Source organism: Erithacus rubecula, assembly GCF_903797595.1.
Source record: "Erithacus rubecula genome assembly, chromosome: 4".
Taxonomy (NCBI): domain Eukaryota; kingdom Metazoa; phylum Chordata; class Aves; order Passeriformes; family Muscicapidae; genus Erithacus; species Erithacus rubecula.
Genome location: NC_136686.1, coordinates 8,571,286 through 8,857,973, shown reverse-complemented (window position 1 = coordinate 8,857,973; position 286,688 = coordinate 8,571,286). Strand labels below are relative to the sequence as shown.

Below are 286,688 nucleotides of genomic sequence, written 5' to 3'. Positions count from 1 at the left end.
GATTGACAGGCAAATATGCCATGTGTAAAGGCTGGATGATGAAGCACACCTGGATGATGTAGCAATTGCACAACCGCAGGACAGTAGTCTGACTGTGAAAAAGAGCCTTGAATCTCTTCATTTCGATGTGGGTCTCCATAATTATAATAAAGGCTGTATAAGAAAATCAGGCAATCTATTTAAACTGGCTTCATACTGTACATTTGGTAATGCTTTTGTCCAGAGCAGTTTGTAAATGTCATTTTAGTGACAGCAATACTTTCCTTATTTCTCATCAGTTTTTCCCAGCTGAATTTAATCCTATTACTCCATGGTGTAAACCCTCTAAGTAATTTCTTTCTCTTCTAGTGTTTATATTTTTCAAGCTTCTGTAAGGTTTTACCTTTTTCCCCCAGGCCCCCTCCTTCTTCTGACTTACTTATTACCAAGCCAGGTTGCAGACAAATGCTTGGTTGAATCCCTAAAGCAAGTTATGACAGACATGCATAAAACAAACACACGTACACACAACCTGAACTGCCCAGAGCATAGACAGGATGCAGCCAAGGCTCAGCAACTGCTGCTTCTCACTGCTCCAAACTTTGACACAATAAGATGCTCTGACCTAGCTGGGAGTGTCCTGCTAATCCCAGAAATTTTTTAGCCTTTTAATTGCATAGATGCAAGAAGCTGCCACATCTCCAGGCTGTATTAAAATCTGGAGGAAACTAACTAACTAAAAAAACAAAAGTAAAGAAAACAAACAAAAAAAAAAAAAAAACCACTTAAAACTATTTGAAAATATGTGTTTTGAATCTCACTGGGTCTGATTACTTATTTGAGGAAGGAGTCAGATCTATAAAGTATGATAGAGATGTTTTTGACTTAGTACTTTCTAAAGAGGGTTTTATAAATCTGTATTGCTGACATTGACAAATGGAGGCACAGGCACACATACACACAGGTGTTCTGCTTCTTTGACAAATATAATGTCAGGAAAGAACTGGTTGTGGACTTGAGACACTGTTTTCTTTGCCTTGTTCTGCTAGAGATTTTCTTCAACTGGTAGTCAATTAATTTCAAGCCAGGTTGGGGGGGGGGGGGTTATGACAGAGACACATAAATGTGCACAGATGGCCCAGAAACATTTTCAAAGATGCCCATCTATCTAAATTTCAAAGCTGAGCACTACTTAAAGATCCTATGCAAAATCTGGTCTGAATGTCTTTTGGGGGCATTCTCCTTTCTCCCAACTAGAAAATAGGAATCATGAATTATTTCTTCAGTGTGGGGAGGGTGATGCTGAAGTTAAATGAGAAAGCTCACTGAGACTAGAATCAAAAAAGAACAGCTTATAATAATGAACTGGTATGAAGAGATCTTGTATCAAAAGTATTCTCTGTCATATTGGGACATCACAGAGTACTCTTAATATTTTCTCTTTTAATCTCCATGCAGTTATGACAATGTTTTCATCTTTTTAACTAAAATGTCTCTCACTTCTTCAGCTGCAAGAATAAATCATGTGACAGCAAAGGCCATCAGTAAAAGCTATGTACAGTGATGTGATGCTTTGCTGAGTCAGAATTCCATGAGGAAGTGGTTCTGGGGCGCTGTTTGTGCAATGAAAATGCATTTCTACCCATGGCCATCCTTCTCTATGAACTGGAATTCATAGAATCCTCAGGGAACCACAGAATGGGTTGGGTTGGGTTGGAAGGGCCCTTACAGATCATCCAGTCCCAACCCCTGCCATGGGCAGGGGCACCTTCCACTATCCAGGTTGCTCAGAGCCCCATCCAGCCTGGCCTGGGACACTGCCAGGAATGAGGCAGCCACAGCTGCTCTGGGAAACCTGTGCCAGAGCCTCAGCACCCTCTCAGTAAATAGTTTCTTCCTGATATCCAACCTAAACCAAATATCTGTTAGGTTGAAGCCATTTCCCCTTGTCCTACCTCTGTATTGAACACCTCTGCTTAATATCGTCTATTCATGAAACAATTTCCCTTCCTCTTTTCTGAGTCCAGTCTGCTCAGAGACAGTAAGATAGCAAATACAAAATCAAGTTCACCTCAAACCTTTCATCCACCATGGAAAATAGTCACTGTAAGAATTAAACTATCTTAAAATTGCTAGAGTGTTAAATTTCTCTATTTGGGCCTGGCTGGCTGAGAACTGTCCTCAGAACTACTGCTAGCAGTAACAGAGAGCACAGCTTTGAGCTTTCTTACTAGTAAGACCTTTAAATAGATAGTTCTTAGCTACTAGGTTAAAAGCAGGTTCTAGATTTCAAATTCTCCTATCAAACAGATAAAGTGAAGAAGCAACAAGAATACAAACTGCTGCTGAGTTAAGGAGGTATCTGAAGAAAGGCTCAGTGCCATGCTCTGGTTGGTGTGGTGATGTTGATTTGGTGTTCCTGTGTCCTGCATAAAGTTTCTAAGGTAAACATGGCCCTGATAAGGTTTATCAGCAAAAGTGCCACCAAACACCACTTGATGTGAATTTACCCACAGTGTTTGTGGGTAATCCTTGCTCAGAACTTGCTCTTGAACCCTGATGCCTGCTCTGACCCAACACTTTGTGCACTCTCAGGGCCCTCTGATGTGAGTGTGTGTCTTGCCCAAGGCTAAATCTGCCCGTGCCTGCCCAAACATACATGTTGGAGATGTACACAATCAAAGCTGCACGTGTGCTCCAAGAGCCTCTTGCTAGAGATAACTCCTCTCTTGTGAAAAGGGGGTATAAAAGAGAATATATTCCTTTTTGTTTTCTCAGAAAACTTCAAGATGTTTTCAGCAAACATCCCAGAAACCTTTGTTGAGTTACATTTCTTAAGAAATGTATTAAGAAATACTATTGTGATTTTAAAATGAACACTTTTATTTATTTAACATAAAGTTTTCCTTAAAATGGCCTGTGTGAAGAATGTGATTTGTTCCACTTACTGGAGATAAAGTCCTGTGAAAATACTGACTGATCATCTGCTTTTCCATCACCAGATTTAAAAAAATTCTGTGATCAGAATTCTCCATTTTTTTCTCCCTCTATGCATTCTTTCCAATATTCTATCAAGACCTAGAAAAGAGCTGATGAAAAAATAATATTTATTTAGACTTTATATAAAGTGGGATTTTGTTTAAAAAATGAAAAAAAGATCAGTCTTTGTTCCTCTGGAACTAAAAAAAATATGAGTTACATTGTCTTGTACAGGTATGAAATTGGCCTGCACAATCTTTCAAAATTACCAAACCAAACTGGGGCAAAAATTACATAGAAAATTTGAGATCTGAGCATATCTGTTGACAAGAAAGTCTGAAGTCATAATAGCATCAAAGGTAATGCCACTGACTTCCCCAAGATTGAATTTAAGCTTTTTGCCCAGCAGCACTACTTTTTTTTACAGACCCCCTGGACACTTTTTGACTAGCACACACAAATCTGCTGCTCTGTACTTCCCCTTTTCTCCTACATCTGCAATGTCACAGAATAATCTCTAAAGAGAAGCAGGATGTAAACACTGTATTTTAACATTAATCTTGTTAATTGTAACAGGTGAAGAGAACATCTGTTCTGGTCAAGTTCCAAGTTATTATTTTATTATTTTTCAGATGCTCGTACATTTATTTTCTGAAACTGAAATTTGCAAAACTTTTACTCATGACATAAAGAAATGTGTTTCCATTCCCTCATTCTTGAGTTCTCTCACACATACACATGCACACACACACAAAGGATAAAAAAGAGATTATCCTTTCTTCTGTGAAAAAGTTTGAATGGTTGTAGTGCAAATCTTCAAGGTATTCTACTTTCTAAATCAAGCTTTATGAATAATGCCAAGTTTGAGATAATAGTTCCGTTATTATCAAATTAAGAAAGTTAGCTACCTCCATGCATAGAGTAAGACATTTCTCTTCTTTATCCTTGATGCACTTTCTGAGGATTTTAATTAAGAGATACAAACATTGAAGATTTGTTGATTTTGTTTCTTCACATAACTGTGCTGTAATTGAGACTACTCTTTCCAGACAATCTGATTTTTTCAATCTCACTAACACTGATGAGCCAGATAGGTCTTCAAGTTGTTCAGTTCAGTTGGTTTTGAGTTTTACTTTTCTAAATGAGCCCATAACAGCCACAGCAAGGACACCCACCATAAGGATACATGGATACCTGCAAAGCAAGCACAGACTGGGACTCTCCCTCAGAGTCTGAGCTGCAGCTCTTCTTGTGTGCTAGAGCCTCCCACAGCTGCTTCCAAAAATTTCACACTGATGCTTTGTGGCAGTGGAGTGTCCTCACATGCTCCTTTCCAGAGAAGATGTGACAAAAGCAGTAATTAACAATCAGATTGGACATTAAATGATTTTCCAGGTTTTCTGCCAGTTGAGTCAATAACCAAGGAGCACTGTTTTAGTAATTCCTGCAATATCATCCTTGTGTATGCCTTCAGGTCTCCCTTAGGCATGGATATCACCTCTGTCCAACAGAAGCAGTCATTGCATTTATGAATTCTATTCGTGCTGTTCAGCTCTGGAAATATACCCAGGTAGTTTTGCTTTTGTGCTTTACTGCCACAGTGCCTCAGGAGTGCTGTCCAAAAGTGGAACTTACTGTGAAAATATTTGTCATCAGGCTTGTCTCCAAACATATGGAGAGAACTGCATCCTTAGGTTATTCGTATCTTCTCCACCAGTTTGTGCATCTGTTCTGTGAATTCTTCCATCATTTGCCTAATCCCCAGAAAATTATTTTACCTGCAACACTAACTTCCTTATATCTCCTTTACACTCACAAAGAGCATAGCATGGGACATCTGAGTTCTCTTGTCCACACTTTTCAAAGAAAACCTTCTATATCCTGCTTCAGTAAATTCACCCCCACTCGAAAGGAAAGGAAAGGAAAGGAAAGGAAAGGAAAGGAAAGGAAAGGAAAGGAAAGGAAAGGAAAGGAAAGGAAAGGAAAGGAAAGGAAAGGAAAGGAAGGAAAGGAAAGGAAAGGAAAGGAAAGGAAAGGAAAGGAAAGGAAAGGAAAGGAAAGGAAAGGAAAGGAAAGGAAAGGAAAGGAAAGGAAAGGAAAGGAAAGGAAAGGAAAGGAAAGGAAAGGAAAGGAAAGGAAAGGAAGGAAAGGAAAGGAAAGGAAAGGAAAGGAAAGGAAAGGAAAGGAAAGGAAAGGAAAGGAAAGGAAAGGAAAGGAAAGGAAAGGAAAGGAAAGGAAAGGAAAGGAAAGGAAAGGAAAGGAAAGGAAAGGAAAGGAAAGGAAAGGAAAGGAAAGGAAAGGAAAGGAAAGGAAAGGAAAGGAAAGGAAAGGAAAGGAAAGGAAAGGAAAGGAAAGGAAAGGAAAGGAAAGACAAAAACAACAACAACCAAAAAAAAAAAAAAAAAAAGCCCCCCCCCCCCAAAAAGGAAAAAATCCAACAAGTTTACCATTTCTTTTTGTACAACTTATCATTCATTTTTTTCCCCAAGACATATCAGAAATGGTTGTGTTTTCCATGATGTTACTTAATTTCAGTTTATGATCTTCAGTGTGGGTTATCTATAATTTCTATATATGTCCAAAGTAATTTCTATATATGTCTAAAGTTTCAACTGTGTCATTTCTGTTACCTTATTCTGTTTTATTACAAGGATAAAACAGATTTCTGTATGAACCATTAAAAAATTATTTCATTTGCAGACTAATGGTCAATTCTGGCTGTGAACTATTTGTCTGGTGAATGTGAATCTCTGAGAGTCAAATCTCTCCAAGTTCAATTGTCTTTCTCCAAACACTGATCATTGCCTCAGAGTATTATGTGTGCCACAGATCTGTTTACTGATTTTGTGACTTCTGACAAGCTCTGCAAGACAGTCTGACATAAATCCCTGTTTCAACACTGCCCTAGGCCCATTTTTTTTCCAGCTTTGGAGCTTTCCTTAGGGGAGTGAAACATCAAGTTTTATAGCTTTGTTTTTAAACCTTTTTGATTGTCCTACCCTTTCTCATGCTTTAATACTGTTCTGAAATAGCCAGAAACTACTGAAAACAGCAAGTACATGAAAACTATCCCTGTAAAAAACCAAATTTCGTATCATCTGGGGGTGTCTCTACAGTTGGTGTCATTTGCTCACATATACAGAATAATGTGTTTTTCCAAATATTGTCTGTTGTTCTCCATACACCTAAGGGAGTTTGGCTTGACCAGAGTTGCTCTGTTTTTCAATTACTCAGTTAATTTTACTGGTGATATTATACATTTTACACAGCACTGACGTGTGTTTCAAGTGCTGTCTTATTGGCAGCACAAAACATAACTAAAAATTCAGGTAGACTCTGAAAAAATATGGATCCCTGTGGTTGAATGGTGAAGGCTGAAGTTATAGCAGCAATGTTGAGAAGGAGTAAGGAGTGAATGGTGAAAAGTCTTAAAAAGAGTAGAATCCCATGGAGTCTGAGATGCCTGTAGCAGAATTAAAACTGGTGAGATATCCAAAAGGTTTGGGTAGATTTTTCGAAAGACACAGAATTTATATGACTGAAATAAGAAAACAGGAGATTTTAGTGTTTGCATCCTCCATTCCTTCATTGCTTCAACTTCCAGGAAAAGGTGCAGACAGGGATGAGTTGCTGTCACTCTCCAGCAGAGCACTTGCCATGCCAACTATGACTTTCCAGGGCTCCATTCAGAGACCAAAAGAGCTGGAAAAGAACTCTCTGTCCTGACTTTGTTCTCCTGTCACTTCAGACAAACCACCATGAAATCAATAAATGGTAACACTTTGGCGACTTCCATTCTAAACTGCCTTAGGAGAAGAAAGAGTTTTGTTTTGCCTTTAGAGCAGCTTGAAGTGGTGTATCAAATAGGTTCCTCTTGGGTGTTTTCACCCCCTTGAGTCTATGTACCATGGAATGAGAAACTCACATATTCTGTAAAGAAAATAATGAAACAAGCCTTAATCTCACTGACTGGCTCCATGCAGGACAGAAGTTCAGGCTCCATGCAAGCTTTAAAAATGCTGTAGAAATAATTTCTTTTACTGTTTGAGAGGAGAGGGAGGTGAGGAAAGATGAGTTTAAATATATAATTTAAACAGCTTCCAAGAAGAAATGGAGCCTTTCAGTGATGTTTGAGATGGCAACTGCCTTTTTAATGCTATACTGGCATAGCAGTAATGGAAAATATGCCTCAGTGGAAATTAAAAAAAAAGAAAAAAGAAGGAGGTTTCATCATTAAAGGTGTGGCAAAAGGTTTTGTAAATTAAATCATAAATCAGTCAACTTTTAGTTCAATTAGCCCAGCCAAAAATACTCCTATTAAAAAAAGTCACTTCAGAGTTTAAGGAAAGCCATAAATCACTGCCTAATCACAGTTTTTAGTACCTTAGAATAAAGTACCCTCCCAGTACTGCCCACCATGCTGGCGTGTGAGTGGAGTTAATAGGGAGCTTGCCAAAAGTTTTGAAGTGAAAGCCATAGGGGTTTTACTCTTTCATTCAAAAAACACATTAGAGGCCTTGGCTATAAATCTTAGCATGACCTGTGGCACTGTTTAATCAATTTACTTCATGCCCTCAAGGGAGATGGTGTATATCTTAGCCTGTGGTCCCTTTCTGAACAGACACAGCAGACCCCACCACCTCCCCGACAAATACAACTGCTAATCATTGAACAAATTCACTCTAGTGTTTTAATTAAAACAGTATTTCTTATTTTAATTTGTGACATTGTGTCAGGTTACTCAGGGCTCTCTTTATAGCCTTGGGAACATGTGGAACGAGTCAAGATGTTATGGCAGGCAGTGAGCTCTAAGAAATAAAAGCTGAGTTCCTCTTCAATTTGCAGTAATGTTGTGTGCTATGGACACCAGCCTTGTGCATCTGATTCAGGGTAAAAATTACATGCCATTTTTCAGAGAAAATCATCCCCACCTGAGGTGGACTCTTGGAAGAGCACAAGGGAAGCACACCAGATAACATAAAGCATCCTTTTTCTGAATCCACCTCGTCCAGAGAGCATAAAGTCATAGAAACACTCAAGAAAAAAAGTGACTCTGCTGTGTTCTGCACCTCTGACTGGTGACAGAGAGGAACATTTTGAGCTTCTTACTAGCACTGAGTGTCAGCTCCTCATGCAGGGAGGGAAGCCTGACACAGCTGCAGCTGCTCCTCATCCCCCACAGCACCCAGCAATTACCTGCTGCTCTGCAATCACTGCACAGCTCAACAGTGGTCATGTCCACCCCAGATGAAGGATGGGCAAGAATGGGAGCTGCACCATGGTGTCTACACAGCTGAGATTTTCCTCAGCATTTCATACAGGATTTATGCTGGCCTTCTCCAGGTGAACAGAGTTTGATCAGGCTGATTTGAGGGGGGTTTTGTGGGTTATTTCTGGTTTTTCTCAGAATTATAATGAGCAAGCTTTCTTTTTCTCCCAAGCCCTTGGGAACTGAAAGCATGTGTGTAATCCCACCACCCTGTTCTAAAGTTAGAAGGTGCTCCTGATCGTAGCAGTAATGCCAAGATCCACTATTCCCTATTACTTTCACAGCAGACATGAATAGTTATGTACCTCTAAGAGATTTAGCTGATATTCATCTGAGCTCAGCAATTTCATAGGCTGAATGTGTTTAGGGGAAAAGAAGCTCTCAAAAAACTGTCTCAAACTTGGTCTCAAAATTTTATGACTGTCTGCAACTTTGACTTTCTTATGAAAGCCAAATATTTCTGACACCCTCCTCCCTCAAAAAGAAAAAAAAACAAACAAAAAAACAACAAAACCAGCCAAACAAACAAACAAAAAGAAACAAAAAACGCCACCAAACAAAAAACAACTTTTCCATCTGCAGCTGGAGAAATACCTAAGGCCAGCCTAATGGATTCAGGATTAGTCATTATGATTCACTTCACAAATGGCAGTTCTGACTATTGTACATATCCTATATCTAGCTATCTAATTTCATTCAGGAAACCTATAGTTAGTTGAAAACAGAACAAATCTAAGGCTTCAGTCTTTATATTTTAGGCTTCATATTGAGTGACATTTTGTGGCCTCTTGCTGGCTGAAGATCCATGACTTATTATCTGTGGAAAGTCCAACAAGCTCCTTCTGACTTTAACAACCACTAATCTTCAAAGTCCTCCATTGTTCTGCATTCCCACTGGGCACAGAGCACTGTGGTCAGGACAAGCTCTGTGCTAGCAAAGACTGCAAAGTTATTGTTTGGTTTTGGTTTAATTCCTCTTCTAACTTGTACAATTTTCAGCATGCAGCCTCCTTTTTTTTTTTTTTTTTTTTCAGGTCTAGGGTTGGGTTTTCTTTTAGTCATTAATAACCTAATTTAGCTTTCCCCATTTTTCTTATACTTTTCCCTCTTTATGATACCACTGCCTGCTTCGAATGGAAATTAAATTCTTTCATGGGATGTTTCTACTGCTGGATTTCTTTCATAGTACATTTTTTAAAGTTTATCATTTCTGACTTTTTGTTCTTTATAGTGGCTTGGAAAATGTATTTGCTGCTTATTAAAGGTACCAGAGACAGAAATTTTCTCTCAAACAGGTACCCTTAAGGTACCTATCTGAATTCTACAGCAAAAGGCACTTCTAGAAATTTTTCCATCTTCACAAGTAGCTCAAATAACATATAATCTTCCATGTGATAAAAAAATACTAGTTTATTTTACCTTCATGAGCAGAGTGTCTTGATCAAAGACAAAAAAATGTCCAAATCCTGTTTATGATCAATAAAGTTTTTCTAATGCTCTCTCAGGAGAGGCAATGAAGCAGAAAGGAAAGAACTTCAATGGGGAAAGAGAGGCCATAGCCAAGTACTTTTCTGATGGCAAAGGGGGAACCATTGCTGTAGCTACAAAGTGCAGTCAAAAGAATTTGTCTTGTTGTCTCAGGTAGGCATAGAAGACAGGACTAGATTTGCTCTGCCTAGTAAACAGCTTTTCTCATTTTGCCACATGTAACTTGGAAGAACTTGCTGCAGTAAGTTCTTAAAGCCATGATTACAGATCTCTGAGGGGAAACAGAGAACTCAAAGAGAAAACACAACAAAGGGCCATGAGCAGTGGAACACAGCATGCTTGTGTTCAGAGAGCCTGTGTCATTTTTCTGGTCAACACATGCTCCTTGTACCTGATGTGTCATTGCTCAGCAGAAAGTTTTCTTTTTCAGGGGGGCTGAGACCACCCAGATGTTTAGGAAAGTACCTTGGGATACATGGCTACCTCAGGCTGAACAGGAGATTCCCTACTACTGCTGAGAATTGAGTTCATACTCATAAAAGGGTTTCCAGGCAGCCAAGATGGGGAGACAGCCTTTCCAGAAGTTTCTTAAGACTCTCTTGTATAATTCAAGTTTCTGCTTACATACCACTGGTGAGAGCAAAGAGCAGCTGTTAAATTTTTTCCTCCTGCGTGTGAGCAATAAAAACTCCTGGTTTGCCTTGAAGCCCCTCAAATGGACTCCCAAACGCTGCCAGTGAATCCCAGATAAACCTGCACTCTGCCTGTTTGAAAGTCAGCAGCAGCTTCAATCACTGCAGGGCTTTCAAAGTCTGTGCGGTCACCCCATTCATTACTCATGAAAGAGACAGTGAAAGACCCAAATCTCAGTGGACCCTCTCATCTTTACTTTACTCTGTTTGTTTGTTTGCTTTGCCACAACACAAGCAGTAGCCCAGGCAGTCTCAGAGAAGCCCATGGCTCTTAAGACCCAGTTTTCTAGAAAGAGCATTCAACTTTTGGGTTGCCATGAGCCTTGTTTTTGAATCAGTTCAGCCAAGACTTTTATCCCCTCCACCACACCTTCTTTATTAGCATGAAATATAGCAAAGTAAAAGTGTCTCCATTTATTTGTTTAATAAATAAAAATAACAATAAATGAAAATATATATGTGAAATGAAAAGTAACATAAATGAAAATGAAAGGTACTTCCTGTAAGTTTCTGAAAGCTCCCAAAAATAGTCTCAGGATTCAGACAAAATTAATACTGTCATGTAGCCAGAGTTTCCATGAAGGCATCTGTACCTGGGTGTCTGTACAAGTAAAATTGTGCAAATAACTACAGGCTCTTTTCCAGCCAAAATCCTTTAACATCACAACAAATGTGAACTCCTTTTCTTACTGGAAACATGGCAATAACCTTCTCTGTTTTTCCTGAGAAGATTTTCAAGGCAGTGCTGGTGTAGAGAGAAGGGTGTTGCTTCACTGGGGCTCTGTGACTGTCATGGTGTCCCTGGTGCAGCAGCCAGCTCAGCAATCCAAGGCACACTCTCACATGCACTGGGGCTTTCCCAGGCCAGGGCCATCTGGCAGGGTTCTCTGCTAAGAAAAGGGAGTGGTAGGACAGGACATATGTCTCTGGCTCAGACTGCTCATTTCAGGGTCCAATTAATTCAATCTTTCCTCCTCCTGAGTGTGATAGATTATCAGTGGAGATGCTGCAAGGCAACTTGTAGCTTGTTCTTTTATCTCTGCCACAGAGCAGCAATGCCCTGCCTTGGGATGGGTCATCCATGGGAGAAATAGCACCTCAAATTGCCAGAGCTTATGCCCAGGGGAATTTTCTGTCAGTGACCAGACACAGATGGGATATTAAATCATTATAGCATGACATGAACTGCTCAAGATTCACAAAAAGAGCCTGTGGCTCCCAGAATATTGAAAAAGCAACTGTACAGCACTGTACAGCTGCTCTAGGATGTGCTTTCTACTGAAAAGTCCTTCCAGGTGCTTGTTCTGCAGCCACTGGCCCCTGAAACTCCCCTCCATCCTCTGAAGAACCATGGTGCCTCACTATCGAATGACTTGACATCAGACAAAGCCTGTGAAAGCACATCAGCTTTCTAGGGTGCTCTCCTCTGCTGTCCTCTGCTTGAGGAGGTACCATGTACTCCTGCTTCCAATCTTTCCCAGGAGGTACCATGTACTCCTGCTTCCAATCTTTCCCAGGATCCTGCCAAGGAGCATCCTGGAAGCCTCACTAAGATTGGTTTTTGTCTTGGGGGCAAAATATTCTGACCTCAAGGCAAAAGAAGCAGGAAGGGCAGTCTTTAAAGGTAAGTCAGCAGAAACAAACAGTGGTGGGTTATGTTTTGCAGGGAAGCTTTGGTGTTGCTGCTGATCTTTGAAAGGCTATTTTGATAACTTCTGTCACCAGAAGAGTGGCATTTTTTGCATTTCTTTTGTACTTATTTTTATAAATATGAGGAAAAAATAAATAAATCTCTCCAGCCAAATTGAAGCTCTTCCTCCCAACTGCTTTCATAAAAAAGTTAAGTAAACATCCTGGCATGTCTGAAGGGATTGCTGGATCATATTGCAGGCCATGGCTCTCTCTATCATCCAGCCTGGATTCACAGCTTTGATGTACAGAAGACAGCACTTAAGCTAAATCTCTGGGTAGCCCTGAAATCACACACAGTTGGCTCAAAAATAGAGGCTGGGCTAACTACTTCCTCTCCCACTGTACTGGCAGGTTTACATTCAGGAGCCCCTCCTCAGTTCCCTATGCAGCGTCCAGGTCAAGCACATCTGGCAGCATTCACTCCCCAGGAATTAGGATCCCCAGCCACGGTGTTCAAAGACAATTACTGCTCCTTTCCAGCTGAGAGATCAACAGATCTTGTGCAACACTATCTCTCTCCCTTTACCACACAAGAAGAAAAAACCTCAAATATCCTAAAAATACATTTGAAAATCTTTTGGGAAGAGCAGACCTCTTGTGATTCACCTTTCAAGGTGCTCTTAGGCAGGCTTCAGGGCATAGGTGCAGGAATGCAGGTGCCACAGCTTGTCATTGCAATTTTCCATCTAACACTGGAGACAACAACACACACACTGGCATCATTTTCTCCCTTGAAGAACTTTCCAATAGATAAAAGAGTTACCAGGCAGTTCTCCTCCAAAGATGCTTAGAGCAGGTTATATAGGTTGGAAGCTGAAGGAAGCAAGAGGGGGACACCAAGCTGTGTTCTCTATAGAGTTATTTTGAAAGAACAAAAATTAAGGAAATTTTTTGCTGTCTTGCAACAGGAAGTTTCTGTTTTTGTCTGCTGGCAACTTATTATTTCCAAGAACAAGACAGTTTTCCTTGGGATATATCTTTTAGATGGAGTGGTTGGGCCATAGAAAGGAGAATTGCCTCTTTTCCTTGCCCTGACTGCAGGACAAGAGGGAAAGTAGGAATATTGTTCCTTCTCTGGGAGAATCTGAACAGAAAAATCCTGGGGTAGGGGGCCAGCAAACATCAACTCAGGGAGAAAATCAAGGGCTGCTGAGGAGGGCAGGCAGCAGGCACACAAAAATCGAGGTGCATAGCAAAATCCTGCCATGCTGTCAGCTAACCTGACCAAAATTATCACCTCCAATGGGCAGGGAGAATCATTGTCAGATTCCTGCATTTTCATACGTGTTAACCTGAACACCTTCATTCTCTTTGTTGTAAAAAGATCCCTGCTTTAATTTAGGTTCTCATGAACCCCAGCTCTGGAGTTTTGTAATCCCTTTTGGTGTTCTAGAGGAATTCTTGCTTTAAGGAAAATATACAAGCAAGTCTCCTTCAAACTTCTGGCTGCTTCAAGGCACTGTAATAACTATTTTAATCCCAGCTTTGGTCAGGTATAAGTCCAAAGTAAAAGATGGTGGTATTTTTTACTAAAAGAGTGGTAAGAAATTGTCATCTTCCAAAAACACATCAGCGAAAATATATGGCACTCTATATCTTAGTTTCAATTCCTTCTCCTTTTGTGAAAGCTGTCCTGAAAATTCCCTTCTTTACTTTTAACTGTTCAAAGAAAAGTCCCTCATGTAGGCCATTCCTGATGGTGGTAAATAGTGCTCTAAAAGGATATGAAAAGCAGTTTATATTTTATTTTAAATGTACATTTTTGAAATGTGAAAATTGTGTGAATGAAATACATGTCTAATAACAAACAAAAATAAACAACTGACAGAAAAGTATTTTGCTCCTGACTGAAAAACAAACAACCTACAACTCGACTCTCAAAAACCCAAAGAAATTAAACCAAAACCCAAAATGAAAGAACACACTGACACACACAAAAATTTTGTAGTTTTGGCAGTAAGAAAATGAGGCTGGTGAAAAGGGTTCCTCAGGCCCCACATCTTATCTCTGACAGCAGAAATAATTATCTTCTTACCAAAAAAAAGGATAAGAAACAGGTACCTATTTCTTCCAAGTGTGATCTTTCCCTTTGTATGCTGTCTCATTCTCTGGAAGCCAGAGATTTCCTGATCAGAGGATGAAGTGTTGGATAAACATCAGATTCATACCATGGCTTTCTCTCATAGTTTGTTCTGTCGGCATTTTATTCACTGTGATGCCATGATTTCTAAATAAGTTCCACCAAGTACTGCTGTCTGCTCAGCTGTTCAGATACTGGATCAATTTAGAAGAAAATCACTGTATAATTATTTAAAAAAAAAAAAAAAAAAAAAAAAAAAAGGTGTGAGAAAACTGTCCTGCTAATTTCACCTCCAGAGATTATTTTGCATATGTGCAAAATAATTATGTGCAGATGTGACTGCAACCTCCCTTCCCATTGGTTTGTTATTGTTTGAATCTCGGGTTGCAAATAGGTTCCTGAAATGCATCAGCTTGGAGAGCCAGTGAAAGATAACTCTCTGCTGAGAGGAAATACTTGTCTGGCAGGTAAGCCAGTGGCAACTGGAAAATATTTCTGTAGTATAATAGATTTGTTCCCCAAATTCCTTGGGAACTTGTAAATATGCTTTGAAGACAGGAACTGCAGCTATTGGGCAAGAGTGTTTCACTTAACAGCAATCAGTGGTTGTGCTTCAGAGAATACAGAACATTCCCATAATGAATCTGTGGAGGGGCAAATAAGAGAAAAAGGCCAACTTCTTATTTTGTTTCCTTCTTTTACCACACATGGCCTGAGTTTGTTCTGGGAGGGAAAATGGGACATTCTGAATACTTAGCCTAAAAAAGAAAATACAGCCAGTTCTTCTAGCATTTGTCTTAAGAATTCTGAAATACACAATTAAATACTTTTTCCTTTACTATCTCTTAGTGAACCCAAAGACCACTACAAATTTTCTAGAAGTAGCAGAAAACAGCTTGCATCTTTCAACTGCTTTCTGGGCCTAATGCTAAAAAGGGAGATATAGGTTTTTGTTAAGCACATGTTTGTTAATTCTTTTCTTGATGCTATACTTGAGAGAAGGAGGAAGATGAGAAAGCAGGAGATGTGCCAGACAGACTCAAGCAAGAAGTATCAAGTGAAGAAGTGGACAGTCACAGTTACAAGCTCAAAAGAGATCTGGATTTTTTCCTGTTTCTCTGAATTTCAGTACTAGTATGAGGTCCTGCATTGACAAGACCAGAGACTTGGGTCTTCTGTTCAGCCACAGAAACATTAGACTGTGGGATAACTTTCTGGGGTATTAAAAAAAAAAGCCAAAAAAAACCCCCAAAAAAACCCAAAAAACCCAAAACCAAAACAGCCACAATACTAGAAACACTTGAAAAGGCTGAGGGGTGAAAGGAAGGGTGGAGGAAGAGTTGTGTACCAAAAGATTAACTAGACAGCATGAAGCAATGGAAACCAAAGGAGGCAAGAGCAATCCCGTGCAATATTCCCAGCAGCAGGATGAGAAAGGGGAGCAGCTGGAGTGTGTTCACCGAGGTGCTGAGCAGGCAGGAGGGCAGCCCGGGCTGCAGGCTGGGCTGCAGAGCAAGGTGGGGGTCTCTGCCAGCACTTGCTCCAGCTCTGGGTGAGACAGATAAGAGGGAGGCAGGGGGCCTTTTCAGGAGAGTGATTTCACCTGGGGTTTTGTGGAAGAGGGAGGCAGAGCCGGGTTTCTCCCTTCCCTCGGTGGTACTGCACTTTCTCAGCCCAGTTGACAGAAAGGAGCAGTCACACAGGAGACTGGCTGGTCCTTGGAGCAGAGCTACAAGTGATTAATTGTATCTCGAAAAAGAAACAGTGTCTCCTTGCTGAGCTTTGTAACGGGCTTCATATAAATTTGCGTGAAATATTATGTGGGATTACTGCAGCCAGCCAGGAGTTTGGCTGCAGGAGCCAAGAGGAGGATGGGAGGTCTGCCAACAGGAGAAGCAGGAGATGAAGTGGATCGTGTTTGCCAAGGCCAGGAGGACGGCCAAACCATAGCTACAGTAGCATAGTAATGAGAAATGGGAATTGCATTCAGCATCAGTTCTTCTTCTTATCATGATTGGTAATGTTCTGGGTCTAATTGTCCTGCCCTCCTCCCAGCCCTGCTGCAGGCCATGGCAGAATGTGGGACAACAATAGAAAGCAGAGAAAACAGCACAGAGGTGTTTAAACATAATCCTGCTGTAGCCACAGCTGGTGCTATATGAAACCATTTACCCCACCCACTAGTGCAGACCAGACATTGCAACAGATGCTCTCTTCTTGCGTAGCAGAAAGGTGAGCAAGACAGAGGTGGCACAAAATGCCATTTTCCAGGTATTTTACTCACAGCAGCATGTTAAAGACAACTAGAGAGAATGGGGATTTCAGAGTGGCATCTGTTTGATCCTCCTGCTTTCTCCCGCTCCTGCACAGTTTGTGCTCAGTTTGGTTCCCATCTTCTTCCCATCTGGGTTTCCATTCCTCTCCAAAGCCAGATCCTATCCTTCAAAGCTGGAGAGGACTACACAGACAGCTGGACCACTGGCTCCTGTCCTATGTGTGCACCTGGGAAGTCCTTGGCTGATTTAAGAAGAGATGTTTCACCTGGAGCTTCACATTTATGAACATATAAGGGGTGGCAAAATTTGAGCTGCATATCTCACTCTTATTTTCTTTGTATAAGAGATTGCACTCTCACATGTGACTTTTTCTCAAGAAATGTGTCTGGATCCAGACTTGGCATCCTCCACCTATAACAGCCTGAACTCAGCCTCTTCCCCCAGAAATAGTTCAGATTTTGAACAACTTTGTGCTTTGAGACTTTCTAGGATTTCTGATTCTGCACAAAAATGCCTTGGCCTTCTGGAAACCAATAACCAGCAATGAAAGCCCTGAGCAGACTTTCCCAATATGCATATTCTCACAGCTGAGCTACACACTGAAGGTGCTCTGCATGCAGCAGCCCCTCCTGGCAAGCCACAGGGTAACCTTGTCATTAGCTGTGCCAAATGGAGTGGCACGAAGCCTGTCTCAACCACACCTCATGCTTTGCCCACGTCTGAGGCCTTCCCACCCAAGGATGTGCTGCTTTCCTCCAGGACCAAGACTTTCTTGGCAAGGCTGGGAAGTGGGGCATACTCAAACCATTGTGGAATAACCTACAGTCCCAGTCTGTGTGTGCAGACAACCTCCAGCCTGGCTACGGAAAGGGTGTGTTTTTTTCTCTATTTCCCTCCAGCTGGAATCAAATGTGAAATCTTCTCATAAACGCAAACTGAGAGATTCTTGTTTTCTCGAAGGACACAGGGCAAAGACTTGAATTTCTTCTCCCAGCCAACACTGAGGGAGTTCCCCTCCTGGAGGGAGGGTGCCTGCCAGCTTCGTGGGGCGTCAGAGTGCCTGGAAAAGGGCAGTGCTCACCAGGAGCACCGTGTGCCACCGACTCAGATTCATCCCTCTGCTCTCCAGTCAACATCACCTCTGCTCCCCATTGTGTCACCTGGTCAGTGTGGCTTCTCACCTTATTCATGAGGAAAGGGCTATTTGGTGTATTGTGCCAACACTAGTGCTAGCTCTAGGGTTTATTTGAGATTGCCACTGTCCAGAGAAGCTTTGGAAAAGGTCATTGTACACCTCTTCCATTAAATGGTTCAGGAACCATTACATTCCCACGTGCATAGAAATACATAGCAAAAGTATCACAGATGTAGTCTCACTGCAAGACATAAACTAAACACCGTATATTTAGAAGAAAAACCCACCACTAAAGTAGCTCCTCTTCTAAAAAAAAAGATTTGAAAATGAACTGTTTTGAAGTTAAGGAAAAAGGTTCTCTGTAGAAGTAGACATCCTGAAAGAGTAGAATATACACAGCTGGGATACCTCTCTTGTTTTGTTTTCATTTCCTTTTGCAGTCTTTTTGTATTTTAACAAGTTCATTTGGGCACTGTGAGCCAATGTTGGCTGTGCATCTACGTTCACTAGACTGCCTGGGGCTCTCCCCTTGCAGAAGTCAGGTCAGTATCAAACTCTGTGCAGAACCACCCACAACCCCAGGGTGATAGTTTTGCTTTGTTTTGTCCATCATGCACTGTCCCTGTCACAGAAAAGTGTTTCTTACCTTGGCCTGAACTGAGACAGAGTAAAAGTAAATTGTTTGTTCTTTCCCTTGAGGTTGAGCCCAGAGTTCTGTATTCTCAAAGGGCTCAAATCAGCTTCAGGTTTTGTGTTGCGGCCAAATACCATGATCTGTATTTCTCTTTTTCAACAAAAGCAAATTTTCTTTCACTCCTCATACCTCTTACTTCTGCTCAAGATAAACAGATGTATTTCTGTCTGTCAGCTGATGAACTTTGTTTCCATTTCTCCGAGCACCTTCTGAGCAGCCATCCAGCCTTCCTCCCTTTTTTCATCATATTTTACAATCACATATGCAGGGTGTCAGGCAGAAGCCAGCACCTCTAGGCTGTTCAGGTCCTTTATTTCACAGCTGGAATACAAGTAGCAAAGATGAACTCCCTTGTGCATGGTATCCCCTCACCCTTCCAGATTCCTCCAAGAAGCAAAACTCTTCTTCCAACCACACCCATGTAGGTACTTTAGCATTTGCCTTTAAAAAAAAATTTAAATATAAAAATAAAAAAAAAAATCAAGTGATCCTGTTTAGTTGGTTTTGCTGCCTTTTTTCACTCTGCATAGAGTGCCCTGATAAATAAACAGACATGTACAGACTCCACACCCTAGCAGGGAGGAGAGTCTTTACTCCTGGCAGGCAACAGTCTGATACAAGGTGAGATTAAGCAGCAGTAGCAGCATAGCAGAGATGTGATCTGAGCTGGAGAGAATTGGAGTTGAAAGCTGAGAAATAAGCCAGTTTATCTGGGCTCCCCCATAAAAGAGCTGCTGCTGTGACAGATACACAGCCTAATGGCACTTGAAGGGGTTAATACACCTGGAAAGGGAGTTTTCAAATGAACTCCTTTTCCTCTTGGCCTCAGCATAAGGCAGTGCTCTATTAGACTTGACCTTTCTTAATGTGAATTAGCAGCTCAGTGGAACAGGATCCAGAAGCCAGAGTCCCTTCCCTCTTCACATCCATGCATTAATGTAACAAAAGCAAAAAGGTGTCAGGAAGGCTAAGAATAACTGAACAGATCTTGTGCCAATTTGGAATAAAATATAGGACCCTCCAGAAGTGGAAGTAACTTGGTTGCTTCTGAACTCTAGGTGAGGCAGGCATTTTAACTCACCCACCTCCAAACTGCAAAAGAAAATTAAACATGGGCAAATTCAGGTACTGAATTTAAAATAAAAAATAAATAGAATAAAATGAAACTAGTCAGGTCATCATTTTGGTAGGACAAACAAGAGGAAATGCCAAATTATGTCACTAGAATATAAATTACCTTTTCTCTCCTGAAACAGATTTGGCCAGTACCTTTCAATAAAAGTACTCCCTCGCCCCATTTCCACTGATTTCCTGGGAGGGTTTCCTCACTCATTCCCCTCGTTCAAAATGTTTCATCAATCTTGTCACCTTGGCTCTACCCTGTCTCATGAGGAAATGGATGGAGCCCAGCTAGACATGAAGATGTGCCATCCAGGAAACCAGACCAAAACTGGTATGTTTAAAAACGTGTTTGAAGAGAGCATAGGATGACGGGGGGATGGAAAGGGAGCAGGGGATGTTGTTCAGCCAATGCTTTACTTCCCCCCTTCTTCTCACAGACACTTGCTGTTGTCCAGCAGCCCAGAGAAAGGAATACTTATTTTTAATTTTTTTTTTTCTTTTGTGGGGTGGGAATAAGCAACAATAACCAGATCCTCATGGCACATCTGTCTTTAGGTTCCTATGGGAGCCACAGCTGTGCAAAGAGGAGAGACCGAGGCAAAAAAGGTGGAAGGGGGGGCGGTGTCCAACTTCAACTTTCTAGAGATGGAGTTATTTTAAGCAATATCTTTGAAACAAAAACCTGTGTGTTCTCCGTTTGCAGCGCACCGGGCAAGGCTCAAACACCGGGCTGGGTTGCCCGGGGTCGCAGGCCCTGCCAAGACAAACAGAGCTCTGAGGTGGGTCTGAGGCAAAGCCGGTCACCCACGGCCAGCCCAGGGAGCGTGCCCCTGTAAACAGGGCCCGCAGCACCAGCAGCCCTTCCCTTCCTTCCCTTCCCTTCCCTTCCGTCCCTTCCCTTCCCTTCCCTTCCCTTCCTTCCCTTCCCTTCCCTTCCCTTCCTTCCCTTCCCTTCCCTTCCCTTCCCCTCCCTTCCCTTCCCTTCCATTCCCTTCCCTTCCCTTCCCTTCCCTTCCCTTCCCTTCCCTTCCCTTCCCTTCCCTTCCCTTCCCTTCCCTTCCCTTCCCGGTGTCCCCAGCAGCAGCAGCTCCTGCCATGGCACCCTGACCCTCTGCACCCATAAAATCCCTCTCCCACACGCCCTCAAAGATTTTATCCATGGCTCCACACCAAGCTCAGGTCTGTAAACTTCCTCAAAGGTGTTTTGAGATGGGGAAGCATTGGTTCAAACACATCCTCAAAAGCCAGGTGTTACTGTTAGTTGAGTTTCAAAAGCTGTCTCAGATCAAAAAGGAATCAAACTCCATTTACAGAAATAAACCAGCTGCTTTTTCAAGAAACTCAAAGCTGTCACGTTGGTTTTGACCAAGTGGGAAATCACGTTCTTCTCCCTGCATCTTATGAAGGGAAATGGGTGCAAGGGAGAAGGATTCCAATCTGCCAGTGTGTTTTGGGATGTGCTTACAGACTCCTGAAGCTTTGGGACTCCGGGATGCATATGAGAGACAAGGGGAAACCCAAAGCCATCTTAGCGACTTGAGAAAATAATGGCAAAATCCTCACCCTATTTTCTTCCCTGTCTGCCTTCTTGAGAGCCACACAAGGACATTTTCATGGGTTGGGGGAGCAGAGACAGAGAAAAGAGATAATCAGTCCCTTTTAATATTTTGAGATACACATCTCCAAACATGCAGATGCTACAGAAGTTAAGCTTTGTGGAACTTCTTATGGTCAAGGGCTTTTGCATTTGTGAAAATGCACAAGTTGAGGAATAAAGCTTAATTCTAATGCCCTTTGTTCACTACACAATTATTTTCCATCTGAATTTGCAGAATGCCAACAACTCACAGTCAGTGGGGAGCAGAGGGTACTCAGCATTCCTGAGAACTAGCCCCAGGATGTATAAGTATTGCATTAAGTCTCCTTAACATTCACAGATTTGGCTGATTTTCAAGATCTTTAAAGCATGACACCATACATTTGTCCTGTTTTTCTCTCCCTTTGGTGCGGGTGTGTGCCCATGGTGGGAGTGCTGGTATAGGAATTTACCTCCAAAGCAAGCTCTAAATCCAGCCTCTTGCTTTCCCAGGGGTATTTGTTTACATAAAAGGCTTTGTTGTGGCAGCAAGCACTAATGTGTTTGAAAATCTGTCACAGAGTAATTAATTTATCCTCATTGCACCAAGCTGTTGGATAAGTTAGCATTATCCCCATACTGCAGGAAGAAAAATGAGAAACAGAAATTAACCCATGAGGGGCCTAAGGAGGCTGTCAGGGAGCCAGAAGAGGAACACAAATCTCAAGAATTAACAGGCTAATGCCTTAACCACATGAATATCCTTTCTGAGGTTTGATTTGTTGCCATATCCTTTTTCTGCTTGATCACTTAGGACAAAATGACCTGTCCCCAGATAACATTTTATATGCTGGAACTAAAAATAGGAATTCTTCTCTCCTACTCTTAAATTGTAGCATTGTAAGTGTATGGCATGGGAACTTGTGGGAAAAGAAAACGTAGAGGGTTCAAGAGGAAAAACAGATAAAGGCCAAGTGTGGGAGAAGAACACTACAGAGGGAAAGAGCCTTTGGTACAGTGTGCAGGGGAATCCACCTCAAAATAATTCTCACCATTTAAGGCTTTTCTTCCCTCCATGCCCTTCAGAGAAATAGATATGGGACTGAAGAACAATTGTTATAATCCTCACAGGTGATGCATGTATGTGGAAAGGGTTGCCAAGCTACTTCTTTAACAGGAATTCAGCCACCTAGTGGGAGACACACAGACCAAATGCTGCAGAAAAACAATCAAATATCCTTCACTTCCTTAGGTTTTTGCCCTTACCTTGAAACACATCATTGCTGGAGTTTACAAGTGACTGTAGAGCTGAAGAAAGCCTGAGGCTGGTGATTTTTCTGTTGTCTTTTTAAGCACAAAATATACAAGATTCTTTAAACACAACACTGTCACCTCAAGCTAGTTTTGCAACAGCTTTGCAGTGCCAGTCCCAGACCTGCCAAGACTCATAATCTCTGGTTGAAGATTCCCTCAGCTGTCCTCTGTCTCACAGTCCTTCAGTGCAGGGCTTGCACTTCATTTGGCATCACATCACAGCTTCACTCTGGCTCTGGGACCATCTCATGCTGCATGGCACCAAACTGTCTGCCACCCATCCATGCTGGCACCAGGGTTTCCAGATAAGAGGTGATTCGTCTACTGTGTCCCACTGCATCTACCATCCTATTTTCTTCCGAGGAGTCTGCATAGGGAAAAACCCTTTCAGTGCAGGATGCCTTTAGCTATGGCAAGAAAATCCTCCCCTAGATCTCTCTGTTGTGTTTTCACATTGTGGGAGCCTGGGTAGTGTTTAGCTGTTTTATTAAGCATTGCTTACTGCCAGTGCCTGCTTTTGTTAAATTAGACCTCCACAAAGAGCATATTCAAGCTAGAGTTATGCTCCTTAGGAAAAAAATTTAGTCCCAAGTTACCTTTGGGTCTTGAGGAAAAAGCTGCAATATGCTTAGAGTGAGGGCTCTGATAGAAGAGCAGGCAGCAGCTGTCACACATATACATGAGCCAGAGGATGCCTTTACGTGCTCACAGGGTAAGAACATGACACATCTTTGGGAAGCTTGGCTCCAGAGAAAACTCCCTGCATGTGCCACACACTTCCTCCTTCCTACCACCATGCTCTGGTGCAATGTCTTTGCAGAGCAGCCCCAGAGAAGCTAGAGATGTTCTGCAGTGGTGTAACTTGGGTAGAAATTTCTGACTAGTCATGCCACCAAAAAAAGCCAGGTGTTACCTCAATAAGATCCTGGGTACACAGCCATAGAATTACAGAATCATTTAGGTTTGAAAAGACCTCAAAGGTCAAGTCCAACCTTTGACCAAACACTACCACATCAACTAGATCAAAGCACTAAGTCCAGTTGTTTCTTGAGCATCTCTACAGATGGGTTCTCTACCACTTCCCTGGGCAGCCTGTTCCAATTTTTAACAACCCTTTCCAGGAAAAAGTATCACCTGATGTCAAACCTGAACTGGTGCAGCTTGATGCTGTTTCCCCTTGTCCTGTTGCTGGTGATCTGAGAGAAGAGACCAGCCTCACCTGGCTGCACCCTCCTCTCGGGAGACTGAGAAGGTTCCTCCTGAACCTCCTTTTCTCCAGGCTGAGCCCCACCAGCTCCCTCAGCCACTCCTCATTAGGCTTGTGCTCTGAATCATTCCCCAGCTCCATCCCCTTCTCTGGACCTACTCCAGCTCCTCAATGTCTATCTTGCAGTGACAGGCCTAGAACTGGAAACAGGATTTGAGGTGTGGCCTCACCAGTGCCCCACTCAGGGGGACAATTACTGTCCTGGTCCTGCTGGCCACAGCATTGCTGATCCAAGCCAGGTGTCATTGACCTTCTTGGCCATCTGACCACACCTGTGTCATCTTCAGCCACTGTTAACCAGCATCACCAGGGCCTTTCCTACCAGGCACTTCCCAACCAATCTGGCCCCAGGCTGGAGCTGCGGGGGGTTGTTGTGAGCAGTGTAGGCAGACAGACTTGGTACCTTCAGATAGCAGGACCCTGGTTTCAGCCTGGAGACGACTGGCAGGCAGCACACCCAGGGTGGTACCTGTGCCCTGCAGCATAACTAAGTGCCAAAACCTCTCTTAACATCTCACCATGAGGTAGAATTGCTGCCTTTGCTCAAGAAAAAAACACTGTGGTTCTCAGAGGTTATTGTTGTGCTAACAGCTTTGATGTCATGGTTAAGAGTAGCTACAATATATTTACACCTGAAGTCAAAGTGCTAATAAAAATCTAAGCAGAATTGAAATAAAATGTAATTATAGGGTCCAGCTAAGACTTTAATAGGGATGTCTACAGTCAAAATTAAATTCAAGATGCACCTTTCTCTCACATGCAGGAGGGAAATTGCAGAAAAATGGCTAAATAGATCACGGAAGACATTTAGTACCCTTTGTTAGATAGTGCAGGATTCGTTATATTCAGAAATGTGGAAAACTCCTCACTTGGGCTATCAGATTCTGGTTGAACTCTTTTGGCTATGGACAACAAGTTACTTGATTGTTATGTGTGAATATCCCAAGAGTTGGCAAAAATGGGCAGGTCTTGGGGTTATGTTGTACCTGAACACTTCAAGAGGCACCAGGAATCCCTGCATGTAGGTCCATGGTCATCTGTGAGAAGCCTAGACAAGACTCTTCTATGTCATTAAAAACAAGTCTCTGTGAGCTGCAAGCAATCTGAAGGAAGCAAGGTAATACTGTCCTTCAGCAAGAACGTAGTTAGCAAGATTGGAAAAATAGTGCATAATGAGTTTTTTGTGTCTGGGTGGATAATGAATGCTTTTTTAATGTCTACAGGTCTTTTACAGGGGAAATTTGAACCAGCATTATGCCAAACCCAGATCAGCTTTCCTCTAAAATTGGCTGCAAGGCACAATCATATTCTCTATTCCTTCTCTCCCCTTTATCTCTTAAAAGGATAATTCCTGACAATTTACATTAACAGACAGACTTGGGTAGGGGGGCTTGCTTACTTATTTTCTGGGAAAAGCTTAAGGTGAGGTCTTCTGTCTCCTCTCATGAGTTATTTACTTGAACAAAGAGAGGAAGTATACAAAAGATCCTAGAATTCCTTACTCTTTTATCTTCCTAAGCAGGCTTAATGCAGAGCTCAGCCCCTGCTGTGAGAGGCAGAGCTCTGTTTTGCAGAGTTCCCCAGACTCACTGCTGAGCAGGTGACACCATGGGCAGAGCCAGGGGTGGATGTGGTCATGTGGAGGAAGAGGGACTGTGCTTCCCAGTGTCACAGTTTCCAGCCAGTGGGTGACATTCTCAGCATTCTGGGTGATGTCACACTCCTGTTGGACATGCAGCCAGGAGAAGTTTCTCCCTGGGACAGTCTCAGAAGAGCCTGCAGGCACAGTCTAAGGTGGGAGGACTGCACACCCATGAATTAATGCATCTTGTAGGATATGTATGGCATTCTAGGCAGTGTTCCTGCTGCTCCCAGGGATTTGCAAGCCCTTTAAAGAACAGAGCTGGCAAGTGCATATCTGGAGATGCCACTGCTCTGTTCTTTGTTCCACTGGGAGAGCATGTATACGGGTGTGAAGAAGGTATTTTCTCTTTGCCAGTGAGCAAAGAAACCTCCTAGAAAATGACCCATTCACTGCCAGTGTTTCACAGTGAATGTTACCCACATTACACCTGGCACAGAGGCACAGCCAGGTTGGAAATGGACATTATGAAAGAAAAATAATGGCTCAGCATTTCAGCCCTGGTGGTACAAGGGGCTTATTTTCACCCTGCCATAGAATGAGCAGGAGAGCTAAGGCTGCTGAGCTGTGCTTCTGGACTTGGTCTAGTATCACAGAAGGGCTTTGTGCCATGTGAATGTGCCAACTTGACTGGAGCAACTTGGAACCTTCTGCCCTGTGCTGCTTTACCTACTGCCGACATCAGCATGCACACTCAGTTTTACTCAGTCTCCTCTATACCTCTGCCCTTCCACTGTTTCATCAGAGCAGCAGCCTCCCCTGGCATAACAGGATATTAAAAAGGGGTACCTAGATCTGGATTCTTTCTTTTCTACCAGTAGTTCTTACTTTTGGAAGTCTCTGTCCCAAAATTCAACCTCAATTTCTCTTTCTTCTTTTACCAGAGGGTTTAAGCAACTCAAAGTCACATTTTGAGAGTAGGTTCTTTTGTCTTTTTTTGTTCTTGGAATATCATTAAAAAATAGGAAAGAGACAATCACTGCTTTGAGACTATTTCATTGTCAGGTAAACGAGCTGAACTTCTACCTCAGGTCAAAAAGTGAATATAACTAAGTTACTTTCTTCTTAGCTCCTTGTAGGTTTATGTTTGTCAAAGAAATTAAACCAGTTGGTAACCTCTGTGTAGGAAAGCTTCAGGCTTCAAAACCCAGGAATTTTCTCATGCATTGACAATGCTGAGTGCATCTCTGCACACAAACTATCCCAGCACATTGACTAACTGTTACTCTAACCACTAATCCTTCACTTTCCTGTCCTAACTAGTAAAAAACAAGTGATCCTCATGCATGTCCACCTCTGGGAAGGATGCTGCCTTTGTGGTCTGAAAGACAGTCAATTTGCTGTCAATGTGGAAGGCATTTTACATGGATGAAAACTCTCTTTCTTTTTTCACACACCTGATTCAGGAAGATTTTTGAACCAGGTCCCCCAGACAACCACAGGCACAGCTCAGAATTAATTACCTTCCGAAATGTGTTATAAGAAATTTTTATTTAACCGCATTTGTCTCAAACTTCTCTGTCTCCCTACTTGCATCATATGTTTTGGGGTTTTCTTCTACTCCCAGGGTAACCAGGAGATACAGAGCAAGTAAAGGAAGCAGCAGAACAGATAAACAGAAGTATTTGCTAAGCTGTTGACTCACCATTTCCTGAGTCCTATGATGACTTTAGAAACCAAACATGGAAAAGCTCTATCACATTATCTTATCTAACCCACTGTCAAAGCAGGTTCAAGCATGGGACATTATTAGCCAAGTTACTTTTCAGTTTCCACCTCTGTCTTTTAAGTGAGTTGACTGTATCTACATCAGATAGTGCTAGAGCAGAACAGTGTAATGCTGTAAATGCTAAAGCATTTGCTTGGTTCTCCAGAGCTTTGTTTGCAAAGTTCTGAGCAGAACTGAGCAGATGTTTATGAATAATGAGGACTGCTCTTGTAAATAAGTGGAGTCCTGGACAATGACCATAGAATCATAGAATAGTTTGGATCAGATGGAACATTTAAAGGTCAGCTACTCCTCCCTCCCCTGCAATGAGCAGGGACATCATCAACCACATCAGGTTGCTTAGAGCTCCATCCAACCAGACCTTGAATTTTTCCAGGGATGAGGCATCCACCATCTCTCTGATCAACTTATTCCGGTGTTACCACCCTCATTGTAAAATTTCTTTGTCAAATCTAATCTAAATTGACCTTCATTCAGTTTCAAAACATCCTCCCTTGTCCTGTAACAATAGGCCTTGATAAAAAGTTTGCCTCTGTTTTGTTATACACCCCCTTTAAGTACTAAAAGATACCCTGGAGCCTTTCCTTCTCCTGGCACAACAATCCCAATTTCCTCAGCCTTTCCTCACAGCAGAGATGCTCCATCCCTGTGATCCCTTGGTGTCCCTGCGCTGGCTCCAGCAGCTCCCTGTCCTTCCTGTGCTGGGATCCCAGGGCTGGAGGAGCTTTGCAGGGTAGGGGGTCTCAGCTGACCGCCCTCCCCTGCTGCCCACACTGGGGGCTCAGCCCAGCACAGGGGGGTTCTGGGTCCCAGGACACATGGCCAGAGCAGAGCCAGCTCTCACCACCAGCAACCCCAGGTCCTTCTGCCAGGGATGCTCCATCTGCTTATCCCCAGCCTGGATTAATGCCAGGGGTTATCCTGACCTGGGTGCAGCACCTGCCCTTCTTCATGTTAAACCTCATGGGATTCCCATGGGTAACTTCTCAACCTTATCCAGGTCCCTCTGGATTTCCTAGAGGTGTGTCACTGCCCTCTCAGCTTGGTATCATCTGCAAACCTGCTGAAGGTGCACTTGATCCCTCTATCTGCTCCAGTAAGGAAGACTCAAACAATACTGATCCCAGTGAGACAGTTACTACTGGTGAGTTTCACAGATAACTGGCTGAGTATGAAGGCTGGAAATATTTTGAGAGAAGCAAATAAGACACAAATACAATTTGATGACTGAGCAGAAGACAAATATGATTTTGTTAGGTGTTGTTTATTTTTCACCAGCTAACCTTTGGGTTAAACCTGTCAGCAATACCATTCCCATAAGCTTCAAAGCAGGGACGATTGCACTGGGAAAACAATTCTGGCTCCAGCGTATGGAGATATTCAACTTAGCAGCTGTGTCCACGTCATTCTCATCAGTTTTGTTCCACTCCTGGTGTTTGCCATCAGGATCCAATCTCTTCTGTTTGACATCATTTTATTTCACACGAATTGAGAGGTGTTGAAAAGTGCAGGCCTTTCTGCCTTAGATGCTGGCTTCTCTTTATACCTATGAGCTAGGCAGCAGATTGGCAAGCTCTCCCTGGTTGTCCTGCCAGGGCATCCTAGTCCTGTGGAAAGATTTCATTGCCTATCTCATTCATAGTCAAGCCTCCAATTCAAAGATATCATTTCCCACATCCTAGATGTAAGGCCCTGAAAAAATAGTCTGAACACTTATTCTTGTCACTTTACTTGCCGTATTGTAGTGAAATTATGTCAACAGGTAGGTAGGTAAGATTTTTCTACTCCTCCCTCCATTCTCCATTCCAGGCAGCAATAACAAAATTTACAATATAGTGCAGTGATATAATATAAACACTACTCAGAAATTTATTATAAACTTGATTGGTTATTAAAGGAGATCACCAACAACTGTAGCTCAGTTTCATTCCAGGAGGGACAATTAGACTCATCAGGTACACCAGAGATGGAGATCTGACCAGGTTTTAGTCATATAACATCTCCAGGAAGAGGAAAGCCTGTTGGGCATAGTCTGTCAGCAAACATACAGAGAATGTGTGAGAAGTCTTTGCAAGACCTGATGTCTTTGCAAATCAGTGGCACCTCAGGGCCACATGTTTTCTCTGCATTGGCACTTCAGAGGAGGATGGATGGTCCTCAAGGGAAATCTTAAGTGCCTAACTGGTTACAGCAGATCATAATAAGGCAAAGCAAATGAGAAATAGGCACTCTTTGAATGTCAGAGATCATTCTTAATCAGAACCTCACAAGCCTACTGACACCTTCTGAGCAACCCTGGGACGGCGTGTAGAAAGCTCTGGGTGGCCTTTTAAATTCACATATGGAAGGCAATTAACATAAAAAGGTCCCTTGGCAAAAAGTAGAATCTCTACACACATGGGAACACCAGAAGGGTTGCTATATAATTAGTTACTTACCTGCCTGTGTAGAGGTGCTTGAAATGTGCTGCATTTCTGTCAAGACTTGTGTGATTGACTGTTCTAGCTTTTCTTACAAGCTACATATGTAACTCTATTGACTTCAACAAAATTTTTTCCAAAATCTTTCAATGTAAACATTAGAGCAGCCTAAGTCAGAAGCAGGCCTTATTCTGATAGACATGCAGATTAGGCTGTAGTACATGTGGTTTACACCTCTCTGAAATGAAAAAAGTACTTTTAAATCTAATGGCCAAAGGGAAAAAAACCAAAATATTATTAATTGACTCTGTAAGTCCCAAATTACTCTTCTTGTTTATGGCAATCAAAAATTATATAATCCACAATGGTTTTTTTTGCCATTCATCTCAGTTTTCTTTTCACCCTTAGCCAGATACTATTTACTTTTTTTTTCTTTCTCCTTCTCCTGTTGCATTTTGTCTTCTTGCTAGAAATAGTTGCCAGCTGAAAATACAACACTGCTTAAAATACATGTGCACTTAAATGAACAAACCACTTAAATTCACAAATGTGAATCAAAATATATTTTATTCACTAACTGTTGTGACAATCCAGGAATAAAGAATAGCTGGGATGTAATGGCTCTCGTGCACTGTTTCCAATTTGGCACTAAAGTGAGAAGCTATTTTCACTTATTTACTTCTGAGCCTGGTCCTGGGCAACAAACTCTGTGTGATTTAGGCTTTTTCTGATGTACTGTAAAGTTTGATGATGGCAAATTGCAGAGGACATCAGTCCCCCAATAGAAGCAGGTATATTAAACCCTGATAAAGGATCTCCTAGGGAGCAAAGCATCCTCTGCATAGAATTACAGATTGATACACTGCTGAGTGGATTTTATTATTAAAAATACATGGTAAATTATAGGCCCCATATGCTCCTGATCTCACTGATTTTAAAAATAGAAAGTGAAAGCTCCCAGCTGGGGGCACAGCTGCTGCTGAACACTGGTAGAAATCATAGCCAGGAGTGTCACTTGCAAATGCAACAGCCTGAAACTGAAGTGGTGGGAGAGTTTGATTTCTCTCTATCCTGCAGCTGAATCTTGGGGGTGGCGTGGACTTCCACAATACATGGAGGGTCAACTGCCTCTTCTCCAAGGCAGATGTTTAGCTGTAAGATTCTCAAATATTGACAGTGCTTAGCCAACACTGTATTTCCAGGAACCTGATGTCATTGTTGCTATCTCCTTTTAAAGTCATTGAAGTGTGAGCACTTAAAAAAATGCATCCATATGGATTGTCAGGATAGAGTGGGTTATAGGCTTCGTGGCACCAGGTGCTGGTGAAGAAGAAGTAGGACGTCTATCCAGGACAGTTGATGGCAATATTCATCATCTACAGAAACAGTGCTGGGAAGGACGGAAGGGAAGAGAGGAATGGAAAGTGGCTCTGTTGTGCCTTTTGTGCCAGCATCTCCCTCAAGTAATATCCTGCTGCCTTTTAGATGGAAGGCTCTTCAGGAAGGAGGATATCATGTGCAGGTTATTGGGCTGGACAGCTGCAGAGATCAAGCATCTCCTCTTCCTGAGTCATTGCTGCCAATATGACAGTAGAAAAACCTATACAGCTCTTGATTGTACTTTATTGGTTTGTTTAAAATGCACCTAGTTGTAAAGTCTTATAAATATCAGATGCAGCTTCTTTCCAGTATTCAGTACAAAGTGGAAGGTTTTCATATAAATGGACTTTAAAATGCAAATGTAAACAGTCCTTTGGCTTTTTCCCTTTCAAAAGAAATAAAGAATGAAACTGTGAAAAGTGTTTTTAGCCTGTTAGTGAGGCTCTGTGCAGGGTCTGTGTAATGAGAGACTCCAAGGAGAGCAGCTGCTGCCTCCTGGTCTTTAATGTCTGCAGTGCTCTTGACTTGTACAGCAGGGAAAATAAGTAATGCTATCTTGTTTAATCATGCTGTCTTCTAACTTACTTAGCATTTGCTAACTGGACTGGACCACCTAACTTGAAGACCTGCATTAAAGGCAACCTTTTGATGGAAGAAACCCCAGACTGGGGAATTTTGAAACAAGGGCACCCTCTAATGGAAATGAGAATGACAAAGAAACCACAAGCATTTAGGGTAGGGAACATACATTTTCTCTTTTCTGGATATTTATGCTAAGCTTATGCAAGGATCAATCCCTCTCCTACTCTCAAAGGAATGGCTAGATATTCTGCCTTTAAAATGTAAAAAGTTTTTTCATTGCAGATCAAAGCTTACAAAAAATAACCACCTTCTGCACAGAACCCAAAACCGCTTTACCAATCTGAAGACTAAAAAGTATCTTTGCAACTGGTGGTCCAAGCTGTAAATTCACACAGGTGCTCCTCCGCTGAGGCCAAAGACGACTTTGTTTAGATTGCTTCTAAGTTAACTATTTTTCCTGCTTCAGACTGCATCAGCAGCAGATGGGTTTATCCTGAGCTGCTGCTGGTATTATAAGAGAGCAATAATTGTTCCACAGCATGGAAGGACACAGTAATTGCTATTCTGGGAGCACTTGCTCTTGCACAATTAGGCTACAGTTCTTCCTTATGAAGCAGTGTGAGCTGCAATCCAATGGCTAAGGCTGTGTTAGCAAACCCTCTCTCACCTATCAGCAGAAGTTTTTCACGGAGGATGAAAAGCAAAATGGGAAGGCTACATCACACATCCAGGATGATTCCAAATGATTTTGTTGCCTGGCCCCATAAGCAAGTTCTCTCCTGTTTCTCACATAGAAGAGGAATGATGGTGTCCCTGTAGAGAATTAAGTTCCATGAGTGCTTACCAAGTTTCTGGCCTTCAATTTGCTCCTTCTCATCCTCTGCACCATCATGTGGTTTCAGGGAGTGAACTGAGAGATGAGTTTGTTACCCAGGCTCTGATTTGTATGTTCTAATAGTATCAGAGGACTTTTGGAGGGTGCCACTGCATTTGCCTGCCATTTAATCATCAGCCAATTTCATTTTGCCCCGAGTGCCCACAAGCCTGTGTGATACAAAGGATGTGCAAGCCCTAGGAACCACATCAAACAGGAGAGGGGTGTTCTGCCCAGGCTTGTACCTGCTGAATGAAACACGCTCAGGCATTTCCTGAGAGAGCCTGGTGAGTCAAATCAGGCCAGCAGCACAACCCAGCTGTGTGCATCTTCTGTTTTTCTTGTGTTACTAGTCCATAAAACAGCTAACACTGATTGCCTCAGCCTCAAAACTTGCGTGTGTAAATCAATGCTATGTCTGTACCATAGCACCCACATGGGTGTTGACGTAGTATTGTAGTTAAGGCTTCAAAACAGTTTTTGTTCCAAGTCCAGCGTTTTCCCTTGCTCCTGAGTTTCTGAAAGGTTCTACTTTCTAGGCTGAAATTTTCCATAACTATGCTCAGCCAATGGCTTCTGGGAGAAAGTCTGAGGAAAATCCATTCAACCATTCTGTGAAACTGGAAAACAAAACAAAACTTCTCTGGAAAATTATTTAGGAATATATTAACTTGCACATCCAGTGAGAAAAACACGAGCAGAAAACACAGATGGGCTTTGACAAGGAAGCTGATTAGAATTTCTTAAAGACGTGATTCCCTGTAGATTTACTCTGATCTCTCCTCATCTCTTTACTCATCTCTCCTGATTTCACCCTTTGCTTGTAGAGTTATGGGACAATGGAGTTAGATAGCATTTTACCACAGGACTGGAGTTATCTTTTGGAATGTGCTGGGAATGCGAGTGTGTTGTTCCTCAGAGAAATGTGAGTGTCACCACTGCGTAAGCAACATGTACAGTCCCTACCCTGTGGCTGCCCCACATCAGGACAGACAGCACAGCTCTGCTGTACAAACTGTCCTCTAGCAAATGGCATTGAAAACCTGGAAATCCAGAGAAGACAGCAGGGGAAAGAAAAATAATTAATTCACCTTGGGTGAATTATATCCACTGTGGAGTTATTACACATGATTAATAAATGTAATTTGTTATGTACTCCCTCTGTTGACATTTCTTGTAGGTGCTTCATTGTTTCAAGTAGTGTGGGACACAGAAGGCAAAAAGATATTCCTAAAGGATATACTATTATCAACACATTTCTAAAAATCTCAATAGCAAATATCCCCTTCTTTTTATCTGTATCTAACTCCAAACAAAAAATTCAATCTTCAGATGACCCTAAGCATACAGGATGAGTTTCTTCCACTTTTGTTTTGCACATGGTGCCTCTCTGGTTACCCACAAAACAAGGCCAGCAAGTGGCCATGGATCAGTGAAACTTGACAGGGTAATGCTGGTGAATTGCATCAGCTGGAATTCTGGCTTGCTGGTGTTTGGGAACTGTGGTGAGGGAGGTGACTAATGTGTTGCAGTGTTTCTTAAGCTTTGAGGCTGAACATCCTGAGGAAACTCTGATCTCAGAGCAAACCTTAAGGAAGTGCCTTGTGTATGTTGTGGGAGAGAAGGGCTGGGAGGATGAATGAGAAGGAAAGGACTTTTAGGGGATTTCTAGTGCTCGAGACTTGGCAAAACCAGACCTTGGGACAAGCTCACATTAATAAATGGAGCTTGTTTTGCTGAGTCTAGAGAAAAATTGACTTAGTGAGGAAGAAATGGAAAAGATCTTGTGTTAGAAGTTTTAAGACACACTAGAAATTTTCACACAGAAAAAGAAGAAGGAAAAAAAAAAGGTAGAAGTTCACATTTCCACATCTCTTCTTTTCTGCTCTTTATCTTCTAGCCTTTTCCAAAAAAGGAAATACATCTTTACATCTTTGGACAGGCAATTGTCCTCCTGTCTGAGAAGCTAAACCCTTCTGTGAGGATCCTGGGCCAGAGTCTTTGTCATAGCTGAGCTCTCCTACCCCATGGGCAACTGAACAGACCAGTGGGCAGTAGCATTCCTGGAACTCCCTCCTGATTCATTCAGCTGCTTCAGAGTGATCCAGCAGGGTTAGTCCCATCTGATAAGAGGACCAGGAAGATAAAGCAATTGCATTTGGTTAAGCTGGAGCAGAGAAATTGCTTTGGCCAGTAAAAGTGAATTAGGCAAATTCATTTTACAGGCCTCCATCATGTGGTTCTTTAAGAATATCTTCCAACTTACCACACCAGGAGTTTAAGTTTGGAAATATTAGGAAATTATGAAGGCCAGGGGAACAGTGATATAATGGGACAGACATGGAGGGTGAGCTCCAGTGTAACACAGCCTGGTCACAGCAGCCACTGTGAGTGGCTCAAAGTACAAGTGTTTGTTCCCTGCCTGTGTGAGCCAGACCTCCCTAGTGCTGAAGGGAGGATTGAAGGGAAATAAAGCCCTTTGCATGCACTGCCAATATGTTCATATCTGGAAACCTTAAACACAGGAGCCCTCCTGTGGCAGCTCTTCAGAAACTTGGTTTTCAGGGTATATATTATATATTGTAGAAATATATATATTTCTTTTAAAGAAAATAAATAAAATCTATTTCTTTTCTATAAAAGAAACCTGTATCTATGCATGGTGTGTGTGACTGCAGGCATACACAGCTACTAAATATCAGTGGGCAAGGCAACCACATGCTGCTTGTGTTGGGCAGATCACAAAATTTAACCTGACCAACCCAGTGACAGCCCAGCAAATTAAGACTAGCCTTGAACAATGAAGCTGTTGCACCTGTGAGAGCCTGACAGGCTACCTGCAAGCACAGAGCCTCTGCTCCTGTTTATTTGGGAGGTTTGAGGGTGAGGTGTATCCTCTGTGCACTCGGAGTGCCAAGGTGAGCCGGCCTGCAGAAGAATGCTGAATGCTATCCACGAAATTCCCTCCACACAGCAGTGTGGCCTGAAGGTGATGGGTGACTTACAGGACTTACTTAAAGCCTCTAGGAGATCCAGATGGCTTGACTGGGCCTGAAGCCATCCCACAATGCTGGTTGTGAGCTTGTAGAGGAGGCTGAGCACCCAGGGCAAGATCCACCAGCAGTGGTCATCTGCCCAGCAGGTCCCTGCCATGGGCTGTCCACACAAGGAGGCTCATGTGGTCACACATGACAAAGGACAGAGGGTACAGCCAAAGCACAAGTCTCTCTGGGGTTCAGGAATCATCACCTACCCTCCCACTTCACTCAGCACACCGGATTTTACAGCTGGGAAAAACACCCATGAGGGATCTGGCAGGTGCTCATGGGAGTTCCCTTCCCTGCTGACCCACAGTGGCTGTTTCTGTCACAGCTGTCACTGCTTCTGGTGTTCTGAGCTGCCCTGGGGACTGACAGGACACTCCCAGCTGACCACATTTGTCCGCAGAAGATGAAGAAAGAAATTCCACAATAAGGACTCTTTTCTCAGTATTTGTGAGTAGAGGGAGGGCAGGACTAATCCCTTTGGGAGCATCACACACTTAAAACCACATCAGCTGGTCATAAATTCACTCTTAAAGGGTGGTGGCTTCATGCCTGCCTTGGTATGCACTAATTGCTATAGTGGCTGCACTCTGTTAACAGAAATGCTCAAACTGAAAAATTATTAGCACTTCACTAAGAGGAAGACTTCACAAGCAATTCCCTGATGTCAGAAAAGACATTAATTTTGCATTATTTTTTTCAAGAGTACAAAACTATTGAGCCTTAATGGACAAAGAAAAAGCCTTTTGAACAGAAGTAACACATGTTGCCACGTACTGCAAATTGTACTCCCTGGCTAACCAGCTTCAACTCTTCTGCAGGTTCCAGACCATGTTCTGAACCTCACTGGGTTAAACTAGCACTTAAACAAACTTCAGTTTGCTTATTCAAAGTAGCAGCATCCAAAGGCTAAACCTCAGTGTAATTATTGTGTAGGAGGTGGTGTCCAGGAATTTTAATGCAAAGCATTTGCTTTTATCTTATGTGCTAGAATGTAACACTGGTGTGCAGCACTAAAAGGTAATTAAGCTAAACAGTTTCTCTAATATTAGGGGCTATTTTAAAGGCTATAAATTTTAATTCAGCCATAAAGAAACATCTTTAGAATATATTTTAATCTCTCTAGGTTAATGAATTTGCATATTTAGTGATCGTGAAAGTCAGTGAAGTTAAAAAGGCAAACCTGTTGGGGATAAACACATGAACAAATATATTTGTACAGATGCATAAATATAAATTTGTCTAATGCTGTTTCCTTTCAATATTTTAATTTCATTTCTTTTCCTTGCTGCTATGCTAACCTGTCTGGGAGAGAAGAACAAGTGAAAAAGGCTCAGGGATTATTGATGCTTCACTGTTAGAGAGACCTAATTAACACGTGAGTGCCCACTGCTGGAGAATGACTCTGACCCATAGTGAGCTAATACGGTAAATCGTGGTATTTTGAGACTGGCAAGAGCTGGCAAGTTAACAGCCACCTACTGTGCAAGCCCAGGACTTTTTTTTCTAAGTAAAGCTTCACACGGCTTTCTATTCTGAATTCACACATGCTAATAATACAATCGCACATCTTATTTGTTGATCCTACCTAATTATAAAATACATTTTTTCCTCTCCTAACATGAGAGGAAGCATAAATATTTTTATAAACATAAATCTTGATCGTGGAGGTAGATATTTATAAAACTAGAGCTGATGCTGCCCTTGTGGAAGGACAATTTTCCATCATAAAACAAGCTGTTAACTAAAGTGGAAGATTGGAATGAGCTGTAACATTATGAAAATCAAAGAAATCCTCTGAGGAGATCACTGATTCTGGATGGGTTTGGCATAAGTCTGACTAGGAATGGTCCTTATATCCTGGTCCAGACAAATTTTTTTTCTGGGAAGGATTTTTGCTGTATATGTTGTTTTTAAAAGCTTTCTTAAACTGATTTTGGATTTGAGGGATTTTGTTTGTTGGTTTTGGTGGAGATTTTTTGTCAAGTTTTTTTGGTTTCAAAATGAAAATGAAGTCAAATTTAAGAATGAAAAGCACAAATCTGAAAAAGTCTAAGCCAGTTTTCTCTTTCATGCAATATGTTGTAGTGATTGATGTTTGACAAATGCTCTTTTTGATTTTTACAACATCACCTCTTTCACTCTGTTCATGGATAATTATAAAATGAAGCCTTGCCTTATAATTTTATCAGGGAATAATTACTTTATTACTCTACTGTTAATAGACATCTTCTTGTCAACTGCAGAATAAAACCAGAAAAAGTAATCTGGCTTCCAGGAGAAGAAGCTCTGTTGCTCATGCAAGTATCTTTAATAATATTTACTTAGAAATGTACATACTGGCAAAGAAAAATGTAAAATGTTTTCCTTTCTGTATGTTTGTCCCAGTATGAAAGTCCCTTTCTAATTACTTGCTACAGCTGCCAATAAATGGTGGGTAGGGCGGGGGAGCAGGCACACAGGGGAGAGCTATTTTAAGAACCAAGGAAAAGTTTTCAAGGCTTTTTTCCTATTGTTCTGCTGTGATTTTGCTTCTTGAGAGATTTTTAGGTTGGATGGGCTCTTCCCCATTCTGTGGGAGTAGGCTTTGTGCAGAAAGGAGGAGTCTCAGCCCAGCTCTAGCCTTGACCTGCCTCCTCTTTCCCTGCTCCTGGAGACTCCAGAAACCTCTCTAGATCTTGCCAGGTCTTTCTCCTATAGCCTGTGCTAAATTACCAAGGCTGGGCAGCTCCTGCAAAGCCCCTCAGTGTCACCAAAATTGCAGGAACAGAGTTTCAGTAACACTGTTCCCTTTAACGCAGCTTTGATAGGCTGTCTCTTGATTCTTCTTGTACAACCTGCACTTTTAGAAGTAGTTAGGTATTTGTGGGTGTCTGGTGAAGGGATCTCAAAATCCCAGCCAGAATATAAACAAAATACAGCTCTTCAATAAAATTCAATAAATATTGGCCAATATAAACCTGCAAAAAAATCAGACTGTGCCATACAACATTAAACCTTGTGAGCTGCTGAAATCCCTCACCTTGAGCCTTTTTTCAAAAGCACAAATACACAGGGACAGTGTTAGGTCGGTATGTACAGGCCAGTTCATGTATTTACTCCAGATTTTAGGGAGCAGCTTTTGAATGTCTCTGTGCATTCAGAAGATCCAGTCTGTAAACTCCGATTCTATTGTCAACAGTATTTTCTTTGGAAAATAAACTGTCTTGGCTGAATTTGGAGCTGCTCCCAAATCCAACTTTGTGCTCACTTCCTGATAAATGGCAGTAGAAAATGTAGACCAGCTAACATAAACATTAGCATCTGTGTCCAAAGAGAGGAAGTAGATATAATAATAGTGAGTGGGTGGGCATCACTCAAGTAATTCTGTAGGCCACTTAAATGCTAGAATTCACTATTCTTTATTTATATAGCTCTGAAAGATGGATCATATGAAAAACCAGCTAGGCTATAAAGCAATGCTGATCCAGTGGCACTTTCCTAATTCCAGGCCAAAAATATATTTTTCCCCATGGAGGCCTTATAAAAGTGATCCATCCAAAATTCCTGTGTGAATTCCTGCACACTTTATTTTTTTTTCTGAGGAGCAGCTTGCAGTGCAAAGGTGAGGTTCCAAGCTGGGGAGAAGGTACAAAAATTCAGATAGAGACAGGGATAACACTAAGAAAGCTTTAACAGCAGCTACTGGATACTGAAAGGATTATCCACCAGATAGTGCTAAGTTCTCCTCTGGTGCTGAGGAATTTGCTAGAGTGAAACGAAGGCAAGAAAATCAGAGCTGGAGTTCAAGTCCCCACACTAAATATAGACAGTTAATTCACATTAAGTTCAAAATGGAATAATGATGCGACTAAGTACCATAGACCAATATCTGGATTATAATGTTTGTTATTTGCATTTATTTAACCATTGTATTACTTTTATACAATAGAATACTAAGAGAATGAACTTCTCTATTTCTCTTTCCTTTCTTCTTCTACTATTTTCTACATATAACCAAGCGGATATTTTGTCTGGGTTTTTTTAAGGAAGGGTCCACACATAAAAATAACTTGGGCAAGGTTCTATATTTCTCTGCAGTCAGATTTTTCTTCCCTTGCCCACAACTTTCTTATGCATCTAACACACCAATGGTGCTACCATTAAAGACTCTCCAAAACAAAGGTAAAGATAAAATACACTGGTGTCTCTGCTCACTGTTTTCACTGGCCCGGGCTCCATCCCCTTCTCATTTGGGGTAGCTGGCTCTGTCTTCATTCGACTACAATTTGGGGGGACAAGCGTAGGTGCCCATTAGCAGCAGCGTCGCGGCGCAGAGAGGCGGAGGCAGCCCCGAGATTCCAGTATGGAGGGACCGAGGGCACAAAGCTCTGCTGCTCCATGCCCGCACCGCCACTCTCACCGCTGAGCCCGCACTGAGCCAAAGCCCCGATGGGCTCTGGGAGCAGCTGGGCAGGAGCCTTCTGCCAGTGACCGACGCTTTCTGCCTTCTCTCCCCAGAGTGCGAACATCTGATCCGCTGGTGTTTGTCCAAGCACCCCGCGGACAGGCCAGTGCTGGAGCAGATCTTGTGCCACCCGTGGGTGCGGGGCTGGCGTTTTTGACGCCTGGCCGGAGACTCTGCAGCACCCAGTTACCACGTCCCACGCTGGACCCAAAAATAAAACAACCTCAAACCCATTGCGGGCTGTCAAGTCTGGTCCTTGTCAGCAGCTTCAGCTAAAGAAACTTCTTGGCAAAAGGGGGAATGCCAGTGCTGCCTTCAGCCTTCTTCAAGCTTTGCATGCCTTTCCTTCAGCACGGCAACTTTGTGTCTTCCAGCACAGGCTGTACTACGGGTAGGAGGGCCTTTAACAAGCCAGGGAATGCAGCAGTGAAACAACAGCTGTCCTTTCAAGCTGATGCGGCCACTTGGGTGTCTCCTGAAGGGAAACAAGGGAGGGCTCTGTGTGCATTGCAAGGGCCAGAGGGTGGCAGGGGCAGAGATGTTGCTCTGCTGCCAAAGCTGGGACAAGAACCAGAAGCACCAAAAGGTCCTTTCCTGTTGAGCCCTGATGAACTCCTCGTCTTTCTTTCCCTCTAATGGGCAGCAGGAAAATGTGGGCCAGGCCTGGTGGCTCATGGCAGAGTTTTCTTTCTCCCCAGGGAGCTTCCTCACAATAAGAGGGGAGCTCCCCCCCCCCCGCCCCGGACTCAAGGACGCAGCCCCCCCCGAGGCAGGCCACCGCCTGTGCCCCACGTGCCCTGAGCCAAGCGGGGATTGGCGGCCGTCCCGGCCACAGCCACAACAAACCCATCGAGCTTCACGCCTCTGACAAGAGGAAAAGGGCCAGCAAAACCTCCGCTCGGGCCACGAGGAGAGCAGACTTCAGGCTGCAAGGTCCCCGGGGAAAATGTTTTTGAAGGTGCTGGGCTCCGTCCGTGCCGGTCACTTTTGAAACAGCACCTGCTAAGGGCACAGGAGTCGGTGATTGCCACACATCGGAAGCCAAGCAAGCGAGGCACAAGGCTGCCTGGCCTGAACAGGCATCTTCTCTGGGGAAGAGAACGGAAAAGCAAGCTGTGTGCCCCGCGGAATCCAGGTCAGCAGAAGAATGCACAGATGCTTCTTGCCACTGTAGGGAGAAATCTGGTGCGGTGAAAGCTCAACTGGAGAAGCAGGCGGTCAGAAAGATAAAGGAGGGTGCACAATAAAAGTGTTCACGGGAAAAAACACGGTAGAGATAACATCGTTTCCTTCCAGGATGTGGATGGTCACTTGACAAACAGGGACAGAGACACGGTCCAGGTGTTCCGTGCATTCTTTGCCTTTGTTTCATGCCTTCTTTGCTGCTGTCTTCAACACTGGTCCCTCCCTTTGATGCCTTAAGTTTTAACTTTCCTATTTTTCAAGTTCTGCACTGTCTTCGTGTGTGACTCTGAACTTCATCTAAAGTTCTCTTCACAGTTGAGTTCGACAAAGCAATCCTTTTGCAGCCTGAGAACCAAGAACACCGTTGCAGCTTCAGGCCCAAAAGCGTCAACAAGGGCAAACTGAGGAAAGCAACCTGGCCAGGAAGGAAGTTGATAACCTGAAGCTGTAATTGGACAATTAAGCCCAAGAATGGAAATGGACCTAAACTTATCAGCGTGTGAAAACCTGGGACCGCTCGTCCATCTCGTGTCCATCCTGGTTACAGCCAGGCTCTTGTACGACCCAAGGTGCATCCTTTGAAGGCCTTGGAATAAACACCGACTTGATTCCCTTGACACTGTCCAGCCTCTGTTCCAGGCAGTGTCTCCTAGGCATCGCCTGGCAAGTGGGAAACATTGCATTGTACCAAGGGGCACTGCAAAGTCCTTGAAGAGGGCAAGCCCCGCTCAGCCCTGCTCAGCAGAAAGCAAACCAGCCCTGTTTGATCCACAGCATTGCCATGCAAACGCAACACGTGCCAGCTCTTGGGAAGAAAGAGACCTCATGGCAGTCCAAAGCAGAGCAGTGGGAGCACCGTCAGCGCTCCTTGGCAAAGGCCGATTTATTTAGAGCAGAGGCACTGCAGAGGTCAGTGAGGTGCTGACAACAAACTCTTCCTGCCGTCCACAGCCAATTCAGGAGAGCTCCCCAGAGACAGAGGGACTTCAAGTGCCTTTGTCTCTGGAGGGTCTGCTCCAGCACGGAGCGGTGGCTGTTTCCAGTTGGGAACGCTGCAGCGTCCTGGGAGCCGTGGCCTTGGCACTGCTGGCACCAGCACTGCGCCTGATGTGCCACTGGCTCCAGGGAACGATTCGCTGCAACAGGACGAGCTCCCGTTCGTAATTCCGGGCTTCTTCCTTCCAGGCTTTCTCTGGCCACGTGCATCTTCAGCCACGAGCCGCTTCTGCAGGTGCCCGAGGCGGGCGGGGCCGTGACGGCACAGAGGGGCTGAGCGCTGGCCTGAGGCAGGGCTGTGATGTCCTGGCCTCCGCACTGTGACATCAGCGCGCTGGCTCTATATAAGAGGGGCCGGCACCCGCAGCTGCCAGCGCAGTCGCGATGGGACTCGCCGGAGCCATGGGTGACGGTGAACTCCTGCTGCTTGCGCTTGTCCTGCTGCTGGCCACTGTGGCTGCCTGCTGGGCCCTTGGCCACTGGCAACCACGGAGGCGGCAGCCACGGACACCAAAGCGCTGCAAGCGCCCCGCGGTGCGGCCCAGAGGCTCCCGCAGGAAGCCAGGAGCCCCTGTGGCTCCCGGGTCCTCCAGGCCTCGGGCGACCCCTCGCAAGCGGCCACGTGCTCCCGCCAGCCCCCTGGGCAGCGCCTGCAGCTGCGGCCCCTTGGTGGCCGTGGCCCAGGAGCTGCAGCATCTGATGCTGCTGCTCTGGCGTGGCAATGGTACTCGTGCGCCGCTCTACTCCGGGATGTGGCAGGCGCTGTGGAGAGAACTGGACGAGCTGGTGAAGCGCGGCCACGTGCCCCTCTGTGGCTCGTCTGGCTCCTCAGGAATCCCCCATCCCTTTGAGAGGCGTCTCTCTGTCCCTGGGAGAGCCTCAAGCCCTACAAGGGTGGCACACCAGCCGGGAGCTGCCATCCATGCAGGGGCCTCAGGCTGTCAGAGACCTTCCATCCTCCTGCCAGGAGCCTCTGCTATCTCTGACAGCCTCCATCCCTCGCAGAGGCTCAGCGAGACCTGTCCACCTGCGCAAGGTGCAGAGCCCGTGGACAGGTCTCCCAGCTCCCTTGGACTCACGGGCGTCAACAGCACTGGCGCAAGCCTGACCGTTGACGCGGTCAGGGAAAGCCCGGAAGTCCAAATGGGAGCCCAGCCCGAGGCAGGGGAGCCGTGCCAGGAGCAGCTGGTGGAGCAGCAAGCGCCCTGGAGCCAGCAGTTGTCGGCCCACAGCTGCCAGGACCCTGTGCCGGTTGTGGCAGCTGGCAACAGCCCCAGCCTGGTGGTGGAGAGGACCCTCGAGCCACCAAGGGATCTCCAGGAAGCTGCTCCAAGACAGGCCTCGAGCAGCACAAAGGCCTCTCCAAGAGCAGGTGAGATCTGCCCAGGAGCTGTGCGAGGCTCCCCCGGCGCTCTTGAGGGGCATCCCCAGGCCAAGCCAAAGGCCCCTGAGAGCAGCCTAGTCCCCGGCTGCTTCAAATCCTCCCGTCTGCTTTGCAGCTGCTCCTCGCGCCCCCCTGTGGCAAGCCTCGGGCTGTAGCCCCGGCCGTCCCGGACAGCAGAGTGCAGGCCAGGATGCCGGGGACAGCGACGGTGCCGCCCTGCCCCGCCGCAGCGCGGCTCCTGCAGCCGCCTCTGCGCGCTGCCCCGCCCCAGCCGTGCCGCTGGCCAGCCCGACGGCTGCGAGGAGGCGGCGGCCGCTGCCCGGCGCGCAGCGGGAAGCAGGTGAGAGCAAGGTGGCCCGCGGTGGCCCGGCCCCCCTGACTGGTGGGCACTTGGCAGGGGAGCCCCGGGCGCAAGGCTGATGGCTCGCTCTTGGCCGCAGGGCAAAGCAAGCAGCCGCAGGAACTGTACCAGCTGGGCCCGCAGCTGGGCAGGGGCGGCTTCGGCACCGTTTTTGCAGGAACCCGCCTCTCGGATGGAAGCCCGGTGAGCGGCCGCGACGGCCGGGGGTGGGGGGAGGGCCAGGGGCGGGGAGCGGCAGGGCTTGAGCTCAGCCCCTGCTTTCTCCGTGGCTTGCAGGTGGCCATCAAACGCGTGGCCCGGGAGAGCGTCCTGCAGTGGGATGAGCTGGTGCGTGAGCGGGGCCAGCGGGACAGGATGGGGCGGGGCAGGTCGTGCAGGGATCAGCCCGGGGCCCCAGCAGTGGCAAGCGGGGGATGGTGGGCGTGGGCTCAGCGTGCGAGCCGGGGCATGGCGGGCCTGGCCATGCCACAGACCGGCGGCTTGGCCGGGCAGGGGGCACCTGCCAAGCATGCCCTGGGGCTTGGCATGAAGCCCAAGCAGAAGGGAGGCTGCTTGGGGGGAGGGGGCGCTGGGGCATCCCAGGCAGGGGCCGGGGCAGCAGCCACAGGGCAGCATCAGGCCTGCTGCAGGCATTGACTCCTCCTCGCAGCCCGACGGCACCCGTGTTCCCGTGGAGATTGTGCTGATGGAGAAGGTGGGCTCTGGCTGCCCCTACATCATCCAGCTCCTCGACTGGTTCGAGCTGCCTGACAGCTTTCTGCTGGTGCTGGAGCGTCCGGAGGCATCGCAGGATCTCCTGCAGCTCCTGCTGGAGCACGAGTTCCTGTGCGAGGAGAAGGCGCGCTGGCTTTTCTGCCAGGTGCTGGAGGCCGTGCGTCACTGCACCGCCTGCGGCGTCCTGCACCGCGACATCAAGCCACAGAACCTCCTCGTGGACCCGGACAGCGGCGACCTGAAGCTCATCGACTTTGGTTGCGGCACCTTCCTCCAGGAGCGGGCCTTCAGGCAATTTGCGGGTGAGCCCTCAGCCCAGGCCCTGCTCCCAGGGCCAGGCGCTGCACGGCCCCATTCCCTCCTGGGCTGCGGCCTTCAGCCGGCTGCCGGCTCCTGGGGCGCGGCATCTGCCCCGTGCCAAAGGGCAGCCGGCCCTGCCCACAGAGAGGGGGCTGCAAAAGCCGGGCCCCAGCCCCTCGGCTTGCCCGGCGCACAAGGCCGTGGACTGCTGCGCTGGGCTTCTTTGCCTTGCACAGCGGTTCCTTGGCTTTGGCTGCTCGGTTGTGGGACGTGGGGAGGTCTCCGGTGCGAGTTGCGACCGCCGACGCGGCCCCTTGCCTCAGCCAGGAGCCGGCGCCAGGCTCTGGAAGGCAGCGGCCTGCGCCCACACAGCGACGCCTGTCTCCCCTAGGAACACACGCGTACAGCCCGCCCGAGTGGATCGGCATGGGCTGCTACCACGGCCATTCGGCCACCGTCTGGTCCCTGGGCGTGCTGCTGTACGTCATGGTCTGCGGGAGCCTCCCCTTCTGGGACGACCGCGCCATCGTGACGGGGCCGCTCTTCTTCGAGCACCAGATCTCTCCAGGTGCGTGTCCGCCCTCAAGAAGGCAGGCTGTGGCAGGAGGCGGCCCGTGCCGACGGGCTGGGTGCGGCACGTGTGGCTGAAGGAGGTGGCCGTGTCCCACCGCGCCACTGTCCCGCACGGGGCAGAGTGGCTCGAGTCCTGCAGGCGCCGGGGGCGGCAGCTGGGCAGGAGCCTTCTGCCAGTGACCGACGCTTTCTGCCTTCTCTCCCCAGAGTGCGAACATCTGATCCGCTGGTGTTTGTCCAAGCACCCCGCGGACAGGCCAGCGCTGGAGCAGATCTTGTGCCACCCATGGGTGCGGGGCTGGCGTTTTTGACGCCTGGCTGGAGCCTCTGCAGCACCCAGTTACCACGTCCCATGCAGGACTGAGGACTCGAACAATAAAGCAACAAAAGACCATTCTGTGATACCAAGTCTGGTTCTTTTTAGCAACTTCAGTTAAAGAAATCTCGTGGGAAAATCGTAATCAGAGTGTTCCCTTGAGCCTTCTTCAAGCTTTCCATGCCTTTTCTCCAGGCAGGCAGTTTTGTGTCTTCCAGCACTGTACTACAGGTGGGAGGGGTTTTGACCGCCCAAGAACTGCAACAGTGGAACCACTTCTGTCGCAGCCTCTTGGGGTCACCTGAAGTGATACACTGGCCCATGTCGGCATTCCAAGGGCGAGTGGGTGGCAAGGACAGAGACGCTGCTCTGCTGCTGTTATGGGTTATGTTTTGACTAGCTCCTCTCCCTATCCCCCACCATGGAGCTGCCGGCCCCTCCCCTGGGCTGTTTTATCTAGGCGGGAGTGTTTCTGCTTTTGGGGCTTTTCGCTGCTGCTCGTAGCTGCTTTCGCTGCTGCTCGCTGCTTTAGCTGCTGCTTCTGCTGCTTTCCCCCCGGCTGCCTAAACGGCCCCTCTCCCTCTTCCCCCTCCTCATCCCTAAGATTTGCACCGGCTCCAGAGGAAACGGATCTGAACTTCGGAGACCACCTCTGGAAGTCTGCCAAAGAAGCTCTGCTGCCCTTCCCGGCGAAGATCTGCCGAGTTCATGTCATCTGGGTCTGTGCTTGGAAGTGTTTCTTTTGTATTTTGTTAATAAAAAGTTTTTTCCACTTTCCCCTGAAGAAAATTCTTTCCGAGCTTGGTGAAGGAAGGAATTGTAAGCGGGGAGAGCTGCCAAAGCTGTGAGAGGAACCAGAAGCACCAAAACATCAGTTGAGATTGAGCCCTGATGAACTCTTGCTCTTTCCTCCCTTCAAATTGGCAGCAGGCAAATGCAGCCCCATCTGTCTCAGTTCAGGGACTGTCACAGGAACTTTGCAGGATATGCAGATGCCGAAAGGGACTCTAGGACAGATGGACACAATCCAGGTTCTGTGCTGGGGCAGGGAAAGTGCAAGAGGAGACCCCCACTGTGGAGGAAGGAGCCCTGGAGAAAGAAAGACGTCCCTAAAACCCCAAGGGAAACCCCCTGGTCGACCCAGCCTCTAATCCAGTCTCACATTCAGCAGTTGTTCTATATAATGGTGAGATTCTGGATAACTTTTTACACCTTGTAGCCCAGAGCTTTAGAACACTGGGTGGAAGGAATGGCATTCCTACCCAGCTCCCTTTGTTTTCTGTTCTAACACCTGCTGAGCAGCAAGGGAGAGTTCTCCTTGCACTTGTGCACCCCAATATGGTTTATTTTTGTCAACTCTGAATTTTTCCTTCTCCATTTCACCTTCAGGATAAGAAAAAAAACTGACTTTGTCTCTCAGGTTTTCTGTTCATTTCTAACTGAAAGCTGTTGAGATCATGGACTGGCTCCCTCCCATGGTATTGGGCCCATTGTGCCCCCCAAAACATCTTCCTCGATCCTGAAAACAACTGATGAAGATGGAAAGTACATTAACCAGTCTAGTTACAACAATGCAACCAGGTGATAGCCGTCTTCTGTCTACTGCCCTGACCTGCCAAAACAGAGTTGGGGGAATTTTTTTTTTTCTTCATAAATGCACATGCTCTTTAATTTTTCTTTGCTTTTAAGAGAGCTGCCAACCTTTTGTACCCTGAATGTCTCTCCATGTCTCAACCCAAAGGCCTGACTTGATCTGTGATGCTTCCAGGCAGGAGCCCAGCATGAGGGGAGGGCGAGAGCTCTGTGTGTGAGCCCTGGTCTGGAGGCTGAGCTGAGTGATAATTTTCCTTTTCTAATGTCCTGCGAGTGGTGACTGCCAATTCTCCAAGGGCCGTGACACATTTTCTCCAGCAGCAGGATGGCCATTGTTACAAAGCTTCCATTTTACAAAGGAAACATTTTCAGTTTCACTTTCTCCCTGTAGTGGAAGAAGTAAAAACACACCTACCATTGGAAGTGGAAGAAGAAAAAACACAGCTACAATTGTACATAAAACAAAAGCACTTCAGACAGGTTTGTTAAGTAGAAATTTCTACTCCTCAGGGTACACCCTCACCCTTTTTACAAGGTTCCCTTTGAATGCAATGTGCAATTTGCTCAAGCAGGAACTGCGGGGTGATGATTTTTTCTGTGGGATGCAACAGTCTCCAAACTGGAGAATACTGAAAAAATGATAAATAAATAGATTTTTTTTTCTCATTTAAGGAGTGGAGTGCCAGAGCGGTGCAAAGAACTGGTAGAAGCAGGATATGATGTTCGACAAACAGACAAAGAGAATATGACTCTTCTTCACTAGGTAGCAATAAACAACAGAGGTGAAGCGAGCTGGGAGTCTCTGGACACAAAATCACGACGTTTTCCCAGGTTTGGGTTTTTTTCACATACTGTCTTGTTTAAAAAAGAAAGCTGTCTGCTAAGGAAGGTGGGAACCTTCCTGGAATGGAAAGAAGATCCTTCCCTCCAAATCCTTATACCTTTGAAAATGATGGGGCTTCCAAGCAAAAATGCAGGAAAAGGAGTAAAAATTCTTTAGTGTAAAATATGTACAGAACAGAACAAACACAAACAAAGGAGTTTCCCCCGCTGAGCACTGTTTGCCCTCTGGTGCAGTTATGAGCACACCCGGCCGGGGGCGCTGCTGGATGGTGCAAAAAAGGGGCGGGGCCAGAAGAGCTCGCGGCCAGAAGGGGCGGGGCCAGTGCCCCCAGAAGCCAGCTGAGAGGAGGAGATAGCCAGAAAGACCGGAAAGATATAGAAAAACAGACATCTATTTACCTGGGTTCCAGTGATGTAAAAGTGCAAAATGAAGGTGGGGCTAAAGGACCTGTGCTTGCCTCGTGGTGACCCTTCTTCCTTATGGTGGCCCCAAAACTTTTCAGCTCATCCTGGGCCTTCCTCCCAGGTGGGACTTCAGGTCTCTTGGCCACTCGGGGACTGGGATAGGCAAAACTGGGGCTGCCTCCCATGTGCCATGACTGACAGACATTAAGGGGCAGAGCACTACCTCCCCAGAGCAAGGTCTGATCTGCCCCCTAGCTCCTCAGGATGTCCCAAAAAATTACCTTTTCCAGTCTCTGACAGGCAAGACCCACCCCCCACAAAGTCTCGGGTAGAGCACAGACCTTTTGCACAAAGTGCAATTGCCTAGGCAGCCTTTAGAAACAAATGCCCTAAAGCAAACCCCTTCATCCTCCTCAATATTTCCTGGCTGTCAAATCCTAAAGACCCAGTGATGATCTTTTAGGCACAAAGGGTCGTGGGATAGATACTTTATCGCTAGGAATGCCCCCCAAGCCAGTATCCTGCCAGGGAGTTGTAGAGAAACAGAAGGTCCTCCCTGAGCCTCCTTTCCTGCAGGCTGAGCCCCCCATCTCCCTCAGCCACTTCTCATCTGACTTGTGCTCCAGAGCCTGCCCCAGCCCTTTCTCTGGACACATTCCAGCACCGCAAAGTCATTCTTGGGTGAGCAACCCAAAACTGACCCCAGCATTCAAGGTGGGGCTTCAGAGGTGCCAGAACAGGGGGATAGTCACTGCCCTGGTTGTGCTGGCCATACTGTTGCTGCCACAGGCCAGGGTGCCAATGTTCTTTTTGGCCACCTGGGCTCGTGTGGGGCCATTAGAAATTACAGAGAACCATCAGTGAAATGTGGACACTTTATTAACAACTCCAAGGGGCCCAGTCTGATTTAGGGACTCTTTGGCCGCTTTGGTAACAAGTCAAGTCGGCTCAGTTGTCTTTTAAGGGCTCTGTGGCCGCCCAAAGTAACCAGCCTGTAGCGCTGCAGGGTGATGTACCCTAAGAGCAGGTGTAAACAATTTCCTTGCACACCAGTTCGCACTGTTTCAGAACGTTTGGGTTTATTCAGCGATCCCTCATGCCCCGCCCCGTTCCTGTGGGAGTGCGCGGCGCAGCCACGCGGTAACGGCCGCTGGCCCGGAAAAAGCCGAACCCTCGGTGCGAGCAGCGGGACGGGGCGGGGCCTGCGCCCCGCGCGCTGCTCGGTCACCAATGGGGAGCCGTGAAACGGGCAGAGCGGGCGCGGATTGGCTGGGTGCGCTGGGGGGGGTGGGGCCTGAGGGGGGGGTTGGGGTGGCAGAGTGGGAGCGGCGGCGGCCGGGGCGGCGTGATGTAGCGGCGTGTGGTGGGGGAGTGACCGGCCCCCGGTGAGGGACTGAGCCCGGCGAGGGAGGGACTGAGCCTGGAGAGGGAATGAGCACTGCTGAGTACCTCCTAATGAGTGCCCCTCGCGGCGAGGTATCGCGTCCTGTGCCCAGTACCAGTGCTCTGTGCCTGATCCACATCTGTACTTGCTGGCGAGGAATAAGCATCTGTTTGACATGTGGAACAGGACTGCCATGCTGACCTCTAGGGCTGCTGGCATTTATTCCCTTTGGGTCACTTTCCAAGTACATTACTGAGTTATGATCTGGATGCTGTGCATGGCTTCTCACACAACTGTTGGATGAATCCTTTTGCACAAAGGATGGTGGAATGTTGCACTGGCGTTTACTCTTTGGTGTTTAACACTTTCCAAGACATTTTGTATTCCAAAATGAAGTTTATGTACTTGAAAAATAGGTATGTAAGGAATACACAAAAATATTCCTCGTGTGACATATTCCTTGATGAGGTTTTTAAGGAAAAGCTAATATATCAACAATACCCATTTGTTTTAAATTAATGCACAAGAAATAGATCAGGATTAAAGGACATGGAGCTGAATCTAGTTACCAACTGGCCTGCCTCCCCACCAAAAAAGGGTGACAAGCTTACATGAAATACATCTTTAGAGCTGGTTAGATAGCTTAGATGTATTACTAATCTAGAATGACAGCAGCTATATATTGCCATATTGGCTTACCCAATACTTAATAGAACTGTTATATTTGGTACATATATGGAAGGGATAGTGTTTTGAGGGGTTTTGTCTTGTATGTATTTACTGTGAATACATTCTCTCTCTCCTAGGTGCTTTTGTATGTGTCCGTTCCTGACTTCTGCCATAAACTTCTCCCTGGTTATGTGAGAGGTGTAAAAGAAGGTGCTGTCACCCCTGCTTGGAAGGTCTTCCTTGCAATACATGCATACCATGCAATCTTCTGCATGATAGTATGTCTGTTCTTAGCGTCTTTAATAGGCATTATGTAGCCAGAGAAAATGTGAACATAAATGCTCTCACCTTCCTCACATATTCAGTTCAAACAAAAATGGAAAGCAATCTATTTCGTATTTTAGAATAAGTTATAGCATTTGTATCTCTTATAATTTGTCAAACTTTTGAATCGATGGAAAAGTACTGGTTGATAATTTTGGCACTTAAATTGTCAGTGGACTATTGCTAGTATTTGACAAGATAGTTTTACCTGCTCCAGCTCCATTAACCCAAGGGACTTGGAAGAAAATGTGTGATGGGAACTGTTAGAAAGGGTACTATAGTTGTTGCTTCTTACTGTAGTTACTAGCATTTGGGAGAGAGTCTAAATTCTGTTTTGTGAGGAGAAAAACTCATCCTAACAAAGCCTGATGGATACAGCAGAGTCTAAAGGAAGATTTATCAAAGTGCCTCGCTGTATTTAATGGTTGTGAGGATGAGGAGAGAGAAGTCATTTCATGAGCACTTGATGAAATTTCTGTGTATTCTGTGCATACTGCTATGAATTAAAAGTTGTATTAATGCAAGGTCACTAACTCCATGTTTTCTTCATATTTTAGGTGGTGTGAATAAATATTAAATCAATGGGCTTCAGGTCTGGATCATTGCCCATGTCCTTTGGTTTGCAAATGCTTCTTGCTTCCACTTCTTCTCACCCACCATCATTTTTGACAACTGGATTCCTCTGCTGTGGTGTGCCAATATCTTGGGCTATGCAGTGGCTGCATTTGCAGTGATGAAAGGCTGCTTTTTCCCTGCCAGTGCCAAAGACTGGTATGTGAATTTTAGTAAGGAGAGAATACTAGGTATGAGAGATCAAAATTGTTAAATAAAATTGGAGTGTATAAATGGAATGACAGAATATATCTCACTGGCACAGAGGGGTAGGGCAGTGCATGGCAGTGGTTCTAGCCAGTGTATGGGTTCACTAGCACCATCCCTGTCTCTCACGCTGCACACCATGGGACTGGCAGCCTCAGTGTCACAGATACACCTGCAGAGGATTGTTGGTTGCTTGTCAAGAGATGAACAGTGGAAATGTTGAACAGCAGAACCTGATTTTACACAAAAGATTGTGAAAACTGTTGTAAATTAGTGCCATTTTCAGCACCGGACAATATGAAATATGACCCAATTGAGTTTTATTTTGGTACTGAACCCAGACTTTGTGGAGCTACTGAGCTGAGCAATTTGCTCTGGGGTAGTAGCTGCTATGGGCATGTTTTTGGATTTGAGCTTGAGACAGTGTTGCTAACACAGGGGTGTTGTCACTATTGCTGGGTAGTGTTTACACAGCATCAAGGCCTTTTCTGCATCTCACTGCACCCACCAGGGAGTGGGCTGAGTGAGCACAAGGAGATGGGAAGGGACTCTGCTTACCCCAACTGACCCAAGAAATATCCCTGGCCGTATGGCATCGTGCTCAGCACATAAAGCTGGAGGAAGAAGGAAATGGGGGTGTCAGAGGGGTGGGTGGTATTTGTCATTCCAAGTCACCATGACATGTGATGGAGCCCTGCTTTCCTGGAGATGGCTGAACATGTGCCTGCAGGTGGGGAAGAGATTCCTTATTTTACCTTGTTTGTGTGCATTGTTTTTCCTTTACCTAGTAAACTGTGTTTATCTCAGCCCTGTGAGTTTTATGCTTTTTCTGATTCCCTCCCCCATCCCACTGTGAGGGAGTGAGCAAGCAGCTCTTTGGGGCTGAGTTGCCAGCTAGGGTTAAAGAATGATAGTTCTTTTTGGTGCCTGACATGGAGCTCAAAGGGTTTGAGTTAACAGCAAGTGTGGCTGGAATGTTCTGGATTGGATTTATGGCTGTTGGTGCTGTTGAGTTGTCAGGCTCCTGTGCTTGCCATTGGGCTCATTAGGGGTTTCATTTTGATTTTGCTGCTGGTGTAGGGCTTCACCCCTTCCTGTGCTTTGCCTGGGGACACTCGATGGCAGCCATGGCAACACACTTGGGCTGGCATGTGGCCAGGGCATAGCTGCTGTTTCTGTGCTGCTGGAACTCCAGTGTGAGCTGGAGTGGAGGGAACTGTGACCTGTGGATGAGCCCACATGGGAACAGGGCCCCCCAGGCATCAGTGGCTGGTAATAAGCAGAGCGGGAACAAAGAGCATCTGTGGCCGTGGTCATGTCCGTGCCCAAGGAGGGATTGTGGCCCAAGGATAAACCTGAAGCTACCGTGGCTGTGGGTAAGGCCATGCTCAGCAGGTGCCCCATGAAGCGTCAGTGCCTGTGCATGGGGTCGTGCACCTCAGAGCTACGGCTGTGAGTAAACCCTTGGCAGAGCAGTTACAGCCTTGGAGGTACTGCAGCCGTGGGGAAGGCCACATCCACTTCTTCAGTGGATGGAAAACTTCATTCCGTATCACTTATGGAAAATCATGTCTGCAAAAAATGAAGGTTATAAATTCTTAGTTTCAGGACAAATGAAATACTGCTTATTTTCCTGCAGCTATTTCTTGTTACATAATTATCTTTCAGAGTCTAGAAAAAGGTTGATTTCAATAGATCCTTGGAATTCTGTTTTCCAAGGTGAAACAAGTAAAAAAGGGATCATGGTATAATCTATGCAGCTTGTAATAAGCTTGCTAGTTATGTTCAAGCTAAAAGACTTTTTTTTTTTTTAATTATGGCACAAAAATATAGTTTTAGTTTTTAGAGTGAGTAGAAAAGTGTGTAAATTGGAAAATGTTCTGTAGAAGAAGCTGAATGCACTGATCTCATGGCAGGTTTAGATGAGCTGTGTTGGTGAGTATGTGTTTTGGTTTTGTTGCAGTCATCCTGGAGAGGATGGTGTGGGCAGGAGGAAAAGGCGCTCTGCAAACCTAGCAAACAAATGTATCTTGGAGCTGGGCTTTGTTTCACAGCTGAATCTACACACATCCTTTTCTTATGTAGCCTTGGAACTTGCACTGCCCCTTTGCTGGTAATGCCAATGTTATTTAAATAGTGCAAGATAATCTGGACTCTTAAATCACGGTAGCCTTGCACAGCATAGTGTGGTTCCTTCTGTTCCCTGAGAAATCTTGGATGTTTTTTGGAAGAAATTGCCCCTTCAAGACCAATAAAAAGCCCGTTTTGGTTTATTCTGAAAGCTTCATCCTAACGTAAATATTGTGCAAGCAGTGCTCCAAGCAGTGTGTCCCACTAATGTCACCCTTGAAAGCTGGAATCTGAAGGACCATCAGCTTGCTCAATCATCCTCATGCCTGGGTCATTTTGTTGTATGCATGGCAGTGATGTTAAATTTGTTTCTTCCAGAATGCCAAAAAGAAAAAAAACAATGGAGAATTTTTAGGAGTGTGTATTGGATTAACTTTTGTCCTGCTAGTTGCTATCAATTGATTCTCTGTGGTGAATATTACCTATGAAGTTTGAAGATCACCTATCCAATCTGTGTAGTATGTTGGAAATTTCAAATATGAAAGTGTCAATTTTTGCAAAGTGGTACTTATTTAACTTGGGTTTAATAAAACATGATGGGAGAACACAGCCAAATTGTCTGCTAATTACTTGGAGCAGTTAACAAAGTAGTTTGGTTGGATTATTGTAGGAAGAAAAGTTACAAATGCTCACTTGAAGAGGACAGAGGCTGAGCAACTTCCAGATTCCTTTAGATCTATCTAAGGAAGAAAATGCAACCCCTTAGTTGTAGTGTATAACCTTTCTGGATTGTCAGTGCTCAACTGACAGATGGAATAGAGTGGGGAGAGGGGAACTTACAATACCTCTGGGAAGGGAGGATGCCTTCACACATGGAAAACCTCTGCCACCTCTGGCGTTTCTGAGATCAGGGCTTCACACTTGCAGCATAGGGACGGTTGTGATGGAATGGAATTGCTCAGTTCCAGTTTTATTCTGACAGTGGGAATGACAGCAGGAGAATGTGCTGTTGCCTCACGATGGCAGCCAAACTGTTTTCTGCTTTTAATTACCAGTCTAAGGTTCTGATCATGTCTTAGTCTAGAGGTGCACTGGCTAAATTGGTTCTCTTCCTGAATACAATCTTCACTCAAGGTTAAAAGTGATGTGCAGTTGAAGAGGACATTACAGTAGGATATTTTTTTCTCCATTATTTCATGCAGGATAAAAAAGTCTAAATGTGTATGTCAAGTCAAAAGCTTGCTTCATGTTATTAGATGATGACTACAGACCTAATTTATGGCTACTGGACAGATAATGAAACAATTGTATTAAAAATTATGTTATCCAAACTTTTTTTGATATATTTATATATTCCCTTAAAAGTGCTAAAAAATTTTGCAGTCCGCTGAAATGTCAACTACATGTTTTATCATTTTATAAGTGTATAAATCAACAAAAATATCTAATAACTACATGTTGCAACACATACATCTCTTAAAGTGGTATGGAAGGAATTGAGAACCATTACAACAATAATTCATAGGAAGGTCATCTGAGTAGAGGAAGTGAAAACAGGAAACAGATGAGTTCAGAAGGGAAGAATATAAACAGAGAAAAACTTGCCATGTTTTTGAAAAAAACTTCCCACCCTGACAAATGTGTGTAATTACATCATGTACACAATGGAAATCAAGAATTGTATTATATATTTCAAAATTATAATCTAGAAACAGGTGGTGTATAATCTAGGATATCAACTAGTAACACAATACTTATGAAGCAGAGTCACAATAAAGGTTTTGAGAAAGATCTTAAACCAACTATTTCTACACTGTAAACAGTTACAGAGGAGATGATGTATTCAAAGGTGGAAGAACAGAATCAAAGTTTTTTTTTGTTTTTTTTTTTTTAAAGCCGAAGGTAAAAAAGTAGGCATCCTTTAACACATGACAAGAAGACAGAGGAACAGCAGCAAATAAACCCTGAGGATACAGGAGGAAAACCCAGAAGTAAAAGGGGATCCCAGACTGTAACAGTAAAATGTTCCCATGGGAAGCTGTCCCACCAGTAGTAGTCTGGAAGCTCCCAGACTGCAGTCCATGGACCACCGATCATATAACAAACCCAAAGGGGAAAACGCTCAGAAGAGCACCATGAAAGACTGGCCAGCAGAAAAGGAATGAGTTCCCAAGAACCGGGAAGCCCCTGCCATAAGTGGTGGAGCAGGATAATGAAGACCTCCATCGATATTACTCCAAGAGCCACAAAGCCGTGCCACAGCCTCGCTGAGAGCTGCCAGACTGCAGAGGGAGGCAGCCTTTGGGACAGGCATCCCCAGCTCCCTCAGAGCCACAAGTATGGAAAAAACACCCTCATCACTGAGGATGCAGATAGACAGAAAAAGCATGAAAGCAAAGCTGTGAGTGCAGCCCACACCAGTAAGGCAATGCCAGAAGAATGTGTCCCAGGAGCAAATATGCTGGGGCTGCCAATTGCCAGTGCATGGCTGTGAGGAAAATGCAGTTGTGCCATGGGAGAAGAGAGAGCCTTGGTGTGGTGCTGGACAAGATCCTCCAGCAGCAAAGGCAGCAGAGTTTCTACATCCAGCTGAGTCTCTGGAGCAGGCAGTGCAGGAGCAGGAAGAGCAAGATCTGTATGACTTCTGGCAAGAGTCTCCATAGCTCCCAGATCCTGCTTGAGAGCTGCCAGACTGGAGAGGGAGGAAGCCCTTTGGACAGGATTGCCTGCACCCTCAGATCCGTGGGCACCTGTAAGGTAGGAATGATTCACGTACCCTGCCTTCATATACTGAAAGCCTTTCTTTAAAATTTGCATATATTTAATTACTTTTTGACTATCAGGTTAGAATAACTTGAGCCTCGATAGGCAATAGTATAAATGATCAGGTGTCATCTAAGCAATAATATACATGGTGAATTCCTGAGTAGCAGCATCAAAATTTTTCCCAGACATTTGCTTATAGATCATTTTTATTTGAGGAATTATCTTCTGCTGCTGCTTAGTCGAATTTAGAATCTGTGTTACATCTCTCCTGCCTTGACTAAACAGTGTTCTTTATTCCCTTATTCCAAATTGTCTTTGTCTTTTTTCCTCTAGGTTACAGCAGAATCTTCTCATCCTGAGCATGCAGAATTGCCACGGAAATCCAGAAAGAAACCTGGAGGCTAAAGAATCTCCAGAAAGTGTTTCTTGCAGCCAGACTCATGGCAGCAATTTCCAGAGCTGTCACCTCCTCGGCCACAACTTTCTGCATGCTGTGTCGGGGCCTCAGGACGAGAGCCTTGGTGCTGTGCTGGAAGAGGTTCCTGTAGAAGAAAAGATGGTGTTCCTGTGTGCAGGAAACGTTATGGCATCAGCAGTGGAGGAGCAGGATGAGGAAGATCTCCATCTTTTGCATATTTCTCCAAGAGCCTTCAGCCCTGCCAGAGCCTCGCTGAGAGCTGCCAGACTGCAGAGGGAGGCAGCCCTTGGGACAGGCATCCCTGATCCCTCAGAGCCACAACTATGGGACAAACACCCTCATCCCTGAGGCTGCAGATGGGCAGGAAAATACCAAAAGCGAAGTTTTGAGTGCAGCCCACACTAGTAAGTCAATGCAAGAAGAATGTGTCCCAGGAGCAAATATTCTGAGGCTGCCAATTGCCATTGCGTGGCTGTGAGGAAAATGCAGTTGTGCCATGGGAGAAGAGAGAGCCTTGGTGTGGTGCTGGACAAGATCCTTCCATAGCAATGGCAGCATTGTTTTAGCTCAGTCTCTGGGGGAGTCAGTTCAGAAGTACATTGAGCAAGGAACTGCCATTTCTCATTTCCTGAGTCTGAAAGAGTATATTTTTTTCCATAACATTTTTTTTTTTATGGTGCTCTTGATCTGTATTACAGAAGTGTCATGGAATACCTTAACATCCTGATTTGGCCTTTGAAGCAAGGATCTTGTCTCTCCCCTGGTGAATATATGTCAAACTGTGGGACTGGGAACATTTATAAAGCCTCTGGTGAGAGGTGCAGTGAATGTCCCTTCATGGGTAATGTGATCCATCTAGTCCCTGTCACTCTCCCCCTCTCAGCCCACACCCCAGGCATCATCCTTCCTTCCTTCCTTCCTTCCTTCCTTCCTTCCTTCCTTCCTTCCTTCTTCCTTCCTTCCTTCCTTCCTCCTTCCTTCCTCTTCCTTCCTTCCTTCCTCCTTCCTTCCTTCCTTCCTTCCTCCTTCCTTCCTCCTTCCTTCCTTCCTTCCTTCCTTCCTTCCTTCCTTCCTTCCTTCCTTCCTTCCTTCCTTCCTTCCTTCCTTCCTTCCTTCCTTCCTTCCTTCCTTCCTTCCTTCCTTCCTTCCTTCCTTCCTTCCTTCCTTCCTTCCTTCCTTCCTTCTTCCTTCCTTCCTTCCTTCCTTCCTTCCTTCCTTCCTTCCTTCCTTCCTTCCTTCCTTCCTTCCTTCCTTCCTTCCTTCCTTCCTTCCTTCCTTCCTTCCTTCCTTCCTTCCTTCCTTCCTTCCTTCCTTCCTTCCTTCCTTCCTTCCTTCCTTCCTTCCTTCCTTCCTTCCTTCCTTCCTTCCTTCCTTCCTTCCTTCCTTCCTTCCTTCCTTCCTTCCTTCCTTCCTTCCTTCCTTCCTTCCTTCCTTCCTTCCTTCCTTCCTTCCTTCCTTCCTTCCTTCCTTCCTTCCTTCCTTCCTTCCTTCCTTCCTTCCTTCCTTCCTTCCTTCCTTCCTTCCTTCCTTCCTTCCTTCCTTCCTTCCTTCCTTCCTTCCTTCCTTCCTTCCTTCCTTCCTTCCTTCCTTCCTTCCTTCCTTCCTTCCTTCCTTCCTTCCTTCCTTCCTTCCTTCCTTCCTTCCTTCCTTCCTTCCTTCCTTCCTTCCTTCCTTCCTTCCTTCCTTCCTCCCTCCCTCCCTCCCTCCCTCCCTCCCTCCCTCCCTTCCGTCCTCCCTCCCCCTTTCTCTCTGCCGATTTTACTATTAAAAAAAAATCCCTCGTAGCAACATCAGGTTTTTTTCTCCAAGAGAAGTGCTTATAGAACAATTTCAGTTTAGAAACTTTTTTACATCTCTCCAGCCTTGACTGAATAGCATTCTTTTGGAGTTTGGGTTTCTTTTCTTTTGTTCCTTTTTACTTACAGAATTTTTTGCCAGTAAACTGCTAGGAACCATTTACAAATGGGTACTTAAAACAACAAAAGAAGTGATCAAGCTCGGAAGGGGGGGAGGGGAGGGGGGTGGCGGGGGCGGATCTGGTTGAACTTCTCTCATCTGGGATTTTCTCTCCGAGGGGTAGAGGTACCTTAAGAAGCGGGCAGATAAAGGCAGAGTCGCTCTCTCTCTCGGCTTCAGAGGAGGACGGTCGGAGCTGCTGTTTGGGGAAGGGAATTTGCTGCCACCGCCATAACCCAGTCTGGAGCTGCTGCTGCTTGTTCAGTGGGGTGAACCTCTGCTCGTGAGAGCAGCCACTGACCCGGGACCGTATTGACACCCTGCCGCACTAAAAGGTGTCGGCATCACCATCTGCTCGTGTTCCCAGGAATCCCGAGCTCGCCTCTCACTGCTCTGTTTCTCTGCCCTGTAGCCCCGCACAGCGGGGAACATCCATGCCGGAACATCCCGCAGCTCCAGCTCCAGTCCTGAAGCTTCTGAGACATTTCATCCACCAGCCCGGGACTGCTGCTCATTCCTGCCGTGCCCTGCAGTCAGCAGTGCAGGAGCATGAAGAGGAACATCTCCAGCTCTGGGATATTTCTGTCAAGAGCCTTTACCCCTCTCAGAATCGCCGTGAGAGCTTCTGGACTGCAGCGGGAGGCAGCCCTTTGGAGAAGTAAAAAGGGGATCCCATCTCTCTCCAAGATGATTTGCTTAGAGGCATGTGTCGCAGCAGGAAGTATCTTGGAGCCACTAGTGGGTAGCCTACAGCTCCCACGACACTGTGGCTGTTCCAATGGGGAAGACTTCATGCTTCTGAATGGATCATGTCCACTGCCATGGATATGAACCACTTGAAACCAAGGAGGTTCCTCCATCTCCAGGAAGCTCCCTCGACATGGCCTCTGACTACCGGGAATGTGTTTACAGATGGAGGTCGGATCTTCTCAGGAGCACTGGTGTTAAATAAATTGGGATTTTTGCAGAGAACTATCTGGGTGTTCCCACTGTTCTGGATTTGACTGGGCTTCTTTTCTTCCCAGAAAATGGCACAGTGTTGGGTTTGGACACAGGCTAGGAATGCTGTTATTACAGGTGGATAGTTTAGTTGGTTCTAAGTAAGGCTTGCCCTCCTCAAGCACTCTCCTGGTTCCTAGAAGTCACTCCATGTCCCATACTCTGCCATCGAGGAGGTGACAAAGAGGGAGGTGACTGGAGGAAGCATGTCCAGGACAGCTGACCTGGGCTGGAATATTCCAGAAAATAGGATGTCCTGCTGAGTCTAACATCTAGGGAAGTTGGTCATGGGAGGCTGGTCCCTGGTGGGATTCACTGGGCATCAGGCACAGGGTGCTGAGCACTTGTGTTGGGCCTCACTGCTCTGTCCTAGGCTTTGGTCCTCTGGCTCATTTCTCCCCTTCTTGTTATTTTTCTTCCTCCTTATTTGTCTTCACCTTCCTGGTTTTCTTCTCCTCTTTCTTCTCTTTCCAGGTGTCTTATTCTCAATCTTTCTTCTAATTTATATTTTTTTCTCTTTTTTTTTCCCTAATTTTTCATTCTTTGTTTTTATTTATCTTTTTTTTAAAATTCTTTATTTTATTCTATTCTTATTATTTAATTTTATTTTTATTTTAGCCTCTTCAATCTCTTTCCCTGTCCCAGCACGGGAGGCTGAAGTGTGTCCAACTATCCTAGAGCCCCCTTTGGCATCTGCATTTCCCTGCACAGCTCCTTTAGATGCTGCCTTCCCCTAGGGAAGTGTCCTTGTCTATAACAAGGTATAGAGGTGATTAAAAAGATATATTTTAATGAAAACATTGTCCTTATAGTTAATCATAGTCACCCCACAAAAAGCAGTTTTCTTTCAGATTCTCATGGCTTTATTTAGGAAATTATCTTAAATATATACAACTTAATAAATGAGGCTAGGGCAAAGTGTTAATTTAGACTATAGTGGTTATTCTACATAATTTCTGCTGTAAACAGTCATCCAACTCTCTCTGACTCTGGCAAAAGACTGATAGTCCAGAAGAAAGCACTGATCTCCCAATGGGAGAATTCACAACATGAAATTTTCCCAGACTAATTTTTTCAGGTTATGTTTTCTCTGATCTCAAAAAACATTACCACAGCTGTAAATACCAGCTGATTTGCAGTTAGGGATTGCAAGCAGCATTACCTCATGGCCCAGTGTAGGGGTGTAGAATTCAGATTTCCACCAAGCTGATCCACTATTGCACCTTTGGAACTGCAGTGTCTCTCTAATAACAACACAATAAGGTCAGGAACAGACATGATAAATTAGCAAAACATCATGCTAAAGATAACATAGCTAAAGGAGTAAATGACTCATAATAAAAAATTCACTAGAGAAGCAAATGGACAAAATGGTTTTGCAATAAATAACACTGTTTCAAGAAAATGCTGAAAAAATACAGTCATTAGCAAGGTACTTCTAAAATCAGCCTTCATCTTTGTTACAGAAACAAACCCAGGAAAACCTAGTGATTTCATGTACTACATGATTTCACATATAAAGAAACTGGACTATCTTTACATTTCAGTGACATCTTCACAAAGGTATTTGGATTAAAATTTGAATTATGCCCAGTGGTCTCAGGTCAACACCTTATAGGCATATATCAGACATCCAGAAGCCACTTTGCTGCAGGATGAGGGCACTGAGGAACATCTGGAGACACCCCTGAGATCTGGGCAGCATGTGGCTCTGTGCTCAGCATTGAAATCACTCCTCTGGTCCATCTTTTGTTGAGTTGCCAGGAAGTCCTACACTTGGCATATGCCATGTCCCTCCTCAGGCCTGGACTCCAGCAGCTCTGGAGCAAGGCTCTGGGGAACCCCAGGAGCAAAGAAGAGTTCCTACAGTGAGGGACACAAGTCTAATGAGATCTGACAGCAGCACTTGTGTTAGTCAGCCACCTAGGATGTAATCTGATGCAGGAGGAGAGAGAGAACAGCACATCCCATATAAAACACCTTCTCTTGTATGTCAGCTTTTCCTTCACAAGTTGCATGGAGCCTGTGTGCTATCCAACAGTCTCCTCCTGCCAGTCCCTGAGAAATGCATGCTTCTTAACCATCTCCACTTTCCCTGTTTCTCTGTGGGCTTTTCTAGATGCTTTGTGGGGCTTTTCTTTCTTTATCATTTTGTTTCCTCCTCTTACCCTCCTCACACACAAATTCTGTAAAGAACCAGGTCATGTCTGTCTTCTTTCATGCTGCAAGTGCAAAGCTCAAATCAGGAAAGTAAAAAAGTTCAGCAGCCTACTGAGATGTCTGAGAGCCTTCTTTCTGGAATATCCTTTGGAATTTATTGTGGGATATCACCAACCAAAGTGGTACAACATGTCTAAATTATGACAAGCATCCTCTTTGCACAGAATGTCAAAACAGACCAGATAAACTGAATTTAAACTGATAAACTACTGATTTAAATAAATTTCTAAAGAAGAAAAAAAAAAAAAAAAGGTTGGAAGAGACAGCACCCTTGCTAAATACTTTTTTAACTCTTCAAGTTCCTTGTCAGTCAAAACATTCCAAAACCAGTTACTTGTCATTGGTGCTGCTTAGTGATAGCATGCATCACATCCATTCCTGATAATCACACAACAGGCAATACAGCCTGTGATGTTGCTTTCTTGCTACACCTGTTCTTTAGGCTGAGAGTTATTGTTGAAAAAAACAATCTCCTGAACATAATTTTAGATATGAGGCACAACTTCTCTCACCACCCATCAACCATATCAAATTAATTGTGACAGCTCAAGCTTTTAACCCCTGATAAAATAGGGGCTGCCTGATCACTGTGATTTAACATGACCTGGCTACTAAGCCATGTAGCAGGAACACCTCCTGTTTCTGTTTCTGGCTGTGTTTTGGTTGGATGGATGGTTTCCAAAGCAGCCATACCCTGAAACACTGCCTTCCATTCATCCTCCTGCTTCCACAGAGCACACCACACAGGGCTGTTCTGACATGCTTGGTGTTCTGCAAACACAGACACAGCAAGGAGAAAGGTGCCTTTGTTTCCTCGACTGATGTATTTTGCTACATTCAGCTTAATCAGAGCTCACTGCAAAAACTGGCAGAGCCAGCTGAGCTGCTGATGGAAGAGTGAGCTGGAAGGTTACTGACCTGTCTGGGCTGGGACTGCGTTTACCAGAGTCAGGGGGTTGCTACACCATCCTCATCTCTCATCAGCATTTCCTGGGTGCACCTTCAGGGTCTCGGGATGGAGAAAGCAGTTCACTGGTGAATCCCTCCTCTACACCGTGTCTCCACTCCTCCCTGCTGGTGAATAAGGTGAATTAACCCCTCTGATACATTTTCCTTAGCTTCGGGAAGAAACAGAGATCTGGACATGTTCTCCTCCAGTATCAACAAAATAAATCTGAATACACAAAAAAGAAAAATGGAAAATACATCTCCCCAAACCCAGCTGCACAATGCCACTATAAATTTTTATCGATTTCAAAGGAGCTGTGCCCTCCTCCAGCACTTTCCAAGACTGCTTTTGATGAACTATGCAGCAGCAGTATGGTCACCTCGAAGTTGTGGTAAAAGAATTTAACTGTCATTAAAAGGTATTCAAGAAAAGAAAAAGAACACAGGGAAATAGTCGTACGGTTGATTTGCACCTTATCAAGTGAAGGTTGGATGTCACTATTCTGCTTCGGTAGCATTTTGTGCTGCTGTAATTGACTGTGCCAGGTAGATGGCAGCAAAGAATCCTTATGAAAGGAAAAATAGGAGAGAAAATGTGCTGAAGCCGTGTAGGGCAATAAGCTGAAATCAGAGTGCAGAGTAAGGCATTGGTAATTGGGTGCATCCTAGAACTGCTATGTAAGTGTGTCACACCACGCAGTGCAACGGTGCAGGAAGATCTAAGTTTTCACAGAGCTCATCCAGTGGATTAAATCTCACATGTTAGCCCAGCTTTGAAAATGGAAAACAGCATATAAGCTTTTTCACATCAGCTAACTTTAGATCCACAAGGACAATCTTATTAGGCTGCATCTAAAGCAGTGATTTTCAATTTCTTTTCGTTGCAGTCCTTAACAATTTCTTACTGCAGGTGAAAAATCCTGCAAGCTGAATTCAAATGCACTGTGAAAATGTTTGCTGCTCTGAGGCACACCTTGCAGCACCCTTACAGCTACCCATGGAATACAGGATAAGATTATTGCTTTATGGTTGAGGAAAAGTGGAGAAGTTGTCCCAATTGCCTTTCAGGATTGAGGGGGTGTAGACTCTGGATGAGCCTCCCTCTTTTCAGGGACTGCAGAAGGTTTGCTCTGGCTGAAGCTGCCCATTAGAGGAGAAGTAGGAAGCCTCACTATATATATAAATATATATAAATATATACTATATATATGAATTACTGTCCTAATCATTCACTCTAATCACAATGTGTGCTTCACAGAAATGTAATACACACACACACAACCCCCTATGCCCCTCAACCTTCTCCTTTCCTGAGAATGAACAACATACTCACAGATTATCTCAGTGCAAATTCTTGTTTATCTAATTAATACTGGCAATATGAAGGTTATACTACTCTGTTTTTCTCATTTGTTTCTTCTCTTTCATCTGGCCTTACTCAGATCAGACACAGGACACCACAATCACTTGGAAGTCCATAATATTTTTAAATTCTCAAATCTTTTATTTCATACTTAAGTAGACTACTTGCAGTACCATTACTCTAATGTTGTTATTGTTAGTATAAAAAATCACTAAATATTAACTTTTTTTTTTAAATGCTATGTTCTGGTTGACACTTCATATTTCAAAGTGCAATTTAAAAATGGCAAATTCCCTAAAGCAATTTTCTTCAATGACATTTCTGAGCTCTGCAAAACAAAACCAAAGGCAAACTGGTTCCACAAACTGATTTTTAATTTTTTATTTAAACAAAGACAAATTTCAAAACTTAACCAAAAAATAGAAATGCAAATTTTGATTCAGTTCTACTAATGAATCTCTGCAGAATGCTCTATTTTATAGTTAAATTATATAACAGAACCATATTCTATTGGAAGCTCATCTTGTTCCACCCCCTGCCATGGGCAGGGACACCTTCCACTATCCCAGGTTGCTCCAAGCCCCATCCAACCTGGCCTGGAACACTGCCAGGGATGGAGCAGCCACAACTTCTCTGGGCAAAAGAAGCTGACAGGATGGGATCCCTTCTGTTTTTTTATCTGAAAGAAGGGCTGCAATAACTTTATAATTTGTAAAATGTTCCTGCACTGGAATTTATTATGACAAGAGATAAAGTAGAAGCCAACCTTTTGGAATTTAATAACAGCCACAGAGTTAGTATAAATTGCTTTAAATATCTGAAAATTTTATCACTTCCTCCCTCTCTGCTGAGGAAATTGAAACATCAGGGAGTCCTAGGAGAATGACAGAGCTGGGTACAGAGAGCAGGCATCCTGACTTCCAGGTCTTTGTGTTCTTTGGTCCAGTGGTTAAAGTACAGGTAGTAAAACTAAATGGACCATAAGGAAGCTTTTATTTAAACACAATAGCTCAAGAAATGAATAGGAAACATATTCCAATTTAGAGAAGGTGCTTTAGAGTTAAATTGATTCAGGAGCAATGCACATGAAATCTTTTCTCTTTAATAAGATTTGTGTTCATGGTATTGAGCTTTTAGAGCTCCTGTTGTAGTGTTAATAACCCCTACTGGGATCCAGGGCTTTAGTGGTAAAATGAACTGTGTTCAACACAGTGCTATGAAACCATTTGTTATATAAACAAGGGGAAAAAAATAAACCTAAATCAAGCAGACATTAATCTGGCATTTAAAGCAGGTGAGACAAAGCAATGCATTTTATTTTTATATTTTATTCATGCTACTTCCTTCCCCTCTCTCCATCTTTGTTTAGAATATACAAATGATTGAGTCACACAGATTTTGCTTCCAGGCAATCTAACTCACAGCAGCAAGCAGAACAATTAGAAAAAAAGCCATTAAAATATTAATCTAGAGAAGGAAAGTGCCCTTCTTACAGAATCCAGAAGAATGAGGCTCCAAGGGCAGAGGATGCTCCAGCTCAAAATATTAAATTAGACTCTAAGAATGTGATGCAGTTTGTGGTTGCTGGAAGTTGCCAAAATGTATGGCTAAACATCATCCCTCAAGTGGTGTGTTTAATTTGCTCTACTAACTGTTCCCTTGAACTCACAGCAAGATTTCAAAAGCATCTTTATTTGGGGTCTGTTATTGAGATATTTGGGCATCTTGTGCCCAGTGATGGTTTTTCTTTTTAAAAATTTATTTAATTGATGTACATATTTTTCCTTGATCCATTTAATAATGACTTGGAAGCAATTTTTATGAGCTGTCTCCTTTTTCAAGCTGCCAAAGTGACCACTGGGCAGAGATTTCAGAATCCTAGTTCTAAAATTCATGTTCAAGATCTAGCTTTTTGTTAATATTTCCAGGGAAATAATAAGACAATTTTTACCTATCTTTCCTTAGGGCCCTGCTGGGATATTCATGTCCACAAAGGTAGACTGTGTCCTGGGGAAATTCCTTGGAATTTCAGAAAGAATGATGTAAACAAGATAGTTCACACTTTTTGCAAAGTGCTAAAAACCTGTTTGCTTGGGTATATGCACAGATTTACTTCTTACAAAATGGAGGGAGTCTTATTTATTTATAGCCACATCTGTTTTCAAAAAGAATATGGACCTTGATCCAACAGACCTTTAAATACTCATGATTTAAACCCTACCTAGATGTACAGTTTTAGCTAATACACTGGTAAAGCCTTAGAGTTTTTATTTGTTAGGAAAAGTGCATGTCAGAAAAGTCTGCAAATCTTCTTGTATATTTTACATCATCCCTGAAGTGCTATGGCTTTAGTAAATACAGCTAAGAAAATAAACTTTGAGGGACAATATTCACACATTGAGAGTATTTTTAGAATTTTCCTCTGCTTTAAATTATCTGCATCTTTAAAAAAAATGTTTCTGAAAAGCTGAAGCAACATACTTGAAAAATTGTAGGCAGCTGAAGAAGGAAAGTTTCTGGAAGTAAACAGTTTCAAAAATTCAAAAAGCAGATTGATTAGTCCTCCTGCCATATTTATAAGGCTGACAGATTTTAATATATGCATTTTCTGTTGGAAGAAACTGGGGTTTGAATAAAACAAAGTGAAGAGATAATAGTTGATGTACAACAGTCAAAAATAAACAACTGGGTACTTTGCCTCATTATTCACCATGTAGAAGGTTCTTCTGTGCTCAAGAATGATCAGAGCTTTGGGTAATAATCAGAACAATATTTATTAAGAGCGGTTCATTGTGTCACACACAAACCCCCAAGGGTGTATTTTTCATCACAGCATGAAGTCAGTGTCACTTTGCAGCCTCAAACACTGGCAGCACATCACCTGAAAGACAGAAATGCTCCATCCCCTGTAAAAGTGCTCCTTTGGAAACAGCAGAGGGCTTGGGAGGTACATCTCTCCCAGGGAACTGATTCTGGCAGAATCCTTACTAAACAGAGTTAATGCTGCACCACCTGAAGCACAATTACAAGCCAGAGTGTGTACATGCATTTTTGCTTTTCTGTAAAACAATTAATAATGCTATTTTATATGCAGAAGGTTTTAGATCTCTTTTTAAATGCCTTGGAACCTTGCAGTGATTAATAGACAGCACATATTTTCACTGCAGTTTAAAGTCATGGCAGGAGTGCTCTTTCTTTTTCCTCAAAAGTCCCAGGAGCATGTTATTTTTTCCTTCCTTTCCTCCCTGGATTGCAATATTCCATATATGCCCCCTGAACTCTCACATTTTTACTGAAGTAATGGTAATAGTAAGTGTTTAGCAGTGGGATTGTTTCTTGCATGTAAATTCAATCTTGAAAGTAGCATGAGTGAAGAAAGACAAATTTCATTTTAAGCTTCCTCTCAGTTACCCATGTCTTCCATTGTCAACATGATACTGATTCCCTTCTCCTCCATACTAACATTTCAAGATGCTAGGATAAACTTTTAGTAAAGTAGATAAAGTAATTTTTTCGCTTTAAAATCTACAGCTGTTTTTACTGATTGATTTTTGTTTTATGTATTAGTTTCTGGTTTTGTCAGGAGTTCAATTGTTCAATTTATTTTTTTTTTTTTAATTTTTTTTTATTTTCCACAGTTCCCTTCAGGAAAATCGTATTAACATTCATAAAAGAAACAATAACATGCCACAGAAGCCATATGAAATTCTGCTGAAGAAAATGTCAAGCTAGGAATAGAGTGAATAATGATGACTGGAGGTTTCAAAGCCAGATGACTGGTATGAGGATTGCAAGGAGTTCAAGAAAAGAGAGAATCCTGCTGCCAAGTAAATCTCCCCCTCAGATTGGAAAGCTGTCACCCTGCCTCCATTAGGACTTCCCTGCTCTTCTGCCTAACACTGATGAACATTCAAACAATGCTTTGGAAACAACTTTGCAGGTCCAATAAGTGTCTGACATTTGCATTTGTCCTGAAGACTCAGAACTTGCTGCTACAAGAAGGGTTTGAGTGACACCTGTGAGGTTGCTCAACACCCATTTTTCAGTGTCACTTCAGTGTCACTGCCTTCAGATCCAAACAGGGAGGCTGAATCATGCAATGCATTTTCCATCTGAAGGGGAGGGAATTGTTTTCTCCAATTTCTTTCAAAGCTGGATGATAAATAACTCTTCTCCTTTTTGCCTCACAACTTCAGCAAGGAAAGCGCTGAGCCTTCTGCATTGCAGGCTTCAAGGGGGGCAATTTCTAAGCCATGTATTGCAAAGCTTAGCCCAGAAAAAGGAGTGGACAGAGATGGGATGCTCTGTCCATGTCAGATAGTCCAGAAATCCACCAGGCATCCTGGTGCTGCCTAATATCTTCTGTGGGTTTCTTCAACATCATCCCCCATTAAATCTTTTAATTAAACTAAGCCTTCACCTTTCCAACTCCACACAAACAGTGTTTCCTGGAGGTTTTGGTGATCAGTTTTTTTCTCCTAACATCCTCTTGGATAGATGGAATAATCCAGCTTCAGCACTATCTCTCCTCCCAAAATCTGTACATATATTAATCTTCGCTATAAAATCTAATCTTTTTACTTGAGTTAATTCAGAAGCAGAAAAAGTAATCCTTCAAAAACCCCAGATTGCTGAAATTGCCTCTGCTCTCCAGAATCCATTACATAAGGCCTTCTAAACTAAAAAATATCTACAAACAACAACAACAACAAATCTTCTTAAAGTTTAATTTCAAATATAATTTTTCTTTATAATTTTTTTATCATAGAAGTAGTGAAATCAGTAGAAGATTATGGCTTTGTTGATTTCATAGCTTACTAGTTATTTGTAATTTCTGAAAGTTAATTTTATCTCTCTGTTCTTCTGTATAATGAAAGACAAGCAAACAGCATTCTCTCAAGCTTTCTTTCTTTTTCACACAAAAAATAACTTTTCATGTGAGAAAAATGAGCATTCTCAGTGACCAATTGCAAAATCACACAGGCAGCTTGGAGTTCCTTTTTGTTTTATTTTGCTTTGAAGTTTCCTTTTTATTTTTTTTTTTTTATTTTTTTTTTTACATTTCAAGGTACTAAAACTCAATCCAGATTTACCTACTCAGAAACTACTCCTGAGGGCCACACTTGCAGAGTCAAAATGGTAAATCCTGACAATCTCCACAAGGTGTTTCCAGTGAAAGAATCAAACATCCTGATTGCCTAAATAGCGCTTGCTAAGGGAGTATTTATGCATAGATGAGGTTGATGCATTTGTCTCATCTTTGCCTTATGAAATTCAAGTTACTTTATGAAAGTACCTTGCTGTCTGCCCACAAGGTTGGACTGGATGTGCCATCCTATCAGCTTCTGTTGTGGCAGAACACAGGATAGTGAGAATGAGGGCTTGGACAACATAGCTGATCACAAATCTGATCACATCACTGGAAGCTGAAGAGGTGGAAGGATTTAGTAGAAAATGGAATTGCTGAAAATCCACACACAAACACACAGGACTTTCTGAGGTAGTTTGAGCTCAGTGCTCTGTTACTTCATGTGTGCACACAGTAGCCTGAGATGGAAATTAATAACATCATCTCATGCTTCAATAAATTGTTGCTGTTTATTCCAAATGCAGTATTGGCTACCCAGGTAGTAACTAAATACAGCAGCACAGAAGAGAATGAAGCAGCCTGTTTGAAATGAACTGCCACTGTAAACTATCAGTGAGATTTTCTGAAGGCAAAATAATGATTTGTTGATATGATAAAAAACATTCCTACCAGACTAAAAGAAAATAGATCCTGGGTCACATATGAAAAATAAATATTAATATCTGGCTATTATCTCTTTGTACTCAGAAGGTCATGTCTGTATTTAAATGTTTTTACACATACATTCTTTTTTTCACAGTGTTGCTGTGGTAGTTAAAAGGACAAAACAAAAGCATCCAATCCTCTTTCCACATCTTACACTAACTGCTCAGATTACCACAGGCACTTGAGCCCTCTGATTTTTGTCTCAGTTGCAAGTTGATGTCTTCTTTTTGTTGTAGTCCTCTTTTTTATCTTTTCCAGTTCACAATCAGGGCCCTTTGAAAGAGAATATCTAAAATAGCTGAGTGTTCTTTTGAATTCGGAACAACTGAAAACTGAAAAACCTTTGATCCTGATTTTTTCTGACAACTCATATCTGTATTTCTGCATAATTAGTAATTTAAGATTCATTTTTGTTAAACTATGGCTATCTTAGTTCAGCTAGGTTTACTGTGATCTGACTATCTTCCTGCAGTGAAAACAGTGCATGAAGAAAGCTCATCAGGGTAATTTAGGCTGCCTGAAATTTTGATTTCTTTGGTCCAGTAATTTGCTTTTAAGGGGTTCTATTTTGTTAAACTCTCCACACAGCCTGAGGATGTTGGGAAGTGCAGCTTTCATAAAATACACACATATTTTCACTCACCTTGATTACTTTTTAACAAAAGGATGATGATTTGCTCAAACATGTTCCTGTCTTTCTTCTTCCTGACAAATCAGATTGGGCAAATGCTGGGAACAGAGATCTTGAGAGGCAAAGGAATCCTATAAATCTTGAGAAGACTACCCCACAGGTCCTGCCTTTCCTACCACCCCCATGCACACAGATGTTGGGCGTACTGGCTGAGCAGCTGGCAATCCACTGGGAAACTATTGGCCTCTGCTATTTAAACAGGATCATCATCCTAATTCTTGCTGTGTTGACTTCTGACTTTACAATATTATAGCTTGAGGTCATTTTCCATGTTGCTCTTTTTTCTCTTGATTCTCTTTTACTCTAGTTGCTGTCTCAATTTCACTTCAGTCTTTTTTACATTGCATGAGATGTAAAAAAATTCAGCAAACAAAAAAAAATCTTCTTTCAAAGCTTGCTGTGCTTCTAGAAGTAGTCAGAAATAGGTGAATTCCTGTACAGTAGATCATGGCACAGATATTTGTTCTGGAACTTATTAAAGTGTTTTGGAGCCCAAAATCTCATAATTAATTAATGATATTTACCATTGTATCAGGAAGAAATGTCAGTAAGGAACTGAAAAGATCTGAAGGAAGAGCCTTTGCTGTCCAAATGCAAAAAGACAAAACATTTGCACTTGTAAAAAATTAACACTACCAAATGAGATGTAGAAGTAACAAGCTGTATATTGTAGCTTATTATTATGATGATACAATATTCTGTGGTAATTTTATGAATAAACTGGGTTTGTGCTTTCTTTAGAGGGGCTGCCAAGGTGTCTGCACTTTCTCTAGTATTCTCAAGGAATATCTGGAATATCATAGGCCAGACATCAATGGGGAATAATGGATAGCATGATCTCATATATATTAAAAAATCAAGTGCCTTCAGAAAACGTAGTGTACATTTCTGACTTTCTGCAAAATACTACTAGGCATTCTCTCATGGTAATATTTCTCTAATTGTACTCTGGGATGGGCAAAACCAATAAAATGAAAGTCTTGTAAATGCATACCCCAGGACTGGGTTTTGCTTGACTTCTGTAAGGTTTTCATTTCTGAAATATAGGAAATATGGGATGCTCTCAGCTCACATTTCTGCCCTCATTTCCAGATCAAACTGTTTTGGATACAGATTTAAAAAAATGAAAAAAAATTGCCATAGCAGAAAACTGCTCACAGGTGTAGATTTACAGGTTTAGAGATCAGCCAATCAGGAAATAACCAATCTACCTTTGGATTCCCATTAAAAAGTTGAAAGATTACAGCACAAACGTTGTAAGGTCTATGGTTAAAAAAGCAAGATTAAAACTTGTGACAAGGAGCCTATTTGTGTCTGGCATCAGTCACTTAATGCAAAGTTGCTTGGCATTTTGTGAAGTGAGGCACTTCAGACACACACAGACTGTTATTTGTTTAGGCATAATTTGACCTGAAAACATGAGATATTTAACTAATTATTTGCAGCACTATGACATTTCACTGCTGGTTACTCAGCACTCAGTGCTGCTGGTGAAATTGGTGAAAAGCAGCAAGGAATTCCAAAGCACAGAATTATGGAATGGTTTTGGTTGGAAAGGACCTATAAAGATCATCAACCTTTAAAGACCATTAACCCAGCACTGCCAAGACCACCACTAACCCACATCCTCAAGTGCCACATCTACATGTTTTTTAAGACTTCTAGGGATAGTGACTCCACCACAGCCCTGGGTAGCCTGTGCCAATGTTTGATAACCATTTCAGTGAGGAAATTTTCCCTGCTATCCCATCTAAACCTCCCCTGGTGCAACTTGAGGCTGTTTCCTCTTGCCTGTCCCTTATTCCCTGGGAGCAGAGCCCTCTGTGCACCACAGTACTTGCACTAGTAGGATCCTTTTATAAAAAAATCAACATTTGTATTTTTTAATTTTTTTTAATTTGCATTCAACAACTTGCCACATTCTCTTTCACCTCAGATATTATGTCCACATGAGGAAGCTGTAAGTCAGTTAAATTACTGTTATTTAAGAAATCAACCTGTCCAAAGTCTCTCTGGCAGATTTCCATGCATAGCTATGATCTTCCTTCATCACAAACATCAGGTTTGATACAACTTGATCGGGCTGACAGATGACAAGATCTATTAATAACATCTTCTTACTTTTAAATATTAATTGCATTAATTGTAGGCTTTCTTTTTAAATTTTCTTCTAGGAGTCCCTAATCTTCACCTGTACCTTGGCTGAAAACTAACACATCATTGGAAAAAAAAGTGGAACTGTGAAATGTGAATTCCTTGTATTAAGAAAATAAAAGCAACATTACTTAATTAATTCCCTCCCTCTCACAAGGAAAAAGAAATAAATATTTATCAGTAGCAAAACGATTTTTTAAAACATGTTTGCAATATGTGTCAATTAATATTCTGTTTGGAGTTTGACTCCTTTATAACTCTTCAATATATTGCACTCCATTAATCATAATTTTAGAATTTGTCTAATAGATGATTCAAAAACCATCAACATCTTCCTTTATACTTCAGTTTGCTTCACTTGGTCTGTATGAGAGAATCATGGAATCATTTAGTCTGGGGCATCTAAAAACTGCAGAAGATATACCCTTTCCAAATCCAGAGGAACAACCCAATTGGAGAAAAGTTTAGAGGGCAAGTTGACTTGCTAAATCAGAAATACAGGAAATGTATTGGAAGCCATAGAGATAACAGTTGCCCATTTAACATTTTGTTGCTAAGTAAGCATTATGTAAAAAAGATTTCAGTTCAACCCCTCAGATTACTCAAGCTGGGCAGCCATAAGTAGGAGTAAGTGGTAGGTAAAAATCATTTTTATAGAGATATGATTTTCTGCTTAGAATAAACTAAATAGTTATTGCATTTGACTTCTTATTGTTCTTTTTTGCCATCCTTGAAGAAGACACAAATCTCATAGGTCAAGCTGCTATTTTGCAAAGCTACAGGTAGAAATTTCTGGGGGAAAAAAAATCAAGGTTAATTACTTTTGCATTTCTTTTCCCCTCTGGATGCTTAATGGAAAAATGATTGCTTTGCTCAGAGTGACTACCTCACCAAGATTGAATTGCTTGCATTGGCAAGAATTCAGAGAAAAACTGACATCTGGGAAGGAGCCAAGGAAAGCTTATCTTTTAATTAAATGAAATTTAAAAAAAAACCAACAAAAAAATAGATGCTCCAGAATGAGTTTGGAGGACCTGTAGCATATTTCTCAGTGTATCAAACTACTTGCATACTCTTTAGAGGAACCTGCAGATGTTTTGACTTCATGCTCTGTTCATGCAGCTCATCTTTGTCTGTCTCATTCCAAAAAAGCATGTAAAACTTTTGTCCCACAAACTCCTACAAGGCTTCAGGCAGATTATTATTGCTTCTCAAGCTGAAGCCTTCACATTCTCCCCAGCCCTTGACACATTTGAGAGCTTCACTGCTACCTTCATTTCCTGGGTTCAAAGGGCAGCCTCCTCAGGTTGGCACAATTCCCTGATGTTTCTTCATCTCCTTAATCAAATCATGCTCTCAGCTTTTTTTTTTTTTTCCTAGAGATTTCTGGGAAGCTGTCATGAACCGACTCTGACACATAAGCAATCTAATGTTCTAATTGGTTCTCAGTTAGGAACTGTTCTTCTAGCCTGCCTACTTGCTGGAAATTTCCCAAAGGAATTTCTCTAAGTTTGCAGATTTGTATGTCTCCAATGTCTCTTTGAAGAGTTTCTGAAGGAACTGATGCTTATCAAGCTCTTTATTTGGTGTCCTAAAAGATAACACTTGCAATAGTTCTCTCTCATTCTGGGCTTCCAAAAACCTTTCCATCTGGTTTGTTTTCAAACAGCAAGATCACGGTCTTTGAACAAAGGCACCCCTCACTGACTGTCATTTTAATTCACTTCTTTGTCTACTTGTTCCTCATTTTGGTGTCAAACAGTCACCATCAATTCAGGTATGGCCTTTTCAGTCTCAACAGAGCCTGGCCAGCCTGTCAAGGCAAATGTTTATGTTAAAGAATATGCCTGTGATGCAGGCAACCAAAACTGTTTACTCAGAACCATCTCAGCAACCATCAGTCACTTTCTGCAGACAGCTGGGGCCTCCTCCACCACATCCTGTGGTTTCTTCCCTTGTAAGTTTCCTCCTGCTACATTTCCAGTGAATGAAATCTGAAACTCCTTTGCTGGAATCACAGAGGTTGGAAAAGACCCTTAAGATCACCGAGTCCAACTATAAAAGAAGCTGTAGATTGTTTTTCCTTGTAAATGCAAAAATGAAATTGAAACAGCTTCCACTCCCCTGTTGAGTGCTCCAAACCATTGTGACAGCACCTGTGTATTGGAGAAGGAAAAGCTTTTCTTTCATCTGCCTGAATTATGAAGGCAAGGTGCTCTACATCACACCCATTTCTGTGGGGTGAATTGCCTGCAGAGATCTGTACGACCCTACTCTGACCCACAGGTGTAATTGATTAATATTCGTACATGCTGTAAGTGTAATAAGAGACTTTAAAAACGTTACATCTTGCTGATTCTGATGCTGACTTGAAAAGATCTGAAGGTGTATCTTCTATTGCCAAAGCGAGAGAATTAATATTGGTGGCAAAAGCAGTTATTCCGGGCTGAGCATGTATGCCGCGTATCTCGTTTTTTCCCTAACGCTTACAAGACAAATTGCGTAATTAACTTAATATGCCTATTTTATAACTCTCTTTCTGTGCACAACATTCTTCGTAGTCATTTTAATCGCAGCCGTAAATTCTGCAGCGAGCTGAAGAGCGTGAGGAGGTGCAATAAGTTTGGAGGACAGCCGAGGGACCCTCGCCCTGCGCGTCCAGCACAGACTGAGGAGCGTTCGGGGCTCCCCCGCCCTCCCTGCCTGCGGAGCCCGGCGCGGCCCGGCCGCGCTGCCCGCATTCCCGGCCGGCGGCTCACAGCGCAGGCGGGGCGGGGGAGGACCAGGGTGGGGAAGGGGCTCGGAGAGGCGCTGAGGAGGAGCCGCCGCCAGTCGCTCCGGCCGCAGCGAGCCCGCAGGCAGCAGAGGAGCCCCGGCAGCCCGGTAAGGAGGGGAGCTCTCCGGGAGGGAGAAGGGAAGGGAGAGCGGGAGCCTCTTCTCGTTCCTGCATTGCTGGCGCGGCGTGCCCGCAGCTCCTGCGGCACGGCCGCGGCGGGGAACGGCCGGGTCGCCCAACGCGCCTGTGCCCCTCAGCTGAGGGGCGGCCTGAGGCGGGGGCTCGCGGGCCCGAGCGCTGCCGACGCTGCCCCGCTCTGCCGGCCCGGCCGTGCCCGCGGCTCCCGCTGCAGAGCCCGCGGCGCCGAGCCGGCCGGCCCCGCTCCGCACCCGGGCGGGCGCGCATCCTCCCCCGGTCCGCGCTCCGAGCAGCGGGGCAGGCGCTGCTGTTCCCCGCCTGCCTCCTCCCCCGGCCGGATACACACTGTCACACCCGGAGCACCACCAGAGGTTTGTTCATTTTATTTGGGCTTTTTTTTTTTTTTTTTTTTTTTTTTTTTTTTTTTCCCCTCTCTCTTCCTCCTCCTCTTCTTTGCCGGTAGTTGCTTGCGTGCTGGGGAAGGTGGGGGGCAGCGCTTTGGAAACAGGAATTGGTCTGAGAAGCGGCAGTTGAAGGTAATAACCCGCTGGGGCACGGCAGAGGGGAGCAAATAAAAAAACCCGAAAGCAGCCAAGAAGGTGATGTGGGGGCGAGGGAGAGGAACAGGCGACGCTGGAGAGGGAGGATGCCCGGGAGGGCCGGGCCGGTACCGCGGGGCCGGGAGCGGCCGGTTCGGGCCCCTGGCACCGGGCCGGGCCCCGGGCTCTGCCTTGGGCGAGCTGGAGCCGCGGTGCGACCCCGTGAGCCAGGGGAGAATGTGGCGAGCGGCTCCCGCCCTGCCTTGCCGCAGGGCTGGCTCTGGCTGGGGTACATCGGCAGCGCGATGCTGTTAAAAATAAAGGGAGATATGATCTAATTTCGGGGGAGGGTTGCCTTTTATTAAATAGAAGTGTAGTATTAGACAGCAATAGAGTTTTAATCATATGAGGAAAGAGCTTTACTCAGAGCCTTGGTGCTGTTTTCTGTCTCTTGCTTGGGAAATGACTGGGAATCCTTGCTTCCCCCCACGCGCAGGGCACCACAAACGCAAATTTTGGTACAGGATCCTGTGAGGATATCCTCGGTTCTCTGGGAACCAGAGACATGTGACCTTGTCTTGTCTTATACAGTCCTTTTCAGTAATGTTACTGAGAATAATTTGTTTTTATGTGTTTGCCTTGGAGCCTTTTAAGGGCATAGCTAGGGAAACAAATAACTAATGACAGACCACTGTCTTATGGGAGAAGCAGTGAAACTGAATGGGAGTTCACCCAGAAATGTTGCACTATAAATTCACTCAAAAGGCTAATTTTGCATCTTTATTTAGACTGAGAATTTGCTATCTCTGGAGGTCATTATTAAGCTAGAAAAATGCGTTCCAGAGTCTGTATCAGCTCTAAACCTGGTTCACTTGAATTTGTATTAAAACAATTGTAGGGTTGAACTATTAGATGACCCCAGAAACATAACAAAGTGTAAGGCCTTCCAGAAACTTTCAATACCAAAGCTCACATTGTTTTGGCTTGTTAGTTTAGAGCGTAACTTTTTGTGGGTGCTGGCATTCTGGGAACCTTCATCCCCGCTTAAGAAGTTGGTGGCACAGAGATCTCCTGCTGGAGTTTGTTTTGATTTGCACTGCCATATCAAAAGCATCATTGTTTCCTGATTAACTATAATGTTCTTGACTAAAAAAGTGCAAGTTCTGTTCATTACTGAGTTAGGTACTTGTTTTTTCTTTGGAGGAACTACATAGTTTAAAAAGTGCACTGATACTGCTTTAGTGAAGTTATAAAATCCCTGCTGCACAGTAGTGCTTTAACCTCTAGATTTATTGTGTTATTCTGACAACTTGTTTCTGCAAAACTACAGTGCTTTAAAACATTTCCTCTGTGTTTTGGGGTGTTTAAATTAAAATCACTGTAAATTTCAGTGCATAGGTGATGAGAATTGGGGATGAGAAAATTGAGGGAGGTGGGGATGTGTTCACTCAAAGGTATCTGAATTAAACATGAAGCAATAGCAGATTTAGGCCAGCCTTCTACTATATTTAGAGCATGTTTGAGGATGCATCTGATATTGTAACAAAGCTGCAAATTCTTCAGTTCTTCCAATTTAGGATTCAAGTCTAATCCCTGACAAGGCTTGTTTAAATTAGTGGTGGGGAAATGTAGTTTTAAAACATCTTGAAGACCATGTGAGAAAAGGCTGAGTAAATAGAACCCATAGCATATCAGCTGGGAAAAAATTATCTTGAGATCAGCTGCTAGAAAAATAGTAGGAAATGGCCTCTTAACAGAGGCACAAAGTTTGTGGCTCTATAACACGGTAGACAGCTTTGACTGATAAGCTTCTTGTACCTTCCCCAAAGTCAATTCAGACAAAGCTGAGTCTTGGGGAGGTGGGTGAGTTGGGAAGGTGTGGGAGTGCTAGCAGGGACAGCATGGATGATAACAGGGCAGAAGGATTGTGACAGGAACTGTTGGCAGTAGGACCAAAGGCACAGAAACTGTCATTTGTCTGCATGGTGCACTAGAGAACACAAGTGGTCGTTGTCTTCAGAAATCTTCTGGGTACTGGTGATTTCAAGTCCAGTGGCAGAGTGCAGGTCCTTGCTCCAGAGGAGCAGCCTGCAGAATTAGACTGTCATTGGAAAAAAACACGTTTCATAGAAAGCTCCTAGTTCTGAAGAGGTTGCCAGATTTTCTCCTACTAGCAAGTTATTTTGACCTATTACAGGGACAAGTCATGTGAGCACCTCGTTGGGGTATAGAAACTGTACTGATGAGTACTTGACTCATCTGGGGACTGTTGCTTATCTTTCTGTGTTTTTTTGTTTTTGCTGTGTTTGGATGAAAATCTTGGCAATAACAGCTGCAGGGGATAATGTTAGCATTGTCCTATAGTTGCATTATTTTGCATTATCACTATGAAAAATTAAAGCATTCTGTTTCCCTAAGGGTCTGGAGTCCACAAAGGAGGCTTTAAGAAATGGAAGTTTGAGTGTTGTCCAGTGAGATTAAGCGTATCTAAATTACTTGGAGTAGGTCATGGAAAGAGTCAGGCATTACCAGATGTGTCTGGAAATAAGGGTAATCCTGAAGCACGTTCACTTCCCTGGCTCAGGCAGCTATTTCACCAAGGCAGTCATGGTTTGGGAGATCTTCACTTGTGCCCATGTGGGGCTGTGCTGGCACTCTCCAAACCTTGTTCCCTAAATGTGGGCTCCTGCCTGGCCAGGGGGTCAGGCTGCTGCACCTCTGGCTGTGCATTCCCAGGCTCTTGCTCCTGTCCAAATGCAGATCTGCTCTCACTGTTGCTCTTGGCCTGGTTTTCAGCTGGATGAGCTCCTGGGTGTGACTCAGTGCCTGACTAAAACACGGCAGGGATGGTGCTCTTGGTCTCGCCTCCTCACAGCAGCCTCAGGAGCTCGCTTGGTGCTGTGCTGGTGCTTCTGCACAGCCTCCAGATGTGATTTGGCTCCTCTGTGGCCAGTTTGGAGAGGGAGGAGATGTGTCTGCCTGTCTCCAGTCACCTGTGTAGCCCTACCCTTCAAGGGTCTGATGAACTGAGCTAAAGAGGAAACTTCATGTCCTTCAAGACAGAGCTACAGCAGATGCTTTTGCTTTTATTGCAGTCCTTTTCCATTCAGTTTTTGAATGGTAAACCTGTTTTTCCCATTTTTAAATGCCATCTGAGGCAGACATTTTGTCTGTGGCGTTTTTGGTATTTTTAAAAATTCTTATTTTCATAGTGTTTTAAGGCTTTCTTTGGAAAATGGAGCTGTCTTTGAGTGACATGCAGCATTAAAATTACAGTCAACTAGGTCTTTACATAGTGAAATAATAAAAGTAGGCATGTAATTAATGTTGTGTTGATAATTACTGAATAATTACCCTTTCTCCCTCAAATCTGTGGCTACATTTGTTTTTAAAGCATGAGGCATATTGAAGGTTTGCCAGAAATACCTGTAATTCAGTTATAATTGTGTTCTGTTCTAAGCCTGTATTAGCTGTGTTTTGCAAGAGTTGCTTGAATGTGTTTCTCTTTGTGTTTACCTCTGCATAGGCAGTTTCAAGTGGCTGGAAATTGCATGGGGCTCTGTTCTTCCACCCATGCTCACAGAAGAAAGTATCTTGTGCCTCAAAACTATGCTGCCGTGTTTGACTCCAAAGTTTTCTCCTTCCCAATTAATTTTTCTCTTTCCACAATGTAATTGTGTTGCAGCCGTGCCCATAAAATGTGGTTATAATAGGTTTTTCCTCATACTTCAATTAATTTTTAACCTTCTATACCAGGATCCATCTTCCATATCTGCTTTGAGTAGCAGGTGGTTGTCTTGTGGGGTTGACAGAAAAAAATATGAAACTTTGTGGCTGATTAATGCATTCAAGAATGGCAGGACTGGTCTCAAGCCTGGATGCTTACAGTGTAATTTCCAAACCCATCTTTTGGCCTTGCCTTTGTCCAAGCCCAGATCTGTGTTTTATTGTGTCCAAAGGTAAGAGGCAATTTTACCATGGGGTGTTACGGGGAACAAATACAAGGTTTTGATTCCAGTTTTGAATGGCTTGTGTTTGCCTTTGTAGCAGACTCAGTTTTCAGTGATGTTTCTGCAGTGCTGTATGAAATTTGGACTGGCTGGACTGACAACTCCTTTTTTGTTTGTTTGTTTTCTGTTTTACCTTCCTAAAAGAAGCCATAAACCTATTTGTTTGAAGGAAAGAAAGGTTCCCTGATTTAATGTAAAGAAGGGGGGTTTATTTTGCTGTAGATGATTCAAAAAGGCCTTTTCTTATTTGGGAGCTGCTGAGTATAATTGCACTGTAGTGTTAAAATTCTCTCTAGAATATTCCTTCAGAAACTACTTTGATACTGTGGTGAATTATGAAAACTATGAAAATTAGTTGACTACAATTTTGTAAACAGTGCAATAGATAAACAAGAAAAAGGTTCTTATAAAGCTATGAAGTTGTATTGTTTGAAGAAATGTAAAGCAAGTATAAGTGTTAATGTTGATTTTGAGCCAATCACTCCCGCTTCTGAGGAAAAATGGAGATGGTGTGTAGGAAAAGTACCAGGCCTTTTCAGGAGTGTAGTTCCTACCCTGCACTTCAGTAAATGGTGAAAGAGAGATTCCTGATTTACTCAAAAAATGTGTGGGTATTAGCAGAGCAGTGTTCTGAAAGGCTCTTTGGAATGAGTGTACTGTGGAGTTAATGGCTGAGATGGTTACAGGTGGCTCTGACAGTAGCCAGAGGTGGCACCATGTAGTGATTCACTGGCAGAATAAGAAATTGTCTGAGTCATCTTTTTAGGTGTGCAGTGACAGCTCAGAGGACAGTTCCAGCTGCCTGGAGCTGGTGCTGTGCCCCTGCTGAGGCAGCGTGCCCAAAACACCGGCGTGATGCTCGCGCTGTCTCTTCGTCACTGCTGGGTCCTTGTTCCCTGGGCATAAATAGCAGTACCTTGGAGAAGGTCCTGTCTGTAGCAATCAACATAGGCTTGGACGAACACACAGTACTCATTGGAAATACATTTTTCTGTCACTGCTGTTTTTTACACATGAAGTAATGGGGTTTTGAGATGTAATGTGAATGGCTGTGCTCCCATTGCAATGTTGCTCTATGATTAATTGACATGAAGTTATTCACTGTCAAAGTTTGGCTGTGCAGGGTTGCAGCGTCTGAGGTGTCTCCTTCACCACTAGGGCCTTCAGAAAGAGGTGCTGGTGCTTTGAGCAGAGCCCTGATCTGGGCAGGTGTGTGTGCCAGAGTTCAGCACTGGAGTGTTCCATGATGTTCTCTCTTAGGTACCATCCTCTGCTGTGGTCAGAAGGAAAGTGGTCGTGGTCTGTGGTGAGTGACTGTCAAACCCCAGAGTTCTGCCCACTTTGGTCCTGGCTGGGGCCAGCAAACACGAGGGTGAGTTTGTGTCTCATGTCAGGTTAGTGTCCAGCTGCTCAGCCTAGGGTGACAAGCCTAGACTTGTGTTCAGCTGGGCTTCTACAGAGAGGTAAAAGCAGTTTGGAGTTGGGATGAAGAACACGAGAGAGTTTTGCCTGTCCTTTCCTGCCTTTATGGCAACTAGAGATCAGCTGCTGAGTAAGGAAAGAAAAGGAAAGAAACCACTTCTGCCAGTACCCTGTGGAGCTTCTAGGATGGTGCAGCCAGGGACTGCCACAAATCTTTTCTAAACCATCTGCTTTTCCACCTGTCACTGCTTATTCACGAACACGTGGTCTTGTTGGACGTTAGTATTAAAAATCTTCCTTTGTAAAAATTGTAAAAATTAATAGGCTTCTTCTGCAGTCCCATACTTGAGCTGTGGGTATACAGTGGAGGAGTTTCAGAAGTGCTCTGTTGTGAGGGTGAGTGGGGGGAGAGAGAGATAAAAGGACTTGCCTCCCTGACATAAAGCACTTTCTGATGTAGTACATGCTCACAGAGCTCTTTTATTTTTGTTATCTGTTGGTCTGAAATGCATGGCATGATTCTGTTTAAACTTAATTTTAAGGACAATTTTGAGAGTGAAATGTTGTTACAGAAGGAGCCCTTAGCAAAACTATTGCATATACTGACATCAGCTTATTCATTGCTTCTAGCTTTAAGTCAAGGGGAACGTCACAGTCCAGGACTGCTTCTAGATTTCCTTTGGCTAGTGAATTAAATGTCATTGCTGTAAAGGACTCAACTGTTTGTTGGACAAAAAATTGTTGAAGAGGCTGAGTCTATTGGTCCTCAGGCCATTAATAAGACACCCAAACTCATGTGAAATGTATTCACATTCCTAAATTGAATGTGAAAGACAGAATTACATCCTTAGTTAACCCTCAGCTCATATAACTGCATCCTTGCTGCTCTACTTATGATCCTGCAGTTTGAAAAGAAACAAGCTGCTTGCTTGTGTGATAAAAGATCTGTTTATGCAGCCTCAGAGCTCTGATAGCCATGCAGCGTGTGCAGTAGATTCTTCTTTATTCCTGTGACTGCAGCTGGAACTTCTCAGCCTAGCTCTTTACATGCCCTGTGATGCTTTCTCCAGTAATGTACGTAATTGCTGTGATGTCATCCTGCTTCTACTTCCCTGTGGAGCCCTCCTGCAGGAAAAAGTGAAATCCCAGGTCAAGAGGTTAGAGATGTTGAATGACACTGGTTTCTACCTATGACCTTTGCGTCCTCATTGCTGCTATCTTTATTAGATATTCCAGAGCAATGCGTTCCTATTACAGAGCAAAATGTCAGTGGTCCCCTCTGCACTTCTTTGAGCCTTTCTTTGCATCTGAATACAGTTGATGACACTTGCACAGAGGAGAGGGTGAGGAGCCCAGGGGTTACCAGGGTGTCTATGCCATGCTCTTCTGTGTGTAGTAAAGTAACCATCAAATCTTGCATCCAGATGCAGTACTCAAACCTGCCAGCTCAGTGGAAAACCTTTGTGGTTCTGCAGATAACCAATAACATTTGCCATTACACTGTCTCACTATGGTTTTAATTTTTCTTTATTCTTACATTTATGTTCAGTGACTACTGCCTTGTCCTGTGCATCCTCAAAGCAGCCAGTGGGTTTCTACTGTAGTTGAATTTAAGGTTTTTAGGTACTCTAGACAACATAATGTTTGATAGGAAGTCCTGGATCCTTGATTTGTTTCTCAGTTATATTTTCTCAGTTCCCCTATTTCCCAGGCATTTGGGTTTGTTCTTTTGCCTGGTTCTGCTGTCCATTCTCTAAGCTGGGAGAGCTCAGGCTGTGTCCACAATGACTCATTTCCTGCCAGAGGTGTATCACTTCACCTTTGGTTTAGCCTGTTCCTGCCCCCTCATTCCTCTGCAGTGTCAGGCAGACTGCTGACTGTATTAATCTCTTTGGCTCAGAGTAGAATTGAACCCATGTTCAGCATGTTCTAAAGCTGTCTGTATTTACACTAAAATCAGTGCTTTTACAGGCACCTGTCTCAAATCTGGCATTCTGCTGCTTGCTACAGGGTCCAAATTAGCTGATCCTGTGGAGAAGTATCAGTACCTGGTACTGGAATGCTCCATGCATGGGGCCTCAGGTGTTTTGGCCCAGCATTTTTTTTCTGCTGGATGTTTGTATTGGCCCATATACAGCTGAGATTGTTTTCCTGCCATTGGGAGTGCTCAGTTTTTCACCGAGGGGAAGGCCTATTGCTTTGGCTGCCTCAGGGACTGATAAGGCATTGCTTACAGCTGATAAACTTCTCCACAAAGAGTTCGCAGCAAGCAGATCAAGGAGAAGGTGGAACTGTGTGCTTTCCAGATGATGACAACCCACCCATATTTTAAAGATGAGATCTCTGGACTCTGCCAACAGAGTAATGCTGTTGAAACAACCACATATGCAAAACTAAACTGTGATCTGACAGCAAGTCAGTCACAGCCTACAGATGCATTAGCTGCTCATACTATTTTACTTGGACGGGAGGGATGTGTCTTAATTCTCAGGTTCCTCTTGGAAATTTTTGCCTGTCAATGCTACATTTACTGCAGCATTTGTTTTCAAGTAATGAATATTTGTGTTTCAATAGTCATCCCTCAGCTGGTGAATGATCAACAGGCTGAAGTTGCATTAATACTAAACATATTTGTCACCTTTTCTGGAAGGCCAGAATTCCCCCAGCCCAGGATGCTGATACGACACAGGAGGACAGGTTACTTTGCTCTTGACATTCAATATGATTTCAAACTTCCAGTCTTAAAGGTTGTAGGTTGGCACATCTAGCTGTTGGTATTTAACCTTAAAAATTTGATAAGCATGTTGAAAAAAATAAAAATAATAGTGCCAGAGATTCCATTGCTGACTGTAGATTGCATCCTTGAAGATGGGGAAGTTCTTGTCTTTTGAAGTGACATAATCTGCATTTAACAAAGCCCAACTCCTCTTTTTGTCACTAACATTTCATTTCTCTGGAAGCCTAGGTAAGTCTTGTTCTGGGAGATGAAGTAAGGTGATGTGGAGCCCTTCCCAGGAGCTTGTTTCTGATCTGAGGTTCATGTGTTCAAAATGTTAAAACAGTCACAATACTGTAAGTCTTTCATTAAATGGCAGGGTGCCTTCAAAGAGAGTAGTTCTCTTAGTTTCTACATACGCCTACACTGAGTGTGACTAATGTGATTGTGACTGTGAACCCTTAAATAAAAAGTGGAATTCTAGAAGTAGGTCTCATAGCATTCCTAGATACAGAGCAGGAAACTTGTACCTTGCCTCCTCTCAAGAAGAGTAAGCTGGATTTATTACATCTGATTTTTGGAATTACGACAGTAGGATTTGGTTTGTGAAATGCGTGCAAGTCCTCATATCAATTTATACTTTAAATGCATAATTTTCAGTGTGTTGTCTGTATTATCACTCTAGAGTAGCATTGGCAGCATTTGGTGCTTGCCTCCATGCAGATTTGTAAAAATACCACCCAGTACTGCTGATTCATTTATCAAATAAAATGGGCACTTCCTTGCACTTTTTTTTCTGTCTTTCAGACTTCAAAAATCCTACCTGCTATGTGCAACCTTATGTTCTTTCCATTCAAAGTATATTGCCCAAAATATCCTGAGATGCTTTTTATATAAAGTGCTCATAATTGCTAGCAGCAGCTCCCTTTAAATCATTTACAGGCTTTTCACTGGAGTGTCCCATAGGTAGATGGGTTTTTATTCTGTGCAGTGCTGTGCAAAAATCTTAGCAAACAAGGAAGTTCCACTTGCACTAATAGAGATGCTGCATCTATTTGATAATTGGTTTGAAAGTTCAGGAAGATTAAGAAAATAGAGTAAGGATGTGATGAAAAGGTCATACTTCATTGCCATAGCTTTTTAAAATGCCATGTGTTTCATATTTTATGGAGATTTACCATCATTCCTTTAAAAAGCAAATTCTGATCTGAGTGCACTGTTAGGGTAAAATATATAAATTTCTGTTTTCATTGTTCTCCTATTCATAAGTTGTAAGTCTATAACTGCAGAACTCTTTATTTTTCTTTGGTTTGGTTTGGTTTGGATTTGGGGTTTTTGTTTATGTTTTGAGTATTTCTTCATTAATTAAATAATTTCTTTAATATATTGCAAAGAGATGTTTTAGCATAAACATGAAAGTTTTACTAATATTTCTCCACCAGGACTGCATGCCAGAAGAACAAGATAAGCTGGGCCATAGGTGGTGTGGTCTCTGTCCTCTTGAGAATGTTTTCGGTCAGAAAATATTGATTTTAGTGGTCCTGTTAAGTCTGCACTTTGTGTTTACTTGCACGCTCATTGGAGATGTGCATTCTCTTTGTAAGAGAAAATGGCATTAGTATTGGAAAGCAAAGGGAACATAGCAAAGCACACGAGGGATAATAAGTGGTACAAAGTATTTGAAAAGTAAGTAAGCATGGTAGATTTGGAATCAGATACAAAGGTCTGCCAGTGTGACATGGGTTGAATGAAGAGGAGCAAGGCAGTGCTTTGCACTTCCACTTCACTGTTAACAAAGATCTTGAGATTAACTCTGTCCAGCCCTGGAGGCACATCTGGAGAGCTGTGTCCAGCTCTGGGATCAGCAGCACAGCAGGGACAGGGAGCTCCTGGAGCGGGGCCAGCAGAGGCTGCAGAGATGATTCAGGGCCTGGAGCATCTGTGCCAGGGAAAGGCTGAGGGAGCTGGGGCTGTCCAGGCTGGAGAGGAGCCCCAGCTGAGAGGGGCCCTGAGCTCTGGGTGTCCCTGTGTGCAGGGAGGGGCAGAGCAGGGCCAGGCTCTGCTCCAGGGCCCAGCAATGGCACCAGAGCCATGGGCAGGGACTGAGCCCAGGGGGTTCCACTAATAGGAGCCACAACTTCTTGCCTGGGCACTGAACAGAGACCAGAGAGGGTGTGGAGCCTCCTCACTGGGATATTCCAGAATTGTCTGGACACAATCCTATGCCCTGTGCTCTGGGATGGCCCTGCTGGAGCAGGGAGGTGGCACCAGTGACCCTCTGTGGTCCCTTCAGCCTGACCCATCCTGGGAACCTGTAGCACAGTGTGTGCATTGTCTAAACACATGGAGTAGAGAGCAGTGTTCAAAAAATTCATGGTTCAAGAACTGGTGGAAAGGGCTTCCTTCTTTTGTTCTGAATGCTGCGAATTGGCAACTGCACAGTGGGCTTTGTCTGAGGACCTCTGGAAATGCTGCCTTTGGACAGCACTTGGGTCCTCCAGTTTCTCAGCTCAGAAACAAGTAGTGACAAGTCTGCAGCAGATTGTAGGACCCTGGTAAAGTCAAAGGAAAGGGTAGGTAGCAGTCTTGCACTGAGCATTCAGGAAGATAGCCTGGCAGATCTGTCAAGACAGCAGTGAGATTCTTTAATGTCAGTGAAGGGGGGTCTCACTGGGTCTCTGCTGTTCCCCTGAGGGAACCACATCCTAGCAGAATCCGTGTGGAATGTAGTTATTTTAGTCCTATTAAGTAAGCTTAAGGTCATGTGTCAGAAAGGTGAGTTAGTCTTTTTCTTCATTCCTTCAGTTACTTTGGAGATACCAACTAAGGGAAGTGTTGAAAGTTTTGTTGGTTTTTTTTGTGCTGTGGGTATTTCTTAGCTCTCTGTTCTCAGTATTTTGAGGGTATTGCTCTGAATATTTGGGTTCTCCTGTTTTTAATATCACTGTCTAGTTGTGAGAAGCACTTCTTGGTAGATAGCTGCCCATGGAGCTTGAGGGTAGAGCCCTTTCCTATTTTATAAGGATGGGGTGGTGATAAATGCTATGTCCTCACAGCCCAAGCAGTTTGGGATTGAGTGCATGGGCAAGAGGTGGCCTGTCTTGCAATTTGTTCCACCAAGCAAGAGAAATGATACATTCTTGTTCCAAATACAGTTTTATGCAAAAGCAGAGATTGCCTCGGAGAACTTAAATAAGCAGTGCAGCACAGGAAACAGAATATTTTACTACTCAGAACTATTTTTAAAAGCTGGCTATGTCCAAATCCCTCACACTGGTTGGGGTTGATGGTAGGATGCTGAAAGACATAGGTGATGCAATTGCAATTCTGCAGCTTCAATTCTCTGTGAAAGTATATCTGAGAGGTTCCTGAAAACTAGGGAAAGGCTTTATTTATTACACTCATCTTTTTAAGAAGAGAAAGAAGGGTAGTTCAGGGCTAGTCAGCCTTCTGCAATTCCTAGAAATATTGTGTATAGTGTCTCCAGGGAATTTGTTTCCAAATGTGAGAACAATGAGAAGATAATCAAGAATAGTTGACCCAAATGTGCCAGAGGCACAAAGTATTTGACAAACCTGAATGCCTTTTATAAGTAAATGACCAAATATGTAGATGTGGGCATATTGGTGGATAAATTCTTTGCTGTGAGGGTGGTGAGGCATGGGCATAGGTTGCCCAGAGAAGTTGTGAATGCACTAGCCCAGGAGTTCAGAGTGTAGTCTTGCATGGCTCGGTGTCTCAGTGAAGACAAATAAGAAGTGGCATGTGAGGATTGGGCCAGTGATGTCACCTCTCTATTAATTACTTAGATGGTGAGATGGAATGCAGCTGGAGCAAAGTTACAGATCACATTATATTGGCACCAGAGAGAGTTCAGTGCATTAAGTGAGAAAATTCAATTCAGCTGGGTCTTGGAAAGCCTGAGATTTGTCTAACAGAAAGCTCATGAAGTTCATTGAGAGTAAACATTAAGTTCTGTGCCCATGCAGATCAGCTCCTTGCAGCAGTGTAGTCTGGGAAGCAGCTGGCTGAACAGAACATTTATGGGGAAGCCATGGGATAGGATGATTGCTGCCAAATGCCAAATTTGGAAATGAGTTATGATGCATTTTCATTGCAAATAAGGCAAACAGCATAGTGGCCTCTATGGCCAGCAGATCAGAGGGAGTAATTGTTCTTCTCAGCATTGCTGAGCACTCTGGTTCTTCAGTCAGTCCCAAGGTTCCTCAGATGAAAAGCACAGTGTCTAGAAAATGAAGAGGGGACTGCCAAGGTGATTCTGAACCATGGGAACCAGAAATAATGAGGAGAGATTAGGGTCCTTGGGCTGTTTTAGTCTGGCCAAAAAAAGAGGCAAAGGAGCCATCTTATAGAAGCCTATAGCTTCTTGAAACAAGTTGCAAGTTCATGGAGATGAACTTTTACTTGTGGTAGATTGTGAAAACAAGGAACAACTGTCACAAATAGCAGCTCAGACTGGCCATTAGGAAAATGTTTTTCACCTCTGGGTAGCACAAGAGTTTTAACTTGCTACCCAGAGAGGTGGTGGAATCTTTCCTTGGGTGTTTTCGAGACTCAGATAGACCAAGCTGTGGCAGACCTTGTCTAGCACTGATGAGAGTCCTTCTCCAAGCAGAGAAAGGACCTGCTGATCTGTAGAGAATCACAGCAGGGCTTTTTGTGGTTTTCTGTGATTCTTCCCAGGACATCAGGGGCTGAGCAATGCAGAGGAAGAATTTTGTGCAGCTGTGACATTCCTGTGTCCACGAGGATGAATATGGAATGGTGAACAATGGAAGCCTTCTATAAAGATTTCCTTCTTACTGTCAGCTTGAAATGTATCCTTGTACTGGGAGTCCTTAACTCTGTATGAGATGTGGGTTTATATTGCCTAGCCATTTTCAAATTTTCTGCTGTTTTGACATGCCTTGGGAATAAACACCACAATGTTCACATGACCATAGGAAGCCAAGTAGTTTGTATTTAATCAGAATTATTTCATTTGTGTTATTTATTGAGCATTATGTCTACTGTAGTCATTGCTTCTCTCTTTGTAGGTGTTCTAGGAACTGTAGAAATGTATAAAAGCTGGTTTTGAAACTTAATTTGTCAAAAGTAAGAAAGAGATGTGAGAAAATCAGCTGTCAGAATCATAATAGATCTGTTTTCACAGATGGGTTGATGATTGTTTTCAATTGATTTGATCTTTGTTTTAAATCTGACTGTGATTGATTACAAGTGCTGCAAGATTTAATTGAAGAGGCCAACTCATGGAAAGGTGAAAAAGTAGTCAGCTAAAAGCCAGAATAATTAGGAGCATGATTTTATCAGTAATCCATGGTAAGAGCAGAGAACAGACAGAATGGGGTCAACCTTTGACAAGCTAAGAAGAAACACCCAAAGTCCTGGTTCCCCAAACCCACAGCCCAAGTTCCATTGCCAGAAACCTGTGGGTGGGAATTCCCTCCCTTGAGGCTGGCCACGAGAAGGTGTTGCAATGGTATGTTGGTCATCCCTCCTGTTTTATCTGACTCTTAGATAAATGCTGATGCCAGCTGCATCAGGGGTAGGAACATGCAAATGTGACTGTCTTCATTTCAGGGCTGATTCCAGTTCCAAACATGTTTTATTTCTTTCACTCACTGCCTGAGCCAAGAAACCCTGCAGACCTAACTCAAATCAGTTTAAGGAGGGTCAGATCTCATTTAGGTTGCTTGGGATTATGTAGAGAACAGGGGGAAAACACCCAGCCAACCCCTAAATATTTTGTGTTCTGAATCTAGGAGAAGTTGGCTTCAGAAAGCCTGAATTTAAACTCCTGACTTTAATTGATGTAAACTAAATGAAAGTACAAACCTGAACAAAACCTTCCTTGATGTGTGGTCATCATTTCCCCATTCAGGATATTTCCATAAAATACTTTTCTAGACTATGTCTGTGTGATTAAAATTGGCATTACTCTTTATTTACTGTGCTCCTCTGTGCTAAAGGGCTTTGCTATAAAAATAATGCAATATAGAAATGCTGCTCTGAGATGTGGATTTCCTTCTTATGGTTGATATTGCTATAACAACATTTCCCTCCAAGCCATGACTGTAATTACAAAAGTTGCCATTGATCTTATATGTAGTAAATTATATATGTATTTAGCAATGAATGTCAAATGAAATAAATACCTGCTTTTCTTATTCATCCCCCACCAAGCCTCAATTTTAATTTCAGCAAAATAATTTTAATTTTAGGAATTCAGTTTTTCAGTAAGTTGTTTTCAGATGTGAGCAGAGGTTTTCAGTCTCTGGATTTAATATGCTTGTTGTAGCTTAATTTAAGCATCAGTGTTCGCTGTGGCAGTTTTCCTGGAAAGGTTCTTGTTAGGAATTTCTCTGCCTCTGCTGGATGTATTGGGGAGTTCATTATGATCTTGTATAGATCTCAGAGGAGGCATACAAAAAAAAGGAAATTATTTACATGCGGAACATCTTGAAAATATATTTCAAAGAGAAAATGTTCCTGGTAAACATTTCTTGTGTAAATCAAATTGTTTATGTAATAGGACTATGTCTTTGTTCATGTTACTGTTTTCAGTCCAGAATTAGGAGCAGCATTCAGAAATAAGAGTATGCACAAGGGGTATCTAAGAAACAGAATGGGAATGTCAGTACCTGTCTTTTTGGGTATGCTGCCTGAAGGTGAGCTGTGTGACTGCAGCCAGCAAATCTCATTGCTAGACTACATGCATAAACCCACAAGCACATAGGAATTAGAATGTACAAACCTGATTTGGGTTAAACCATTATGGAAGAGCATTTGTGAAATGAACTTAAGAACTGCAGAGTGACAGCAGCTAAGGTAAGAGTGCAATCAATCATTTGTAATCATTTGAGCATTTTGCTCAAGAAGCTGAGGGGTCATTCTTATGAAAACAAAAGCATAAATCAGTATTAATTTCTTGAATATGATCTGGTCTTTCTTCTCTGAGCAGCCCAGCTGGGAATTGTAAGCTGAGTTTGCAGTCACATAGTTTTGAAATAAATTCTAGCTTTACCCAGATTTCTTGGTTCTGTTTATCTTGTAATAAGTGGCCTGTTGATTTTAAATTCCACTTTGTGCTTAGACTTTAGACTGGATTTCATTTGAGAGTTTGAAGGCTCTTGAGGTGTGATATAAATACAATTTACTGAACAAATGAGAAGTGGTTTTGGGCCCCTTCTACCAAAGTCATGATGTTAGTACGATCCCACCCCTTCTCTTTATTTGTCCATGAATTCTGAGAACAGACTCAGGTTATAACTAAGTTGCCCCTCTCCTGAAATTGCCCCTGCAGAAGAGCCCTGCTAATACCTCTCTCTGGGTGCTTGGTGCCCTAAACCACTTGTTTTGCCATAAAAACCTGTGGGGTAGAGGTAAAATCACTTGTGCCACTGGAGAGAAGGAGAGGAGTGAAGCATATGGCTAAAGTTTTATCATCAGGGTGCATCACATTGCACAGATGGGTTTTTGAACCCAAACATATTTAAAACAAAGCTAGCTGATGTGTGACTAGTGTCATCACCATGTGGCCACCCGCGAATTATTGGAAACACGCCAGTGCCTCTAAATCTTGTAGTTAAACTGGTTACAAGCTACTTAACCCAGGAGTCAGCATGAACTTTATACATAGGACAAGCATACAGCCTGTTCTCATTTTAAATTGGAATTTGAATTTCCTAATGGAAGTTTCATATGAACACCAGCATGAGATTGCTAAGTATAATATGGTGTTTACAGGCAGAATTTTTTATGTGTGAATGTTGGTCCCAAAGGCTGTGAACTGCTTCTTACACAGGCATGTTGAGTCTCATGCCTCACATGTAAGACTTAGTTCATTGGCCTCTGTTGTCTAAAATTCTGTCTTCATGGATAGTTTCTCTGGATCCAGGCTACTGCTGGTGCTGAATTGGTAGAGTTGGAGAGACAACATTATATGAGACTGGTTTTGCCTTCCAGCCAAGCCTACCTGTGAGATGCTGGGCATGGAATGCTCACTCTCTTCGTGACCTGAAAGCCTGGTGCCCTTGAGACCCTGATCTATCACTTTCCACTATGCTAATGCAGAGTCTCTCTTTCCTGTTGGTGCTGCAATAACCTGGATGGTGTAATTTAATATTTTGGTGTTAATTTTAGATCATTATTATTATTACTGTGATTACTACAGATTTGATCTGCAATGGGATTTCAGCAGAATGAGTGATGTGCACTGGTTTATGGTCACTGAAGATTTTAGGTTTACTTTTTTCATGGTTAAAAATGTCATTTAAGTAAACTAGAATTGCAGAGAACTTGGTAAAGAGCAGAAATCTTCTTTTGGACGTTAATGTGGGATAAGTTAGTATAACAAAATAGTGTCAAGGTTTGTTCTGCTTTCCTACTCAAAAATACATTATTTGTAACCTTAATATCATGACTACAGTAACTTTTTAAGGCCTTAGCTGGTACGTCAAAAGAGAGGGCTCTATATGTAAGTTTTGCTCTGCTTGCCACACTTATTGGTCATGAATCCTGACCTTGTCAAGTGGATTGTTTTCATAATGCTAAGCAACAACAAAAACCCAAATCACAAGGCATTACCAGAGCAGCAGTCTGCATTTCTGTGGCCTCCTGCCATGGGATGGAGTCAGTCTGCACGCTGCAAGTGCTACAAACTGCAGAAACACAGTTTGGCCAAATTTGATGGCAAAGCTTTCTTTGGTTTTAGGTGTTACACACCTTACTAAATCTCCTAATTGTGAAAGCATTCAGCATATTTTTATGAACCAGAATAGGTTAAAGGCTTAGTGAAGGGAGTGTACTGTCCTGCATGGTAATTACTTGGGTAGATCTAATGCCTCAAAACTGCCATGTGTATCCTCCAAATGCTAGAGTGTATTAGTGCCTGTATGCTGCAGACTGAAAGGGAAATGCATTATCATGCTGAATGTAAGTTCATTAAATTACTCAAGTAAATGGTTTCCATTCAGGTATGAGGCTTGTCAACTGTATTCGTTTAGGGTTTTTTTAAAGTTGTTGAAAATGCTTCATTTTCTTGCTAAAAAGTGTTATGAAATGCTGTGCACAAATGTGCAGTGAACTGTCACTTTACTTTTTAAACTTGCCTGCTGTAAATTTAGTTTTGTTTAATAAAGCCTATAAACTGAGCAGATGAGTTGGGAGTGCGTAACCTTGGAACCTTTCCTCTGTGCCTGACTCACAGACATTTTGATTTGGCTTCAGGGATGATTCTCCTTAGATTATGTTATCCTCAAATGGCTCTCGCTTTGCCAAGCTTGGCTATCTTAAAGCATGTCCTGAAAAACCTTGGGAAGGCATTGAATGAGAAAACAATCAGACAAATGAACAAATCTGTTTGAATTCCTGAGCTTCAGTCTTCTCACTGCAGTAATTGAGGCTAGAGGAGCAAAATCCACATGTAATCAGGGAGTCCAGGAGCTGACTGTTCAACAAAAATATTGCTTCAGGTATTGCTAAGGATGGGAATACTGTAATATAGGCATAGTCTGTAAATTATTTTAGCTACAGCTAAAGCCAATATGATGTGTGGGACGGTGTCTACTGGTTCTTCTAGATTCAGCTTTCTCCATATATGAGCTGTCAATTCAATTTGCTTACAAGCGAGGCAGTGTTTCTTTGTTTTACTTAGTTGAAGGAAGAAGCCACTAAAATCACATAGGGGTTTCCTTATTGCAAAAACTGTTGTGCTATGGGTACAAAACTTGCTAGAAAATGTAACTGTTCTAATGTTCTCTGTTATTTTTGATGCAAAATACAATCACAGCTCACCCAAAAAGATCATGACAAGGTGTAGCTGAACTCTGTGCAGTTTTCCATTTGATCTTTCTGATTGGTTTGGTTTAGGGGCTTTTAAGCATCTTGTTTCCTTTGGGCACAGCATGCTTTGTGTCCATGTGTCCACTCTTTTACCAGAATACCAAATTTTGGTGATATGCAGTCAAGTGTTCTTTTGCTCCTGAGACTTTGGGTGCTTATATTTTAGAAGTAGAAAGGGATGAGAAGAGAACAACTGGTTCATGCATGAGCAAGAATTTTGATTTATCAGTCACCTTGCAACCCTTTGTTTTCATCAATTTTAATTTCAAGCTTGTCTTTTGATGTTGCTGAAGATGGAAAGTTTTTCTCCAGCCTCTTATGGCACCTGCAAACTTCAGATTAAGTAGTAAGTGTCTACACTCCTTTTAGCAAATTTGGTCCGTGTAGTTACTATTTCAAACCAGATTAACTTTCTGTGGCTTAATGTGTGGGATTGTGGGCATTGTGCAGTTTTATTATCTGATAAACACCATTTGGCTGCTGCTGATTTAATCTTAAGTGATGTTACAGCTCTTGGAATTATGTGTTTCAACGCAGTCATGGTGAACTTTAAATTAAGATCTAGCAGTCCTATACATAAGCATCTCCTAAGGGGTTTGTTTTGTTGGTTTTTGTTTTCAGTAGGGAATATTTATTGTCTCCATTCCAAGGACTTCTGCAGCATTTTGATTTACAAAACAATTCACTTGCATTTTAATTTTCATTAAAAGTATGATGGAGTGTAATGGTTTTTAGTTGCAGATTTGGATGGGCATGTAGTGCTGTAATCTTTCTTTTGACTATTTGCCACAGGCCAAGTGAAATTAAATATTTTGGAACATCTTAATTTTGCTGTCTGACAAGTTTCCTCTAAGTGAAAGCAGATGGGTGTTCATCAGGAAGGGAAAGGAAGTGTGACATGCATAACAACAGCAACAACAACCAAATGAGTGTCTGTTCTTTACATGCAGACTTGTGCAGGTACTTATAGTCTGTATCTGATAGTGAAGTGCAAAGATCTGAAGTTCACTTAAAGTGTGAATTATCATAAGAGTTAAATACAGTGTTGTATTTTATTTATTATTATTTTGCATTTAAGCATCTTGGCCCTTTGAATGTTTTGTGTCTTCTGTGATTCATATTCAGCTAAAGTCCTGTTGTCTAAACAGGTGCATATAGTCCTAAATCTCTTTGAAGTGGTAACCTTTTAGGACATTATAATTTGTGTCCAGTTGAAAAAAGTGCTTCAGATGCTGTCATGAACAGGAACATTTCCCAAATTCATGGATTTAATGAGGTCAGCCTGTCTTATTCTTTACTATGTTAAGACAATGCATTATGTCCTTGTAATTCTCTTACGAGCTCATTCATTATGAAACTCTTAACAATGATTTTTCAGGTGAGGCCAATAAAATTAAACCCATTTGTAATTTTTGAAACGTAGTCAAGCAAGCAGACTGTGTTCCAAAAGTGAGTGTTATGAAATTTCTCAGTAATTGTTTTGAAGAGGTTTACTAACAACAGATTCACTTTTGTAATGGTTTTTAAAAAACTGTTTATGTTCATAGAAAGCTTAAAAATTATATTTGAGCATACATTTTAGATGTAAGAAATTCAGATTCACTACTTCTTTTAGAATAAATGAGTTCAGAAAATAGTACTTGAAGTGAAAAGCCATCCTGACAGTTAAGGAGCATTTATAGCAGGTGTGTATAACATCATCTGTTTTACAGATTATTGCAGTCTGCCCAGAAATAATTAAAGGACAGGAGAAAGAAGATATGGCCAAGCTGGCTAAGGGATGCTACAGTTTTGGTCCAGCTGCAGCTGTGAATTAGAAATAGAACACCAAGGTCTTTATTCCCATATGAATTACCTTATTTCTTCATCTTCTACTTGTGTGAGCTTTTATTAGTGCTTAGCTTTCAACTTCATGGTGCACTTACAAAAATCCTTGCACTTCATGCCCCAAGGCCTTCACCAGCTCTCCTGAGAGAAGCTTGTTCCTGCTCACCATTTTGCTTTTGAGAGGATCTTCCAGTAGAAACAGTTATTTAACCTCATTATGAGGTATTTCTGGTTTGATTTGGTTTTACTCTAAGAAATGGCATGTTGTTATGTAAGGTATGGCCTATAGCATGCTTGAGTTACTTTCAGGACTTGATTTGGTAGTTGGGAGATTCGAAAGACTTCTCAAAAAAAACCATTCATTAAATGGCATATAAATGCATAATTTCTTTTCTTGTAATTGTGGTCAACAGTGTCCTTAAATAAAACCAATAAACAAAACCTGTATTTTCCTCCAGGAGAAATGATGCACACTGTAGCCTAAAGTACAGAAAACAGTGTCATTAATTGCAAAATTATGTATCCTGCGGAGTCTCTGGTAAACCATTGAATCTTCTCTCTTGATTTGTGGCTGCATTAAGTGCTACTGAATTGTCCTTGCTAATTTGCAATTAAATCTAGTTTTGGATGTGGTTGGCTTTTTAGCTTTTTTTAATAGGTTTTTTTTTCCCCTCTTGCTAAGCAGTGAATTAAAGTAAAATGTCTTTTATCCCAGTCATGCTAAACGTGCTTCAGTGGGATCTGGGTCAAACAAATACTTGACAACCAGGAGGAATTTCTGCTCCAAGCTTGTGGAGCTGCTAAACTTCAGATAGCACAGACCACATTGTGGAATGGTGTTAAAAGAAACCAGCTTCCACTGAGCATTTCCCTCTGAGGCAAAAGTTCTCACTCTGAGAAGATGCCTTAAAAATCCTACCAGAGCACAAGTGGCTCTTCTCCTAAGCCACTGCAGATCTTTGCAGCTATTTCTGATTCTTCTTTGAGATGAGAGGAGCTGGGTGGGTTGAGAGCATCAGGCTGGGTGCTGGAAGAAAAGCCTTGACCCAGAGTGGCTGGCAGGAAGCAGAGCAGCTTGTGAGGAGCTGCCTATGCCAAGGAGTGATTCTTTCTTTTGAGGTTTGGCTGGGGATTCAGCTCCTGGAGGGCAGTACTGCTGACACAGTGAATACTGAACTGCTATTCAAAGCTGAACAGCTGATAAAAATGGGGGATGAGAGTGCAGCATTCTGCAAAATCCACGTGCTTAACTCTCAGAGCTGTTTTTGAGAAGATAAGAGAACAGAGACTGAAGATGCCACTTCCACTAAGCTGTATGTCTGTATCTTTTAGAATTAAAGCTTCACTAGACTGTAAAAGGCCCACAAGACTTGATAAATGTGCATTTGAAAATTGGAAAGGGCAGCACCATCTCCATAATTCCTAACTGGCTTTGGAGCCGAGCACTCCCGGTATCATTTCTTTGATTCCTGAGAGCAGCTAAAACCTAATAACATTATGGAACATAGTCATCTTTCCAACAGGTTTCCTTTCAGACAACTCAAAAGTTTTTTAAAGCTACTGTTCAAAATTCATTTCACAAGTCAGGCTCAGAATAGAGATGGAAAAGTTAGTAATTTGTATTTTGCTAATTCTGAGTGGAACTCAATGTGCAGAAGAAAAACTTCCTTAGGAAAGTCAGTTTTCAGGCTGGCTTGAGAATATATTAACTTGGTTTGTTGTGCTTTCTGAGATGTTTCTGAATTTATGAACATTGGACAATTTTTTTTGTCATGCATTCCATTTCACCAAGACCTGTTCCCCATAAGTGCCAGGGAGAATCAAAACAACCACCTTGTCACTTTTATTCAAAACTGTGCCTTTGAAGCTATCTTGACACTTGGCCAGGCACCCAGGTGCTGTGTATTTGCATGTATGGCAGAGGGGGATCTGATAATCAGACCTAGTTGGAGAAATTCCAGTAAAACAACTTTTGCAACTGTTGTGCTCTGGCACATTTCTGCCTGCCTCCGAAGGATCCGCAGCTCCCAAACACTGCTGCTCTGTGAACAGAGCCTGGCCCAGGACAATAGGGTGCTTGTCATGGAAAGGGAAAGGGATAAAACCCTGGGAGCCTCAGCTTGGAGGCTGTGACCTCAGCCCTCAAGGTTCTTTGGAGCAGAGAGCTCCAGGGTCGTTCTTGAGGATCTTTGACCTATGTATTAAAAATATTCATGTTTTTTTTATGGGAAGGGCATGGTGTCAAAAGCTGAAATTACAGGTTTTGGCATAATTTAAGAAGCTTTTTTGGTTGTTGTTGTCCTTTCTCAAATTATTTGAAAGGGTTGTGGGGATAGTTTTACTCCTGGAATTGTGTTAGTCTTCCTGGAAGGACACTGCAGTCAAGAGCTGCTGGGTGTTTCTTACATCTTGCTGTTAATATACAGTAGCATCTCTGAATACCAAAAAATAATTATAAAAATAGTAATTACAAATAATTAAGAAAGTCTTTAGGAATTACTGACTATGCACCTACAGGAGCGTAGACAGTAATGCTGCAAACTTGAATAGAGAATCTGGGATCTCCAGCACAGGATGGACATGGATCTGTTGGAGGGTGTCCAGAGCAGGGACACCAAGGAATCAGAGAGATGGAGCAGCTCTGCTGGGAGGAAAGGCTGAGGGAATTGGGATTGTTCAGCCTGGAGAAGGGAAGACTTTGGGATGGCTTCACTGTGGCCTGAAGGGAGCCACAGGAAAGATGGAGAGAGACTCTTGACAAGGGCCTGGAGTGACAGGACAAGGGCAATGGCTTCACACTGAGAGAGCAGGGTTAGATTGGATATTGGGAAGGAATTGTTCCCTGTGAGGGTGCTGAGGCCCTGGCACAGGTTTCCCAGAGCAGCTGTGGCTGCCCCATCCCTGGCAGTGTTCCAGGCCAGGCTGGATGGGGCTCTGAGCAACCTGGGACAGTGGAAGGTGTCCCTGCCCATGGCAGGGGGTTGGAATGAGATGATCCTTAAGGTCCCTTCCAATCCAAACCATTCTGTGAGTTTATGATCATACAATGTGTATGTGCTCTATATGTAATATAAACAGCTCTTTCTTGATTTGTCTAACACCTCTGAGAGGATGGAAAGTGGGACTTTTTTTACATCTCTGCCAGAGCACTAACCCTTCTTTTGACTCTAAAGGTTTTTGGCTCAGTTGAACAGTTGTTAAAATTAATGATCTTCGGAATTAGTGATACATGTTCATCTTAACCACAGTGTGATCATGACTCTGTGTTCAGGTTGAGTTACTGCTTTTTTCTCCTTTCACACATACTGCTTTGTCTCTCTTGTTTAAAGTCCCGATAAAACTTTTAATTGTACCATTATCCTCCCACATGTTCTGCCCTCTAGCAGATCTCAAGCATGGAAATGTACTTGCTGCAAAATCAAAGGTGAATAGTAAAGGTGTATACACATTTTGTCATTTGAGTTTGTTCCCTGGTTTTTGTGTGCCATGTGTTTCCTGAAACATTTTATTTATTTACAAAGGGATTATGTTGTTTGTACTGGTAAGCATAAGAAAAGATGGACAAGAATGCTTTCTTTTACTATCTTCTGAATAATTTTAACTGCAGAAAGGAAAAGGAAAGAAGGAATATCTTAGTACTTTTTTTTTTATTTATTTTTTTTTAACAGCCTTCCTTGGCTTCTAGCAGACATGGTATTTTACCTTTCTGGTGAAAAGCAATAGTTCTTCATGTGTATGCACCATCCCAGCATGACAGGCTCAAAGAGAAGTAGACCTCATGTGACAACAGGAGCACCACAGGAACTTTATCTTGTGCATCAGTGGTGCTAATGCATCAAGGTTGTTGTGACCTCTCTCTCAGAGAGCCTAAAAAGATAACTGTTTAAATTTAATGGTAGCTGTTTGTTTGGCTTTCTTTGGGTTTTTCTTTCATCTTGAACTCCATTTTATATTTTTCTTTAAGCTGTGTTTCTACCGGTATAGAAAAATTAAAGTTGGTGGTGGTTTTTGGTTTTTTTTTAAATTTTTATAATAAATGCTGGCATAAAAGCTTCAAAGGGTGAGGCTAGGTTTAGATTAGAGTATGTAGAAGTGGTAGCATTAGAGCAATCTTGAATTACAGCATCAAACCTAAGGGCAAAGACATGGAAAATTCAGATAAGTACCAAGACTTGTCATCTACTCAGTTTACTGATTTTTTTATGTGTTTCATACTGCCCCAAGCTAGGATGGCATGAAAAACAGCAGAAGGTACCAGCATCTATGAAATCATCAGCTTGGGACCTGATGTTACTTTCCCTGCCTTCCAGTCTCAGCACCTGGTGTGGTGTGCTGTAAATTGGTGGAATTGGCATAAGAAGTGTTTCTGAACATGTTTTGATTTGTGGAAATTGCAATATCTTTGTGGAAATTGCAATGTGTTGTCTATATTACAATATATCTCTCTGGCCCTTCTACCTGTGGATTTTGGCAGTGATTCATAGACCCCCACAGGAGTCTCTGTGTCTGTGGCCACAGTTAGGGACCTGGATCAGTGACAGAAAACCAGAGAGATGTCAGGAAAGAATAATGTTTGTTGCCTGCTAATTTGCTAGTGTCAGCCTGAAAACATCTTCATTGTAAACTATGCAAAGAGTGATTTTCAGCAGAGAAAACTGAGCAGCTTCTCTTTTCCTGGCTCTCCTTGCTTCAAAGCCACTGATTTTGCAGGTCATGTGCTACTACCTGGAGTTTTATTGTCATTCATGTGCAATGTGTGCACCTAACAGATCCACTTGCTGGAGATGGTAAGAATTTAGGTGTTTTCATCACCTGTCCACCTGTGGGAAGGGAATAGGAGTGAGGGCTTTTTAAATTGGGGAGATAAACTAAGTTCTTTTTCCACAGTTGCTGGAAAGATGAAAACTAAAAGGCAGCCAGACAGGGACAGCTGGAGGCATTTATTTGCTCAATGCTGTTTAAAGATGTTTCATGGAAATACCATGGAAGGATGGGAAGCTTAATTAGAACTTCTTGAGAAGTCATAAAGCTTTCTTAGAAATAAATCTTAATGTGGCTTTCTAAAAGCATTTCAAGGTATCTGAGAAATGAAGGAATCCTGCTGTGATTGGCTTTTGTGTAATACCACATTTTCCATAAATGAGATCTACAGAAAGTTTTTCCTTTGCTTCCTCCTCCACCATAATATCCTAAAATAAGCAGATGATCTATTGTAGATTGCTAGCTTGTGGCTATTTTTAAATTTTTAAATAGCAAATATTAAAACAGATTTTTCATTTCCATACATGTTTTCCTGTTAGCAAAAGAAGATTACAAATACATGCATGATATTTAGAGGTATGCTGGTTTTTTTTTCCCGATTATATTTTTTTCCCCATATTATAAAAGCTTATGTGATACTGTGTCACACTGGGTGTGTCAGGTACACATAATTAATTGCAAAACTGCCATACATAAATTATTGTTCCTGCCATAATGTGTTAAGTGGAACTAATTGGAATATATTTTCTTCCAGATTTGCATATATACATACTTTCACTGTCAAAACTTCCTTCCTTCCAGGTACTGCTTTAAACAGTTGGGCTTTTTTGGTCAGGAACTGTTTTATTGTTTTATGTTGATTCAGACTTATATAATTAATTGTGGGCTCATGGCTGCAATTCAGTGATGTGAATTGGGAAACAGGGTTTTCTGAACCAAGTAGGTAAACTTTCTGAAATAGATTAACAGAATGAAAAACACTGTTTCTCTGATAAAAAACAGGTTGTTGTTCTCTGCCAGCCATGATGTTACCTCCTTTTTTAGATTTTTGGATTTTTAGACTGAGATTTACACCTTTTCACCCCTGGATGGGATAGTTTCACTCCTATAAATGTACCTATAAAGAAATTGCAGTCTTTAATCACACAGAGGAAATGATCTGATTCACAGTTATCTTCATTTGTTAGGCACTGAAGCCCAAATACCTACAGAATTCCAAACTGTAGGAATACCAAGGGGAACTTCTTAAATCACTGAAAAAATTAGTAGCACCAAAGTTGGAGCTGTAAGTTGTCTCTTTTTCTTCCAAGAAGGAGCTACAAGTTAAAGGTCCTCACTTTAAAAAAGCATGTTTATGTTTAACAAACACTGTGTGCACTTAGTTGACATTTTTACTGTTGTTTTATTTGCTCTTTTTTCTTAAAATATCAGTAGATATGTGTTAGTATAAAAACTTCTGCCTGCCACCTATTTTTCTTCTTCCTCTCCAATGTAATCAGTCTGGTAGTAAGACTGTAATTAAAAATTAAGTTTGTGGGGGCTATAAAGTGGGAAGGACTATGTAACTTGTATCAGATACCTGTAATCTATTCTTGCACCCTTTCTTTCCTCCTGATGGGCAACAGCAATAACAAAGTGATAAACACTTCATCTCATCATCCTCCACTCTTTTCTTAAGAGTCTCTTGTTGCTGTGCTTGGTTTTACCACTCTGTCACTTTATCAGCTGCTATCATCATAGCCATTGGATCAGCCTCAGAATGGTAATCTGCAGTTTTGGTGTTCTACTGGTTGCTTACATTTTCCATGCCAATGCCTTCTTTTTGCCAAGTGAATTCTCCAGTCCAGGGGCCTGCTAGAGTGTTCATTGAGGCAAGAGCATCAAGGCAGCTCTTGAATAGGAGCCACAATCCTTGTGTGATGCAGGGGTTTGTTATCCTGCTTTTCCATGAAAAGAGAACATGATCTACATGTAGCTGTCAGAAAGAAACTGTCCATCCTTGAACACCAGCAAGACAAGGATGTCTTCACTGGACAGTGCACTATAAAGTGCATTATGAAGATGCTGATACACGTTTTCAGTCAATCGTGGAATTACTTGGGAAAAAAACATTGTCTTTCTGTCTATCCACATCTGTGGGTGCAGCAGCACACACCCATGATAAGGCAAGGTTCCTAATATAATTTGGGGCACCTGTGAAACACTGGAGGATGTAACAGACTGCAAGATATGTGCAGACCAAACAAGTTACATAAACTGCAGGTGAGCTTTGGAATACTCTGTGCCTCTCTGGGGTTTTTGAGGGCAGTTTCACAATCATTCTCTTGTTCATGTAACGTGAAGGGTTCAACCAGGTTTGTGTCGAAGGTGTGATGGCATGGAGAAGCAATGAAACTAGGGAGCCTGATTCCAGCAGCCCCTTCCTGCAGCCTCCTGGGGAGATGCTGCTCTTGTTACCAAGTCTAGGTTGTGGAGTTCTGCATTCCAGTTGAGGAAAACACTTATTAGAACAGTTGTATTCTTCTGAGGGTCTATTCTATTCTAGCCAGCCACCTGCTTCGCTTAGCAGATGCTTTCCATATATTGGATATGGAATCACAGAGTCATAGAATGGTTTTGGTTGGAAGAGACCTTAAAGATCATCTTGTTCTAATCCCCTGCCATGGGCACGGACACCTTCCACTAGATCAGGTTCTCCAGTTCCCACCAGCCTGGCCTTGAACATTTCCAGGGGTGGGGCAGACACATCTTCTCTTAATAAGGATTTCACCACTCCCACAAGGAAGATTTTTTTCTTACTATCTAATCTAAACCTACTCTGTCATTCTGAAGCCATTCCCCCTTGTCCTGTCACTCAGGACAAGAGTCTCTCTCCATCTTTCCTGTGGGCTCCCTTCAGTACCAGAAGGCTCCAGTGAGGTCACCCCAAAGCCTTCTCTTCTCCAGGCTGAACAATCCCAGTTCTCTCAGCCTTCTCTCGTAGGAGGCTAAGAGAATTTGAATAATATAACAGTTGGGAGCAGATAATTCATCCTTCAACAGCCCTATCAGTGAAAGATACATGAAAAATGAGTTTCTTTGGTAGCATGCACAGTCACGAGCCACAGTGTAAAAGGCAAAATGAATGTAGAGAGGTGCCTGTAATGCTTCATCTTGGTCTAGTGGAAGGGAGTCTTGGCCTTCTTTTCTCTGGTAGTTCATGTCCAACAGGAATTGTCACTGAGGCTGTATTGATGATACTTAAAAATAATATTCTTGGAGTCAAGAGGGTTTTAAAAATTATTATTAAAATTTTCACATCTTTTCAGTCTCTGTGGTTTTAAATTAGAGTTGAAGGCACATATGTAATATAAGCTTGTTATTCCAAGAAGCTAAAACAGCACAAGCAATAATATAATTTCTTAATTTTCCATTGGCTAAAGGAATGTTTAATTAACACAGGAGATGCAGAAAGGGAGAGTCCTGCTCCTGATAGCATTTTGCAAAGATTGCAGGTAATAGTGCACCTTGCTGCACCACAGCATGTGTGCTGGCAGGTAAGAAAAGCCTGGAGATAAATGAAGAGGCTGCATTCCTCTGTGGATTGGGAGGGAGAAGCTAGAACCTGAACAGTTACTCCACATTTTGATTTTTCATACCCATCTGGTGGGGAGGAGGAGGAGGGGGACACATTACAACTCAGATGTGGATGGCTGGAAACATTTTTATCCCTCATTCTGGGCCAGCTTCCCCAGTTCTGCTCCTGAATTTTGTCTGCAGGTGCAGGTGGGAGCTGGGCAGAACAAAAAGAATTTCCTTCTACAAGTTCTTTCTCTTTTCCTTTCCTAAGCAAGGATTAGTTGGTTTTCTACAATATTTTGAAACATGAAAGAAAACAAAATGTCTCTGGGCAGATTACCCAGGTGAAGGTGTTGGATAAGGATTATTTGCCATTAGAATTCAGTGCTGTCTGAAAAATCAGAGAGAAAAAATCACTGGTCTGTAAATTGGAGGAGGAAAGCTGTTCTGGTTAAACTGTCTAGGTTGTCAGCCCACCTCACCCCAAGTGATAAACCAAAGTGATAACACTTTAAAAGCTTTTTAAAAAGATTACACTTTTAAAAGTTTAAACTTTAAAAGTTTGAAACTTTAAAAGCTGTTTCAGTTTTTAAATTTTGAAATAAATCAGATACGGTTCTCTATCCATTTGGAAGTCTGCTCATCACCCTGAAGTACTAAACCTATGACATAATTAACAGAATTTTGAGAATATCTGCTTATTTTACAGAGACAGCAGTGACAATTCAGCTGCTTGTCTGTCTTGGCTTTGCAAGTGAGATAGTGACTATGATTTTCTCTGGTTTGCCTCTCAATTTCTGCTCAAAGAGCAGATGCCAAGTCTTGTGGGAGCATCACGTGCTGGGCTGTTTTCCTTTCCCACCAGGACAATGCTCTGGCTGCTCTAGTAAACATTACCCAGGTTTTGCATTGAGTCCTGTAGACCTGATTCTTCTCAGCAGGTAATAAGGAGCATCACTTCTGTTCTTTGGTCTATCCTAGAAAAATTCTCCTCACCTTAGAAGAACTTCCTATATTGCCAGCCAGCTGCTTTTGAAACAGTCCTGAGCCTCAGGGCTGGAAACACGTTTGTCAGCCAGCTGGGAATGGAGCATATGTCTCACTTCCTGCACCTCAGTGATGTTTCATTACAGAGTGCATCGCAGATGCCTTCCTGCTCCTACACCCTTTTTTCTTGCAAAGCTTCATCTCCCTCTCACTTTTGCTTGGGATTCCTCCTGCTCTCTTGTCAAGAGAGCACTGATTCCTGTTAAGGAGCCAATCTAGGAAGAGGGTCATATGACAGTTTTGGTGAAATACCAATTTGAAATGGATACAAAGCACTTTAATCTCTGTAGCCAAAATCAGATCATATCCATCTAAATTAGACACAGCAGCTGAGATACCTGTTTCCAGGTGGATAAAGTTGGGGACAGAGCTCAGGCTGACCTGTAATGACAGGCTTTACTGCCTCTTGTTACTGTGCCCTTGATAACAGAAGATACTAAAGTAGACATTATCTTAGGCTTAACACACTAACATTCCTCACATTGCTGCCAACTGGAATGTAGCCTTTAGCATAGGAAAACTCCCCCTAAATATATATTCCAGATAGGAAACAAGCCTTCTACCTTTCATTTTGTTATGAGAAAATCACCAAATTTCTAATAGATCTATCTAAAAATATCATAAGCTTTGAGAAAGGAAATACAGGTTTTTTATGGACCAGCACTGAGTAAAACTCAGTTGTTTGGCAGTTTCTAATAATGGTATGGATTTGATATTTTCTCCTGGTTGTATTTCTCCTAGTCAGGCTACATTTGTTCTCCTTAAGAGAATATTATATTGCTGTCTCATTGCCATGGTACCCATGTGGAAAGACTTCTAGTTAGGCAGAATTTACTCCTATAGTCACACACTCTTCCTCATCAGAGCAATGATTCAAATTAAGTGGTGACAAAGCAAAAAGAAGTTTTGTTATTTAAACTTTCTTGGAATTACTGACAAAATCTGCTCTGACACTGCAAAGTGGAGGAAACATCCATGACCCCCTCCAACTCCCTCCTCCTTCCCCCTTATTGGCTTGACAAGTTCCTAGTAAAGTCGGACGAGTTTTGGGGTGTTTTTTTGGTGTGTGTTAGTGGTATTTTAAAGTTATCTCTACAGAACTCTGCTCTTCAGTGTTGCTGGTGAACAGGGCAAACTGACAGTCAACAAGTAAGCACAGAAATGGCCGAGGCATGAATTCTGATTTGAAACCTTCATCCTGTAACAGCTTATTCTAGTTAAAATATGGCTTGATTAAATAAAAATTAAGTGTCTTCCTGGTGAGGAAGAGGAATTGTCTCTGTGTTGCAAAGCCCCATTTCCCTGAACGTATAATGGTCAAAATAGGAAGGTACTGCCCACAGCTCTAAGTCTTTTGCAGCCCTAAATGTTGCACATGCTCTTATTTGTGTTCTCTTTCAAATTGTATCTATTTGCCTGCCTTTCTTAATGACTGCCTCAGCATTCAAATCCACTGCTCTGCTTGGCTTTTGGGGCAAGCCACAGGATGAGTTTGCTCCAAGCCTGTTACTTGCTGGCTGAGATGCTGCCTTTCCCTTGTGCTAGGAGATTGCTGTTAGATGGAGGTGTTTAAAAAAAAAAGGGCTAAGAGATTGTCCGCTACAGGCACGACTGTGCTGCACCTTAGTCTGGCAGTGCCAGGGCATGGTGTGAGCTGAGAGCTTCAAAGGGACATCCAAAGTATCAGCTGGCATGTGGCTTAAATGAGCAGTGTTTGTTAATTGAGGAGCAGTGCTGTCTGAAGGGGATTTTAGCACTCCTGGTGCTGGAAGCAGCTTGATCACAGCTAGACCAGGTAATCCTTGCACTCCTCTGCTCCTTCAGGGTCATTTCAGGATGTTCTCCCCTTGGCTGATGGTTTGGATGCTACAAATGAGAGGTTTGGTAAACATATTTTCTGTTTTGCTCTGGTGAGTGTATCATGTCTTTAGAGCACTGACAGTGTTGGGATTGCCTTCGGGCATTTGTTTTGTTGTGGGAGGAAGGGATTGTTTTTCGGGTTGGTTTGTTGTTTTCATATGCTGGTGTTTTGTTTTTTTATTAGTAGAAACAAAGGATCTGGTTTTAGTGTGTGACAGAAGAGCATTGTGTGCAGAGTGCTGTTAAGAATGGTAGTTGCAGAATGATGTGTGCTTGTTGTGTTTTATTGTTTTGAAAACAAACATGCTCCTCCTCTCTAGCTGCAATCTGCTGAATCTGCTGAAGAAGCTTTCAGCTTTCATCTCCTTTTTTTCCTTCCTGAAAGAAATATTTAGGAATATTAATTGTTCACTGCCAGAGAGCTTTGTGCTTTTCTTTTTAGCTCTGCAGTCACCCAGGACTCCTGGGTGCTTCCTGCTACTTCTGCTCCACACCCCAGCACGTTTTGAGTTGAAGCAGGTAAAAAAGGCCTAATAGTTGGGAGAGAAGGAGAAAGGTTACAGGTCAGAGGAGGCAGGGCTGCCAGCAACAAAGGGGGCAAATTGAATTGATTCATATTTATGTGAAAGATTTTTAAACTGGCTGGTGAGCCAGTGATCAACACCATGGTCACTCCCATGCAGGGACGTGGGACTTGCCTTACCCTGCTCTGGGAGGGACTGCAGAGATTCACGGCAGAGAATGGCACTAATTCAGTCACTTTTGGTGACATCAGCTTGCTAAAGAGCACAGCTGGTGCTCGGCAAAACAAGTGCATCCTCTTAAGGGAAAAGTCTAATAACGTGCAGGGAGGAAAGGCCCCTGGACCAAGGGGGGAGATGAAGGTGTTACCTCCTCTTGATGAAGAGAAGGAGGTGACACCTCCCCTGTCACATAAGATGTCTTGGGCAACAAAGGTTTCAGGCCCTCTCCCAATTAGTTGACTATTGCAATTGAAAACAGCAAATCCACGCCTTTTTTCCAGGCTGTTGTGAAAAAAGGAGGAGGCGTTTCAGATTGAGACAGGATGGTCAGGTGGTTTGGAGATAGGGCCTGAATCCTCATTTCTGATGGAAGGAGCAGTCCTTCACCAATGTCTCATCAGAGCCAGGATTTTTTGGGTTTTGTGTCTTTTACCATCTCGGGAGAGGACTGGGAAAGAAAGCATTGCTAATATTTGCAGTTACAGTTGAGAATTGTCCACAAGTGGCTGTAAGATAAGAACTATTTTCCATCATGAACTTCCTGGTCATTTGCAGCTTTGGTGGCAGGATGGCAACGTAGCTGTTAGGGCAGCCAGATCCATGAGCAAATTTGGAAAGCTGCCCTGCCTGAGCAGATGTTCCTTTGCACAAACAAGTTTGGAAAGTTCCTCTGAATGGAGAGCACAACCAGATCACAGTGTTTAATAGCTCTGACTTTTGTGTCAGAGAAATCAATAATTTTGAGAACAGAAAACTTCATAGTTACTTTTACTGTTGTTCTGATTTAATCAATGGGAAATACAAAAAGCACCCAGCTATGAAATAATTGAAAGTGACAAGCCTGTCATAGGATTTTATCATATTTCTATCCCTTTCTAGAGACAGAAAGAAGATTATTTTAATGAAGTAATGAGTTTTTTACTTTGTAGTGATGTTTGGAATAGAAAAGTTCAATGAAAGATTGAGAATATATGCTCAGATGAAATTAAAATGGTCGATATTGCACCATTATGAAATAAGTCAATTTTTAAGCTTTCCAGCATTTGAATTATTATTTTAAAAGATGACTTTTCTGTGTGTCTGAAAGTAGTTGTAAAAGCAGTACCTCACTGACTTAAGCATGCTGCTGCCACCCAAAGCTTTGCAGTGAATTATGACTCCAGCTCTCATCCCCTCTGTCCTACAGGTGTCTGTGTGTGGGCGTAACCTCTGCTCATGTGAGTGTGTATTGCTGTCTTCAAATGTGCTTGCTCAACACCTGGCCTGTGAAGGAATTCCTTTGTTTTCTTAGGAATTACAACAGAACTCTGTCATTTCTGTTGCCTTTGGTAGATTCTAAGCTTGAGAACAGAGGAGCAAGGTCTAGTGGATTTACTTAAGGATTAAATATATATATTGTATCAGGGTTTCCAAAGAGGTCCCTACTTAACCGTTCCTATATAAAACCATAAACGAACCTGGCCTTAAAGAAAAAATATTCCCTGAACAGTGCCAAAAGATTAAACCCAGTATTTTTAGGATGTACTTCGTGACAGAGAAGAAACCTGATTCCTCAGTGCATGTGAAGACAGTCTCCAACACAGGTTCTCTCAGTGGTTATCCAGCACATTCTTTCTCTAGCTAGATGCCTTTCTGACTTGTGAACTGAGAGAACTGTAAGTCTAGGCTTGGATTAATGGACTGATTGACTCAGAAGTGTTCCTAGGCTTGCCTGTAGCTTAGCTGTGGGAGGAGTTTGGTGCCTCCAGAGCAGCTTCACTGGCAGTAAATGTCAGGCTTTTCAATCTCACTGAATTTCCAGGTGAATGCTGTTAACCACTTACTTTCTGTCTGTTATGTCTCCCCAGCATGTACCCTGTGTTTCTCACCCTTCTGTGCTTCCTGCCCCCTCCCTGGCCCTAATGCACTATCAGTGCTTAATTCTGCACAGCAAGCTTCCTTTCCCATCACTCAGCCAAGTTCATCCCATCAGTCCCTCACTGAAGAGAGAAGCAGCCTAAGAACAGATTTGATGCTGTATGAGTGATTTGAAGGAAGCAGCATTCTGATGTCACTGTTCTTTAATGTTATTTTTAAGACCTACAGATTTTTCTTTTGCCCCTCTTAAGTTAGATGAAATCTATTTGTGTACCAGCTCTCTGGGAGTACCAAGAGCCTCCTTGGGTAGGAAGAGCTGCAGATAAGGTTTGTTTTTTTTTTTTTTTAAGATACCTTTAAGCATAACTCTGTCTGTGGCATGTTAACCAGGACAGCTGAGGAAATACTGTTTCAGATGATGATGAAGTGTAGGTTGCACTTTAACAGTGTTGTTACCTTTCTAAACTGACTGTGATTTTGGGGAAGGAATGGACAAACCAGTTCACACTTTGTGCAACTGCACTGGCAATTTTGGCTGTTTCAGTTTTGGAGTTGAGAGAGGGAGGTTATGCAAATCTCAGTCTCTACAGCTACAGAGCTGTCATACCTAATAGTGGAAAGTCATAAATCATGTTATCACCCTGTTCCATTTCCTGCCTACAAAGAGATCTAACAGGCTTAGAAGCTGGGTGCTTAATAATATCCTTTGAGATTATTAACTTTGCAGGACAGGCTCTTTAACTGGTCATTCTGATGCAATTAGAAAATCAGTATTTCACAGAAAAATGCTTTTCTTTTATGAAGACTCCTCAAAGATCAGTGCCTTTACTTGTCCTCTCTTAACCCAGGAGCTGCTTTTAGTCCTCAGCAAGGTCTGGCTGCACTCGTAGTCACCCTCTGCTTTCCTCTCCTCTCACCATGTGGCCTTCTGCACACTCTGTTCACAGCTCCCTGGAGGACACAGCTGGTGTGTTAAACTGCTCAGTCAACAATGCCTTGTCCTCTGCTTCTCACTCCAGATTTGTTCCTCCTTCAGTTTTCTCTGGAGTCCCTCCTTAGAACAGCAGAATTGTAGAATATCCAGAGTTGGAAGGGACCCACAAGGATCATCTAATTCTTGGCCCTGCACAGACATCCCAACAATCCCACCCTGTGCATCCAGGAGAGCATTGTCCAAACTCTCCTGGAGCTCTGGTAGCCTTGGGGCTGTGACCATTCCCTGAGGAGCCTGTGCAGTGCCCAGCACCCTCTGGGGGAAGAACCTTTCCCTGATATCCACCCTAACCCTCCCTGACGCAGCTTCTGCCTGCAGGATGCAGTCTGGTTTCGTCAATTGCCATAACAACTTCACTCAACACTTGTTCAGCATCTTCTGCAACTCCAACAGCTGTTTTCAGTTTCTCTATTTGAGCAGCTAAGAACAAGGTTTTTTTCATAGCTGAGCACCAACTAAAATTGTTTTGCATATGTTATTAGTTAGACATTTCTTGCTTTACAATATTCCTATTATGTCAGAGAGAATGCACCCAAATCCAGGTGCATCCTCGTTCCAGCCTGAATTACTGAGCACTGAATGAATGCTGTAGGAGAATGAAATCCACCAGAGCAGATAGTTTCTCTTCCTTTTTCCCCCCATGTGATTTCTGTCTCCTTTGATCAAATTTCTTATTCTTCTATTAGATTAAGAGGTCTAAATTAAATGCAGCACAATTTCTCTACCTTACAGTGATGCAGTGAGCTGGAAACTGCTATGTATGGTTTAGATTAGAAAAGACTAATAAGTGGGAGAAGTTAGTAAAAATCATAAAGCTGTTTTTGGATTTGACTTGAAAGGTTGTCCAGAAAGAGTGCAATGACTAGAAATAAAGTCCAGTTGTTGCTGGTCTAGCCTACCAGAGGCCCTGCTTGAACCCAAACCCCTGTCATGAAGTCAAATTAATTATTACAGTGCATATTATGATAAATACTACCAGCTGTCCTGCACCTTTAACAGTTCTGCAAGTAGATGGCCATATCTTCCCTTATTCCTTAACTGTGCTTTTATGTGGGAAAGTCAGAGGGTGAAAAATCAAAAGCTGACATGAAATAACTTTCTTAGCAGCAAAGATGTATTTCATGCATTTTAAAGTACATTAATTCAAATCTACCATAGCTATTCAGGCAGCTATATTATGGTACCATTTCTCTGCAGTCTTCTACAGAGAATCCAAGAGTTTTAAGTTTTAGCCCTGCAGGTTTCCCACTTTGCAGGGCTTTTAAATGTTGTGTATTTTCTGGTTTGACTTAATGAAGAAAAGGCCAGGTCAGGTGGATGACCCAGGAAGCAGCATTACATTGAAAGTCCTTTACAACTGCCTCTGGGAATGCTCTAGGGAAGCAGCAGTTTATCTATATTTATTTCAAAAGTGAAATTTTTCAGAACTAAGGGAAAAAGCACTCAGGGGAGAAGGAAAGATTTCTGCAGAAAAGGAGAAAAAAGCCCAGAGCAGCACAAGCATAATGATCAAGACAAGTAACAAATATTTCATAAAACAAAGACAAAATTTATCTATCTTTTGGTGGTCAGGAAATCACTTTCACTTAAAGAGCTTCTCATGACACCCTCTCCAAAAACAACTTCCTCACCAATACATTTTTGCTTTTGTCTTGTTGACACACCAGAACATCTTCAATTAAACATATTCTTTTATTTATATGATATCTGAAACACTCGATCATTTCTCTGCTTTAGGTGCTGATTTATTTCTTACTTTTTGTACTCTTTCACTTTGTGGCCTTTTTGGGGCTAGAGTCAGTAACAGTAAAGTAGTATTATGTAGTCACTCTGTTCTTGCATATGAGATCTCAGAGTTAAAGGCCAAATACTTCTTGCTCCTCGTTTTCAGTGGGCTGAAAGAGGAGTGTCCAATAAAGAGGGTCAGAATCTCTTTCCTTTTTTTTTTTTTTTTTTTTGGTTGGTTGGGGGTTTTTTTGTATTTTGGGCTGTCCACTTTAGTGACCTTGAGTGGCAGCAGCAGCCAGAAGGAACAGCACTTGGCTGTGCATGGAACAGAGCCACTGCTCATCCCAGCTTCCTACAAATATCACTGGAGTAGTAAGGTTACACTTTGGATTTTCATACTGATAAAACAACACTTCAGTAAGATGTAGAAATCTGCTCCCAGGATAACAGGAATGGAATAAGTCTGCTCACAGGCTGTGGCTTCCAGAGAGCAGAGACAAAGCCTTTTTTCTGAATCAGTCTTCCTGCTCGGACACTCCCTGATTTTAGTCATTCAGTAGCTATTTGGAGGCTTTCCCAGTGTGGGAAAGATAAAAATATTTGGTTTTGGTTGTCATTAAGCAGGCAGTGTTCCCTCAATGAAAAGGAATTGTTTTCTGGAGAGCAGGTTGAGGCAGGAGACTAAGACATCTCAGGAAAGCCTTCCTGACCAAAATAATTATTGGGCTCCATGGTGATATATAGTTCAAAACCAGGAATTGTCGTACTCAGAATCAGGTGTTTGATTAGTACACTAAAGAAAACAAAGCTATAGAGAAGTTGCATAACTCTGTGAAACTTAGTGGTTTTGTAAGTATTTTTATTTCTTTTCTGGATAGAGCTCTTTATTTAGCTTGGAAAAATTAGCTCCATGGAAAAATTAGTTGTATTTATGTCTGTCTATAATGTCTGAGTTGTTTTTGCATAAGCTACAGGATGAGTTGTATTCAGTTTTATTTTTTTTTCATCATCTTCATTAGTGCTAATGAAGGCTGATTTAAGGCCTGTATTTGGATACATTTCCCAGAGGTCAGCATACCATTTACAGCAAGCAAAACGGAATGCCAGCCCAGAAAGGAAACTAAACTTCAGTTCCCCTTTCCCATTCTATGTGTTTGTTTTCTTTTTACTTGTCTTTTTTGAAGGAAAAATGCTGTGAAATGTGTTTACAGTCAGAGTAATATGAAACACATAATTACAAAAATACAGAATGGGTCATCTTCCATCTCTGGAAGTTTCTTTCTCCTTCCCCATCCTGAAGATGGATTTGTGCCTTTTATTGTCCATGGGTCTGTTCTCAGTCTCCATGGCATTCCCAAAATACCAGATTGCTTATTTCCAATGACATCAACAACTTTATTCAGGCCTCTTGGATGCTTCCCATCCAGTGTCACACTCCATCTTCCTGTACCAGGGGTAACACTTTTCTCACTCAGATTCCTCTGTGCAGCACAGGCACCTGAAAAGTCTAGAGATCAGAATTAATAATTAATATTTTCTACACAGATGTAGCAGAAATTAAGAGAATTTACTGAAGTTACAGTTTCTATCCAAATACCTGTAAATGGACTTGGGTAATTTAGCATCAAAAAAAAAGAACTTAACTGATGGAACGCTGGTTTTCTCACATCCCAGGCATAGTGTTTGAGACTTTTGCAAATAATGACTTATTCCCCTCAAACTGGGAAAAACCAGCTGTAACTTTTTCAGATTTTTTCAAAGGCTTAATTATACTGGAGTGTGGGATGTGATTTGCCACAGTGCATAAACAAAGGGAAGGAGAAGGCAAAATGAAGAAAAATCAAGAATGATAATTAGAAAAAGAAGATCTATTTCAAGTACTTTAATGTACTATATAAAAATATAAAATTTAAAATGTTGTATTTTAAATACAGAGACTTCCATGTGGAGTTGATCCAAAGCAGCTTGGAGAATGGAGAGTTTTATTTGACCTTCATGTTGTAGGAAACCTGAAGTGGTTTTGAAAAGCTTGTGAGTGTTTGGTTGGTTGGGTTTTTGTTTTGTTTAGTTTTACTTCCAGATTGAAGACTTTTAGCTTAATCTCTTTGCAGTTCTGACTTCTTTTCCTTCTGTGATTATGCAGTGCCAGGAGAGTGCAGTGCCTTGAGCATGTCCTGCCCTATAATTCTCCAGCCTCTGTAACTGGTGAAACTGGTGATGCTCCACTCTGACAGAATGAATTTTACTAGCAACCTAAGACAATTTTCACTTTCTGCACAGGCAATCTAAGGAAGTTAAGGGTAATAAAATGAAATCTGCCTTTGTGGCATGATGGGGAGGAGCAGGTAGGGCTGACAAAAAGGCAGATGCTGTTCCATGGTAAACAGGCAGGAGAAGCCCCCAAGCTGCTGAAATATGAAATGGAGATGAACCCAGTATGGTTTCATGTGTTTAGGCAAAGGTGTTGTGATTCTTCCTTGGGAGGGAGAACTCTAATTCTGTGCCTCATCTCACCCTGATAACAGTCAGCAAATCAGAAAGAGTTTTTAAAGAACAGCTTAAACAAAAAGATTTGACTGGGAAAGGTAAATGAGAAACTGTTTAATAGTAGAAGATACAATTTTCTATCTGAATGTCAATCTCACTGATTGAAAAGAAATGAGGAGGAGGAGGAATAACTAGAGCTGACTTAAAACTTGGTGTTTCCTTCCCTCAGGGAATTCTCCTAACTCAGCATTTATCTTTATGTTGGATAGGAATAAAATAAAAAAAATTCTAATTTCTGTGCTGGAATGGAGGGCTATGAAAAATCTTTGTTTTCAAAAGGATGGTGTGGGTTTCTTTTAAGGACGAGTTTTGACATTTGTCTTCCCCCACCACTTTGAATGAGTCCTGGGAATAGCAATTCAGAGAACTCTACATTGATCACTGTGAACTGGAGTCACTGACCAAGCATTTTGTCCTGGTAAGGGATATTGATGTACCTCCTGCTCTGCATCCAGAGAGCTCTGGCAGAGTGGAGGTCACAGCACATGCCAGGATTTTCCATGAGAGTGTCTCTGTTGGTAGATACAGCCTGTCAAGAGGTGCAGCTGATAGTGATAACGGATTGTGACAAAGGGGGGAGCATTGTCATACATGTAAGAAACGGAGGAAGGTGGTGTGTGCTCTCAAAGGAAAACCATGACACATGTGGTGTTTTAGGTAGAAAAGGGATAGTAAAAATCATCCTTTCTAGAAGCTTATTGGGATAACAAGTAGGTTTTATAATGAGAAAGAAAAGCAGGGCATTTTTGCAACCCTTTAAAAAGTTCGTGTTTAATTCAGCTTTGCCATGAAGATCTCCAGATCAGCAGGTGTGCTTCATCCATTGGCTGTACAGCAGCCATCAGCTGTTATTCTGCAGCAAATACTTCTGTGAAAGGGGTATTTATTCATGTGGAATAGGATTTAATTGAGACGCTCTTTATGTAATTTTTAAGGGAGAAAAGGCCTCCATAGTAGCTCACAAAAATTTCTTTCTTCATTGAGAGTCTCTAAAACACCTGCCCTAGGAGTCACAATAACGGAAAAAAAAACCAAAAACCAGTTTGCTCATTTGAGGTGTCATGCTACAGAGATAATCAAACTGTTACTTGATTAGTTTTTAGCCTGTGGGCTAAAGTGACTCCTGCAAGGGAAATGGAAGTTACAGTGGGTAAGGAATAATGAAGTGCAGGCAGCTCAGGGCTGGTCCCTCAGTCCAGAGCTGTGCTGGGTGGTCCAGCATTCCAGCAGATCTTGGAAGCCTCCCTGGAAACAAAAGCCCTTTCTTGGGTCTCAGAGCGAGGAGGTTCCCTGTGCTGGTGCCAGCAGACAAGAGACACGGGGTAGAGATCGCTGATCTTTCTTTTCAGGGTGTTTCATGCCCTGGGAGTCAAGGGAGGCTGGTTTCAATGGAAGTTTAGAAGCTGCTCACTCTGTTTGCTTAGGACTGTGGTTTAAGGTCCTTGCAGTAACAGCAGTGAGCTTTTCTTGTATACCTTGACTGTCTCAATATTGTCCTTTGTTAGTGGGAGGGCAACTTGCATGAGTAAAATATGTTTTCACTTGGACTTTACAATGCTTTTCCAGAAAATATGTTGGATACAGCTCAGATAAATATTCTCTGTGGGGAAAGAAAGTAATTTTTATTTCTATCCTGTGTTTCTTCTGCTTCCTTGCTGAACTGAATGATTTTGCCCTAAGATAGGGCACAAAGACTTGCAGCCTGAGATCTGTTTGCTCTGATATGTGGAGGAAAGCATGAAAGCATCATATTAGGCTATTTCAGTGAAAATAAAGATAAAATAAACTCTGGAATAAAGGGGCTAGATTTTGCTAGGCATTAGAGAGGAGTGTCAAATTGTCTTAATAGATTATATTGTGTGCATGATAGTTCTCCTCTCACAGGCTGAAACATTAACTATGCTGGAGTTTTTCTGTGATAAAGTGATTTACCTTTCAATTCAGCTGAAAATGAAAAATGCTAAACCCACTGAGGAAAGAGCAAGGTATGTCTTCTAGATATAGCTGTCAAACTGAAAGCTCATCTGGGCTATAGTGCCAGCTTGTATGTTGATGTTGCAATTCTTTTTGAGTGTTTCATAGTGCACCATGATTAAATGGTGTGCCATGATTGCATGTGTCCTTATAGCCATTTAATTTCCTAATAACTAATGGCTTCTACAGCAAACGTCACAGTACCTCCCTCATGGACAACAGCAAGCTGGTCCCCACAAGATGCAATAAATGTTCCCATGCCACCTGAGAGTTTGGCTGACTTTTTAGACCACACTAACTACTTGCAGATAAACTTCAGTAACAGCTGATTTTTTCAGGTGAGTCAGATTCCTAAATCCTTGCCCTGTAAGTGATACTAGACCTCCTCTTCAATCCTGGGTTGGGATTTTCCCTTTTAAGTGATTCTTGGTTCTCACTTCTCCACTACTGGTTGTGATTCTCTCATAGAAGGAATAGATTAAGGCTGATGGTGACTATCAGGAGTTTCTTTTATTTCTTCTTGCTTTGTGCCCATAGCGGATCTGATCCTACCTTAAGCTTCACAGTTCAGGAGACAAAACTGCAGGTTGAACTTAAAAGTCTTCTCCATTCTAAACAAAGTTATGATTCTATAAATAAGGGGAAAGAAAAGAAAGTCTTTGAAGGAGAATTAGCAGAGTATTGGCAAAACATCCACAAGGAGATGGAGAGAGAGTCTGAAATTACTTGAGGCATCATGCAAATCCAGGGAAAAGTTGCTGTAACTGTTAAAATTGTTAAGTAGTAAAAATGGACTACTTGCTGAAAAAAGGTGGATTAAATGTTCCTGCTGAGAGGCCAGTGTTTCACTGTGGGAAAGCTTGGGCAGTGATACAGGACCAGCAAATTCTTGCTTTTTCCTGCCCCTGCCTCTCATCCCACTGCTGCTTCACAACACCTTCAGCAGTGCTGACACAGCTCTTTCTCAAGCGACATATAAACCAGTCCGGTGTATTTGTTCAGTTGACAACATGATGCCACAAGTTTTCCTTCTGCACATGTAAAGGGACGAGAGAAATACGGCCTCAGTTGCTAAAGGTAGGAATTTCTAAAAAAACTTAAAACTGCTGCTAAACTCTTTGTGTTCAAGCACAGTGCATTTTGGGTTTCATAAAAGAGAGCAGCAGAGGATTGGGATGAGTTTCCTCTGTGAATATACTGCATTGATTGTCTTAGGCTTGCTGTCAGACCTGAAGAGTATTGAAATTAAAGTTTATGAACATACACATTCAGCAAATTAATTGGCCCAGGCTCTGTCTCAGACTTAACAACAGGTAAAAAAAGATCTGGAAGAATTAACTTGCTGTAAGAAAACTTTTCTGTAGTGTAAAGATGATCTAAGAAATTCAGTATCACCTGTGGCATTGCTGTTTTGTATGGTGATTGGAGCTGCTAATAGCTGTTATGGAGTGTTTGGCACCTAGCAAGCCTGAGGTCCCACAGCCAGCTGGGAAGCCTGGCAGTGCAAAGATGTCTTTATTCTACTCTTCCTTGTGGTCATCATTTGACTTTTAGGTCAGAGATTAGGTTTTCATCTTCTGTCACTGTTTTTCAGATGATCTACTTGTTCTGTGAAATGCTTACATTAAGTTCTTTCTGTCCTGCTAAAGACTGTGACTTTCTAACCTGAATTTGAATGCTGAAGTTTACTGAAGGGCTTGAAAATCTACAAAAATGCCTGACTTTAATTTGTGAAAAATGGATCATCCAGTCTCCTTAGACTTGATCTCTTTATATTCTTTGAAGTTGGGATGTACACAGGATTACTCTATTGTATTTATTCTTCAGCCCCTCAGTTTTTATGTCTTGACAGCAGCCATTTTATCCTGTGTTTCTAGGAGATTCCAGCTAGATCAAATAATTCCTGAGTAAGTATCATCTAAGCAAGATTTTTTTTTTCTCCCATCACAAATCACATACCATCTCCTTCCAGTATCTATGGTTAAACTGCCTTCTGTCAAAAGACTCATGCTACATCCCCAGACACGATTTCTTTCCCTTCTGGTCATTAAGAACTGTCTGTCCTGCAGGACATCTCTGCCATTCAGTTGTTAAAATCCAGGTTTCTTGGCATGCTTGCAGTATGGGACCAAAGAGGAGGAATGTGGTGGCAAAAGCTATGATAGATGTGGTGGCAGTCTCCCAAAACCTACGCTGGCTTCCAGTGCAAATTAAGGCCACCTTGGTGAACTGTTTACTGTGGTTTCAAACACCTTTAGATAAAACAGGCTTCCTTGAGGTCTTCTGTTTCTCTGACTGCCACCTTTTTTCTCTTATACCGCTGGAAAGAGGTCAAGAAAGAGAACTGGCAACAATTTTAACAGAGAATCTCTGTAGGCTGTCAGTACTTAGCCAGGAAAATTTTTCAGGAAGCCAAATATGCTGAGTTTCAGGCTGTTTTGTACTGCCAGGGGTGGAGGGAGGGAAATATTTTTTTCCTAAAAATAGCTTTTTGTGCTACAGAGATTTCATGAACTAAAATTTTGAGCAGAGTGCAACACCTCTCCTGCTTTGTTTTTCTTTGCTGTCATGACAACAGCGAAGTTGTTTTATGCTGTTAAACTGTAGAAAAAATATTGTTGCTGCTACCATGTACTAAGATCTACTTTCCTAAGAGGTCTAACTGAGTGGGAGTCCTGATCTCTGTGCAGACTTTAGTAAATGTCTCTGTATTGCATGAAGTATCCTGCCTTGAAGACTACACTTTGTCAAGGTCAGTGTATGTTTTGGCTGTTAATAACAAAACTTTTTTTTCTTTCTTGTGGCAAGCCTGGTGGGATTATATGCTACTTTTTATGTCCTTGCCCAACTGAGCTGTGTATTTTGGCAGCAGCTTTCCAGCCTGGCAATCTGTGTGTACCTCACGTCAGCCCTTCCTAATAGGACTCTTATCTGAGATTAGCAGGAAGAAATCCAAGGTGAGGGATGGCCAACAAATGTCACAAGGTTTGGAGAATGTGGACAATAATTCAGTTGGTGACACCAGCAAGAGGACCTTGTGCCTTTTGTCTGGTGTTCAGAGAAGCAGGGATTTGTAAAAGTTTAGTTGCTATACCAATTCACTTAATGTTTATTTTCACAGCATCTCCATGGTTTGGGCTGAGGACAGACTGATCCTGTGATTGCAAAGATGTAGGGAGCTAGGAGACCTGGCTTAAGATGCAGATCTTTTGTATTTCTGCTTGGCATAAATTAATTAAGAGAGGAAGATGTGGCTTGTTCTGAATATCAGAGTTTAAAATACATAGAACAGAGAGGTTTAAGATAGTTTGCCTGCTTTGCATGTCTTAGTGTGGTGGAACTGAAAGCACCAAGGCAGCTTGGGAGTGCTTCAGAACTAGTAACGCTTGATATTTCCATCTTCAGGCCCTGGGCTTTGTCTCCAAGACCATGAGGTCATGTAAAAGTTAAAGAGGTCATGATCTCGTGGAAAAATATAAAATAAGAAATCAATTAAAAACTGAGTAATAAGTTATTTTTTTCTCAAATGATACAGATAAATCCTTCCTTTTAGATGAGTCTTAAATACCTTCACTTTGGCCCATAGCAATTTCCTGTCCCTGCAAGAATGGAAAAAGCTTGAAGAAGAGAATAATCAGGAGACATATTTCTTTCTGTACCTCTCTGTGGTCCATGAATCTATGCTAATATACCAAATTTGTGTGGTCCTGTGAGTTTTAGGGCATGCACATTCTAGTATCTCCAGAGGCACTACCACCAGATAGGCTGCAGGGATTGACATTGGATTGTTCCATGGAATTAGACTTCCTGGGGCCTATGAAGTCAGCACATACCTCATTTTCAGGTTTAAAATTATTATAAAATTTAAGCTGAGTCGACTTTAATAGGACTGTGTGGGATTCCCTAGAAATAAGAAGGATTTCTATATTTTATAGATCATGCTAGGATGAGATTGAGAGGTGGGGGATCCAGCATTGCAAATTTGGGATATTTTTCTTTATCAGATAATTAATATATTGTTAAATATAATAAAAAATAATTAAAAACGTCTATTATCTTTAATTTTTGGATATTTTGAATTTAATGGTGGAAATTTTGAATGCAGAGCTTCTGAAGAGTGAGAAGGAAGTTTGTGATTAAGGCAAACCTATGCACTAGCTAGAATGTGGCACTGATCACAACAGGATTATTCAAGTACTTTAAATTTAGTTCAGACTTCTCTCAGATGTTTAGAACCTAATCATCATTGAATTTCTTCTTTCCATTCCCTTCTTGAATGTGCACAGAGAATGTATTAGATGACATTGGTACAGTCTGACCATCCTTTTCTGATTTTTCACTTAGGTTTTATTCAGTGCTGTTTTTTTTTTAACTTGCGTAAATGTGCCTTGTCATCTCCCATCAGCTTGTCTTCTAAATATTGGAGAAGAGGGGAAGAGAAGAATTGGTCCCTTTATGTGCAAAAGGAAGAAAAGTTTTCACTGTGCCAGTGTGTGCTAGCCAAGAGGCATTTTCTATTGACATTTTACTGTCTCTTCTTTCTGGAGAAGTGTTTCAAAGGCTCCCAGTGCTGCAGAGCTCTCTGCTGCCTCATTATTCAGAGCTGCTGATGTGAAGAGGAAAGTTCCTTAATGCAGCTTTCACTAACTCCAGGGAATTCTCTTTAGTTTCCTTTTCCTGCTCTTCTCCCTTTATCTGAAGAGTAAATGTTTGTGTTTCTTGGAGAACTTAGGGCAGAAAAATCTGCAGACTGTTCTGCTTGTCTTTCACAGAAACCAAGGAGATTTTAGGGGTATATTTTCCTTGCAGTTTGTGAGAAAATGTAATTTGGAAGGATATAATTTTGATCTTCTAGTTTGGCTTCTTCCACATACAGTTAATTATCATTTCCCTCCTGAATCCACAGTTTTGTCTTTTTGCTTGAGTGAGAGAAGTAATTGCATGGCAAAAAGAAAAAAATCTAGCAGCAAACCTGAACCCACCAAGAACCAAAACAGTAACAACAACCACATGCTTCTTAAAATTAACATGTGCAGTCAATGAAGATGAAACTGTAATACTGTAACAAATTTGATGAAATCATTGTATCTTACAGTATATATGGCCTGTCTTGCTGTTGGGCTTCTTGGCTTGTGAAATGGATGTTGCTTCTGATCCCTGTTGTAGTGTGACCTAACCAATCAAGGAATTAAACACAACTCTCCAAAACACCAAGAAGGTGTTTGGTTGGCACTGCATCATTAATTCATTGCCAGCCCCTTAATTTGCCATGTTTCTATTAATGGGAATGATAAAATGCATGTTTACATTGTTTCTCTGGGGTATTTCAGAGATCATTAATTGAGGCGTATAAAACAAGGATTGCACAAATACAGTACTGCATTAAAAAAAAAACTTTTTTAGCAGCAGGAGGGAGAGAGAAACATTTCTGTGTTACTGGTGAAAGATTTTGTGAAAATGTTCTCAGTAGAATGAGAATGTTCTCTGCATAGTCATAGCTGAGTTTGAAAAAAGGGAAGAGCTGATGGGGGTAGGAAAAGAAGTGTTAATACCTTTTTAAGTGCAGATAATACCATGGTTTCTGTGTTTTGTTGGTACCTTCTTGCAAACTACATCTTCAAAATTGCATGAAATATTATGACAGTGGCTGTCAGATGCCAAGAAATTATTTCCTAATGAGCTATGTCCTGCTTTACCAAAGCCTGCTTTGATCAGCACCTGTTTTAACAGACCTGTGTTGTTGCCATCTATGCCCAGCAGGCCAGTTTTGCCAGTTGGCAACTGGCCATTTGCCAGTTGGCAAATTCCATGAGAAGGATGAATTTTCCAGAGAAGAGACCCTTTATAGGTGTTTTTAAATTTCTTTCATCTATTGGGCTCAGTGTTGAAGAAATTGTTTTCTGGAAGAGCTCCTTTTCCACTTCATCCATGTTGCAGATCACCAGGATATCTCCCAGGAGTAGTTTGGCTTTATGTGTTTAGAGATCTCAGAACTACTTGGAGTTTGAAGCTTCTGTGGGTAATTCTGGGCATAGCAGGGTGAGGAGATCTCTTGGATTGGCACTCCCAGTTCACTGTGAGGTGCCTTCTGGTAGAAGCTGAATGGAAAGTCCTCCACAATGACCCAGATTCAGACACTAATCACTGAGTCCTACAAACTCTCCTCTTTGCTACTCTCTTCCTTTTTCTTACTTTTTTTTTTTTTTTTAAATTTTATTTTAAAGGTACATTTTGCAATTGCAGCATCTCCAAGGCATATTCACCCTGTCCATGCTCAGTGGGTTGTCTTCAGTTTTCCACTTTCATCAAAAAGTGCTTTACTCTGTCTTTACTGTGAAAATCCTAGCAGCTACCTTGGAGTTTTTCATTAATACCTGGTTTGCTTTCATATGGCCAGTGAAGGTTCTGGCTTATCTGGGATGCTTCTCTATTCCCTGTTGGAGTTTCCAGAGAGAAGGCCTGCATGCTGTGCTTGAAAAACAAAACTTGCAAACTCTTAGGATAATGTTTGCTGTTGGAAGGAGAAGAGGCACATCATTTCTTAATCTTTCATTCCATGGCCCTGAGCTGTCCCACATCCTCAGGAGGAGCAGCAGGGATCAGCTGTGTGTGTAATTCCATGTTTCTCTTGCTAGAATCACTAGATCAGGGATTAAAGAGGTTGGGAGTGCGTCCAGACAGGGGCAGTCAGACAAAGCAGTGGGAAAAGTCTTCCTGGAGTGGTGAGGTGGAATGGGAGGCAGAAATACACAGAATATGGGAAGTGTCTTATGTCTCACTGGCTCATTTCTTAACAACTTGTACACTTTACAATTTTTCTACATTAGATCTTATATATATATATAATAAATAAATATAATAATAATAATAATAATATAATATATATATATTATATATATATATATAGTCTAATTTTTTTACTGCTGCCTTGTTCTCACCCTCTCTCCAGAAGCCCGCAAGTCCCATACTGGTGCCTCCAATTGCCCCTTCCCAATGCTCCAACTCTTGATCCTTATAGGAAGAAGCAGCGTCCTAGATTCTCCTCACTGTGGCTTCTTGCTTTTTCAAAGGGAGAATGACATGTTTGTCAGTCCATCACATCTGCACAGTGAGAGTCACAGGAAGGCAACAGCCAGGCTGTACCTTCCTCAGGTCTGCTGCTGGAGCTTGTAGCCTCTGCACCTTGTTCTGCCTTGTTATTCCAGTGCCAAGACTCTAACAGCTAATCTGTCAGTGTGTCATGGTTCTGATTCCAGTAGTGCCAGAATTGTCTTCAGCAAAACAGGGGATGCAGGAAATTACTGGAGAGCTGGTCACAGGTGCTGATTTCCCAGCTTGCTGAAGGATAAGCCTGCTAGCAGTGTGCAATAGCCAGTGTAAAATTCCCTGTGCACTTCCTGGAACTAAATAGACTTTGGTCACATTTCTTCCCTGCTCCTGAGGGATTCAATCCTGCTGGACAGAACAACTTTGCCAGGTGCTATCAAATGCTCTAAGTCTGAAAGATAGAGAGATGTGTGGAAAATGAAAAAAAATAAATGCTTTTTGTTTGTATGAGGGAAGAGGCAAAGTTGTGATCTTTGCATTGATAACGTTCTCTTTCAGGTTTCAGTTAAACCCCAACCTGCAGGTATCTTTGGATTTGAAAATATGTGTCTATATATATGCTTTGCTATGAAATTAATAGTACAGACTCTCACATTCATCTGGTCATCCTTTTAAGATTCTTCTTGGTGGGAAGTACTTCAAGCATTTTTGTCTTTTTGCTCCAACCAAGACACAAGTAGGTTTCTAGACTGCACTTCTTAATGAAACACCAATATAAAACTACTCAGACTGCTGAGCTTGGCTTCCTATTGGAAAGAAAAATAATTACAGTTACTTAGTTAACCTTAAATCTGTGTCTGAATACAGCAGGTAATTTTTCCACTCTGTTAGATTTGAGATCTAAAGTGTGAAATGTCATTTTAGCTTGCTGTTGCAGGACTGCTAAACTTCTTAGTGCAGTCACCACAGCTATTGTATTATCTGAACTCATCAAGACATTTCCCTCACAACATGTCCAAAGCTTCTCAGAGGATGAGTGGTTTCCTCTGTCTTATAAGGAAGTTATGAACGAATTCAGATATTTTGGAGGGACAGAGGAAAAGGAATATTTGTCCTGTTACAGCTTGTAAAAGTTCATAGTGTGAGGTGTTCTGTAGCCACTGCCATTTTGATGACCCAAAAACGAATGAGGCTCAAGGAAAAAAGCAGTTGGCAGATTTTTCTTCTACAACCTAAAAATGGTTTTCTGTGCATGTACTGCACAAGTACAGACATATTCCTAAAGAAAAGGTTGCAGTGAAAGCCTTTATGCTCAGAAATCCAGACAGACTGAATAGGGGGACTCTGTGGCCATCAGAAACTAGGAATGGTAAATACATGTATCTGTGGTTGAATCCTTAGAGCTGTTCTGTTTTCTTTCAGCTTGTTATTAGCAAATGATTAATTATTTTGCATTTGTTTTGAAGGTTAATACAAACAAAAATACACATTTCTAATGATAAATCTGCACAGGAGTACTAAGCTACTTCTGTTTTCTATTTCATCTTCACTGGACATAGCTGTGGGAGAAAAGTTGTGAAAATAGAAAGATAGCATGGCTTAGGTAATTGTTTGGCTTTTAAAGCATGGTCATGAGGAGGGTCATAATTTTGACCATGTTCCTGTACATTGTCCTCAGTTTCTTCTTTTGTTATTTTCTGCAAGGTTTTTTTGGTTGTTTTGGTTTTTTTTAAGTTTTCTTAGGAAAGCACAGACATTCAGTTTTATTTTATTTCATTAAAACTTTAGAGCATTGTACTTTGTTATTTACCTGACAGGAGTGCTAGATGGAGTGACAGTAGAAAGCAGGAAAGCATTTTCAGGAAGGCACTCTCTCCATCATTCCATGGCATAAATTTACTCTCTAGAGAATGATCAGTGATATTGATTTACTTGGATGAATATTGCTGTTGACTCTAAGTCTTGAGCGAAGACCATTCTTTTTTATGTCATGACAGTGCCTTTGTGAAGAATGTGGTTGCTGTAATCACAAAAGCATTTGCACTGCTGCTGTCAATCACCACTTCATTTCCATTTGTTACAGTGTAGGTGGTTTTTAGGCACCCATTCCTTTTTGGGGCCACTATGGGATAGTTTTCCATGAGTGCTGAAATATGGAAATTGCTGGGGAGGTAGCAATCCTGCAGCCTCTGTTCTTCAGAGCAGCTGTACTAGTTGGACTTTTCCAAAAGTGGGGCTTAGAAAGAAACCACCAAACACCTCAGCCACTGGTTACCCTCAAATTGTGATTATTCTTAAATTGGCTTAGCTACAAAAATCATTTAGGTTGAAAAAGACCTTAAAGATCACTAGGGAGAGAGACTGGACAGTGTTGGTGGTTGCAGAGCTCAGCATGTCTCTGCAGTGTGCAAGTGGGCAGTGACCCTACCCCTGTGCAGGGCTGAGCCCCCAGCCTGGGCAGCAGGGGAGGGGAAAGGGGGATTCTGCCCCTCTGCCCTGCTCTGCTGAGACCCCCTGCCCTCCAGCCCTGGGATCCCAGCACAGATGGACAGGGAGCTGCTGGAGCCAGAGCAGGGACACCAAGGGATCAGAGGGATGGAGCAGCTCTGTAGGGAGGAAAGGCTGAGGGAATTGGGATTGTTCAGCCTGGAGAAGGCTCGGGAGTGACCTTAAAGCTGCTTTTCAGTATGTGAAGGGGGCCTATAAGAAGCCTGGAGAGGGGCTTTTCACATGGGTAGATGACAAGGGAAATGGCCTTAGGCTGGCAGAGAGCAGGATTAGATTGGATATTGGGAAGGAATTGTTCCCTGTGAGGGTGCTGAGGCCCTGGCACAGGTTTCCCAGTGCAGCTGTGGCTGCCCCATCCCTGGCAGTGTCCCAGGGCTCTGAGCAACCTGGGATAGTGGAAGGTGTCCCTGCCCATGGCAGGAGGGTGGAATGAGTTGATCTGTAAGGTCCCTTCCAAGGCCATGTTTTGGTTCTGTGTTTCTAACACTGCCAAGTCCACCATTTAACCATGTCCCTAAATGGCACAACGACACTACTATACAACTACTGTATCTTTGAATACCTCCAGGGTTGGTGGTTCCACCACTTCCCTGGAAAGCCTATTCCAATGCTTGACAACCGTTTCAGGAGAAAAAAACAAACAGACAAAAGAGACAAATGTCATAAATGCTGGTGCTGCTATTTTTGATGAGGGACAAATACGAGTAGTGCAAAAAGGACAGAAAAACAATGTTAATGCATTAGCTGCTGGATGCTAATAAGTAGTTACCAACTGAGATGTCTAAAATAAAATAATTATGCCATACAAGCCTGTTACCACACAGAGTTAATTCCTGACTTCACTGAGACCTCACTTGTGCAATGCTGTGGTGCAGAGTGATTGATGTGCAGTGGGTATGGCAGTGGATTTTGATTTAGGGTTTTGGGAGAGGACTGCTGGTGGCAGAGATCCTAGGAGAAATAGCAAGAGGAAAATGGCTGTGAAGTGTGAATTGGGGGAATGATAAAGGGAAGGAGGGAAGGATTGCCTGCAGAAAAGCTGTGATGTAGGATGTCTGCATTTAATTAATTACGCTGAGGCAAAGCAAAAATTCCTTTCTAGTCCTGATCTGTGCTTTGATCCTGTAACCTGCTCAATGGCTTTGCAACAATTAGCTTTAAAAAAAGGAAGAGTGGAAACATATGCTGGACTATGTGATGCAGAAAGGAGCCTGTAGAAAGTGCACCTTTGAAATCTCTGGTAGCTCCTGTTCTTACCAGGTGGATAATTAAATAGTGTTGAGATAAAATACATTGATATTTGGGCTACTGGGAAATATTTGTTCTTTAAAATCCTACATGACATACGTAGGTATGTCCTCAACACCATTGCCTAATGTTTACAGGCTTGTTTTCCTTAATTTTGGAGGGAAAACATTTGTGAGACTGGGCAAGACTAACAGGTTTCACTAAAAAATCAAGACGCTCCTCCTGCGTTGTGTTGCATCAGCGGCCCTTCTGCATCCTTCTTTTTTCTCTGTTTCTTCACGGTGGTCAAACAGTTTGAGCTGCCTGGGAGAGTCAGAACATCTGTGAAGCTGTGTAGGTGATGCCTAAGCCATCTGGAAATTCCAGTTGCTGCCCACATCTGTCCTGGGGGCAGGTCTTTGGCCCAGAAGCCACAATTCCCAGAGGTTTCCGTGTCTGTCTGCCTGTCATGTAGCGTTCAGCAGTTTGCAGGATCCAGCTGTGCACGCTGCTCATTGTCTCCAGCTCTTAATTATGCTGTCACACTTCCCTGTCTCTTTAGGTTTAGCTGCTATAAATTAAAATGGATTGCAAAACTGGTGTGGTTTTTCAAGCCATGAAGGGTTTCCGGGAGCAGTGAGTTTCTCCTTGCATGTTGCTACTTGGGAATGCTGCTGTGGATTTGAATTGCTACTGTTGGCAAACAAAAAATGATTTGAAAGTTATTAGCTGGAAAAAAGTGATTTAACCTTCAGGCTTCTAACAACAACATTTATATTTGGTGTAAATTGCGTGGAGCAAAATCTCTTTTGCAAAGAGGATTATCATCAGGAGTTCAGTCTGGCTGTAAATGTGCCCATCTTTGAATCTCAGGGTTTTATTTCTTTATGCTGCATTAGCTTCTATGGTGCCTGTACAAAGGGTGGATTATGGCCTTCCTTTTAATTCTGTAGCTAAATGAGGAGTTTAATCTTTGTTTTTGCTGTTAGGTAACTGTGGAAGTTCAACAAACCGTAAGGAACTTTTGATTTTTCTGTAGAACAGCCATTTTATCATCCTCTTTGCTTCATTTTCTGTCATCAGTAAAACCTCCCTGGCTTCATAGGCTACACAGATCTTTCTGTGCCTAAAGACCTTTGGAAATGCATTATGTAACTCCAGTGCCTCCTTGCTGGTACTTTGTGCTTGTTTGTGTCAGCAGCGCTGTTGTCACGAATGGTGTGCAGTGTTGAACTACAGCCATTTTCTGCTCCGGTTCACTGTTGCTTATTTCTGAAAATGCAGGAAATATTTTAAATCCAAAGGCTCAGATCTAAGCTAATTCACGTTAATCCTCGTTGAAACGTTGGTTATTGCAGTAGAACTTCCCTGGATGTGAGTTTGGCCAACAAAAATGAAATCAAGGGAGCTGAGTGACCTTCTGGTTTTACTGAGGAGCCAGGAGTTAAGTTAGTATGATGTCAAACAAGTCACTATTTCAGCTATTTCTGGCATGCATAGTGTGTATTTTCTGATGATTAAACAAGCAATAAATGCTTTTAGGCAAAAAAACACATATTAGAAATAATTGCTTTTATGTATTATAATTACTTGCCTACTTTGGAGAATCTCTTTAATTCATTCTCAGACAAAATGTGAAAGAGAAAAGAATTATATGAAGATGTATTGTTCAGGCATCCCCAGTGTTCAGTCCATTTAAAACTCATAATTAATAGACTGAAGAAGCAAATTGGTGAGACAGAAATAGTATGTGACTACTTTATATTACTTTTTCTGACCTCAGCTATACAAGTTCTCTGAAACAACAGAGGAAATTTTCTTTCTCTGCATAATCCAGGTTAATTATAGCTCTTCCAGAATCCTGATTAAAGAAAACTGTATTATGTATGATTGGATATTTTCACCCAAGATTAAAAAATTATTTTCAGAAAGTGGCCAAGAATTACTTTGTCTTAAAGGACTCTTGCTGTGTGTAGCTTTGTTTCAAAAACTATTGCTTGTCATTTGGCAGAATTTTGGTTGAAGCTGGTTCATTACATTTAATAGGATGTCTGATAGATTCATTTGAACAAGCCAACTCTCTTGATTATGGAAATTACATCCCTGCATAAAGTTGTGTAAGAAAAAGCTCATCAAACCAATCTAAGTACAAGGAGATGCCAGAGAGACCATTTTTTAATCTAGAGGTACATTTATAGGCATGGTGCTTTGGTCTTGCACAGAACTAATTTTTTTTTTTTTTGTTTTATGCTGTTGGGTTGAAAAGACAAATACCTCAACAGGACAGCAGCCATTTCAAATGCTTATTTGTTTGAATAGAACAGTGATCCAAATCATACTGAAATATTCACCTCTTCCAGTCCACCTCCACTTCTCATCCTCCCTTTTGCTGTCCTTCCTTGACCCCCTGCGTCCATGGGGATGCTGTGAGCAGTGGCAGCACTCAGGTTCAGGTCCACATTTCTCTTCCCATCACTCTGGCTCTGAGAGCAACCACTCTCTGCATTACACCATTCCAGTCTGGATGCAGGTTTGGCATCACTGAAATGTGTGGAAGATGAAGTCAATGGAGTAGTTGTTCAGCTCAATCATACCTGCTCTCAGTGAGGGAAAGTTCTCCTGTGCTATTCAGCTGAGGATACAAAGGTTGTCCTTTGCAGGAGGGAAGTGTTAGGTTAGTAGGGTTAAAATTCCTACCTTTCCCTTTGCTTGTCCTTTGGCACAAGATCATGGCTTTGTTTGTAATGCAGTGCTGTAGCTCGTCCTTTCTGTTTGATGCAGAGGAGACTGTGAGAGACAGCAGTACCGTCAGAGCAGCTTGTGCACTTGTGTCTGCAGAGATGCTCAGTGGGATGCCTGGCTCCTGTTTCTTTCATGCTCTGGTTGGAGATGAGTCAGCATCAGAGAGATTTGTGCTGCTGCAGAGATGCTGTGCTCAGTAATTCAGGTGTCATCAGCGATTACTTTCCTGCTCTGACTAGTGCCTAAAACATCTGAGTTGCCTGCCTACACTCACTTGAAGTGGGCTTCAGGAAGCCCTTGTGTGGGCTTTTCTCCACAATTCAGTGTCTTTCTCACCTCCAGTCAGATTTGGAAGAGTGAAGAACCTGAGCCTATGGAATCGTCTTTATCCTTCTGTACCTCACTAAGGGTACTCACTGCAACTTCTGACCATAGTTCAAAAATAGTTCTACCAGGTACTTAATCCCTTGTAATTTAATTGACTGGGAAATAGTGCTCAGTATTGACTATTTATTCCTTAAAATGAAAGGCCAGGTATAACCTTCTGCAGGAAACAATTTGAGTGTAAAAAGCCAAAAAGGCATGCATATAGTTCTCCCTGGTTTGAAGTAGACTTCCAAAGTGTCAGGTCAGCAGGCATTACTTGGGTCACACCCTTTGACCTCAGAAATCCTCTGGTTCCTTAAAATCTCCATATGCTCTTCAGTACATCCTTTACAAAGGCCAAGCACAATCAATAAAAACAGAGAAAAATCAATCACACTCTTAAAAATAGGAAAAACCAAAGACAGTTGTACAAAATAAAAAATTTGAGACTAAGTTGAAAGGAAAATATCTTAGCAATCCTGTATATAGACTGGAATCTGCTTTTGAGCCTGGAATGTAATGAAATCCTCTTTAAATTTGTTTGAACGGTGGAGATTCAGAGATCTATCTGAACATTCCAAATGCCAGCATTTTGGTTTTTGTGTCATGATCTTAAAACGTGACACTGTTTGTGTACATTAAACAAATTCAGATTTTCTTTCCTGATAATTAGCATTGCATCTGATGGGTACAAGATTTTTATAATTTCTTCTGAAGCTCACTTAGAAAATAGAAAAATAAGTGTAGTGCAAAGACACAAATCTGTTCCAATTAAAGGTAAATATCATCTCATTTTTTTGTGGTGGTTTTTTTTTGTGGATGAGGCCCTGAGCAGCTGGATCCAACTCTGAAATTGGCCCTACTCAGTCCAGGCTGCCTAACTTGGACTGCTTTATTATGGAAAAGAGAAAGGATGGGATTTTTCTTTTCTTTTCTTTAACCCTAGGAGAATAAGCCAGTAATCAAGAATAACAAGAGATTGCCTTGAAAGTTTGATTTTTCAGTGGCTGTGTTTGGTACTTCCATTTTCATCATACCAGAATGGCTTGGGAGATGAAATTTTTGGGTTTGTTTGGAATCAGACATTCAAAATGGTCTCAGACTAGATGGAGAGGAACTATGTGCAGCTATGTGCATGTAGTCCTTGTCAGAAATGCTTAATGAAACATGGATGCATGGTTAATTATAGGGACACTTCAAAGTAGTGTGATTTATATACTTAACTATTCTAGCAGGCATTGAACATCTGGCCAAAAGAAATTAGGCCTTTTTTAGATAACTGAAGCAGGGAACCCAGGTGAAACAGCATAATGAATTGATGTCCACACTTGGAAGACTTTCACAGTCACTTGTGCAGTAGTCTGCAGCTCTTAAGGCAGAGCAGCAATGCTTAGTGATGCAGGATGGAAATGCTCTCTGCTCCTGAAGTGTGGGAAGGAGACTAACTCCTCTGGCAGTCTCTAAGATTGTGGTGCAAACTCTATAAATGTACCACTGTTTATCTTCTGGATACGAATTCAAAGCAAGTACCAGTGGCTGGAAGTAGTCCTTGTATTTTATCTTTTTATTTCTTGTTGTTCAGTGGGATTGGTTATGGCCTCTAGTGACTAAGGACTTCTTTCATTTTTCTGCATTGCAGGCCATGTGTCATGCCAAATTTCTGAGGTCTTTTGTCTTCATCTGGCTACACTACAACCTTCTTCTGGCCCTACACACCTTTCACATGCTTCCAGGCTCTTTTCAAGTTCCTGTCTTCTAGTATGAGTCAGTTTTTTTGAACTAGAACAAAATGTGAGATTTTGTTATAAATAAGTTAATTATCCAATAGTTTTAACCTGTTGGTTTAACTTCCCAAGTGGCCAGCTCTTTAATAAGAACAGGTTTTTAATAGGCCTAGATGAGCCTTCTGCATTCATCTAAGTTACAATCTAGACATCTGAAAGTAGGCTAATAACCAAATTCACTGAGCCAGAATACCCACAGCTATTATTTGTAAAATAGTGTCCCTGAGAGGTTATTCTTCTTGACCCACTTTCTAAACTGGATTCTACACCTGATGATTTGTCATGGATAAAGAAATTTGGGATTTTCATTTGTTTGATGCTGAGTACTGTGGTCCCAGGCAGCACTGGGACCAGGCTTGAATCCCTAGTTTGTGTCTCTGAAGCTTCTGCTGGAGGAAGAGTTTTTCTGGGATACTTGGAGATCATCATTCTGGTTTTTGACTACATGATTGACAGCATTCTACTATTCTTGTTTCTTTTTGTTTCAAATTCAGTAGGCTTTTTTCAAAACATTTACTGGTATTTTTCATGAGCCTTTTTTTTGCAGTGTGTGTTTTTGTGCTTTATGTGGTCTGCCCCACTTCAAAGGTCGTTGTTTTGCTTCCACTAGGCTAATAAGGGAAGAGGGGCTTTTCTAAGAGGATTCAGTCTGGCCTTGTTTTGCATTTAATCAACTTAAGAGTTTGAGTCAGGGTAGCTGGGAACATTCAGGCCTGAAACTATTGCATCTAATTAAAATATTTAACTGGGACACATCATGTGGGAGCTTGGTCCATGCCAGTGAATCTCCAAAGGGGAGCCTATCATGTCTAGACTCCTTAGAGTGAACTGGGATGAATTCTGGCTATAACAGCTCATAGGGGGTGGTGACCTGCACGTGGTATTGCAGTTGTGCAGAGCAGTGTCACTGCACTGTATCTACTATAAGGAAGAGCTTTCTTCATGGTGTTATTCCAAGCCAAGGCAACAGGAAAAGACACAGCATGTTGATGAGTGATGGCTGACAAGAAATGCCATGGGCACAGTGGAATTGAAGTGGAAAACACAGCAGTGTTTGTGAGGAAATCTCTTTCTCCTTTGTCTTGTAGGGATAGCTGCATATCTTCATTGCTTCCACTTCACAGTAGCAAATAAACACTGTTCAGCACTGCAGTGAGCATCTCCTGCTGGGAGCCTTGGACAGCAAGAGCTGTGTTTGACCTCTGTGTGCAGATGTGGTATCACATGGAGGATAAGGCTGACCTTGATTGTTTTAAGCTTCTTAGATATTTGTGGCTTATTTTCACAATAAAGACTTTTTAAGAAAAAATAATTTTAAAAATTGCCATTGACTGAACTAATTTCAGTTGAAGTAGGTGGCTAAAAAGGTTATCCCAAAAGCCTTTAAAGCTTTATTTCTGCATCTTCTCAGGTACCTGCTGCAGGAAGGGACAGAACAAGAAAGCACCATGTCTTCAGTCTCAGCTTATTACAATGGAAAGACCGTGCTTATCACAGGAGCTACAGGTTTCATGGGCAAAGTGCTGGTGGAAAAACTCCTGCGCTCCAGCCCTGAAGTGAAAGCAGTTTATATTCTTGTCAGGCCAAAGGCTGGACAGTCAATGCAAGAGAGAGTGGCCAACATGTTGAAATGTAAGGTAAGTTCATATGTTTCATTCTGGAATATAATCTGAAATCCATTTAGCTGGGTGGAGCAAAGGGCTTCTGTTTTACTCAGTTCATAAAGAACAAAATGCTGACTTCTGCTCTAACAGCTGTGTATTTTTGCTGTGTCTAAGACAAACAGCCAAAAGAATTGTACATGAGCAAACCCGTAAGTGTCTGATGGGTGCCACAGCATTTTACACTGTAGCAATGTAATCTTTTTATCTCCCTTTTTTCATCACCTCCACCCATGTGTCTTGATCCTGTTTAGTTTGCCATCCCAGTGACGAAATCTCCAGTGACAAGGAGAATGTCAAAGCCCTTTGCTGTATTTAATGTAAACATTTTTAAGGAGACACTGACTTGGCCTGAGGCTCCCAGGATTCTCAAGATCCTCTGGATCTTAAGCCAGTGGTGAAGTTGTGAACTTGCTCAGACTCCTCCAGCTATGATAAATGCCAGAGTTCAAGCTCATGTGAATTTGTACATAGCTGATGTGAAATGAGAGGAGGGGACAGATCTGGCCCTAGCAGGCAAGAAATTACTTGGAATTAATCTGAGAAATGTTAACATACCTTTATGGAGTATTGGTCTAAAAGTTTCAACACGACTTGACTGGAAGAATCTCTTCCTTCTGCAGAAGTTAGAGGTAAAGTAGGTGACTTAGAGACAAGTAGGTCTGTCAGAAAACATGCTTTTTTTCCTTTTAATGTTTTGAGGCATTAAGCTAGGAAAATCTTATGTATGTCCAAGAACAGAGTTTGTTTGGTTTTGGTGTGTTTTTAACAGAGGTTAGATTGTTTTCATATTCAGGAAGATTTGTGAGTGATACGAAAAGGAAACAATCACATTGGTTGCTTTTTGCTGGTCTGACATAGAATGATTTAGGTTGGAAAAGACCCTCAAGGTCTTTGAGTCCATCCCTTAACCTCACACTGCCAAGTCCACCCTCAGCTTTCATCACAGTGGTTAATGTTTTTTATCACCAGTCAACACAATCCCAAATGTGGTGTGTTTTTGCCTTTTGTGTTTTAAAACACTTGAGGAAATGATAAACCTAAGCATACACCAAGACTTCTGTAAGCTCTGTTTGCATTTTATGTATAAATACTACTATATAAATACTGGCTTATCTCTTCAGTTGGGCATCACAGCCACAGCTTGGAGGTGTTGTTAGGTCTAGGTGAGGTTCCCTAGTAGCTGTCTTATTGCTGCAGCAGGTATTAGATGTACCCATTTTTCTTCCTGGCATGTGTCAGCAGTTTTAGACATGCCAACAGCAAACAGGACCTGATAACCTCTCCTTGAACCTTTGGCAGCCTGCTCCAATATGTTTCAAATGAACAAAAGGAGAAGGCGGAGCTCTAAGTTAGGCTGCTGCAGCCTTGGGAGGAAAAAAATCTTCACAAGTCATCCAGGTCCTCCTGGTCCACCTTCCAAGGAAGAAGGTGTCTTTCCTGATGCTGATCATTTAAAAATTACTCAAAAATCCTTGCCTAAGGCAGAAACCCTACTCTAAGGTGTTTGCCATGTACAAATGTTGACACCTTTGCAGATTTTTTTTTTCCTAGAAATGAAACTGTTAATGCCACTAGATGTTAATTCAATGACATGAAGGCAGGAAACATTATTCTTAACATTTTTGCAGATCTTTTTCTAGTTGATCACAATCTAGAGACTGTCCTTTCATTTGCAGTTGTGGTTTGCATACTCCAGTTTGAGAAATCCCTGAGACATATAATGAATAAAAATGAAGTGAAACTTTGTTCCAGATCTTTAGGCAGCAATTGAAATTTCTGATCATAATCTCTGATGAGATATGTTGGAGTAAGCACAGGAAACCTAAGAATAAAATCCTTTCTCTTATTTATGTGTATTATTTACATGTATCTTTATAATTTCTAAACTCTAGTGAATAATGTTTCTTTTTCCACACAAATGATTTAATATTTGTATCTAGATTTAGGAAAACATACTTTATTTCTTCTTGCATATCCTACCCTATATAATCTTCCCTACTGACCCATGACACTTCCACTTTGCAAGTAACTCCTTCCTCTTTGGCATTTAGCTTTGATCTAGTATTATCCTCTGGATTTTCTTGTTTGCACACCTGGAAAGGAAGTATTCCAGGAACCAAAGGAACAGAGAAATACAGCTTGCCAACTTCTCAATATTCTAAGCAAAGAGATAAAATGACTATTTGAGAGGAAATAAGATCAAAGTGAAGCAGATTGGTTAGAATTAGTTGCATAATGTTTAGATTCTTCAGGTAAGGTCTTCTGAGGACTCCTGGTTTTTGGTAGTACTTGGAAATATTTTGAAAGAGCTTGCCTAGAATTTTGATCTCTTTTCATAATCTCTGTGAAATTTGTGTGGCTTTTATCATTATATCTACAGGAGTTTGAACACTGAAGTGTCACATTTGTGTCCTATCATGTTCACAGTGTGAACATGTGAATATGCTGGAAGATGACTCCTGTTAAATAGAAGAGCAGCTGTGGGTTACAAAAGGGTGAAACAGTGTGAACAGTCAAAATAATTTAGTTTATGCTTTTCAACAGTTGGTTACTTGAAATTTTTCAACTTCTGAATCCAACATGGAAAGTGAAATACAGAAAATAGATTGGGCATTAATCAGTACTTTGACTGCATTCTGTAGCTGAACAGGCATTGAAATTTAATACAAGGCTGCTTTCCTTAGGTCTAGTAAAATAAGTTTTACATGCAGGTGACTTAGTGCATTAGTATTCGATGTATAATGAACAGATACTCAATTATCTCAGCATCAAATCCAAAACAAGCATGATGACCTTGCCTATTCATGAAAGGAGATGTTCTATTTTCCAGCAGCAAGTTCCTAAGGGAATCAAGCTGTTACCCTGTGCTTAATGAAATGCCATGTCTGCCTTGCACAGAGCACAGCTGTTATACAAAAAACCCTGGATTTCAGTATTGGCTGCTGCCTGGATGTGTCCAGAGATGTGGATCATGAGGCAGAGCTTGCCAGGGCTGTATAATTGTTAGTTAATTAGAGATGTGTCTTTATCAGATGTAGGGAATTGTTTCAAGGAGTATTTTTTGCTATCTGATCCCTCTGTGTACAGAAATAGGCAGGAATGCTTGGAGGGTTGTTTTGGATTCCCTGGAGAGCAGTTACTGGGCTAATGCTGAGTCACTGGTTGTCACTTTCCTGTTGTCCCTGGGAGAGCAGAGCATTTTCCATGCCCTGCATGCAGTGAACCAAGGCCACTTGCTGCTGCCAGGATGTTTCTCAGATACATTTGTTCAGTGTTCCTAATTAGAAAGATCAGACCAAGTGGGGAGTGGAAAAGGCTGTTATTGTCTCGATGATTCAGAGAGAAAATGGGGAGGCTATGAATGAGCCTGCTGAAAATGGGGAATTAGGTGTGCCTGTAAAATGCTGCTGTTTTTTCCTGTCGTCCAACCGCAGTTAACCCTTCTAGTTACAGTGGATGCTACAGACAGACTTCCTCTTCCCTGCAAAGCTTTGTCTGGAGCTGCACATTGGGATGGGCAGTGCTATCAGACACCTTTGTCTCTTCAGTATTTCCTCATGAAGTGTGCTGTGTTTATCAGCAAACATCCAGCAAGACCCTGTACATTTCAGCAAATCATTCCAGATTTATCTTCCCCCTCCTCCTGTGACTGTCTTTGTCTTTGCCCCCTCTCTCATCACCATATGCAATAAAAACTCTCCATGCCAAACCAGTGCAGTGCCACTCCACCTGGAGCATCATCCTTGGAATCTGCTGTCACCACTGTAGAGGGGCCTGAACTTGGCTCAGGGTTAATGAGGTTTTAGGTTGGTGGAACACAGTGGTGTTAGGTCATGGGTTGGACTTGATGATCTTTTCCAACCTAACTGGTTCTCTGATTCTGTACATGTACCATCCCTCAAAGTGTTCAAGGTCAAGACTGAAATAATATTATTTCTGTCTGCTTCAAACAAATGAGTTGTAGAATCATAGAGTCATTGAATCAGTTATCTTGAGAAAAAACTCTTATGATTGTAGAGTCCAGCTGTTAACCCAGCACTACTATGTCCACCACTAAGCCATGTCCTTAAGCATCACATCTTCACATCTTTTAAATACCTCCAGAAATGGTGACTCAACCACTCCCAGCCTGTTTCAATGCTTGATAACCCTTTTGGTGAAAAATTTTTCCCGATATCCAGTCTAATCCTTTCCTGACACAACTTGAGACCATTTCCTTTCCGTTCTATCACTTGTTACCTGGGAGAAGAGACTGGCCCCTACTTTCTTCAAATCTCCTTTCAGGTAGTTGTAGAGAGCCATGAGGTATCCACTGAGCCTTCTTTTCTCCAAGTTAAACAACCCCAGCTCTCTGAGCCACTCCTCCTAAGACTTGTGCTCTACACTCTTCCCAAAGGCATTTCAGACTTCAAGAAGTTGTGTCCCTTATATTACACAGCTTCTCTTTGTACTCCTGCATGACTCTCTCCCTGAAATATCACTCTCTGATCACTTAAAGATGCAGTTCTGTAGTGTTATCAGCATGGTTCTGTTGATCTTGACCCTTAAATACAGAACTTGCAGTACTGGAAGTTCTAAGAAAAATTATGACCTAATGGCGTGATAAGTTGTCTTTTATTAAAAGAAGCAATGCTGCTGAAACCCAGACAAGCCTTGGGGATGCCTTTTGTCTCTAGGTCACAAGCTCTGCCAGATGGTGCAGAATTCAAACCTCAGTTTTATCACTGTCAAGGAGAGGTCACAGTGTAATGCTCCATCTTTGCAAACTGTCTTCAGTCCTTGTGCTCCTGCAGGTAGTCACAGTAGTAAAGTAAACTCTTTTTAAAAATAGACTGCAGTTTTCAGTTTCCTCCACATGTACAAAGGTACGCAGTAAATAACAAAGGAATTAAGAATGTTTAAATGCTAAAAAATTCTAAATGAAAAACAGGAACACAGTATGCTATGAAACTGTAGAAACAAGGTGGATTACTCTGCAATTGGTAAGTCATTGAAAGCAAAGATGCTTCTCAGTTCATTTCAAGTGTGTTCATAATTCTGTGAAGAAGAATGTTTTGGTGTCAAAACCTGACACAGTTTCCTCATCTTCCACTGGAAAGAGAAATCATGAATCAGGGTATTCCAGCATCAACCAGGGCCACCTGCCTGGCAGCAGCTGCCAGCTCAGCAGTCTTGATCCTTGCAAGGTTTGTGTACAGAAAAATTGCCTTGTAGCAAGATCTTTTTGTGCAGCTCAGCTTACTCTGTGCCTACTAGCTCAGCTGCAACAGCAAGGGGGTTAATGGTTTCTGTCTTCATGTCATTCTACACATGTATCTACCACCTGCAGAGCAATCTGTAAAAGCTGCCCCTCACTTTTATCTTTACTTCTTGGTTTCATGCAACTTTTCTGTGGCCTGGACTGGAATCACAAGAAATCATCAGATTTCAGAAGGGGTTTTTTATTTGTGTGGGTTTTTTCCCCTTAAAATCACTTCATGATGTAAAGTAGATCGTGATCTAAACAGCAACACCTCCAGGAGAGAATATAAAGCCTCAAATAGAAGCATTCTGGAAAAATCCCTATAGCCAATTGTATGCTAATGCATGTGCTGCTCATGCAGTAAAGTTTTTGAAAAGCTGGAAACAAAGGAGAATTTACTCAGTTTTATGTAAAATATCTAACAAGAGACGTGCACATGTTTAAATAATAATACTCAGTTACTCTGCTAAATCTGAAAAGACATTGTGGTTAATAGTATGCTGCTGTCTGAGAACTATGATGGTCAGACACCTCATTTTGTCCAAGCAATGTTATGGACAAGTTTCTTATGCAGCCCGCACAAAACTGTGCTCTGCAGCCCAATTAACACATACACATTTGTACAGACAAAAATGCACACAAATGCATAAGGGCACTCTCTTTCAAGCTAGCCATTTGTGTTTTATTTAGTGGTGGGTAGTATCCCAAGGGATTTCTGTGTTAGTGAAGATTCTGCAGTGAAGATTCTGCCAGCTGATAAATGGCAAAATAAAAGTTCATCCCTTGAAGCAAATGAGCAGACAGTACCTTGAGAATGATGCAATTAAAAAAACATTAAGATTTTCTCTTGCCAGTAACAGTGTAGAGGTTGCAGTTAAACTGCATTTGCAGCCATCTGTAAAATGAAATGCATTTTTAGTGCTCCACAAACAGTGATATTTTGGGACACTTACAGCCTGTAACTTCACAATATTTTTTCTTTAATGTGTAAGGGTGTCATGCAGAAGAAAGAGGGAATCTCATAAGGGAGATAGCAAACTAAGATTGCAGTTGAGTCACAGCTTTAAAGGATCTTCATAACATTGCTTGAATTTGCTTTTATGCCTGCGTACTTTTTGGTTTGCAGCCAAAGCCCATTCCTGGAATCAGTAGAATTTCACTTGGTACCTTCATTTAGCTCTGGTCGAGTTATCTTGTGAAGGGTAGATTTCAAAGAGGTAATGGGCCCAAATAAGTAGTTCACTAGTTGTCCTTTTAATTCTGTGGCATTTCTGGTGTTGTTCTGGATGATTACATGTCTGAGTTTGATTCCCTGACAGTATTTCAACTTCAGATGATAGCGATTTAAGCACAGAGAAAAGTGTTTGGTACAGAAATGAAAATGCAGTTAATTACTCTGCTAAATCTGGAAAACTGTCTCATTCCAGCCTTGGAGCCTAAGCAAGCTAGACAGTTTCTGGGTTTGCAAACAACCAAACCCAAGAAGTAATTGTTTTATTGGTTCTGCTCTCATCCACCTCTTTCCCCATGTGATTGCATCTCAACTCAGCTTTGTGTGTCAAGTTGGAAATGGAAGTGGTATTCTAATGTTAGAATTTTTTCATGTGACTAAAGGGAAACTTTAGATTCTCTAATCTGCAAAATTAACTTTTATGCCAATCGGAGATCTCTCCATCCAGAAAGTTGTGCCTTTCCAGGTCTTCTTGCCAGGAGAAAACTTCCAGCATCACCACTACTGCTAAAGGAAAAAGTCAAGGAAGTGGGAGAGTGTGCATGAGAGGGATAGAGGAGTTCAGCATGGTATTTTCAAAGAGGGATGGGAAAAGAACAAAGAATGTTGAAGAGAAAAGCTCTCCTATGCAGGTTTGAGGGTTTTACATCAGTAGCAGAAATCAGAGCCATTTCCCAGCAGCTTTTGCTGGCAGCAAGGCCATGGAGCAGCGTCATTAGAGAAGTCCTGTTGGGCATCCTTTGTAAGCTGCTGATTCCTCCTGGATCCTGGTTTTGCTCAGGCACACAGGAGAGCTGAGCTTTTAGGCAGCTGCACAGCATGCCTTGTGTTCAGAGTTTTGCCAAGTGACCCGTTCACCAACAAGGCCTTCAGCAAACACGTTTTTAAACAATGTTTGTCATTTTGCTGGAGCCTGGGACTTGGCTCTTGATGTGTGTGAGTTGGCACAATTCCTTTTTGGGCTGTTGCACTTCAGAACTGCTCTGGACACCGCGGAGCTGCTCATGTACCACAGCTCATCTGTGGGTGTGGGTTCTCTGCTTGGAATTGGGGCTGGATGAGGACAGCTGACCTCAGGCAACCTCTGGCTGAGGGCCTGCAAATCGTAGTTAAGGACACAGGCTCATCTTTTTCTGGAGTGGATTGGCAGTGGAGCCATCAATCAGCACCTGAAGAGCAGAATCAACTATTTAGTCATTTAACACAGTGTAAAGTTAACTCATGTTTTATCCGTTGTGTCTGATTTTATTCCATTATATCCTCAGCTGTTTCTTTCATCTTTTTTCTTACAGAAAGCTTTTCTGTTTTCCTAAATCGATCTCTGGTCTTCCTTACCAGTATTTTTTCTTCTTCTGGCAGCAGACTGTGAATGATGAAGGCCAGTTTTATCAGAAGATCCTGTGTATGGGTTGATTGGGACACCCTGAAAAGAAACACGCTTTGTTGTCAACACAGCAAAATCCTAAAGATAGTGGGGCAGAATCTTTAAACTTCTGTTTTTACTTCCCTCTCAAAACCTGATCCCTGGCTAGTACATGGATAAACACAGTTGTTGAAATACTGGGGAAAAGGAGGGGAAGTACTCTGATCCTTTGGGCTTCTGAGAGAGCTCCCATTTGTGACGCAGGGGTGTGTCCTGATATTCACAATCTGGAGCTTTTGATCTTCTAAGTGTCCCACTGTTGATCCTAAAATCCATCCTCTGGAGGATCACACAGCTTAAAAGTTGTCTGGAGGTCATCTTTGACTGCAGTTTACTCTGGCAAATCCAACCTGCTGTTTTTACTGCATTGACCAGACCCATAAGAACTGCCAAATACATTAGGGAGATTGCTTTAAAAAACTGTGAAGTTCTGACTTGTGTCATTGCATACACAAATCAAAATGCCTGAATTGTGCTAAGAGACCCAAGCCTGGAAATTGGGCTTTGGTCATTTTCTGAGCGCTTTTACTAGGCCTTTTGTTTTCTTTTAAGGGAGCTGGAAGCAAGAGTAATAATAGTGTTGTAAATTCATTTTGCTTCTTGAAATGAAACAGCTCTTCCATTCAGAGTTAAATGTGAGCGATGGTGTGACTCTGAACAGCACAAACTGTCTGCAGCCAGACTTCCAGAATGAGCTGGTCTGACTCTGCAGAGGGAAACTCTATTAATTCTGGGAACAGGGATGATTCACTGCTGAACTCTGGACTGTGGAGGTGGTTGTTCAGAGCCTGCTGTGCTTGCCTGATTTTTGCTTGATCTGGAGTTGGCAAAGGGAAAGGGTTGCTAGTCTCGCTAAATATTTTTAAAATCAAGGCATGCTTTATTCACTCAATTGAAAATTATCATTAGACTGATTTTCAGCCCTATATATATTCAGTTACTGTAAACTTTCATTTGTTTTCATTGAAGTAAAGTTGGGGTGTCTCAGTGGTGCATCAGTCTTGTGTTGCAGCTTTGGGTCTTTTATCCCAAATTCAAGGAGATTGCATCAAAGTGGGTGCCAGTGAAGAAAGAGTTAACAGAAACTTGCCTTGTGTTGTTACAGTCTGAATTGGGTGAGTTTTGCCAAGTGTGTGGCTTATTGTTTATATGACTTAGATAAGAGAGAAAATTTAGAGTGATCTCCTCATACATGAAGCTTTGGGATAGTCAAGTGTCTGATTGCATCAAGATTTAAAAGCAGGGACTGAGCGTGGGATATCCTGATGGGACTTCTGGGCACAGCTGCAGTAGAAATAGCAAATATGAATAACAAAAACAAGCACTGACTTGTGGCTTGTTTAAAAACAAAACAAAACTAACTTTGTGTGTACTTTTGATGTCCATTATTTTCTGTCTTCTCATTTTTCTTGTCTATTCTCCCGAGTGTCTCCTTGTGTTGCCATCTCATCCTAAAAGTGGGATTTCATGCCTTAGTTTAGGAGCAAAGATCTCTTATTTTGGTTTCATTTCTGCAAAACACTAAAATATGTTTTCAAGCCTTCAATCTACTGCTGAACTCAGCAGAACAGAAGCCTGGATCTGGCTCTAAGCTGGACATTACTGGGATTACAGTTGTGTATACTAGTAGTACTTCATCTATATAATAAAATGTTTACAGTGAACAATCAGTATTTTCCTAGTTGGGAGAGGAAAAAATGCCTCCCCCATGTTTTTCTGGCATAGAAAATATGGGTAAGGACAAGCAAAATGGACTTTTTTCTTGAATTACCTTGTTTGCTTTGGTAGAGCTACAAACCCAGGGCCCTAAAAAGGGGGGGGGGGGGGGGGAATCCCCAAGCCCCAAAATACTCTTCCAAACTAACAATTTACTATTTTAACTATTTCAGGTTTTTATTGTTATAATTGCAGAACTAGAACTCTAAGTAACAGCAAAAATTTCTAGTCAGTTGCCTGTTTTTTTCCATGATATTCAGAATTCTCCCTTTGGATGAAGCAAGGATAAGTTATTTAGGTTCTCTTTTTTTTACTGAATGCATCTTGAAAAATTAGGGTTTCCAGAAAACTCTGTACTTGTCTGAAAATTATATTAATGGTTTATTTATTAAAGTTTTATCAGAATCTGCTATGACACACACCACTGTCAATATAGGTAATTACACCTTCACTCAAAAGTGTCATGATAACAGCTCTCAGTCTGACCTTTTTAAACATTTTTTAGAAGTACCTCACTCATTATTCAAGGTGTTCAGGTATAAAGCAGGCAGTGAGAACACAACAATAGGGATGCAGGAGGGTAAGAAAAGGGTTTGTCATTCTTCAAGTGATAGGCTCATGTTTCATAAGACCAGGTGAATACAACTGTTCCACTTCTGGCATTGTATGTGTGCCCACAGCCAAGGAATTAACCACCTGAACTATCCACCCACAAATAATTTCAGCACTGGGAAGGGCATTTCTATACAAATAGTGTCAAAATTCTCAATGGTGGAGGAGGGAAAAACATTTTTATGGGTAGATTTCTACTTGGGGAGGTTGCTTGCATAAAGGCAATAACCTGTTCAGAAAGCTGATGTGTTCATTGTTGTGCTGTATTCATTCCTGGAGGCACACTGTCTCCCTGATGGTTGACTCCCTCTTGGATATGGGCAGTTCCCAAGCTGCTGCCCTTGCTTTGATCTGCAGGAAGCTGACTTTTACTAGAACTCTGTGTGTGGGTATGTTTTGCAGCAAATTTCTTTGCCAGAGGGGTAAAGAGAGCATGAAGAACTATGTATTTCATTTATTTCAGAAGCCTTCAGGATTTCTACATTCTGGAGACACGACTGAAAAAAGGGGCAAATGCTTCACCCTTTGTCAGAAAGGGCAAGAGAGATAATTCAGGCATCTGCAGAACCAGGCAGTTTCACTTCTGTCTCTGAATAAGAAAATCACGGTGTGAATTTTTTGACACATTTCTGGGTATGTGAAGAAAAAGGAGGTGACTTGAAGGTCAGCATGGATTTGGAAAAGAGGTGACCTAATTGCAGCCTTCCAATACCTGAAGGAAGCCTGCAAGAAAGATGGAGAGACTCAGTTGACGAGGGCCTGGAGTGACAGGACAAGGGGAAATGGTTTCAAACTGAAAGAGAATAGATTTAGCTTGGATATTGAAATGAAATTCTTCCCTTTTAGGGTGGTGAGGGCCTGGGACAGGCAGTTCAGAGAAGCTGTGGCTGCCCCTGGATTCCTGATCTTTAAAGTCACTTCTAACCTAAACCCTTCCATGGTTTTATGATTTATCCTTGGTACATGTAGATGGACCAATCTGGTCCTGTGATAAAATGACTGAATCTGTGGATGAGGGGAAATCCATGGGTAACATTTACTTTGTCAATAGCAAAGTTTTCCTCATTGTCTCCATCAGATTGCCAACATGCAAATAAGGTTGTTACAGTCAAGGTGGGAAAAAGAAACCTGGCTGGACATTCATACTGCAAGAATTTAATGGTTCATGCTTTGCCTGGAGGTCACTTATAAGCAAAATTCCCTAAGGGTTTGTTGGGAAAATTACCCTATTTACTACCTTAAAAAAAAAAAGAAGAAAAAATCTCCAGGTTGTAGTGCATTCTTTATGCCACAGGCTCTACTGGTAGCTGGCAGGGCTGTCAACAGTAATATCTAATTTAGGAAGCTGGAGAAGGGAAACAGGATCTGGATCTCTGAGTTCCTGGGTGCTGGTGGTTTTCCTAGTCTTTTTATACATCCTTTGGCTTTTGCTCTTCTGCCTTTGCTGGGCAGAGTTCATTACAAGGAATTTTCTGTGTTCCAGAGGTCACTCCCTGAACAAACCTTAGTGAGATAAGTTCTTCCAGCTGCCTCAGCACGTCCTGGCAGGGTGTTTTAAGTCAGGAGTTACTGCACTTGGCAATAGTGAAGCAAGTGAGTAGCTGGCAGAAAAGGGATTAAAACAGAGGCAGTGCCATTAACAGCACTTAATATTCATGTTCACAGTCCCTGGTCCTCATGGGGGATTTCAACCAGGTTAGGAAGGACAAAGCCCTTCCAGTGCCTAAAGGAGGCCCATGAGAAAACTGAAGAAGGACTTGAGAAGATATACATCAAAACTTCATATTCTTCCTTCAGGAAAACTGTTTAAATATCTAGATTAATCAGTTACTCCTTCTGTCAAATAAGTGAATTTTTTTCCCCTCTTTTAATGTGGCATGTTACAGATGCAGTGTGTCAGAAGTTCATACAAAATTCACAGTGAGTTCCCATTTCAACAAATGTGCTTTAAATAAAATACCTACTGAGACATTTTCCTGGACCAAGGTTTATTTGACCTGTGTCAGCAGAAAGCAAGCAAGAAGCTTGTGTCTCATGAGTTCTGAATTTTTTTTATCCAAGACCTGTAAGAGCACGGTTCATCTTCCCCAGCTAGAATACTAAGCTGTGAAATCTGTGGGTGAAGTTCCACAGCCACAGAATTCCACATTGTGCTGTCAGAGAAACCCAGTGTTAGAGAGGTTGTTCATGTGGCTGCTTGTTGAAATAAGCTCTTGCCCACTGGTTTCTCTTCCAAACTTCATGCCCAAGGTGCAACTCAGCTTCCCAGGTACACTATCCAAGTTACCCAAATTTCTAAGAACATGGAGGTGGGGCTTGTAACTACTTCTAAAATGCCATTGTCACTTGACTACTTCCCATGTCACATTCTCTCCACATATGTTATATCAGGAAAGTGATGCATCTTTTTGAGAGGAAAGGCCAAACCCTACAACATGCCTTCTCAGAGATACCCTGGGGTTTCTTCTCTGTAAATAGGGTTTGCTATTTTATTGTTGTGAAGGTAGTAGAAAAGCTGAAGGATAGGTTTGGGGTTTTTTGTTTGGTTTGTTTTGGAGTGTATGTATTCCTTTGTTTGAGGTTTTGGTTTGTTTTCCAGAAAGGGCAGAGAACAATAAATAAATGTGCATGTAACTATTGATGTCATAAAAAGTGTGGTGAAACATAGAAGCAGAGAAAACCTGTATTGTCAATAAGAATTTGAAGAGGGAGGTGTAACATCACTAGGTGTATCCAGAAAGGTAAGTGGGAAAAATACAGGCTTGTTCAAAGGACTGAGAGATAAGACTTCTTCTTCTCCATCCTTTTTGATTCATCCATCTCCTTCATGCTGTCCCCACACAGGTTCCTCAAAGACAGGATTTTCTCTGCATAGGGCTCTTGCTTTGTCTAAAGAAGAGAGGGCAATCAGGTTCTGATTTTCTCTCTTTCCACGAATCTAAAGTTCTGATAATTTCATATCAGTTAGCAAAATAAATGACCATCCTTTTTTATATCTGTGTAGAATAAACAAAAGATTTTAATCACTTCATAAACACCTGCCAAAATACTGATTTAGCATCTCTTCCTAGCATCAAATGAGTGGTTCTTTAAATATAATCTATTTAAAGGATTTACACTAAGAGAGGATGCACAAGAGATCAAAACATGGAATTTCAGCAGGGGGAAGAATTCTTTTATGTGAAGGCTTATGAGTACTAAAAATATGTTGTGGCGCATAGATATGAGTCTCATTCTAATATTTTTAACCCATTAAACCTGATCATTTAAAAGATTAGTGTCTCCCCAAATCCTGAGTACTAATTTTGCTTGTTTCTGTTTCATGGTGAGCAGAAATACAAACTGGTCAAAGGCAATGGGCTGGGTTCTATTGGGATGTCCAAAGGGCATCAGGACTCTTCACTGCAGCCTGAACAGGAAAGGAATATAGAATAAACCAAGTTTGCTTCAATTCAGAATTGTTAATGTACTGCCTGTATGCTTTTGATGGAGTTTTATCAATGGAGAGTCTCAGCCTTTAGGGAATGGTAATTAGATTCTTCCCTGTCAAATTTTTTATCTGCACAGTACATTGAGTGAGAGGACAGTAACCATTCTTGGCAGCATGGAGACCTTGAGCTTCCATAGGGCATGGAAGCAGTAAATAATTTTGTCATCCTTCCAAAATTCTGCCCTTCAGCCTTTCTTTTTGAAGCTTGGAAGATGATTGTTGTGCCCTTCCCCTATCATTTCTTCCATTTCTTTCTGACAGACAGGATTTGCTGCCTTGGGGCCTTGCAACCCATTTCCCCACTTTCCACTAACCCCAGAAATTTCTACTGAAGGTTTTGGTCAGAACATCACTCAGTCATCATCAGTTCTAGCTTTACCTTGTCCAAGTCAGCTCTGCCCTAAATCCAGTGTGCAGCTCTGCTCTCATACCTGTTTAATGATCTCCAGTTCCTTACAGCCGTGATCTGCTCAGTCCCATCTTCACATCATGGAGTGGCTTGACTTGGCTTGGCTTGGCTTGGACCTTCAAACTCATCTCATTCCAGCCCTCAGCCATGCTGGAACACTTTTCACTAAAGCAGGTGATATTAAAGGCCATCTCCTTTTAGGTCCTTTATTCCAAGCCACTCTGTATATCTTTGCTGCCTCTCGCCATAATACAAACCTCTCATCCCTGAGTGTCTATCCTTTTCCCAAACGGGGTTAGCTATTTATTTTCCTTTTCTTGCATTTTTTTGTGTGCCTCTCTTCCAGTTCACAGCTGAAATGCACTGCAGAAATATTAGGTATTGCAGTCCGTGGATACCAACCAAAAAAATGCCCTGTGGTTTGGGATTTGTCCAGCTGGGAAGACATCCCAGCAGAACTTCCTTATATCAGTGTCTTGATATGCTGAGCTAATGCCACATTTGCTTGTGTCTTACTGAAGTGGTTTAGATGGTATCTATATCTCCATAATGAGAAGTTGTAGTCATAAAGATACAGATCAGTTATTGAGTTGTTTGATGGAGACAATTCTCAATTTTTACATCAGGCAGCTGATGTGTTTCAAAGGTTATCATTTTACTGGGAGCCTCAAAAGGGAAGGTGTTGGCCTCAGATTGTTATCTTATCAAATAGGAACATATTTTATGTTTATTGCTGTGAAATATTAACCATGAATAAACAGTGGAATTTGTTGATGGACATAATCCATCTCCTCAGGTACACTGCAAATACATTCACATCCCTGAATAGAAGGTGTGTCATGCTGAGAACTGAAATAAATAAAATAAATGAACATTTGTAATGTTCACCATCAACTAGGCGAATTTTGCTTCAGGCATTAAGTGAAATGACTGCATTTTATTTCTCCAACAATTTCAGTGATTAGTACTAAAAAATTACATTGCTCTTGTGCTACCCACAGTTCTTTTCTTAATAATGTACAGTCTCCAGGTAGTTTAGCTCAGGAGAGAAAGGCAAGCTCTTATGGTGTTCTGGCATTCCTGTTTCAATGGCATGATTGGAAAAGTTCCACCTTTTTCCTCATAATCCAAAATTATGGATGTCTAAAGGGAAAATTCAGGAAGTAAGTGTTGCTGTGTGGGAATCAAGGAGGCCATTTCACAAGGGCAGGTTCATCTTGTAGCAGCTTTGGTGTTTGTGCTTTCTACACAAGCAGGGCAGGTTTGCTCCCGTTCTGAGGTTATTAGGCCTGGATCATCACTCATAATCATGTTATTAACATGATAAAGCACAGTCTTTAATCTCTGCTCCTGATTGCCTTAGTCACCACTGGGTACATAAGCTGAAGGAGTCACATAAAGTACAATGGAAAGACACTGGAAATGTTGTCTGTTTAAAAAAAAAAACAAAGCACAAAAATAATACCTACTTGTATGCCCATTTTTTGTGACTGAAACGGCTGAGGAGGGAGGCTGGGTATTCCATGGACATAAAGGGAATAGCTGCTAGAAATTTTCGCTGGTGTCTGAAGGATGATATTAATAATGTCCTTAAAAAGAGCCTTGTACCATTACCATGGGTTTGGAACAGGTAGAGGAGCTGCAAAAATTCTGCAGTCTGAGCTCAGGTGCAGAAAGGAGGTGTCCAGTCTCCTTCCACCAAGCAAGAAGAAGGGAGCCACCAGCACAGTTGCCTGTATTTTTTCCTGCCAAGGCACAAAGCCAGAGCAAGCAGCAAGGTGAGTGACAACAGGAGCAGTGATATATCTTTGAGTCTGCATAACTTCATTAAGCACTGCAAGCAAGGCTTCATCTCTGTGTGCATGAAAATATCCAGCTGCCCTCTCTTTCTCTGGAGCAATCCCTTTTTTTGGTAAGAAACAAAGCCAGGAAGGTTCCAGACCAAGGCACTGTGCCCAGGTCAGTGCCTGTCAGTGGGGCTGGGACCTGTTTTCTCTCCTTTAGATACACTCCAGCGTGTTTTGCCTCGTCTTCAAAGAGCAGTGACACTGGGGATAGATTTTCTGCAGTCCTCGTTGTCTGTAGTGCTTTAATTTTAGAAAATGCAGGTGTTCTAAAGGGTTATAAGTAACAACACATGCGGTTAAAAACCTGTGCACATATTCCTAAATTCTTCCTTGTTTTGTTCTTGTTTTCAGAATGTGTTTATACCTCCTGTAAATTGCAATGCAGAAGCCCATCTGTTTGTTAGTGGAAAATAGTGAAAATGTAGATTATCTCTAGCAGATCTTTATCAACATTGTGCAGACTCAAACATATACAAATCTGGATATCACGTTTTAAATTAATACTAATAACTTAATTTCATTTGTTCTTCTTTAATCACTTTGTGTCTCTCTTTTGGAGAGACTGTTTGGAAAATACTGATTATTTTGCATGTGTTAAGGAACCCTTCCCCCTATATTAGATGTATTTAAATAGGGAATACCAGATAATAAAAGAAATCAAACTGATGCACTGGGAACAAAGGAAATTGTGGGCTTGACAGTCAACCTTTAGCCTCCACCAATTGTAGCTGGAAATGTTTCCTAGGAAACCGGGTTGAAAACCAAATTCTCTCATGTTAAATTTTCCACTTAACTGAGAAGCCAGTTGTATGTGATATTAACTCTCCATGTGTGCTATTGTATATTTTAAATAGCAGGGCACAACCTGAAATAGGTGCATGTGGGATATGTCTCTGTGTTCCTGTGAATCTGTATATTATTTTTGATTCAGTGGTGAATGTTTCTCCAGTAACAGTAGGAGAAAGCAAGTAATTCAGGTAGAAGTCCTAACTTTTACATAAAAATACATGCTGTGAAATCACCCTTTGTGCTGGACAGGATCAATTGCAGAAGAAATGCACTGGTATGTAATTTGTCAAAATGAAATGTAATATTAGTTTTTCTGGGAGGATCCAGATTTTAGAGAACATAATGGTTTCCTTATTTGAAATAAGAGCAGGAGATGACTGAGCAACTGTTGTAAGACTAGTTTGTGCTAGAGGCCCAAAGGTGTGGCTAAACTGAAGCCTTCCTTATGTCTGTGATAAAAATTAACCTCCTGCTGAAGTGAACATGGAAAACAAGCACCAGCAATCCCGAGGCATTGCTTCCCTGCTGCTCTTTATAGCAGTGGTGTACTTTAACCTCATCCAATTGTGTGTCACCCATCCATCTGCACAAAATGGACTCTATGAACAGCTCTGGAATAGGTGATTTTGAGATCTGTGACTCTGTGAGTGTTTCTCATGTACCATTTCAGCACTGATTTGGGGTCTGTGCTGCATCAAACGAGTGTTGATACAGCTGCCTCTGCTCATCTGTGCATTGCAGAGAAGATTCTTTTGATTTTCTACCTTAGTTGCTATCCATCATTTTTTTCCATTTACCATTGTGTCTGCTTTGGTCACACATCACTTACTGCTTGGTCCCTGTTAGATGTGTCCTCTGAGGACAGGTTTTACTGCTTTCCTTTGGTTTAGATGAAACCCCCAGATCACCAAATGGGAATTTCTGTGTTTCCTATCCGTGTTAACTGTGCACACACATCAGGGTTGCTACCTCTGGGCAGTTTTCCTCCAGATAAATGTTACCTCCTGATTAGAGGAGGTCAAAAGCAGTTTGTGGTGGGTAGGAAAGGCATGGAGAGCAAAGCAGTTATTTGTATCCTGTTTCTTAGTAAGCTTGGAGCTGGCAAGAGTGATGTTCCCAGCCTGCTTGGAGGCAAGAGGCATTCTCCAGTTAACTTCATCTTTCCCAGGGTTGGTAGGTACTCTCTGGGGCTGGTTCCTCTGCCTCCCCCATGTGCTTCTCCCTTGCTTCTCCCTGGGACCCTGTGCTGAAAAAGGACTGAAAAGCAATGACCAATGTCAGAGTAGAGCACATGGAACCAACAGAAAAGAGCAGATTTTTCCACAAGCCTGTTACCCAGGTTGTCTGCTGTTCACCCCAATGAATCTTGCCTTTCTTAAACAAAATTTCTTTTTTCCAATTACAGAGAGGTAATATTCCCAAGCCTAAAGGTGCTGTATATTTTTTTAAAGCACAGATCAGGCTTTGAGTTAGTGCAAAAATTTTGATGTTAGTTTGACCCTCAAAAGGCAGCTGTCAGGAAAGAAGCACTTGGTTAAGGAAGGCATATTGCCTCCTATAGGGCTTTAAAATAGCTAGGTTCTCCTTCCACTTATGTGCCCTTGGGTATGTCACTTCAAATCTATGTGTCTCTTTCTTCCTGTGAAAAATTATGTGGCTCTTCTTTATAAAGAACTTAGTGATGAAGAAGATTGTGTAATAGGTATTAATGGAATATTTAATTTAAAAAAACAATGAATTTTGGGTATTTGAAATGCAGAATATATGTCTGGAGACCTTTAGTTACCCTTCTCTCCCTTCTGCCTAATGTCTAATCTGGAAGTTGAGGCACATTTAATCAGTGTCATTCCCAGGTCACTTGATACAACTTTGAGACCATCCTTTTTCAGTTTGCTTTCCACATTCACCCATGGAAGCAGTGAGTTCCTTGGAGTGCTGCAGGTGCTCTCTAGGAAAGCAGTCAGCTTTGTGTGCTTGTCTGCAGACTGTTCAGGTACTAATAGATGTTCAAATCCATGGTATCAGGGGAATCAGTAGAACATGAAACCAGAGTGGTGAGCTGTGCTAAAAATAAATAAACTCAAAGTAAGATAAGCTCAGTGTCCAGGAAAGGCAGCACTCAGTGAAAGTAGTTCAGCACTGAAGAAGGAAAGAGTGTTTTACTAAATAATAGCTAGATTGTTAAATTAATTATGTATGATATTAAGTCAATGAAATGAGACTTTAAGCTGTACTAAACATTTATATGGTTAAAAATACAGATTTTAATATATAGAAGATAATGTTGCAAATGAAACACTTAAACCACTCCCTTCCTTCTATAAACCATGATGAGGCCTGACTGGGAGGATATAATTTGCTGAATTACGTCTTTCTTTAAAACATTTCTTGTAGCTCTTGTCAGATGGTGGCTCAAATCAAATACATCTTTGCTCTGCTCCTCTGTGGTAGTTCTTGTGTCCCTGGATAATTTCTCTGCCTACACCTGCTTTTGTGCTCCCATCCTCTGACAAGAGCTCCATTTAATTAACTCACCAGTCCTTTTCCCTTCTTTTCTTCAGTTTTTATTCTGCTAGATGAATTCCAGCTCCAAAGGCACAGCTGAGGCCATGCACTGGGAAGGTGCCAGGACTTCTGAGCTGCAGCACTGGAAAGAGGAAGTGGCAAGGAATGCCATTTGTGTTGTGAAAAGATTAACGCTCTATTAAAAGAGATGAGATTTTCTGTGAGGCCAGCAGCACCTCCAGGGAGCTGGTTCAGCAGGTCACTTTAGGAACTGAGGGAAAAGATCATATAGGTGAGAGGGAAGAGAAGTGCTGTCTTTAACCTGAAACCAGCAATTCCATTTCTCCATCCTTCCCAGGAGAGAGTCTTTGCTGTGGAAGGCAGGGCATGGATTTACTCACTCTTTCCCCCAGTGCAGTTTGGCAATTTGGCTTCTTGCTAGAGTGACAGAAGCGAAGGTGGCAGCTACCCAGGGTGCAGTTGATCCTGGTCTTGGAATGCCTGGCACAGGCTACAGTCCAGCTTCTGCCTGTGTCCTGCACTTGGGATGAGGCTCCCACTTCACTGCTGTTACTTGTCAGGTGTCATGAATTTGATATGAGGTGATACCTTCACAATAGATCTGTTAGCTCGTTCAGTTTAATCTGATTAAACTCTCCCAGTCACCTGCTTAGGTAAGGTAGATGGGATGAGTCAGAAAGATTAGGAGACTTCTGCATGATCATGAAAAGATTGGAGGCAGAGGAGGGAATTTGAGGAGCATCATCCCTAACTCACACATAAAAACTCCGTGAAATTGGGTCCCAGGCTGTGAGAGAGGAAGAAGGGCTGCCACAATATCATCCAGTTGTTCCCCATTCCCACTTCCTGGACAGGTCTTGACCTTTTGGTATTGTAGCAAGAGAGTGGGAGGGAAAGGCTAGACAGGTTCACTTACTCTCCAGAGTCAATCCTTGAGTAGTGTGTATTGCTTTATAATAATGATGAACAAAGTTACGAGTTCGTGTGTTGTCTCCCTCGAGACTCATCACCCAGCTTGTTACAGTCATTTCTTTCCGAATAGAAGAAACTGGTTGTAGGCGTAATTCTGCTGTGGTGTGTGGGTGGGAAATCTTGGGGAACAGATGGTTCTTGGTGAACAGACTCCAGTGACTAAGACCAACTCTCAAAAAAGAATTAATCTATCAAGCTGATTTGCAGATGAACAGAAATAGGAAAAATAACCATAATACAAACGCAAAAATGAACGATGAAGCAAAGCTGCCTGTTGTATGCTTGACAACAATATTTCTCCCTGGTAAAGAAATTGCTTTTTAATAGCTCTCTTATGGAAGGGATTCTCTAAGATGTTTCTGTTTCAGATGCAAATTTATTTATTGTTGAGTACAAGAGGGCAGAAAACCAGGGACTCAAAACTCAGAATGAAAAAAAAGAACTCTGCGCTGGGAGAAACTTTGCATCCACAAATTTGTGTTTGCCTACTTGAAGGTGGAAACCAGTAAGGGTGGAAGACCCAGCAATATGTACAGTTGGAAGGGACAAATTCTTAACTTAAGCTCATTGCAGTCCACTAGTGTTGATAAAAACACACTTATTCCTTAAAGGTCATGGTTTAATTATTGGTGCTGATAACGCCTTTCATGACCAATACCGAACAATTTCTGAGTGGGTGGATTAAAGCCTCTCCCCATGAAACAGGTTTTCTCTACAGAAGAGGTGCCCTGGACTGTTGAGCTACTGCTCAGTTGTGAGTAATCTCTTAAGAGCTCCTTGTCAGCCATTTGATATGCTGATGTTTCCTTTTCAGGGTTTTTAACAATCCCACCAGCTGGGAGTTAACATCTCAATTTTACCAGTGTGACATCTGAAAGTGGTTCAACAGAGTGGCTCTTTCTTATATAGCAGTATTTTTTCAGGACTTCTTTGCTTGCTATACTGATTGAAACGCAATTTTAGGTGTGCTAGGCCTGCAGACCCAGCACAGCTCAGAGGAGATTATTTAGAAGTCCATATCTATGCAAACTTTTCAGTTTAGGGCTGCCTGCAATGTAGTAGGGAATTGCCAACCTCTTGTGCTAACCAGTAGTGCAGGATACTCTGCTGCTGCTGCTAAAAATGTAGCAGACAAGGCAGAGTTTCACTTGGGTTTAATAGAAGCAGTGTTAAGCAGTCTGAGACTTAAATTCTCCTTCCCTTTGATATTACAGTAAAAATGTCAATTTTTAAAATAAATGGCGGTATGTGCTCTAAACCATTCTTAGCAACAATAACTGATATTAAACTGCAGGGCTAAGGGCTGTCCATTACAAAACACCCTGCAGTAATGTTTCAGAAATGGAATCTGTCCTGGTAGAATCATACCTGGCAAGGTCTTTCGAGCAACATGCAAGGAAGTGCAGATTTCTGTGGCTGCAATACTGAACATAGATTAGTATCCTTTTGGAATGGGGCTTTAATCTTGGAGATGATCTCCTGAGCTGCTGTTGCTGTGGTGGCACATCACTGATCTTCATACGCTGTAAAACACAGATGGCTCCAGCATTGTCAGTGTTGTACATTAGTTGTTACTTCTCTTGGTTCAGAGAGTGATGATCAGATATTATTATATAAAGTGAGTGTTTTCATGAGATGCTTTTAGGCATGTGGGAGGGAAGAAACACAGTGTTTTGGAAGAGTCATCTTTTCCACTGTAAAAGGGAAGAAGATATTCTTGGTTTAGTAGGTTTTACTCTCTCTGAATTAGACAAAATTGAAATGCTCTGAGCAATGAATTGGGCAAATGGGGAGATAATAGATGTCCTATTATCCCTGGAGAGAAGATGCCAAAACTGAATGCCTTTCAGAAAGGGGTGAGTTGCCATAAAATGTTTCACATAAGGAAAATTGCATGGACCGGGATTTTCCTTGCCCTTTCCTCATAGTTCTGCTGACCTGATGAGCTGAAACATTTTTGCTGTGAAAATGAGTCTGAAAGCAGCATATCTCTGCAGTTAAAGCAATCTGTATATAAATACTTGGCCATTAACTCAGATACTGCTGGATTATACAAAAAACACAATCACCACTGGAGCATGTGCCACATCAGAGATCATTTTCTGCAGCTGCAGCATAGCAGTATTTCTCCTTTCCTGCTTGGGCACCCCATTCAGCTGCTCAGGGGACCCTGACTCATGGGTGGTACAAACGGTCTCAGGGAGCTGGAGATTCATTGGTATGGCAACTCCAAAAAAGGGTTCTGCAAAAGAAGAGCACAGAGGAAGGTGGAAGTCCAATGGAGTGCGAGAGTGCCCCCATCACAATTGCACCTTCAGTGGTGAAAATCTGCTTGTGCTGTCATGGTTCCCTCAGGCTGACAGGGATGACACAACAAAACAATTCCAGAATCTCTCTTAGATTACAACACAGCAGTGGGCTTGTCATTTTCCTGTACAATGGTGAGAAGCAGAAATGTCATGAGCTGAGCGCAGAAAATCCAAAAATACCAAGATTAGTGTTTCCTCATTCTGTTACAAGTGCTTTGGAATTACAGGTGTGATTTGGTGGGTGGATGGAGACAGAGACTGGCTGGGTGTGAGGCTGAGCATCCATCTAGAGGTGGGTTGAAGGCTGTCCCTGTTGATTGAAGGATAGAGCTGGTCTTTCAGGCTGGTGAGCCAAAGCAGGTAGCCACAAGTTAGCTTACAAGCCTGGCTCTCCCCTTCAGGGTCCAGGCTTGAGACATAACCTGAATTAAGAGATTACAATGATATTAAATTAGCCAATGCACTGCTAAGAGACTGATAAAACAATTAAATGATAACTAATCTAAAAGCACACACAACTACAAAGCTACTAACTATCATTATAATTATTATGAATCACATCAAACTTCAATTGAGTTATAACTCTATCTCCCTAACCACTTCAAGTCTATGCCCCCCTTTCTCCACTGTCTTACACCAGGTCTTTTCAGATGATGACATGATGGAAGCAGTTTATCCAGTAGGGATCTTTTTGACATCACTGTGGACTTGGATTCATCACCATTTATAGGTGAACACACTACAAGAAAAAAAAAAAAGCCCTGTCCTCTTTTAATTGATTTTATGTCTTCCTGGGTGTGGTTTTTAAATTTTGGGGTTTTTTTGGTTTTTTTTTTATGTTTGTTTGTGGGGTTTTTTGGTTTTGGTTTTTGGTTTTGGTTTTTTTGGTTTTTTGTTTTTTTTTTTTGTTTTGGTTTTTTTTTTTTTTTTTTTTTTTTTTGTTGGTTGGTTTTGGTTTGGTTTTGTTTTGTTTTAATGTTGGTTTTTGGATCACACTTGCACTTCATTTTCTCTGTCCAAACTCCTCTCAAATAGGCAGTCTATCCCCAGTTATTTTTTCTCCTAGTTGTTCTCATTACTGCTGTATTCATACTCAAGTTTGGTCGATTTTTTCAGTGCCTTTACTCAGGCAGTCTTGATTTTTATGGTTTTACTTTCCTGGCTGCCTGGGTACAGGTGGCTTTGAAAACTTTGCACCACAAAACTGGTCTGTCAGTATCCAGTTCATGCTGGCTCATATTGTTTACCATATTCACTCACTAAGACACTTTTATTTTAGTTTTGACTCTTCTACGCAGTTCTAATTAAGCACAAGCAGTTTCTCCTCTTAAGCATAGTACATTGAGCATAATACAGCACCAGATTATTTGTCACACTCTGGTTTTGTGCTCTTGCAGCTTGTTATCCTTGAGCTGTTTTAATCACTTTCCTCATTCTTGGTGCTCCATCGGGACCTCCTTCATATACCTCATCACACTGTGGTAGCTGTACTGTATGCCCTAGAGATCCTAACTCTACAATCACATGATTTGGGGCAGATCTTTAAGTTTTGGGTTGTTGTTTTTCCCCTGGGAATCTGGAAAACCAGTAGGCTGCCTCTACTGACTGTAGCAGGATATGTGGAGAAATGACCTGTACTTCCCTCAGTTATATACATAGGTAGGAGATATAGTATAGCCTCATGCAAGCAGTATTTTGCAAACATTGTGTATTTCTTACTTGTGTGGGGTGAGAGGTACATTTCAGTACCTCAGGATGCTTGGTTGGGGTATGTTCTGTTTCTTTCTCCTCCACTCCTTCTATCAGGGTTTTTCACCAGTAGATTAAAGCATTAAAGGAATTTATAACCTCGTGGGACCATGGCCAAGGACACAGGCTCATTACTGGTAATCCCTGCTCAGACAGATGGGGAGGCTTTTGTGTACAAACAGCTTTTTGTTGTTCATAGAATCATAGAATACTCCAAGTTGGATAGGGCCCACAAGGATCACCAAATCCAACTCCTGGCCCTGCATAGTTTAACCTGGCTGGAAACATTGCTCATTCTGGTGACATTTGGCCGAGTGGTTTGTTACACCTGAGGCATAACTAGCCCAAGTGTTCACTTTTCTGCCTTGTATGGACTGGGTAACACAAAATTAATTGGTGCAGTCCAGAGCTGGAAGCTAAAGGTAACGAGCATGAATTCCAGCTCAGCTTACATGGATTATCCTCTTTGGTCTCCCTTGGAAGCAGTATGAGTTGAAAATATACTTGCAGAAAAAAGCAACTTTTCATTTGATAGATGTGTTGAAAAATGCATGTCAGTGTGAAAAATGTCTCGAGCCACAAATCCTGTGATCAGAAAGTTTTAACATTCTGGCTTCAGCTGGAAGAATTAGCAGAGTGCCAGAGATGATAAGTTAGGCTTGTTGATTACCCTTCAGTAGTCTCTGAGATGCCAGAGTAAGCTAGAACCTGAGCCTGGCTTGAGGACACTTGATCCTGGCTTTTTTTATCCTGTTTAAAATGTTTCTTTCCATAGCAAAATAACCTTATTTCTCTATTGTTAAAAAAAAAACAAAAACAAAACACAGATAAAGTCCTACCCTGACTGCAGACAAAACTCATCTTTCCCTTCCTTAGAGAGGAACAGTCTTGCCAGGTGTGTGCAATATCAACTCTCTTGTCTTTTACCATCAGGCCTGTCAGAACATTCTAGTGGGGTGCAACTGCAATGGCAGAGAGGGAGAAACACTTCAGAGAGTGTAGCTGAGCCATCTGTGACAATGCTCTGATCTTTGTACAGGGAAGTGTGTGACATCTGCTCCTCACAGACGTGTTACTATGGCAGGCTGGCAGGAAATGGCCCTCCTGACAACAGGTACCTTTGTTGTGAAACAAGACAGCACATCCTGCTTCGTGAGACCCAAGAGACTGGAAAAGGGAGTCTGCATTCCAAAAGGCTGCTGCAGACTGCCTGGGACAACTCTGCCTTTTCCTTACATCCAGATAATTTGACAAAGTTCAGTGGAATTCATTTTTTAGTAACTTTGTTTTGGTTTTTTTTTTTACCCATGGCCATTGGTTAATTTTAAGAATGTTCTTTAGGGGCAGAACCAGTAGAGCCAAGCATTGTTAAAAAGAAGTCTGTATTTTGAATAACATGTAAAGAGGTTGGATTCAGAGGAGGGAAGGTTTGATCTGTGATTCCAAAGGGGTTTCTGCAACCCTGTCCAGAAGGTTTCTGTGGATTCTTCTGAGAGCTGGCCATAATCAGAGGCATTGGGTTACAGTTTGTCTCCAGTAGCAGGGGTACTTGTAGAGCTAGACTGTGCTGTAAGTAGCTGACTCTATTTGGACAGATGGTTCTATCTTCTTAGAGAAGTTTTTATTTCCCTAAGCTGAAGGCTTCTTGGATGGAAATCAAGGATTACTTGTAACTCTCTTACTTCCTTGCTTGCCTGGAATAGTGACACTACAGAAAATTGGTTTACAATGATTTAGGCATCCTTTCTTAGTTATCTTCGTAGAATATCAACTGTTTTCTTTTTCACTGGGTTGGTCTCTCGTTCACAAGGGCCCTTCTACTAGTGTCCCTGCTCTTCCTATCAGTCTTCTAAATTCTATTAGATTCTGATAATCTCTCAGGGATTTTCCCTTTTTTTTTTTCTCACTGTGTTTGCTGCCTGTAGCCTGACCATGGGAACTAGTTAAGTGATAGGAAGGAAGAAAAGGCAGGTATTTAACAGGCTGGGGTACCCCAACTTAGGGATTTTCTTTTAAGCACCACTCAAAAGATAACATTGTCATGGTAGAGATAATAAAATCATATATGGGATGACATAAGAAGGCCAAAATATATATGTCAGATGTGGGCGCAGAAGAAAAATGCTGAAATCAAAAATTGTCCTAATCACAAAATCATTGTATGGTTTAGGTTAGAAGGGACCATAATAATCCAGTTCCACTCCCTGCCATAGGCGGGGACATCTTCTGCTGTACTGTCTTGCTCCAAGCTCTCTCCAGCCTGGCCTGGGATGCTTCCAGGGATGGGGCAGCCACAGCTGCTCTGGAAAACTGTGCCAGGGCCTCCCTACTCTAACAGGGAACAATTTCCAAGAATATCCCATCTGAACCTTTGATGAGAACAAGAGGTTGCTGAGAACAAGGTCCAGCACAGCACCTCTCCTCATTGACTCCTCTGTCACTTGGAGATGGAAGTTTTCATCAATGCATTCCAGGACCCTCTTGCAAAACTTCCATGATCAATTGATTGTACTGTTTGACACATCCATAAATTCAATGTTCTTGGCAAGAATTTCAGTGACTGAGACCAGCTGGCAGGAAATGGCTCACACTCATGCCAGAAAGCTTTCTTACCTTCCAAGAATCATGGCCACAGGTTGGATATCTGTTGGGAAAAGCCCTGGCTTTTGCAGGCTAACTCTTCACTTGTGACCAGTGATTTGTTCTTTTTTTCTGGTAATCTTCTAGCACAGTTCATTTTAGAAGAGGGAATTATTACTCTACTGTACTCATTTCCCAGATGTTCTGCTCTCTACATTTGAGTACCCTCTCACCGCAATGTTTGAAGAATCTTCAAAGCTATTCAAATAAAAGACAAATACTTGATGCATTTGTCTTGGTTTGTTCAGCTTCTGCTGTGTGTGACATCAAAAGATTTTTAGTTCCCTTTACCCTTTTAATTAAGGTGCACTTTGGTGCCCACATTACCCCTGATCCTCCTCATGGTGATGTTCTCTGCTTTCTTCCTCAGAAGGAGTACAGGGTGAGGGAGTGCAGGACACCCTCCCTAAGCTGCCATTCCTTTGGAAGAGCTCTTTAGAGGGACCCAAGTTCAGAAGACTGGGTCTCAAGACTTGCCCAGATGTACTCCTAGGAGTTGAATGGCCCAGATGTTTTGTCCTTGAAGTAAAATTTGGAATTGCATCCCAGCACTGTGTTTTATCCAGTGCTGTCTCATCTGTGTCTGCGTGACAGCCAATATGCTCTCAAATGGGAAAGTAATTTTTGGTAATTTCTTTAAATATCTTTTCAAGTTTTTCTTGGTAATTTCTAGCAACATCTCCTAAAAGTAGGAGTCTGTGTTTGATTGACACAGCCTTTAGTCCTGGCTGGTTATCCTCAGGAACTCAGCAAACACTCCTGAAATTGTCTGGTGTCCAAGCAAACCTGGCAGTGAAACTCCAAAGATCTGTGATTAAAAGCAATGAGTATGAAAAAGCAGAAAAAGATCTCATGTCTGGATAACTTGATCCTTACTGATATTTCCAGGTCCATACAGTGATTCTCAAAGCCAGTGGTAATCAGTTCTGCAAGACAGGAACTGAGGAGGGGCACAGAGATCTGAATCCAGTTGTGACTGCTGACATGCTTTGGCAGTTGACTCCTATTGACCCATGGCCTCATTGGGGAATAGTTATGGAGAAGGATGAGAAGGAAAACAGTGCTAGGAAATCTGTGGGCAGAATTTTCAGTGGCTCCTGTAAGAAAATCGTGGTGTTGCCACTCTCCTTCCCTACGTCAAACACCAATTCTGATATCAAAGTTACCACCCAGGGCCACCAGGAGCATCTGTGATAAACATTAGAAAACTCCTTGTTCCATCCATGACTTGTCCATCCACCTTTAAGGTGGCACTAGATATCATGGAAAGCTTTTCTATGTCTCTCAAATCCCTCATGCTCCCATCCACAGCATCTGACTCGGAAATTACAGATTCACTGCTGTGTAATTCAAGTATTCTTGCTAGAAAACAGCAGGCTTGGTCAGCAGCCAATTTTCAAGGAAACTGGCTATTGAAAACCACATCCCAAATAGCTGGATATACATATTAGTCTTAGCTGACCTTTATTGAAACTTTCTGTCCCTCTCTTTGTTTCTGTAGTCTTCATATTGAAATAATCAGCTGTTTTGTTTACTAGATGGTGGTGGTGGGCCCTGTATTTCCACTACATTAGCTTCACTCAGGGGAAAGTAATAGCACTGGATTGAAGCATAAACCATTTGTTTTTCTGTAATGAGGAACACTCTGCTGCCTGCTTTGCAACTGATGAGATGAATTATGCTTTATTTGCCTTGAGAAGAACTGTACTTAAAATAATTTTCTGGAGAGAAAATGAGGCAGAAAGTGCAAAAAGTGGCGAGGGGGGGAAAGTCTCTATCCCAATTAAAGCTTCCTGATCTGCATTTTCACACATTTCTTGACTGAATAATCCTGGTGTTTATTGCTGGAAATCTTCCAGGCTAAAGATTAATTTCTGGCTAATTATTTTGAAGCTGCCCAGTTATATCTCAAGTTTGCTACAATGGCAATTCTAAAGTAGTTGTGTACCTTCCTTCCTTAAATGTATTGAGGGATTTTATCAATGGCAAGCACAAGTCTGATAAACCCTTTCAGCAGGACTAAACTGCAAATATCAGCTGTTTTTTTAAGAGCTGTTTTCATGACTTTGGTACCTTCAGTAGTTAAAATTTGTATATTTATGATGCTCTCATTGAAATCACTGAGGGATGGATGCATACCCTGGGGGGTGTTATTTTATGTATTTATACATAGGCTCTTCCCTTCAATTTATACACCAATGCTCTTTTCAGAAGAGGGATTTCAAACACTCTGGGTTTAAAATTATTCCACACAGCCAGCGAACACCTTTTTCTTTGAAGAAATTCTTGCCCTGATGTTTTACCCCTTGGCCTGTGTCTCTCTTAGGATAAATTATGTATTTCCTTTACAGGGAACATTCTTGCCTATATTCTCCAGAATCATGCTAAAAAATCCCTTCCATTTCTTTATCTGAGAGGTGGAACCTTCCTTCCTTCCTTCCTTCCTTCCTTCCTTCCTTCCTTCCTTCCTTCCTTCCTTCCTTCCTTCCTCCCTCCCTCCCTCCCTCCCTCCCTTCCCTCCCAACCTTCATGTTCTCATTGGTTCCCTCCCTTTCAACCTTAATGTTCTCATTGGTTCATCATATATGAGTTCCATTTTGTGGAAATTCTCTGAATTTTCTCCATTTTAAAGGTTGTCATACACAAATGCCTTGAAATATTCATGTTTTGGTGTAAGTTATAAATCCTCCTAGAGAACCCTGATTTCCTGGCACCTATTAAACATACCTGAGGAAAAAAGGTTGTCTATCTTTGCCACACTTGGCCACAAGTTTTTACTTGATTCTTCTCCGTCAGTCACCAGTGCCTGATGGGGTGGAGGGAGATCCAGGAGTGCTGTCCAGAAAAGAAAGGAATAGCCAGGCCTTTGAGAAGGCTTTGATAAGGCTAAACTCATGCAGGCTCTTTTTTTTTTATAGTGGACCATGGTTTAGGCACTCCACTTTTCATTACTTTGTATTTGCTTCACTGAAAGTGCTTCCTGAGGAAGATGTGAAGCCTTTGGCATTTTGCACTGCTCAGTGGCTCCTTTATTTCTCAGCTGTGCTGTTCCATAGATGTGCAGTTTGCCCTTTCTTTGAGGTTTTTGCACCTCTGTGGCATGGAAAAATTTCTGATTGAAGGATTAGTAGGCAGAAACCTCTCTGAATTGTTCTATGCTTTAAGGTAAGAGCAGGAAACAGCAAGACCTGCACATGTGCTTTGGAAAGGGATGTCAGAGCTTAGGAGGGTGGGAATAGGGTAAGTGTCCATCAGACACACTCAACTAGAACGTTTGGAGAAATTCCAGATGCCCTCTTTTCACATTTTTGACAATGTTATAGTAAAGACACAGAGATTTGATTAGTATTATAAATGGGAATTGCCTGATTATAAAATGTGAAATAAGAAATTCTCCCCTCGGTTGAGGGGCAGCACAGCCCATGCTGAACTTACATCCTATTTTGAGGTTAAAAATGAGAATAGCAGCATTAGGATGCTCAAAAAGACACTGCAATCAGGGTAATGTTATAACTGGTTTTTGGTTTCAATAATATTGGACAACGTGGAGTCAAAGGCCTTTCCTTTCTCTTCAGTGTAATTTTGTGGCAGTCCCTTCAGAAGTGCTGCTGACCTGGCCAGTCTTTTCATGTAATTTCAACAGTACATCAGGCCAGTCCACTGACTGTTTTTTATATTAGCAGATGGCTTCGAAAAAGAAGAGACAGAACAATCCTTAGGCCTCACACAGTTACTGGGGATTTATTATTTATGCTCTTGGTGAGTTCATCAGAATTTAGAGATGCAATTACAGTTTTCCTTCAGACTAAGCATCATCATTATGTTAAGTACTCCTTGAACTGCAGGAAGCAGTATAAAATAAGCTGCATTTGTTTTGCCTTTAAATCTTCCTTCATTTCCCTGTAAATCCCTGACAAGTCTGAACCCTTCAGCTTCCATAAAAGAAGCAGCAGACTTTGATTAAGCAGCTGCTCCCGTTATCTGATTTAATGGTGACAATGTACTGAATGTTCCTGTGGTGCAGAAGGTTTCCAAAGCAGTGTGCTGACTTGTGCACTTGCATTTGGAAATTGCCTTCATCCTTCAGAGGAATGCAGTGAATCATTGGAGTGGATAAAAAACTGCAGCAGCTGAGTGGCACGTGGTAGCAGCAGGCACAGAAGCCAAAGGGGATATTATCTGCAGTGGGAATGTCAGGAGGAGATGTAGGGAGAATTTAACTGTCCAAGGCTGGCACTGCAGAAATACTATTCTTGTTTTTTATGCCGTGACTGAAATGGAGAAAAGGCTGATTCATTCTTTCTCTGCCTGTGCATTATTTATGCTGAACAATTGGGAAATAACTCATTTCTTGGCATTTTTCACCCTCTATGCAACAGAACAAATGTGAATGAATATTTCTGGTAGTCCCACAAGATAGCTTGGTCTCATGTGTGTTCTCTGAGAAACCTTTCCATTTTGTGTCCCATCAGGGTTTCCTGGCATTTCTCAGGATATGATGTGGATGTATTTGGAGAGCCAGTTCAGCACCTTGTTAGAAGACAAGCTTTTTGCAGACATTTAGGGCTATTGGTGCCTGGGCATTCAGTTTCTACAGTCCAGCCAGCTCTCACCAACACCTTTGCCCATTAATAACTCTCTCTAGAGATCTGTTTTCTGGCCTAGCCACGCTCATGAAAGATATGTGTACTCAGGTACAGCTGAGAATAGTGAAATGGCTTTATCTTGTCCTAACTTGGGCTAAAGTTTTGTGTTTATGAAGGATGTGCAGCTGTGTGGCAATTTAAAATAAGTACAGAGTACGGTGCATAGTGGACAAGGCTAATGATTCTTTTATCACCTCTTCATCCCTAAGATCCTCAAGGTTTATCTAGATTTGCTTGTCAGATAAGCAGAAAGATGATAATCCCTTGGTCAAACAAACAAACAAAAATACTGTTATTAGGATCAATTTAGTCTTTCATGTGTCACTTAATATGTTTAATTTATGTCACACAATTTCTGCTTATACATAAGCACTGGGCACATCAAAGGCAGAAGAAACTCTAAGAAAACAAGAGGCCATGGTAGTCAAGATATTTCCAAACTCGGTGTTACTGGTGTGTAGGCTACAGAGGAGGGCAGACACCCCTAAAACACAGAGCTGCTGAAAAATCAGCTGGTCCATCCTTCTGCCCCAAGGCAGGTTGAGCCTTTTCCTGCCTTTCCTGGCACTGTTTATCTAGACACCTCTTAAAGGTGTCCAAAGGTGGTGTGGTTCATCCTTTGTATCCCTCAGTAATCACCCTCTCTCAGTACTATGTGTTCCTGTCAGTAGACTTGTTACCTTGAAGGTGTGATTATCCTTTTGAATCTAGATTATACCATTATACCTCTTCAGATCCCACAGCTGTTCTATGCTATTGATTCTTTCTACCTTTCATGATGTCCCTTTGCTCCACACCCCCCCCCAAAAAAAAAAAAAAAAAGAGGATCTTTTTGTATGTAACAGTTTTGGTTAATTCAGTTTCTGTTAATACAGTTGAAATTGCTCAAATATGATAATGTAGAAATGTGTCTTGGAAAGAGCTATGGATCATACTTGTAGAAAAAAAAAGGCTGGAAGATGGCTTGGGAGGCCAACCAGCTGTACACGTGTTCAGTTATGCAGAAACTGCTGGTGACACTCAGCAGCTTCAGCAGTGGGGATTATTGAGATGCCCCATCCTTCCATCCAAAAGCAGATCCCCACTGGACTCCTCTGACATGAATGAAGAGATAGTCGACAAGGAGCAGCAAAGGAAGAGGAAGAGCAAGACTGCCCAGTTCCTCTCCTCTCTGCAAGTAGTTGGTAGAACCACCTAGCCTGAGCCTAGTGCCGCACAGGCTTTCCCACTCCATACCCTGCCCTCCTGCTCTTTAGCTCCTGTTTTGGTCCTACAGGCAACTCTCGAGGTCAAGTAGCAAGTGGTTGCAGGAGATGTGGACACACAGGAATTTTGGTGGCTCTCTGAGGATATGAGTGGTGACAGAGAGGATTCATGAATCTCTTCAGAGCCAGGCATTACCCTCTATATTTTTGTTCTGTTTTCTTTGCCAGGGAACAGGTGAATGGACTATTTTATCTCACCTGTGTCCTCCCAGACAGGAATTCTCTTTTGCATTGATTGATGTAATCAGACTGGCTGCTAATCAAAGCGATCTCAGCAGCCTAATTCTGTACCTGATCTCTCTCTGTTTGTGCTTCAAGGTCTTTGACAGAGTCCGAGAAGATTGCCCTAATTTCCAGGAGAAGATTAAGCCTATTAATGCAGAACTCACTCAGCCCAAGCTGGCCATCAGTGCTGAAGACGAGGAGGAGCTTCTGACCCGGGTCAATGTTGTGTTCCACTGTGCAGCCACAGTTCGCTTTGATGAGCCCCTCAAGTACGTCCTGCTTTTCTGTGTATGCTCAGAGTGATCCAGGGTGCACCATGGCACTGCCCAGAGCATCCCTTGCCTGGCTGCAGTGCTAATTCCCCACTTCCATGTTCATGCTCCCCGTGGTTCTATCCTGAACATGCAGGGGGTGTGCCCTGAAAATGCCATGCATGTCAAAAGGGAACTGTCTTGGCACAGGAACAGAAGGAAGAACTGCAGGATTGGGTTGTAATAAGGGAGTTAAGTATGACCTAAAACTGGGGTGGGGAAATGTGGTTTAAGCCATCAGGGAGATGTTTTGGCAGAGCTGGAGACAGCTTGAAGTGAAACTGTTGTTGTGTCTGTGTCTAAAGCTGGTGTTGTTAATGGCCTTTCTTTGTCACTGAGTAGCTAGAGAGGGAAATGAGCTGTGGTTTGAGAAAACAGCCCATTAAAACACCCAACTCTCACTGTAATTAACTGTTTGCAACAACTGCTTGGTTTCTGAAGGAGTTCCCTTGGACGTGCCTGTCCAGGCAGGCTTTTCCATTAAGAAAAACCAGCAGAAATAAACCACTGGAACAAGATTAGATGTGTAAGTGCTTATAGGCAGTTTGTCCAGTTCAACAAACGAGGTGGATGATCTGCACTGCCAGATCGTTGTACTCTTTTTGAAAAACACTAAAGCTGTGAGAGTAGAAAACATAATTCATCAATCACAATATCAGTCTTTATTTGCTCATAGGCTAAAGAGATATCCAATGTGTCCGCAATAAATATTTGCTTTTTAGAACAACTAATTAGAGAAGCATCAGAAAGAAAGCAGCTCTTGACGTGATCTTGAGCCAATAAGTAGCTACAAATGTCCTTAAATCAATGAACAAATTAACCCACTTTAAAAATAAGTCTCAGTGGCATGAAACATCTAAGGGAAACCACATTTTTAATAGGGAGGATAGCTAGAAAGAATCTAAAAGTTTAAAAGGTCATCAGCTTGCAGGCAGTGAAGAAACTATTTAAGGACTGATTGTATGTGATCTGTCCAAATCTCTCTAACAGAACAAGGAAAATGGTGATTTAGGAGGCAAAAAATGAGTTGTTCTTCAACTCAAATTATTCCTGACTGAATAATAAGATATATCAGATGGGTAAAAGTTTTACTAATGTGAAAGCACAATATTGCTGCTCAGTTAAGAATTTCGAGCAGCAACTTGATGATGACACAAATATAATTATTTTTTCAACATGGCAGAAGCTCCAAGATAACAGCAGAATATGTAAAGCTAGTAGATAAGGAAGGGACAAAAGCATTGCTGTAAAGATTCTGGAGAAACAAGCAGTGGAGACACTAAATGAATTATTGGCATCAACATACATTGAGGGAATTCTCCAGATGGAACTCTTGGGGGCAGAAATCTCAAAAACTGTGTTATATTGAAATATTAATAGATGCTGTTTTAATAGAAATAGAAAAAATATAAAGAACGACAAAAAAACCCCAAAAAAACAAACAAAAAAACCAAACAAAAAAAAACAAACAAAAAAACCAAACAAAACAAAAAATACACCAGGGTAGATGATACTCCCTTTGAAGGCTAAAGGACCTCTAAGAAACTCAGCAGAAATTTGTGCTAGGCCCATATTTTGAACACAGATCTGTTCACCATTTCTCTGAAGGGATGCAGTCAAACAGAAATGTTCATAGAAAAATAAGTTTTGTCTGAAAGGTAGCTCAAGTAGAAGTATTCATCCTGCTGGAAGGGCAGGAGAAAATAGGAATCTACAGAAAATTCTTCTTTTTAATTGCAGCATGTAAAAAAAATCTCTAGTTTTAGATACTGTAATCCAAATATTGATCATACTCTTTAGCTGATGTTTTCATTTCTTTGGACTATTTACAATTTCTCTTCAACATAATTAAGTGTTTTTAGTGTACTCTGTGCTTGATGGCATAATTCCTAACACTGTACATGTCTTTGAAAGCTTCTACTCCTGGGCTGAGCAGATTGCATATTCTTGAGCCTGCTCCCTTCTGTACAGGAAAGTGTCTCTATTTCAGTATAAAGCATGCAGCAGAGTCTGTTGGCTGGGATCTGTTGCAGATTGTCTCTAGGACAACTTCTAGTTATGCTGAGTGCTTGAAGGTCAGCCTTGCAAACCAGGACATTCTTTCTCTTATTCTTATCAGTTCCTGTCTCTGTTCCTTGGGAACTTAAGCTGTTATCTCTAATTGTGTCTCCTTTGATTATGAGTAGCTTCTAACTGAATGAGAATGGATTTAGATAAGATATTAGGATGAAATTACTGTAAGGGACCTGAGGCCCTAACACAGGTTTCCCAGAGCAGCTTTGGCTGCCCCATCCCTGGCAGTGTTCCAGGCCAGGCTGGATGGGGCTCTGAGCAACCTGGGATAGTGGAAGGTGTGTCCCTGCCCATGGCAGGGGGTGGGACTGGATGATCTGTAAGGTCCCTTTCAAGCCAGGCCATTCTATGATGCTATGAATCTGGCTTTTTATGGGCCCAAGGACCCTTTCCTGCTTTCTGAAACCATGTGTTCATCTAGTTTAGCAGTGGTCCCTCCAAAGAAGACTGAATGTGTACCATAGGAACCACAGTGCCTCAGGGGGTAGAAATAAATGTTCATTGTTCCAGGGAGGGGTGGCCAACATGTCACATTTAGGGATGTGAATGAAGTCTTACTTGTGACCCTTCAAACTGAGTAAAAATACTTTGAGAGACATTCAGTGTCCAGAACAGCAAACCTAACAGTGATGCTTTCAAAGCTGATTTCACCCTTGCATTTCACTGACACTTTCTACTCCACCGTGGCCCCTGCTGTTCCCTGACCTCCCTTTCCATGATGAGGTTTGGGTAAGCCTCAGCTTTGTGCATCCTTCCAGTGAAATGCTTTTTGCTGGTTCCTTAGGCATGCCCTGCAGCTGAACGTGATGGGCACGCAGCGGCTGCTGGAGCTGGCGCGGCAGATGAGGAAGCTGGAGGCCTTCATCCACCTCTCCACTGCCTACGCCAACTGTGTGCGGAAATGCATAGAGGAGATCATCTACCCGCCCCCTGCCGAGCCCCAGAAGCTCTTCGACTTAGTAGAGTAAGTGGGAACTGCACTGCCCCTTCCAGGGCTGCCTTCCCTTCATCTGCAGCAGACCTGGCACCTGTTCAGGAGCTGTTCCCGTTCCTAGGAGCAGGATCAAGTGGGATTCCTGTTCGGCTCTTACTGCTGTTCCTTTGTGGTTTTTTAAAGAGTCTGTTTTCGTGAGAATCCACTATTTAAAGTTCTACAGGAGTGTATTTTCTGCCAGGTATGGTGTTGCTGCTTTCTGTAGCACTCAGCTCTGCTGGTGTCTCAGTAAGACCTGATTTCTTTCATATACCTTATTTCTTTTATCTCTTCAGCTTCCCAGCATTGTTTCCACTTCTTTCAGAAGTTCTGTGGTATTTAACTGGAGTTATATGGGGATGAATAAGAAGCAGGCTTTTTTAGACAGTTCAGTGTCAATCATTTAGGTTGGAATAGACCTCTAAGATCACAAAGTCCAAGCTTTGATTGATCACCATTGTGTCAACTAAACCAGAGCACAGAGTGCCACATACTGTTGGGTTTTGAACTCTTACAGGATTGGTGACTCTACCACGTGCTTGGGCAACTCCTTCCAATACCTGGCCATTTTCAGTGAAGAAAGTCTTCCTGATTTCCACCTCAATCTCTCCTGGCACAACATGAGGCTATGTCCTCGCAGTCTGGACAGGAATACAGGGCTTTGATGAAACAACAAAAAAAGTTTGGTTAACTGAATTTACTGAAATAAAGAGCAATTAGAATAACAAAACCAGCTGAAAAAGCCCCAGGAGACATTCTCCTTAAAAGATTTTTCCCATAACTATTAATGTAGTTTCATTAATTTCTTAATGGGTGATATAAGGAACTGATCTGTGATCTGTTGACCTAAAGAGCTGGTATAAAAATCTTTATTCTTCTTGATTTAGGGTAATGGAAAATGAAATTAATTAATGCCCACTAAGAGAACTGTTCATTTTATTATTATTTTTTATTTTTTTAATAAGAGTTTTATCTTGAGAAATAAATTAACTGTCTAAGCACTATTCCAGAAAATTAGTACAAACAAGTTTTTCTATTTGAATTTCTCTAGTAGCCCATATTCTTGGGTATGTTTACTTCCAGCTAGTAGGCATCAATGATTTATCATTTATTCATTAAGTGGAGCATGATAAAAACTTGAGAAATGTTTTAGTGCATTAGATCAGTGGGCTCCCTAGCCCAGTACCTTGCCCTCAAGAGTGTCACTGAGAGATGCTATTTAGGGTAACTACACCATCCTGGATACTCCTTTCTGTTCCCCTCACAGAAACCTGAAGAGTCTCAGCCTTTCTACTGTCTCCTCATGTGCTGATGTTCATTGTCCTTCCTCTCTACCTGTTCTTTAACTCTGCTCCTTCCCTGAGATGTGGGGGCCAGTCAGAACTTCATGCAGTACTCAATATGCTGAAATTTTTATTTAAATAGCTTCTGAATGACACCACTGGTCTCATTCTCAGTACCTGATGATGGCCAGCATTTCACTGATTTTTTTTTTTTTTTCTGCTGCTTCTTGTTGACATGGAGCTTTCAGAGCTGTCAGCTGTGATTCAGGAGCTTTTGCTAAGCTACAGTTGCCAGTTCTTAGCTCAGCAACCTCTAACACCAGTTCTGATAGACTGCTTTTCTCTTAAAAAATTCTCTTTTTGCCCACTGACTTAGTTTTAAGTCCTTTGGCATTCAGTCCCAATTTCACTGTCCCAAAAAGCTTACCATCACTTGCAGCTCTGAAACAGTTAGAGTTGATGGCTCAGATTAAAAAAAAGACTGCAGCAAGGGTCTGATTGCTAGTTAGAAGTGTGGAGAAGGGCTTGGCTACCTCAGAGGTTGTTACTTAAGCTGCTTCATATAAAACACTAAGAATTCATGTACCATAGCTTGAAAATGCAACAGAGAGGATGATGTTTGAGATGCACCTTTAATACTTGCCATGTAAGTGAAAGAAATAGTATATATTAGGGTACAGAAGGTTTCAGAGAGGAGACTATCAGCTATTAGAATTTTACCTTTAAAGGGGAGGGAGGGGAAACAGACAAGGAAATATAAACTACGTTCAAAAATGGGGAGAAATACAGATTATGTTTTGCATCAGCCAGCTGTGGATGATTCCCTTCACAGCCAACCCTTGTCTTAACGTGCTGTTCTGCAAGTGCTTTAAGAGGGATAATTGAACAACTGAATGCAATAACATCTATTTAACAGTGCTTTAGGCCATGCACTTGATATATGCTTATGATTACTTATTCACTTGAAATCTCAAGGAGGACTCCCAGCTGTTTCTTTTTCTGCTTTTATCCTCCTGATAGGTCTTGCTGTTTAAGTATTCTGATATTTAACCTGCAAGTAAACCCTGAGGCTTAAGCTGTGTGAACCAAAAGTCACACTTCTAAGTGCTGCCAGGCCAATAGGGGAAACATATAATCTGCTGCATCAAGCATGGTTTGCCTTAATCTAAAGCTGAAGGAAATCAGCTTTGAAGGGTATGCTGAGGTAAGGAACACAGCACATAGCAAAGTCTTGGCTGAAGCTGTGGATTGGTTATTGCAGAAAATACAGATCCATCATTGCTTACAAGAAGGCGTCTTACTAATGCAAAGCCATTAACACAGAAAGTTGTGTTTTCCTGTGGTAGAGTAATTTGGTGCATATAATGGAGAAGTTATTAATTGTTTAATTTACATTGTTTGCTAGGAAGGAGCAAATGCAGCAGTCAGCAGAAGCAGCAGCTTTTTTGTGTTAGCATTCCAGAGTCTTCCAAGCAGGTCACAAAGCAGTTCCCCTTGCTGAAGTGTCAGCTCAGCTTCCCTGGTGGGAATGTTGGTCAGTCAAATCACCTGGCAGGCTGGTGCCCTTGGGACAGGTCCTCAGGTAATGCAGAGACCTCTCTGGAAGGATGAGGGCAAGGGGAAGTTGCCTCTGCTTGTACTTCTGCACCTGTCTTTGCTTTGTGAGAATGCAAACCTGCAACGCCCTATTAGGAAAATTTAAAAGAAAAATAAATAAAGAGAAAGGGAAAAAGACTTGCATACAGCTTAACCTGAGTTCCCAAATGTACTTGAACTTCCTCCAGGTTCTGCAGAAACAGCCATCTCTTTTTGGTAGGCTGGTAATTAGCTACTTCACAGATTCAAACAATAGCAGTTTAGCTGCGACCCTGAGGTTCAGTGCTGCCTAAGCAACTTTGCAAATTATGTCAATATTATGTGCTGCTTGTAACCTCTGTATAGTTAATTTTTTATGTTCAGATGTTTTCTTCTGCCTTGTTTCTGCAGCATGGGACCAAGGAAGGTGTTTGTGCCTCCATAGGGCTTTTTTATATAAAGAAAAAAAATCCTGTATACTACAAATTGTCCAATTTTTAATGCGTTCCAAAACTGAGAGATTTGCTGCATCCCTGTGAATCAGTGCTTTCTCATACAACAATTTCCCATCTGTGCCCAATGAGCACCATCTGAAAAGTGCTGTGCCACCTGAGCCACCATGTCTTTGAAAGGTTGACAGGATCGAGCAGTTTTTCAGGTGTGACAGTCAGCATTGTATTTCTCTCCCCTTGACCTCTGCCTTTTCTGAAATTCAAGACAAGGAGGGGTGAAGTGAGGATCTGCAGGAAGCAGTATCCTTGCAATGCCCCTGGGAAGAGTCCACCCCTTCAGACTGAACTGTAAGTCCGTTGAACTTAATTACAAATTGGATTATAGGAGCTAATCTTTGATTCTGTGGTGTAACACCAGGCTGCTGGAGCCTGTCAGGGACTGGCATGAGGGCTCTGGAGCCAGTTCTTGTCCTTTAGACCCAGATGCTGGCAGGACCTGTGAGGTCCTGGTGCTGTGCCAGGGAAGAGCCTTTGGGCATTAGGCCCTTCCTGCAGCTCCATGCTGGTAATGGCTGCTTTTTAAAAGCTATCTGCATAACTGTTTCTGATGGATTAAGTACTTGAATATCTTCAAAAAATAGAAAATGACTTGACTGAGTTCTTTTGGGGTTTTTTGGTGGTTTGGTTTTGGTCGTTTTTTTTTTAAGCACCAGCAGTTTCCTGTGTGAACAAACCTGTGGAAAGCCTCCTAGAAGGAGCATTTAACACTGCAAATGGTAGAAATCCACTGTTGGAATAATACTCTGTCAGACATTGTTCCAGCTTTTGAGACCTTTGTGTTGTTACATGACTTGCTAACTCTAGGTTACCCAGAATTTTCAGAAACATATTTGGGAGTATACAGGGACTGTGTTGGCTAAAGATGAGCACTGCCTAGTGGGATTCCTGTCTGGGACAGATCCATCAGGCTGTAGACCGTGGCAATATTTTTGTTACAGATTGCAGTGAAGCATTAACCCTGCAAGAGATTACTCTGGTGAGTTTGTAGAGGTACCTGAGTTGGAGCTGGGCATTGTAGCATGAAGCTCACCAAGGTTTATTTTGCACTTTGAAGACAAAAGCAATCTTCTCCCACAGAGCTGTTTGAAATCCAAACCTAAAATACCTTTGTCTGGCTTATCCTCTGTTTCAGGTGAGGATTCCTGTCTCACTGGTCTGTTTTGCCCAAGTTGTCTTCTCTCCCTGCAGGTAGATGATGGTGTTCTCCCTGTTTCCTGTAGGTGGTTGGATGAATCCATCATTCAAGACATCACACCCAAGCTGCTTGGGGAGTGGCCCAACACTTACACCTACACCAAAGCCTTGTCAGAGTACCTGATTCAGCAAGAGAAAGGAAACTTGAACATGGCTATCATCAGGCCATCCATCGTGGGAGCCAGCTGGCATGAGCCTTTCCCAGTAAGCATGAATACACAATTCCCTACCAAGAGCCTTTGGATGCAACTGGAGCTGTGGTACTATCAGGAAACTGTCCCTCCTTGTAGCAGTGTCTTGACAAACAGGTGTCCAGTTGATAGGGAAATGTGAGGAAGAGGTGGAGATCCTGTGCTGGATCAAGCAAGCCTTCTTCAGCATCTTCAGGAAATACTCCTATAAAAAGACCACAAGAGCTGGGATAGTTATGGTGCAGAATGCTGGGCTTGCAATTGATTGTCCATTCAGGCACATCAGAGGAATATCTGTGCTCATAATGTGGGATCTGAGGGTCAGTCATACTCGTGGTGCATTCTGGTTGAGGTACAAATGTCAGGCACTCAGTAATTAAATGCAGCTGTACTTTGGAATGAGATCATTCATTAAGCTAAATATACTAATAGGTATAACACCCTAACACTGCAGCCAATTTGGAAAGGCAGCACAAAATCACCTTTGGCTTTCATGCAGCCTGAAGTGTGCCAGAGATGGCTGAGATACAGCCAAGGCTCTAGGCCAAGCTCCCCATCTTGGAAAGACAGAGAGCTCTGTTTGTTGTCACAGCCTGTTCCAGGTCAAACAGCTCATCACTGCTCTGAACTCCAGCTCCCACAAGTGGCAGGTTCCCTGACCTGAAGTAGGATAAGATTCAAAAGGAGTGCTGTGGTTTGGTTTGGTTTTGGGGCTTTTTCTTCCTCGCTTTAGAAATTATCTGCAGTGTCCAAATCACTCTTGGTGACAGCTGCATATTGTCTGTCAAGGGTAAGTATCACTCCAGCTGTTTTCAGCAAGTGTGGCAGCGCCAAGACACTGTGGTGTTTAAAACCAAATTTTGTTCCTGAGGCCAGGGGATAGGAAAGAAGTGATTTCTGAGAACAAACTTACATTCTGTTGTTAATGATTAAATTGGAGGCAGTGCATCCCCTGGTACTGATTGGCATCCTGGCAGCTGTCCCAGATGGGCTGGCATCCATCTAAACTGGTGTCTCCTTCCTTCTTTGTCTCTACCACACCACTGTCATCATTTAGAAGACTGTGTAAGCAGGACATAATTGAAAGGAACACTAATCATTCTTCTTTTTCCACAGGGTTGGATTGACAACTTCAATGGGACCAGTGGAATATTTATTGCGGTAGGTCTGGTTCCTATTTAAGCTCCCCTTAAAGCAGAGTTTGAGTTACCAAAATAGCAATTCTGATGTTACTACAGTCCCACTTAGAAACTGTGTGCAGTAAAGCACCACAGGAGTTTTCTGAGTCTTGGAGAAAGATGTCACACACTTGCCACGTATTTGTTAGCCAGTAGGATCCAGAGGATGGTCTGTTTGTGCTGAGCTCAAAAAAGGATATTGAGAGAGTGTTAATGTTGCTAGTTCACTAAAACGTGAATTGCAGTTCCTAAAAACTCTGAAAAAACTAAAGGTTTGGACACATTTGGCCAAATTTTCGAAGAAAAGGCAAAAGATGTGTCCTTGAAATGAGGGTAATTCATGGGTGTCACAGCTTGAATCTTTTAAAACAATTTAATTTTCCAGGCCAGGTTACCACACTGTCAGTACAAGGCAGCAGGACATATCCTTCCATTTGTCTCTGTGTGTATTGTTTCCAAATCCTCTGCTATAACTTGTTATGCCTCCACATTAAGAGAGATCCTGCCTCCCACATGCAACTGCTTTGTACAGGATTTCTCCCTGTACAGATTACTCCTAAATAATGTGTATGATTGATTCAGACTCTGCCAGTCACATGGATAATCTGCTCTATTTTTTCCTAACTTGATAAAATACTCCCTGTAAGATGAAAATCATCATTACAATTAATACATGAAAAAAGTTGCATTTCTTTTCTCCTGCCTTATAATTTTATTTTTTTTTCTGAACTAAATCACTGCCTTAGGTGTCTCTGTCAATCCATAATGCTGTGCAGCTCTGGGCAGATATTTATGTTCATGTATGAGTTGTCCAGCTTCATTAATTTGTCCAAACTATGTTCTAATCAGCCTGGTGAAGTGTATAAAAGGATTAGAGGTCTGCAATCATAGGAGAGCAGAATAAAATCCAAATATGATCTTGTTAAAAAAGCTCATTTAAATATGAAGTAGAGCATAAATAGAAACTCTCAGAGTTATAGAATGCACAGAACAAATAATGCTTTCATCTGAAACCCATCTATACATTTCAGAGGTATTCAATTTTTGTTCACAAATTATTGCCTTCTAGTCATGTCACAGTTTCTTTAAAAAAAGCCTTCTATTCCTTGATGACAGCTCAAGAGCTTGTACTGCCTCTCTGCTCTAGTCCCAGCATCTTGTGCTGGTTTCTGGGTTCTTTCATGATGTTATCAAGATCAAGGAATGCTTTGCAATTCCTTGATTTTGCAGATGCACTTCTTACATTTTCATGTGTCAGATTCTAGCTTTTGCAATGACACAAATTTTATTTTGGGCATTTTTTTTTGCTTTGATTTGTTCGGGTTTGGTTTTTTTTTTTTTTTTTTTAATCATAACTTCTGATGATGTCTGTCACAAAATTTATCCAAAACTGATTTCCAAGAAATTTTTGGCCAGGTTTTATATGCAGATGCAGCTTGTATCTTTAGATCCAAGCTAGGTCCATGGAAAACAAAGATTATGAGATACTAGAGTCTCTGTGGGAAATAGCTTCTCTTTTTATATCTTCTATCTTCTCTTTTTATCTCTTTTTATAAGATTAGCCTTGCACTGAGATTTGAAAAAGAGGTGGTGTTTTTTGGTGGAGGTTTCTCAGTATAGTAGATAAAGAGATAATAAAAATTTTGTTGTTTCCACTGAGCTGTTGTTGTTGTTGAAATGTGGTCTGTAACTTCATTGGGAGTTGGCCAACAAAAAGACAAAAAAGAATGACAAGGATGCAGGGTGTGGAGACAAAGTTTTTTGGAATTTTTTCCAGAAGGGAAAAGTGTTCATTACTAGGAACCCAAGAAACTTTTTTCTTCTGAAAGGGGGGAATTAAGTGCATGAATTCATGTGCTTGAATGTTGTGAGTTGTTTGAAAATGAACCCTTAAAGGTCTGAGTGATGTGTCAGTTTGATTACTTGGAAGTTGTGTCAGTACAACTAGCTCTCCTGGCCAAATGTATTTTAAACTGTGATCATTAGATGAGTAGCTTTATTTGCTTTAATTAAGTGTTGAAAAAAGCAAAAGGGAAGTGGTTTTGGTGGTTTGGCTTTGTGCATTTGAAGTGTCTCTCCATACCAAAATACTCACTTTTGACTTCTAACCGAGCTCATCCTATATGGAGAACTGGAGAATCCCCCAGATTCAGGTTTGGTTCAGATGATCTTTGATGTCACTTGGGCAGAATCTGGACTCCAAATCTTGCAAAGACTTTTTACCTCAGTTGCAGTGCTTGAGTCTGATAGTTTCATTCCATAAATAGACACATTTCTTTTGAATATTCATGAAATATGGGAGTCCAAGTTGTTCTTGATAATCTAATTATGTTTCTTTCACCTACAGTTGCTCCAGCTGCTGTGAGGACCTGTGTTTGTTGATTGAGGAACAAAAAAATTAATTACATTTCCGCTGGAGTGGAATTAAGGCATTTTGTCTCCCTGTTCCCTATTACATGCAGAGACCTTCCTCCCTGCAAGGCAGTGAAGCTGTAGGGCACAACTGGTTTAATTTGTGGTCTGGACAGTGACTGGCCTCAAAGCACCTCAGCTGAGAGGCTGTCCAGAAACATCAGACTCTGACCAGGAAATTTTTTTGGAGACTTCACTTTGCAGTAGCTTCCATTTCACTAAAGAGAAAAATGTCAGCATCTATAAATAAAAAACAACCCATACCTGCTGGAAGTACCACTGAACCATTTTTGATGTAAAAAGTAACTAAAAAAAAATAAACCTCAAGCCTTTGTTAAATACAAACATAGGAAATCTCAAAATCATTCATGTGTGTATGACCATCACATGCTGCTCTGAACACATTTTGCAGCAAATCCATCAAACATCTTCATTTGAAGACCCAGAAAGGTCTGTAGTGTGAAAATGTGATAATTGATCACACAGTGGTCTCTAGTGGGCATGTGTTCATAGTAGTGGAAAATTCAAGAGCTGAGCTTGGTTGCCTCCTTTGTTTCTTTCTGCCTTTTTTCCCCCCTTGAAAAGTAAGAACCCAAAGAAAATCATAGTGATGTTGCAGGATGAAGTTTTAGTGTCTGAGCCTAACCACAGTTCAGCTTAGGAGAGCAAAATTCAATACATGACACAGGTTTGAGGAGGATGGAGTGATCAATGTGGGGAATCTTGCACTGTTGTCTGTGTCAGAGTCTGTGATCCCTCTGCCAGATGCAGCAAAGATGAGGTGGGACTGCTCAGAAGTCCTAGTTCCTGAAAATTTAATCACTCAGGAGTGGTATTCCCTTGCTTGCAAGCTGTGAAATGCAACAAACACATCTAAATTGCAGAGGGGGAAAGGAGGAAGAGAACAGCCACCAAAATGACCCCAAAAGATAAACACCTCCCCCAGAGAGGGAATATAGTGTCCCTTAAAATCCACCAGCAGCCACTAGACAATGGCATCTGCTTTAAAAGTTAATAGCATGTCTTAAATGCTTTTTTTAATGACTTTTTTTCCTCTCCTCAGACTTTAGGCAAGGGAGTTTCCACTACTAGGCACTTTCTTGGTTTCTGTAGAAAAATTTAATCTATTTTATAATGAAATTGGAGTTTCAGATTGTATGAAAATAATTTAAGAAAAGCTATAACATTTCCTTTGCCCTAACTTTTAAATATTGATGCATCTGTCGCAGATGTTCTTTTGCTCCTTCACTCAGTTCTTTTCTCTGCTTTTGCATGGATCTAAATTACAAGAACTTTTATTCTTTATTGCTTTACCAGCATTTTTATCCTCTCAGCTTTTTCCCTGGCTCTTCAGTTTCACTGCATTGTTTCCCACATGAGAAATAACTTGAAACCTTGACTCTGCCATGTGGTGTTTCTTCTCTTCTGTGCTCTGTTCAGCCCTCACCCATGACACACCAATTCACCCAATTTCACCCCCATGTTCTGCATTTTGCCTTGTCCTCTCTGATCCAGTCTGCCATGCTGTTGCCATGGCAGACTGTGGAACCTCCAAAGCCTGACTGGTCATCATGGAAATCCTTTGATAAACATTCAGATTAAATGTATGTGTTCTGGAGAGCCTGATGGCCTGAAAAACGCACTTCCAACCAAAGCAAAGTGAAATATTTTTCTTCTTGCCTATTTCTTCTTTTTGGTTGTCAGTACTTTGTATTTGCACTGATTCTTCTTAGTGAGTTTTGGTGAGTGATGTGCTCTTCAAGAAGGGGCCATCCTTGGTATTTTTATGCATAAAAGACAGCATTGGAAAAGAGGAGAGTGTGAATACATCCAAGGGAAGGTAGTTAACTTTTCAGAAATCCTACTGGTGTAATTTCCAAAGTGACTGCAGTTTCTGAGAGACTCAGAGACCTTTGTCTGCCTGTGTCATTTAAGAAAATGTAACTTTCAGGCATCACTGGGAACTTTACAGCAGCAAATTCAGATACATTTCTTTCCCTGGGTATTTCTTCCATATTGAGTTTAGAGTCCCAGCTTTTCTTGTTGTACACAGCACAGACATCATCATATTTCCAGGCATTCTCTGAAAATATCAGACAGCGGGATCCACAGGAGATCCATCTTTATTGTCACAGAAATCAAATAATCTGCAACAGAAAAAAACTTGCTATGGTGCTGGCTGGTGCCCAGTGCATTGTGCTGGAGCCCTGCCAGTGAAATCTCAGTCTGCAGTGGGTGACTGTTTCCTGTGTCCCACAGGCAGGCAAAGGCATCCTGCGGTCCGTCATCGCCAACAACGAAGCGGTGGCTGACATGATTCCCGTCGACGTCGCCATCAACCTGACCCTGGCAGCCGGCTGGTACACAGCTGTGCACAGGTGGGAGGGCATCCCTCTTCACAGCATTCACACCTGGGATGCTTGCTCCCTGCACTTCAAGAAGGGAGCTGATTAAAAGCCAGTGCAAGAGGCTGGTGGATTGATTTTCGGGTCTGGTTTTCTCCCTGCGGGTGGGCAAGGACTGAGAGTGTAGAAGACTCAATAAAGGCAGGGTTTAGAGTTGGGGAATCTTTACAGCTATGGGTGAGATCTGTTCTTGCCTCTCAGAAGCCACTCTTCTGAAAGCCAAGAGCTTTGCAGCATTGTTTTTTTGGGCCTCCTTTTCACTGATTTGCTTTGTAAGTGTCTCCTGGAGTTTTCTTTGTAAAAAAGCTCTGTGTATTTTCTTTGGGAAGCAATGCAAAATATAAATCTGTTATGGGCTTATAGGTTATATGATCTAAAAAAAATCTCCTTTGTATTATTGAGAAGAGTATGTAGAAGTGATATTAGGGATTTAAAGTATTTTCCTGTCAACCTCTGGTATGGCCTTTAATCATTAGGTAGGAGTACAGAAAATAAACCACATGAATTATTCTGGAGGCTTATGCAACTATGAGAAGTCAAACCCAGGCAAATAAAAGGCAGAAGTGTCTTACTCTGTAAGACAGAGTAAGCCCTCTGAGCTGAGGGTAGAGCTACATCCAGTAAGTTAAATATGGATCCTAAAAGGACCTTGAAGAGCAATTCACCAGCTTTCCCCTCAAAGCATTATTAAGAAATCCATCAACTTCAAACTGCATGGTGAGAAAAATGGTGTATTGATGTCATCACTTGACACCCTTGGCAAGGCAAGTTTAGGTCAAGAAAACTGTTTGATTGATTCTTGACTTATGTTGAAGGAAAAAATAAAACTGGTGTGATCCATGTTTAGTTCCACACCAAAAAATGCAAACTTCGGTATTAAACCAGGAATTTTCTTTGAAATTGGTTAATTTTTTTTTTAATCCCTTCCTAAGAAATTGCGTTTTTCTTCACATCTCAAAATAATACTTCTTTCTGTTTTCCAGACCAAAAAACCTGTTGGTGTACAACTGCACAACAGGGGGAATCAACCCTTTCTTCTGGGGAGAAATGGGTAAGATCTCATTTAAATGGAGAACATCCATAGTATTCTTTACAATTTGAAAAATTGTTTTCCACAGTTTAGATGGCATTCAGTGTCTTGCCATTCAAACTGAATTTTGGGGACCCAGCTGAAGTGGGTGAGGATCCTATGTGGCAAGGGGTAACTTCCAAACCAAACCATTCTAGGATTCTGTGATATTATGCAAGTGAAATGGTCTTTCTTGCCCATCAGAAAATTCTGAACAGAAATAACAGGTGTGCAATTGAGGAGGAAAACATTGAGATGACACGTAGGCTTCAAGAACAGTTTGTATTTTGACCATGAGTTTTGTGGAAAAAAATCAAAGTATTTTCATGGATGACTTTCTTTCAAGTGGATGTACTTCCAAGGCAGGGGTAAAAGAAAGGGAGACAGATCCTGACACTCTTGCAGAGAAAAACTCATGCTGAAGTCAAGCAGCAGGATTTGTCTCAGCTGTATACTGTGAAATACTGTGTACATGCATGGACAGATGCACTGGCCCTGGTTTACTTTCTATTACCCCTGCATTAATATCTCTGTGCTTTAAATACAGGAGGCTGGCTACTCCATCTCTCAGCCTTTGCTTTGCTTTTTCCCTTGCATTATTTACATGACAAACTAAGTCAGCAGAGAATGAGACTATAATTGCATTTACAGAATAAGTGTATTAACCATGATACTTGGCCTAGGAGGGGAGAGGTTTCAGCAACTGGCTGAGTGCTAAGGACATCACATTAAGTTACTGGCTTTTTTTTTTTTTTTTTTTTTTTTTTTTTAATAATGAGAGGTAAAATGTTGTGGTTAGTCACGGACCTTGTGTGGCTTTTTCTCAGGAGTGAATGCAAAGCTCTGCACAGGCTGCTACTTCAGCAAAAGCCACCATAGCACCACTTTCTGAGGTTTGCCTTTCTTAACCCTTTTTCACTGTAAAATTACTGATGAAAACAGCAGTGTGTTAGTGCATTGTCATTTGTTTCATTCTGCATTTTATTCATTCCTCCTTTTATTCTGTTCTTCTGCTTATAACTGTGGATTTAGCCATGAAATCATCGGGGTGCAGCAGCTTCCCTGAGCATCTCTGTGGTGGAACCGAAGGCAAAATTTTCTCCTTGGATGACACTGTGAAGCTCTTTCATGTAGTAGCTACAGTTTTCCTGAGAGCAGCATGCTGCAGAGAATTAGGATGGAGTATTAAAGTGCAAAATTTTGCCTTTAAAGATGATGCACGGCTGAAGACATGAATTTGGGAAAGATTTACTGCATCATGATGTTACGATTTCAGCCATCCAATCTTAATCCTCAATTCAGTCTCCTACAAATTTCTTTTTGCGAAACAGACATAATTCCATTCAAGGAGTCAGGGTGTGTGACTGGTCATCAGGGTGGAAGGTCCTGAGTGTCTGGAAGCTGCTGAGAAAGCAGGGAGGGGAATGGGAGTCACCTGGCATTGAGCATTTTAGTGCAAAGCAAACATGAGGTTTGCAGAGGAAAGGGCTAGGCCAGGTGACACCAGGACCTGCTCTAGGAGTGACAGATAGATACAAGGGAGTAAGAATTTTTGAGGGGAGAAAGATGAAACAGAGAAATTGAGGCTGGATTAGTTGAGGATACCAAGGATAGGGAACAGAAGTGACTGAGATGGTGATGCTTTGAGTATGCTCTGAGCGATGAGCTTGGAGGGAGGGAGGAGAAAGTTTCTAGAAGAGAGTTTATGCTTAAACATCCATTGCAAGGCACTTCATTCCAAAGCCCCTCAGACACAGATAAAAACTCCTAGTGTTAAAAGGCACTTTAACTGATTTCTTTCTGTTCTAAATAATGCTATGCCTTAGGGTTTTTCTTTTCCCTTACTTTCTCATTACTTTCCTTGCTGTTATAAAGATGTGGTCAAATAACTAAATTTTTGTCTGAAGAAGCATATTCTGATTGCTGCAATGTGAATTTGGTTAGTCTGACTTCGCGAAGTACATTTTGCAGTTTCTCCTCAAAACTAAACCTTAAAACAGACTGGAAAATGATGTTCAATATGGAAAAAATTTAGTTAAATTTATTCTTGACAGTCTACCTGGGTAAAACCTGTGTCTGATTCTTTCCCTGCAGAACCTGCCTTTGAGTTGTAAGATTTGCTGCTTCTGTTTTATGTTGAGGTTTGAGGGAAAGACCACCCACTAAGTCATTGTAGTAGCTCCTAGAGGTGACAGATTTTTGGTTTGGGGTTCTTAGAATAAGTGCAGTGAAAGTTACTACTTGAAGTGCAGTAATGAGCTGACCACAGACATTGGAGAGTCCTATCTGAATGTTAGAAGTGGAATCTGCTTATCTGAGGATGATCTGGATGTTTCTTGTGGCTTGCAAATTCTCATCTGATTTTGTATTTGTAACATAAGCTTAGAGACTAAACTATAATATGAGCACAGATTGATGTCATTAACTCTCAAATCAGTTTTTTAGAAAGTGAAAAAAGCCCACATATTCTTGTTTCTTGAGCTTGTTGGAGCTTGGGAATAGGAGCACCATCTGTTTATCAGTCCCTAGGATGATAGTCTTACACTCAACTACTGCAGTTCTGTTAAGCCTCTGCAATATGCAAATGCCCCAGATATGCACATCTAGATGCCACTTTGTGGCACTGTGCCATTGCTAAAGCTCAGAATCAGACCCAGCATATTTTGTGCGATTAAATGCAAAGGGAAGGGAAGATTCCCACCCTATCATTTGTTTTTGAGTTAAGAATGAGACAGTTTGCTGCCTTAGAGCATCCAGAGGTCTTCTGAAAACAAGCAGACATTTGCTGGTGTGGGTCATATGTGGTTTGAAAGGATATAATGAAGTCTTTTTAAAGCTATCATCCTCTGTAAGCAACAGACTAACTCAGCCATCAGCCCTTTGGAAAATCTGATTGAAAAGTAGAAATGTAATATTTATTTTATGCTAGCAGATCAAAGTTTGCTTTCAGTGATCCAAAGAAATGTTAGCATTTACCAATTTATTTTGCATCTGCTGCAGGTGAAAGCAGAACTGCAGCTCCTTACAGCTCTTAGAGCTGCCTGCTTTTCCTCATTCATGTTTTGATGCTTTGATCAGGAGGTTTTTGTCTGCTGGTGTTAAGTGTGGAGCAGGATTGGGTTTCAAACAGGCAATAGATGGAGTCATCAATCTTCATGACAGAATGGACAGCCTGGTCCAAGCTATGGTGCCACAGTTCAGAGAGCTGTGGGCTGGAGGTGTGAAGCACAACTTGGGGCTGTGCTGTGCTGTGGTTGCAGCCCAGCTGGAAGTGCGTGAGTGCCCGTGACAAATGCCTGTTCCATTGCAGAGCAGTACGTCATGTCCACGTTCAAAAGGAACCCCCTGGAGCAGGCCTTCCGAACACCCAACGCTCACATGACCTCCAGCTACCTGATAAACCAGTACTGGATCACTGTCAGCCACAAGGCACCCGCCATCCTCTACGACCTCTACATGAGGCTCACGGGGAGAAAGCCCAGGTGAGAATGGTGCCCTCGGCCTCCTGCACTCCTGCCACTCCTGTGGAGAGCAGAGCTCACACCAGTGATGAGAAATGGAGTCCTTGAGCTTCTTCCCAAATCCTCCTCTTGAGGAAAATGCATGGCTGTAGCTAAACACAGCCTAGGGCTCGCACACTTCCCACCACCTAGAGAGCATCACACCTTTTGAACTCAGTTTTACACACTTCAAAGCTTCCCAAAGCAGAGGCTAGTCTTCTGTCTTCTCTATATCCAGATCTCCACCACTTCAGCTTTCCAATGGGATTACCCCTATCTGGCAGTAGTTTGCATAAGGACTTTAGACTGGCAAGCTTTAGAACATACAAGCTAATACTTTTTTTCCCTGTAAATCAGATGTCCAAGTAGCTGTTTCCAGCACTGGCCTGAAATCTAGGAAGCAGTCGTTCCTGAATAGGATTAAATTCTAAATGTATTTGGAAGGGCAACTCACCATTACAGGTGATATTTGAGCCCTGGCAGTGGTATGGCTTGTAGGAACAGCAATATCCATGTCCCATGTGGAAGGAATCCTCTTGTGAGTAACGTTACTCCAGACATTTGTCCTCATTTCATCCCTGCCACCACAGAGGAGGATTTATTGTGCAGTGTGAGAACAGGATGCCAGAGCTGTGTTGATGTCAGCTGCTCTTGTGCTCCTCTGCTGCTAGAAAGCTGACTGCAGCTGTTTGCAAGAAATCCCTGGCATTGCTCTGATTTATCCCTGACATTCTGCTTCGGAGGCAGATTGGTCCGTATAAAAACTTTGTTATACAGGAGGAAAGAATTACCCTAGAAATAGAGGTAAACTGAAAATGGGGCTGGAATCTCCAATCTTTGGTGAAATGGGCAGCAGTAAGATCTTAGCACTGCCATTACAATTGACATTTCTTTTCTATAAGCTGATTGGCATAATTAACCAGTGGACACTGCCTGCAGTGCTGTAGTTAAATGTCAAACAGGCCTCAGCATGATCTTTTGAGCTTTAAGATTTGCAGCCTTAGCAAAGATGGTTCACCAATGAAATTGGGAGTTTTCTAAGTCTTTTTTTTAAATATAATTCTCCTTTTATTTTTACACACTACTTCAGCTCATCCAGGTATTGCTGCAGTGTGGTAGGAAGCACAGTAGCAGTGCATTGTTCTCTTCCCAGCTACCTGGATATCAGACCTTTATGGTCTTAAGTGCAGTAAACCACATCAGATAAAAGAGAAGAAGAAACCTTTTTAGGTGTAATCTCATTTCACATAACTTTCCAGATATCAAGCAAAACTGCCCTAAATGGTTTCCTGTGAGCACTGCACATCCATCATGACTTATCATGATATAATGTGGTTTATGCAAGGCTCTGTATGGGAGCAAATAGAGAAATCATTGCTGTAAACAGTTTCCTAGAAGACAAAATGCATGTCTGAAGTGTGGCTATAGTGAGAGCTAATACTCAATTTATTCCTCTCAGTTCCTCCACAGTGGAGGACGAGACTTTCTGTAAGAAATCTTCCCCATGTTTCTACTCAGTTTATGTTTTTTTAAATACAAATTTATTTTTCATGCAAAAATACGTATTTTTCCTTCATACAAATTATTAGTGTTTTGAATGATCTTAGGCAGTTGACATGAAACACAGTTTTCACACAAACCTCTTCAGATCATAGAATCACAGACTGGTTTAGGTTGGAAGGAAGCTTAAAGGTCATCCTGTTTCACCCTTGCCATGGGCAGGGACGCCTTCCACTAGCCCAGACTTCTCCAAGCCCCATCCAGCCTGGCCTGGAACTCTGCCAGGTATGGGGCAGCCACAGCTTCTCTGGGTAACCTGTGACTGACAGGGCCTCATTACCCTCACAAGGACAAATTTATTTCATATACTCAAGAGATGGTTCTCTTATCTTTTTCTTTTTTCCTATCAGTTCCCATTAGTCATAAGCACTTTAAAGATTTTGGGGAGTCAGCTTGAGGGGCAGTTTCAGATCTTTCCAATCTAGCTGCATAATTTCCTTTTCCCAAGTTTCTAAAATGTATTCACAAAGCTTTGCCTCATGGTGCTTGCCCTACACAGGAAGTTTAATCTGAAATAATTTTAAAGCAGTTCAGATAAACTGCATTCAGTCAACGTGCACATAATTATTCAGAATGAAGGTTCCTTTAATCTGATGGCCTGCTTTGCTTCTAAACTGAAACCACTTTAAGGAGTGCTTGTCTAAGGATTTAGTGCTCTTTCCAGTTGGTTTGGGTGAGCTGCACAGTTGTGCTCTGAGCTGATGGGCTCATGGTGTCTTTCTGTTCTGTGCTGAGTGCTCATCGCCGTGGCAGTCACGTCTCTGTGGGGAGAAGCCAGCCTGACACCATTCTCCCCCAAACTGCCACCTTCTATTTGTCACAGCAACTGTGTTACCCTCTGGGCAGCTCAATATTTTGAATGAAAATAGCTCTGTTCTCCACAAAAATCAGCCTTTCAATGCTTTCTCTTGCTCTTACCCAGTCTGAGAGGACGTAGTGTCTTCTCAGAATTGATCAAGCCCTGTACATCACACTTCAAAACAACTGCCAGAGGCCTTTTTTACTCATGACCACTGGACAACTGAAATTATCCTGCAGGGTAGGACAACATTACTGTCATCCACTTTTATATAAAAAAATTAGTAAGAAAAGGCCAAGACACATGAGAGGACCTGGACCTGAATTTCCCAAGTCCTTAAGTAGTTATGCCTCTGAAGCAAGACAACAAAAACACGGAGCTGTTGGAATGGGTCCAGAGGAGGGCCATAAAGATGGTCAGAGGGCTGGAGCACCTCTCCTGGGAGGACAGGTTGGGAGAGCCAGGACTGTTGAGACGGGAGAAGAGAAGGCACATGGGAAACCTGGTAAGAGTTTTTCAGTACTTTAAGCAGAACAGTGGGAAAGAAGGGGATGGACTCTTACCATGGAGCATAATCATAGGATGGGGGGAATGGTTTCAAACTGATAGAAAGTACATTTAGATTATATAGGAGGAAATTCTTCCCTGTGAAAGATGGGGAGGTCCTAGCACAGAAGTTATGGCTGCCCCATCCCTGGCAGTGTTCCAGGCCAGGCTGGATGGGGCTCTGAGCAACCTAGGGTAGTGGAAGGTGTCCCTGCCCATGACAGGGATTAGAACAAGATGATCTTTAAGCTCCCTTCCAACCCAAGCCACTCTGTGATTCTTTGGTTCTGTCTGAAAACTGAAATTGGGCAAATGACTTCAGAGCTCAGACATACTGCAGATGTGGTCACCAAATACTGGAGCTAATGCAATTATTGCTTCAGTACACAACTCAGGCTTGGGAGCAGAAGACAATTCCTGTGGCAGAAAGAAAGTACCCACCTTGGGAACAGAAGCACTGTACCTTTGTGGTGCAGACTTTATGCTAGTTCAGATGGGCTCTTCCCTTCACAGCAGTACGTGAGGTAGATGCACTTGCTTAGGTCAGACCAGTGATTTGGACATCAGTGACAGACACATTTGCTCCCCTTTTGGAGCCAACAGTAAAAGTTGGGTAGCTCTAGGCTCAAGGGCTCAGCTGGAGCAATTTGGACTTGCTGAGCAAGTTCTCAGCCTAGTGAGTGGCAGGGCAGTGCTCAGGAGGAATTGCAATGTTTATTTACCTGGATTGGTGGGAACACAAACCAGCAGCCTCTACATAAGGTCACACTTCCTGCTGACCTCTGATGCTCCCCCTGTGTTTCAGAATGATGAAGATCATCAATCGGCTGCACAAGTCTATGACACTCCTGCAGTATTTCTCCACCCAGTCCTGGAACTGGTCTTCAGATAATATGAATATGTTAATGAGTCACCTTAACACAGAGGACAAAAAGGTAAATATGTCTTGAATATGAGTTGATAAGTTCAGATTTTGTTCATCTGCAGCAATTATTTTTGGTGTATTGTAGAGCTTTAAAATTATATCTAAAGGATTGGAATTGATTTTAATCTGAAATAATTTATGTATTTTAGGAGCTTTCCATTAATTACAAGAGAATGTTTTCAGGTCACTTACAACCCAACCTATTCTGTGAAAACTTCTTCTTCTCTACAAAGCCTCTCTTTGCTCTAAGAGACAAACAGCTGCCTGACAGCTTCCTAACAATTTGTCCAGTATGAGCACCTAAAATGAACTGGGATAGTTGGCTCTGCAATGATATTTTGGTTATGCCAAAGTGACCCATTTCCTGGACTTCTGTTGATCTAGCTGCAAAAAGAGAATGCAGCTGAGAGTAACACTGATGCAGAGGCACCTGTTGACTCAATGTCCAGTTAATTTATTTTCACATAATTCTAGTGACACGTTGAAATTGCATGGAGGTTTTCATCTGAATCTGTTTGCCTGTGTGGATACCATTTTTCTTCCATGATTGTGTGTGTGTGTGTGTGTGTGTACAAATACATGTATTTATGGAAGAGATGGCACCTGAAAGATAAACACCTTTATTTTCTGCCAGCTAGCACTACATTTCTGCTTGCTTTGCCCAGATTCCCAGCTGGCTGGGACGTTAATCAGCAGCTGTGAAACACAGTCTGGCAGTGCTTGGGAACTCAGTGGCTTTGAGAATTTTAGAGAGGGGGCCTTGTCAGGAACAGAGATCAATGAAGAATTGATGCTTCAAGTGACCTGGTTTTGAACTGTGGTGTTCAGCTTTTGTTGTTTGTCTTTAAATCCCAGTTATACAACTTTGATGTTCGCCAGCTGCACTGGTCAGAGTACATTGAGAGCTACTGCATAGGTGCTAAGAAGTACTTACTAAACGAGGACATGGCTGGCATTCCAGCAGCAAAGCAGCATCTACGCAAGTAAGTCACACCCAGGGACAAAGATAAGAGCTCCTGACTACCTTTGGGGAAAATAAGTCTAGCTGTGTTGCAAAATTGTTATTATTTATTACTATTGATTAAAATGGAGATAAATAACTTATTTCTTATCTCAGCTGTTTGTCAGTATTTACAAACATAGAATGAGGAAATAGTTTGCCATAGCAAGGGATCCTAAACAAGTTCATCATTCATGGATCACTCTTAGGAGGTTTATAAGGACCTCAGGAATGGGCTACTGACTGCCTCAGACCGTGGGCTGTGGTGCAGTGATGAAGTTTACCTTAAAATAAAAGGGCTAGTGTAAAAATGAAACAAGTCTTGAGGTCTTTAGGTGTCTTTTTTCTCTTGGTCAAGCACTGGGAAAATGACAATTAGAGAACTGCAGAAAATTTTGCCTGACAGAAAGAAGACAGGATTATTAGGATCTGAAAAATTCAGTAATACCACTGAAATTGATGCTGTAAATTAATGCACTTCCCCCAAAAAATAAAACATCCCTGCAGTATTTTAACAGTGAAGACCTTTTATAATCATTATGTAATTTCACAGCTCTAAAGAAAGGGTTTCACCCAAATAAGAGAAGCTTCTCATCAATTTCTATGAAGGTTCTCTAGCCTGCCTTAAGTTCTGCAAAGTGAAAGATAACCAATATATGAAACCAAAGCAGAAAGTATTGGACACAGACTGTCTAAAGAAAAACCTCCCCATATGACTTTGCTGTGGTTTGAAATGAGAGTACAGAGCAAGAGAGAAATCCAGTACAGTTATTCCACCTACACCATGAATCACTCACTGTGTTCCAGCTTCAGCACAGTCCTTGGCAAGACCAAGGACCTCCAGCACAGCTTCTCCACTAAAACAGGAATGACAAAAAGCCCAAGGGCCACTTGTAGATAGGCTTTATTCCTGAACTGCCTGTAGGAAATGCAGGGAGCTGGTGAGCTTCTTGTTGTTTGTGTGTTTCCTGATCAGCTGCCTCTTTCCCAGGCTAAGGAACATCCGATACGCGTTCAACACCACCCTCCTCGTGATCATCTGGCGCATCTTCATTGCGAGGTCGCAGATGGCTCGAAACATCTGGTACTTTGTGGTGAGCCTCTGCTACAAGTTCCTGTCCTACTTCAGGGCATCCAGCACCCTTAGGCACTGAAGCTATCCATCAGCAACCAGCCTCTTCCAGAAGGACCTCCATCTCCTCTACTCAGCAACTGTGGGCATCGGGGTCTGAAAGTAGCAGAAAAATCCACTCCCTCCAACAGCAGCTGGCATTTATTGTACACTGTTACATGCTCACCTTTTTAATTTTAACTAATGCTCGCATACATGGTGGTCTTTCTTCCATAAGACCAGGCCAATTTTTAAAGCCATAACTGAAGCTTTAGGAACAGGTCAAGCTGGGACCCCTCATCTAGTGTCTGATGTGCAAGAGTAAGGATTAACCAAAGTCATGGTCTTCCCATGTACTACTCCCTAGGCTATCTTAATCCCATCTTCTTCTCAAAAGAGGCAAATTTAAAGCATGACCTTGGAAGACAAGGATGCCACCAGAGAAGACCCAGCCAAGGAAACTAACCTGTAAGAGGTCTTCCTAAAGCAGCTGCTTCTTCATTCTCATTTACTGAAATGGTACCTTATTGAAAAAACAAGATTGCACCTTCTCAGTTTTTCTAAACTTAGGAGGAGGAATGATCAGTCACATGAGGCCAGTGAACACAAGTAATAGTTGTCATTTCTTGTCTTGTATTGCTGTTGAGGACTGTTGCTTTCAGGCCATACCTGAAGACACACATAGAATTTATGCACCTCTGATAACTCTGCTCACTCACAAGCTGCTTTCTTACAGAGAGGTCTTCTTTTCTTCCTATGGTTAAGGTTTCCGTCTATTAAAAAATTCCTGGTCTTGCATTTATCACATTTGCTTGGAACATTTTTGGGGTCTTGAAAAATGCTGTATTAACTCTTGAGAGTTAAGATAAGGCTTCATAAAAATCGGAAGAAAAATACAGAAACCCATCATTATTTTTGAAGTATAGGTCTTTTTTTTCCCTGCAGGAAGTCTTTCTCCTTGTAGCTCAAAACCAACCTGATACTGGGCTTTCATTACAGCTAAGTCACTTTGCAGTTGATCATTTCCACCAGCAAAGAAAGTGTAAAGACACACATGGAGGAAACATCACTGGGCTTGTTCTGCTGCCACTCCTGTCAGGAGGAATTAAAAAGTCTGAAACTTGTTTTTCTTGAGAAGAGGTTAAATGTTGAATTTAATGATCTTAAAGGTCTTTTCTGACCTAAGCAGCTCTGTGATTCTTTGACTTCTCTGTAAGAACAGTCGTGAAGGTAACACACTTTATCCTGCAGCTTAGAATTTTCAGAACTTGATTTTTCAGCGTTTTAGAATTAAATTGCAATTTAGAAAGGAAGACAAGGACCTTCCCAATGCTCATGGCTGTTGGAGATCCTTGTTTCTTGTAGTGAATTGTAAATTCCTGTGGTGGCATAGGGAGAGAGAGCCTTCTTGAAAGTAGCTGGTGCAATAACAGCAACAAATTTACTGCATTGTCAGATTTTCAGAGTCAAATCTTACACCAAAATATTTTTTATTCAGATAACACTGAACAACCACTTTTAAGATGATCAGTCTTCAATGCAGCACTCAGTTTCTCTAGTCATGTGTCATGCCAGCTGTCTGAAAAAGTAATAATAAACAAAAACACAACAAAATGAAACAGTTACTCTTTTGCGAGCTGAGAAGAGCAGAGAATTTACAAACCTGGCATTTCTCAAAAATTATACTTGGCTTTGGTTTCGGTAGTGAATGTAAGAGCAAATAATGACAGTGTATATCTGAGCACTTCACGCTGGTTCAGAGATATTTCTAAAGGTTCAAGGAATTAATCTTGCCCCGTATGCCCCAGGGGTCTGGTTCCAAGCGATTGCCAAAGGATGCCTGCAGCAGAAGCTGACCAGGAATGTGTCCAGGATGACAGGGCTCTGTGTTTGTCACAAACTGCTTTTGATCTGTGCTTAAATACATCAAGCACTCAGTTTACAAAGATGCAAATTTCTGAAGCTCTTGCCTTGGAAATGTGCTTCCTGTAGTGAAACTGGTTGTTGGGTGTGTGTTTTCCAGCTTCAGGGCATGCTTTGCAAGGTGTCAGCACCTGAGAAACCTGAAGCTGTGAGTTTAGGGGCTGGGGCCAACATTCCCTGCTCAGTGCTGCCACAGCAATATTTTGGTGAAGGTTGTGCCATTGTACTTTGCTGCCTTGCTGGGGCTGAAGGCAGGTTGCTGCAGGGATTGCTCCAGGAAGAGTGCATTCCCTCAGTTACATAATCGGGTCATCAGGCAGCTTGCAGTCCTCATAGGAAAGGCTAAAAAACAAAGCAAACCAAAATTGTAGATCACTTTGAAACAAACTTCCACTCAAACATTAGGAAATAATTTCAACACTTACCTTGAAGTCTTTTTAAGTGCCTGCCTTATGAACAAAGAGAAGCAACAGTAGGGACCATAAGTCTTGGGTTGTGCACGTAACAGACAAAAGCTTGGGTCTCAGAAAAGTCAAAGGTGCAGAGCTGCTACACCAACATCAGTCAGCTCTCCTGAGAGTAGTGTCCCACCTTTTTTTGCCCTTCCCTACTCGTGCCAGGAATTCCTCACAATATGCCTGCAGGCATTCACAGTTGTGTGCACAGGCTGTATTGTCCCCACAAGTCTGAGGTGTATTTTTTGCTCCCCTGAACATATCCAGACCTGGTTTTCTGAGCACACAGAAAGGTGCTGCACTCAGAACAGTGGTGGTGTGACATTTTAAGGCTCATCAGCATTTTGCTGAAGGAAACAGCCACAGAAAAGCTACTCAGCCCCAAAAAAGCAGCAGTTGTTTGGGTTAGGAAAACAGAACTGTTGCAGATGGTAACTGCTCTTCTGGAGACCTTGAACAGCCCACACAGCATTGCCAGCAGCTGGCTCCAGAGCCCTGGCCTTGCCTGAGGTGGATCAAGCTGTTAACTTGTCTTAACACACACGTAACATGCAGGGGAGCTTGAATCTTTAATACATTTTCTTATGGCTTGAGATGTTTCCAGCTGATTGTCTGAAGAACAGACATATTTCAGAAAGCCTTATGCAGGGTCTGATGTGTGGCAGTTGTTGAGTGCCAGTTGTGACTGTCATCACGAGGAGCTGGGCATAAGAACTTGCTCTCACCTCAAGCAGTGGCTGATGTTAAATAGTTTACTTTGTGCTCCTCAGTGGATTTGTTTGTTCTCTGAAGAAACCCAAGCTTTAGGGAAAATATCTGAATGAAAACACTTGAGTATCATTTCACCATCAGCAGTGGGCAGAAGCTTGCAATTCACAAGTATCTTCTTTTAATTAAACAGTGATAACAAAACAAACCAACCAACCACAACAAACCCCTACAATTAATCTGTGTTTTAACTGCCTTTTGAATGACAACCAAAGCTGTTTATCTTCAGCATGTCTGTTACTAAAAAAATTAAATTTCTTACCCCTCCACCCTCCTCTGCTCCTTGTTAAGAAATAGTTTTTCCACAATAGAGGGGGAGGGGTAACTAGACCCACTGATAAATCACAGGTTGTTGGCCCACCTCCTGCAGAAAAGTGTTCTTTTACATTTTCTAAGGAAGCATGAGTGCATCTGCCTGTGTGTACAGCTGCATCTTCCAGCACCAGACAACAGATGTGGTAAAACCAGTGGAGTTCATCCTGAAGTGACAGGCTGTGCTTGTTTGGTGTGCCCTGTTCCACTTCAGTTCATGAGGAAGCAATTAAAACATGCCCTCATTTCCAGTGTAAAGGGAACCACACCTGTAGCTGTTTATTGAGTCATTATCACAAATAAGCAACTAGGAAAAGAGGGAGGGAGCATCCTTTTGTTTGTAAATAAGCTACAGCTTCATGGTTGAAAGCATGCTGTTGCTCTTCCAGCGTTGATGTTCTACCACTGAAAACAAGGATGAACTTTCAGTACAATTTTAGTATAATTGGACCCTTTATTCTAGCACAGAGCAAATAACATTCCCCAGAAGGTAAGTGGTGAACACCCCATTACATGGTGCTAAATATTGGTATGAAAGTGATACAGATTTACTTAAAGAGAATTAAAATCCAAAAAATAAAATGTATTTGGGGAATAATTAAAAATGTACTATCTCACTTTTCACTATTGCTTAAAAGCTAACTATGAATTGTTTTTTCAGATGAACATAAAGCCACTTACAAAAGGTTTCTTGTCCTTACATGATCTTGGCAGACCCTAGTTTGTAGTAAAATATGTACTTTCCCACTGTCCAGAGTTTCTACGGTTCTATCTGCTATTTCTATCCTCTTGTTAGCTGTGAGACAACTTCCTGTTATAAATCTTAATTACAGAGTTTCTAATGTTAAGGTATAACCTTTTGAGCTCTCAAATCAGATAAAATTATCAAACCACAAATTGCGTGAACCTCAGCCATAAAATTGTTGATATGATGTTTATGTTATTTGAAACATTTAATAAAACAAAATATTTTAATGCTATGGTCACTTTGCATTGCTTGGTTTACTAGATGAGGTGGTGATTTAGCAGAGGCTGCTTCTCCAGCACATCTGGCCACATCTGCAGCACAGCTGGTGCTAGAACAGCAGTCCTACCTACAGGAGGGAAACCAAAGTTTTAAAGGCTGCCATGGTGAGGCTTTTAACTGTGATAGTGAAGACTGGGAGGTCCTGCTGTGATGAGTGCCCTGTGGAAACTCACAGAGACAGGTCTGCAGCAAAGGAAAATTGGGAGTAACCCAGACAACTTCCTTGAACAACATCCCATTTGTACCTATTACCCCAAATTCTTAGTTTTTAAGGATAGAGACCTTACTTCATTAAGTCAGTTGTCTGTCAAGCAAGAGTAGATAATGTCTAATAATTATCTATCACTTCCTGGCAATATAGCAGACTTGAATGAGGGGAAAAGACACACCATTATTATGACTTTCCTTGATGAAAATTATTTCCAATCCTGAAATCCAGGACATACTTCAAAGATACCACTTTCATTTTGTTAGCTAATCTTTCCTTGAAATATCACTTTCCATTTTTTATATGTAAATGTGATCTTTATGGAGGAAAAAAAAATCAGTTTTCCATTAAGATGCATCAATGAATTAAAGCCATCAGCAAGAAAGTTCAAATTCTTTCCAAAGAACAGACTTAGAGGTCAACCTGCAGACTTCAATATTTAAAGCTTTTTCTTCTGACATTCTACTAGCACAGTATTATCAAGGCAAATAATCAATTAAATAAATGAGGGAAATTGCATTTTTTAAGGGAAGCAAAAATAGGGGGGTAGGAAAATGATGTAAGACAAGTCTTTAGCTGATACACTGCAGGTCACGCGACAGAATAAGCACCAGCTCTCAAAGGAAGGCATCCCAGCCAATTTCAATTTTCCCCATCTCCCTCAGTGAAACACAACTGGTGTTCATTAAGAACTGAGCCCACAGGTCCATTTCCTAACTCCCATGATCATTTGGCTGTGAAATGTGCTATGGAACAGTGCTAATTTGTATTTCTAGACTCATGCCCTACCTGTGGAAATGGATACCACAGCAAAGAAAGCTGAATTCATTAGCCCAAAGTCCATCCAGAGCCAGGGCCACACACTCTACTTCTCTTGCCTCAGGTGCCCTTATGTTACAAATTCCTGCAGCTGCCTGCACTCCAGAGGTGAATTGCAGTCACTCTCAAAGGTAACTTGCTCCTTCCAGGAAAGCAGCAGATAACACCCAGCCCCAGGTGTAAAAGCCACAGCAAAAGTACACAGCAAAGAAATGCATCTTCTATAAAAGATTAGGCAAAAGAGGATCAAGGCTCTGGAGTTGGCAGTGTGATCCATCTTTTCCCAGTTTTCACTGCAGAGAGCTTTGCAGAGGGCTTTCAAACAGGAATTCCTACCTCAGCTTGTGCCATGACTTCTGTATTTCTGATTCAGTTCTCTCTGCAAGCTCCTCCTCTCCAACTGGGGCTCATAACCACTCCAGAGAATACAAACCCTTGAGAATCAGTGGCTTAACCTGGGAAAAGCTGCTGCAAGAAAATAAACATTAAATTAAATGTATAGAAAATGTATAGAGAGGGCTGGTGAAAATGCCAGCAAACATGTTTGTAGAAGGTTTTAACTGTATTTGGAACAGTAAATAGGCAAGATTTTAGGCACACACAGACTGATGTTTTGTTACTGACAACACAGATCCTTTGCCTTGCCACTGTCATTTGTCACTGATGTGCAAGACACTGAAGAGTCCCCAAAATTCAGGCAAGTACCCCAGTGCCTCTGGAGGTAGGTTTTGAGCAGAAAGTAATAGAGAGTTTCTACCATGGCACAATGTTGCAGAGAGAGGCAGGTGAATTTAAATGCATCTTTCTCTTTTCAGCAGTGAGGAGACTAATGAGGTAAATTGGCTTGAAAAGGCAAGTGAAGCTCAAGTTTGGCACTCTGCCATAAAAGCTGGCAGAGAGGATGTGAGTTTAGGCATCAGATGACAATCCCAGTGGTGAGATCATAAAAGCAACAGTTACATTATTTTATTCATTCTTTAATCTTTGGCATTAAGATGACTTTAATATTTCCAGGAAAAAAACCCAAATTTTTTCCCTAGTCATCTTTTTCATAGTTACTGACAATATAGAACATGAAAGCAAGCAAAGGAATTAGCTAGAATTTAATATGCAATAAATTCCAACTAGGTGTTATTAGTATTTCTTCTAATTAAGATACTGTTCATCCTTAGCATAAAATCTGTCAATGAGCAATACAGAATAGTAAATATACTTTGGTATGTAAAGCAAGAATTTATCTGCTGAGAAGTTTTTTTTTCCAGCTTGCTCTATTACAGCCTTTGGCATTTTATTTGGAAGTGCTGTGTCCTGTGATGAATATGGATTTGAAACATTGACAAGTTTTGCTTATTTCCTTGGAGGTATTTTCCAACATAAATGATCCTGTGATAACTGTGAAACACAAGAATTTTGCCTTATCAGAAGTGAGACAAAATACTGAGAGAAAAGATCCTAGGCAACATCCACTGCCCCAGGGCACAAAAAGCAAGTCAAAATCCTGTTCCTCACTTCTGCTGAAGAAATTGTGAGAACTGGATACCCACCAGAAAGAAAAAGAAAGGATTGCATTTCCAGGAATCAGGTGTCTGCAGTCTCAGAGAACCAGCAGTAAGATCCCAAGGCAGGTAAATCCCTGGAGAACAGCTAGTGAGAAGATGTGCACTTAAGTGTCCTGTAAAAAACTGCTAAAGAATGTACTGTCTCCAACTAGAGAAAGGGAAACAAAAAAAAGGGTTAAGAGAGTAAATTTGACAAGCCACAAATTTCCCTACTGGTCTGAAATTACGAACAGGAATGGCACAGGCAGTGACAAGTAGGTCAGATTATATAAAATAATGTGTTAAAGAAAATAAAGCACAGCCAAGCAACAAAGTAACTGGAGCATAGAACAGTTAAAAAACATTCTAAAATATTACTGACTAAAAGACAACAGGGAAAAGAAAAGATCTGTGTCTTTGCTGGGAAGATTAGCATTATGTAATAAACTCAAGAACAGCATCAAAAGGATAAGAACTCAGAGCAGACAGAGAAGAGGTTACAGAGCACTTGATTTAGATTTTTAATGTCACCTATAGGCTGGAGCAAGCTGAGGTAGGCCATTAGATATCCTGGAGCGCTCAGGAAAGATGGACAAGATTGGAGAAGACAGAGGAAATACAAGAGGACAAGAACTTGGGAACTATTTTTAGTGAGCCTGACTTCAGTACAAGAACAATACTCAGCAGTCACACCAGTTAAAAAGGAAAAGAATAATAGTGTGGAATTTCAAAGGTAAATTATGTCACATCAAATTTTCTCTTACAATAGAGTGAGAGGCATTGTTAAAAGCAGAGGAGTTGGCACACAGTCTGTGCTTTAAAAGGTTTTTATCTCACATGATCATTCTCACAAATAAGCTGAGGCAAGAACACTACAAAATTAATGCAAAACCTGATAGAAAATCACAATGCTTATTTGCAATTCAGTGTTAACCTGGGAAATTATACTATGTGTAACTCCAGATGAGAGGATTCAACAGATTCACTAAGAATTTAAATGCCGGGGTAGAGAGGAGGCTCCTTAAAACCTTGACCTCAAGGTAAGAAGGCTGTGAGGAGTGCAGAGGACAGGGGTACTTAAAATATTCCTGTTAAATTAAAACTCAAGGCTCCTACTTAAGTTAGTGAAAATTATGATTTTCAAGTTAAAAATACTTGCACGAACATCAAATATGGACTTCTCTAATTCGAGATACAGTCTTGAAAGGACTTTATCTAAATTTATATTGCTAGCTTCCCAAACTCAAGAATTTAAAACGATAAAATGTTATAGCAATGTGTTCTAACCGACTCATTAATTATAACAGTCTTTTTTATTACTTACACACTATTTTTGACTGAAGAGCCACTGCTTTATTTAGTGAACTTGAGGGATGAGTAAGAAAACTCTTCACAATCTTATTTTGCACTTCTATTACCTGGTAGTCTTCCAAGCTATCATGCCACACAGTTCAACTCTGCTGGGCCAAGAAAATAATTCATGTTGAAGTTAGTTAATCCAGGCTTCCATTTTTCCCTGCAGGGAAGAACAGACCTTGCTAGAATGTGATTTATTAGGATGCTGCATAAAGGTCTATTGACAATCAATAGCATTTTACGTAATGAGCTCCTTCACATCCGTATCATGGACAATGAAGTCCAGGGAAAATATTCCTGTTTTATTGCAAAATACTATGGATGGGATACCTCTATCCTCCAAAGCACACAACTGCAGAAAGGGAAAGGCTCAAGCAATGAGCAGCACCTGAGACTGCCACAAAACAAGCTCACATCGTTGAATCACAGGATATCCTGAGTTGGAAGGGACCTGCAAGAATCATGGAGTCTAGCTCTTCCCAAACCAGAATTAATCCTGACAAATAGGGGGAAATGCCTGAAAACCAAAAGTTAAACAAAATAATCACCTTAGTTTAGGGCAGCACCAAGGAGTGGCTACTACTGAAAGGACAAGGGACTTAAACCTGTGTCCTTGGCTGATGATATCACTGTCAAAGAGCTGCCCCATGGTCCTGTTGTGTGCATGAACACACAGAAGGAAAGGAGCAGCCTTGATCCCCCAGGGCAGAAAAGGGCTGGCACAGCCAAGGAGGGCTTCTGGAACTGGGAAATGTGGACTGTGAGTCCCTCCACAATCCTTTAACAACTGCACTGAGCCAGAAGGACACAGCTGGAAAGCCAGCACTGGCCCAGAGGTCTGGCTGCCTTAGGAGTTTCTTATCTCTAAAGAGTCCCCAGGATCTGTTAATACACAGATATTTAATGTTCCCTAAATAAATTTAGAGCATCTCTCCTATGAGAAAACATTGAGAGAATTGGGATTGTTCAGTCTGGAGAAGGGAAGGCTTTGGGGTGACCTCATTGTACCCTTCCAGTGCCTGAAGGGAGCCACAGGAAAGATGGAGAGAGACTCTTGGCAAGGGCCTGGAGTGACAGGACAAGGGGCAGTGGCTTCACACTGACAGAGAGCAGGGTTAGATTGGATTTTGGGGAGGAATTGTTCCCTGTGAGGATGCTGAGGCACTGGCACAGGTTTCCCAGAGCAGCTTTGGCTGCTCCATCCATGGAAGTGTTCAAGGCCAGGTTAGATGTGGCTCTGAGCAACCTGGGATAGTGGAAGGTGTCCCTGAAGGTGTCCCTGCCCATGGCAGGGGGATGGAATGAGATGAGATGAGATGAGATGAGATGAGATGAGATGAGATGAGATGAGATGAGATGAGATGAGATGAGATGAGATAGGAGATTTAAGGTCCCTTTACACTCAGGCCATTCTCTATTTCTCTGATGATGTTCAGCCTCTTGGGCTGGGATTGCACCATCTTCAGCACAGAATAGAGAAGGTTTATGGTCCTCTTTGGGGTGCCTAGATCAGTGCCCTGGGATAACTGTACGGTCCAGTACCCCCATTGCCTTTTCAGAGGAGACACCTTTTGGACATTTCCTCCCAAATTTGTCTCAAACCAAGACAAATATTTTAGTACCCAATGTGGACCTTGAGAAAGTGGGAAAAAAAGCCTGTACTAACTGCATTTTGGTTTTACTTACTCTGTATTAGGATAAAGCAGTCAGTAGCCATGCTGCTTGAATTTATGATATATCTCTGGGTAGAGGCACTGATGTTTCTCTGGTCCTTAGGCTTGTTTGAGGTAATAATACTTTTTTGGTCCCTTACCCACAGATAGCTCCAATTTTGTCTCTAACAGGTAGCTTTTACAGTATAGGGGAATGAGTTAGAATTGCTGTTTCTCTGGGTATAATGATAATGATTTATAGGGAATTAACAAAGGTACTGGGGTCTGTTCAAAATATGTATTGCCTGTTGTTTCTCTGTCCTACCCCAGTTCCAGTAGCATGTGTTGGGTGTTTATTAGTAGTAAGTGCACCCAGTTTGTTAGGGGAGGATTAGGGGATGAGGTTTCCCAGCCTTTCATGTCCTTCTCCTTTAAATCTGTTACATCACCTTTTGAGATGGATGCCAAAGGTAACACCTTCCTGGTATTCCTGACAATCAGTGAGGATTTTCTGTAGCCTACAGCATTTCCAGCAATTTATTACATCCCTTTCCAGGTCTGGGTAATGACCCTCTGGAATACAGATCCAGCACCAGGAAAGGCTGTGCCAGCACAAGTTTGATGGATCACTGCAGTAGCTACTCTCCACTGACAATTAGAGTTTGGACAATGGCTTCTCCAAGTTTATTTTGCAGAGGTTCTCAAGACACTTTGATAATGGACACACCTATCAGGTGAGGAGTTCCCATTCTGTTTCACGGACTCACAAAACGAACCAGGTGGGGAAGGACCCCAGGTTTCTGATCCAAACTCTGCTTAAGGCAATATGGAATTTTTACTCAATATGGACTTCAGACAAGATTGCTCAGAACTTTGTCAAGTGAGGTCTTAAAAACTTTGAAGGATGGAGACTTCATTACCTCTCTGGGCATCCCACTGTGCTTTTTTATTGTGCTGTGGAGATTGTATTTTTATTGCATTAGTAGGAATGGCACCTGGGCAGGAACTGATGGGCACAAGTTGCACCTGAAGGTGAGGCAGAACCTCCTCCCTATGTAATCCTGTGAGGTTCTCAGACCTCTGGGCTCTACGAGCACCAACTCTGGAGCTCTTGGCTCCTACTTTGACGGGTTATCTTAAATAAGCAAAGCAGCTAATGGTTAAAAAGGTTATTTATTACAAAGCACATCTTATTACAAAGCACATCAGTCTCAAAAGGCAATAGCAAAAAAGCAATGGCAGAAGTAGCAGCAATGGCAAAAGCAGTAGCAGTAAGCAAATGGCTAAAAACACCAACTCTCCCAATACATACTCCTATATCAGATTTTTCAAACAAGCTAAAACGCAAACTCAGACAACCACTCCTTAACCAATTGGAATTCTAGTCTTTTAGCAAACCAAGTTACGTACAGAACTATGCATACAATCTATCTTGTTCTATCTAAAGAATTAAAGCAATATTCTTACTAAAGCTCAATTTTGTCTAAGTTCTGTCTACAGCTGTGGGCCTGGAGCCTCTTGCTGAAGATATCAGTATGTTTCAACGTTCACTAGAACTCACTCTGCTACTCTGGCATTTGGAACCTTTCACTTACTAACTCACCCCAAAAATTACTGACTTACTTCTACTTAAATGTCTTCTTTACTTGTGAATGGCTTAGTGTATTTCAATCCATCCAAAGGTTTTCAGAGACCCCTGACTCACTGACTCCAACACAATCAAACTGCACGGAGAGGGTGTGGAGTCTCTCTCACCGGGGACATTCCAGAACCATCCGGACACAATCCCTGAGCCAGGTCAGCCCTGTTGGTGCCCAGCGGGGACGGAGCCCCACAGAAGCGCTCCGCATTCCCGGGGTGCCGATGGCGAATCCCAGGCGAGCCCGCGGCTCATGAGGGGAGCGGCCCTGAGCCGGGAGAGGGCGGAGCGGCCCCGGGAGGGAGCAGCGCCCAGTGCCGGGATTAACGCGTGCAGGAAACACGAGGGGAGCCCAGCAGGGTGAGAGAGCCTCGTCGGTGCTTGCCAGGGACACTGATCTTAGGAAGAGGCGCTTCGTATGGCGCTGGTTCCTGGATGAAGCTCGGGGCTCGCCCCTGTGCAGGGCGGCGCTCGGCCCTCCTCTCCTGCTCCCTTTCTGCCTGCTGGGACAGGCTCCACGCTCCTTGGAGAGCCCCCCTCCTACATGGAGCCTGCCATGGAGTCCATACTGTCCCTTTTCCGGAGCCCCGGGAGGAGCGATGCTGCTGCAGGGTGCCCAGGTGAGATGTAAACCCGTGCTGGTTGAATCTCGCAGGGAAGCGTGGTGCCCACACTCCATCCCGGGATGCCAGGCCAAGGCAAAGCTGCAGTGGCCTTCGGGGTTTCTTTCTGCTCCTTTCTCCAGCACTTCTTCTAAAATAAGACAGTACAGTTCCCTTTTTCCAGGGCTTCTCGCAAGTGAGGAGGGTCTAAGGGAGTTAGAGCGTGGGTGGGAATGGAGGGTTCTGTCGCTGCCAGGGCTCTCGGGGAGCCATCAGCCTCTGAGGAACGAGTGCTCCTGCCAGAGGGATTCTTCATCCCGCTTGGGTGTAATTCCTTGATGTAAAACAGAGGACTCCCTCTCTCAGCAAAATCACTGCTATTTAGATGTTGGTAGCCATGTCCAACAGAGCACTTTGCCTTTTCAAGGACACGTTACTTAAAAGTTTTGTTTCTTTGTATCAGACATAGGGCTGAAATTGCTCTGCAGAGTTTTACTTGAATGTAGGGAGCCCGGTTTGGTTTTGTTAGTGGGTTAAATGACCTCTGTTGTGTTAAACGTGTGAGTTCTATTTTAATGCCAGATCAGAGATGCAAATTGTTAAATCCTCTGCTTGAATTAATAGAAAACACCTGAAGTTGCTCCAGAAAATCAACGCTAAGTGTTTATTAGGTGATCCTTACAATTCTGTTAATGCTGAACAGCTGTAAATAAAAGCTTTACCCATGTGGATAAGAGACCTAGAGCTTACTGTGGGGTGTATGATGGTGTATATACTTTTGTGAAATAAGTGGGTTGCATTCTCTAGGAAGGAAGAGGACATGTTTGAATGTGGTGAGTTTCTTCAGAATGAAATCTATTTAGCTTGTCATTGCAAGGAAAGTAAACATTGTGTTAGATCTAACTATGAAAAGAGATCATAATAGTTAATTGGGAATTAGATGGTTTTTATTAATAAAGAGCCCTTTGACTTCTGATGCATAAATATACACTATCCTTACAGTACTTATAATTTTTGTTGTGATAGAGAAAAACCTGGTGTGCTAACCTACAAAAGATATAATTTAACTTTTTTTCAGTAAAAATGAACTAGCACAGGTGAGAAGCAACCTAAGTCTCCCTGCTGGCCTTGCCTAGTGAAGGTTACATGGGCTCTTTTCTACTGAGAGATTCCCCACCCAAATGTCCAGATTTGGAACAGTGTGTTAATGATAATTTAGCAGGCTGGAAAGCTTTTGAGTTAAGTCTGCTGGAGCAAATAGCTCAAAGTAGATATTTGGACTGGTGAGATGCTTTAGCATGTTCCTTTCCTTCCTTCATCCTGGCCATCTTCCTTTGCCATTCTTTGAATGGAAGAAGTACAAGGAAATGGGGAAAGGAAGGAAGAGGAACATTTCTTACCTTTCTCTTATTCCTTTTGCCACTTTTCTCCTCCTTCTTGTCTTAGTCTTTCGAATTTCCATTCCTGTTTGGGTAAAGAGAATCTGGTGTAAACTGAGGGTGGGCCTGAGAACTTGAGATATTTCACAAAGAGCAGTTTCTCTGCTACAGGGAAAGAGGAGTGTTAATTTGAATCTCTTAATCCATCAGGGGACTGCGTTTTGGGTGACAATGAGGAGGAGAAAGGCTACCCTGAAGACCTGAAGCAAGAGGAACTGCCTCAGGCACATGGAGCCCAGAGCCCAGGGAGGGGGGCAGCCTGTGATGATTCCCCTCAGGAAAAAAGAGACTCCAGGAATCTCATCCTTGGTGCTGATGGCCAGAAACTGCACTGTGAGGAGAAACCCTTCAAGTGTCCAGAATGTGGGAAAGGCTTCAAGGGGCACTGCAGGCTCCTGACCCACCTGCAGATCCACATGAGAGAAAAGGTGTTTGTGTGTGCAGAGTGCGGGAAGAGCTTCAGCAGGAAGGCCAACCTGGTGGTTCACCAGAGAGTCCATTCAGGGGAGAAACCCCATAAGTGCAAGGAATGTGAGAGAACCTTCAGCCGTGCCTCGAGCCTCCTTGCTCACCACAAAACCCACCTGAAAAAGAAAAGCTTTTCCTGCACCGTGTGCAGAAAGAACTTCAGTGGGAACACAGCTCTGCTGCAGCACCAGAGAGTCCATGGAGATGAGAAACCCTGTAGGCGTGCAGAGCATGGAAACAGCTTCAGTGTGAGCTCAGACTTCATCAGACACCAACACCTGAGAGAGAGAGCCAGTGAACACACAGCAGGTAACTGAATTAAGTTGTGTTTATTTCAAGTTATACAGAATCTCAGGGGATACATGAAATATTCTAGTCTCTGTTTCTTCCCAAACAATTCTGCCTCTTTGCTCTGGATATGAGTGTTGGGGATTGGTTGATTTGGTTTTGTTACTTTTTTTCCCCATCTCTAATGCATGTATCTCTGCCATCTGAGAAAGCTATTTGAAAAAGCCGAGGTTGAAATTTAGGTGTTACCATAGGGTTGTCTGGCACCTTAGACCTCCCAAAGCTCTCAGATCCCTCTAGTAATAATAATAAATCACTAATTCCTGCTTCATAGTGTTGCCTGATGTCTACCTTAGCTCTTCAGAGGTGCTCAGCCACCAAAATGCCAAGCTTAGGGAGATGCAAGCAATTCTGACTTGCAAAAGGTTGTAAACAGTGCCTTGGTCATCTCTAGCAGCTCATTTTTCTTATATGTAGATATTGAATCCTAGCTTGTTGTTGTCTGCAGTGGGAAGTCTCTGGAATATTCTTAGCACAGTACAGGCTGTCAAAGGGATTGTTTCAAGTTAGGGAGTTTTCTGGATTTTGCAATATTGTGTTCTAGTAATGACCTGAAACTCAGGGATGAAAACTGGCATTGTGGGATGTTTTTCCCTGTTGTTGTACCTTTACATGGGCAGTCCCTTTATCCTTGGTGAAAAATGTTTTAAGTTTTCATCTTGGGTCTTAGCTAGACACCACAGAATTGTTGTGGGTGTTGGCATGGGAAGCAGGTGTTTCCTGTGTGAGGTTTTGTTTGGTTTCTGTGGTTGGTTTGTTTGGAGTTGGTTTTTTTTCCCAGAAGAAACAAACAAAAACCAAGAGCCTTTCACCTTAACAATGGGAAGTTATAATCAAGTTTGTGATAGAATGGCAAAACTGAATTATTGATGTAGGGTTTGAGACCTCTCAGTCTGTAGATGCAGAGAGGTGGCCCAGGAACCCCAGGCATGGAACCTTACACTCCTAAACCTTATTTTTACTTTATGGCTTTTACAAGATGAAAGTTTATAATTCCTGAAGAAAAGTCTCATTTTTGCCCTGTCAATTGGACACTGAGCAGTATCAAATTAGTCTAAACACTATATCCACTTCTAAAGAAAGTGTGCAAATACAAACATATTTTTACTAAATCTCCATTTCCCTTTTCCTTAATAGATCCCTTGCTTCAGCTTTGCTTTCTCCTTTCCCTGTGCCCCCCCCCACCACTCTCCCCCCCAAAAAAAAGAAGAGAAAAAATAAAGCTCTGTATCTAATTTTGGGTTTTGGTTGAGTTTGGACCATTGTATGACTTGAATGAAGTTTGAATTTTAAGATGTAGGTAAGAGGAAGGGTTGTTGCTGAGCCACCATGTTTGGAATGCAAACCTTGCAGCTCTTGACTTAGAGTGTCTTCCTTTTAGATATAAACCAACCTGAATTTATATCTCTGCATCAGAAAGAAGAGCTTCAATGTGGTACACAGGAAAGTGAGGTGGATCACTGGAATCTTGTTTCTGAAGAGTGTAAGTAGAAAAAGACTTCTAAACTGCCTTGTGTTTTTACATAACAGGCATTAACATTCCCTTCTTTTATACAGTGAAGAAAATGAGGGAAAATATGGATATGCTTCTCCTGAATCAGCAAAGTCAGCTGCAGGTGCTTCAGGAAATTCAGAAGCAACTGAATACTCTGCTCCCAGGCAATGCTGTCCTGAATTCCAATGTTTATAGCTTAGGACTCCTGCTAGGACAGCAGATGACTGCTGCAGCATCCATTTCTTGCTCCCTTCTTAATCCCAGCAGTCTCCTGTCCTGTGAAGGTGCCAGTGCCTTATCCCTTTCATCTGCCTCTGGAGCTCTGCCTGCACCTCAGCTCCCAACCTCTCAGGATCCTGTGGCTTCTGCAGCTTGCTCAACATTGTGCTGTGAACGTGTCCAGTGTAAACATGTGTGACTGTTTTGTGTCTCGGGGCAGGTGACCTCTGGGCTGTGCTGTTGCAATTGTTGTACCTGTGAAGGTGCTGACTGTCCACTCAGATGCAGCAGTTCATCAAATCCCTGCCCTGCAGTGATTTTGGCCAGGAATGACCTTTGTCGAGGGGTGCAGTGAAATGCAACGTTCATATACAAGATAATACATCAAACTTCAGTGTATTTTTTACCTGATGTGTCTTTCAGCATGAACTTGGGCCATTGTACCTCTCCTAATGAGTTGAAACTAATGATCAAGTCCTCAGGGATGATTTAAGTATCTCCTGTTAAGTCTGATTTATATAGAGGGAAGCAAGATGCTTATGTGAAGATGTTCAGTTTAACAGCACCCCTATCCCCAGTGTCTGTTTGCAAAAGCTTCCTTCCTTTAGGAAGTCTTTAAATTAGGTGTCCTTGACTTAACTGATTCTCAGGCCAGCAGCACTGCTTAAAATAGGAAAAAAATACTTCCTGCTTTTTGTTAAAAACAACCAACCCCCCCCCCCCCAAAAAAAAAATTCCCAACTGAAAACAGAAACCAAAAAACCCTCAACAAAACCTTTCAGGTCTACCTTGCTTACCAAGAGTTCATAAGGAAAAGCCAAATTGGTTTATAGGGCACTTGTTCTTTTGTTCAAAGGTGAACTCAGTTGAGCCTGAGTTTACTTTGTCATACCCTTTTTGGATTGTTACGTGGTTTTGGCAGTTATGTATTAATTAGAGTTAGGAGTGGGGTAATTAACACTGAGAAGCTCAGGTCCATCATCTGGTGAAAACAGCAAAGGAAATATTTTTTTCTTTTCTTTTTTTTTTTTTCCCCTGTAGGAGTATGATATTTAAGACATTAACATGTCTTAAAATTCTGCCATTCCAACCTCTATCAGGGTTGAAAAGTGCAGAATTTTAAAATATGTGTTGGTCTGGTTTACTTTGTTCCATCAGTGACAGACTTGGGGCAGTCTCGGGACCTTTAAGCTTCAAAAGTGCAGAAAAAGCTTTACCTTTGAACTGGGATAAAGAAACTTTGAGGCTTGTCAAAGCCAAAAAGTCTTTCTCTGAAACTGATGCTGTTCTTGTGCATGGTTGGTTTTGTGGTCTGTAGTTGTGTTTTTTATGTTACCTTGTTAAAAGGATGCACTCCTAGTAGTTAATAAAATAAGGTTAAGATTTTAGATTAGAAGGGGATTTTCTAGATTGTCACATTCTGTCCCAAAACTAAAACTGTGGGGCCAAGTATGTCACTTCTGCTCTGTGACTGCAGACTGTGAAAATCACGCACTCTTTTTCTACTGTGTGGGATTTTGGATTAGTTTTAACTCATCAGGTTATTAATTTATGCCAAATTAGGAGGCCTTGAGGGATGTCCCTTCAATGTGATCTTGTGCTGATATCTCTGAGGTGTAATTTCCATCCAGTGAGCATTTCAGAATCCTGTGCCTCCAGGCTTCAGAGCTTCAGGAAGACTTGCTCCTGTTCCATGGAAACTCAGGGGTACTGTTCATAACTTTTTTTGATGCTTAGTGTCATTATGCATAGAGCAGAATCTCCTCATGAAATCAATGGTTGAAGTTTATTTGGTTTATGGTGTTCATTATTAAAACATTCCACTCCTGTTAGAAATGAATCTTTGGTGAGTTTGTCCTTCCTGAAATTACTTAGAGGTGGCCCCTGGGAGTCAAAGGCCACCCAGAGCTGTTGGTCTTGGCAGCTTTTTTTCTGGGTTTTCCCTTTCTCTGCTCATCACAAATCTGGAGGTGTCCTGGCTGCATTTTCTTCTCCTTGAATATCAGTAATAATAATAACAGAATGGTACAAGTATAAGAAATAATGATCTGAAAAGACAGGAAATTGAAGGCAATTTTTTGAGAAGCAGCTGAAATTCCAGATCTGTAAAACTGGCACTAATGTGACCAATTTTGCTTTTAACCTGTCAGTCTTCAGAAGCATTTTCTTTTTATCAGGGAAAAATAAAATAACTTATGAAGTTGCTACTAAGCTGGCAGCAGGAGAGCTTTTTGAAAAAGTTTGCTGATTAAAGTGCATCTGAAGAAATTATGCAGGTAACTGAGGTGTTTCTATTGTGAGTGGAAGTATCTGCAGGTGTTAGCTGTGTGGAGGTCAGCAGGTAGAATAATAAAGAACTAACATATAACCCCATATTACACCTTAATCACACAATTTATTATGGTAGCCAATGTGAAATATTAATCTTGGATGACATTTAGGAGGTCTTACTGTGGATCCATGAATTTAAAGATTGATATTGCTGGTGGCCCAGCAGTCTTTAAATGCTTTTAGCCATGTTGATCTGGATTGCATCCTAACTTTTTAATCATGTAAAATGAGAATAATTATTTCAGCTAAGTTACATCGTGGTTTTTGTGATGTGGTTGCATATAAGACACTAATTAATTATATTCTAAAAGTTACAGAGGTCTTCAGCCCAATATTTTTAGGGGTGAAAATGATTGTTCATTAGTGGTAATGTGAAAGACACCTCCACTCTGCATCAGTTACCTTTTGGGATTTTCTGGTACTCTGCAGGAAAAAAAAAAATTTCCTCAATCTGCAACTATTGAAAGGAGTTAATCTCAAAAGTGAAATTAAAACACAAATGAGATTAAATGTTGGGATCCAAAGTGATCATTCACCTTTATTATTCTTCATGAAGAAGGAAAGAAAGGGAAAATAGGAAAGTAGAAAATGCCAAGAATAAATAAACATGTTATCATGCTTAACTAGGCTTATGCTGACATGTAAAAACAAAAAATCCAGTGACTATTGCACTTCCAATTCATGCTAACCATTTTCTCTGTCCTGTAAGCCCCTAAAGGCTTTAGCAGGGTAGTAACCCATGATGCATGATCAAACCAGGCTTGTGGTTGCATAGACTAAAATAATTCTCCAGCTTGATCAGTTACTTCTTTTGTCTTAGTTTGTGCCTCTACAGGGAAGATAAGGCACTGTGGATGGTAATGTGACACTCAGTTCCAGATAAATTCAGCACATTCCCAGCTATATTTCCTTTTCAGTTTAGACAGTAGCTGTATATGGGGTATCTTTTGTGGTAATTTGACATGTTTCATCTTCCAAACCCTCATTCAGTTTTAATAAGATGTAGTCACAGAACAAGCACTTAGAGTTGGTATCCCTGCACAACCTACTTGACAGAGTGGATATGTTGTTATTTCTTTATGCAGTCTTGGTTCTAATTCATCATCCCCTTCTCTTGTTAATCTCTCTGAAAAATTGAGCCAAATCATAAAACTTGAAACAACAGCAAGGGGAGGAGCTGTGAATTTGCCCTTCACTTACAAAGAGCTTAAACAGAGAACAGAGACGAGGCTGTGATGCAACTTGTCTTCCTTGAAGAAGATCCTGTGGCAGGATCTAGATGATCTTTGAGGTCCCTTCCAACCCAGGCCAACATGGTTGCTTTTCCATCTCAGCAGAGCTATTTGGAATGTGCAGGTGGCCCAAGATCTCAATGGTCACCAGAGGATGACAAATTCATCAGCTTGAGTATTACATAGAGTTCTTCCCTTAACAAGCAGGAGTTAAGGCCAAAATAACTTTTTTCCTCTCAAAATCAGTAGTTCAGTCTAATTTTAGCAGCAATATGTGAAAAACCCAGTAGGTGGGGATCTACAACTGTTTGATTTATGCCACAGTAGCAGCTTAGGGACCTTGAGCTGGGCAGAGGCAGCTGTACTTAGATATTGCACAAATTCAAAGTGAAACTGTTTCCTGTCACAACTTCCAGTCTAGAGCAGCGTTAATGCAATTCCCTCAAATGGGAAGCACTTTTATAGAGAATAAATTCTAGTGTAATTTATTGCATGGTTTTTGCCTTTTTGTAATTGAATATGGCCCAAATTTCAGCTTTCCAAAATCTCCAGAACAAAAAGGCCACCACATTCCCAAGGAAACTAAGGAATTGCTCAAAGCATGGTTACACTCAGTAGGGCTGTTGGAATGAATGCTTCCTGGAAACACTTGAAAAATTGTGATGAACAAACAATTGGAAAAGCATCAAAGGGGCCTAAGACTAGAATTAAAGCTGGATTTACTATGTTTATTTTTACTCCATACATTTTGGTTTGGGTAGTATATTGTAGATGTATTTTGCACTTTAGTAGGTTCCCTGGTTTTGACAATTTTCTTGTTTTTCAAGAAAGGATAATGAAGTGAATTTTTCAGAGGCAGAGGATTTAATTGTCTGTGATTGTAGACCATCTTTACAGGAATGGAGAATCTATCATGGGAAGCAGAGACTCAGGAAAAGGCTTCAAAAGCCATGGTGAGTATCAGCACAGCATAAGCTCCTGTGGTGATGCTGGGATGCCCAGAGGAGCAAAAGCCAGGGAATACTGCACAAATCCAAAGAGGCTCAAAATATTCACCCTTTATTTGTCACTCAGGAAAATTTGTACAGCAGAGACAGGTTAGCTTCTAGGTTTGAAGAAAGAACCAAACCCAAGAAGTTCCTTGGCAAGAAAAGCAAGAAATCAAACTATCACAGGCATCCTCTGTACCAACCCTCCCTTGGAAAGCCCCATGTCACTTAACGTGCTAGCATCCCGCTAAATTCTATGGAAATCTTCATAAATACTGTGGATGAATGGTACAGCTGACATATGAATTAAATCCACACACAGAGGCTTTAAGTCAAATAGCACTTAGTTAGCTTAAATAAGAGACACAATCATAAATAGCCCTTGCCCAACAAGTCTAGTCAATAAAGTTTGATTTAGCAGTAATTGAGTAACAGCAATTAGCAGGTAACTTGGGCTTAGGGACTAATTACACTTAAAAGCAGAGATTTTCCATTTTAAATTGAAGCCATTTAAATGGTGTCAGAGGTATGAAAGAGTAACAATTTCATCTTTAACCTGTGTAGGAACAATTAGGTTGAAAGGACTGATATAATATATTCCAAATCTGCCAACACCTGGGTACTGGAGGAAACTGCATTGCACTCAAATTCAGGCAGACATCCCTTGCAGTCTTTCCAGGTCTGGCTGGCAGAATAAAACCCACTGAAACCATGGGATAAATCCAAAATGTCCCACCTGAAAAGCCAGAGGGTTCTTAAAACATTGGCAAATTCTGAAAACACAGGTAATATTTACCCTGTACTGTACCTGGAGTCTGTATGAAAGATGGAGAAGAAACTATTTCTTTTGAAAGGCCACAATAAGATCTCCCCAGAGCTTTCTCTTTTTTTCTGGGGATGCAATTAAGAAATGGGAGGGAGGAATCAGAGACAATTGTGATACAAAGAGCTGCCAGGGAATGTCAGGTGAAGAGAACAACTGAGACAACAGGAGAATATGGAATTGTGAGGGAGCTTGTGAAGGCTGTGCAGCAGAGGAGGGGCTGCAGGACAGCCCCATGCTGGGCACTGCTGGGGCCACACCTCAAATCCTGTGACCAGTTCTGAGCCCTTCACTGTGAGATGGACACTGAGGGGCTGGAGCATGTCCAGGGAAGGGAATGGGAGCAGCAGGAGGGGCTGAGGGAGCTGGGAAAGGGGCTCAGCCTGGAGAAAAGGAGGCTCAGGTGACCCTTCTGGCTCTGCACAACTCCCTGATAGGAGGGGACAGCTGGGGGGTCAGGCCCTGCTCCCAGGGAACAGGGACAGAATGAGAGGAAATAGCCTCAAGCTGTGCCTGGAGAGGTTGAGGTTGGACATCGGGAAGAATTTCTTCACTGGAAGGGGCTGCCCAGGGAGGAGCTGGAGTCAGCTGGAGGTGTTGAAGGAAAGCCTGGTCTCCAGTGGGATGGCCTGGGGGCAGCAGAGCTCTTTGGGGACTTTCTCATGAAGGCATCTTCTCCTCCAGGCTGTGACAGAGATGTGTCCCTTCTCCTGGAGACTTGGTCCCAAAAGGCTTGGGAGGAGCAGGGATGCTGTGGTGCAGCAACATGCCAAGGGTGGGAGCTGCCTGAGTGGCAGCTCTGCCCTCACCCACTCAGGGCAGAAACCTTCCAAATGCTGCCAGGCCTGAGGTACAAGGTGGGGGAACTACTGTGTGACCACACCAGGTCCCCTGGATTCCAGACAGCTGGACATGGTGATGCTTTTGGCTCATGTTTCACTTTTCAGTCACCTCCTCCCAACACGCCCCAGGCATGGACTGGAATTGTGCAAGGGGTTCCAGAGGTAGTTCTGCATCCCAAAGCTCAGACATCCTCTTTGCCTGGTGCTAGAATCAGATGCCATTTGCTACATGGCCAAGATGCAGGTGTTTTCTCACCCTTCCTCTGACAGGTGTCTGTCCCTTCACATCAACACTCAGGGCATTTATTTTCCTTTCTCCTTGCCTTTTGAAGTGCTGTGTATACTTAGCGATGCACTATAAATTAAAAGGATTTGCATGAATTTATTTCTAAGATCTTTATTAATTTATTTTGAACTATGCTAAATTGAAGTGGCCTTAGGGCTCCCAGCTGTTCCCCAGTATCTAGGATGGAATTGCTCACCAGGCTAAGCACATAACTGGAGTTCCTTTCCACAGCCATTGTTAGTTTTGCCTGTTCATTGTCACTTGACTGAAATAATTAATTTCCCCTGGCCTGTCTGCCCTTTACTTTTTGCGGTCATGTGCCCTTCCTTTGCTGTTGCAGAAGTTATAGGCTATGCTCCTCTTCTTCCTGGGATTTAATCACTTTGTGGGCAGCATGAACTCATGAGACAAATTCAGAAGGTATTGGGGATGTGCAAAAAGGAAAGAGCCAGAAGGTTTAGTTTGACAACAGCCACCTTGCTGGCTTCTGTACCAGCAGCTCCTTCCTCAGGACCAGTGGGAAAAAGCAAATGAGTTGTTCTAATTCCAGCAGAGCATCCCTAGTGTGCTCCATCCCAGACCTGTGGTCACCAGCTGGTGCCCAAATGTTCCTGCCAGCTGTGGGATGTAGAATAATGTACATTTCTGTTGTGCTAAGAGTGCTCAGATCCTGCAGTGGGACTGTGGCACTTTAGAAATACCTGAGAGAGACAAATGTATGAATGACATCTCTGAAATAAAATCTGTCACCTCGGTGTTGTTATCTTGACTCTCTCCCTTCTTTCTCTTCCCTCCCTTCTTTTTATTACTCCCTTCCCTCATTTCCTTTTCTTTCTTTCTCTTCAGAGTGAGTTCCCATCAGTTTCTCAGCCCAAAGAATTTGGACTTGAGTGACATTCTTAGAACTGGTCTTAATTTTCCCACATTTCTGAAAGAATCTGAAAAGCTAGAGGAGGGCACTTGGTGCTCACCATTCCTTATGAGGGAAAGTGGTTTGTCTTTTTTTCTCTGCAGTGACACACCATCCTGCTGGTAGAAGAACCTGGTTCTGAGGAGGTTGTTTTCTCAGTGCCACTGGGGTTATATGGGATCCAGTTTTCCAGTCTGCTGCTGGGGAAAAAAAAATCATATAATAGTGATGACTGAAATACAGCTTTTTACACTCTTTGCTTCATTGTGACTGAAAATACAGATTTCTGTTGATCTTGGACAAGAGATGTGTTTTGTGTAATTTTTTAGAAGCCTATTCTCTAAAACATTTTTGAGATATATCAAATGAAAGTGTCCCTGCATGCATTTTCTTTCAGGCTCTTTCTTCCTCACCTCATCAACACTGGTCTGAATAGCCATACACATCAGCAAGAGCCCCTATCTCTGACAAAAAAAAGGGAAATACAGGAAATTTCAGGAGACTGAGCGAAGGGAGGCCAGAAGAGGAAACAGGGACAAGGTCAAGGTGTCCCAAAGCATTTTGCCATTGCAGTGCTGAGTGGCTGAACCAGGCCACCACATGAGGGGAAGGGAGAGAGGAAGGGACTGATATGGGATGAGCAGCTAGGAAAGAAGACTGTAGGAGGGCTGGACTTCCTGAAGCTGCTGTAGATGTAATTTGGGGGTGATAGCAGCTGCATGGGAGAATGGTCACCACTTTCCAGACCCCCCCATTGATCCCTCATGCCTGGACTTGCTTGTTTTTACTTTCCAGAGCTCTTGCAGTTGCCCTAATGCTCATGTGTTGCCTTGGGCCATTTTCTGCTCTGTCTCTCCCTCCAGCTGACCTTCCCCACAGGGCTGCTGAACTCTGCCTGGCTGTGGCTGAGCTGTTTGTGCTTTCCCTCTTCAAGCACAGAGCCACAGTAGAGACCTCTCTGTTCTTAGTATTTCCCCTCACAAAATGGCAGCCTGGCCTTGCTTACCCCAGAGCCCCTCCAAGCATGCAGAATGTGCCCCTTTTACAGATGGCAGAGCTTTTGACAGGCCTGTGTGTGTCCTTCCATTTCCCTTTTCCCAGCCTTGGCAGATTTTTCCAGTACTGGGACTGGGAAGTTTCTTCCCACAGCTCTGCACCTGGCTGTGTGCTTAAGTTGATGCCTCTTTGCTGGTCAACTGCTTTCTTTTCTTGCCTGATTTCTTTAACAGATGACCTTTGGATTTCTCCTGATGCCTTCAAGGCAGAAATAACAAGCAAAACAAGAAAAACAGAGTTTACATATAGTACACATTAGAGGGATTTCAGGCATCTTCCCAATTCTTTGGACATATGATCAAGCCTTTATGTGAATAAAGGGTGAAATAGGAACCACAAGGTGCTTTACTGAAAAAAAAAAAAAAAAAAGTATTTTAACAATTACTGGGAGAAGGGAAGTAGCAATGGGAATGCAGAGAGCAAGGGGCTGAAAAATAACATTTTTCCTATGTCTAGAGAAGGAAGAATAAAGATCAATTAACACAACTCCTCATATTCTTGGAGGGGTGAAAAAAGATGGCAAAATATGATGATATTTGGTCTGGACCCTTGAATCCAAGTTCCCTGGCATGGTCAGCCTTGATGTTACCTGTCAGGGCTGTCCTGAGGACATGGGTTGCTGTGAAAGCACTCAGGGTTTATGTCAGGGCAGCCACATCCTGCCCTAAGCTTCAGGTACTTGCTTTCCTTTGGCGAATTTGGGATGCAGCTGCCGATGTGACTGAGGGTTTCACTTGCATCTTCCACCTCGTTGTGACCACACCCACGAATGCATGTGGAGAGAAAGTGAATTCCTTTCTCTAGAAATGTAACCTGAGGAGATCCTGAAGCTCCTCAGGCTCTGAGTCTCTGTGCTTACCACCTTTGCCATCAGTGCTCAAGTCAGTCACCTCCCAGCAGGAGCATTCCTGGGGAGAGAAGCAGTGAAGTGCCAAGTGAGAAGCAGGAGGGAAAGAAAAAGGAAATGACTGGTACTTAAGAATACTCAACCCAGGAGGCATGAACCATGAACTGAAGAGATGCCAGAAGAAACCCAGACACTTGGAATAGAAGAGAGAATGACTAATTACAGATGCTTCCTCCATGTCTGTGAGTAGGTGAAAGTGATGTCACTGCTGGTGTGATCATGGATGTTAGTGCTGGCACATCACAGCAGTGGCATTGTTTCTCTAGAGCAGAGAAGAGGAATACATCTTCTTCTGGAATGCATCCACAAATTGTTACTTCGCTGTGTACCATGAAGCTGTCTGGGAAGAAGGCTCTTTTATTTCCTTTCCTAGTGATAGCACAGCCCCCATATTTGCAGTACCCTTAAAAATCTGGGTAGCTTTCTCCCTGATCCCCAGAAAAAACAACATCCATCAGTGGAACAGCACACACTGCCACTAACTTCTGTTTCAAAAGCATCATGTGAAGGACTGCTTAAGCAAAGTGTGAAGATGTTTTGTGCTGCCATCTGGGCACAGTGTGGTTTGCTCTTGTGTCCCTTATGAACATGGGCAAAGGATTCCTGCCTCCTCATTCCCCAGGCTCCTTCACTGCCTGAAGGATTCATATTCCTTGTATTAAATAAGTATTTCTGAGGCTGGGTTTTCATGACATTCTGAAATGGCAAACAGCTTTCACTGATTTGTGACTGCAGATTATCCTGGATGGCTAAAGCTCTTGCCATCCCCAGCCACACCACTGGGTTATTTTTAATTTGGATTGCTTCCCTGATCCAGTGCTCAGCACAGCTCCACAAACTGCAAGGCTGGCACAAGTGAGGGAAAACTGCAGTCTGGGGTTGGTGGTAACAAATATCTCATGATTCCTTAAGTTGGTAATGCCATCATGCAATCATTCCATCAAACAGGAGCCTCAAGAGAGCAGCAGGGAGTTAAGAGAATTAAGAACAAAGGCATTAGACAGAAATGTGCCCATTTTTGCACACGAGGAGTATCTGCAGAGGGGGTGCAGTTCAGGAATCTTTTCCATGTGGATGTCACACAGCTGGAATCGGTGCTCATCTCTTGCTAAGCACCTTCAAGGAGTGCAGCTGCCAGGTTTGTACTACTCTGCTCATTCCATTGGAGCTCTGGTTCCACCTCCTTTTCCTCCAAAACCCTCATCTCCTCCATGTGTACTTCTGGTCACTTCCTCCTGAGCTCTATTTGTGGTACCAGTGCAGCTCTGTGTGCAGCTGCAGCACTACGCAGAGTGAAATTTCAGTGGCTGAAAAGTAACAGTTTCCCACTCTACCCTTGGTTATTTTTAGCTGGATCAGTTCCTGATTCAGTCCATTGTACTGACATGCAAACAGCTGTGTCAGTGTGACAGGAGGAAAATGTTTGAGGGAAGCAGAGGAGAGTCTTAGCCGAGTTTAATCATCATTGGTACCAAATGGCAAACCACAATCATGAATGATTGCTCTAAATGCCTGGCAGCAGTTATTTAAACTTCTCTACAGCTCCCTGTCTTACTTCTTGTGTAAGAAACAAAGCCTAGGGAACTTCCCAAGTCGGTGTCACAGAAGGAAATGGCCCTGTGTCTGGTATAGCTGTCCCTTTCTGCATGAATCAAGGCAAGTGGAATGCAGGGAGCCTGAACTAGTCTGATGGCAGGCAAAGCAGCCAGGGTTCCTCACAGCTTCCTTACCTGTTGTAGTTTGGCCAGCCTGTACATTTAAAGGTCAAGTCCTGCCAGGACACCAGCCATGAGCAGCTACCCAGAAGTGTGCAAAATGTGTTTATAGTGGTCAAAAACCATGCCTGAGACACATGCTAAATACTGGCCACTACCAAAACACAGTGATTCTGACACAAAGATGGAGAGTACAATTAAAAATGTAGAGATTTATTCAGAAAAAAAAAAAAATCTAATCAATTAAAGTCACTTACTGATGCACATGACATGCTCCTTGGTGCCTGACCAACAGTTGCTGTAGGCAGGGAATGGTGGGAATATTGTTCCATGAAGACTTTGTTCCATCTACAGGCAGAAACAGAGAAAGGATTTACAGAATAGAATGGCATAAGTTGGAAGGAACTTTTGAAGGTCATCTGGTTCACACCTCCACTTTCCACTATCCCAGGTTGCTCAGAGCCACATCCAACCTGGCCTTGAACACTGCCAGGGATGGGGCAGCCACAGCTGCTCTGGGAAACCTGTGCCAGGGCCTCAGCACCCTCACAGGGAACAATTTCTTCCCAAAATCCAATCTAACCCTGCTCTCTGTCAGTGTGAAGCCATTGCCCCTTGTCCTGTCACTTCAGACCCTTGTCAAGAGTCTCTCTCCATCTTTCCTGTGGCTCCCTGCAGGCACTGGAAGGCCACAGTGAGGTCAAACAAAACTATTTTGAATCTTTTAGGCAGAAACAGACCTTTAAGGTCATTAAGTTGAACCACTAACCATCTTATTTTGCATGGTTCATCTGTGTGTTTTCCTTTTTTTATGATGATCACAACTGCAGCAGCACTCTGAAAATGTGGACAAAGCCAGCACTTATTTTGGGGTTGTCCCAGGAAATTACAAATCTGTGCAAATACTGGATTTTTTTTAATCTCAGAATTGCATCCAGGGATGACAAGAAGCAATTTCATTTAGGAAATTTTTAAAAGCCTTTCAGTCTTTCAGGTTTTCTATCATATATCTTTCATATATATTTATATCTATAGGTTTTCTACATAAGCAAGAAGAAATACAAAGAAAGGTGTAAGCACAAGGACATGTTTCCCTGGATGATGCATATCATCATGGTAACCTCCCTCCTTGCACAGCCACTTGAAGTTTCACAACTCTGGTTCAGACTAAATACCAATGACCTGATTCATTCTTCCACTGAATTTCACTGTTAATAATTGTAAAAGCACATTTAGTGCCATGACTCAGTAGGCAAAGTATCTCCTGCCCCTTCTGGCTGAAGTTTGCTGTGGCCCACACCCACCTCCAGCAAAGGCTGTCCATAAATGGCTCCATGGCTCCATAAACAGGCTCCTGACACTCACTTTTCCCAAGGATTAATGTCTGAGCTTCCAGGGGAATTTGTCATCAGTACCTGCAACAAAGAAAGCCCCCTCAGTTATGTTTTGATTTAAAACAGCATCCCCTACCTCCCAAAACTGAAGTCATCACAGACACATTGCAAATTCCCAATTTACAAGCTGCTGACTTTTTGGAGGAGGGCATTAAGACAAATTATGAGTGATCTGTGAGAGGTCACAAGGGAAAGCAAAGGTTTATTAGTAGGCCTGCATGTACAGCAGTTGACTGGAAATGCTCAGGGGGTCTGGAATAAAAAAAAAATAAAATATAAACCCTCACATTGCAACCACTTTTGTAGCTCTGAGATCAAAATCATGGAGAGTAAGATGAGAGACCATGTTGTTACCAAATCTTTAATTCCTGGGAGTCACAAGTGGCCAGCATTACATAAAACTTCTATGAAAAATGCATGCCATTCAATGAATAACTTGCATGTATTATGTAAAATATTTATTGAAGACAAATGCAATTCCATGAATAGCTTGGATGCTGCTTACTTTGAATAACAGCATGTTCATCTACTGTAAATTAATTTCTGCTCAACAAAATTACTTTTATCCCTCAGTCTATCACCTTTTTCACAAGTAAAGTTTATGAACACATTTCTACTTTAAAATCCAGCTTTCATAAGAGCCCATATGTGAAAAAGGGCACTGAATGCAGATCCTTAGTTGCTCTTGACAAAGGCTCAGTGGGAGGGGAAAGCAAATACAGAGAGGATAAAGTATCTGTGATGAAGAAACTCTAAACCTGGCCTAGGGTGGGGAGACAACCACAGCAACATGAATTAAAGCTCAAGTCTATGTTTTACTTAGTTAATCTTTACATTAGGGGACCATCCCTTAAGTGAGGTCCCATCTGCAGGTGTTTCTTGGCTGTACTGAAGGGTTAGAGTTGTGTGAGCAACTTAAAAAAGCTGGATCACTGGGTGTAAGAAAAAAAATTCAATTATTCCACCACTTTCCACACACAGGCTCTTTTCTGTTAAGCTGCTCTGCACATAGACTTGGAGTTTACAACACTACACATGCACATATAAAATCTCTTACAGTATACCCTGGTATTGTATAATATGTAATATAACAATATTGGATAGTGCATGCAATAAATTAATCTGCCTTTTTTATATACAGCTAGTAAAACTACAGCTATGCATACACAAATTCCCTTTGACTCTAACTGAACCAACAAGCTTTTTTAGAGAAACCACATCATCTGCATTTCCTGACTGTTCTTTCAGATTGTGACTTGCTCACCTTTTTCCCCTCTGGGCTTCTGTCTTCTCTGGTCTTACAACTTCACTGTTTCTATTCCACACATCCCTTCCAGAAGACAAACTGCAAAATCACAGGAGTGAGACTGCTGATTTTTTGAAACCACAGTTCTCTGACAAATCAGCCCATCCTCATTCTGAGCAAGGATTAACTGATACTTAAAAAATGGTAAAATATTATAAGTCATGACAAACTCAGAATAGATCATCAAACAAAATAAGAAAAGCCCCTTTTCAAATATTGGAGCAGCATTTCTAGGGCATGATTCACCTATTCCTAAGGTAGACACCTAAAACAGGTCAGATGAATCACCATCTAACTGTGTCCATTTCTCCCAAGAAGTTTCAAAATCAAAGAAGTTCAGAAGCTCTCTTTGATCTTAATACGTATTTTCAGATTTGGGGATTAATTTCATGGTGCAGTTTTGACAGACCTGGAGATGTTTTTTTCCTCTAATCTCTGAAGGAAATACAGCTTTTTTTATCCCACTGTCAGCTGCCCATTGGGAACCAGCTGTCTCATTTCAATAAAATACAAGCACATAGAGGAATCAGAGATGAGCAGGTTCATATATCCAGAGATCAGTGCTCCTACAGCCAGGGATCAGTGGCCAGGTGCATCACAGAGTTCTTACTGGCATCCCTGTGATCAGAAGGGGGAAACTGCCTTGTCCATGCTCTTTGGCATTTTAAGTAGTATCTTGTCCAGGCAATAGGATAAAATAATGGTTTGGGGTCATTGAATCTGTTGGGAACATGGGAATGATACAAGGATAATTTGGGGGAGAAGGGTGTTGGGAAGAGATTGAAATAAATGGCAGCAGAATGTGCCAATTTTATAATAAAGTATTAATTAGAATATTGGTAATAATGAGCTCTCTAGGTACTGTTTGTGCTCTTTGGACTGGAAGGATTTGGTGGTGTAGCACTGCACATGACCAGGAATAGCTGACCCTGGAAGCTGGTGCTCCTAAAATGAAGGAGATGACTTACACCTGTTCTTTGGCAGCTCTTCCTCCTCAGGAGTTCCTGAAATGCTCACACTCCCCAGAAGATGGGAATCTCTTTCCCCTAGGAGAGTCTCCAGAGCACATTACCAGAAATAAATCAGAAATTAATTAACTTCTCCTATGAAGACAGGCCTAGAGAGTTGGGGCAGCTCAGCCTGGAGAAGAGACCTTATGTAGCCTTTCAATATGCACAGAGGTCTTACAAGAAAGATGAAGACAATTTACAAGTGACAGGATGAGGGGGGATGTTTTCAAAGTGACAGAGGGTAGATTTAGATTAGCTATGAGGAAGAAATTATTGTGAGGGTAGTGAGGCCCTGGTGCAGCAGCTGTGGCTGCCCCATCCCTGGCAGTGTTTCAGGCCAGGCTGGATGGGCTCTGAGCAACCTGGGATAGTGGAAGGTGTCCCTGCCCATGAAAGGGGTAGAATGAGATGAGCTTTAATGCCCCTTCCAACCCAAACCATTCTCTGATTCTGTGATCTGGGAGCCCCTGAGGAGAGAGCTAGTGACTTTCCTGAACCTGGGAATTGAGGACAAAGCCCCAAGTCCCACAGGGACTCTGGTTTCCTGGCAGATGCACAGGAGTGAGCTGCACATGCTGGTTCCTGTGCTCAGCAGGGCCTGGGGGCCTGGCACCTGTTCCCAGCACCTGGCCCAACAGGGCCCCCCACACCCACACAGGAATCCTGGCCAACCCCACTGCAGGGAGCCCCTGGGAACAGCTCCCCTGCAGCAGCACATGGCCGGGGAGAAGCAAGGAGCCACCATGGCACGGGACAGGGAAGAGCACACAGCCAGGCTGGTGCAGGCTGGGTGTGGGAACACATCTGCAGTGATAAGAGGTTTGCAAAACAACCTCTAGGAATAAACCAGGGAGCTGGGCTTATTGAGTCTAGCGAAGGCTGGAAATAGGGCAAGACATGATAGTGCAGTTGCAGTACATGAGAGGCTGCAACTAAGGGAGGCAGGGATTACCATGCTGGAAGGACAGAGAAAAGATCTAACCAACTTAGTTTCCAGGAAAAAAAAGTAGACAGGAGAAAAGAACAAGAGTAGATGTTGCAAAACCTTTCTCTGCATAAACCAGAGATGGAAAAGATAATCTGGGAGGTTGTGAAACCCCCAGCACCAGAAGTTAACCAGACATCACCATGCTCTCTCAGTAGAGGATGGACTACCAAGCTATCCCCCAAGATAGCCTCTGGAAAGCAAAAATCCATCTACCCTTTTCAAAAACAAACTGAAAATCATCCATGCATGTCATGTGGATCATTAAATATATGGGTGATGAGTAAAAGGTTTCACATTTGGGTAACAAAGCTACTATAGATTTACAAATCCTGATTTCAATGCAGGCATTTAAATTTGAAATATTATTTAGATAGAAAACTTTGATCTTTCCTCTCAAAGAAACCTGCAGTTGTTGAGCAGGTAAATGCTGCCAAGACCTTTTAGTGCTATTTCTGTCACATGGCAGCTCCTTCCTGCAACCAACCTTTCTCTGTTGTCTCCTGCTCCATGTAAAGAATCAGCAGCCACTTGATAATCTTGTGGCGAACTATTAATCCTGTTGAAATGTCTGTGGGCTGGGCCAGTCTCACAGATCATAGAGTCATCTCTCCACCATCTGATGATATAGGACCATAAGATACCTCAGGCACTGGAAGAAAGACCATATGGCTCTTTTGGGATCCACTGCACAGAATACTCTCAAGACAGAGAGGCATTCCCAGTCCATCAGGAGCAATTAAGGCCACCAGGACATCTTATGGTAATGGATAACCTAAAGAGCTGGGGGGTTTTGGGTTGATGAATGGGCATCTAAGCTGAAACAATCTAGGCAGATTTCCATAGGGCATATATGTGGAAAGGGTTTGGATGGGAATTGACCTGACTTAGGATCAGCTGGTTGACCCTAGAGAAAAGCCTGATCTGTTTGCTCCTAGTGAGAAGGGCTGGAGCCAGGATTCACCCCTTCCTTACTCAGTATTAATGGAAGTACCTCAGCAGGAAACCAGCCCCTGAATGAAACGTGCTCCCTGTGAGACCTGCCAGAAAGCCATTCCAGCAAAGAGCTGGGATAAAGGCAAAGATATCCAAGCCACTGCTGGGAAACCTGCAGGGAATATGAGGCACAACCCCCAGAAGTACAATCTGACAATTCTCCAGGGCACAGGGGTAGTAGGGGTTGGATGTAAGTACCCTACTAAGATGACGGACCTCATTTGGTTTTAATAAGAATCACTAACAAAAGAGGGGGAGGTCCTGGCAATGGAACATCAAATATCTACTTACAGTTGTGACAAAGTTAAACAATATTTGGTCTTTGTTTCTTTATTATCTAATTCCTTGGAGACTTCAATTCATGTGTCTGAGGAGGTGTGAAAACGTCAAAGAGAAAGAAGAGTCTGTGACAATGCATGTTGACCACAGGACAAGGATGTGGCCCCTACCACAGCCACTTTACACCCTGAGCCTCCACAGTAATGCACAAGTTTTTTGCTGAGGCAGAAACCCCACTCTTTTTATAAGGTCATTCTGCTTTAATGTTTTATTTGCTGGATTATTCTTGTGCTGCTCTTAACTAAATACAAAGAAAACGAAAAATATCACACAGTGTGAATCACATAAAAGGCCCTTTTTGTATGTTAAGAACAAAAGCTCAATTCATGAAAAGTGTGCCTTTGCTCAAAGGAAACAATCCTGCTTCAGTCTGCCCTTCCAACAGCATCAGAACTCCAAACAATGCTTTCCCACCCAGTGTGCATGATTGTATTTCTATACAAGCTCACATCCATCCTATGGGAAAGGTTGCTTTTTCCAGAACTGGGGGAAGTGAGTGAGTGGCACAGGGAATCCACTCTTAGTGTACAACAGGCCAATATCATGGAGGTGATTCAGGAATCTGTGCTCATTTTTCTATTATGAGATTGGTTATCTAATTAAAGGACTCATGTCATGTAAGTTTAGGGCCTCCAGGAAAGCCACCATGGGTAGCTAAAATCCTAGAGATTTTATTTTTTAAAAAGGTGAAACTACAATAAAATGGTACACTTGAACACTCTGACGGAAAGCCTTAATAGCAATCAAGTGCCCAATCATAACACAAACTACCTGAGGGTGGAAAAGAGAAGTTGCTCTCTAAACCTGCTGGTGTGACAACCACAAACATAGAGGAGCAGGTACAGCAAACAGAATGGTGTTTGGGCTCATGTTCTCTCACCTGGATGCAGCCAGGAATCAGCATCAGGAACAGCTTCCCATGAGGGGGCACTACACTATCACACATCCAGGCTCGGAGATCTCCACCTCCACGACTTGTGCAAAGACACTGAACAGAGAGGGAAGCACATTTCAGCTTTGTTTATCTTCATCTGCAAAAACTAAGATGATGAAAAATTACTCTGTTTATCCTGTTCAAAGCTACACTACTATGTGTAATTCTATTCACCAAGAGAACCAAAACAAAAATCCCAAACACTACATCTGGAATGCAGGGAGAATTTGGAATTTCTGAACTTCTAAGTGCTTGACTTCACAGCCACTGGAAGAGGACCTTAATAAAAACTAAGAACTTTGTGCAATTTTTTAAATGAACAGGGTTATTGGTGAATGGGACAGATTAATTTGTGGGCTGGATTTTGTTTCTTGAGGAGGAAAGTGAAGGGTAGGCCTGAGTCATTACTATTGACCTACACCACAAGCAACAACACTTAAATGGACATTATCATGTGAGCATCTCAGCTAGAAAGAAGCAACTTCCTGGCACAGTGGTTTCCAAGTGCAGAGGGATGGGCAGGAGGGGGCTGGGGTAGAGGCAGCTGTTCTGAGCACGGGGGGAAGCTGAGTGTCATCCTCCCACCTGGCTGGACACTCTCAGGTGCTACAGCTGCCTATATTGGGAAATGCCTGCACACCTGCAGCCCCTACACAGCCACATCCTCCCTTTCAGCTGGAACCAGAGGAATATTTGGCAACCCCCTCGAAGGCAGCTGCTTTCATTTCTGCTCTCCTTGCTCAGTTTTGTAGAGGTCCCAACTATTTCAGCAGGTCTGGACTAGAATGAAGAGTACTTGCAGTAGTGTGACTTTGTCCATATTCCACCTTTCCCTTACAGCAATTTATTTCTAAAGTTCATAGCTGGAGCAGAAAGTCTGAAGAAACAACCACAATATAAGTGGCCTACCTGAATCTGAGAGAAACAGAAAGGCAGAATTAAGTATTCTGGATGTTCTGGTAGTGAATTGATCAGTTTGTTCAGAATCATTTCTAGAGAAGCCCTTGAGTGGCACCCCCCACTCAGCCCAATTCAAGTTATTGCCATCAACACCCATATATAAAAGTACAGAGTAAGACTGATGGAGTTCTTGCATTTCCAAATGGAGTGGAAGTATTTTAAGAGTCCCAGTAATATGCTCCAGGACTTCTCCAAGGGGAAAAGCTGACGGGGGAAAGCTCATTATCCCAGACCCTCCCTCTTTAGGCTTTTTCTCACTGCTAAGGAAGGAAGGGAAACATCAGTGTGTGAGGTGCAGGTAAAGGGCAAGGCTGAGACTCCAATCCAGCAATTACCTGCACATGGATGTGAAAGGTAGCATGGGCTGGGCAATAATTTACTGCAGCATGAGGGCTCTGCTTCAGATCTGAACAAGCATTTAGCTGCGACAGAAGAATCACGGAAGGATTTGGGGGAAAATCCAGCTTTTTGCAGAGTTCAGAATCCCCCAACACAGAAATGGAAGTACCACAGAAACCAAAAGCTGCCTCCCAAAGGCTCCCTGGGAGCTGCAGCTGGGAATTTCAGTCTGGGAAAGGCACCTGCCAAGAACAAGTAACTTGGGGCATTCTTTGCGTGGAGCATCTCAGGGCAGAAAAAGGATAAATCCAAAGATTTCCTTGAAATTGTAACTTGGAATTGCCTATATCAACTGCTGTAAAAGAAAAGCTGTTTGGAAATGTTTGCATAACCGGTTCTCATTAAGATTTTCCAAAATCTGTGTGTAGTATTTCTGGACATATCAATGCTGTGATCCTGGATTACCAAAAATTAAAACTTTGGATGATGGAGAAAAGGCAAAGCCCACTAAAAGCTATCTTCCTCTTTGTCTGACTACTCATTCCCCCAGTACACTTTTTTCCTACGTAATGTCTTTCTGCCCTTTTGGAGGCATCTTAATAGCATGAAGTACTGGGGTTTTTCAACCTGCTTTTATTTTTTGGATCCTTATTCACAGGTATTGCTCCTTGTGTTTCCTGGGTATCTTTGATGAATACTCCTCAGGTAAGACCTCCTGATGTGTATGGATTCCAGGCCAGAAATTACTGCAATAATTTTATTCAGTAGAAGACACTGCTGACATTCAGTATAAAGTACCAAAAAATACCCTCATTAATGTTCTTGGTCATAAAGCACCCTTTCCCTGCACTATATATTTTGGAAAAAAAAAAAACAACCAAAACCAACAAACCTTTAAATTCAAGTTTGTATTATTTACCTGCACGGACACTTCCATATAAATCTCCATATACCAATCAGGTGGGAATGTAATATTATACTGCATTACATATCAAAAGTAATTTTTGCAAATTTGGCTGAGGGAAATCCTCCTAAAGAGAGCTTACTACTGTTCCATGGAGAATTCCATCACTAAGTTGCCAAATGCTACTGGTGAGCAGGAGATAGGTTGCTTTAACCACAGTATGTATCATTAAAGGTTGGCTGCTTCAGAGAATAAAACCCTTTTAGTATAGCTCCTTTTTCCAATATTCAAAGGAAGTTCTTGCTTGTGAAAGAAATCTGTATTTTATTAATCCCAAATAGAAGGATTTTAGTGGAGTTGGAGTAACTTTTAAGCGATTTCCTTCTGTATTTTGAAAAAGAATATATAAGCAAATAGATGTGAAGTTTTGAGTCATGTTTTGCTGCAGTTGATCATGTGAAATCTTGAGCAGGAGATATATTGTGGGGATTTCTTCTTTCTTTGATTTGTAGCTATGCTTTGAGCAGTAGCTTGTCTTGCCTTCTGTCCAGCTGATGTTTTTTACACCCTCAACGAAACTAAAGTAACATCTCAGGCAATCTTGCCTGCTTTTGGTGTTTGAAACAGGCCATTCCTACCCTCAATACCATCAAAGTCAGGGACAGTCAACAAAACCAGTATTTGCATGCGTGCAGCCCGCACCTTTCTGAAGCTGTGGCATGAGCAGTCAATTTTCCTTGCTATCAGTCTGAATTGCAGCTCTAAACTGAGCTGGAAAAGCCCATCAGCCTCCCCCAGGCCAACATCCACAAATTCAGAACCACCTCATCCCTTTTAGAATAGGTAGGAGCTTATAATCAAGTTAACTTTGGGCAATGTCAGGCTATTTATGTGAAAATAAAAACATTCTTTTACCACTTTTGTGGCTGACAGGCAGGGACTCTCCAGACTATCCCATAACTCTCATGCCCCTAACAATAGTGTTTGTCTCAATACAGTCCATTTGTTTAAATTTTCCTGGCAGACCCTGTCAAAAAAGGAGAACTTAGCTGTCTAGGACAATGGCCTGACTTGCACATCAGGCCAGGCACTACAAATACTTTGAAAAAAATTGTACAACACACTAAATGGGCCATTCATAATTAATCCATCCAATGTAGACCTTCACTGTAACTGGTACATAATTCATCATGACAAAAAACTATCCCTCCATGGCTCATATGCTGGTATCAATTTGTACAAACAATTCTTACTGCTTTTTATATGGAAAAAAAACCAAAACAGAAACCTGGATGAAGTTGAATAAGGATTATAAAGATATATAATTTGCGATGATTATTTTGCTCCTGGTTTTACTCCCTAACAGCAAACACAGCATTGTCTCCAGGTCACTTGTTTGCTGCAGACAAAGGCACTTGAGAAAGAAATAAGGGAAGTCCATTTTGGTCTGTTCTTGTCTTGGGATGTTCATGTTCTTTGACAGTATGGGTTTTGTCTCAGAGCTACAGTTATTAACTCAGGTTATGTCAGCAATGTGGATTTATAACTAGTTTCACACAGAACAGCATTTCTAGCCATATCACCTGAAGGAATTTCCCAGTTCTGTATTGTCCTAAACTTTTCTGTCACAACCACCTGGAACATCTCCTTGAATAAATTTCAGGAAAGATCCCAGAAATCAGTATTTGTCTGTGTGAAGTCCACAGCTTCTTGAACACCTGGGATAAATGAGGCCACTCCCAGACAATAGCAGTTCACCCTTGTAACTGCATCCACAACTGGCACTGAAGCCGATTTCAGACTGAGACAGACCCAAGCTCACTCCCACAAATGAAGAACTTCCTGTAAACAAACCAAGAAACAAAAGCTAAAAATAGGCCTCCTCCCTAGCTGCTGTCATGTGGGGAAATCAGAGCATGAGATACACCTCAATCTGAAGCAGGGAAGCTCCAACCTATATCTCTGAGGGATGGTTTGCACACTTAAAACAACCTAACACCCCACTGCATCCTTTCTGCCCTACCAGACTGAATCCAAAGGTATGGCTGTAGGCATAAAGAACCTCTTCCAATGAGACAGCTGCATTCAAGATTTAAAAAAAAATATATCGTGCAACTGTGACACTTTTTCTTTTCTTACCTCAGCACCTGCTGTAGCTCAAGAAGGTGCTGGCACCCACAAAAGAACAGAGCACTGGCAGTACCAAAGCTGAGCTGAGGCCAGGGGAGGGTCTGCACTTGTCTCAGCCTGTGCAGTGAAAATACAGTGCTGAGACTGGGACTGTGCTCCTGCAGAAGGAGAGCTGTAAACAAGGGGCAGGAAAGGAGACGACTGAAGGGCCGCTACTGCTGGATGTTCCCAGAGAGCCTTGGAGGAAATGAAGGAAACGGCCGGGACTGACTCACCGGGGATGGGTGTTTTACTTGCTGCTTGTGTAAACTTACTGCAGCTTCCCAGCTCTCTGTTCTGCTCCCTTCCAGTGCTACCAGGGTTGTTCATGCCATGTGCACAGGTTTGCATCTGCTTGGAGTAAGGTACAGCTGCTGAACACACCTAGGGAAGCAAACTGGCTTTCCAAGGAAAGCTCAAGCAGGTGATTTTAGTTTTAAGACCTTTAAACAACTCCCCTCCTCTGCAGTACTTGTGATATGTCAGCAGCTAAACTAAAAGTTACTGTTCTGCCCTGCTGCCTGCCTGGATTTTGGCATGGCCAGCTGTGTGCTCTGCATATAGAACTAAGCCCAGAATAGCGTCTGGGCAGAGCAGAGAGGATGTGACAGCACAGGACTTGAGCAGGACAGGATGTTTACGAGGAGGATGTTGGAGTGGGAGGAGTGGGAGGTTAATGTCCCAGCTGCCCCTCAGCCCCACGATAGCACAAGGCACTGCAGGAAGCAGGAGCACTTCAGGCTACAGGGCTCTGCTCTTGGTGCTGCTGGGCCTCTCTGCAGCAAAGGGACATACCAGGGATATATATCCAGGGATACATATATATGTCTACACCCCAAGGAGGTATGTCCCTGAAGGGAAAGGGGCATACCAGGCACTCAGCTGCTGCAGCCCAGAGTTTGGTGGGCTGAGAGACTCTGCAACCCAATCCACCTGGGATACCCACAGCATGGGACAGCCCTTCTTCTGCTCATGCTGTGCTGGGTTCCAGATGTGTTCAGGCACTCAAACTCTCAGTGCAGCAGGAAGAGAAAACAAGATATCTCAAGGTGTGATTCATAAAACCAAACACAAAACTACTTCTGCAGCTGCTGGAGGTGCCAAGGACAGGGGGAGAGGTTAAGCCCACCTCAGACAACAATCTGCCCTTTTCTGGACAGAAGAGGAGCATTTTTCCAGTCATGATGACCAACTCCAACTTGCTGCCAGCTGCTAGGAACTTAAAAAATGCTGTGGGAAGATGCACAGGCTATTTATATCATGTCCCTGAGGTCTGACAGCAAACTAAGAGAGACATGATCCAGAGTCGGCTTCTGGGAATTTGAAGCATCCCTTTCCTCGCTGCTGACTGTAAATGCAGTGATGTGGAATGGGAATCTCAGCTGCAGGAGCTGATCCACTCTGCTGAAAAAAGGCACCCACACAAACGAATGAAAGGAGTAATTGAATCAGAAGGCAGAAGCAGGCACGAAGATGATTCTGTGGCTGTCTGGGGAGAGCTCTCAGTGCGCCGCTTCTGAGGGGAGTTTTCCTGCCTAGGAGACTCCACACAGATCTCACAGGGAAGGGAGGACTCAGGATTGTCTGGGTGTGGGCTACAGGATTTCTCTGGTGGTTGAGCCAACCTCCTTCTTTCCCTTTTGCTGAAATCTTCAGAGCACATCCTGGAGGATATACACCTGCAAGCCTCAGGAAATGATTAGGAGAAAAAACCAGACTTAGCAAAGAGACAACTCTGTATATCAATTTGAAGAGACAGAATATATAATATTGGTAATGCCTTCCTCAGCTACCCAAGATAATTCTTTGCACATTTTGCAATTTTGGTGAGCAAAGAGCTATATAATATACCATGGCAAAGGGCACCCTCACATAAATCCTGTATCCCTTTAAGCACCTGTGTATACCTACAAAAGACAGAACACCAGGAATTGTGGCTGTGGATTCAGCTTTTTAATGCAGCCTACAGAGTTTTTCTACCAACATCCTGGTCAATTTCTTCAGAATTCAGGTGTTTCATTAATTTACATTTATTTTACAATCTTGGATGCAATCCTGCCTGGGATCCTCTATAATCTTATAAAGCCTAGGACAACCCAACACCTTCCCTTGAACCCAGCTGCCTGCTGGGAGGAAACACAAAGGGCTCACGCACGTGAAGTCAAGGAGTGGGAAAACAAAGAGACTCGGATAAACAAGAGAGCTTAAAAAATAAGAAGCACCTCTGATTCTTAAGCTGGTCCAGACACCTGGGTAGGTCAGGTGCACTCCAGAGCAAAGCATACAAGTGCTGTGTCCAAATCTGAGAGGGTCACAGTTACTACAGATTGACAGAATTGAACTGGAAGGGACCCACAAGGATCACCCAGTCCAACTCCTGGCCCTGCACAGGACCCCGCAGCAATCCCATCCTGTGCATCCCTGAGAACGTTGTCCAAACGCTCCTGGAGCTCTGTGGGGCTGGGTGCTGTGACCATTCCCTGGGGAGCCCAGCACATTTTGGAGGAAGCACTTTGCCTAAAATCCACCCTAACCCTCCCTGACCCAGCTCCAGCCGTTCCCTGGGTCCTGTCCCTGTCACACAGAGCAGGGATCAGAGCTGCCCCTCCTCCTCCCCTCGTGTGGAAGCTGCTGTGAGCTCTGACCTCAGTCTGCTCCAGGCTGAACAAACGGAGCGACTCGAGTGGCTTTCCCTCTGGGACCTTCACCCAAATCCTTACTACTGAATTAAAGGAAAAAAAAAAAAAAATCAGGAAAATACCTTCCGCTGGTGTCGGGGGCTGCGGCCCGCCGTGTCCGCCGCGGCCGCCCTGCCCTGCCCTGCCCCGGCGCGCTGCCGTCGGAGCGCGGCCGCCGGCCCTGCACGCCAATCAGGGCGGCCCGCCTGCCTTCCTGTAGGTGTGCCCGGCTCACCTGGAGCCGCGCTCGGCACTCATGACATACCTGCGGCCCCGCGCAGGGCGGCGGCGAGGCGGCGGCCGAGGGGCGCCGGGGGGGCAGCGCTGGCCCCGGCCCCGCGATGTGAGCCCGGCGCAGGTAAGGGCGGCCGCCGGGGGCGGCGTTGCCGTGTTCCCGGGAGAGGCGTTGCTGCGTTCCCGGGATCGCCGCTGCCGTGTTCGCGGGAGAGGCGCGGGCCTGGCGCCGGATCCCCGCGGAGCCCGGGCCGGGACGGACGGAGGGGCGGCTGCCCCGCGGGGCCGGGGCGGGGGCGACGGGCGGGCTCCGGGAGCGCGGGGCGGACGGGCTGGGGGGACGGGACGAGGGGGAGAAGGAAGGGGAGGGAGGGCGGCCGACCCACCATTTTAGGACCCGAGGGGGACGGGAGGAGGGATCTCCGGGGAAGGAGAGCGTCGCTCCTCCCGCGGCGGGCCCGGTGCGGGTGTGCGGTGCGGGCGCCATCGGGGCGCGGAGCTCCGCGGGGTCGCGGCGGGATCCCGGTGCCCCCCGAGAGGGCGGCGAAAGGGGCTCCGCTCCGCCCGGCCCGGGGCAGTCCCGGGGGGCCGCAGCCTGGGCCGGGGGCCGCAGCCTCGGCGGGGGCTCCGCGCCCCGACGGCAGCGCCCGTCCCGCCCGCCGCCCCCCGCTCCCCCGCCCGCTGCCGGCGGCAGTAAGGGCCCACAGCGCAGGCCCCATCCCAGGCTCGGCTGCCAAGCAGCAGCAAGAGCCTCTTCCCGCAGCAATGGTGCCTCCCACGCAGGAGCGAGATCCCACGTTGTTCGCCGGGTTTTCGGCTCCCGCCGGGAGCTGCGGCCCGGGAGTCGCGGGGGTGCTGTGCTTGAACTCTGGACACCTCCTTGTTTTCCTCCTCGCCTCGTGACTTGTATGGCCTGTCACGGAGGGAAGGCAGAGGAGCGAAAGGCGAGATCCCTGCCTGCTGTTCGCTTTCTGCCTCCTTCCCGCAGCCCGGCCACCGCAGCAGCTCCGATGGCAACCCCAGCGCCCCAGCCAACCTGCCCGGGGGGGATTCGGAGCTCCCACGGCTCTCGCCTGGCCCACCGTCCTCCCAGCACCCATCTCTGTCCTTGCTCGAGGCTTCGTTTATTCCCAGATATTGGTTAAGACTGCGTCAAACCTGGTAGGCATTATGGGGTCAGAGCTCTCAGCTCAGCTCAGCTCAGCTCATCCCTGTTGACTTGTTGCCGACTTTGCCAGGATATGGATGCCCATGTATTGACATCTCCTGGAGCTGGGTGCTTGGTCCTCCTGGACCAAGCCACACGTGTAATGTGTTGTTGGAAGTTTTGTGACCTGATTCCATGGTGTTTTGGAGTTTCTCATAACCTAAATGACTTGGAGATGGCTTGGATAAGGGCAGAGTACTTTTAAAGGGTTGCACCGGAGGGAGGTGGCTTGGTTTGGAGAAATAATGTATGGGTGACCCAGATTTTAGAACTGCGCCTGAATTGGGCAAGGAGGAGGCATCCATAATCAGACATGTAACAAATCTGAGTTGTTCTTAGTTTTTGTTAATGTTAGGAAGAGCTCAGCTGGCTTTTGTGTAGAACCTAGTTTTGCGTTGTTGGTTGAGGGTGGCATTTGTCCTGTCCTGCCTGTACAGCAGCCTCGGGGTCTGGGTAAATCTCAGTGGGTTTATATGGTCCAGTCGCTTGTGACAGCAGGTGACTGGGTTTGAGGTTGATGCTCCTACTCTCTGAAACAGTGAGATTGAAATACTTCCTCTGGAAACCTCCTGTGCATCCTAGATTTTGATGGTAAGAGTCTGTTTTCTGTTTTGCAGGTCTTCTTTTTTTTCTTTTTTTTTTTTTTTTTTCCTTTCCCATTTCATTGTGCTAACTTTGGATGGTTGCTCTTGTGTTTGTTCTGTTGAATCTTATCTTTTTGTATGGTTCACTTATTTCATGTGCTTTCTAGCAGGAAAGAGCTAAATTATGCTATAGTTTTTTGATGGTTTTTTCTTTCTTTTTTTTTTTTTTATGTAATCTACTTTGGAGTCTTGTTTAAAGTGGGCTGTTTTATTTAATTAGTTTGTATTCATATTGCATTCCCTCTCCATAGTTATCCCAGGCAAAATTTGAGGAACAGTCCGCAAGGGATTTCAAATTCTTAATTGGAATCACATTTTTTTCCAAGGATGTTTGATTCTAAGAGTTTACTGTGCTTTCTGTCATCTGGTATCTTTCCAGTTGATGTTGTTTGCTTAGTTACTGTTTGGCTAAATTATCCACAGCTAGTTTATTTCAGTAGTCATGCCTCGGAAGTTTTGCAATTCCTTTCCGCTTTGCAGCTCCTCAACTGAAGTCCTGTTGAATCTTTTAATGAAGTATTCAGAAGCAACTGCAGTGCAAATGCAGTTGTGCTCTATTGTTTTGGCGTTTGGGCTCTACACAGAGGTTATTTCCCTCTTTCCTGACGTAATTGCACAGTTGATGTTCAGAGTATCAGCCAGCTGGGGACAGATATTGTCACCTGATCCCTGGAAGGTATTTACATTCCCAGCTGGTTTTCACTGCACTGAATCCAGAATTCTACTAGAAAAGTGTCCAGTCTTGATTTCAAGATATCAAGTGATAGGCTGCACTAGTTCCCTGGGTAAATTATTCCAATGGCTGATTACCCTCACTAATTTCTTATCTCCATCTGTCCGGCCTGGCTCCTAACTGCAAAGTCTTGCTACAAGTTTTCATTGCAGGTGACAGAGCCTGTTGGTGCCAGGATGACACTTTTTCCAGCTAAAAGATGGCCTGTTGTACTGCAAGCCCATGACTGTTAGCCATGCTGAGTTTTTCCTTTTGGGAAGAGGCAGCTGTGGAGCTGGAGTCTGGGTGATCAGTGTGGTTTAGAGCAGTGGTGGAGGGTGCCTGGCTGGTGTCTGCGTGCAGGCAGGGCTTCCTGGGGTCTCTGATTGAAGAACTGAAGGAATGATCCAGTTCTCATCCAGTCCTGACTGTGAGCTCCTGCTGCTTCCCTAGGACCAGCTCTGGTGACCAGACGGCCTCAGATCAGTCCAGTCACTGCTCCAACTGGATATTAACCCCCTTCCCTAAAGAAAAAAAAAGTAGAGAAGTTGGATTAGCCTGCTTTGTGACCAGAGAGATTGCTGAAGTATAGCGTGACACTGGGCATGAGAAATGTGGTGAGGGACCACCTCTTCCAACAGCAGGAGTAGATGCCAGAGGGAATCACACATTTAGTTCCTACATTTCTGTGCTTGGATAAACAAGTCTCTGGTTGCACAAATCCTCTCAGCTGGCACTGCTGTTGAAAGAAGCCATCATGCCTGCATGTTGTCGTCTCTGCTGGTTCTCTGCTGCGGTTTGTTGTGAGACCACACATGCACCTCTGCCACCAGAAGAGAAAGGGCAGAGGATGGAACTCCTTTTGGCAAGGTGTGGAGAGTTGGTGAAACTAAGAGTTGTAACAAGCACACCTTACCTTAAATCTTCATAGGAGGGAGTTATCTTTTTGCCTTCCCTCCCCAGATGACATGTGAGAGTACCTGCCCTGATTTACACAGTAATGCAGGTTAACTTGGGAGAACTGGGTTTAGCCAGGACTGGGTTTAGGTCAGGTGCCTTTATTTCTTTTGTTAAGAAGGGTATGCTGAAATTTATTGTGTGGGAAACAGCATTTAACATAAGAAGGAGGTCTGAGCCTTGGCTGTGACACAGTGCTGCCTATGAAGGGTTCAGTGGTGCAGAAAAGTTCCAAGTTAATGCATTCATGCGTTCTAGGTGTGAGTTCTCAGTGGTGCTCAGTGCTGAGCAAGGTGGGGTGCCTTTTTGGGAAAGCTTTGTTAATCTCGTGTTTCATTAAAAAGTGACTCCATCTTTCTTGCGCTTTGAGTAGAATTGGTTTCCTGAGACAAAATCCATTTCCCATCTATTATTTTAGACAATATTCTTTCAAGCCCCATGCAGAACACTGAAGGATGAGGGACAGAGCCTTGTGGTGGGGCCTTGTTTTCACCTCATGTTTAGGGGTTTGGATTAAAAACAAGATGAAGAAGAAATTCCCATGACTTTAGCAGAAGTTCAGTGCAAGGTCAGGGGGAGGGCTTTTTTCAGGTTTTGATAATGGGAAAAATTTAGAAGAGGGAAGGTGATTACCATGACATGTGTACAAAGGTGCACAGATAAACAGACAGACACACATATGTAAATGTATACAAAATAGAGGGTGTTCCGATGCTAGGAGAGGTTGAGGAGGAGTGGCTGAAGAAACTGTAATTGGATAGCACACAAAGAGGAAAGTGAGGTGGGAGGAAGCACAGGACCTGCTGCTGGGAGAATACTGCATTAAAACACAGATGGCCATAAGTTCTCTTCCTGAAAACGTGTCCTATTTGCAGGATCATGGAGAAGTGTGTGACTTTGGACACCAAACAACCTTTTTGTGATTTTAAATTGAACATCCAGCTGCAGGCAGGGGCTCAGTGTGAGATTCACTGCCTGTGGGATTGCTGCTGCTCAGAGTCATTAAGCACTGGGGTTTCTAATGCTGATCATACACAGAAATTCCCAAATCTTTACCTGGGGCAGGCTGGGGTGGTGCCCAGTGAGATCCAGGAGCTGGGTGATCCCCTCCGTGGGCAGAGCAGAGCTGTGCACTGGAGCAGGCCCAGCCTTACAGGGTGTGACTGGAGGAGGTGAGAGGAGGGAAAGCTCCTGCTTCATCAACGAATCCAGCAGTAGAGTTTATGAATCCAAAATACACCCCTCCGGAGGCAGGGTAGGGGATTAGGATCCTGGTCATGTTAGGGCATGATTTGTTCAGGTTGTGGAAGCCCAGGGATAATCAGGGGACAGGAGTGTGGGTTACAAGCAGATCTGTAACTAGTTGGACATGGTCCCTGTTCACATCTGCCACAAAGTGGCTGCCTTGACTACACTTGCATATTCACTTGATAATATAAATAGATTCACAAAGCAATATTAAACTAAGACAAAGGCCACTGTTGGGAGGAGTAGAAGAGGAAGATGCTTTGCCTGTGATCTTGCTAGGCAGCTGCAAAAATCAGGATGTGTAAACTACAAGGTTTGTGTGCTTTACACTCACCTTTACAGGTGTAATGATCAAAAATGCCCACATAGATTGTTTAAATAGCTTAAATCTTACTTGGGCCCTTAAATCTTCACAACAGATTGCTATCTGTGATAAGGGGCTCGTGGAAATTTGGAAAGAGTAGATGGGAAGAGTATAGGGAATACACTATATCAGTGCCTAGCAAAGCTCTGATGCTGTAGCACCAGATGTCTTTAGAGGGTCTGGGTTCCAGGCTGATTCCTTGGAATAAGCCTGAGTTTAGACGCAGAAGTTCTGCTGTAGGTATTCCATAGTGCAGGCATCCGAGGGTAACTCTAGACTATGAAATGTAATCCAGCTGCAACATTTGAGTCACTCTTCTTTCTGAGTGCACCCAGATCACTGCCTGGTTTTTCAGGTGAGGGCTGCCAGGCTGCTAGTGAAGTTGAGAAGGTGCAGTGTGTCTGTTTCCATTTCTTTGCTGGATTTAGGGGAGAAAGGATGTTCTGAGTGTGCTGCCAGCTCTTCAGGACAGGAACAGTGCTCAGTATGTAAAACAGTGAGGATTCGGTCCTGATGGTTGGTATGGCTCATGCATGGCTAAAGTAACTCTTCTCATTGTTCTCTTTTTCTGTGGCTTGCTTTGCACATGAAGATATTTCAGGCTTGAGTCTGGATAGAATGGAGCTGGTAGATCTTAGAGTGCTTTGAAAATGATGCACTTTTTTCTCTTTTCTCTACCCCTCCCCACAAGACTGTAGAATATCCTGAGTTGGAAGGCACCCACAAGGATCACTCATGTCCAGCTCCTAGGCAAGGTGTTTTCTCCTGGAAAGGTGTGTCCCAGGTACAGGCAAACAGAATCTCAGGCTGGGCAAGGGGGTTAGCGCTGGCAAGGCTGCAGTACAAAACACAATCTTGTCATGACTCTATGCTTGCCAAACCCTGGGGCAGAGAGAGGATGCCGTGGGGAGACAGGCCAAGGGAACTTGGGCTATCCCACTATTTTTATAGCAAATTATGGGTTGTGGCATGTTTTCTTAAATGTGCAAGTGATTGAGGGAGATGGGTTTACCCCTCAAGTCACCCAGTAATTTCTTAATAACAACTGGTGATGTGTGTAGGGAATACATAACTGCACTGTCACTCTCTTCTCATCCCTGAGCACAAGCTGAGAAGAGAGAATGTTCTGTCAGGGCATGTGGGGAGGGCTGAGAAGGAATCTGTAAGGTGTTCCTGTAGGCACAGGGTGAACACTGCTTGTTTTGGTACCATCTGGGAAGGAAATCCTCCTCTCACATTGCTCCTACAGTTCGCCTTGTCTTCCTGCCCCTGCACAGTGAGTAAACTGAGCTGTTTCATTTCAGAGAGGGGCAGAGAGAGGAAGATGAGCAATTTGGAGGTATGCTGGAGCAATGAAATGTGCCTTATCCTGGAAGAGCAAGGCCAGGCATGCTAGTTATGTCATTGTAGTGTGTGCTCTGTCACAAGGGAGGGCCAGGGCTGTGAAAAGCAGCTAAGAATTGTGTCTGCATCTAGAAGAATCGTGACAGCTGAATTGCCCAGTGGGTGTTATCAGATGCACCACAGACATTTCTTCCTTTGTTCCCTACCAGTGTAATTTTTGCCTATCCAGTTGCTGAGTGTGTGATAACAGTGATATCACATGTGAAAATACTCATCTAAGTGTAAAAGGGGAAAGATGGATTGATTCTGACTCTGATAATAATAGCAAAATGACTTTAGAAGAGACCAGAATAAGAGAAGGCGAGATGAGCTGCTTTGTGTATGCAGTGAAAACTGGCATGATCTCACATTCAGCAAGGCAGTATGGAAGCAAATCTGCCCTGAAATGTGTTATAATTGCGTTTTGCCAAATTGTTGTCTTTGAAAGTTTAATTAAAAAGTGGCATTGTAAAAGGTTTTGTTGTGACTGCTAAAAAGAGTGAACAAAGTGTACTGAAAAGTGAAAAAAGGTATTAACTGATGTGGAAGACAAATACAGAAGTGTCAAGCAAAGCATGTGCAAAAACACCAGCTTGGTTTTGAACTATGGTTTGATAGAGAAATACAGTTTTGTGTTTAGTGGCAGCAAGAAATAGCTGATGCTGTATGTCCCATATTCATGCAATTGATGGAATTGGAGAAGGGGTCTCCCTGAATATGGGCACAGTGAGAAATAGAAAACTTGTGAATATCTGATAGTGTGAGGCTATGGGAGTGAGGCTTTCACTGACTAGGCAGCGAGACTCCTCCAGTACAAGTGTGATATCAGAATGAGCCAAAACAACTAATTATGTACACTACATTGTGTGAAAAATCTCCCATCATTTGTAGTAAACAACGTTACAACACAAAAGGAAAATACCTTAGCAATGTGTTTTGTTATCTGGAAGAACTTGGAGGCAAAAAGACATGGAAGGAAAGAACAGAGTGAGCAGCTGATATATTTTTGTTGGTGAAGAGATTGCTTAAATAAGACTTTGCTTATGGTTGCAATCAGATATGGGGTTTATAACAGGCCTTTGCATATTCAGTACACTGAGCTGCCACTCCCTGCCTAATCCTCAGAGTGTGGCTGTGGGGTAGGAGGGGTTACTATTACCCCAGCTGCACAGATGACCCTCTGACAGGCAGAAACTGCTGCAAACAGCTAGAATTAGGAACTGGAATTTCTACTGGATAGGACTATACTTGATTGCCCTAAAAATACACCAAAACCAGTTACAATCTGTCTTCTATAGGGACTCCTTTTAGTGAATGATTGCAGTGGGACACTGAAAGAAGGAGAGCTCCTGGTATCCTGATGTGTGTTCCTCTTCCAGCCTGGATTATGTTACTCGTGAAACAGCTATTCTTTGTGGGGCCCACTGGCTTGAAATGTGTAGTGGCTGCACCCATGCTGAACTGCTCATAAGCTATAGCTGTGATGAGAGGCAAGACTTAAAACAGCAGGGTACATCTTTTGCCATTTTCTGTTAGGGCAAGTGCAGGAATAGCCAGAGGTGTGGGATGCTGGGGTATTCCCCATGTTTGCATCAAAAGCAGCAATGCTGCGTGTCCTGCTGTAAGGATAGTTGTAATTGCACCTTTGCTGGCACAAATGGAAAAGGTGAGGTGCTGGCTTCAGTAATAGGCAGCAAAGATCTGTGCTGAAAGGTGGGTTCCTCATGTGCATCAATCTGGCAGAGGTTAGACTAAATTTTCCATGTAGGAAAGTGTTTGGGAAGAGGACTCCAAGAAGGAGAGCTCTGGCTCTTCCCTCATTCTTGGAACCACTGACAATCCCAACCATTTCCCCTTTAGGTTCTCTATTACCCTTGGCTTTCCCAAACTACAGTGGTCACACCACATCATACCCTCTGCTGTTACATCCAGTGATTGTTTTTTTTAAGCACAGCAAAGCATTTTTCCCCGTCCCAAGTCCAAAGAACTGGTTGGGATGACTGGAGAAGCCGTGCTGCATCTGGTTGACCTTGGCAGACCTGCGACGTTGACGTGTTTATTTATGCCCCGCTGATCAAAGCGTGCTGCAGGTAATGGGAAGGCAAAGGAGCCGAGTCTCCCATTTCATTTGCCTGGTGCCAATGGCTTCCCAGGGGAAGTCTCTCATGGATGGGAAGGTATGCACCAGTCCAATTAGAATATGCCATGCACGCCTGCATAGGCCAGGGGACGCGAGGACTTTGCATTCCTCAGCCAGAGCTGTTGGTTTGTGACCGTGTCGTAAAAGAGGTGAAGGAAACTTTATCAGCTCAGTTTTCCACTGTTACTCACAGGCCACTGTTAAGTTGCCTCATCCTCTAATTTCTTGGGGTGAATTTGAGGCACACAGACTTTATTTTACTCCTCAGCATCACCATCTGATAAGGTGGGACCTGGGAGGGGAAAGAGAGAGGTGGTGTTACATGCCACAGGGCTGAGGAAAAGGAAGCCATAGGCCAGTCAAGAAGAGTCGGAGTTGATGTCTTCAAAGGCTCCCAAAGGGCAATCTTAGGATCCTGATTGCTCAGCTAATATCTGAAGAGTCATGGAGCCATCAAGGACTGCTGTTTTAGAAAATCTGGAAGGGTGGTGGTGGGAAGCAGACTCTGCCCTCTCGTTCACATGCAGAAACATGAAAATGGAGGGAGGAAGGATTAAAATATCTCTAGTTGTTCCTTATGCATTGAAACTTGTTTAATTATTAAAATGGGAAAAATACTGTAATTAATGCATCAAAAAATGTTAGTAATATTTCTGAGCTGGTATAAAATGAATGCTTTAAATTAATCCACACTTGGAGTTGTATTGAACATGAAAGTATGTGCATCTAAATTTTGCCCATTGACAAAGAAGGGGAAATAATATTGAAATAGAGAATATCAGTATTGTTCATCTGTGTGTGCTGTTTCTTGATTTTTTTAAAGGTTGTACCTGTAGGTACAACCTGCAGGTTGTGGGGCTCTACCTTTTTTTTTATTTTTTATAATATGCTGTCTTAATGATAGTATTAGGAACTAGTGCTAAATCTTAACTACAATATCTATGGGCTGTAATTATTACTATAAACCTTGAAATAAAATAGTATTACTACCTTATTAGTATTGATAATTGGTAAAGCTGGTTATAAAAAGCATTTTCTTAGACTGATGCATATCAGTTACAGCATTTAAACCCCTGATTTATACAACTTTTCACAGCTTCATCTGAAAGACAAGGTCCCTTCCATTTGGAGTGTTTTCCTGCTAGAATTGCAGATGGTTTGAGGAGGTTTCCAGGGCTTTTCCTAGGATGTCCTATGTGTTGTTACTTGTTTTCAGAGTTGGTCACAGGGGCTATCTCCTAATTCACCTGTCTTCCATGCAACATCCCCTCAGAGCCGGTGCTTTCCCATGGGGAGAAGGCTGGCTGTGGGTTCACCGGAATAGCACAGTCAGCGGCAATAACGAGACAGGGAAACATGAAACCATAAAAACAATGGCTCATTTGGAGATGGTTTTAAATCCAGTTAGGATATCCTGCTTCCCCTGGTGCCTGCTTCTCACCTGGGAGGGCAGCAGATGTGTTCTTAGCAGAGGGCCAGGAGTGAGGGTGTAAATGCTCGCTGCCATGCTGCTGCTGGTGTGCAGCGCTTGGCAGTCACACAGGGGAGCCTACACTGGAGAGTCAGGGACCTGCCTGTGGATGCTGGGTGTGGCTTCACCAGAGCCTAGGGCTAAGTCCAGCCTTCTGCTTTGCTGTCCAGCCCCATGTTCTTGGCCTCTCGTGCAGCCTCTCTAGGGTCCCAGCACATGGAGGACATGGATCTGCTGGAGCCACCAAGATGCTTTGAGGGATGGAGAACTTCTGCTCTGAGGCCGTGCTGAGGGAATTGGGATTGGTCAGCATGGAGAAGAGAAGGTTTTGGGGTGACCTCCTTGTGGCCTTCCAGTGTCTGAAGGGAGCCCACAGGAAAGATGGAGAGAGACTCTTGACAAGGGCCTGGAGTAACAGGACAAAGGGGGATGACTTCAAACTGGCAGTAGGTTTAGATTGGATGTGAGGAAGAAATTGTTCTCTGTGAGGGTGCTGAGGTCCTGGCACAGGTTTCCCAGAGCAGCTGTGGCTGCCCCATCCCTGGCAGTGTTCCAGGCCAGGCTGGATGGCGCTCTGAGCAACCTGGGATAGTGGAAGGTGTCCCTGCCCATGGCAGGGGCTGGGAATAAGATAGACTTTGAAGACCCTTCCAAGCCAAACCATTGTCTGATTCCATATACAACTACTTCAGGAAGCTGTCAGATTTACCTTGATGTTCTTATCATTTCTCCTGTGTCATACTTTTATGGCTCTGCTCCTGGGCTGTTGTTTATTTTTGGCTCGACAACTCCCTGGGATGGCTCATACATGGTCATGTGTGCACTGGCACAAGGGAGATGTTGGCAGCAACCTGGATGCATAGTGAATGGGTCTGCTCTGGATTTTAGGTGTTCTGGATTTTCAGGGTCCCATGTCAGGTCTTAATCGAGATTTATTAAGATCCAATTCCATGTGGATAGTTTGTACAGTCAGCAGCAGAAGGAATAGAAGAAACTCTCCTTCTCTTTATTTTATTTTAATTTTTTTTTTTAATGAATGGAATATAAACAAACGAACTTTGCAGGTTATCTGCAAATAGCTAAATTTGCCCTGTAAAATTTGGTTATTCATCTTTGTTAATCCAGTTATATCACAGTGTGTTTCACTGCCTTTTTTTTTAGTTTCTGCTAGCTCAAGTAACTCACTGTATCAGGCCTAAATATTCTGCACTGTCATGGGTCCCAGCCTTTGAAAAACAGGGATCAGACAGAGAGGGAATGGGGACTTGCCTTTCCTCTCCTTAGTTACAAATTAAGGTTTAAGATTAAGAAATTAAGATAAATCCAGACAGCAAGATTTAATTTTTGAGTCATACGTAGTTTATCTGGCCTTTTCCACACCCATTAAAGGCCATACATTCATTTTTTTTCTTAATTGTAAGCCAAAACTCTCACATAACCCCATGATTCTTGCAAGTGGGACTGTATGAGAAACAGAAAATGTTGTGATGTGCACAATAATCTGTGCCAGTTGGCCATACAAGACTTAGGCTGTGAGTAACAAGTTTTCTGTGTGTTCACATTAGTACCTTCCTATTCAGCACCCACACAATTCCTGTGGCTTTGGGTGTGTGAAGCTATTTTTCCACAAGGGAGAGGGAAGGGGTCCCTGCTGGTGCTTTCCCACATTTATATTTCTTATAACATTTTATTTCTATCTAATACTTTTTGCTTCCAATAGCAAACTTGTCTCATGGTAGCTTCTTCGATCTAAGGAAACCAATTAAATTCCCAAGGAAAAGATTGTTTATTCCCCAAGAAGTTGGGTTAGGGGAGGGTTGTAGCAAAACATGTTTTTCCCATATCCCTTTTGGATTATTTTTTTTCCTTTCTTTAGCTGCAGTTTTCAGTACAAAGCTCCATCACTATTACAGTACTGCCAAGTTTATTGATTGTGATACAAATGTCATCACTTTTTAAAATAATTTCACTGCTGGGGTCATAAGGTAATTAAAACTGATATGAGGAGCTAAGGCTGAAAACATGCATTCTGAGGAGACAACATGTGTGATTTTGTTGTTGTGGTTGCTATCTCATGGGATTCTAAATCCAATAATTTTTTATTGTTCTCTCCGATTGATGGTACAATATTCAAGCCGAGTATGACAGAATTTTCTGCTGTTGTTATGGCTGATGACATTGTGCTGTCACTACCATGGAATGATATACAGGTGCAGTTTTATGTGTATTTTAGCCTTTTTTTTAGTTGCATAGGATTTGCTTCACCTATTGAAGCAAAAGCAGGATTTTGCCATACATTTATGGCTGGGTATATATCGATGTTTAGCTCGTCAGTTATCCCACACTGCTAAAATGTTCCAGCTTTATCTTCTGTGGGGCTCTCACAGCTACCAGAAATCTGACAGTTTTCCAGGTAGAACTTGTGAAAGAGGTTATATGACATGTTTGCATTAGACAGGATAACTTTGGAGGCCCTCTCTCCAGAGCAGGACAGTTTGTCCCAGTTCAGTTTGCTGAATATTGTTCATCCTTATCTGCCTGTAGCTTAACTGTGCTCAGGATGGGTACAGGTAGCATGACAGCAGCTGTGCTCACAATGATTCCACTGTACAGGCTGGGCAAGTCCAAGCTTTCAAGTGTGTTTCCAGGTCCTTTGATGTCTTAAGGACATTTGCATCTGTCAGAATGGTTTGGTACAAACAGGAGTGTTCTTTAATCTGAGACTCAAAAACAGCAGCATGAGATTCTGGCTCACGTGTCCACAGTGTAGTGAGAGACTGAGATTGCTGCTGCTGACTGGAGAATCTCTCCTGAATCATCCTGGTCAAAGAGGAACTGGGAACTCCTCGAGTTCGTGGCAGACATGCCATCTAGGAATGTGTGCAGCATGCTCCTAGCAGCCACCTCTGCATAAAGTGTCATAGGAAAAGTAATTTGGGAAGGTCTTGCCTCCTTTTGTGCTCCAGATGTTTCTGTCAATTGTGTTTCCATCCCTAGAGTTTGTAGAGAGACCTGCACAGAGCAACTTGCAGTGACTCAATACATTACTTCAGTGTGGGAATTCTGCTCTTCACCAAGTACTGTCAATTTTCTTTCTACTGAGCTCTCGCAGTGGGAATCACGCACTATTCGTGTGTATTCTCATGTTAGAAGACTGCAGAATATCAAGGATTACCCATTACTTTTATGAATATAAACTTAACCTCTGCTTACTAAGTTAAGAGGAGTGAACTGGGTTTTTTGATTTACCAGTGACCCCATTGTATCTTAAGAATGAATCACTTTTATTGCATCTCTGGGTAGTGCAATGTACAATCCAAGCCATGTTCTTCACTCGCTGTTTGCCAAATGTTCAGTAGCAATTTCCAAGGTGAAATTGTGTTCAACCCAAAATTATGATTCTCTGACACTTTTTTTTTTTGTTAGCATTAAGTATTATAATCTACTTAAATAAAAACAAGTGTAAGAAAATATGGAAAATTGTGGGGGTTTTTTTCTCTCAGTGAGTCATTAGATGATTAATAGGCTCAGTGTATCTTGAGTGTGCCTATGACGAGTGAAAGCTGCAACTGGGTGTGTTAAAATGCGGGCAGACTCTCTACACTGGTGTGACTGGGAGGTCTCACCTGCATTTCTTAAGCTTAAGTAGCAGCTTAAATGCATTTTCCAGGAGGTCAGGTGCTATTGGCATCTTTGTTTTGTTCTCCCCTGCCTAAGTCATCTGAGGCAGCTCCTGGCACCCACTATATTACCAGCAGTATGTAGCACAGCAGTAGACTCTACATTATATTGCTTTTTTAGATCATCTTTTTCTCTCTCCAAGTCCTTTCCTTCAGCACGTCCCTTCTGCTCTCCACGCCCTCAAAGCTGACTCCATGTTACATTATTTCCCTTATTCCTTCTTATCTCTAGCACTTTTGTTATCTCTTCCTGAGCTCAAGAGTTTTGACTCCCCTCCTTCACCTCTCTTGATGGGTAGTACAGCGATAGAGCAGCCCGGAGTGGTGTGTGAAGATTGGTTACTGTTTCTTTGCAGGGGAATATGTGCACTGGGAATCTGTCACATGGAGGGACATGCAGCTGAGGAAGCCAGCCTAAGCATGGCAGGACTAGCTGACGAAATATAAAAATTGAGGCTTGTGGCAGGGCAGGCTTTGTGTTCCGTTTCCTGGGTGTCTCACCAAACTGAAGTTCTGTGTGTGCCTTCCTGGGAGAGATGGTGCTGTCCTGCACACTGAGCTCTGGATTTTGTGAGGAGAAAGGCTGGCTCTGAGCTAATTCAAATCATAGAATGTTAAGGGGTTGGAAGTGATCTTAAAGATCACCTAGTCCCAAACCCATCCGCCATGGGCAGGGATACCTTCCACTCGACCAGGTTGCTCAGAGCCCCATCCAACCTGGCTGTGGACACTGCCAGGGATGGGGCAGCCATTGTCTTTCTGGGCAACCTGTTCCAGAGCCTCACCACCCTCACAGGAAAGCATTTCTTCATGATATCTAACCTAAATTTCCCCTCTTTCAGCTCCTTGTAAAGTGTACCTGAACTGTGGGATCAAGGCGAGATAACAGGAAAAGGCTCGGGGCAGCCTTGTTGTTTTTTTGGGTGGGTGTTAGAGCCAAACACGAAACTTTCCTGCCTGAGCTGCAGCCCTTAAAGCCAGCTTTGGGATTTCTACACCAAGCTGTGGCTGCACCAGCAGGGATAATCCCAAACTAGGGACTACTTGCAAACCCATTGTTTCAATTAGAAGAAGGGTATCCTCGCCCATGCCACTCAAACGTTGTCATGAACGGCTTTCTGCTCTCGCTGCCAGAAGCTCGGGGCTGCAGCTGGGCCGGAGCAGCTCCATCCCCACGTTGCAGGGCAGGACTTTCTGTGCTAGGAGTGTGTTTGCAGCAGCCTGGGTGTGTGGGCTGCCCCATGGCCCAGGGCAGGGGAGCGGGATGGGGAGCGGGATGGGGAGAGGGCCGAGGGCGGCCGGGCGGTAGCAGCACCACGCGGGCAGGGCCAGGGTGGCAGGCAGAAAGCTCTGTCTCTCTCTGCTTTTGGACGAGGATCTCAGAGCTCCACTTGTGTGTAGCCTTGCTTCCTGGCTAGCTGAAGGGCTTGTCTGTGCTTGATAGCACTTGTTATTGCTCCTTTCTTGTTTGTTGGAGGCAGTGGCGGAGGGAAGCTGAGGTACTTTCTATTTAAAACCAGAAGTGTTTGTCATCTCCGTCCAGGTGAATTAACCCACAGTGGAAGGAAGTACAACATTCACATTGCCTTTTGTAATCTGGGAAAGCTGTGGATGGATTGTGCCCTCATGTTTTCACTGCCATCCTTTTCTGCTCACCAGGCCAGCTCCTTCACCCTTCTCCTCTCAGATTTTGTGCCTGTGACTGCAGCAGGATCAAGCATCGCCCCTCTGTTTTCATGCTGGCATGTGGCCAGCTGCTCCCTCTCACTGTTCCAGCTTGGAGGGGTTCTGTGCACCCAGAATCATCTAAAAGCTGGGTGCACAGGAGCTGAAGTCTGGTCTTTTCAGGCCCTGAGTGGCTTTATTTCATTGATTTACCTTGTTCCCCACATAGAGCATATGAGGGAGTGATGGCCAGCTCATCATCTGATCCAGTGAGAGATGTGAAAGATCAGTAAACCCCAAAATGGGAAACAGTGAATTATCTTTGAGAGTTTGCATATGCTGCCTAGTGGCAGATGCTAGATTGGTCCTGTGTGCTGCTCTGTCATGTTATTGGTCCTGCTGAAAATGCTGATTGGAAGTTTGCTTTGGGTAGCTGAGCTCCTGGGGGTCTCCTGGGCCCCCCTCTGATGGAGCAGACCTGCATTGGGGGTTTAACATGGCAGTGCTCCACAGACACTCTGTTCTGGTAATTACTGGGCTCTTGTTCATAACTGCTCTGCATGCGAAGACTACAGGTGCTGTCAGTCTTGTTCTATTATTTCCTTTTTCATCTCCATGAAATCCTTATTGCAGACATGTCTTCTTCCATGGTGCACCCAGCCTTTGACCAGGAGGTGAACAGTTTCCCTAGAGAGATGCTCCTGTCTCTGCAGAAAGTTTCCCTTCTCTTGCCTCACCTCCCAAAGCTCCTCTCTTGCTCTCCATGAGGTGTGCAAAACACCCAGCAGTAATGTGATGAGACAAATCTCACTTGGCAGCTTCCAGTGTTGATGTGCTGTGCACCTCCCTCTACCCTGCCTCCCAGTATCATCATGGAACTGCTCCAAATGCAGCTTTAAACTCGTCCTTTCACCCGTCCAAATCCCTTGCAACATAGCCATGGAAGTGGAAATGGGATTTTGAGTTTAATAAGAGGAAATTTAGTGCTATGTACATCTGTGAAACAGCACAGTGAGCAAGAGTTCTTCCCCTGACAAAGTGTGGGCTTGAGTTTGAGCACCTTACTATTCAGATCTTCATGAGCCATCCTAGCTTTAGTAATAGTAAACTTTCCTTAGCCAGCAGCTTCTGTGTTCCTAAACAGTCTTTCTGCTCCTGGAGAGCCTGTGTCTGAAATCTGTCTGTAATAGGTGTGAGAAGCAGTACTTTTCTAGGCCTGGAGCTGAGACTCAGCCAGGAGAGCCAAGAACAGTGTAGCACAAGAGTGATCTGATGTGGAACCTTTCAAAAGACAGTTTAGCAGCATCCAAGTAGTTTAGCAGCAGCTGACAGCAGCAAGACCTGGTGGAAACCCCGTGGGAACTCCCTGAATGGACATATCCCTTTGAAACAAACTGGTTGTTAAAATTATAGCTATTACAACTACTCACTGCTTGGGAGGGAAAATCCAAGTTGATGAAAAACCGTGGTTTTGGCCTGGTTTTGTAAGAAAGACTGTCTTTTCACTATAAACAAAAATTCAAGGTTACATGAGAAAAAATACACAGGAAGTAGTTAACTGATGAGTTAATTAACTAACTCAATTATTTTCGTCATTTATTTTTTAGAATTGGGGTTGTTCAGCCTGGAGAAGGGATGGCTCCAGGGAGGCCTCATTTCAGCCTTAAAAGGGATGTATAGAAATAGGGCGAGCTACTTTCTACATAGGCAGGTAGTCATAGGACAAGAGGAATATGTTTTAAACAAGAAGAGGAGAGATTTAGATTTGATATTGGGAATAAATCCTTTAATATGAGGGTGGCAAGGCACTGGTACAGGCTGCCCAGAGAATCTGTGGCTGCCCTATCTCTGGAAGTGTTCAAGGCCACGTTTTTCTCAGGAGCACTGAGCAGCCTGGGCCAGTGGAAGGTACCCCTGCCCATGGCAGGGGATTGGAACTGGATGATCTTTAATGCCTCTTCAAACCCAAACCATTCCGTGAGTTTGTAATGACAACACCTGTGATGAAGGTGTATAAAAAGCTTCAGTTCTAACTCCAGAGCATGTGCTCCTTGCCTTCAGAGCAGGTGTTTTGTTTCACTTGATGTAAGGGAACACAGAAGCTAAGCCAGCTTTCAGGCCAGGCATGCCCTGGCCGTGGAGCTAACTGGGACAATTAGTTCAGATGTAATTATGCCCTTACTGCTTTTACTTTCTGTGTGGAAAGAAGTTGGTACTTGTGACTATAGAGCCACTCTAGCACAAGGAGATCACTGTAGATGAAAAGAGAGGGAGCCACATCAGTTTGTCTCTTTCTCAGGTTTTTTCCAGGTAGGGATTGTGGGTCATGGTAGAAGCCAGAGAGATAAAAGTGGTGAATCAGATTCTTCCGTCCTTTTCACAGACATATCCCAAATGTGCATTCCCTAGTGCTCTGTCATGTCTGAACTTCAAATGCAATAGTGGATGGGAAATTCCACTATATCCTTTGGGAAACTGTCCAACAATCCTGAGATAGCTTTTTTTTTTTTTTTTTTTTTTTTTTTCCCTCTCTAAAAGAGTAGACTAAATGATGACGTAGTTTCTCTTTATACTCTGTAGATTAGTCCACACACACCATAGCTACTCCTCTCAACCCATGTGGTTTACAGCCTTCAAATACCTCATGTCTTGTGTCATGTCCTAGTTACCTGTTAATCAAATTCTTATGTTCTTATGTCTTCTTAATTAATTTCTGTGATCATTTGCAATGAGGTCCAGACCTACTGAGATCTGTAAAGAAAGCCATCAGCTCCAAAGAACAGGCAAAAATCACAGAGAACTCGGCTAGAAGAGGCCAAGACTATTTGTCCCCCGTGCCCAATGAAAATCAATGGAGATTTTTGAAAATGTTCTTGTTCTCTGGACACCTTCTGGTACCCCCTTTTGGATCTGAGATAACCAGCTATGGCCATCACTTTTCATAAGTTGCCCTGTGGCCATTGCAGAGAGCTCAACACCTCTGCTCTTTGAACAAAGTCCCTTTCTGCATTTGCATGTGAAACTAAAAAGACACCAGTGGGGTTATTTAGTTACTCTCATACTGCAAGCTTACACCTGGTATTTGCCTGTTCTCATTTTGTTTCCCACCTCTGATCACCCACTAGGTATGTGATGTTGGTTTTGTTTTTGGTTTTTATCAGCTGCGTTAGAAGCATTGAATTAGATCCATCGTATCATTGTGAAGTAGTAACAGAAAAATGCATTTTTCTTCAGTAGGATGTGTCACTGATGGAGTCTGAAGAAACCAATGAGGGAGGTGCCACTCCCCCAGGAGCCAGCAGCAGCATCACTGGGGAAGCCTGGGATTCTTCAGCCGTGGAAGGAGAGCATCATGCCACTCACACAGCAGCCAAAATGAGCACCAGCCCATCTAACTCTGCAAAGGGAGCAGAGCTCACCACGCCCAAGGACTGCCTTGCTGCTCCAGGGAAAGCAGCAGAGATGCTGGGCAGACCCTCTAACTCTATGCAAAAAGTGCCAGCAGGACTGGAACAAGGCCAAGGGGATACAGAGCCTCAAAAGGGACTCTCAGAACTAGAAGGAGAAATGCTTTTAGAGGAGGGTGGACTGGATTATTCTCTAAAACTTAGGCAATTGGCACTGGTTGGGCTGGAAAGCCGCCAGGACCCTTCCTCTCACAGCAGAGTCCAGGATGAGTCAGCCCCTGGCAGCTCCATCCTGCTGGCTGTAAATCTCAGCACTGAGTTTCCTCAGAGCCAGGCAGAACTGGCTTTTCATGGCTCAGACGCTCAGGCCCAGCAAACGAAATCCCCTTTGCCTGATGCCATTTCCTCTCAGAGAGAGACACCTAAGTGCTTTTTGGTATGTAAAACTGTTTCAGAAGGACATTATAAGGCTGAACCCTTTCTGGATAACATCTCCAAGGATTCTTTGCAGGAGGTTGATGCTGGTGTAGAGCAGGAGCAAAGCACCAAAAAGTTGGCACCAGCATGTGATGAGCAACCTACCTCAGAGGGAGCAGTAAAAGACACAGCTAAACCTTACAATTCTGAAGATGTTCAGGAAAGCTTAAGAGCACGCCAGGGTTTGGAAAAGAACACAGAATCTTCCCCTTCCACCTTAACAAGTGACAGCCAAATGAGTTCACTACAAGCAGAAGGAAACACCTCAGCTGGTGAAACAGGGAATATCAGCATGGTCAAAGACCAGAGAATGGTTCCTAAAGAGAACTCATCTGCTTCCAAATGCCTTCATCTAGAAGAGCATCACAGAAAAACTGAGGGCACACCTGCCCCTTCAACAGAGAGTGCTGTCCAAGGAAAGAATACTGCTAAAAGGACAGAGGAAGTGAGTGCTTCACAGCATAAGGAGCCAGCTTGGGAGGAGGCGGTGTCTGAACTTCAGCAAGAAGAGGAGGAGGAAGAGTGCAAAGAGCAGAATCTACCAGAAGAAGGCAAAGCTTTAGAGCTCAAAGATCAGAAAAACAAGGAACAAAAGGAGCAGGAACAACTGCAGAGGGAAGAGCTGGGGGAAGAGCTCAAACTAGAGGCTCTATCATCAGCTTTTGGGTCAGAGATACCTTCTGTTCCCAGGCATAATGTGGATGTGTGTGGTTTGGAGTATGCCTCCTCGTCTGATCAAACAAGATCAGCATTTCTTCCTGGGGAACCTGTCTCTGTGGATCCTAATGAGGACATGCTGCTGAAAGCTCATGCCACAGAAGCAGGTTCTGGATGTCAGCCACCTGCTGTTGGCCCTCTGTCCTCAAATAACCTGAACCCAGGGGGAGAAGCTCCACACCTGTGCCATGTCTCTGACCAGGCAGAAGACCTGGAGGACTCGGGCAGCTTTTCCATTGGTGGTCAGGATATTGGAGAAGCTCACTGGGATGATAAGACACGACTGAGCAGGGAGAATGAGCACAGTGATGGTCATAGAAAAGCTGTCCAGAGGTTTGATATAAGAGATACATCACTCTGTGCAGGGGTGACAGCACCTTTTAGCACAGAGAACCCAGAGGCTCTTCTTCCAGCGCACCCTTCCTCTGGTACCAGTAACTTGGAGCCACCTGATACCACAGATCTTCATCCCATTGCAGGAAAAGCTGAGCTTTGGGACTTCATTCCAGCTTCCCTCTCAGAGCTCACCTCAGTGGGGTCAGCATGTGTTCCAAAGCAAGAGGGTGCCAGAACATCCTCTGTGACCCCAGAGCACTGTCCTGGCACCAGCCTGAATGAGCTGCCAGACTCTGCAGGGAAGCCACCCAACCAAGCTACTCCTGCACGAGGGTGGGACCCAACACCAGCAGAAACTGCTGTTTTAAGGACAGATGCAGGGGATGCCAAGACTTCCCATGACCTCCTGACTTCTGAGGAGGGCTCTCATGAGGACCTTAGTGGCCCATCTTCTTTCTCTGCAATGTACATGAGCTCTCTTCCTCTACAAGGGAGCTTTCCTGGGGATAGGAGGTCTGTGACTAGTATTGCAGGGCCTCTGGAAGCATCCCAAACACCAGGAAGGACTTCCACTCCTCTGAGCCACCCAGAGACAATTCAGCAAAACTCTCCCCAAAAAAGTGCCATTATCCAAGGAAAAGAAACGGGAGAAAATGTGGATCATAAAACACAAGTGCCTTTATTTGATGAGTGTGACTGCAATTTATACCAAAAAGAGCCTGGATCCAGAATTTCCAGTGTCCTGAGCACCCTAACTTGGCCCTCTGAAGATGATACGGTCCTTGCTGTGAAGGAGCAAGGACAACCTCTGTCCCCTGTGTCCCACTCAAGCCTACCTCTGGTGTCCGAGCCTGATGCCAAACAACTTCCTCATCCTCCTTCCCACGTCCAAAGGCCCAGTCAAGCTCAGGCCCCTGCACTCCATGCAAATTACCGTGTTCCACCTCCAGCCCCTGCAGGTTTCCAGCCACTGGGTGCTGGACCACGCTCCAGGCCCCCCCTCAGCTGTGGGATGGATGATGGCAAGCTGGGAGCCATTCACCCTGCTCCAAGCCATCCTCTCCGGACTGCCACCTCTGCATCTGATTCCAGCTCCATGGCCTCTGCTTCTGATGGAGAAAGTCTAGCAGAGAGAGATGGCCTTGTTCCAGTGAGTGGAGAGTGGGATCTGGGTGACTCAGGTCCCCATGATACAGAGACTTCTGATGACTCAGGGGTCAGTTTGCTGACCAAAAGTTTTTCGGCTCTTGGAAACGAAATGTTGGTCAGCTGCTCTGACACCAGCCCTGAAACAGCAGACCACCACATGGATATAGAGAATGGAAAATCCTCACCTGACCACCCTTCTTGGCCCTCATTGGAAGGCCTGATAGCATCCCCAGACTCCAAGAGCAGAGACTCTGCACAGCTCCTTCCAATGCTTGCATTCACCAATCCAATCCACTTCCTCCAGCTCAGCCCTCCGTCGCCACCGACCACCAGAAAAACCTGCCAGGATGAGGAGCTGCGATGGGAGCAGCCCTCAGGCAGCTTCAGTGTGGACACAAAGAACATCCAGGCTCCCCTGGCAGTCACAGACAAAACAGAAGGTGAGAGGAGGGTCAGGCAAAGGCTGGAAGGAGGAGAGCACCAGCCAAAGGGAGAAGTGGCCAAACACGCACCCTTGGAAAAATCATCAAGTTGGCCAGACAAAAAAAATACTGGGTTAGCTGTGCAGGAGCCAGCAGCTAATCAAGAAAACACAATTAAAAGCCGAGTAAAATCCAAGGAGTGGCACCGTCAGGGCCTGAAGAGGATGTCAGTACCCCCAGACATCTTGCAGCGTGAGTCCTTTCTTCCATTTCCCTTCCCCCCTCCACCTTAGTGTAGTTATCAGGAAGTAGGGTTAAATTAAATAGACAATGTGATGGAGAAGCATGAGAGCTGAGAGCTTAGCATGGCTCTTGTGCCTTTCTGGTGATATTCCTTGCTCCAGCCCTATAGCCCCCTCCTGTCCTGGCCCAAGCTTCCCTTTCCAGCTGGCTCCTCCTTCCTCTCTGCTGCCCTGTGTATCCTGCTTGTTCCCTTGAGTAGGGATGGACTCTGGGGCTCAGTCCCCTCCTTCCACACTAATACCTGCAACAATAAACTTACTTCATCAATCCCTGAGGCAATAAGGAAGAGCCATGCACACACCCTCAGTAGCCCATATCTCTTATCAGTTGTTTATTTGCTGCCTCCCCTTATTTTGCAATTGGCACTTTTGGGTTCCCACTTGACCTTCTAAAAAAGATGATTTTTCTGTGAGCACAGGATTTGAGAGTACAGATAAGAATGCAAATTTGTCAAACCCAAGGTCACAGCTTGCAGAGAAGTCAGATCACTGATGTCACAAGTGGAAAACATGCATCTTCTGTAATGCAGTTCATTCAGCAGTACTTGCTATCAGGATGCATGTCTATTCTTTATCTATTCTTTACTATATCTTACATAGACTTTAAATAATTGCTTATTTTTAGCTCTTACTCTAGTCTATTTTTGAATCTCTGAAACATACTGGATTTATGGCACAGAGGAAAAGGAGGGGGATATGGAGGGGTGTAAAAGGTTTGGCACAACTTGAATCAAGATTTGTTCATATGCTTGACCTGTAACTTCTTGATTCCAAATTTTAAAATATTCAAACTATCTTTCCCCTTACGCTTATCTTCAGCTCAGTCTTTGGACTTTCTTCCTTTTTCTGCTTTCAATTACTTCAGATTTAGAATTTCTTCACACCTTATTTAATTGTATTCCTCACAAATCAAAAGAATTTCTCCAATTTTATTTTTTGGCTCCACTGATCTCCTGATGCCTGGCCCTGGTAGCTAAAAGTGTAAGAACAGCATCAAACAGGGCACATAGGCAATGTCTTTGCTTGCATAACTGGAGAGAGAAGCTCTTAGAGTTACTCCCACTGCCTAAAATGTCAGCCTTTTTCTTTGCGTGAAAAGTGAATGTGGCTAAGAGATGTGAAGTGTAAGTAATGTCAAGGATTGTTAAAACTAGAATGTTTCTGACCCAGAAATAAATATCATGAGAGCCCCTGTACTCCAACTCTAGACTGCCACTTAGGTGGGGTGTAGGTAAGTGGTATCTGTGTATCTTTTGGATTCTAGATTAAGTCTCAAAATGGGTTGATGTTTTGTTTTCCAATTGTCTTCTATGCAGAGGTTTCCTCTGTTCCTTCAGAGGAAGAAGCTCACAAGGCACACAGGGAACCACCTGCCAGCTCAGAAACAGTTACAATGCGGTGAGTCTCTCAATAACCCTCAGAATTTGCCCCAATCCCTGTGCAGCACAGATACCTCCATTATTTCTGAGTTACCAAAGATAATGATAAGGAGTGGAAAACTTTAATTAAATGCTCTAGGCCTGTGTTTTAGTCTGTTCTGTCTTGAAGAGGACCCTAGTGCAACAGAGATTTCTGTGCCTTCAGGGCAGTCTTTCCATTAAGCCAGACTTGGCCCTTTGTGTCAGGTAAAGCTTGTGGAGCTTGAGCTTGTTGGAAAAGGAGAGGTCCCTGTTGTGACAGAGTAGTTTCTAAGGTGTGGATAAGCCATCTCATGCTGTGCCCTTCATTCACTCTGTGTTTGAAATCCTTTTTCCCTGGCAGAGAGAAGAAAACTGCAGACACAACAGAGAGCTTCAAGCGTCGGCACTCCAAACTGATCAACTCCTGTAAGTACCTCCTGCCTGGGGTGCTGTGGCAGACCCCTCTCCACCAGCATCTCTCATCCTTGCAGTGAGCACAAAGGAGAGGGACTCCACAACGTGGTGGTTGTGAGGATGTAGTGTTAGAAAGCAGGGAAAGCAGCTGGAATCCTTCAGTACATTTGAGCAGCTGGGGAGCTTTACCTGAATTTGGCTGTCCCAATACAGGGCAGAGTTTTCTCCAGGCTGAAGCTGAGGGTGAGTTGCTACTACAGAAAAGATAAATGTATGTGTCTTTCTTCACAGCAAGATTGCTGTATCAGGAGTACAGTGATGTGGCTCTGAACAAGGCCATCCAAAGCCAGAAGAGAGTGGATTATCCAGAGGATATAGAGTCAAGTTTCCCAAGCTCCCCGAGGCTACGGAGAAAAGTGCTGCCTCCCCAGGACTCATATTTGCAACGTCTGTCAGTCTCATCCAATGCATCCCTCTGGCAGGACATCCCCATGATACGGGGCAGCAGAATACTGCTCAACATGTCCCGTGAGGAGCAGAGGCTGCAGGAGGTAAGGGGTAGGTGTGCATGGTAAATGGGTTGTCTGTAATCAAGGAAGAGTCTCTGGAAGAAGGGTTAAAGCAGAGAACAAAACCTGCAAGGTGGGAATGCAGGTGGTTGAGGTCACTTCTACCCCTGGAAGCAGCATGGGGTGTGAAGTAGAGCAATGCTGAAGTGCTGAATTTTAGAGAAAAGCAGCACTCTGGCCAGACTCTGCACCTTATCAATAACTCCAAGGAAACATGGGGAAAAGTGGGAACAAGAGAAGGAGTTTTGAGTCTGCTTGATGCAAAAGAGTGTATAAAAGTAGAAGACTTGTAGCATTCTCCCACACATAAGCTTGTGAGAGATGCTAACAAAACCACAGTAAATTGCACTTTCTGTGGTAGAATATGAGTTTAGCAAATTGACCTGTGTGAGCTGCAGGGTTGAGAAGAGACAGGGAGATGAATGGATTCAGCACAATGGTACAGAGAAACTGGGTGAGGAAAAGGACAGGATCTGAGAAGTGGACAGGAGGATCCAGAGAGAAAGAGGTGAAAACAACGGCATGGGAAGTGTGATGATGGAGAAAAACGTGTGTGGTACAGATGCTGGATTTTATGGGAGCTTGTAAAATGGGGAACTTGTGAAAATGGTGTTGAGGGGAAATAAAAAGTAAAATGAGAGCAAGTAGCTATTTTTAAGTTATACCACGAATATTTTTTTTAAAGTGAGTAGAATAGCATGCTTGCCCTTCATTTCTAAAGCCTATCTTCTGTTGTTACACACTCCTTGCATCATGTGCTGGGAGGTTTTCCTGCTTTGCCCCGTCTCCTCTCCGTAAGATTCCTCACAGACCTGCTCAGTGTACTGATGCTGTGCTCCCTTGTTTTCTCTCCCAAGGCCAAGTTTGAGTTGATAATGTCTGAGGCCTCCTACCTGCGCAGTTTGAACGTGGCAGTGGATCACTTCCAGCGCTCAGCAGAGCTCCAGGCGATGCTCACCAACCAGGAGCGCCAGTGGCTCTTCTCCCGCCTCTCTGACGTGCGTGATGTCAGCGCCAGGTGAGATGTGACCCTTTGCTGCCAGGTCCAACAGGCTTGTGGTGCTTCCAGCAGGAGCATTTCTCACTCCTCTTCTGCTCACTGTTCAAGGCAGATCCAGCACCTAGTGATGGCACCAACACTGCCTGGAAAGGAATATTCGCCTTTTTAGGTGACAGGGCAGTGTAAATTCTGGTGTTAAATCCCAGATATTATGGCTCAGTTGTGTACAGAGCTCATTGCAGGGATAATGTAGCTTTGTGCCACTGCTTTCAACTACAGTAAACTTAACTAGACCCCAACCCAAACCAGCTCCTGCTAAATACAAGACAAAAGGGGCAGCTACATGAGCCCTGACAAAAAGCCGGGGGGGAAAAAAGGAAAAAAAGTAAGTTACAGCCATCACTTGACAGAAGCTAATGTGAATCAATAGAGCGTAATTCATGAAATGTGGACATGACCCCACATGCAAGGAATCTTGTATGTTGTAGGATTCTGTTCTGCTTTTTCTCCTGCAAGGCTTGACTACATAAATCACTAAGCTGGTATGGTTTGCTGCTACCTTTTCCATTTCTACCAGCAGGATTATTCTGGTGAGGTCTTAGTTTCCAGCTGTTACATGACCATGCCTGCAGAAGCATAATCTCTCAAGAATAGAGGTCTTTTGCCTCTGCTTTTTCCTTGCTGATACCAAGCCCTAAATTGTCATTTTCTGACATTTCACTCTCTCTAGAACTGAAGAGCTGTCTTGTGCTTATCTGTGACCTGTCAGGGTTTTAGAAGACTAAATGACACTTACATTTCCTTCTCCTTTTATGGCACCACATCCATGTGCTGCAGTTTCCTCTTTGACTTGGAGGAGAAATTTGAAGAGGACATGTTCACCTTCCATGTGTGTGACGTGGCTCTGAAGCACGCCCCCGACTTCCGCCGGGTGTATCTGCCATATGTGACAAACCAGACATATCAGGAGCAAACCTTCCAGAGGTTACTGTAAGTTTTTCTCATTTGCTGCACCCTTCTCCCCCTTACTTCCATGAATATGGACTCTTTCAGACAATGGGGAATGCTGCAGGAATGGGCTGTTGAGCAGTGCTCTTGCTACGCCCTCAGAAGAACCTTCCTCAGTTCAATGGCATTTGGGACAGCAGGAACAGAGCTCCTGCAGGCTTCTCTGCCATAGCATTGGAGAGGAAAAAATATGTAATATCTGATCTTGTTACAGGCTGTTCTCTGTCTGCCCTCTACTGAAGAGAGCAAATATGACTGTCCTGGATAATGGTTTTCAGTCTTGGTCACTGAGAACCAGAGTGCAAACCACCACCATGAAAGGAGCACTGCTGATAGAGGGAGTTGAAATGTAGATGTTACTTCTGGCTTTTAGTCCAGAGGGCTGTGGAAAGAGGAGAGAGCTAATAAAAGCTGTACTGCCATCCTGTAGCTGTTAGAAACCCATAATTGCTCTTCAGCAGAAGAGTGGTGCAGTTTCTTGACACCTCTTGCCCCAGGGACAAAACCTGACTGTTGGGAGCACTCCAACATTCCCTGAAATCTGATACTAGGAAGGTTATTTATTTACTCTGATGCCTGCATTTTTTTTTTTTTTTTGTTTTTGTTTTTTTTTCCTTGCCACTCCCACAGAAATGGAAATGCAGGGTTCCAGCAAGTCCTGGAGAGATTGGAAAGTGATCCAGTGTGCCAGCGCCTCTCACTTAAATCCTTCCTCATCCTCCCCTTCCAGCGTATCACTCGACTCAAACTCCTCCTACAGGTAACTGTTGTGATTCCCTGCCTTCCCTCAAGTTTCCCTGAAGCTTTGTGTAGGAGCAGCTACAGCAGGAGGGAGCTGGGGGAGCTCAGCCTGGAGAAAAGGAGGCTCAGGGGGGCACCTTCTGGCTCTCCACAATTCCCTGACAGGAGGGTGCAGCCAGGGGGAGGTTGGGCTCTGCTCCCAGGGAACAAGGGAGAGGGAAAGAGGAAATGGTCTCAAGCTGCACCAGGGAAGGTTCAGGTTGGACATCAGGAAGAATTTCTTTCCAGAAGGTGTTGGCAGGCATTGGAAGGGGCTGCCTGGGGACATGATGGAGTCCCCATTGCTGGAGGTGTTCTGGAAATTATGGATGTGGCACTGCATGAGGCAGTGCTGTTTGTGAATCACTGGGAGCTTTGTTGTGCCACTACTTCAATTGTACTCCAATAAAGAATTTATGGAGTCTTCTCAGAATGTGCTGATTTACATTTTATTGAACTTTTTGGCTTCCTGCTAAGAAAACAAAGCCAGGGTTCCTTGGCTCCCCTCTGAAGGCAGACTCTGTCTGTGCTTTGCCTGAAGTGTTGACTAATAAGGAACCATTCAGACGGGAACCAGCTAGTTCCTAAAGAATTAATTTTGAACTCTTTCTATGAAATTCTTCTTTTTGATTATGTGAGCCTCTTTTTAACAGGAGAAAATGACAATTCTATTCTGTTCATACATCCACTTGTGTTGTTTTAGTGGTTACTTTCTTACGCCATGTATTTTCTGTGTGATAAATAATGCAATTTAAATTTACAGGAATGCTATCTATGGTCAGTGTGACTTAGCAGTGACTGCATCTCAAATTTTTGGCCTTCTTGTCTCCACATGTCACCAGCTACTTCTGCTTTATTATTTATTCTACTCTTCAGTGGTGGTAATGTCCACCTTTCCCTGTCATGAAAATCATCTTTTCTCACACAGAATATCCTGAAAAGAACTCATCCCGGGTCTGAGGAGGAAGTGCAAGCAACGCAGGCCTACGATGCACTCGAAAAGGTAAAGGTGCCGGCCCTTTCTGCAACCTCACCTTTGTCTCTAATTAATCATCAACTCCCACCCTTACCCCTGCAAAAAAATCTTGCTCTAAAAATACCCACAGCATTACTCTATTGCATCCCTTCCTCTTATTCTATTTATTATAGAGGCAAGGTATAAAGTTTTCTGGGACAAATAGTTATCTACAATTTGTAGAGCCTCATGAGGTGGATTGTTATGTCTAGAACCTTCCGAAGGAGAGCCACCAGGATGGTGAGGGGTCTGGAGGTAAAGACACAAAAGCAGTAGCTGGTGTCACTTGGTCTGTTCATCTGGAGAAGAGCAGACTGAGGTCAGAGCTCACAGCAGTTCTGCAGTTTCCTCACAAGGGGAAGAGCAGGGGCAGCTCTGATCTGTGCCCTGTGTGACAGGGACAGGACCTGGGAATGACTGGAGCTGGGTCAGGGAAGGGTTAGGGTGGATATCAGGGAAAGGTTCTTCGCCCAGAGGGTGTTGGGCACTGAACAGGTTCCTCAGGGAATGGTCACAGCCCCAAGGCTGCCAGAGCTCCAGGAGAGTTTGGGATGCACAGGGTGGAATTGTTGGGGTGTCTGTGCAGGGCCAGGAGCTGGACAAAATGATCCTTGTGTGTCCTGTCCAGTTCTCTGATTGTGTACATACATTTTTTATTTTTTGCAGGAGGATGCCTAAGGAATTGTCACTAATGCTGACTCCTGAGGGGCTCATGGGGAGTAGTACTGATCCCACCAGCAGTTCTGTTCCCACCTCACTGCTCATCTTTTTTTCTCTGCAGCTCATCAAGGATTGCAATGAGAATGTCCAGCGCATGAAGAGCACTGAAGAGCTGATCTACCTCAGCCAGAAGATTGAATTTGAGTGTAAGGTGAGCTCATCCATTCCCTGGGCCTTGCTCCACCCTGATGTGTTTTCTGTCTTTGCCCACAAAGCCACTTTTTGTTATCCTCTCCTGTATACACAGAGCTGTTGAACCAGAACACCATCCACAGGCCAGCTCTTAATCAGTGCTTCCCTTGCCCAATCATTCATACCACCCTTCACATGGAGGTGCCTGCCATGACTTACACCTCTCCAGCCAGAGAACTCAAAGCACAATTCCTCAAGAGAACGGCAAAAATGCAAATCCAAAACTCACACAGACTCATTTTCTTGTGCATAAATATTTATTTTTGTCTTGCAGATATTCCCACTCATCTCACAGTCGAGGCGACTCGTGAAGTGTGGTGAGTTAACAGCACTGGACTTCAACAGCCTGAGTCCAAAATGGAAAGTCACCACCCGACCCATCTACCTGCACCTTTTCAATGACTGTCTGCTCCTGTCTCGGCCCAAGGAGTGAGTGCTTCAACACAATTCTTCTGCCCCTTCTAAAATACCTGTCTCTTTTGGGGTCTGTGCTTTGGTGACAGTCCTTTCCCTCTGCCTGCCAGCAAGTGGCAGCCTTTGTCAAGTCACTCTCCTGTCCAGACCTGATGTGAGTATCATGCAAGTATGTGGAAATTGATAGTCCCAACTCTTAATTACATATCATAATATAAAAACTTACCTTGTGGTCTCTAGCACAACACTTCTATTTTACCTTTGCATCTCTACAATGTGAAACACTAGAATAACAATTTATTCTAGTTTTATTTGGTAAATAATATCTTCCTAAAGCAGAGCATGAGGACTAGTAATGTGCAAATCACTGTTTTGTCACAAGAGTTGTTGGTTAGTTGTGTTGGAATTTTGAGGGTGGTGGGTTTGTTTTTAAACTGTAAGCTACCAAATAAAATTCTGGCAGGCCAGAGCTTAGTATTTCTACCCTTTTCATTAAATCCCTTCTCTCTCTTCTCTGGCCTTCTGTGATTTCTAACAAGATCACAGCTTAGGATGTCTGAAGCAGATAAAGACTCATTAAACCTTTTTGCTTTCCTGCAGACTACATGGACTCCCTTTGTAACCTTCATCACCTTAAAACTCACCCCTTGTTTTGCTCCTCCTCCTCACCTGCAGGGGTGGACGCTTCGTTGTGTTCGACCACGCCGCTTTCTCGTATGTGCGCGGGGAGAAGTGCGAGATGAAACTCCACGGGGCAAACAAGAATCTGTTCCGTCTCTTTCTGCTTCAGAATAACCAGGGAAAAAGAGTGGAGTTCTTGTTTCGGACAGAGACACAGTAAGAGCTCAAGTTTACCCTTGGTATATCCCATTATCGTGGCTAAACACCTCCTAGCAGCCTGATAGCTGTCCCTCAGCTACTCAAATACTGAAATAGCAAATGCAGCTGCTGAGCAGAAGTCTTGAAAAGCACCCTATTGCTATAACTATGTGAACTACCTTCCTCCTCTCTTGTTGTAGCTGCTCCTACAATACTACCACATTATGTAATACCATCAGCGTCCAAAAATGGGAAGTTTTGCCTTTTTCCACCTCCCTTCTCTGCTTCCCTTTGTGTGAGCAGACACTCCCCCCACCCTATCCCATTTCAGTCACCAGTCTGCTGTCCCTCACATGGAATGCTGACACCTATCCTGTGCTGTTTTCCAGCAGTGAGAAGCTGAGGTGGATCTCTGCTTTGGCTCCTCCACGGGGAGAACCAGATCTCCTGGAATGCCCTGGTGAGACTGCTCTGCTGCTGCAGCAATGGGGGTGGGCTGACTCGCAGGAGTCACAGGCACTGTGAGGTGGGGCACCCCAGAAAGATTCCAAGGCAGAATACTTGAGGTTTTGTAGAAAAAGAACATACTCATGGGCTTTTCCTCAGTGCCAGATGCTGCCAGTTATTCTACCTATTTTAACTCCTTATTTTAGATGAAGACCTGTACTATCCCTGCCAGTTCTCTGCTTTTTTGGGCAGCTCCTTATTCTCCACCTCCTCTGGAGCTGATTCCCACAGGTTTAATGTTGCTTTCCAGTATAACAATGTGATCTTTCCTCCCCTGCAGATGCACCACAGGTTCAGTGCATAAAGGCTTACAAGGCTCGGGAAAACGATGAGCTGGCTTTGGAGAAGGCAGATATCGTCATGGTTATGCAGTACAGCAATGATGGTGAGCAGAATGAACAATGCCTGTCTTAAACTGTAGAATTGAGAGGATAAAGGGATTCTTCATTTTCTTTAGGATGCTTTATTTGGAAGATGAAAGGGGATCTTTTCCTTTGCTCTTAGGGTCTTTTTTGGAAACAATGAAAAAACCACGTGACTTTTGCCTCACATTATGCTTTTCCCCACACCACAGGGTGGATGGAAGGAGTGAAACTCTCAGACCGGGAGAGAGGCTGGTTCCCCTCAGAACACGTGGAAAACATCTCCAGCAAACATGTGCGGCGGAAGAACCTGAAGGAGGAGCAGCGGGTGAAGAATGCCAAGCAGCAGGTCTTCTGCAAGAAATAAGACTTTGTTTGGACTTGTACAGTCTCCCTGCCATGGAGAAATCATGGCTTTTCTATCGTGCCTCGGAAGAATTGTCTCTGCAAAGAGCATAATACACAGCACTTTGACAGGACTGGGTGCTTTTTGCCAAAGAAAGTGAGAATTGAATCAGGAAAAGCTTCCTCTGTGTCCATAGGACTATGACAGCAAGAGGAGGAATAAAGGTTGCATGTATTGCTTGCTTTGTGGTAGTAGGGAGGGACTTAAATCAGACAGAGGTCTGGGGTCTGGACTTCTGAAAACATATTCCTGGCTTTGCCACTGACAAGTTGTGGGACCTTATGCAAGTCACTTCAGAGTTCTGCCTCAGTTTTGCCATCTGCAAAATGGGGGTAAACTTACCTACCTCACTGCGTGTTGTGAGGCTAAATTCACTAGTATTAGCAGCCTGAGAGCTTTGAGTTCCTGAGAAGCAAGGTGCTAAGTGCAAAGCACAACAGAGCTGAGAAGAATATTCTGTTTGAATATCATCTGGATACCTTCATGGCATTGATCTCCATTGTGAAATTTCCATTTAGGGCAATTTATGTATTAGATCATGCAAGTCTACTGGGGTTTAGATTGGCAAATATTTCATTGTACTGAAATGCTGTTAAGAGTCCTTGACAGCATTACAAAATCCACTGGAATTAAGCAGAGTTTTCAGAAGCCACACTGATGATTTCTCCCACATAAGAGGTATCATGCTGAGGAATCTGCTTCACAAAGGTCACCTCTTGTCTGAACAAGCATCCCACTAAGCCATCTGAACTGACCTTTTTTTTTTTTTTAACTCTGTCTCCCCTTGGAAATAGACCAGTGACTTTTGACAAAGATTTATATTTCGTGTTGGTACATGCCCTGTACAAAATAACCAGGACTAGGCACATGTAATGAAGTGGCACTTTACTGCTGCTCTTACTCTGATTGCTGATGTGGTATTGCATGCACCATTTTGCACACTTACAGAGAACACTGAGATATTTAGCCACTGTAGATAAAGTCATAATATGCACCAGGGTCTTTGTTCACTTTTTAAGAACTCTGGTTTTAAGTCCAGTTTACATGCATTTGTGCAGAACCTGTCTGTTTGACAATATGCCTTCAACTGTAAAATACTGTTTGTGTTAAAGTGTTCAGCTCAGTCAATGCAAGATCAAGTTTAAGAATCAATACACCAAAGAAAGCCATGTGTAGCCTCTTGCATTTAATATATTTGAAGAATTAGTTATCTTCATATCTCCAGCTTTCTGTCTCTGTAACATTCTGCCTTTAAATCCCATTTACATTGTATCTAGAATAGCCCATTACAGCCTATTTATATCAATAATTTTAGCTGGATTAAAAGAAAAAAAAGTTGCTTTTAGTCCTAATAAACTCATGCACTTCTGCAGTTAAAAACCTTTCTGCTTGCCTTGTTACTTAGCTTTTCCTTTCAAATGTAAGTAATTCAATTTACTGAATATACATGTAATATTTTATTTTTCTTTCCTTTTTAAGTGATTGTCATGTACAAACAGCTCTCTTTGGCAGAGGCAGTGAGGAAAGCTGGGTTATCCAAGCTTAAGATTCTTCAGTGTTATCCCCAGCCCTGGAGAGCTGATGCTGCAGATTCCACAGTGGTGTTACTCATCCATAACTGAAGGTAAGCTGAAGGGATGAACTACAGAAGATGGGAGTCCAACCTACTAGAGCAGAAAGACAGGACTCAGTTACTCAGTTTTTAATCTGTGGTCCAGACAACAATCTGCTAACACCTCTCCCCCTCAGAAGGACTGCAGCTTGTCCTCAGCTGATAGCCAAAGCAGAGCTCTACCTCAGACTCACACAAGAAGGGTTGTAATCCTCCAGAGTACCCAGAATGTCCAGATATCCCATATTGCCTGCTTTTCCCAGGCTGTCATGAATTTATGCAGTTCCCAAGTCCCCAGGACTGTCAGTGGCTGCCATGGGATCAGTTCAGCACATCTGTGTAAGGTCATCTCACGCAGACAGTCAAGGCATCCCACATCCACTTCTTCATTCAGGAGGAGCCAGCCATACATATTCCCATTCTAAATTAGAAGTCATATTGTTCAACACCTCAAGTTGAGAGTTCTTTACTCTTTCAATTTCTGCTCTTGAAAGCAAGCAGGCAGTTTATTCATTAAAGCCTCCGAAAGTGGTTTCTATGCTAAATTCCATATGTTGTTAAAATTCCCCTTGACATAGAAAACTTCAAGGGTACTGTTGTCATGATAGAGAGCACTTCTATACTCTTTTTAACTAGTTAGATAAAAAGTTAATGTGTCCCTGTCACAGGTACAGCTTTTATTTCCTGATGTCAGGCCTTTGTACGTTGAGGAGCATTTAAAGGTCACCTTATGCTTCTAAGAACAAGTGCTTATACCCTGGGTTACTTTGACTTCTTACATTTCAGATAGGCCTCAACTTCTCACTATTCAGTTAAACTTCCAGCCACAGCACTATCCTGCCACCAAAATCCATAAACAAATCTACACTGAAGTGCTTTTTGAAACTGATTGACATCTCTTTGATTTGTTCAAATTTAGTAAACTAATATAATATCCCTCCCAAGTGCACATTCACAATGCGGAATCACGTTAGCAGAGTGCCTTTTGTGTCCTGTAACAGTCTTAACTATGTCAGGATTTCTCCCCACGTTATCTAATGTGGATAACCTGATTTACCAGAAAATCAGTGTTAAACAGAAGCATAGGGTATGGCATGCAAATCCCAACACTTTCCTGCTATTCCCAAAGACTCTGTGAGGGGTGCCACTGTATATTCCCCGGGAACCTGTGGAGACTGATACAAAGTGTATGTGGGCAAAAGAAATTCAGGATTTCTACACTGAAAAAAGGAAAGAATTAGACATCCCTCAGAGGGCAGTTACACTAATTTCTTTTTGTGACAAGGACAGCAATGAAGTAAGAGCATGAGCTGCATTTAAATGTTTTGTTGAGAAGCTGAGAAAGTAATGCTGTATACCTGAAAGTCAAATTTTATGACTGCTGACATTTTTCATATAAAGTAGCTTAAAACACAAGTACAAAGTAGTTTAATAAATAAATAAATAAATAAAATATATATAAATACACACATATATGTGTGGGTCAAAAAAACCCTAAAAACTCCCAGTGCTGGGGACCTGTGTTGCTCCCTCCTCAAGGAAAATAAATAAAAGCATTCTCCATACTTATTTTCACCAAAAAAGGTGACATTAGGACCAGAGTTCAGTAAATAAACACAACTTCGCTCAGAAACAACTTTTAAAGCAGATAGTGGTTTTTGTATTTGCACTTTTTCTAATGTTGAAGAGGTCCTATGACCCTCTAAGATCGTTGTGTCTTGTCAGGTGAATGCTGTTAACAAATTAAATGCCACTTTAGCCCAAACTTCTTGGAACTGATGGCTGAACCAGGTGCACTGTTAAACCAATTATACTGGCTCCAAAACGTTGGCACAGATGTTTCAGCTTACACTCGTTTAACCTGATGAAAGGACCCTCAGGTGAAAGCATATGCAGAAACAAGGTCTTAGAAGCTAAAACTCAACCTTGAAACAAAGATGGGAGGTTTGAGGAAACCCTCAGGAGGAGAACGGTGCTGTGCCAGCAGCACAATGGTGAGCCAATAAACAGGAGGAGGATGAAGGATGTTTATTTGGTGCATCAGAACACAAGTGAGTCTCATTCTTCATGCAAGCACTACCTGCTGCTGCTCTGTTAGGAGCCTTTTTATTAAGAATTGTTAAACATTGGAAGGACACAAATTACAGTGCCCAAATGTTAGGAAGTGCCATTTGTTCCTTGCAGCCTCCCCAGCTGCTGAAGAACCAGAAGCGGCTGGACACCTGCAGCCAGAGCATGTTAAAAAACACGTCTTCTTGCCAGGCCCCTGGAAAAGAACAGAATCACAGAATCCCTAGGGTTGGGATGTTCTAGTCAGGGTCACCCAGAGCAGGTGACACAGGAACATGGCCAGATGAGTCTGGAATGTCCCCAGAGAGGGAGACTCCATTGCCTCCCTGGGCAGCTGTTCCAGTGCTCTGCCACCCTCCATGGAAAAGAGGTCTTCCTCATGTTGAGATTAAACTTTTTGTGTTCCAGTTCATGGCCATTGCTTCTCATCCTGACACTGAGAAGAGTCAGGCACCATCCTTATGCCACCCCTTTAAAGATGTTCATATGGATTGTGAGATTCCCCTTTCAGTTTTCCGCAGCCAGTACAGGCCCGGCCCCTGAAGTCTCTTCTTGTAACATTCCAGACCCCTCATCATCTTTGTTTCCCTGCGCTGGATTCTTTCCAGTAGCTCCTCGTCCTTCTCGTACTGAGGAGCCCAGACAGCGGGGCTCCCCTCACCCAGGGGGGCGAGATTAGCACCACCAAGGTTCACTCGGTGGTATTTCCAGAGCCATCTCCTCACTGGGAGCATTCCCCCGCGGCTACAACACCTGCTCCCTCCGTGAGGGGAGCAGGGCCCGGCGCGGTTCCAGAGCTGTGTGGGGCTGGGGCGGCCTCCCCCCTCCGTGCCCAGGTGCCCTTGATGAGGCGGCCGGGCCGGGCAGGACGGGCGGAGCATTAACCGGGCCGGGCCGGGCCCGCCGCGGAGCCGGCATGGACGGGGCGGGCGAGGAGCAGCAGCCGCAGGAGCGGGCGGCCGGAGGGCTGGGAAGGGGCTGCGGTAAGGATATGGATGAGGGCAGGGGGATGAGCGGTGCCGGCTTGCCTTAATGGCTGGGGGAGGCACCCGGCAATGAGCCTAATGAGCAGCCCCGGGGGAGGATAATCGCTGCTCAGCGATGCTGTCTGGGCGCTCATTAGCTTCCCTCAGCCCCGCGGCTGGCAGCGATGCATTCCCCTGGATTGTAAAAGCATCTGAAAGGGCAGGGGCTCTTTCCTTTGTGCCACACCGAGGGGCTCCCGCTGCCTCGGGGTTTCCCATTTGTACCTTTCCCCGCTGTCCAGTTTCCCTCCTCGTGTGGAGGGACCTCTGAAGCCGTTCCTTTCCCCCTGCCCTGTGTGTCTGTGTGTTCAGGTGCCTTTGTAGCAAATGCCCCAAACAACCCTAAAAAGCTTGCAGGTCAAGTGGTTGGCTTGTTCCGAGGAATGTTTGAGGAGGTGGATGTGAAATGGAAAAGGGGGCTTGGCTTCCTGCAAGTGCACCAGATGTTCCAGACTACCTGTTCCTGATATTCCCATTGGGTTAAAATCTCTTCTGCTTAACGTTCTGTTGGTCTAAAAGCAGGATAAAGTGATGTCCAGTCTGGTCTCTGGATGATGGGAGAAAGGAGTGGTTTGTTACCAGAAAGGCTCATCTTTCTCTCCAAACTTGGTTTTCATTTCAGCTCTTTTCTTTGGAAGTACCAAACTGTTGAGAAGTCTTTGCTATCTGTCCTAGAAATAAAACATAGCAGTTTACATTCACTTGGAGGACTATTTCTGTAAAGAGTATTTAACTCCCACCTGTTCATTTCTGCTACAAGATACCCACATAAGACTTGGACATTAATTTTGTTATGTAAACATATACTGGAGTTTGCATAGAAACCCTGCTCAAATAATGTAAAAATGCTCTTTCCCCCCCCCCCCCCCCCCCCATAATGAGTGAGACAAGCTCAGATGCAACCAGGAGGATGGTGGGAAAAGACCAGAGACATCTTCTGTCTCATTCAGTTCTTGAGCCTCCCCATCAGGATATTTAATCTCATTTAACTGCAGTGGAAACTTGTTGCTGCTTAACAAGATCAAATTATTATAGCTCCATAATTTCCTGCTTCTGTTTCTTTCCCCTGCAACTAATTTGGTTCTCTTAATCCTGTAAAAAGCAAATTAGATGCTCTTGGAGCAGCCTACTGTCCCCTTATACTTCTATGAAGTTTCTCTCATCTGCTTGGAATTGTGGGGCTCCTCCTTGATTAACAGTTGTTTTAGAAAGAGACTTAAAGGCAGAAGCAAATCCTTTATTTTAGCATTGGACTAATATATATCAAAAACAGATAACAGTGAAATGGTTTTATATTTTTCCCCAAAAAATTCAATTACTAAGTTTCCCTGTTGTCACATGCTATTGGAACGCTGCCAGCAGTCTGCTCAAACTTTCTTCTCTCCAGAGAGAGGCAAATACATGGTTTTGGGTTTATTATTATACTTCCTATATTAGAAAACAATCACTTTTTAAAAAAATTCAAGTATCAGAAATTACACAGACTCACATTCTGAGACTTGGAAGGTTTTTTGAACTTTTTATTTGGAAATGTATGTGGCAGCTGGGAAAGTATAAGGCTTCTGTATTATTCTGATGCCTCTTTCAGTTATTTCTCTTGCTGTGTTCATTCTGACTTGTCTTCTACTATTGAATCTCTCTTATTATAAGGCAGTTTGTGGTTTTTGTTAAACTTAGTTAGACTTCTGTACCTAATTTTGTCCTTATCCCCGTATTTCATTCCTTATTTTGTAAGTCTGTTATTCAGAAGTGTGGCTGAAACTACAGAGACATTATTTAAGGCAGTTATTAGAAGTTTGTGCAATTAATGGGATTTTGGTTTTTTTTTTTTGCTTGGCCAGCTTTGGTATGATAGAACTCTATAAAAGCAAAAAAGTGATGTTCGTCAGGTAATCCCTACTGACACAGTAGACCAGAATTTTGCTTCTTTCTTTTGCTCATTTTAATAAGGTGACAGGATCTTGCTAGGCCATTGATTTTTGTTCTGTTGCTTGTTCCAGAGACCTGCATTATCCCTGGGGCTGTTTTCCCACTACTGTATTTGTAATATGCAAGTTTCCCTTTATTCTCTGTGTCTGGAATTACTCTCTTCTGTAATTTACAGTTTTAAAATGAGGCTTTTCTCATCAGACATTTGAATATTTCCATATTGACCATATCAGGTTCTCTGCTGTTGCTTTCCTGGCAGCACCTGTCTTTATTTTGAGCACTCTGGTTCTCGTCACTTTTGGATTTTGTTGTGTGGGCTTTTCCTTCCCCCATAACTGAGACTCCTGATCCAGGCACATCCAGCTTTGTTAATGGGCATGTGCTGTGGGGTTTGGGGTTTTTTTACCCCCCATTTTTGCCTTGTAGAATGCCAGGATGAGAAGGAGAACATGCTCCTGAATACAGAGCACTCTGTGGTGGATGCCGATGCTGTTGGTGGCCATGGTGCAGGGAGCAGTGTGCTACCTGCATTCCCCAGTGCAGCCAGACAAGAAGGAGTGGAGGATAACTTGGGAATAGAAGATAGCAACAGCTCTGTTAAGAAGGTGGGAGAAGATTTGGGATACAGCACCCTGCAGGCAGCTGGGTCGTCTTCCCAAGGCACCGTAGTCCTTGATGGCCAGCACGACTTTGCCTCGGCGTGTGGGCAGCCATTAAATTTCTGCAGTGACACAAGGGGTGGATTAGCACAGGAGCCCACAAGTCAGTCAGGGTCACAAGAGCACTCTAAGAGTTATTGCCCTGCTGGGACTGAAAAGGAGGCAAAGAAGGAACAAACCAAGAAAGCATCCAGTGGAGTGGCTGGAGCTCCCTGCAGGCAGGAGGAGATTGGCCCAGCCCTTCACCCATCTAGAGATGCTCCAGCCAGTGCTGCATCTCAGAATTCCTACAACGGCTCTTCAGTCCTGGAGTCCAGAGGCAGCTGTGATGTGGCCAAGACAAAAAAATGCTTACCTGTCAAGAAGAAGCCACGCACCTTCTACAGTGCAGGTAGATCCCAGGGCAGACCCTGGCACACAGTGACACTTGGTGCTCCCTTCCCTGTGCTGCTCTAACTGGTATTGCACTGCACTCCACACCATTAGATGTGTGAAGACTTCCACTAATAAAGGTTGCTGAGTATGTTTTGTTTGAAGCAATGCTCTTTCCTTTTAAAACAGCAAAAGAAGATTTTTGTTTATTTTTGTGGTTAATTTTTAAAAAATCCTTTCTATTACTCATTTCTAAGGACAGTAAAAATATTATTTTTTTCCTGTTTCCTTCTCTTATTAATTTTCTTTTCTTGTTTTCTTGTCACATGCTTCCCATCTCTCTCTCTTTGGACAATGCATCATTTCTAGAGCAGCTAGAAGAGCTGGAGAAGATGTTCCAGGAAGACCACTATCCTGACAATGAAAAGAGAAGGGAGATTGCAGCTGTGGTTGGTGTGACACCACAGCGTATCCTGGTAATGCTTGCTGGGTTCCATGCTGCCTGTGGGTTCTGTGCAGAAAAGGGACTGGGACACTGTCCCCATGTGTAGATGCTTTCTTCCCTGAATGCATTCCTTTCTTCCCCTTTTTCAGGTCTGGTTTCAGAATCGTAGGGCAAAGTGGCGGAAATTGCAGAAGTTGAGTACAAAAGGCAACAGAAAATACCCAGCATCAGCTCGGTCAGTCCCCATTGGAACAGAGGATTATGGGTGAGGAACTTACTCTGTTTTGTCATTTCTCCACAATTGATACCTAGAAATTAAATATTTTCTTTTGCCATTTCCCCTTTACATTTAAAGAGTGAAGAGCTGAGCATTGAGTTGAACCTAGGTAACCTGTCAGATTTCTGGGCAAATTGAGGTCGACCCTCTTAATTGTCCTTTTACTTAACCTGTAGCACAGATTAATCAAATAAATGATGAAATAAAACTATTGAAAATGCTCTGGCTGAAATCATGTAGAGTGTAAGGGATGAGATGGAAAAGTTTATGGAATCACCTCTTCATTTTTTAGTTTCTGTGAATGCATTGCCAGGTGCTTTGGGTGTGCTTGAGGATTCTTTTAGCCCAGTTCTCCCATCATGTCTTTCCATTTCCACGGATTTTCACTTGGTGATGGAAATGCTGCTTGCTTAGATCAATCTTAGAAAGTCATGGACTTCTTTGGAGAAATACAAGGTAGCACCTTTCATATGTGAGCAGAGGACATTAATAGCGGGAAAGGGAATATGTGAGAGGATAGATCATCTTTCAAGGGAGAGGAGAAATCCATCTCCATAGGGATGTATTTATGGCAATCTGGAGTGAGTGTCTCATGAACAAAACAATGAAAAGAGGAAAAATTAAAGTGAAAAATTGGAGAGCACCTTACTTCATTGTACTGTTCCTGCTGTCTGTCCTATACAAGTGACCTGGGGCTGCTTCCCCAAAGACTTCTGATACAGCATTCCTGGCACATGTAGTCAGCCAGTGCTTTCTCTTTGCACCTGCTGGTGATGTAGGATCTGCCCCTTGGCAGATAGAAGAGTGCATGATTGGTCATAATGCCTGCCTTGTCCTCTGTGTCTGCTGCAGGGCACCTCCTCTGCCCATGCCTCCATTGCCTGATGCTGCTGGAGACCAGCCTGCCATGTTGGGAGGAGACCCTGGAGCTGGAAACTCCTCCAGCCTGCTCAGCACACACCCTGCATCCCCCACCTCTGCCTCAGGTGAGACCCCAATTAGCACGAGTGTTTTGCACAGCTGCAGCATTACCTGGTGGAGCTGGGAGGTTCACAAATGCTTTAGGAAAAGCCATGTCAGAGCCTTATGCCATCAGTGCAAAAGGTGACACCAGGTCACTCCACAGGCTGAGAAGGTGGGGGCTGTTCTGCCTGAAGGAGAAAAGTTTTTGTGGACACCTCAGAGGAACCTTCTGCCATCTGAAGGGCCCTACAAGGAAGCTTCAGAGGGACTTTTCATCAGGAACTGTAATGTTGGAACAAGGGGGAATGCCTTCAAACTGAAAGAGGGGAAATTTAGGTTAGATATTAGAAATAAATTCTTTCCTGTAAGGGTGGTGAGGCATTGGCACAGAGAAACTGTGGCTGCCTCATCCCTGGCAATGTCCAAGGCCAGGCTGGATAGGGCTCTGAGCAGCCTGGGATAGTGGAAGGGGTCCCTGCCCATGGCAGGGAATGAGATGGTCCTTCAGGTCTTTCCCAATGATTCTGTGATTCTAGGTATAGCAGCTCACTGCTGACTGAGTCTCCACCAGTTCTGGACCAGCACCGTGGTGCCTCTGTGCTAATTCTGGAGACAGATTTGCAGCCCTTGTTTCTGTCTTAGCACAAGCCAGCAAGGAATTCTTGATTCTGATATTCTCCATGGCGCATACACACTCCTCATATTCTGGTTTATCTGGAAACATTCTGGCTACAGCCTGAGCCAAGTAGCTGTGTAAGGAAGGTGCACTCTTGTGAAATGCTGCTGTTGTAGAGGCTCCATTAGGTACTCCACACCTTAAAACATCCAAAGGGGCTTCCTTGGCTTTTCCAGGCAGGGCAGGTTTCCATTTTGTGCAAGACTTTGAGGGAGTGAGAGTAGCTGAGTTCCAAAGCTGAGGGCTGGATTTAATCACTGTTGCAGTGGAGTTTTTAGTCAGTGGGGTGTGCTGTTCAACCAGTTTTCTACCTGAACTGTATTGAAAGATTGATGGCACTGAAAGAGAGAGGGTTTGTCTAATTGTTGATTGATGTGTACAGTCCAAGAGCATTCCCTAGAGTCAGGAGTGCTCCCTAAAGCATTTCCTAGATACCTTTGTGTTTCCAAGTTGGCACAATATGAAGATTTCCAAAGTGATGAGGACTCCACCACTTCCTTAGGGAAGGATATCCCAAGCAGTAGATGTGCTGATATATGGTACTGCTGTGTGTGCTTTTTCTGTTTCCCAGTGTAATTAATTCTTCATAATTTCATGCTATTATGTTTTTCCCCTTGTTGTATTCTAAATATAACAGTAATTAGTTATCAGTATTAAGGCCAGTTCCTGCAACTCATTTTCTAAGAATCACTCTAGTTTTTTAGTAGTGTTTTTATCTTAAAGGTATTTTGGTATGATGTAAGATTGCATCAATAAGCTTAGAATGCTTCATGTGTTGCTAAAAGTATGTAATTGAGATACTTTCTTTGTAACCTAATCTAATACTTCTGTCATTTAAATTTCCTTGTCATCCTCTTAAGGCAAGGGCTCTTCTAGTCAATCCAATGACCTTTTTAACCAATATGACTGTAATTCAGTTAGTTCAAGTTTTTATACTTCTTGCAACAGAGTAAGTGTGGTCAAAGTGTTTGAGTAATTCACTGCTTTCAGAGTGATTAAGTGGTGTAGTCTGTCGAGTCCTTTATTGAATAGAAACCAAGATTTTGCAAAAGAATTTGTTTAATAAATATCTCTGATTTCTATGCTTTAGGAACCTCTCCTGATTCCTAAGGTACCTCTGCAGACACACTCTTTAGTCAGGAGAGAATATCAGGGAATCACAGAATGTTTTGGATTGGAAGGGACCTTAAAGATCTTCTCATTTCATCTCCTCTGCCATGGGCAGGGTCACCTTCCACTATCCCAGGTTTCTCAGAGCCCCATCCAGCCTGGTCTGGAATACTTGCAATGATGAGGCAGCCACTGCTCTGGCAACCTGTGCCAGGGCCTCACAGGGAAGAACTCCCTTCTAATATCAAATCTAAACCTGCTTTCTGTCAGCATAAAGCCATTTGCCCTGTTAGATAATGTCTGTCAGAGAAATAAAGTTTCGATTAGGGACATGATCTTGTCCTCTACTTACATTGAGACATTTCTTTCTGGAGTATCTGCACACTGGGATGCAGCTCTCCACATGGAAAACATAAGCAATTCTTTTTGACAGCAAATAAAGGTCCCATCTGAATTCTTGGTGCAATGTGTAAGGAAGAAAAAGGGCAAGTGTCCTCTCTGAGGGAAAAGATTGGTACTACATGTAGAGAGGTCCTTGTAGAAGAGAAATCTGTATGGTACAATCACCTGGAAAGCTCCAGTTGAAGTTTTGCCTTACTAGGTGCAGGATAACAGAGCTATGGGGAATGAAACTCACTTTTTTGTTGCTGTTGTTGTTCACCATTGCAAAGTCAGACTTTTCTTTAAGAATGAAAGCAAAAAATGAAACAGAAAATAAAAGCAAACGTGACTTGAATCTGTTCAGCTTCCTTGTTCAGAAAAAAAAGCTTTCCTAGTAATAGAGTTATCCATGGACCACCTGTTTTATTTATTAGGGTACTTCAGAAAATGAAGGAAACAAAACCTGGATAGGATAGAATCTACATTAACAGGAGCAAAAGATGAATAGAAAAAGTTATCAATTCACAAAGCAAAACCAATTGCTTAGTAGTGTCCCTTGTGGAAACAGCTCATGGATGGTTTCAGCAAAAGCCTCTGTGATCTGTGCATGGTGCATTTGGGCCCACAGAGTGTGACCTGCTGGAGTGGCTATTCAGGTGCCTTCCTTTTTAACCACTTTCAGCAGGACAAGAAAATTATTTAAGTGCATGAGGCCTTTACAGAGTGTTCAGTGCTGCAATTTCCATTGTTTTTCCTTGCTCTACTCAGTAGTATCTGTTGATTTGTGGGTTTGTTGGTTTTTTTTATGTTTTCACCAGTTCTCCAAACAAGCTTATGAAAAATGTCAGTGTTTGAGATGTGTGTTACCTTGCTGGCAATTATGGCTTCTGATTTGGATATAGTAGCCACACTACTTGCCATAAGAGCCTTTTGTGCCTTAAAACTTCCAACTTGAGTTTGCTTTGATCTTAGAAATGTTTTGTTGTTGTTTTTGTTTTTACTTTTGCTAGACAGCATGATTGAAATGTGGGAGGAGATTTTTCTGCCCCACTGGTGCTTTTGCAGGAAATCCTTGTTTCATGTGTCTCCCTTGCTGAGGACACCTGTCAGGAGCCCACCCTGGTAACTCTTAAGCAAATAGCAAGGTGATTAAATTCACTGGCAAAGATGGGATTGTAATGGGAATCTTGGGAGCAAGTGGATGAAGTTAGATATGGTCTGTCAAAGAACATTAAATAAATTACAAGCTCCAATGACTTCACTTATAGGACTCTGGCTTTAAAACAAATTTTGAACAAATTCATTTTCTCATAATTTCAAGATGAGGACAAATCTGTCAAAAGCTTTGTGAGGGCCCTTGATGTTCCAGTAAAGACTGGAAACAGAATAACCTTTCTAGAGTTAAGTCAAGTGTAGTGTCAGGACTGGTTCAGAGATCTGAAGCTGTAAATTATTAAATTGCTCTCAAAAAATTCCTAAGATTGTCTCATGGACTGAGAACCCAGAAGTAATGGAAACAAGAAATAAAAATCCTACTGTTACATTCCCATGTTCACTGGAAAGCCTTCTGAAGTTTGCTCTCTCTCTACATCAGTGTCAGGAAGAGCCACAGAACTGTACAATGGAAGTATTATCTCAAGTCAGGGGTTGTAATTCTTCATGGAACAACTCTGGAATCTTTTGTAGATATGTCAGATTCAGCAGATATGACTTCTCTGAGAATTGCTTCTTCTTACTGCACTTGTGACTTTATTAGAGGACACAATTTCAGTGTCTTTTTGAAAGGACAGAAAAGCAGAACTGACTTTAGGAAAGGCTGAACAAGCTCTTGGGAGATTGAGGGTGCTGTTTCACACTCTCATTGCCTGGGAGTCCTATTGCCACAATCCACAAATATCATCTGCACTAAGCATTGCAAATATATAAAAAAAAAAATCTTAGTAGGTATGAAAGTGGGTTTAGATTTGCTGGGCTGCTTGTGTTCATCCTGAGGAAGAGCAGGGCCATCTGCAGAACAGCTCTCCTTACTGAGCTGGAGCTTTACTTGGATATAGATTGCTTTTCCTGTGCCCCCCATGGCTGCTGTTCCATAATGTTTGTGTGAACATTCTGGGGCACAGTGGTCAGGAGAACCACTGCTAAAGAAGGGTTTAAAAAAAATCAGAAGAGATCTTCAGTTTCATTTCTGGCTAAGCCAAAACCCAGGAATGTGACAGGTACATCTGAGGTGCTGCCTGGATGGATAGTGTGTTCAAACAGAAAACATAAACCACTGGGAACTGCCTGGGCATGTGAATTGCTTTAGAGATGCCATCCTAGATCTTGCTTCAGTTTTCTGACAGAGCCCAAAATCAGGGCTATTAAAAAACTTGAAGTTTTCATTTAAACATTGTGATTCCTTCTCTCTATGGCTGAAAGAGTTGAAAAAGCAGAATGCAGGAAGATGCAGTAAGAGGCACAAAACTGCCCAGCACACTGGGGAATCTGAGAAACAGTGCTGCAAGATGTTGAAGTGGAAACTCCTCACTTCTCAGGACATGCATTCCAAAATTCTCTAAAGGCTGCTAATACTTGTTGTGGCATCTTTATGTTTAGGTTTGTGTTTAGGGCCTTTGAGTCACACCTGGTGGAGTGCATTTGATGTTACTCCCTACACCTGCAAGGGTGAAGTGCAGCTGCAGACTTTACCTGAAAGCTCTGCCATGTGTGGGAGAGCTTCACCTGAGCAGCTGGTGATGTTTTCTTTTATCTTCCTCATCTTTGTGCTGGTTCAGCCTAGCTAGACTGGAGAAATCATTATGTAGCTTCCTGCACATGTGATGGCTACATTTGTGAAGAGAGAAACCATTTGGTAATTGCCACAATCAGAGAGAAACTCATTTTCTTGCATCATGCCCAAGCTTCTTGAGCTTCATGTATAGTTGTTACCCTGGATCACCAGCATACCTGATTCTGACCTTTAATTTCCTCTATTGTCCTCTTTCTACAGAGGCTGTTCTGTAGGAAACTGTTCCTCTCTCCTTTTCCAGCAATGACTGAGAAGACAGGTGACCAAACAAGATTCTAGCAACCAAAAGGTGTTGGTTTCATTTTCCATCACCCATCTTCTTTTTCCCAAGGACCTTCCACTGCCATCTCTATTTTTTAAATTTTTGTTTTTGCCATGACTCATCAGAGGCCAAACCAGGAGTGAAAATGTGTTTCAAAACAGCCAAGACTGTAAATATGTAAAGGCACAGCTTTGTTTCTTTCAAAGCACATAATTTTTTTCAAAAGGGTGATCTGTGCAGCACACTCCTCCCAGAGGACAGTAGAAATGGAAGATGACTGGGGGATTGTTCCTGACTCTTTTCCAAGAAGTACTTTACTTCATTTGACTGCCTTCTTGAGAGCTGGATAAAGATAGTATGCAGAGACTAAAATCACAAAGGTAATTTTATTTAACCAATAAACATCATCCTGTGCTCCAGAGAGCTTGCTACTACTCCCTTTTGCTTCTCAACAGCAGTGCTGGTACTCATTTACTTTTATTCCCATCAATTAACCTCCACTCTTACACTGACATCTTGCTTTTCTTTCCTGCTCCTCTTGTCATTCCCTCTGCTTGCTCCTGCAGATTCCCAGTGTGAAAGCACAGTGTGACAGTCTCTGTTTTATTCGCAGCCCCCTCGGTGGCAGGAATGGTGGCACCGTGTGAAGCACAACCTCAGAACAAGGTGCTGCCGCTGCTGCACTTCAGTTCCAGCGGCGTGGAGAGCTTCCCTAACTTTCCCAGCCCTCCGCCCATCCGCAGGGCCAGCCTGCCGCTCAGCATGGCCTTCGACCCGTGCAGCCACATTGTTCCCCTGATGGTGGACACGCCCAGCAGCCAGTGCAGTTTGGCCAGTCAGGAAAATGGCTCCAGGGAAGCCTTCTCTTACGGCGTCCAGAATCAAGGGTAGGAGCAGATGAGTGTGTCTTTGAGGGAGATGAAAAAAGGAAGGAAGCTCTGGGAGGGTCAGTGTGGGACAGGGGATGAGGAATTAGGTGGTAATAATATCCTTTAAAGGGAGTGTGAAAAGCTGTATAATGTGTGCAATAGGACAGGGTGCCTGCTGTGAAACAGGTGCTGCCTGTACTCAGGGTGCTCTCAGGATTGTATTCCTGTTGAGTGAAAGTGAGGCTGTCCCAAGCTTAGGGGTGTGCTTTGGAGACTGGAAAGATAATCCCACTAATACAAATTGTTTAAGAATCCTGCTGTGGAGTTGCTCTGGCTTTTGTTGCCCCTGTCCTGTGCCTGGCATTTGGGAGGAAGGCTTGGCAATAAAACAGTTGTTAATTGGACAGGTTGGTGTAGCTGTTGAACCTACTTTAATCTCTGGATTGCCTCTCTCCTTGCTCTCTGCAGCTTCAGTTCACCAGTTTCCTGCCCTTACCCCGAGCAGCTGGAGCCTGCAGACAACCTGGAGGCCACCTACTGTCAGTACAGCAGCCAGGGGGGAGTCTGTCAGCTCTCCCAGTTCTGTCACCAAGGACACCTGGCCAGCAATATGTTCTCCAGTCACCACCTTCCTCCTCCAACACCCCTGGAGTCCCATCCAGCTTTCCCTGACTTACCTGGCAACAGTGGAGCCATAAGCTATGGAGCCACACAAGACTATGTACAAAACCACACCGAGGGACCACTCATGCCACAGCAGCCAAATGGTAATTCAGGTAAATTTCTGAAATATTTTGGCATCCTGCTCCTCTGGATAAATAACACCCTGAAACATTTGGCATGATCAGTGGGTTCACTGATGACTGTGACAGAAATAAGGAAATGTGCCCATCTTTTTTCACCTATTTTGGTTGTATGCTTGGTTTTTTAAAAGTGCTGAGTGACCCATTCATTTAAATCAAAAGTTACTACCCAAACTGCACATGTCAGGAAGAGCATTAAATGTGAATGTGTCAGTGCAGAGGTTTTGACTGGACTGGAGAAGTAACTTTCCTTTTCCAGGAGTGTCCGGTTGTGTACACAAACATCCCTTTGTTGCATGTGGTGGGAGTCAAGGTGCAAAGTGGAAAATGTGCCACAGCAAATAGTTTGGTTGGAGATGGTGGAAAAACAGCCTCCTCACTGTTTGGCTTCTGCAGAAACCAGTTTGAAATCATGTTATGTATCTTAGGGTAGTGCAAAAGAAGAGAGACGGAAGCCAGCAAAGTATGGACATAGATTCTTCCTCTGACTTGAATTTTCAGCAGCACTGAGATGAATACACACCAGCATAATTTTCTGGTGAAAAAAAAAAAAAAGAAAAGAAAAAAAAACCCTTAGGTAAAAATGCCATTGCTGATCTCCTTGTTTTGGTTCTGGGCTTTGTATTTTGAAGTTATTCAAGTCCAAGTATAATCAAATTAGAAACTGTTGTAGTTAATTCATTTGGACTGACAGGTTTGTTAAATTAAGGTCACGCTCTGAAAGCTCCATCTCTTGTCTTATGACATGAGAGAACAAAGAGGTTTTGCCCACAGATGCTGCTGCTGTTTTTGTACTAGGTTTGTGGACCTTGTCAGGAAGGGAAGTCGGACTCAGTCTGACTCACATCAGGCTGCAAGCTGGTTCCTGTCCCCACTCTTCCCAGCTGACATTGTACAGGACAGGTTGGCAGCACCCATGCTATCTAACACACTTGGCCCTGCTCCCTGCTCTAGTTCCAAGGCACAATTATTATTTTCTGTGATTTTTCAGTCTGAAGTGCCAAAAATAATGAGAGGGATGTGCCCCAGACTGCATAAAATTAAATGTTTTTCTATCTTGATGCACAAGTGGTATGTTCCATTCCTTGGGACATGTTGTGTGAGCATCAAGGGGTGTGTAAAAGGTGCAAGCTGGTGAAGTTGGAAGGTTGTTGAAGGAGCAGAGGCAGAGTTGATATTCTCTTACTCCATACTTCTGTCCAGAGCACAATCAGCAGTGATAGCTTTTCTGTTATGCAGTGGGGATGACCAAGTTCACAGAATCATAGAATCCTGGAATGGCTTAAAGCTCATCCAGTTCCAACCCTCTGCTATGGACAGAGACAATCTTTGATTAGACCAGGTTCCTCAGAGCCCTATTCAACCTGGCCTTGAACACTTCCAGGGATGGGGCAGCCACAACTCCTCTGAATTCCAGTGCTTTACCACCCTCACAAGGGAGGAATTTCTTTCTGAAAAGGTTCCAGAAATCCTAAAGTGCAGGGCTGGAAACCACTCTATCAGTGCAGACACACCTGTGAGTCTTACATCAGCAAGTGAGCAGCCTAGCTGAATTATGAATATTAATTAACAAAATATTCCTGGTTTACAGCTTTTATAAATGAAAGTGAAAATCAAGCATCCATCTTACACCTGGCAGAGCTAACTTGGGAAATGGGAATAGAAAAAAAAAACATCTGTGGGGTATCTCTACTATCATTACATACACTCAGGATCAGTGCTGAGTGGCATGGATTTTTTTTTTTTTTAATTATAACAATGCTATGAACTTCCTAAGCTTTTTTTCCTAAGAACCATGTTTTGGTTAAATACACTGCAGTGTAAAGAGCTAAATGATCCTTGATGTGTATGTGGTGTCTGCTGCACTGCAGCAAAGCAAAACACACACATGTTGTATGTAGACATGCTTTCCTTATTTTAATTCTTCTTTTTTTGGTGGCTTTTCCCTCAGCAGACATCCCTGCCTATCCAGCTGTGCCCTGGAGTGATTTCTACATGCAGGGAGCTCCTTTCTCCTATCAATTCCATTCCCAGATGCCTTTTTCTAGTGTGGCTGGAGGACAGTACTTCACAGAGCCATATCTCCTTCCAGTGCCCAATGGAACAGTACAGGAACCCATGCCACAGACTGGAAAACAAAAGGAAGTGACACCACCAGAGCAAAATTCCTACCAGAGCTACCAAACAGAACCAGAGTTGGCAGTACCCACTGAAAAAGAGGATGTAGAGAGTGGTAGCAAGGAAGGAAAGACTGTTGTTGGTAACCAGTTGATTGTTTTCTTGGAGAAGAAGGGGGGGAGGGAGAGAGTTCTGAGACAGCAGTAGCTGCCCTGAATGCAGGATGAAAACATGATTTCTTTTGTGAGCTGCTGCCCAAGACAGGTCCCATGATCCTATACCTAGATTTTAGATCCATCTGTTTTTGGAAATGGGAACAGAAAAGTCAATAGAATAGATGGCAAAGTTCTGTGTTTCCTCTGACATCATCTGTTGTGTGCTGTATGGCTACACAGAAGTGATTATTTCTAAGACCTCCAGAGGCATAAACATTTCTTCAAGGCAGAACTTCACCAGGAAGGGAGAGGGGGAAGGGAGGGGTTTCTGTTTGGATTCTCAGGTTTTTATCTTGGAAATAGAATTACCTTACTCTAGAATTGTTGAAAGGTGTCATATGCCATAAATATTCATTGGAAGGGTGTCTGTATGGGGGGTGTGTATCTAATTCTGGGATATAAAATATTTGTATAATTCAAGGTATTTTGTGTCACATTTTCATATGAATCTGTTTGGTTTTTTTGCAGAAACTAAAGAAGACACCAATGACTGATTCTGCAGTCTGAGGAAAAAAAAGGAAGAGGAAATATTGTTGTTTTAAACTCTGCAAAATAAGAAGAGTCAAAAAGAGATAAGAATAACATTATTTGCAAGAGATGCACTTTTTTATTTCTTTTTTTGTTATATGTTTTTTCTTGTTGCCATGATAATTTTCTTGCTGAGGAAAGAAGCAGGGATATTTCACTCAATAAAAGTTCCTGCTCTGTCTTTTTTTTTTTTTTTTTTTTTTTTTTTTTTTTTTTTTTTTTTTTTTCTTAACTAATTCTAACATTGATCAGCCCTCAGGCAGGAAAGAGCTGATAGAGGAACCAGAATCCCATGGGTGTGAAAGTTCCAGATCATGCAAGTGCCAGAAGGTCCAGCTGCTGTCCTGGAATGCATGGGAAGAGAAGCCAGGAGGAGTAAGATATATGCAAAGGAGGAGGAGAAACTCCAGCAGCTACACCTGATTTCAGGGACTCCAGACAGCAAAAGAAGTGTCACTGGAAGTCCACCAGTGATTTGGTGTTTGCTAGCCTTGAATTACTTCTGGAAAAATTATTTTCATTGTAATACTATAATAATAAACAGCAGCAAGACTATAGCTATAAATGCTGGCAGTGTAGCCAGATCCCTGTCTATTATTAATTGCTTTAGCATCCCATTTGATTTATCTCTTTGAACTTGGCTTGATCATCTCAGCTCCTGCTTTGCTTGGGAAACAGATGAAATGTGTCTCTAAAATCAGTGGTCAGCAGCAGGAGCAGAGGATTCCAGTGAAGAGACTGTTCACTCTAAGAGCTGCAGTTCCCAGGAGCTGTGCTCCCCAGAGGAGTTGCAACTATCTGGATGTGTAGGATGTATACTACAAGTGGCTGAAATGGATGTCAGGCTGTGTTCTTGGGAGGAAGAACCATTGTGCTGTAGGAAGAGGGACATGCATTTCCTTTGTTACTTCCTGTGTTTAATACTGAGGCTTTTAGACACAGTGCCCAAATCATTCTTACATTTACTGTGATGTGGCTGCCCCTCTTGTACCTTGTGCAGTTAGGCATCACCTAACCAGAGTTAGATCTTCTGTTACAGTTCTGTGCACTGGCCATGCAGTTTCTGGCAGGAGCTGGACACTGCAGCTCCTCTCCTTTTTCTTCCTCCTATAAAATGCTGGTTTATGTCTGGCAGTAGCTGAACACTGCTGAAGATCTAAGTGGTATAGACAGGGACAGATTTGGAGACTACAGTTTTGTGTGGCTGTTCCAGAATTTCCTTTTCCTACAGCTGAAGTTAATTCTTGCCTGTAATGAGAATGGTTGGGAATGTGCATTAGTTCACACTTGTTTCACTCATCCTCAGCTGAACAGCCTAAACCAATATTTCCAAGAGGTGTGAATAGGAGTTTTCATTGCAATTACAAGTCACTCTGAAAGCTGTTCATAGTGATGACTGTGAAATTCATCATAGTGAGAGCTGGCTGGGAATCTTGCTTGGATCCCAAACCAGCCCCTCCAGGTTTGGAAGATGACAAAACCAGCAGAATGGCAGCTTGTTCCTTCTCATGGAATGAAGAAGAAAATAATTTAGTGTACTTTTTGAAAAATGCAGATTTTCAGGCTTTTGGGATGTGGTCTGATGGCAGAGTCCCCACCCCAGCTCTCATCATCTGCCTACAGCATTCCCAATTCAAATATGACACTGGGCACTGAGTTTTATGTGCTACAGTCTCAAAAGGTTTAGGGAATGGGCACAGTGAAATTTTTGAAATGGCCAATCCTTTGTGTTTAAGCTTTTGGGTAAAACATAAACTTA

The 286,688-nt window shown here is 42.9% G+C and overlaps 5 protein-coding genes and 1 long non-coding RNA gene across 22 annotated transcripts; 5 read left to right on the top strand and 1 right to left on the bottom strand.

Moving 5' to 3' along the window:
- Window positions 1-43,324: 43,324 nt before the first annotated feature.
- Window positions 43,325-45,559, top strand: LOC306800750 (serine/threonine-protein kinase pim-1-like; the record flags this gene model as incomplete). Its single annotated transcript, XM_079303079.1, has 6 exons — window positions 43,325-43,586; window positions 43,687-43,790; window positions 43,884-43,934; window positions 44,257-44,623; window positions 45,013-45,189; window positions 45,402-45,559. Coding segments are annotated over 6 exons (1,065 nt in total), but the record flags the coding sequence as incomplete, so codon positions are not given.
- A 30,065-nt stretch (window positions 45,560-75,624) lies between these two features.
- FAR2 (fatty acyl-CoA reductase 2) lies at window positions 75,625-195,748 on the top strand. 3 transcript variants are annotated; one of them, XM_079303790.1, is made up of 13 exons: window positions 75,625-75,809; window positions 76,304-76,376; window positions 134,373-134,598; window positions 167,810-167,985; window positions 170,885-171,064; window positions 175,664-175,841; window positions 176,945-176,989; window positions 181,678-181,796; window positions 182,807-182,874; window positions 186,203-186,374; window positions 190,103-190,232; window positions 191,078-191,205; window positions 192,214-195,748. In XM_079303790.1, exons 3-13 carry the CDS (start codon window positions 134,410-134,412, stop codon window positions 192,374-192,376), a joined length of 1,548 nt encoding a protein of 515 aa, XP_079159916.1. In that variant the 5' UTR covers window positions 75,625-75,809; window positions 76,304-76,376; window positions 134,373-134,409; the 3' UTR covers window positions 192,377-195,748. The 3 variants fall into 3 exon arrangements, with proteins under 3 accessions (XP_079159916.1, XP_079159915.1, XP_079159917.1); XM_079303789.1 differs by lacking the exon at window positions 76,304-76,376 and having other exon boundaries at window positions 75,626-75,809; XM_079303791.1 differs by lacking the exons at window positions 75,625-75,809; window positions 76,304-76,376 and adding an exon at window positions 75,969-76,211.
- An 8,635-nt stretch (window positions 195,749-204,383) lies between these two features.
- On the top strand, window positions 204,384-210,441 carry LOC306801095 (uncharacterized protein). 4 transcript variants are annotated; one of them, XR_013773973.1, is made up of 5 exons: window positions 204,384-204,650; window positions 206,222-206,848; window positions 208,269-208,370; window positions 208,445-209,644; window positions 209,717-210,441. XR_013773973.1 is itself a non-coding variant. In XM_079303811.1 (4 exons), exons 1-4 carry the CDS (start codon window positions 204,575-204,577, stop codon window positions 208,798-208,800), a joined length of 1,161 nt encoding a protein of 386 aa, XP_079159937.1. In that variant the 5' UTR covers window positions 204,384-204,574; the 3' UTR covers window positions 208,801-210,441. The 4 variants fall into 4 exon arrangements, 2 of the variants coding, with proteins under 2 accessions (XP_079159937.1, XP_079159938.1); XR_013773974.1 differs by lacking the exon at window positions 204,384-204,650 and adding an exon at window positions 205,013-205,465; XM_079303811.1 differs by having other exon boundaries at window positions 208,445-210,441.
- Window positions 210,442-215,199: 4,758 nt separating this feature from the next.
- Window positions 215,200-232,303, bottom strand: LOC306801112. Of its 7 annotated transcripts, none has more exons than XR_013773988.1 (7): window positions 230,999-231,117; window positions 227,453-227,533; window positions 226,603-226,710; window positions 222,351-222,431; window positions 221,163-221,258; window positions 219,950-220,040; window positions 215,200-217,978 (listed from the first exon to the last, which is right to left on the bottom strand). It is a non-coding gene; the product is annotated as an uncharacterized lncRNA (long non-coding RNA). The 7 variants fall into 7 exon arrangements; XR_013773989.1 differs by having other exon boundaries at window positions 215,200-219,252; window positions 227,453-227,571; window positions 230,999-231,105; XR_013773984.1 differs by lacking the exon at window positions 221,163-221,258 and having other exon boundaries at window positions 227,453-227,571; window positions 230,999-232,303.
- Window positions 232,304-233,925: 1,622 nt separating this feature from the next.
- ARHGEF5 (Rho guanine nucleotide exchange factor 5) lies at window positions 233,926-267,207 on the top strand. Of its 5 annotated transcripts, none has more exons than XM_079303775.1 (15): window positions 233,926-234,064; window positions 252,646-256,171; window positions 257,538-257,619; window positions 257,983-258,047; window positions 258,327-258,586; window positions 259,462-259,622; window positions 260,442-260,594; window positions 261,243-261,372; window positions 262,321-262,395; window positions 263,189-263,278; window positions 263,594-263,748; window positions 264,409-264,570; window positions 264,942-265,012; window positions 265,340-265,444; window positions 265,634-267,207. In XM_079303775.1, exons 2-15 carry the CDS (start codon window positions 252,661-252,663, stop codon window positions 265,786-265,788), a joined length of 5,175 nt encoding a protein of 1,724 aa, XP_079159901.1. In that variant the 5' UTR covers window positions 233,926-234,064; window positions 252,646-252,660; the 3' UTR covers window positions 265,789-267,207. The 5 variants fall into 5 exon arrangements, with proteins under 5 accessions (XP_079159901.1, XP_079159900.1, XP_079159904.1 ...); XM_079303774.1 differs by having other exon boundaries at window positions 233,940-234,064; window positions 252,649-256,171; XM_079303778.1 differs by lacking the exon at window positions 233,926-234,064 and adding an exon at window positions 234,600-235,101 and having other exon boundaries at window positions 252,649-256,171.
- Window positions 267,208-268,929: 1,722 nt separating this feature from the next.
- Window positions 268,930-285,109, top strand: NOBOX (NOBOX oogenesis homeobox). 2 transcript variants are annotated; one of them, XM_079303784.1, is made up of 9 exons: window positions 268,930-270,492; window positions 272,890-273,513; window positions 273,864-273,970; window positions 274,089-274,204; window positions 275,069-275,202; window positions 281,010-281,283; window positions 281,734-282,041; window positions 284,020-284,328; window positions 284,870-285,109. In XM_079303784.1, the coding sequence occupies exons 1-9, from the start codon at window positions 270,426-270,428 to the stop codon at window positions 284,893-284,895; spliced, it is 1,965 nt and encodes a 654-aa protein (XP_079159910.1). In that variant the 5' UTR covers window positions 268,930-270,425; the 3' UTR covers window positions 284,896-285,109. The 2 variants fall into 2 exon arrangements, with proteins under 2 accessions (XP_079159910.1, XP_079159909.1); XM_079303783.1 differs by lacking the exon at window positions 284,870-285,109 and having other exon boundaries at window positions 284,020-284,837.
- Window positions 285,110-286,688: the final 1,579 nt, after the last annotated feature.

Excerpts from the sequence above, each read along its gene's own strand:
- LOC306801095 (XM_079303811.1), top strand. The coding sequence starts at position 204,575 with ATGGAGCCTGCCATGGAGTCCATACTGTCCCTTTTCCGGAGCCCCGGG. Across the intron at positions 204,651-206,221 it reads TGCTGCTGCAGGGTGCCCAG|GGGACTGCGTTTTGGGTGAC; the intron begins GTGAGATGTAAA and ends TTAATCCATCAG. Across the intron at positions 208,371-208,444 it reads GAATCTTGTTTCTGAAGAGT|TGAAGAAAATGAGGGAAAAT; the intron begins GTAAGTAGAAAA and ends TCTTTTATACAG.
- FAR2 (XM_079303790.1), top strand. The coding sequence starts at position 134,410 with ATGTCTTCAGTCTCAGCTTATTACAATGGAAAGACCGTGCTTATCACA. Across the intron at positions 171,065-175,663 it reads AAGCTCTTCGACTTAGTAGA|GTGGTTGGATGAATCCATCA; the intron begins GTAAGTGGGAAC and ends TGTTTCCTGTAG. Across the intron at positions 175,842-176,944 it reads GCTGGCATGAGCCTTTCCCA|GGTTGGATTGACAACTTCAA; the intron begins GTAAGCATGAAT and ends CTTTTTCCACAG.
- ARHGEF5 (XM_079303774.1), top strand. The coding sequence starts at position 233,963 with ATGACATACCTGCGGCCCCGCGCAGGGCGGCGGCGAGGCGGCGGCCGA. Across the intron at positions 257,620-257,982 it reads TCAGAAACAGTTACAATGCG|AGAGAAGAAAACTGCAGACA; the intron begins GTGAGTCTCTCA and ends TTTCCCTGGCAG. Across the intron at positions 260,595-261,242 it reads CAAACCTTCCAGAGGTTACT|AAATGGAAATGCAGGGTTCC; the intron begins GTAAGTTTTTCT and ends CCACTCCCACAG.
- NOBOX (XM_079303783.1), top strand. The coding sequence starts at position 270,426 with ATGGACGGGGCGGGCGAGGAGCAGCAGCCGCAGGAGCGGGCGGCCGGA. Across the intron at positions 270,493-272,889 it reads AGGGCTGGGAAGGGGCTGCG|AATGCCAGGATGAGAAGGAG; the intron begins GTAAGGATATGG and ends TTTGCCTTGTAG. Across the intron at positions 273,514-273,863 it reads ACGCACCTTCTACAGTGCAG|AGCAGCTAGAAGAGCTGGAG; the intron begins GTAGATCCCAGG and ends CATCATTTCTAG.